At 46.9% G+C, this 288358-nt stretch overlaps 1 protein-coding gene, 1 long non-coding RNA gene and 1 other non-coding gene across 7 annotated transcripts; 2 read left to right on the forward strand and 1 right to left on the reverse strand.

The window, feature by feature from the left end:
* The first annotated feature begins 39062 nt into the window (after nt 1-39062).
* Nucleotides 39063-51915, forward strand: LOC116660228. The gene is made up of 3 exons (XR_004315634.1): nt 39063-39153; nt 49917-50042; nt 51676-51915. It is a non-coding gene; the product is annotated as an uncharacterized LOC116660228 (long non-coding RNA).
* On the forward strand, nt 50188-50294 carry LOC116660297. Its single transcript, XR_004315751.1, has one exon. It is a non-coding gene; the product is annotated as a U6 spliceosomal RNA (small nuclear RNA).
* Nucleotides 51916-81331: 29416 nt separating the features above from the next.
* On the reverse strand, nt 81332-240104 carry ATP10A (ATPase phospholipid transporting 10A (putative)). 5 transcript variants are annotated; one of them, XM_032469264.1, is made up of 21 exons: nt 239241-239840; nt 174623-174827; nt 136045-136130; nt 125754-125860; nt 125145-125276; nt 123956-124086; nt 121966-122218; nt 118656-118873; nt 116511-116705; nt 114690-115299; nt 109130-109233; nt 108925-109051; nt 102623-102807; nt 96457-96784; nt 93889-93965; nt 89443-89568; nt 85562-85762; nt 83527-83607; nt 83347-83451; nt 82760-82947; nt 81332-82627 (listed from the first exon to the last, which is right to left on the reverse strand). In XM_032469264.1, the coding sequence occupies exons 1-21, from the start codon at nt 239696-239698 to the stop codon at nt 82009-82011; spliced, it is 4536 nt and encodes a 1511-aa protein (XP_032325155.1). In that variant the 5' UTR covers nt 239699-239840; the 3' UTR covers nt 81332-82008. The 5 variants fall into 5 exon arrangements, with proteins under 5 accessions (XP_032325155.1, XP_032325154.1, XP_032325152.1 ...); XM_032469263.1 differs by having other exon boundaries at nt 114690-115302; XM_032469261.1 differs by lacking the exon at nt 174623-174827 and having other exon boundaries at nt 239241-240104.
* Nucleotides 240105-288358: the final 48254 nt, after the last annotated feature.

Below are 288358 nucleotides of genomic sequence, written 5' to 3' on the forward strand. Positions count from 1 at the left end.
CTACCAGAAGTCCATATTTTTCTACTTTGATGAGGCCTGGTGACCACTAGTAAGAACCTAGAGTTACAGTCATCACCAGTAGGATGAATGCTGGGATATGAATGATGGTCACTGCAGGAACCGGACAGCTGCCACTCCAGGAGCCCTTCTGTTGCTGTGCTGAGTGCACGTAGTTATCACATTTATTCCCCAGAGCAACTCATGGGGCAGGGTTTCCCATCCCAATTTTCAGAAAGAATACTGAAACCAAGAGAGGCTCACACAGCAGAACCAGGTGTGGATTTATGTACCCTGACCCCAAAGTTTTGACCTATTATGGGGAGCTCTGCTTCTTCCCAGGGGTTCTAGCCAGCAGTGTGGGGAGTAGATTTCCCTCTAGGGTGAGCGAGAGCTCCTGCTTTTTGGTACTATGTCAGTCAGGGGCGCCAAATCTGTTCGGCAGATGCAGCTGTATCTATAAATGTAGCCCTTGCCCTCATGAAACTTACAGACTTGTTAGTCTAATGGTAGAGATACAGCATTGATGTAAGATAATAACTATTTATTAATCTCTATTATTCCAGAAACAATATTGCTCTGCTATACCATAACTAGTCTCTTTCATTTTATATCCGAAATCAAATAAATATATTTCCCTAAGATAACAACTTAAACAGGTAGGTACTTTCCTTATCAAATTATCCATCATCCATCCATCCATCCATCCATCTAGAAAATATTTGTTGATTTTGACTTAGTGTCAGGTATGTTTGCTAAAGATTAAAGGCCATACAGAGATATAAAAATTAAACATCACTTCTTCCCCAAAGGTGCTCAAAGTCTGTCTGAGGGAGAACTTCTATATAGAGGATTATGATTGGTCCTCTGTATCCACGAATTCCTCATTCACAGACCCAACCAACCACAGGTCAAATATGTCTGAGAAAAAATTCCAGAAAGTTCCAAAAAGCAAAACTTGAGTATGCTGCATGCCAGCAACTATTTATACAGCATTTACATTGTGTTTACAACACTTTAGGTAGCATTTGCATTGCATTAGGTATTGTCAGTAATCCAGAGATGATTTAAAGTATATGGGAGGTCGAGATTTGCAGGTACTGACTATATATAAAACAGATAGACAAGTTTCTACTGTATAGCACAGGGAACCATATTCAATATCTTGTAGTAACCTCTAATGAAAAAGAATATGGAAATGAATATATGTCTGTATATGTATGACTGAAACTATGCTGTACACCAGAAATTGACACAATGTTGTAAACTGAATATATTTCAAATTAAAAATTAAAATAAGATAAAAAAATTAAGCATATAGGAGATGTGAGTAGGTTATAGGCAAATGTGTTATTCACTATAAGGGACTTGAGCATCCATGGATTTTGATTGGCTCCTGGAACCAGTCCCCTCTGGATACTGAGAAACGACTACATAACATAAGGGAGAATGAGCAAGTTCTGGGGAAGAGTTTGTAAGAGAGTAATCTCTCCCTGGGGAATCACGGAAGTCCTGACAAATGGACAGGGGAAATGGGCTAGTGGAGAGGACATTGCAGATGAACACAGGGAGCTTGGACTCAGGGGGCACTTGGGAATGTTAGTGGAGGGAAGAGCTGGAGCAAGGTTGAAGGGGCAGCCCATGGAGGGAGGGCTCAAGCACCAGGGTAGTGGCTCAGGCTGGATTCGGCAGGAGTGTGGTCCACGAGAGCTTTTACAGGAGGGGAAATCCATGACGGGTTTAGTGGGGAAAGCACGCTCTGTAGAGGCAGGCAGATCCTGGCTAGAATCTTGACTTTTTTTTTTAAGTGATGTCCACTGGTAAGTTACTCTCTGAGCCTCTGTTCCCACGTCTGCACCTTGAAGGAAATGATGCCTGCCTTTCGGTCTTGTTTGGAGGGCCCAGGTCGATCACATGTGCAGTGTCCATGATTGGGGAGGGTGGGGTTCCTGACTCGTGGGGACACTCTGTAGAGGGTGCATTCTGACAGGGTTAGGAGACTGGTGCTCTGGGACGCCTCCTCGTCAAGGTGGGTGGTGGAGGCTGGCAGCCTGGTTAAGATAACTACCTGAGGCCTCAAGGGCATGGCCATGGAAATGGAACACAAGCAGGGGCAGAGCTGGGAAACAAGGAAGAAGGGATGGAAACTGAAGTTTAATGGGAGGTGTAGCTGCAGGGTGAGGGAGCTACGGAGGCAGATGTGACCAAAAGGGATTCTGGGGCTGCTTTTCCAGCAGCACTCAGCCCGGGGAAGTCAGAGTTGGGCCACGAGCCTAGAACAGTCCTTCTGGGGAACTAGACTTTTTCTTTCAAGCCACAGCAAATTCCAGGAGTCCCCATTTTCACACAAGCTTCCAATGTCCGATGCCAGATTTATAGCTACAAGTGGCAAAGGATTTTTGGTTTTCCTTGGGGCTTAGACCACACCCGGGCTGCTTGGCTTCCTCCTGTGTGGTCAGGTTGGCCAAGAAAACCGTTCGTCATTCTGCTTCGAAGGGAAGGCCTGCTGCTTTGTGGTTCTTGACACTTACTTTACCCCGAAAGCGGAACTTCACCCTGGCCTGCAGGGGTGGTGGGGGCGGAGCTGGAAACACGTATTTCCCACATTTGGACAGAGTCTTCGGCTTCAAACACTTTTATTCCTGGTGGCACAGTTTACAGCCTTGCTCGAAAAACAGAATTAGGAAACAAAATTAACTCAATGATGATTGAACTGTGATGAGGTGAGTGTCTGTAAGCACTTCCCCTAGGGGAACCAAGCGGGCGTCTACCACGTGAAAACTGTATCCCAAGGGAAGATGATGAAAAGTTGAAACTAGACTAAAGAATCTGAGAAAAAGAAGAATTATTTTAATTAGTGGTGCAGTCATTGTCTTAATTAAATTGTGATGTTCCAGAATAACACCTCTGTGGACATCAGGTATGAATTTCTATTCCGGGTGTTCCACCAGTGTCCCAGCGCAGAAAGGGCCATGAAATTCAGGCTTAGTAAACCTGAATCCACTTTGCGGCACTTCCAGACCCCGCGTAAGCGCTTCTGTGTTTTCACCAGCAGATGTCACTGTTTACACATAAAACGGAAACAGGGGTGCGTTCCAGGAAGGAAGTTAGGCTTAACGCCGGTAAGGACCTCTGAGAGGAGGAAGGCCAGACACCACCACAGGGCTAAGGGGTTGGGTTAGAAGATCCTGGTCTGTCTGAGAAAACTTGACCTTACTCACACTGGGCTACCATGGTTATAACTGGCCACCTGCCTCCCAGGTGTGAATGCCCAAACGTGTTTTGCACTGAGTAACAGGTAATTTTCCTTCTGACTCTGAGTTCCTTTGAATATTCTCAAAGTTCTCTGAGGCTAACGAAATCGTGGCTTTTAAGGGGATCTTGGTTAAAATGTTGGTTGCTGTCTTGCCCCAAATTTGAGTGTATAGAGTATGAGTCCAGGACAGACAGACCGTTGGTCAAACATTGGTCCTGCTTGTGGGCTGCAGCAATGGCAGCCGCAGCTGACACTTCAGAGGACTTCAGTGGGTGACAGTTTGAGTCCCCCACCCTCCCACCCTCGGGTTGAGATGCTGTTTTTGCTGCTTGCTAGCTGACACTGTGTGCTTACATACTGATAGGTACCAACCCAATGGAGATCCCATGACAAAATGGTGCCTAGAGCCAGTGCTCCCTCAGAGGGGCAAGCACGTCGGCTGAACTTGACATCCAGTAGGGAGAGAGAAAAAACTGAGAAGCATCTATTGGTTATCGGGTCCTAAGCTCAAGTCGATTGCAGAATCAAATGAGATGACATTCGTGAAAGGACCTTGTGCCCTGCTACACACGCACTCTGTTGAGTAAGGCGTTATAATTTAGCAGCGCTAAGTGAGAGCTCCAGAAATACCTCAGGCACGCATTAGGGCCCTCTTAATAAATACATGCAGTCCATGGCAGCATCTGTGAGGAGGTGTATGTATTGGGGAAAATTGCACACTGTGAAGTCATGCAGGATTTATCTGCAAGGTCCTCCTTGCCTTTTGACCATGATGATGGTGGTAATGGTGACTGTGATCATTGGTTCCTAATTGCTTTGTCTATCAGATGACCCACCTGCCCCTCCGTGTGAAAATCTGCCCTGGTTTGGGTTGCATGGATGCACGACGTGCCAATCCTTCTGGTCCACGGAGCCTCATCCAGAAGGCTCATCCCACCTCTCAGATCGCTGAATCACAGATCCAGCTGCCTCTGGTCTGAGGGTTTCCTTAACATCCTTATCACACCCTAGACATAGGTTGCATGAAACTTGCCTTACAGAAGAGGTGGGGCATGCCAATTCCCATTGAGCCCAGAACTAGAGGACCTAGGGAGACACAATGTAGGAAAGTGTTAATACATTCCCCCTGGCTCTGGTCCTCGCTGCTGAGAGGTAGTCTTCGTTGATCACTGACATGTCAGACACTGTGCTAAATGCTTTACAATATTATTCTGAGATAGACATTAGTACCCCCACTGCCCCATTATACAGAGGAGAACACTGAGGCTAGGAGAGGTTAAATAACTTGCCTAACAGCACACACTAGTGACAGACCCAGGACTTAAAGGCAGACAATTTGTCTCTGAAGACTTATACCTAAGCCCTAACAGTGTACTTACAGCATAGGAACAGTCCCTATTCCCAGTATGCTTTAGCTCATTATTCAGGTTTGCTGATTTCTTCCAGGGCTGTAGAATCCTCTCCCCTACGTCCTGCCCCCACCTTCATGCAACAGCTTTTCTGAACAAAGGCATCCATCTTCATTGCTGAATGGGAAGGCCATGGTAGGTATTCAACAGACACATGCTGAATGAATGCAAGTCTGCATGTTTTCTGTGGGGGCACCAAAGAGTCTTTACCCAGTTGGAAGCTCACAAGTGAGGCATGGGTTCCTCTCAATGTGCAGATAAAACCCCTGAGCAGGACAGAAAACCACTTTGAGGGCTCATTGCTCTCCACTGAGTTGAAGTAGCCAGGTTTCATGTCTCTAGGAGCCAGTTCATTTTATGAAATTGTATGTATAAGTAAGGAATGTTTAGGAAGGAAGATGATGAGAAATGCCATTCTTCTCCCTGGTGTGGTGAATCATTTTTTCTTTTTATTATTGAACTATAGTTGACCTACAATATTATGTTAGTTCAGGTGTACTGCATAGTATTTGCATACATTATAAACTAATCAGCATCATAAATCTAGTAACCATCTTTCCCCATAAAAAGTTATTACAACACCATTGATCATATTCCTTATGCTGTGTATTACATCCCTGTGGCTTCTTTTATAACTTGATGTTTGTACTTTTACCTGTTTCACCCACCCTCTGAATCCCTTCCCCTCTGGCAAGCCCCCTTCTGTTCTCTGTATTTATGGGTCTGTTTTCATTTTGTTTCATTTGCTTGTTTGTTTTATTTTTTAGATTCCGTTCCAAGTGAGATCATACAATATTTGTCTTTCTCTGTCTGGCTTATTTCACTTAGCATAATATCCTCTAGATCCATCCATGTTGTCGCAAAAGATTTCATTTCCTTTTTCATGACTGAGTAGTACTTCCATTGTATGTATATACCATATCTTCTTTATCTCTTAAAGTATCTTCCTTTCTCTTTTTTGACCTCTCTGTTGTAGGTTTTTTGTTGGTGGTTACCTCGAGGTTTGTGTACAACAGCCTACGTATATATGTGATTATTTTAAGTTGATGGTCTCTTAAGTTTGAATGCATTCTGACAACCTTACATTTTTTACTCCCCACCTCTATTTAGTGCTTCTGATGTCATATTGTACATCTTTGTGTTTTCTGGATATAGATGATTTTACTCCCTTTGTCTTTTAGTCTTCCTACTACTTTTTTTTTTTTAACTGTATGTTTGCTTTATCAGTGAGACTTCTTTCACAGCTTTTATATTTCCAGTTGTAGGCTTCTTTTCTGCTTAAAGAAGTTCCTTTAACATTTTTTGTAAATTCAGTTTTGGGATGCTGAACTCTTTTAGCTTGTTTCTCTGTTAAACTCTTTATTTCTCCTTCAAATCTGAATGATAACCATACTGGGTAGAGTATTCTTGATTGTAGGGTTTTATTTTTTTCCTCCTTATCACTTTGAATATATCATGTCACTCTCTCCTTGCCTGCAAAGTTTCTGCTGAGAAGTCATGTGATAGTCTTAGGGGGGTTCCCTTGTCCATAACTCATTGCATTTCTCTTGCTGCTTTTGAGATTCTCTCTTTGTCTTTATTTTTTGTCATTTTAATGTTAATGTATCTTGATGTGGACCTCCTTGGTTTATCTTGTTTGGGAATCTCTGTGCTTCCTGGACTTAGGTGTTTATTTCTACAGGTTAGAAAAATTTTCAGCCATTGTTTCTCCAGATAAGTTCTCTGCCTCTTTCTCTTTCCTTTCTCCTTCTGAGAATATAATATAATGTGAGTGTTAGTATGCTTGATGTTGCTCCAGAAGTCTCTTAAAGTATCCTCATTAAAAAAATTTTTTTCTCTTTTCTGAAAAAAATTTTTTTCATGTTGAGTGATTTCCACTACTTTGTCTTCCAGTTTGTTGAACAGCTTTATGATCATTATCTTGAACCCTTAATGGGTATGTTGCTTATCTCCATTTTGTTTAATTTTTTTTTTAAGGTCTTAGTTTATTTATTTTATTTTTAAATTTTATTTTATTGAGTTATCATCAGTTTACAACGTTGTGTCAATTTCTAGCATAGAGCACAATTTTTCAGTTATGCATGAACATACACATATTCATTGTCACATTCTTTTTCACCTTGAGCTCCTCGTTTAATTCTTTTTCCGAGGTTTTGTTTCTTTGTCTCGCCCAATTCTCTGTGTTTATTTCTACATATCAGGTTAGCCGGTTATGTTTTCCAGTTTTGGAGAGGTGCCTTTAAGTAGGAGACATCCTATGGGGCTCAGGAGTATGCTCCTCTCTGGCCGCCAAATTGTATGCTGTAGGATGCTCCCTGTGTGGGCTGCAGGCCCCTTCTGTGGAGGCAGGGCTGGGAACCATAGGCACACCAGTAGGTGGGGCTTGCTACACACCTGCTTGGCAGTGAGACTGTGCCTCGTGTGATGGCTGCAGGCCTGCTGGAGGGTGCAATGGACTTCCCATGTAGTTGGCTGTGTGGCCCAGGGGACACAGGGCTTTTGGTGACCTGATGGTAAGCAAGGCTGTGTCTGCACATGGCTGTCTGCTTGACTTGGGTGGGGTGGGGGGGGGGCTCTGGTGCTGGCCCATTGGAGAATGGGTTTGGGCTCCCTGGCCTGTGTGGCCCAGGGGGGCTTGGGCCTCGTGCAGCCTGCTGATGGGCAGGTAAGCCCCTGGAGCTTGAGGGAGGTGCTTACCAGTGATGATTTTATTGTAGTAGGGTGAGCTCCCCAAAATACCTGCTGCCTCCCCAGAAAGCTCTCCAAGGTCAGCAAGTGGGTCTGGCCCAGGCTCCTTTCAAAGCATTGCCTCTGTCCTGGGACCTGGAGTATGTGAGAATTTGCACGTGATCTTTAAGAGCGGAGTCTCTGTTTCCTGTGGCTCTCTGACTCTCCCAAACACACGCCCCACTGGTTTTCAAAGCCTTATCTCCCCAGTGCAGGACCCCTGGGCTGAGGAGTCTGATGTGGGGCGCTGACCCCTTGCTTTTTGGGCAGAACCTCTACATTGTGATGTTCCTCCCATTTGTGGGTCACTGACCCAGGGGTGTGGGTCCTGACAATGCACGTCTCTATCCCTCCTACTCATCTTGATGTGGTACCTTCTTTATATCTTCAGTTGTGGAAAATTGTTCTGCTAGTCATCAGGGTGTTCTCCCTGATAGCTGCTCTGTACCTAGTGTAATTTGGGTGTGTCTTTGGGAGGAGGTGAGTTCAGGGTCTTCCTCCTGCATCTTTGAAAACAACCTGGGGTACATTCTTCAGAGCAGAGGTTCCCTCCAACCTCTTATCTTTGCTGCATTGAGATCATGGGAATTTTTAGCCAAAAGCTAGAAGCCAAGGTAGCCATAGCCTTCGGTTAGCACCCGACTGCCCATTCCAGGATTGCATCACAACAACCTGTAACCCCCAAAGGTCCCTCTACCAGTCAGCTGCCCATCACGCTTGCTCCCCCTTCAGATCTCTGGAAAAAGCAACTTCTTATCCAAAGGGGAAACTCTTGTTCTTGATACAGAAGTCCTTCATGAATCCTGTGAGAAGGGAGTCTTTATTTTTTTTTTTTTTAAAGATTCCGTTTCCTTGGCGTTCACACATATGACTTTTCCTATTTGAATTTTAACAACATCCTACTCACAGGCAGGTAGGGAAAAGCCCATAATCTGATCCTGTCTCAGAGGCACGGGGCTCAGCATGTGATCAGAGAGAAATGTAAGTGGATTAGTGACCATCGTTGTTTCCATGGTTACCAGACCCTACTGTTGGGAAAGGTTCACTGCTCCTCATCCTGTGGCACCTAACGCTTTGTTAGTACAATCATTCCTCCGTGTATGCAGAGGATTGGCTCCAGGAAACCCCACAGATATCAAAATCCATGAATGGTCAAGTCCCCTACAGTTGGCCCTCTTTATCTGTGGGCTCTGTATCTCGTAAACGGAGGGCTGATTGTATTTAATCAATCAGCTAACACCTACAGGATACACTGTATCAGCTTTCCGCATAATATACTCAAAATTCTCCAGTTATACTCCAGGGGTTTTTTTCGGAGCAGCTCTAAGGACTACAAAGACTTCCTAAAAGAATGCATTTGATGTGATCATTGTTCGCTAAGTATCTGGCATATTTCCTGTCTTGGAAGAAACACCCTCTTCCTCCTTCAGTAAAGAAGTAAGGTGTGCAGCCTCCTCTGCTCAGGGAGTGAGGAATAGCTTATTTGATCAGGATCGCCGTTTCCTTGCTCTTATCACAGGACGGCAATCTCCTGCCTGTGGTTTTTGTGACCACTGATGATGGCACAGTAAGGGGTATGATTGAGAATCTAGGCCTTCAAATTAGACAGACCTGGCTTGAAATCCTGGCTCAAATCCTGCATTTCCCACTGACTCACTCTCTGAACCTGACAAGCTCCTGGATAGATCTGTGCCTTAGTTTGCTCAGCTGTGGAATGGGAAGAGTAATTAATGCCTACCTCTCAGGGTGGAGTAAAGAGTGAGACATGTCATAACTGGGACATTGTGCTGTACACCAGAAACTGATGCATTGTGACTGACTATACTTCAATTAAAAACAAAAAAGAGTGAGATATGTCAAGCCCAGTGGGGGTGCACGGTCAGCAGTCACACATGCTAGCACTCATTTTGTGGTTTTTACATTGGGTGGGTATGGGGAGAGGTGCAGAGTGCAAATGACAGAATCCCAAAGGAAATCTTCAGTTGGTATAATTAATGAAAATGCAAGTTCAATATTTGACCAGAGATAAGAAATTTATGGGCATGAATACTGCAGCTCTGATCACATAACCTACGTATGTTGTAGGAGGCAGCATTTCTTTTACTTAAAGCCCTATGTGCTCAATTTGCATTCAGAGACAGGTTGTGAAATCATCCAGACCTACTGCAAACAAGAAATCGAGATGCCAGCAAGGCCAGTGTTTTTGTGAGAATGTTAGGCTATTAATCATAAAATAGCAAAACAGAGCACTTTTATTTATAGCAAGCTGTTGCTAAGCAGATAATAAAGACCCCTTTCAGAGCTCTCATTTTTTTCTCCACCTGGCTTGTACAATGGTTTTTCACGTGAAATAAAAACCCCATATGTGCATGGGGCCTGAGTATTTGTGGTTTTCAGACCACGACCCTTGGCATCAACCAGACCCTGCAGAACAGAGCACGAGCCATGGAGAAACCCTGTGAGGAGAGGCCAGGCTGCAGGCGACCCCCTTTAACAGTGGCTGGGTACGTGAAGTCCCTTCTTCAGGTTGGAAATGAGTGAGCGGTGGGGAAAGCCCAGGTGAGCACCTGCAGCTTCCTCTGCTGGATGACTGAGAGGTCCCAGGTCTCCTCCTGCTGGGCTGGGTGGGGCTCGTGGTCATCATTCAATCAGACTTGCCTTTCCTGGCCCCTCTAGAGTTGGATGCTGACTCCTCCCAAGAAACTGTGTGGGGAGCTGCCAGTTCATGAGAGCTCAGTTTTTTGCAGTCCCTGCTACAATGATCTCCAAGCTTTTTGAAGTCCAAGGTCGAAGCTTTTTGAAGTCCAAGTTCAGAGCTTTTGCAGTTTCTGGATAAAGCAGGCACTTAAAGATTTGCAGAATTCAGGAATGACTTTATGCATGTCTCTAAATCTGTCCTCTAGCAAATAGAAGATATGGTAGGCTGAAAAATTGGCCCCCAAAGATATCCACATCTTAATCCTTGAAATTTGTACATATTAGCTTTTTGGGGAAAGGGTCTTTGGAGATGTGATTAAGTTAAGGATCCTGAGATGGGAAGATGATTGCAGACTACGAGGAGGACCCCAAGTTCAGTTACATGTGTTTATATAAGAGGGAAGCATAGGACCATTTAACTACAAACAGAAGAGGAGAAAGTGACGTGGAAAGGGAGGCAGGCATTGGGGTAATGCAGTCACAGCCTAAATGTCCACCTAAAGATGACTGTAGAAAGAAAATGTGACACACACACACACACACACACACACACACACACACACACAAAGGAATATTACTCAGCCATTAAAAAGAATGAAGAATGCCATCTGCAGCAGCATGAATGGACCTACAGATTATTATATTGAGTGAAGTAAGTCAGACAGAGAAAGACAAATATCATGTGATATCACTTACATGTAGAATCTAAAAAAAAATAATAATACAAATTCTACTTATATATGAAAAACAGACTCATGGACATAGAAAACAAACTATGGTTACCAAAGGGAAAGGGTGAGGAAGGATATGTTAAGGGTTGGGATTAACAGACACACACTACTGTGTATAAAATAAACAACAAGGACATACTGTAGAGCACAGGAAATTACATTCAATTTCTTGTAATAAATTATAATTGAAAAGAATCTGAAAAGAAAAAATATATGTATTTTTTATGTTTATATATAACTGAATCACTTTGCTGTATACCTGAAACTAACATTGTAAATTGACTACAATTGACTTCAATAAAAAAAATTTAAATATATATATATATTTTATATAATATATATATTAATATATATATATATATATAAGTGTGCCCTCTACCCTATTTCCCTGGCGTCCGTCCTCTAGCTGCACTTGCATCTTCTTTAAATTAATATGAATAGGAGCATATTTACATCCAGTCATCTTGACGCAAAACTGATCATTCATTCACACCACACAGCTCCTTTGGTTCAGTTAAAACTTTATTTTGGGAGATCTTCCCATACATGTATGTAGATATTGCCTCATTCTTTTTAAAAAAATTGTGTAAAAATTTCATTGTATGGATATATTACAACTTGTTTAATTGGTCCAAAATGGTGAATTATTAAGGTAACTGAATATGCTTTTGTTTTGACAAGGACAGGATGACTTTAAACTGTACCTCTAAGAGAACAGAATTTTTTTCTTTCCCTAGATTATAGCCAACGATTGTGATCGCCTTCAAAGGCAGCATGGTTAATGGAGAGGTTGGGTCCTGCCCAGTAACTGTGGGATTGGGGAGCAGTCTGGGAGGTGCCTTCTCTTTTTGCTCCTGGACTCTCGTGCCAGGGACAAGCATCAAGGTTGTTTGTTCATTCATCCCTTTGTTCAACCAGCGAGTTTCAGAGCCACCGATGTTCCCAGAACTGTGCCAATATTCTGCAGGTGCCAAAGGTGAGCATTGCAAAGCAGCTTGCCTCCCAGGAGCTCGCGGCCGAGCAGTGCGCTGCTGATAACCCCTCGCCAGACGGAGTGGTGTCTGTGGGCAGGCGCTGCTCTAGTATACTCTGCTTCCACTGCTTCAGCCAGCGCTTCTGTTACTGTTATCCCCTGCTTCAGGTAAGAAACCTGGAGCAGAGAGTGAGAAAGCCCAAGTCACCTACTAGAGGTCTCAGTGCTAGGAAGTGGCCAAGCCAGCGTTTAACCTCAGTTGGAGGACACCTGAGCCACCCACACTCTCAACTCATAGAGACAAACACTTTGACATCTATTGGTGCATTACAACCGCCCCCAAACTCAGGAGCTAAAACCCACAGCAGTGGTGCTTTTGCTCCTGATCCTGCAATTTGGACAGTCCCTGGTGAGGACAGCTCACCTCTTCCCCTTGTAGTGAGCATCTGCTTGGGCTGGACCGTCCAAAATGGATTTTTAACTCATGTGTGTCTGGAGCCTCAGCTGGGTGTTTGGAACATGGGGCCTGGCTGGCCATTTCTCCATGTGGCCCCATCAACATAAATAATCAATAAACAATCAAGAAGAAGGAGAGGAAAGAGTTTTATTTGAGCCAAACTGAAGATGAGCCAGGAAGCCTGCATCCCAGATGACTCCGAGCTGAGGTGCTGCTCCAGAGAAGCATGGTTTCCAGCACAGTTTTAAATCTTGTCAGAGCAAAGAAACATGAACAAGTCAGGGATACATTCCTTTCAAAAACAAACAATGAACAAACAGCCCAGCACATACACGTACAATATGTGCAGGACGGCCTTGGCACATGGGACTGGTCTTGTCATCCAAGGAGGACCAGCACTGGTGTCCTGGGAAGAGAAGCATTTAATCTTTATTTTTTAACATGGACATCCTTTACTTCTGGTCAGTGTGCCCTTTTCTTTAATAATGAAAACAGATGTACGATGTATGCTTGATAGGCCACAAACAGGCTGTTCTAGTTAGCATCAAGTTCAAGTTAACTCATGTACAAGCCAGAATGGCTTCCCTATGTCTCCAGATGTGAAAATTGCTTTTATCAGTGCCTTCACATGACAAGTTGGCTTCCTCAGAGTACAGTGGTCTCAGGCTCGTTGGCCGCCTCCCATAGCAGCTGACTTCTCTCAGAGCAGAAAAGCAGAAGCTGCCATTCCCCGCCCCCCCCTTTTTTTTTTTTGCCATTCCCTCTTAATTCCGGGATTTGGAAATTTAAGAACATCATTTCCAGTGATTTCCTTGGTCAAAACGATTACAAGGCTGGGTAAGATTCAAAGGGGGATGAAGAGGGAAAAAAAAAAAAAAAAAAACCTCTGTCTCTCACCGAGCGAAATTCAAGGCCACACTGCAAAAGAGCATGTAAGATGGGAGCTATTATCATGGAAACCTCTGGAAACACAGTCCACCAGAGGCGATTAGCCATGTCCATAGACAGGAGAAGAGAGGAGTAAATGCTCAAAAAGGGTAGAGTTGGGGAAATTGACAGATGACTTCCAGCGTGCCGAGTCAGAGACAGAGACCCACGGAGGGCACATTTAAATTGGTTTGGTGGGTAGGCAGCATCAGACAGGTGCACGTGAGAAGAAAGAGGTCCCAGGAGCACAGTGTGAGCAAAGGCCAGAGGTGGGAGAGTGGTGTGTGCATGCATGTGCGTGTGTGCTCACAGGAACCCTGTGCCACCGTGTTTGAGCATGGGGCACGGGGAGGGGGGTTGTGGGAGATGGACCAAGGAAGGCAGGGGGCGGTGCCAAGCCAGCAGGGTACTGCTTTTTAAAGGAGCAAGGAGTATGGAGACAGGAGTAAGTCACCGAAAGGGTTACTTTGGCAAAGCAATGAACAGACTGAAGAGAAGAAAGCAATTAGGAGGCCACAGTTAGCAGCTTTGATGTCCAGGGAGAGATAATGGGCATAACTGGTCATCATCGAAAGTGCCAGAAGAAAGGCAGGCTTGAAGATTTGTTTTTAATTGCAGTATAGTTGATTTACAATATTATCTGGCTTCAAGTGTACAACACAGTGATTCAATATTTTTATAGATTATCCTCCATTTAAAGTTATTATAAAATATTTTCTATAGTCCTTGTACTGTGCAATATACCCTTGCAGCTTATTTTTTAAATGTTTTTCAAATTTTATTTTATTATCATTTATTTTTAAGGAGGGGAGGTAATTAAGTTTGTTTATTTATTTTTTGATGGGCGTACTGGGGATTGAACCCAGGACCTCCTGCATGCTAAGCACACACTCTACCACTAGGCTGTCCCCTCCCCTCTTGTAGCTTATTTATTTCATATACAGTAGTTTGTACCTAATAATCCCTCACTCCTACCTTGCCCCTCCCCTCTTCCTTCCTCCCAGTGGTAACCACTAGTTGTTCTGGATACCTGGAAGATAGTTTAAAGCGTGTGTGCATGTGTGTGTGTGTGTGTGTGTGTGTGTGTGTATTTCGATCAAAAGATCTAGTGAGAAGAGGGTTGAAGAGCTGTAGGGTCTATTTTTAAGCACAAGATCAAAGGTGGAGCAGAGATCCTGATGAGACCAGCTTTCTCTGGCATCAGAAGAAAAGGCCCAGATGAGCGGCCAGGAGTGGCAAACACAAGTGGAGGAGGCAGGACTCCCCCCTCTTCCTCCAAGGGCGCTGGGAAGGCTTCCTCTTCGAGGGCTGCCCTTGGCCTGGAGATGAGCTCTGACTGGGCTCCTCCCCTGCCCCGGCCAACCCAGCACCCTCCCGAGGCCCCTCCCAGCCCCGTGTCCGTGCTGCCCCTGTCGCGTGGGCACAGCTGCGGGGGCGGCGTCCCAGTAGTGATGGGAAGGTGATGCCAATGAGCAGATGGGGTGTGGCTGGGGTTGTGGAGAGCAGAGCCTGCCCTGGTGGTGGTTGTTGAGCAGGGCCTCCTTTTTTGTTCTGTGGTCATCACAGCCCTGACAGGGGCTGGGTCTGCTCCCCTGTTGCTGGAGTCTAGGCTTCTAGACCCGTTTCTGAGCTGTGGTGTGTGGTCAGCGGGGTTGGAACGCTTCAGCTGGGAAGAAGGGTAGGCAGGAGATGTGCACTGGGAGGTGCCCTCTGTGGTGTCGTCTGTCACTGGTCATGCGGCTTACAGAGTATTCTTTGAGGCTGCCTTTGTCCCCACCTTTGCTATAGGAATGTCAGCCATCTGCTCTGGTGTCCCCCAGGTTCTGGGTCCCCGGAACCCCCAGTGCAGATCTCCCAACATCAGATGCTAGGACCTACTGTAGTAAGTGTGTAGTCATGTACCTGGATCCGTGGTGTGCCACGGGGTCAGCAGAGACCCCAGCCCTGCCTCTGTGCATGCTGACCTGCTTTGAATGCCCGCACTCACCCCTGCCCTGCGCCAGATCGCCGTTCACTGCTTATTCATCCCAGAGGCACAGGTGCACAAAGGCACCAGCTGAGCAAACCCACCCTCTCTGCTTGGGGCTAGAAACACATCTCAGCCCCGTCTGTGAAGCTGCAGGGCCCCTGGGTGTGGATTCAGCTTTCATCCGGCTTCAGGTTTTTGAAGACACAGCCTCCTTCCTGCTTAAGTCCTTTTCTCCCAGACTCCAGAAGACATAAGCCATCCATGTGCTCACCTTGGTGCCAAGCACTTGGCAAAGGATGGAGAAGATGAAGCCTCTTACTGCCACCATGTGATAGAAACATCTCAGCATCCTCACAGGAAGGCTCTTCCTCTCTTCTCTCCCTTCAGCTGCAGTCATCCCTAGCCAACAGAAAGGATTCCTACTAGCAGAACTGGTTTCAGAATCACTTAGTAAATTCAGCTTCAGCACTATAGCACCTCAGCCTAGGTTGTGAGGGTATTTGCCATCCATTCTATTTTCTTCAGATGAAACAAAGACAAAAGCAGTTCTAGTTTAAACCATGTTACAGAAGCATGTTTATCTCTATCCATTATTTAAAATTTTACTCAATCAAGATTATAGCAGATATTGCTGGCCTTGTGCCAGTGGAATTCACATCTGGAAAGCCCCACCCAGCATCCCCTTCGCCCCTAACCCAGCTGCCTTTTCTGTTGTCCTCATTGCTCAGGACTGTGTCCTTCCTATCTCTTGTCGTGTTTCCATCATTTCTGACTTCGCACCATGTTGGCTGTGGTGCTCTCTCTCAGCAGGTATACAGAGGTTTCCTACGTCACACAACTTGCTGAGGTTTTCTCTGCAGTCACACAAAGTGCAATGTTTGAGTGGTGGTGATGGTGGAAATGGTAGCACTGGTGGTGGAGAGGTGGGTGGAAGTGGTGGCGTTTGAAGTGTTGGTGGTGGTAGAGGTGGGGGAGGTGGGGGAGGTGAAAGACAGAGGTAGAGGTAGAGGTGATGATGGTGGTGGAGGTGGAGATGGTACAGGTGGAGGTGGTGGTGGCGGTGTTGGTGGAAGTCAAGACGGTGGAGGTGGTGGTGGAGGTGGCGTTTGCTTTTTTTTTAACTGGTGAACTTTTTATTAAATCCACAAAAGTAAAAACCATACTGTGAGGGGCTAGGATGTGGACCACCAAGGAGTGGGAGCCAGGTCACCAGAGGGAGGAGGAGGAACAGGAGAGGGAGAGGGGGTGACGGGATAGGAGGGAGGTGACAGGGCCAGCGGAGATGGAGGTCAAAGTGATGGTGGTGTTGAAAGCGTGGCTTCTGCAGAATAAACACGAAGCAACCCTGAAGGGATCCTCTATGCTCCAGGGAATGGATTTCCACGGAACGCGGTCTCCTCTGAGTTTGATCTCACGGTAAAACAATTACGAACTGTAGTAGGAAATGAATTATAAGAAGGAGAGTCAGCAGACACATGAATGGGAGAATTTGCATCGCAATACCCAGATTTAAGTAAAAGAGACCTGGGAAGGAGAGACTTGAGATCATGGAAAGAGAGAATGTTTTTAAAAGAATACACTTTGTCCTGAACAGAACAAATGAAAACAAATCCACACCTAGATATATTGTAATGAAATTTCCAAAATTACAAAATAGAGACAAGCATGCAAGCCAGAGTGATACATGACAGATTGGTGAAAGGCAGCAGGTGGGCAGCTGGCTGGTGGCTTCTCAAGGACTGAGGCTCTTAGAAGATCAGCAACTGGGGTTTCAAGAAGAGAAACAGAATCCTACCTTACAGGTGCTGGGGGAAGCTGACTGCTGGGCACAAAAGGTATTTTCAGGCACAGACATTTTTCCAGTGTAAACACTCGCCAAGGTCTCCCCATTAATATAAAAAACAGCTATAGTTTGAACTTCAGCAAATAAAAAACAAATTAATCTGGAAGGGGAAGAGCGAACCACTGAACACAGTCATGAAGGAAGAACTCCACAAAACTCTGGAAAATCCAGAAATATATTAATTTTAAATAATAACATGAACAACTGATCAGGGTAGATTTTTTTTGACAAGTGGTAGAACTAAAATATTGGGAAATGGTAAATATAGAAGATGACAGGGATTGATAGGGAACAAAGTCTGAGAGTCTTTATTCCATGGGACCAGAATAGAGATCTCTATTAGCTTTCAGCTGTGGCAAACAATCATGTTAAGAAATTAGAAATAATCTCTCAAAGGATAGAAACAGGATACATAACTTCCAAACCAGCTGGAATAACATGGGAACAAAGAAAAGTCATTAATCAAATGGAAAGCAGGGAAAGAGGTGGGCAAGGGAGCCAAGAAGACGCTGGGAAGTAAACACAGAAGTGAGAGATGGCCATCACTCCAGGGGGGCAGTGGCAAGGCCAGGGGAAGGCCGTCTCCTGCGGCACCTGGGTTAGCCCCACTTCAGCATTACAGAGTGGTCCTGGAGCCTCACAGGGAGGGGCAGGGGACTGGGAGGAGAGGCCCGGGGGACACACCAATGAGCAGATTCATGGGTCCACTGTGATGGGGTTGATTCCTGCTTCCACTCAACAAAACTGCCTTTTCTTGTAGCTCTTAGTCCTAACCCGAAAATTGCTCTTTATTGTCTCTGGGCGTCTCTGCAGGGCCCTCAGGGTCCAGTCTGTTGCTGGGTCCACCATCAGCTCAGCCTGGTCTGACCTGAGAGAGCGTGGGATACGTTTTCCATTTTTCAGGGGAAACGAGCCACACATAGTATAAACTTACTGTCTATTCTCTGCTCATCTGTGCTCCAGGTGCTTCCTGGGGGTTGCACCACCCCTGGAGTTTCAGAAATAAATGTATGCTAAAGGTGGACAAAAAGCAAAGAGTGATAGGGTCTTTGGTGCCTGGGAGAGAAATGGATTCCTCTCTGCTCACATTTTCAAGTAGTTATAGAATTTAAAACCTGCTCTTTAAAACCCGTGAACTCTATAACCCGGATAAGGCCCAACCTATTCTTATTTTAGGTTGCTATTTGAAATCTGTTCCATTAAAGGATAAAGCTTTTGCTTCCTCGCTGGGTCCATTTCATTGTATCTGTTTGTTTCTTTCCTTTGCAAAGAGCCAAAGCAAAGGCAGGAATAAGCGCTCCTCTGCCTGACCCTCTTTTCTTGCATTGCAAAAGATCATTCTTACAAGCCTGGAGTGAGAAGAAAAGAAATCGGTCCTTCAGTGGAACTAGGCTGAGCTCCTGGGGAGAACCCCCTCCCCAGGCTGGATTTAAAGAGACCGTCTTGACAAACCTCTGTAGGATCTGACCGATCCACCGAAGTTACTAAGGGCACATAGTCTTGGGGGATTTGGTATTTATGCACTGGAGGGGGCTCTACATGCAGCCCCCTCCTTAAGCAAGTCCACATGAGCCCCGCTGGCCTTCCCCACGCACCTGCCTGACAGCAGGACTCAGCCATTGCCTCTTTCCCCACAGACAACCCACAAGCTTCTTCCCCATAAACCTTAAATGCCTTTCTTGCAAGCCCTTTTCCCTCCCTCCTTCCCTCCCTTCCTTCCTTTCCTTCTTTCTTTAAATTTTATTCTACTGCGGTAAGAACACTGAATATGGGATTTCCCTTTTAACACCTGTTCAGCTGTGCAACGCAGTGCCGCGGTCTCAGGTGTCACATGGCGCAGCCCGTCTCCAGAACCCATTCGTCCTCCTTGGCTGAAACTTTATGCCTCTTGGTTGGTGACTCCCCATTTTCCCCTAACCCCGGGTCCTGGCAGCCACCATCCCGCTCTCGGAAATCTATGAACTTGATTATTTCAGATCCCGCCTGTAAGCGGAACATGCAGCATTTTTCCATCCGTAACTGGCTTGTTTCACTGAGCATAATGTCCTCAGGGTTCATCCATGTGGTCACCCACTGCAGAACTTCCTTGTCTTTTAAGGCTGGGTAATATTCCACGTATGTATAGACCACATTTTCTTTATCCACTCGTCTTATCGATGGACGTTTAAGCCATCTCCACACCGTGGCTGTTGCAGATAGCTCTGTAATGAACACGAGAGTGCGGGGATCTCTTCAAGATCCTGTGGAAACCAGTGTGGAGGGTCCTCAGAAGACTAAAAGTAGAACTACCATGTGATCCAGCAATCCCACTTCTGGGTATTTACCCTCTTCTGTTTCTGTATTAAACACGTATTTTTCAATTCATTTTAAAATTTTTATTTTATTATTTATTTATTTATTTGTTTATATTGAGTTATAGTCAGTTTACAATGTTGTGTCTGTTTCTGGTGTATAGCACAATTTTTCAGTCATACATAAATATGCATATATTCATTTTCATTTTCTTTTTCACCGTGAGCTACTATAAGATCTTGAATATATTTCCCTAAACTATACAGTATAAACTTGTTCATCTATTCTGTATATATCTGTCAGTATCTATGAATCTTGAACTCCCAGTCTGTCCCTTCCCAACCCCCTCTCCCTGGCAACCACAAGTTTGTATTCTATGTCTGTGAGTCTGTTTTCTGTTCTATATTTAAATTCATTTGTCTTCTTCTAATTTTTTTTTAGATTCCACATATGAGTGATATCATATGGTATTTTTCTTTCTTTCTGGCTTACTTCACTTACAATGACATTCTCCAGGGACATCCATGTTGCTGCAAATGGCATTATGTTGTCAGATTTTACAGCTGAGTAGTATTCCATTGTATAAATATACCACAACTTCTTTATCCAGTCATCTGTCGATGAACATTTAGGTTGTTTCCATGTCTTGGCTATTGTAGATAGTGTGTATTAAGCACATTTTTAAAACCTCTTACCTTTTGTTAAAATTGAAGGATAATTGGTTTATAAGGTTGTGTTAATTTCTGGTGTACAGCATAGTGATTCAGTTGTGTGTGTGTGTGTGTGTGTATATATATATATATTCTTTTTCACTATAGGTTACTACAAAGTATGGAATATAGTTCCCTGGGCTGTACAGTAAGACCTTGTTGTTCATCTATTTTGTATATAGCAGTTAGTATCTGCTAATCCTTAACTCTCAGTTTATTCCTGGATCACCCCTTCCCCACCACTGGTAAACTTGAGTTTGTTTTTCTATGTCTGTGAGTCTGTTTCTGTAAAAATCTCTTCACTTTTTTTTCCCCATGAGAAATGCCATGTATTCTTTAAAAATTCTTGTTCAGTTTAGTATTATGACCATTTTCTGAGCTGCTGCTAAGTGTCTTGACAAAGCAGCCTCAGCTGGGAGCTGGCGAAGAATGCAGGATCCGGCCAGACCACTGCGACCAAATCTGCATTTTCATGAGATCATTTTGAACCTTGGGTCATTTCATGGACTCTCCCTCTAAGAAAGCAATCCCCTAGATGGAGGGGTTGGCTGCTGCCCATTAAGCTACGACGATTTTCCCTGAGTCTTTGTTTTTAAAAGGAACTAGGAATTCCTGCACTTTTTTCTTTTTGCTTTGTGGTCTTGCTTTCAGCTGTTAGAAAGGAGCTGGCGGTAGGCACTTTGCTGGCATATTGGCCAATTAGTTCCCCATCCTCCACATTATGCCCCTAATTTCCCTAAGGCAATCATGCCATTAGCTTCAACACAGTCAACAAAAAAGCATGCCAGGCCACTGGATAGAAAGGATGAGCTGGAAACACCTCTCCACAGGGTTGTCTTCATTTTCCCACAGAAGACGGTGTCAACATATTTACAAAGCTGGCTGTGCATTACAAAGTGCATCCACCGACTTGAGTCAGCAATATCCTTTTGTCCCTTTTGAAATCTACTGTGCAGTCTGAGCATGCTGTGTGCATTAGAGAGGAATTTTTTTCTTCTGGACTCGAGTGCTTAAAGAAAGTTGGCCAGCTTCATTGCTGGCAACAAAAGCATATCTTTCTCTATGTAGGTCTCAGATGATACAGTCCCCAATTCTCTCCGGATCACCAAAAATAGAACAGGACAAGCCAAGATAAGTAGATGTCTTACCCCCACATCCTAAACAAGGTATTTAAGCCCTGGAATTTAATAGCAAAGGGTGTGATGGCTGAAATATCACTCCTGTCAGAGTCTTTCTTCATAAAGCTGGACAGGGGGCAGGTACTGATTATTGCATTTGATTTATGCACAACTTAAATACTGGATTTTTAAAAAATTTAAATGTTTTCAATTAAATTATTTTGCAAGTGGGGAACTTATTATTGGAGAAATCTTATGATAAGATCTCTTTATAAAGCAATAAATCTTTTAGGTTTATTTGACTGTAAAATCAATATAATAGAATTACAGGAAGTGTCAAAAATGATCAAAGTTGATTACCTGCCATCTCCTAACTCGAATGTGACTCGTTTCCGTTATGCTTTTTTCTAGCTTTTGTGTATGACATATACATTCTACTTAGTTGAAACTACAGAATCCATGAGCATCAGATTTTTTCCCCTCACTCTACTTCATTGTATCTTAAATAATAGTCACTTTTTTATTACTGTACATTGAACTTGTTTCTAGTTTGTTGCTGTGGTAGTGTTCAAGCAGGCAGATAGCTAGATATGAACAGAGAAAGGGGGACACAGACCAAAAGGCAGGAATTGGGCAGAAAGGAGGGGCACAGGCCAAATGCAGGAAACCCTACATCATGTCAGCACCAGGGGTCCCTGGACAGAGAAAGAAAAGCAGGAATCTTTGGGCTGATAAGGGGTCATACCTTTTGGCCTGGAGACCCACAAAGGAGGGTCAGAAAAGGCAGGAACTTCCAGTGGCCAAATGTAACCTTTTGCTCATTATGACCTCATTTCAATACAATTAGCCTTGCAGATCAGAAGTACCCATCATGCACCGATGCCGTGACACTTCTGATTCAGACTAAATAAGGACAAAAACCCCTCCTCCCTTTGGGAAGGTGGAGTTGGGATGATAATCAGGGAATATGACCCCAAACCCATCCCTCCCCAATGAATATTCCGCCCATTCATTTTTACACCCATGTAACCAACTTGCAAAGAGACTCAGGGCAGCCACTCACCTGAGCCTGCCCGCTTTCCCCTTGAGAGCGTCCCATCCATCCTTTAGTAAATCCTCACTTTACTTTTTTTAACCTCTACATCTTCTCTGAATTCTTTCTGGGACGGGACAGGAACCTGGGACACCAGTTGCACCCACCGGCAACAGTAGTAGATGTGATGGATGTTTCGAGCCTCTCCCTCCACCCCTAATTACACACCTGTAATTAGTTCACAGCCGCAGCAATAAAGTCAGCGTGGTCATTATATGAGCACACTGAGATCGCTCAGTGGGACACCAGGATGATAACTTGGAAAAACTCGACTGCAAATGAAAAGACCTCCCCTAGCCTCTTTAAGTCTTCTGCAGAATAATTTTCTTAATAAATTCCCAGGAGCAGTATGCTCGGCCAGAAAATCCTTTTATTATTACCAATGTATCTGATGTTTTATGTGATTTTTAATTTTTTTTTTTAATATTTTGAATTTGTTTCAATGAGGCAACTGGCTGTGGCATAACATTTCCTAGCTCCTGTTCCCCTGGTTCATAAGAATGGCCTCTTTGTGAACCTTTCCGTTTGGTGTCTTCTACATGGATTCATGTGCATGAATCAGGTAATTTCTACGGAGCAGGGTTTTCAGAAACCAATGTGGTGAACGCAGCACACATACTATTAGAAGAGACACCTTTCTTTGGCAAATTGAGGTGTAAGTGCTGAGTCTCTGCCCTGTAAGATCCCAAAGCAGAAAATAAATACCCATATTCTTGGATCTGCCATTAGCAGTGTAAACTGAAAGAAAATGCACAACCTAAAAGCTGACGGACATTTGGCGGACATTTCTGAGGACTGAATCCCTTTGAGCCCTGGACGGCGACCTCCCAGATCTCTCTGAGGGACTGCTCCAAAGAGGTAGGGGCGGAGCCAGGATATGTAGGAGCTTTACAGCAAAGACCAGGTAGTCGGAATGTTAATGAGTACTGTTAAAGAAAGCCAGGCATCTCTAGTTAAAGAATTAAGCGCTTTTCTAGGTATAGGAAGGAGCAAACATCTGGGCTCACTGAATTCATTCCTTTGACAAGCACCTGGCTATCTAGGGCCAGTGTCCTGTCCTTTCTTATTCCAAGTCCCCTCAGAGGGCACCACTGTGAGTGGCTGCAGAGGCCGGGCTGCAGGCTTGTCTTCACTGTGGCGGATGGCAGCAGCTGCTGATGACTTGATGACTTGAGCACTCTGTGTTTACTGATATGTCTCGCAATATTTTTCGTTCACAGGAGTTAGTGTCTGTGGGGCATTTCAACCTTACTTCTGTCAACTGAAATAAAATGCATGACCTGAAAGTTGAGAGTTATGTTTTATTTGGTGGACTTTCTGAGGACTCAAACCCAGGAGGCGGCCTCTCAGATCGCTCTAAGAGACTGTTCTGCCCACATAAGTGAGGAGCCAGGATGTATAGGAGTTTTTGCAACAAAGACCAGGTTGTCAGAACATCAAAAGATTACTGTTAATTAAAGAAAACCAGGCATCTCAAGTTAAGGAATTGAGCACTTTTCTATACATGGGAAGGCGCAAAGATCTGGGTTCACTGGCGACATTCCTTTGGGATGCACCTAGCTGTTTAGGGCCAGTGTCCTGTCTGCACATCCTGAGTTCCCTTCGCTCACTGCTGGGGACGGCGATAGTGGCTGATGACTTGATGGCCACAGCATCCGTTGTTTACTGACATGGCCAGCAATAGGTTTCATTCACACGTCTTACAGAAGGTAGCCAATTACAAACAAAAAGACAACACTGTGGGTCTTCCTAGAAGGTAGGTACTTGCTGGAGGCTCTGAAGTGAGTCACCCACACTCTTCTGTCTGTCAGGCAGGTGAGTGACTCTCATCTAATTTGAATATTTGGGAAAACCAGCCATGCCTTCCTGGGACAGCCATATGCCTGAGCCTCAGGCCATGAGACTTCTGAGGGGATGGGTCTGACTATCTTGCCTCTTTTCCTCATTAAGTAGTGGTGTGTGTGTGTGTGTGCGTGTGTGTGTGTGTGTGTTATCATGCACTTGGAGAAAAGCACACACAAAATAAATGTAGAATTCAGCACATATCTTCTAAAGAACACCTATATCCAAAAACAGAATACTTGTGTTTCTGAAAGGACACTGTGTTCATTTTCTATTGCTGTTGTATCAAATGATCACAAGCTTAGTGACTTGAAACACTGCATATTTGTTATCTTACTGTTATAGAGGTCCGAGTTCCTAAAATCAAGGTGGCGGCAGAAGGGCCTTCCTTTCTGGAGGCTTCAGGGGAGAATCTGATTCCTTGCCTTTTCCAACTTCTAGAGGCCACCTGCATTCCTTGGTCCATGGCCCGTTCCTTATCTTTAAGGCTGTTGCTATGGCCCGTCGAGTCTTTCTCACAGGGCATCACTCTGATCTTGCTCTTGTCACCCTCTCTGATTCTGACTTTCCTGCCTCCCTTCCCTTTTAAGGACCCTCGTGATTGTATTCAGGCCTCTGGGATAATTCAGGACAATCTCCTAGGCTCAAGCTCCTTAACCTTAATCTCACCTGCAATGTCCCCTTTGCCATGTTTATAGAATTACAGGTTTTGGAACATTAGTGCTTGGACATCGTTAGGGAGCCGTGGCTCTGTCCACTGCATTAACACTATCCTAACTTTCTGCATTATGATTTGTACTGCCTGAAGTTACACTGTTTGTTCTTTTTGTGTCTGTCTTTTTTTTCCCCTTCAACCTGGTGTGAGATTCATTATGTAACTCTAGTTTATTGATTCCTTACTATAATATTCTAGTCTTACCATATGATATCACTTGTATGTGAAATCTTTAAAAAAAATGACACAAATGAACTTATTTACAAAACAGACTCACAGACATAGAAAACAAACTTATGGTTACCAGGGGAGAAAGGGAAGGGGCAGAGGGATAAATTGGGAGCTCAAGATTTGCAGATACTAACTACTATATACAAATAGATAAACAGCAAGGTCCTACTATATAGCTTAGGGAATTATATTCAATATCTTGTACCCATAATGAAAAAGAATATGAAAATGAATATATATATATGTATAACTGAATCACTACGCTGTACACTATTAACTAACACAACCTTGTAAACCAACTGTACTTCAATAAAAAAAATTCTATTCTGTGAATACACGAAAATTTGTGTATACACTGTAAGTGGATGGATATTTGGGTCCCCAGCTCTGTGCTTTTATAAGTGTTGAACATCCTTGAGCCTGTATCTTGATGTTTCTATGAGAGGCAACATTGGGTAAGAGAATGCACCACAACTGACAGTGAACATACATCCTGATTTGCCTGAAACAGCCTTGACTTATGCCTGCTGTCCTGGTGTCCTGTCTGGTTACAGCCTTCATTCACTCTCCAAAATATGGTCATCCTAGTCATAGTGAATGCTTATGTTCAATGTCAAGAAATTATTGATGCAAGATAGTTTCTAAACTGATGGTGATTTATGCTCCACATCCTCACCAACATTTATGATCGACCATCTTTTCCATGAATTTGCATTTCCCTGATTACTAATAAGGTTGAGAAACCTCTCATATATTTATTGTCCAATTGGAAGAATAAATCTTTTGGGAAATCCCTGTATGACTCACTTTCCCTTTTTTCAATGGACTCATCTATCTTGCTCTTATTGATTTGTTAGGAATGCTTTTGATATTCTGGGTATGAGTCTTTTGCTGTTTACATAAATTGCAAATATCTTCTCTCAGTCTCTGGCTTGCCTTTTCACTTTTAATTTGAATGTAGTTTGAAGTATCAATCTTTGCCTGTGTAATTAGCCCTTTTGGTGTTCCATTTAGAAAATCTTTCCCTGCCCCCAGGGTCATAAAAATATCTTCCTTTATTACTTTCCTGATGATTTATTGTTTTGCCTTTTTTATTTAGACCTATGATATACTGAAACTTGATTTTTGTGTAAGGGGGGTTCAGCTTTAATTTTATTCTTCAAAAAGACTCAGCATCATTTATCTAAAGTACTATCTTATTTTTCACTGCTCTACCAGGCTTTCAAAAATCAAGTGTTAAAAATATGCGTTGGTTTGTTTCTGCACTTTCTATTCTGCTTCATTAGTCCAGTTGTCTGTTTTTGTAACAGTATCACTCTGTCTTAACTACTGCAGTTTTATAATAAATTTTGAAATGTAGAAGAGGAAATCCTCCCCCATTGTTTTGTTTTAAGGGTGTTCTAACTATGCTTGGCTCTTTGCATCTCCATTTAGATTTCAAATTATATTATTAATGACCTTCAAAAGCTTTGCTGAAGTTGCATAAATCAGCTTAGGAAGATCTTACATTTTTAACAATATTGCATTTTTTTAATATGAGATTGTTTTTAAATAAAGAGAAAATGTCAATAATACCTAAAAATACTGCGATTCTACATTACTAAAAGAGACTCTGACTTGGTATTTGAAGTTGGGAAGTCTGGCTCAGGAGTTGCTCTCCTGAAGCATTTACCCTGCATTGCCTGTAAATTTTTTCTTAAACAAACTAAGATTTTTTTTTTTTTCTCAGTGAAAAGAGAATATGGAAGTAGGCAGCTGCTGGCAGTGGTCCAGAATTTCCAAGTCATAATTTATGTCTCTTTTGTTGTCTTAGTCTTTCTCTCATGGTCACAAGATGGCTGCCATGCTCCATGCATCTCAGATGCATGGCAGGCAGGACAAAGTAGGGGGAAGGGAGGCATCAGCAATGTCTCCTCTGTTACTAAGGATGCTTTTCCCCACCCACACCACCTCCAACAGGCAGACATGTCCCTCCATCAGAAAAGGTGCCCTTCTGTAGTAGTGGTAGATGAGGGAGACTGTAGGAGGGAGATGGTGCTGAGTGAACCTGTCCACAGAGTCAGTCTCAGCTTTCAAGACTTGGGCCCGGGCTACAGCAGGGAACCACCACAACACGCCACATTAGAATGGGCTGTAGTTAGAGATCACTGAAAAGTACCATTTTCTTTCATTCTTTTGGCAACTTTCTAGGGTCTCCTACTACAAGTGAAATATTTAAAGTTGCATCATTTTGTTTCTTGGTCTTTATTTAAATTAAACTTAATTTGGTCCATCAGAAATGTTACATTAGAAAAATTACTTCTGATATTCCAAAAGCAGAGAAATTTTTGTGTTTATCTCTGTGACTCCCCACAAAAAATAAAATCTACCCCTCCTAAACAGGAGATAATCAGTAAACATTTATTGTTTGAATTTATGTAAAAGTAGGGCAAGGAAATGGTACAGCTGATACTAAAATTGGGTAAAAATGGGCAATGGAAAGCATTAAATCGTCTCAATAAAGAGACAAAATGTGGATCAATTGCCTGAGCCTTGAAAACTTCCAAGATTAAAGTCTTTACAAAAGAATAAAATTTCTTTATGCTGGTCATTAGTGTAGCACCTCCCACCTTTTCTCCCCACCAGTCCCTTAACCAAGAATTTGGTCTTATGAGAAGCTGTGACCCAGTCAGCAGCAACTACTTCAAAGAACAAATTTTCTTCCCTCCACAGAGGAAGTATAAGGATGCAGGATTGCTGTGAGATTATTCACATGGGCTTTTCAACATACTTTTTACATCAATGTAGGGAGCACAAGAATAATGCAGATTGCATGTTGCACAAGGACAGCGAGCAGGAGTCTCTGCCTGGTGGTGACATGACGGCAGGGTGATAGCTCAAAGTCCTCTGAGCTTTTTCCATGAAGCAGGTAATTGATGGTGGTGGTTTTAAACCAAGCATGAGTTTATGATGAGGGGAGAGAGTTGATCAATTTTAAAGAGGAAATGAAGGGAGGGAGGAAGGGAGGAAGGAAGGAAAGAAAGAAGGAAGGAAGGAAATGAAGGGGAAAAAAGGGGAAAAAGCATGGCTTAGAACTGAAGACCCTTGACTTCCTTTTCCACTTCCATCACTAATTGTACAAGCTTTAGTTAGACCATTCCATCTCTCAATGCCTGAGTTGAAATGGAAGCAAGAGAGCATCTTTCTGAATTTATTCTAAGGGGACCGTGCTCTGAATTATTTGAAGGATAAGGCTGGATTGACTGACTGATTGACCACATATCCGTGCTTCTTTTGTCTCGTGCCCCTCTGGTTTAGCCAGATTCTCAGATCCGCTCCTTCTCTGCAGGCTGCTTTGCTGTATCAAAGGTGGCCTATTTTCAAGACCTGGGCTGTGTGCCAAGGTTTGGTGAATAACTCAAGAGGGAAGAGTCTCGTTCCTCCTCTCTGCTTCATCGGGGTCAGGCTGCAAATGGCATGTAAGGCAAAGAGGACACATTTATCCACTATATTGCTAGCCTGTGACGTAGAGCTAACAAGGGAACCTGGTCCACTCAGAAGCCAGCGGGACATTCCCATTACCCCAGTCATCACCGGCTTCTCCCTAAACCTCCTCTCCGAGTTTTTCTTTTCCCTTGGCCCCTCATCAGATTGCAGCTTCTCATCCTTCAAGCCATGTCTGTCCTGTTTGCACTCTCCTCTCCCCTTCTCCAGTTCAATGCCCCTCTCTTTCTCTGTCTCTGACCTTCTCTTCCTTCCCCTCTCTCCTTGTGGCCCTTCCCCTTGATTCTCTGCTCTCATTTTCTCTTTGATCTTTCTCTGGGTTTGTTCCTTAAGCTGCCAGTATCATTCATGGACCTTGAAGGAAATATGGACTCTCAGAATTATCAGGGAGCTCTGGAGACAGTCAGCCAGCCCCTGCCTGGTGCCTGGGGACAGGAACCAAAAGATCATGAAGCCCAGACCAGCGTCATGAAGAGAGGCCACTGGAAGGATCAGGATAGTAAGTCCAAGTTGTGATTGTGGCCATGCGTCTGTTTTATTAATTCCCTCACTCGGTATTGACTGAATCCCTCCTTCCAGACACTGCGCCACACACTGGAATAAAGAAATGAGGATGTTACTTCTTCCAGAAGGGCATTAAGTTTGTTCTTATGGCCCTTTTCCCCAGAATTGTCCAATTAATTTTCATGCTTTTTAAATAAAGAAGAGTAACAGGTGTGGGATGAAACACTGACACATACAGTCATTAAATGATTTCAGCAAATGCCCAGTGATTTGACCATTACCACAAGCAGTGAGGAAAGGCTGTAATCCAAAAAGCGTACAAGTATATTAGGATAGAGAAGGCCTGGCTCGGATCCCAGATGAATTAATATTCTTTCACAGGTGACCAGAGGTCACCTTCAGAAATGTACACAGAATTCTTTAAATGACATTTTCTATAATGTGGTAAGCCTTTCCATAAGTCATTAATATACTCATATGATATAACCTTTATCCATCTTTTGAAAGAACTTTTGAGAAAAGGTCTGAAGTGGGCCTGAACTTGACTGGTCCTGCCATCCTTCTGGAGAAGGGAACTTGTGAACAGTTTAACCACTTTGTTAAGCCACTTAAATGATAAATATTGTAACTGTGTCAAGCACCTTCTACCTTTCCCAAGGAGCACGTGACATACCCCACTGTCAAGTCAATGCAATTTCCTGGCAAAACCAACACAGTGGTTCTATGCAGTTATACATTTTGGTTTAGGATCCATGGAATTACTGATTTTGTTGCAAAATTGTATCCCAATAAATCCCCTTCAACAATAATTTCCAGGTTTGAGATAGTGCAAAGGATTAAAACTTCTTTTAAATGTACATGCTTTTTGACAACGCGAACATGTTAAAATTTTAGGAGCTCTTTTTTGGAGGATTTCATGTTATTTATTTATTTATTTGTTTGTTTGTTTATTGAAGTATTTATTTATTTATTTATTGAAGTATTTATTGGAGTTGACAATGTTGTGTCGGCTACTGGTGTACAGCATAATGTTTCAGCCATGCATGTACATACATATATTCCTTTTCATATTGTTTTTCATTGTAGGTTACTACAGGATACTGAATATAGTTCCCTCTGTTATACAGTATAAATTCGTTGTTTATCCGTTTTATATACAGTAGTTAGTCTCTGCAAATCTCAAACTCCCAACTGATCCCTTCCCACCCCTTCCCCTCCTGGTAACCATAAGTTGTTTTCTATGTCTGTGAGTCAGTTTTATAAGTACATTAATTTGTGTCTTTTTTTTTTAGATTCCGCATATGAGTGACATCATATGGTATTTTTCCTTCTCTTTCTGGAATACTTCACTTAGAATGACGATCTCCAGGTCTTGACGGTTTCTGTCTCCTGAGGGCTTGTCACAGTGCCTGCCCATCTCAAGCAGGTGACTAATAGATGAGGATGGCTGACTCTACCTGGTCCATCGATTCACCAGATTGGGTTATTTCCCAGCAGTATTGATTAAACTCCCACCTGTGCACCACACATCTGATTTTCCAGAACTCACGATGCCCGGGCCAGTGAGCTGCTCTCCTCCGTGCCAGGTGTGCTGTTCCGTGCTTTCAGAGGACATCTGCACATGCATGTGATGCTCCTCCAGGAGAAAGAGGTGCCGAGAGGACAAGGTCGGATAAAGAGAATAATGAACAGCACGGTAAAAAACGCTGTTACGTCAGTGAATAAGGTATTAACCCTGTGCTGTAAAATTAAGTGCTATCTTTGAAAGTCTCCTAAGTCTCCTGTGACAAGCACATGGAAAACAGATCAGGAATAAGGAATTGAAAAGGATGTTGAAACAAATGCCAATGGGACCCAGTAGATGCAGAAATGGAAAGTAAAGCGGAGGACTTCAGGAAGGTAAGTCAGCAGAAAGGAATTAAAAGTGAGGAAAAGGAACTATAATGTCCTTAAATTAAAATGCTTTAATGAAAGGCTAAGCCCTGACAGAGGTGTTTCGATTACCCTGTGACTCTGATTATAGACCAACATAATGACCATGCTCTCACTGACACAGTTGGCTCAGCTTCGATGTAATATCTGTGGAATTCAAAACACTTTGTCGAGCACACGGAAAAGGAAGGCGGACACACTCTTCTTGTACTTTACTTGAACCCCATTATAGGAGGAGTGGGGAAGAAAGGAAGAGGAGAACAAAAAAACAAAAAAGACATTTAGCTAGTTTTTTTTTTTCCCCATGTTGTCTCAATGTCTCATCTAATCCTCAGCCCAAACACACAAGCTAACTATTTTGTAGTTGGCATTATTGAGGTGTAATTGACTGATATTCAACGGCATAGGTTTAAATTGTACAACTTGATAAGGCTGATAAAATGATAATCTCAATCAAGATAATGAATATATCCATCCACAAAAACTTCATGTTTCTAGGTAATCCCCTTCTGGTCTCTTCTGGCAACCATTTCCTCCATCCCCAGGCCACCTCATTTCTTTTCATTACTGTAAAACTAATTTGTATTTTTTGGAATTTTACATAAATGACAACATATCTATTTTTGGGGGGAGGCGGTCTGGCTTTTATAATCAGCATAATCATTTTGAGATTTACCCACCTGGCTGTGTGCATCCGTAGCTCACTTATGGTTATTGCAGAGTGATATTTTGTTGTAGGGATGCACCACAATTTTGTCTGTTCACCTCTTGGTGGACGTTCGGGTTGTTTCCAACTCAGAGCTATTACAAATAAGCTCCTGTGAGTGTTTGTGGGAGCTTATGCTTTCATTGCTCTTGGGTAAATACCTAGAAGCTGGATTGCTGGGCCAGATGGCTGGCATGGTGAAGTTTTTAAGAATTAACCAAAATGTTTTCCAAAGCGGTTGCTTCATGTACCATTCTCATCAGCAATGTAAGGAAGGTCCCAGTTGCTTCACAGCCACCTCCACACTGGCTGTGATCAGGCCGCTCCGTTCTTGCTGCTCTGGCTGAGCATGTAGTACCAGCTCCTTGTGCTCTTTGTTTGCATTTCCCTGTGACTTGTGACGCCGGGGATCTTTTCATGTGCTTGCTGGGTGTTTGTGTGTCTCTGGTGGAGTGTTTGCTCAAATATTTTACTCATTTTTAACTGGGATGTTTGTCTTTTCTTATTCAGTTATGAGAGTTTACGTATTTTAAATTAAAGTTTTTTGTTAGATACAGGTTTTGCAAAGACTTGGATAAACTCCATTTTTAAACCCTATCATTGAAAAGCAAATTCTTTTAGAAATTTTGAATAAGAACAACTCATTGATTTTTTATAGTTTGGACTTTTGCATTATATCTAAAATCTTTCTCAAATCCACAGTCACTAAGATATTCTCTAAGTTTTTCTTCAAGAAGTGCTGTAGTTTGAGCTCTTACATTAGGTCTAACATCCATTTTTTAAATTTTTATATCTGATGTGTTAAGTGCCAAGGTTCATTGCTTTATTCTGATGCCCATTTGTTCCAGCACCACTTGTTGGAAAGACTCTCTTTTCCCTATTGAATTACCTTTTTGGTCAATCCATCTCAATCCATGGATGACTTTCACTTTTTGAATGATGGAATAGATGCACTGCGCTGTGTTTCTCCTGTGAAGGACAGCTTAAAACTTGGGAAAGATGACCTGGTGGTTAGTGACCTGGGCTTTCTTTTTGCCTCAATATCCCAGACTGAAAACTGGAGAGGCTGGCATCCCTGAAATACTGATTGTTACAGAACAACAGCAAGCAAAAGGATTAGAAAAGGGACATCCCTGCCAGATGAAAACCTTTTAGAAAATAAACACTGTACTGCAGCTGTACACTGCAGGACCAGAGGTGAGGCCCACCCCTACCCTCACCAGCAAAGACAGAATGGAGAGTCCAGACTTCCCATTCGTGTTCCAACTCTTCTTCCTCTACCAGGGTGTTGTCAGAGGTGGCCAAGTAGGGAGCCAGCTCAGCACCCACTACTCCAGTTGGCGAACGCAGCTGGATACCATGTAGGGAGCCTAGCCTCCACCTCCATTCACTCTGCCCCGCCCCATTGGTGTGGCATCAGGAACAGCCTAGATAAGAGCCAGAACTTTCACCACTATTTAAGTGGTGTTAAGGCCACATCCACACATGGTTTCAGTGGAGGCCATAAGAGGGGCATAACAAGATGTCCCGCTCCTTCCCAGCTAGGGATGTATTAGTGGAGTTCTGGTAGGCATCTGGTACTCCCACAAATTCCCCACATTAAGGAGAGCTATCTCCTCAGGTGTCAGTGGAGGCCAAGTAGTAAATCTGGATTTTTCTCACATCTGGCAGTAATGAGGTAGCAGCCACTCTTCCCCCGCTGGAGTGATGTCAAAGAAGCTAGTTAAAACAGAAAGTTCAAATAAGATCCACAGTTTTGTAACATAATAACCAAATTATCTAAGAACCAGGAACATTCCAAAAGCAGAATAAGGAGCAGACAGAAAAGAATGACAGAACAGAAGAAATTATCCAATATGAACAACATAGGCAAAATAGATTGAAAAAATGACAGAACAGAAGAAATCATCCAATATGAACAACATAGGCAAAATAGATTGAAAAAATAAAAAAATATACAGAGCCTCAGGGACATGTGAGACTATAGGGGAAAAAAGCTTAATATTCATGTCATTTGAACCCCAGAAGAAGAAGATAATGTGGATGGCAATGAAAAACTATTGGAAGAATTCATGGCTGAAAAATTTCTAACCAGCAAAACCCATAAACACAAAGGTTCATAAAACTAAGAGAAACTCAAATAAGCTAAACTCAAATAAATCCACACCAAATCACAGCATAGTCGAAAAATAGAAACTGACATACAAGGGGAAAATCTTGACAGATCAGAGAGAAATGGTGCATACATGCAGGGGAAAAACAATTCAAATGACAGCAGACTTCTTTCAAGTGAGAAGCTATGGAGGCCACAGAGAAGTGGCACAACATTTTCCCAATGATGAAAGAAAAAAAAAATTGCAACCCAGAATTCTATATCCAGTGAAAATATTCTGAAAAAAAGGGAAAATCATTCTCATATGAATGAAAGAAGCCACCTCCATAACATAAAAGCGCAAAGTGAGCATCAAGTGCTAATGTAGAAGCTACAGCAGGTTACCTAGAAGACCCGGCTAAGATAACTAATGAAGGTGGGGACACTAAACAGACTTTCAGTGTAGATGAAGCAGCCTTATATTGGAAGAAGATGCCATCTAGAACTTCCATAGCTAGAGAGGAGAAGTCAACGCCTGGCTTCAAATCTTCGAAGTACGGACTGACTCTCTTGTTAGGGACTAATGCAGCTAGTGATGTGAGGTTGAAACCAACTCTCACTTACCATTCTGAAAACCCTAGGGCCCTTAAGAATTGTGCCAAATCTACTCTGCTAACTCTGCCTGTGCTCTCTAAATGGAAGCGATATGCCAGGATAACAGCACATCTGTTTGCAACAAGGTTGACCAAATATTTTAAGCCCACCGTTGAGATGTACCACTCAGAAGAAAAGATTTCTTTCAAAATACTACTGCTCATTGACAATGTACCTAGTCACCCAAGAGCTCAGAGATGGAGATGTGCAAGATTAATGCTGTTTTCATGCCTGCTAACACAACATCCATTCTGTGGCCCACGGATCAAAAAGTAGTTTCATTCTTGTAATAACATATAATGGAAAAGAACCTGAAAATTAAAAAAAAGTATGTATGTATGTATGTATATGTGTAAATGAATTGTTTTGCTGTACACCTGAAGTCAATATTGTAAATCAACTACACTTCAATAAAAATTTTTTAAAATTTATAAAGTAATCTCAACTTTCAAGTCTTATTATTTGAGAAATATATTATTGCAAGGCTATATCTGCTATAGATAGTGATTCTTCCAATGGAGCTGGTCAAAGTCCATTGAAAGCCTTCTAGAAAGGATTCACCATTCTAGATGCCATTAAGAACATTTGTGATTTATAGGAAGGGGTCAAAATATCAACATTAACAGGAGTTTGGAAGAAGCTGATTCCAAACCTCATGGATGACTTTGAGTGGTTCAAGACTTCAGTGGAGGAAGTCACTGTAGATGTGGTAGAAACAGCTAGAGAACTAGAATTACAGGGGGAACCTGAAGATGTAACTGAATTCATACCCCTATGGTAAAACTTTAATGAATGAGGAGTTGCTTTGATGATGAACAAAGAACAGTGGTTTCTTGAAATAGAATTTACTCCTGATGAAGGCGCTGTGAAATTGATGAAATGATGACAAAAGATTTCAAATATTACCTAAACTTTGTTGATAAAGCAGAAGCACAGTTTGAGAAGATTGACTCCAATTTTGAAAGAAGTTGTATTGTGGGTAAAATGTCATCAAACAGCATGGCATGTTGCAAAGAAATCATTTGTGAAAGGAAAAGTCAATTGATGCAGCAAACTTCATTGCTCTTATTTTAAGAAATTGTCACATCCACTGAACCCTTTAGCCACCACTACTCTGATCAGTCAGCAGCCATCAATATCAAGGCAAAATCCTCTACCAGCAAAAAAGATTACAACTTGCTGAAGGCTCAGATGATGGTTAGCATTTTTTAGAAATAACATTATTTTTAAATTAAGATATGTACGTCCTTTTTTTTTTAGACACAATACTATTGTGAACTTAACAGACTACAGAATAACACAAACACAACTCTTATGTGCACTGGAAAACAAAAACATCCGGGTAACTGGCTTTGTTGTGATATTTTGAAAATAGGACTTTGCACCTGTGATTAAGTTAAAGACTTCAAAAGGAAGAGATAATACTAGATGATCGCAGGTAGATCCCAAGTCCTTAGAAATCATCTATAAGGTATCCTTATGGGGAAAAGAGGAGAAGATGCTCACACAGAGAAGAAGACACGGAAGAGAGAGGGCAATGTGACCGTGGAGGCAGAGACTCGAGTGATGCAGGCACAGGCTAAGGAATGCTGGCAGCCTTCAGAAACTAGAAGAGGCAAGAAATGGGATTCTTTCCTGGAGCCTCAGCATCCAGCCAACACCTTGACTTTGGCCCAGTGATACTGATTTAGGACTTCTGACCTAGGCAAAATCCTAGGAACTGTGAGAGAACAAATTTCTGTTGTTTTAAGCCACCAAGTTTGTGGTGATTTCTTATGGCAGCCACAGGAATCTGATACAGTAGACTTAGACCTTTTTTCAAATTTGAGACGTTATCAGACATTAATTACTTCTCTGAGTGCTTTTCAGCCCTGCTCTCGTTCTCTCCTCTTCTGGGACTTTAATAATTCCAATGTTAGCTCTGTTTATTACTATATCACAATTCCTTGAGTCTCCATTCCTTCTTTTTTCAGTCTGTTTTATTTTATTTTATTATTATATTTTTTCTGTATAGGCAGTTTTTATTCTAGCATATGCTCTGAAGAAGATGTCTGTTTCTGATAATCAAGGATATTTGTTACTTTCATGTTTTTTTTTTTTTCCTTTCTTTCAAAGGAGTTGGTACCTTTGGGTTGTGCTGTGTTGTGTGTGCCTCTTGACTTTATCCATAAAGTCCTTGCAATTTAATTCATTTTCAATTTCCGTAACATTTGTTATTTTTAAAATTTTGTATTCCATTCATCTCTCACTGTATCCATGAATCAACAGAAAATTAATTTAATTTCTAATCTTTTATACATGGGTTAGGGAACTTCACTCTATTTTCCCTTCGGATTTTTAAGAAATATTCTTATTTGTTTACTCTACATGTCAATGGAATTTTTACCTGCACAGCACAAACATGTGGTACTAGTATAGAACTCAAAATCAATTCATAAACTGATTAAAGTGTTGTTGATTTCCTGATACTGTTAAATGTTCCTACTTAAACTAGCAGTGTTATTATTTTTGACTTGTACAAACCTTATTTCACTGTTTTCAGAAATATTTACCCTTATTCCTTTTTACTGGATTTGTAAAATATGGCTTTCTCTAGAATTCTGTCGGTCCTTTTTTTACATCTCTTCTCAGTCTATTTCAGCCTTATTCAGCTTGGGTTAATTCTACCAATCTGTCCCCTAGTTCATTGCGTCTGTCTTCTATCATCTTCACTCTACTACCAAGTTTATTCAATTAGTTTGTCATTTCAGTTATTATATTATTCAGTTCTGTAATTTGCACCTGGTTCTTTAAAAATAACTATGATTTCTTTTCTGCAGTTTTCTATTTGTTTCAGTTTCTTCCAAGAAAATCAGCAATTGCTTATTAAAGCATCTTCATAACGCCTGCTTTGAAACTTGTCAGCGAATTCCAGCATTTGATCCATGTTGGTGTTGGTCTGCTGCTGGCCTTTTCTCATTGACGTCATGATTTTCTCAGTTCTGAGTTTGATGCACGATTTTCACTTGTATGCCAGCCTTTTGGGATAGGAGACTTGGAGTCCTATTTAATTATTTTTTCAGCAGGCATCTGCCCGTGGAGGTGCAGCACAAAGTCTCGCTGGGCGTGTGCATTCGTCTTTCCACTGAGCCCTGCCAATGCTGCACCACGAAAGCAGAGCATGCTGAGTCACCTGCCTCCTTGCAGAGGTAGGGGGGAGTGTTCAGCCTTCCCTCCGCCGTTGACCCCTTCTGCACGAAAATCTGGTGCTAACTCACACCATCATGTTGCCTCCAAGTTGGAGGGGGTAAGCTCAGCTCCTGGCCATGCCCTGCTGTCCCCAGGGAAGGGAAGCAGAGGGCTGACTCATACTGTTGGGGTAGAGACAGCTTATCCTGAAGAGGCTGTTGTGGGGGAAATTGGTGTCCCACCTGCATCCCTGGGCAAGGAAAGGACAGTGAGTTCACCCCTCAGCCCCAGGACAGGAAGATTGCCACCTGCTCCATAGTGCAGGGAGTGGGTGGAAAATCAACTGGAACCAGGGAAGGGAGCGGTTCTTTCCCTTGGCATTTGACTGAAGGAGGGTGGTTATTGCAACAGGTTTTCTATCCTTACCTCAGCCTCCCTGGCTGTCAGCCTAGAAGGCCAGACTGCTCAAGGCCCTCTGTATGTGTGCCTGCAGTGATCCGGGAGGAGGCTCTGTGGTCCCAGCAGGGTTCTGGGAATCAACACCACATGTGTGGTCCTAGGTCTCTACTCAGCTCCACTCCTTTCCCCCTCTGCCAGCGCTCCCAGGTGCAGTTGTTGGGTTACACCCAGGGATTTGTAGTTGTGAGGGGAAGACCCAGGCAGGATGGGGCTGCTCTGCTTTGGTGGGCCCGGAAGGAATCACAGGCTGTGACCGGGACACTAGCACAGGGCCTGCCCTCAGGTTAAAGCTCTGCTGTCACCAGCTCGAAAGTCTTAACCATTGTTGACTGAAGGGGGTGTCTGCACAGGGCTCCCGCAGATTACGAGGCTGGATGGACAGTCTGTGTTTTCATCCATCACAGCAGTCTGTCTTTAACTGGAAGCCTGCCCATGTCTTTCAAAGACTCATCTCTCTGTATAGCAATAACCCCTTCCTCAGTCTTTTACTCCTGAAACTTTTGGAGAATAGAAAATACAAAATGTTTTGCCATTTTATCTCCAAAGTCTGGCCAGAGCCTTCCACACAGTCCAGCCTCAATACGTAGCTGTATGTATAAATAAAGGCCCCTTGGCATCTTTATCTGCTAGCTCTTACCCAGCCTGGATTTCATAACTGTGCATGCGAACACACACACACACATGCGAACACACACACACACACACGAACACACGACACACACACACACACACACACACACACTTTCCTCTGACTTCTAGGTCCTTAGACCTACTAATATAGTATCTAAAAATAAAATTTGTCTTGTTGGAAATACAAAATAAAACCCTTTAATTCTCAATCTATGCCCCCAAAGAACTACTGGGTAGATAATGCAAAACGGTAGCAAATTCACAAAACGTTTCCAAGTGACTTAAGAGTACATGACACAATTTGGTTTCATTTGCCTAATTATATTTGACTTGGATTGCTAAAATAAAGTTTCCACAGCAGACCACACCCTAAAAGGTGGTGTGTGGAGCCCCAGCAGACCATACCCTAAAAGGTGGTGTGTTAGACTGGGGCAGAGCTGTGCCTGGATCTGAGTCCTGGGAGGACGCCCTGCAGAGACAGGACTGGGGGTTCGGGAGGCTGCTCCCACCACATCAAAGGTCTGAAAGCGGCTTCCAGGTGGGTCTAGGGGTCCCTGACCCTGCCAGGAGGAGTAAAGTTGGTAGAATGAAAACAATGGAGTCCCTTGGCTTGGGAGGGTAAGACCCCTAGTGCTGACTCTTCCTGGAAATGCCTGCTCCTGGTCCTCGCCGAACTGCAGGGCAGGGCAGCCGCGACCCGAGCTCCGGCTCCGGCTGGGGAGAGCCCTTCCTCGCCCCGGCACCCCTCCCTCTTGGTCTGATAAAAACCACTGTAAGAGGGAATGATGGCGCTATTGACCTGCTTAGGCACACTTGCGCGTTCACAGGGACCGGAGGGAGGCAGACAGAGCAGCAGAAGGAGCGTCCCCTGGACAGGGAGGGTCTGCGGTCCCCGGGGTGTCCGTGGGATGCCCGCGGAGACGCCCTCTGCGTCACCGGCACATCTGCACGGTCTGCAGCTCGGCTCCCGCTGGCGGGGGAGGCTAAAAATAGCAGCGCAGCGGGGAGGCGCCGGGGAGGACTCAGAGGCGCAGGGACGGGGGCGGGGCGGTGGAGGGGGCGGGGCTGCCTGGCCGGGGCGCCGGGACTCAGCCCCCGAGAAGAGAGAAGGGCCGCGGGGCAGTTACACCCCGGGCAGGCTGGAGCAAGGCCAGGATTGCCAGGGACCGTGCTCGCGACCCGCCCTTTGTTTCTGGGCTCTCTGTAGACAAACCAGCCTTGTCAGCGTCAAGGAAGGCAATCCGGAGCCCTCCATTCTGGATGTTACAAGCCTAATACGCTGCTTTTTTGAGATGATTCTGGGTTTATGGATCTTGAAATTCTTCTGAAAAGAATAATACCAGAAGACCAGAGTAGCCCCCATCTGACTTTTGAGAAGAGCTTAGGACCCTTTAAGTACACACAGGGCTCCCCCAAAGACAGTGGGATTTAAATGTTTACTGGATGCAGAGTGAGATGAGAGAACACAGCCCGAGCAGTGATGCCTCTGCTCCTTTAAGAAAGCGTGTGAGTGCGGAGGCGCACCTTTTATTTAGGATAGCTTGTCTGCCTTTTAGGGCATTCCGGGATGTGTTGGGATTTTGTGTTATTTTTGGAAGAGGGGCAGTCTGAGAGAACGCCCCCTGAATAGTGGAGACGGGGGGGGGGGGGGGTGCGCGCGCGTGTATGCATGACAATCAGAGCTGGAGCAGAGGATTCTAGGTTTACTTGCAGCTCCCAAATTCTGTGGCTCTGAGCCACATGTTCACATGAGTGATTTCAAACTGAAAGACCGAATATACAAAGGGGCAAGGACCAGATCAGATATAAAAATAGAGCTTGGCCCCACCGCTGGCAGCAACCTAACTAACCCAGCCCTCTGGTCTCCCATAAACATCCCAGAAGCAGCCTGCTGTCAGTTGGTCAGACTTGCAGGAAGCCAGACTGCCGTCTCTAGTCGCTGTGACAATCCAGAAGGCTAAACAATCATTTCTGTGACAATCAGCTAAAATTCACCAAGACTTGATGAACAACTGACAGCTGCCCCATTTTTTGCCCCCATTCCAATTCAGAGCTGTTGCCAGAGAATAAATTCTCGTTTCTTCGCAGAAAGAATTCAGAGACAAGACACGGAGGTCAAGAAACTAAAGTAAGGAGAGCTCAACCAGACTTAGCTGAGCAGCCGTGCAGAGTTTCTTTGGCAAGCTGGTTATACAAGGTGTGAAAATGAGTTAGCGGAATGTTCATTGGAGACCGTGGGGTTTGGCGTAGTATTTCCTTGTATCTATTACAGCTCCGCCTTCTTGAAAGGAGGAGTGGTTTCTGTCCTTACTTAGTTTTGATCGGAAGTGTCAAGGTGTCAGTGCAGTGTCAGGGTACTTCTAATTTGCAGGGCTAATTCTATTGGAATGAGGGCCTAATGAGCAAAAGGTTACATTTGGATGCTGGAGATTCTTGCCTTTTCCCACCTTTCTTTGCCTACCTCCAGCACACTGGTCACCCCAAAATGCATGGTCTCTTATCAGTCTGGAGGTTCCTGCTTTTCTGTCTGCCCAAGGACCCCCATTGTTCATAAGATGTATGGTTTCCTGCCATTTGGCTCCATGGCCCCCTTCTTCTGCCCACATCTAGCATCTGCCTGCTCTAACATTACCACCCAGAGAAAACCAAACATGCACCCCTACCAACCACATAGGAAACCCCACTTCCAGCGAGCCCACCTCCAGCCTCCCCGGGCTGGTAGACTGCAATCAGGGCACCCTTGAAGCCCTCTCTTTTTCCATTATCAAGCTTTCCTCCTCCTCTGCCTGCCTGCCTGCCTTTGAGTCTCTGTCAAGCTCAAATTGTGGTGACTTTCTGACTCCCTTGCTCTAGCAAGCTCTGAATAAACAGTCTTTGCTTTTCTCATTTGGTTTGTCTTCATTTATTTTCACAAAGCCTGAAGCTGGGACACAGCCATCATTTGGTGTTCTGACCCATCCTCCATGAAGTCGGTCCTGCCCACCTCCCTCCTGCTTGTCCGTGGCCAGAGTGTACTCATCTCAGCACCCATGTGCAACGGGAAAAGCTTTTCTCCCAGTAGGACCCTTGCACCTAGTTTCTGGTCTTACCTGGCATAACCTGTGGGTATGTGTGGTATGAAGCCACATATTTCTCTCACTGATTTGTCACGAGGGATATAATTCTGATGGGTATGTGAAAGGCAACAAAAAGTTACTTGCCTGCCAACATTTAGTTAGAAGCCCCTGCTGTCTGCCAAACACAGGATTGGGTACAAGATGAATGAACTCTCTGCCCCACCATCACGTTTAGGGTGTTCACAGCCTCTAAGGGCTTGTGGGCATGTTAACAAATTGTTAGATCTCAGCTTCCCAGGAGCATGGACAGAGGGCATGGGGGACCCTTGAGGAGTCATCGAAGGCTTCTCCAAGGGAGTGACACTTGTGTGAGATCTCAGAGGACGCTCAGAAAGGTGACTGAGAAAAGTCGTCTTGTGAGAAATGAAATTTGGCATTCATACGACAGTTTCTTTCTCAACTTGTCTTGCCTTTAATTAAGATTACAAATAAATACTCCAAGCTTGGTGGGCTCAGGGAGAGGGGGAAGATCTGTAATCTAGGGCAGCCCAGGACAGGACAGAGGACCTTTCTCTGCCAGAACAGACCCTCTTATGGAGACCCCTGATGAAAGGCAGGGGTGGGCCCAGGGATTCCAGGGTTTGGGGATCCTGCCCTGGATGGAGAAGCTTAATGGAGGCGGGAAAAGCAGCAATGGGCTTCTGGGGTTTCCCCAAGGTAAGGGGGAGCTTTAGGAGGTGAGGGAGCAGATTCAAGCCGCAGGGTGGGACCCAGCAGCTAAAGGAGGGAGACATGGAAACAGTGGTGACAGCAGGCCAGCACAGATCCAGCATCTCAGGCCCCCTGAGAGCCCCACACACGTGTCCCCACTGTGGTCAGGTGCAGCCTTTCTGGCCCTTTATTCTGGGGGGACATGCAAATGTGAAGCGCCTCCTTCACGATCGCATTCTCAGATTTTTAAAAAAAAATTTTGAGAGGAAAGTACTTAGGCTTATTTATTTATCTATTGTACTTATTTCTTTAATGGAGGTACTGGGGATGGAACCCAGGACCCTGTGCATGCTAAGCATGCGCTCTACCACTGAGCTATACCCTTCTCCCTTAATTCTCAAAAGGAACCTCCCAATTTCTCTAGGCAATTCAGCTCCTAGTCTGGGCAATCATCAAGGCCTTTGGAGAAGGGGAGAAATTTGGCATGAGCAGGCAAGGATCACCAAGAACCAACCCTGGAAGAGCTAGGCTTTAGGGTGGAGGGTCCTGAGCCCCTCGAAGGTGTCTGTGCCCCTTGCCCTCAGCTATTGGTCCTGCTGCCTCCAAAGCTGGGTAGACTGTCCTTGGGTTACACCAGAAGTTCTATACTTGGTCACCCATACTTGGTCAATTCATTCCATAAACATTTTGCTCATCTATCACTTATCCCCCAAAAAAATGATTTAAACAAACATTTATTGAGCACCTACTGTGTGCCCAATATTGTATACTAGAGCCCCAGGCATACCAATGAGACACACGCTCTGTCATCATTCAGATTAGTGATTTTCCATAGCAGCTGGGGAGGAGATAGGTGTGCACATCATATACAAGGCCTTTTTACTGCCTCTCCCTGCTGGGTGGGACTTTCTGTTACAGACTGTGGGGATAGGTCATGTTCCTCAAGCAGACTGGAGCAGAAAAAGAGTCGAGAACCCCTGATTTTGGTGCCAAAGACAAGAAAATAAAATATCTGTCAGAAACCATAAGAATAAGCAACATGTCTAGTGATATGTTACAAGGAGGTTGGGGCAGTGTGTCCCAAAGTCCTGGAGAATAAGGATCTTTCCAGGGACTGCTAGAACACGTGTGGGCTGGGGGATCCTGGCGAGGGCTGAGTGAATGGTGAGCATGAGTCACGGGGTAACACTCAAGGACAGCCTCACGAAGGAGCTGGAGTGAGCTGGTCCCAGAAGGATGCAGCCGGACTCAGGACCGGGGCCATGCTCAGGACTGGCCGACTTAGGCCCCTCAAATTGTTTCTGTGTCCTCCTGCCCCCTTCTAGCTCCAGGAGCCAATGATCGCAGCTGCCTGGCTGCCAGACTCGCCAGCTGCTCCCCCAAGCCCACCACCTTCTATTGCTACCAGCACTCCCCTGAATCACAAGGATGCTGGCTGTGTCCCCACTTCCCTGGCTGAGTCTAGCTCCTGCCAGCGGGCTGGATATCTCTCCTTCTCCTCAGTCCTGGTCATCAGTTAGGGCTTCCTGTTCCTCCCCGTCTTCTGCTTACGGGCTGGGCAGGTTGGTGAAGCACAGCCCCACTTTGAAGAAAGAATTCGAATGACAGAGGGACTTTAGAATAGAGCGTCTCCCCACCCCGCCATCTCTGGCACCCATTCCCTGAATCATTTCCAATTTTCTTCCAACGGGAAGTACGTGCTGCCAAGGGCAGTGGTGGGTTCTGCTTTGCACTCTCAAGAAGGGCACAGGAAACATGATTCTGCTGTCTTAGCAGGAGATGAACCGGCACTGGGAGGCTGCCCGGCCTGCAGAAAAGGCTTGAGGTGACTCCTGCATTTTCTGTGTCCAGATAAGGATGTGTCTCTACGGCACAGAATCAGAGGGTTCCATGGATTTGCTGCCCACACGTGTCACAGACACGAACGGGGATGACGCATGTGCATACAGCATGCCATACACTTAGCATGCCACACACATGCGACATGTAGATAGTGTGCTGAGATCCAGGCAGACTGCCCGAGGAGTCTGGCATGAGCAAGGAAACTTATTGGACCCTTGGTCTTTTTATTGCCACCTGACCTGAAGATAGCTGTTTATATATTTTTTTAATTTAAAAAAATCTCCAAAGTGGGAGGAGGCATGCTTAGCATGCACGAGGTCCTGGTTCATCCCCAGTACCTCCATTAATTAACAAACCTAATTACCTACCCCTCCCCACCCCCGCAAGCAAAAACCTCCAAAGCAATAGTCCCCAGGTGCCAGCTCCTGAGTGGTGCCCAGCACATGTGAGGTTTTCACTGGCCTCTGTCAAAACAGCAGAACAATGAGGTTTCAGAAAATGAAACATAACCAAGTTGAGATTATGTCTTTTTTTTTGATATCAAAATATTCTTTTTCTAATCAAATGATGGTGAAAATTAATGGTATTTTTTAAATTAAATTCTTATTGGTAAAATTAAAAGACACCACATTTGCCCCCTTTTAATGGGCTGCTTTGTGAAAGTGTGGAAGCTATGAATGTGGTGGGGAAAATTCTGTTTTGGATAAATTGTTTGGCTTTTATATAGTTTGTTTAGTTGTTGAGGCCAGGGAAGTCTTACTGGTGTTTTATCAGCATGGAAAACCGGCTTTGTCCTAGAAAGCCACCTACAGTCCTTTTGTTACTCTTGGTAAGAAATCATCTCATGTCGTGTGTGTGCATATGTTTGTATGTATGTAATTTTTTTCTGCATCAGCCTCCCACCTCCCCACCATCAGCTACACACAAGTATTAAACTAAACACAGTTTCAGTGGCTGGGAAGATAGGAACTTAATAACTGAGGCAAGTACGCTCTCCCAAAAAAGCAAAGGGACACGGGTAGGTAGGGAGGGGGTCCACACATTCCTGCTGCCGAGAAAGTCCTGGGGCGGCGCCTTTCCAGGGGAAGCTGCAGAATGTGGCCAGGAAACAGGCCAGGAATGCAGGCACCAGCATCAGCTACCACAGTGGGTTTTGCTTAGGTGAGTCTCAAGGTCTCGGGTCTCAGGTCAGGGTCTCAGGGTGCTCAGGGTGCTCAGGGTGCTCAGGGTGGGCCCACCCCACTGAACAGAAGGCTGCCCAAGGAAACCGAGGCTCTTAAACGAAGGGGAAGAGGACAAAGACGTCTGCTTCCAGTCCTGGGGAAGCACGCTGTGTCCTGCAAAGGTTGTTCAGATTTGGTACCCCAGGAGCTACAGGGAAGCCAGGGATGCAGGCTGGTAACCCGCTGCGTGCAGAGCTCAGAAGACAACAGGTCCAGAAAGGAATCTGAAGCCGTATTTGCCGACTTCCAGAAGCAAACATCTTGGGAAGGGAGGGGCATTTAGCACGAGTAGCAGCTAAGGGTGGAAGCCCCAAGCCTGGAGGCAGTAGCTTCCAGGATGACCTGCAGCTCCTCCTGGGGGCCCTCCGGTGTGGGGGCGGAGGGGTAAGATTCACCGTCAGCAGTACATGGAATGGTTGAGGGGAAACAGAGTATCTTTAGTTTGGAAAGCCATCACACCGAGGAAGAGAAGAGTCTCATTTGGTGAGCCTTGACAGGACATTAATTAAACACACACACACAGACAAAACACCACCATTTTAGTTGAGAGGGACCTTTCGTGCTTTGTGGATCTTGTTGCAGTGTTTTCCGTAGATTCCAGCCAAGTCGGGATACTAATCCTGAATTTTTGTAAGGACTTTCCCGTTGTAACTTACCTTAAGCCATCTGACTCCTTCTCAGATGCCGGCCTGCCCTGTCTGTGCAGCCCCGGGGGATCTCCTGGCCTCTCAGAGCCACCATTCCCAGCTACACAACCAGGCCAATTGTATCACCTGATGACTTTATTTTGATGATTAGATGAAACAATATGTCTGAGAATTTTTAAAATATATTTTTATTGAAGTACAGTTAGTTTACAATGTTGTGTCAATTTCTGGCATACAGCACAGCGCTTCAGTCACATAGGAACATACACACATTCGTTCTCATATTCTTTTTCACCACAAGATAATGAACATGGTTCCCTGTGCTATATAGTATATGTTTATCCTTTTTACATATATTAGTTAGTATCTGCAAATCTCGAACTCCCAATTTTTCCCTTTCCATCCCCTTCCTCCCCTGGTAACCGTAAGTTTGCTTTCTATGTCTGTGAGTCTGTTTCTGTTTTATAAATAAGTTCATTTGTCTTTTTCTTTTGTTTGTTTTTTAGATTACACATATAAGTGATATCACGTGGTATTTTTCTTTCTCTTTCTGGCTGACTTTGCTTGCAATGACATTCTCCAGTTTCAACCATGTTGCTGCAAATGGCATTATTTTATTATTTTTTATGGCTAGGTAGTATTCCATCGTGTGTGTGCATGTGCATGTGTGTGCACGCATGTGTGTGTGTGTACCACATCTTCTTTATCCAGTCATATGTTGATGGACATTTGGGTTGTTTCCATGTGCTGGCTATTGAAAATAGTGCTGCTGTGGACATTGGGGTACATGTGTCTTTTTGAATTTTATTTTTCTCTGGATATATGCCCAGAAGTGGGATTGCTGGATCATAGGGTAAGTCTATTTTTAGTTTTTCAAGGAATCTCCATACTGTTCTCCATGGTGGCTGCACCAAGTTACATTCCTACCAGCAGTATAAGAGGGTACCCTTTACTCCACACCCTCTCCAGCATTTGTCATTTGTGGACTTTTGAATGATGACCATTCTGGCTGGTGTGAGGTGATGTTTCATTGTGGTTTTGATTTACATTTCTCTAATAGTTAGTGATGTTGAGCATCTTTTCATGTGCTTGTTGGCCATCCTAGTAGCTTTTCTTTTAATGGCAGCATAGTACTCCTGTTTCTGGATGTCCCGTTAATTTGTGCCTCAGGAGCTGGGCTGCACCATTTAGCTAGGACTCTTTAAATCCAAATTCAAAGCCTGAGGCTCCTTGGGCCACACTGATGACTCAAAGTCAGGCTGCAAGTCTAGGCACAGGCCCATTTCTGTCCACTTCACTCTCACCTGAGAGTGTTGGCCTTTAGAGTTCTACCTTCACATCACTGTAGTCTATTTGCAGCCCTATTTCAGGAGGCCTGGAGATTTGATTTTGATTCCTTCTGACTAAAAATTAGTTTTCCTGCTGTTTCTTTGTTTATACAGGAAATCCCCAGGGCAAAATAGCTCTGAGCCTTTGTCTTACCTTTTCTGGTTCTGGTCTTCTTTCAAAGTGTGGTCTTTACTCTTTCGTTAGCTCTCGGGATGCGTTTAAGATGATATATTTTAGCATCATCCAGATAGTTTCGTTTTTCTCAGAGCAAGGGTCGGCCTGATTGCTCAGTCGGCCATTACTGGAACCATTTGTTACCTTCATAGTTTGGGAAAATTTAAAAAGAAACATTCATGATAATCTGCGCTATTAGTGTCAGTTTTGACTTACAACACTGAACCGAAAAAATCATGTTAACATTAACATTTTCCCACTTTGTGGATATAATGTTCTTTCCAATAGCATAAGCCTAAGTACCTTGGAAAGTAAAGCTTCTATGTGTGCCTTGGAAAATTTGAAAAGCAGTCATGGGTTAATGGACCGTGATTTGTAAAAAGATCTGCAGATCTTTTTAAAGACACCCATTCAGTATGCCCAAAGCTCATTATTCCAAGCTGAGAGAGAGGCTGCAGATGCAAGGTAGACTCCCAGCACCCAGCCATCATCTCCCAAGTAGAGATGTGAGGTGTGGAAGGCAGGACAGACAAATGAAAGAAGGAACAAGCCAGAGATCACTTGTTTCTAAGCCTGAGCTTGGAAAGGACCCAGTGCTGCATTGTGACCTGAGTGGTCACTGAGATAACAGTAAGGACAATTTACATTGGACTATGAATGTGATTATCATGTTCCCAATTATGCACCTCATGTTCTGCACTAAGGCCCTTTTCAGGAGATGCAGTAACTCTCCATTTAAAACATCACATGAATGACCTCAGCAGAGGGCCTTTTGTCCAGTTCGCCTGTGGCTGGGGCAGGAAAGGGGTGAGACACGTGAGCCCCGCAGTGCAGATGGTTGTTTCCCAGGAGCACTGAGAGTCATGCCATCAATGGTCGCTGACGAGAAGGAAGCACAATGAAAACAGAGCTGACTCGAGCCCCCTTCCGTCCCCACCATCGCCCTAGAACCCAGCAGCGGACACACGGCCTCGTCTTCTGGACCTGAATTTCCATGCCACGATGCTCAGCAAGGCTGAACGGGGGCACTGATGGCCGGCGGTCCCGCAGAGTGGGGACGGCTAGGCAGAAGCATGTCTAATTTTGTTGAAAAGAGATGCAGGGCCCCATCTGGCTCTGTTTGCTGATTCCATATGGCACAGAGGGTGGCGTGTGAACGGGCCTGTGGGCTGTGCAGGCATCTGTGTGAACAGCAGCTCCTCTGCACAGCTCCAGCTGTTGTCCATGTGCTGGGCAACAGAATGCAAATTAAAACAGCCAAGAAAGGCCAGGCTGATGTTTGTGACCTAATCTCGCCTCAAGAGGGAAACCCTCCCGGTGCTGCAGTAACTCCTGTCTGAGGTCTTTCTTCTCTGCCGCCCAGGGTCAGCTGGGTGATTCCTGCAGTAAATGGAGAATCACTCTCAGGATGATACGTGGGGCAACAGCTCCACGAAACACTTCCAGGCACTCGGTCTGGAGAACATCCCAACCTCAGGTTCTCAGGTTGGGTCCTCAGCCGGGGGAGCTGCGCGTCTCTGGATGGCTCTAGTTTCCAGGGTGAATAATTGGTCTCCTATTGGAAGAGACAAGCTGCTGGCCATCCAGTCCTGTCCTTGGGTTCCAGGACCTCCCCCAGATCATTTGGAGGACTGGCTGAGTGTGCCTTACCTTCCTGCCCCAGAGTTCAGTAACAGCTTTCAAAGTGAACCCCACTGATTCCAGACAAGGAGATACACACACACACACACACACACACATATACATGGATCTGGATGTGTATATATGTGTGTATATATGTATATGTGTATCTGGATGTGTATATATGTATGTGTATGCGTATATGTAATGCTATCCAGTTACTCATTAGCTACTGGTTTGCCTCCATTTCTTTTGTTTTCTTTGTTTTTTTTTTTTCCCTCCTTCAGATTTCAGTTTCTTCTTCTTCTTCAGAAACCATTTTATCGTTAACATCAAAGAGGAAACTCTCCTCAGACTTCTAGCCTGACTTTGGAAAGGAATAAAAACCAAAAAAAGAGTTGGAAAAAAAAGAGATAGAGGGAGAGAGACTGGCCCGGTTTCTGACATTCTGTGTTCTCTGTTGCCTTGATTAGAGAAAGATGGCCAGTACAACATTCTGCAACCTCAGAGCCTGGCGTAATTTCTTCTTCCTGAGTTAGTGTAACTGGGCCAGAGTCTAAAATTTACCTTCTTTCCTCCTGTTAATAACAGCTCTGGGATTTGGTGGCTTGCTGGATGTGTGCCTTTGATGATGTGTTTGGCGTCTATCATATTGGTTCTTGTAATTTGTTTTCACTCTGCCTGGACTGTTCCCTGCAGACTGCCTCGCTTTGACAGTGTTTACATGGGTCCTGATGAGAATTATGCATGGGTTCACCTGAAGTGATGGTCTTGGAAGCTGAGAGCAAGAGGCCGCATCCCAGGTTCTATTTACCTGAGGAAAAGGTGACCTTAACTGAAATTTGTAAATTGTCCTTGTGATTTCTTTATTATTATGTACAGAAATTTCACCAGACTTTTATTTGCCATTCTTAAAAGTTATGATGATCCTCAACAAACCGAAACAAAACACAGAATTACCGTATAATCCATGCTGGCTTCGGCAGCATGCACACTGAAACTGGGGCCACACAGGGAGGATTAGCACGGCCCCTGCTCAGAGATGACACGCAAATTCACGAAGCGTTCCATGTTTAGAAAAAAAATTACCATATAACCCACCAATTCTGCTTCTGGGCTCAAAAGAGTTAGCATCAGGGACTCAGATAGGCTATTTGTACATCTATGTTCAGAGCAGCACTATCCACAATAGTCAAATGGTGGAAATAGTTCAAAAGTTCATCAACAGAAAAATGGATAAACAAAATGTGGTCTCTATGTCCAGTGGAATAGTATTCAGCCTTAAAAAAGAAACGAAATTCTGACACATGCTACCACGTGGATGAATCCTGAGAACTTTACGCTAAGTGACATCAGCCAGTCACAAAAGGACAAATATTGTATAATTCCTCTCATATGAGGTGCCTGGAGGAATCAAAATCATTCTGCAATCACCAAAAGCAGAATGGTGGCTGCCATGGGCTGCAGAGAGGGGAGAATGGGGAATTGTAGTCTAACAGGTACAGGGTTTCAGCTGGGAAAGATGAAGGGTTGGAAGATGGATGGTGGATGGATGGGTGGATGGTGGGGACAGTTGCACAACCATGTGATTGTACTTAATGCTGCTAAACCATATACTTAAAAATGGTTAAAATGGCAAATTTTATGTTGTGTATATTTTACCACAATAAAAAGTTATGATTAATGTGGATTTATACATATTAAACCATACTCTGCCTATAGCGCTGGAATTTGAAGGGAAAGACATAGATGTGAGGGAGGTTTTAGGCTGCCTGCAGTCACTCTGGGTTATGCTGGTCTGTCGAATCACCCTTGTACATAAGCATGGGGCTTATCTGCATCGTCTTGGAAGAGCTGCTGTATCATTTTACCAGTGTTACAAGCCGGTTTAATGTGCCCCTGCTGAGACTCTCTTGTCCTGCTTGGCTTTTTATAGTTTGGAGGAAATTAATTTTCGTGTGCCTCTAGTATTTATTGCAACATCAGAAGAAAAGGGTGAGGTTTGTATTGACTTTGATTTTTCTTCTTCAAGTAACATTAAAAGGTACCAGTGTAGAAAGAAACTGAAAAGGAGAGGTCTTTCAAAAACTCTTCAATTTAGGTTTTATGAAATTTAGGTTTAAAGAAAACTCAAAGAACCAAAGTGCTAAACTGAAGCTCCAGGGTTATTTTGATCCAAGAACATTTTTGAAATCCATGTCAGCAAGGTGATTAACAATGTGGACATTTATGGATTGTTCAGTGAAATAATTTATCATACTTCTGACACCCAGACACAGATGGGGGAATGAGGAAGACCCTTCAGCATGGTCACAACATGATTTCACAGTAATCTTGGGGCCATCAAACCCAATTTGGTGTGGTTTGAAAAACTTGGGAATTATTTTAGCCAAGTTAGAGTATTCTTAATGAAAATGTTTACGGTGAATCTAACTGAAGCTTTTGTTTTGACTTCTAGTTCATGAGAGAGAGAGAGCACCTAGTCAAATGATGCCACCAATGACATCGCCATCAAATCCCGAATGTAGACGTTCATTTCATGAGGCAACTGCCCTGGTGTCTTCAAAACATCATGATCCAAAAGGGACTAAGAAGATGTAACAACCACATGCAACACGTGAATCTTGGTTGTATCCACATTTAAAAAACTGAGCTACAATGTGAAACAGAAACAGACTCACAGACATAGAATACAAACTCGTGGTTGCCAGGGAGGAGGTGGGTGGGAAGGGACAGACTGGGAGTTCGAGATTGGTAGATCCCGACAGGTATATACAGAATAGGTAAACAAGTTTATACTGTGTAGCACAGGGAAATAAATACAAGATCTTGTAGTAGCTCATAGGGAAAAAGAATGTGAAAGTGAATACATGTATATTCATGTATGGCTGAAAAATTGTGCTGTCCACCAGAAACTGACATAGCATTGTAAACCGACTATAACTCAATTAAAAAAATAAATTAAAAAAAACTGAGCTACAAAAAACATTTTGGAGATGAGTGGGAATAACATATAGTTGATATTAGGAAATTAAGGTCAAGTGTGATTATGCTATTGGAGTCATAGAGTCACTTTTAATGCAGCATGTGGAGTGTCATGGCCAGCTTTGTCCAGTTGCTGGACACCCTATGGGTGGAGCGATGGTGAGGGGCACACCTGCAGTGAGTCTCCCAGGGCCACGTGCCTAGACAGGGACTCTAAGTGGCAAACGGGGATGCATGTCAGTCCACTTTTGATCTCTTTTCCAGGTTTGCAATTATTATCCCAAAGCATAATAATCTTTCAGCTGCTCAGCATCCCTTCATCTGGAAATTTGGAAGATTTCTTCCCTCTTGAACTGTGTACAGTTTTTTCTAAGGTAAATGATATTTCAATAAATGGGTATTAGAATAAGTTCCTAAGAGTGTAATTCCAGAGCGGAGGGTATAAACATTATTAAAACTCTGAATACATATAGCAAAACTGCTTACCCAGAAGGCTATCAACATTAATAGTTTCTCTGCAGTCAGCCCAGTTCACCAAAGCCTTTCCAGCCCTGGAATTAAAACAGAGGGAACATTTTCCAGCCACCTCCACCCTCCCCATGTAGACCTTGCCTTCCAATTAAGCTGAGTGTATTCTGGGACCCCAGTGAGCTCTTTCCTCCTCTGCTGCTGGGTTCCTCCACACAGAGGCTGCCCCCCGTTCCTCTTCTGCTCATTCAAGTGCTGTAGGCACCTCCCAGGCACATGTCAGCCAGCGACAACCTCAGACGTACACAGCAGGCTGCCAAACAAACACATGTGTGTACAAACTACAACGTATAAAATAAATAAGCTACAAGGATGTGCTGTACCCCCCAGGGAAGATAGTCAATATTTATAATGACTATACAGAGTGTAATCTTTAAAAATTGTGAATCACTATGTTGTATACTTGAAATTAATCTTATATTGCAAATCAACTATATCACAATTTTTAAAAAAATGTGGAACAGGGTCAAGTTGGTAAGGAAAACATATGTGACTTTCACTTGGAAGGGAGTGACACGGAAAAAAAAATCCCTGATGACAAATCTGACATTCATTTGCATTACAGACAATGGCGAGTCCGGAGCATTCAGCAAAGCCTGAGGCACCATGCCGTTCCGTTTAAATGTCAGGGATGTCTTTGGAGACAGACCATCTACTCCCATGCCCACCTCTACACACTAAGTGAAGGCGGTCAACTCCTGCATCTCTGCCCCAGGCTTTCGCTACCTGGTTAAATGCCCCAGGCAGGGCCAGCCTCGCGGGTCCCCCCCATTCTCCTCACTGAGGAAGGACATTGCTGTCATTGTCATGAAATCCCTGTAGTTCTGTTCTTGGGCTCGTGTGTTTTGTAGGTGAAGTCGATGATTACTGGAGCAGTGTGCGTGAGCAGAGGAGAGCCACATGAGGTGTGTGTCCCCCACCATTGTTTCTGGCCTCCCCATTCCCGATGGCCCCCCAAGCCCCAAATTTAGGGAGCCAGGAAGCCGGGAGGAAGTGAGCACAAAGTGCGTGTGTCACGTCCATGACCGAGGAAAGGGGCGCAAACAGCCCAGGAGGCCATGCTTTCTGCTCACACTGGGAACTCGCTCCACAGGCAGAGAGGAGGTTCGGGAACAACTGAAGAACCTTGTCACATCCGTTCTTACCTCTGTTACTTCCCCGTATTAGCCAATCACTTATGCTGAAATTGAAGACATAGAGGAAAAGCAAAGAGCGGGCGGCCCACCTTTCCGCTCAAGGCCTTCCTCACTCATCAGCGCCAGAGACGCCCGGTGTCGGGGTGGACACCCATGGACAAGTGAACTGAAACCAGACGGGCTCATTTTGTGTGGCCACCTTTCTGGGAAGAGATACAGATGTCTTGTGAACTACAAGACACAGATTGTATAATGTTTTTGATTCTGCATGAGTTAAATGCTGGTATTTGCCTTTAAAACTAGCATTGCATAGTATAAAGATGACCATAATAATTTAAAAGTCTTCCTTGTCCCTTGTTTGGAATAACTTTGCGGTGTCTTCTCCATTGTGGATAGACACCTCCAGTGTGGCTGAGGTCCAGCTGTCCCCATGATTACTGGCTTGACGATAACCCACCACCGCCACCACCGCCACCACCGCCACCACCACCCCAGCCTGTGTTCCCTCCCTTTTGAATTCCCTACCTCTCTGCGGTCTTTTCTGTATCACTGCCCCAAAACACTACTTAACACTCAGGTGCTGGAATCAGGGCCTCTCCCGCAGACTCCGTCACAGACACACCTCTCTACACCGAGGGTCCCGGCAGGAATGTCCCCTCCGTGACTCTGCCCTGAGCAGATGAACCATTGACAAGCCGGTAGAGAGCTTTGATGTTTGATGTGTGTCTTACCAGCCCGCTTTGCAGCTCACCGCAGCTCAGACAGGCCGGGAGGCGGCAGCGCCTTTTGAAAGCTTGTTGACATTTTGAAGAAAAATGTTAAGTTGCTAGTTTTAGAAATATTGAAGTCAACAATCAAAATATTTTTTGGTGAATGTCAGGATATCCCAAAATAAATACCCTTTCATCATTTCATCCACTTTTGGAATTCATTTTGTAGACGCCTGGGGGGTTCTGTTAGCCTCATGGGGTCCCTGAACTTCCTAGCCAAGGTGAATCCAATGTGGATGGACCTGTTGAGCCATGATGTACATGGGCCGCAGGGGTCCCACTGTCCCTTGTCATACTCTTTTCTGAGTTCCAGGGCCTTCCCAGCCCAGTCCCAGGATGCAGAGCAGTGGGGGGGCCTTATCGAGTGAGGCGGGAGGAGTTGGTACTTTTGTCCTGAGCTCGGGGCATCCGTCCCACTGGTGCAGAATCACTGAATGGCTGAGGTACAGTCATTCCCAGGGCAAATGTCCTGGGTGCACCCATCATGTCTGGAACCAGAAGACCCACTGAGCGCCAAGACAGCACTGAAACTTCACCTTCTAATACTTACTGACGGGGCCTCGCGTGACCATCTGTACCGGGCATGGCGAGACGGAAGGGCTGCCCTTCCTCCCCTCTGAGGAGTGCAGGGGACACAGTTGAATCGGAGCAGATTTCACTCCAGCAGATTTTGACCCAGTCTCACTCTTGACCTGGGAAGCCCAGTCTAGTTCTAATAATTTCGACTCTTTTGAGCCTCGCTTAGAGAACAAACACTCCACACATCAAGGCTTTGACGTGGGCCTCACGTAAGAGTGCCAGTCTGGGAGTGCTCTGTGTGGTTTTCACAATCACGGAGCCAAATCACAATTTAAGTGTCATGTTTGGGAAGGAGGGATAGAAGCTCAGTGGGAGAGCACATGCTTAGCGTGCACGAGGTCCTGGGTTCAATCCCCAGCACCTCCAGTAAAAAAATAAATAAACCTAATTACCCCTCCCCAAAAGATTTCTTTAAAAAGAAATAAATGTCATGTTTGTGCATACAATGTTCTAATTCTGAGATGAAGATATATAAAGATTTAGGTACTCTGGCTTTAGTAATTTGTGACCAGTCCTAAGGTGAAGTGTCTTAAACTGTCCAAAACAGCACAGACCTTCAAAGCCTAGCTCCTGAATTGAGGCCAGACTCCACACCTCTCCTTGGGACCTGGAAACAAATCACACGGGCTCACACTCATACACACAATGCTCACATGCTCATTCACACACACAGACACACACGCGCACCCCATCCACCAGACCAGCCACTGTGCTTAGAACACCTGTAGCTGTTCCAGTCTTCTGCTCAGGACCCCCCGCCCCTTGTCCGTCACGCTCCCGCAGCCCTCCACACGCACCTCCTCCATCGTGGGTTGTCACTTTGGCCCCATTTCAGACTCCAGGCTCTTGGCTCCACCTCAGCTTTCGAAGCCTGCCTCTGGTTTATACATGCCCACCCTTCTACACACTTCTGAGAGTCCAGAACTCAGCCTTCCCGCATGTGTTTACCACTCTCCTTCTCCAAACCTGCCCTATCCTTTCATGTCAGGTGGAGGGAGACCCCCGATCCAGCTCTGACCCTCTGGCCTGCTTCTCTGCACTCCAGTCTCCAGACCAGGGCCCTTGGGAGGCAGGCAGCACCAGCTCCTCCCCTGCAGAAGTGAGAGGCTTTGGGCATCCTGGCCACAAGGTCCATCCCAAGTGGGAACGAGATGCAGTTTAAGCAGACATTCTGTTTGGGGCATTTCCCTGAACCTCTCTGGCCTTGATTTGAAAGGCCACCCCTGGAAGCGCAGACCAGTGCCCGCAAGCCCCCGGGGGACAGGTGGAGACAGGCTCCTCGTCTCTGCTAAGATGTGCTCCCCGCCTTCCCAGGAGCTCGCGCTGCCACACCAGGTCTCGTCTTCTTAGCGCACGCTCCTGCCTCTCCCTGTCCTGCCTGTGGGGGCTGGGAAACAGTCCAGCTGGAAAGGGGATTTACCTACGTGTCTGTGTGGGATTGAGGGCAGATAGGCAGCTGATCAGTAGGCATGAGACGTGGCTGATCCAGGAGCCCACAGCAAATCCTGCCAGGCCATGTAGCAGAAGATAAAGCATTCTTTCTGCTCGGGGTGGGAAGCCAGTGTCTGGACGAGGAGGGCTTGGGGAACTTGCTGATTTGGGCTGATGCGTGGATATGTCTAGGGCAAGTGTGTCTGAGCAAGAGCTCTAGGACACACCCCATCCCCAGGGTCCCCTGCTGTGTGCCAGGCTCCGTACTAGGACCCAGGAATATAAGGACCACGGTGATGAGGGCTGTAGCCTCATAAGCGTCTCAGTCTGAGACAGAGTCAAATATGCAAATACCTGCGAGCAAACACGCGTCTCAGGGACATGAAATGCTGTCCCTGCTGTGCCTGGAAATGGACTGTGGTGTCGAACTCACACTCTGCTCATCTGAGTTCTTTGTCCTGAAGCATGAGCATGCCCCTACTTCCTTTACTTTAGGGATTAAAAAACATATACATTCTTCACACCCATTAGGATGGCAACTATTTTAAAAAATCAGAAATGAAAAATGCAGGCGAGGATATAGAGAAATTGGACCCCTTCTGCACTACTTGTGGGAATGCAAAATGTTGCAGTCACTGTGGAAAACAGTAGGCAGTTCCTGAAAGAGTTAAAAATAGAATTACCAAGGGGAGGGTGTAGCTCAGTGGCAGAGCGCATGCTTAGCATGCATGAGGTCATGGGTTTGAGCCCCAGGACCTTCATTATATCAAAAAAAAAGTAAGCCTAATTACCACCACCACCCCGCCTCAAAGAAAATTAAAATAGAATTACCATGTGATCCAGCAATCCCACTTCTCGGTATATAGCCGAAAGAATTGAAGGCAGGAACTCAAACAGAAATCTGTACACCCATGTTTATACTATTTGTAATAGCCAAAAGGAGGAAGTAATCCAAGTGTCCATCCACACAAGAATGAAGACACAAAATGTGGTCTACACACACTATGAAATATTGTTCAGCCTTTTAAAAGTAATGAAATAATGACATTTGTTACAACAGGGATGAACCTTGAGGACATTAGGCTAAGTGAAATAAGCCTGTCACAACAGGACAAATTCTGTCTGATTCCACCCATATGAGGTCCCTAGAGGAGTCAGACTCACAGAGACAGAAAGTAGACGGTGGCTGCCAGGGACGGGGGAGGGAAGAAGAGAGAATGGAGTTAGTGTTTAATGGGGATAGAGTTTCAGTTTGAGAAGATGACAAATTTTCTGGAGATGCCTGGAGGTGATGGGTGCACAACAGTGTGAATGTATTTGAAACCACTGAAGTATATACTTAAAAATGGTTAAGATGATAAATTTTATGTTATATGTATTTTGCTACAATATTAAAATTAAAAATACATTATTAAAAAGCTATGATCCAGCAATGATCCAGCATTCCCACTCCTGGGCATATACCCAGAGGGAAATCTCATTCAAAAAGATACATGCACCCTAATGTTCATAGCAGCACTATTTACAATAGCCAAGACATGGGAGCAACCTAAATGTCCATCAACAGATGACTGGATAAAGAAGCTGTGGTATATTTATACAATGGAGTACTACTCAGCCATAAAAAAGAATAAAATAGTGCCATTTGTAGCAACATGGATGGACCTGGAGATCATTATTCTAAGTGAAGTAAACCAGAAAGAGAAAGAAAAATATCATATGACATTACTCATAGGTGGAATGTAAAAAAAAAAAGACATAAATGAGCTTATTAACAAAACAGAGACAGACTCACAGACATAGTAAACAAACATACGGTTACCAGAGGGTAAAGGGGGTGGGAAGGGATAAATTGGGAGTTTGAGATTTACAGATACTAACTACTATATATAAAGTAGATAAACAATAAGTTTATACTGTGTAGCACAGGGAACTATATTTAATACCTGTAGTCACCTATAATGAAAAATAATATGAAAAGGAATATATGTATGTGTATGTATGACTGAAACATTACACTGTACACCAGAAATTGACACAACACTGTAAACTGATTATGTCTTAAAAAAAAAAAAAAAACTATGGGATAAACAAAACATTTTTTAGGATTTCAGGAGAAAAGAGTGATTTTTCTGAGGTGGCAAATCTGCCAAGACCTTGCCCAGACTGCCCTGACCTGGGGCCCAGGCTGCAAGCAAGGCCAAGCCGTCTGTGCCTGGATGCAGACCCGGTATAGCAGACATGTCAGTCCCGCCAGTGTCTGCCTTCTCTTCACAGAGGCCCTTGGCCATGGCCAGTTCTCCCTCACAGGTACTGCCAGTCCCCGTGAGTTCTGCCCTGTGCTCAGGCGTGAAGAGGATGCTTCTGTATCTGGGGCCTGACTCTTCTTCTGGCTTTGGGCTGCCCCGGGGCACCCTGAAGATGCTGCTCAAATCCCAGAGGTCCCGCCCTCTCCGGCCCATGTGTCAGCAGCAGACCCTCTAGCCAGCTATTGGGCAGGTGAGTTCCCTGTCCTGCTCCACTAACCCAGCAGCCGCTGGTCTCTGGGAGCTAGCCCTGGCCAGAGTTGCCTCTTCTTCCATCCTAGGTAGTATTTTGAGGTTTAGGAAAGGAGAAAAGACATGAAAGTAAGTAAAGGACCCAGTTTTCAATCCAGTTGCTTCGATAGGTACTTTGGAATCTCTTGCAGGTGACAGAGGAGACCCTGTTATGGATACAAGGATGTGCTGCCCTGAGTCCCTTCAAGGGAGGGCTTGCTGCCCAGCCTCTGGGGAGCTGCTGACAGTCGGCCTCCAGCCTTCAGCCCCTTGGGCACTGGTCCAGCTGCAGAGCCATCCACCCACGGTTACATCCCTCCCTGGGGGGGCCTGCATCTCTGGGACAATCTAGGACAACTCTGCCTGTCACAGCTCCAGAGTGCCCCCGGCCGGCTGGGCCATCTCTCATCTCAACTCCTCCTCCACCTGATCCAGCTTCCTGTCCCTCCGTCCACAGGTGATGATCCCACAGGGGTTATCTCCCTAAGAAACACCCTGCACACCAAGCTGTGCCTCAGAGTCGGCTTCCTGGGAACCCAGTGGTGACACCTGTCTGTCCTAGGAATGCCTCATGGCACAAGATTGAGGAAGTTCAAATATGAATGCAACTGTTCATCTCTGTGCTGTGAATCTATATGCAAAAAGTATTCAATACACAAAATATATTTATACAGATGCTTAATGTAGAGACACAAATATTTAAAATACATGTTTATATAGACATATACACACATACTTAATTAAATTATTCATAGGATCTCTTATTTAATGCTTATGAGACCAATAACTGGTAAGTGAACAGCCAAAAATCACTTAAAGTAGAAAATCATTGTGTGTACACACACACACATATGCACACACATGCATGCACACACAAACACGTTATGTACATACATACACAAATGTGTATATATGTATGTGTATGTGTATATGTTACATTTTATTTTAACTTGAAGCCTAAACACATAGATGTACGTGCTGATCATCTGATTTGCTGATTTCCGATCCACATTTCCTGTCCAAACCACACACAGCCCTAAGACATTGTCTGTATTTACCAATTTCAACTTATTTAAAGTGACATGAGAAGCTAAGACATCTGCGCAAGATTCCTAGTGCAGACTTAGGGATTTTTTACTCCCCTTCCCATCTTTCAAGAATTTCCCCGTGCACGCATAGTGGAACATCATCTTTTATAATTTGCCATTATTGAGTCTTTCCAAAGCTTTGAACTTGATTTCTGGAGAAGCAACAGCTCTCTTTTTCTGCTCATATTTCACAGGATTGGGGAAAGCTTAATTAAAGGACACAGAAATATCAGGGCCTGTCGGGGCTGGACAGCAATGCCCGGGCTCCGGGGAAGCACAGTCCTAAAAGATCAGTCAAGGACCACGGGCCTCAAAGGCAGCCCATGGACTCCCTGAGGGTGGGTGGAGGCGTGAGAGCCCAGGGAGGGCCCGGTGGGGGTGGCTGCGAGGGCTGTGGCTGAGTGAGCGTAACTCACCCGGGGTTGGATGAGCATGTTTCAAGTAGATACACTTGCTTACTCCTTTCACGCAGCACATACTGCTTGGTTCCTGCTCTGCGCTGGGTCCTGAGAACACAGTCCCCCTAAATGCAAAGTCCTCCCCCAGGAGGGACTCACAGGCCCACGAAGGCCAACTTGCAATCGGCTCATTTCAAACAACATGACAGGTGCTGCAGGCTCACACAGGCGGGACACCAACTGCGCAGGGAGCAGCGAGCTCAGACATGAAGCACCTAGTCACTGGGTCGTACAGAATGAGTAGGAGTTTGCTAGGTAAGTAACAGGAGGAAGTTTCTCGGCAGAGGCACGTGGGCAAAGCTGCTGACATATGGGAGGGCCCAGCACGTCCAGGGGTGGGCAGCAGCCCTGCGGGACTGGGGTCCAGCGCACGCCGCAGAGCCCAGAGGGGAGACGGAGGGGCCTGGGCTGCGGGTGGGGAAGCCGGTGTGAACTGGAGCCCTCGTACATCTGCATATTTATCTTCTGGGAGCTGACTCTTCCGCCATCTTAGTGCTAATGGCTGTGTCATTCTGTTAATGGCTGTGCCCTGCCCCCTTCCCTCCTGTCTCAAACTTACTTTTCTACTTAAGAACCTTTAAAAAAAATTGTAATACTACTGTGGGAAATGGAAGCTAACACTTTCAAATAAAAATGTTGGCGTAATTATCTCACGTACCAGCAGAAGAAAGTACACCTCACTTTGGGAAATGGTGATGGTAAGCATCTGGCCCTTCTCTGGGATCCTTAACCCTTTATAAGGAGGTCTTTTGGATGAAAAAAAAAATTTGTGCACTTCCCCTATAGGTGACTTTTCTTCAGTATCTGCCAACCGAGAAAATACCCAGCAGCCAAGCTGTGACGAATCCAGAATGATGGGCGTTAGGCTCGTGACGTCAGCTGCAGGCTGCGGTGCCCCCTCTTCCATGGGGAGAGCGTCTGGCCCCAGCTAATGTGAAGTCCCCTGAAACTCTGGGGCTCCTGGGATCTGTCGCCCAGAGTTCCTCCCTCCCCTCATTTAGAAGAAAGTGCCTAGGCTCTCCTTCACTCTGTGGACTAGGCACATTTGCCTTAGCGGTTTTTGGTTCCCCAGTGTGTGAAGCGGGGCTAAGAGTCCCTGCTGACCTGTGACCACACGGATGATGTTTTGGGGGATGATAAAATTAAATGCTGCTATTGAAAAGAGAAAAGAAAACCTTATTAAGTGCAAAACGTAAAAGTATAAGCCTTTCTGTAAAATATCAGAAGAAAACTAGGACTCTGCGGAGAGAGAATATGGACCAGGGGAGGATGGAGGCCAGAAATGATGGGGAGGGTGGCCGACCCCAAGGGCCCTGCGTGACCTGCAGCCCGGGCTCAGACCAGACCGGACTTGGTGGCTCCGCCCACTCAGCTCACATTTGGTCACCAAGCAGGTGGCAGGAAGAGAGAGGAGGCCATGTGACAGGGGTGACCTCCAGGCCCCCGCAGCTTTGGCCTTGAGGTTTGGTCTGTGCACTGAAGAGAGGGGTGTGGAGGTAAGGGGCTTCCCCTCTGGCCTGTCTGTTACGGGGGAAATGGACCAGGCTGCACGCGGGGCCCCTTTTCCTTCTTTGCAAAAACCCACCAGGACTAGCCTGGCTGCCCTGCGGCTGGAGAGAGGGATGCGAGAAAGGTCAGGGACCCTGAGCTGCGAGCGACCCTGCCCTCCAGGTTGGGGGGCGAGGTGGGAGGCAGCTCTTCCCTCCCCTCCAAGTAGCTCCCAGAACAAAGGAAAGCCTTGTGACATCACCCTCCTGTGTGTCGACTGTTCCTGTCACATCTGCAGTCCTTCGGAAAGTGGAATCCGTCCCTGCTGTTCATAAAAGCCTCTGCTGGGATGATACCGAGAAATAAATGACTGTGGGTGGGCAGTTCTTGGCAGTATACAAACTGGGGCCAAAGGTGGCTTTGTAATAATAGGAAGAGACAATCAGGCAGGCGGGGATGGCCTTGTGAATAGATGATGAGGTCGCAGTGAGCTTATTTTAGCTTCTCTGGCCCATAGTAGTGACGATGGAGTAGTGCTCGGATATAAATATATCCTTCCTGAATTTTTTTTTCTTTTTAGTTCAAAATCTCAAGAATAGGTAAAACCTAAACTTCTGAGTTTCCATAAAGAGGTCAGAGCTCCTTTTAGAAAAATTCTAAACTGAGCCAAGAGTGAGATCCTGACTACAACGGCCGCTCTGTTGGGAAAATGCAGGAGCAGCGCATCTGCTGTCTTGATGTCATCGTCTGCGGGGGGCGCTCTGCCAGCCCTGCTCCCACGGAGAGCAGGGCAGGCGCTGGGCGGCGCAGAGGAAGGGGCCGGTGTTGGGGGAGGGGGTGGGGCGGGAGGCCTGGAGATGTATAGATTAACAACCAGGTAAGGAACAAATGGGGTCACAGCAGTGCTGTTGATCTGTTGGGTAGATTTTCCATTTGGGGTCAACCAAACAGGCAGCAGGAGAATTTTTTAAGCCACCACCAGCTTCCCTAAATCTACATTTTAGGTGTCAGTCTGAGAAGGATGGGAGATTTAGGGCAGGGCAGGGCTGCCCAGGGGAGGGACTTCAGGGGAGCCTGTGAAAGGGGCAAGAGTCTGATTGCTCACAGTTCTGGCTGCTCCCACATTCTCCTCCTGGCCCATCCATCTTTGTGACTCTACCGTTGGGCCTCCCGGGGGACATCAGGCTAGATTGACTCTAGGGCAGAGGGCTGCGTGGGTTTTGTTGGTTTCTGCAATAGGAATCCAACAGGGGTTATCTTTTACTTCCCTGCTGAGTGCACACAGCCCCCCTTGGAGAGCTGGGAGAGCCCAGTGGATGCTGTTTTCAGAATCTGTCCATCACTGGCTCTGACCCAGGAGTCGCCTGTTTCAAAGCTGAGTGCCAGGACTTCCCATGAAGCAGTCTCTCAGCCTCCACAACGAGCCCCCTGCCTGCTCTGTTCCGATGTTACGGGAGAATGTAAGTTCTTGCCTCTCACAGCGAAGAATTCAACAGCAAGACCAATAAAATAAAATAAAATAAAATAAAATAAAATAAAATAAAATAAAATAAAATAAAATAAAGATAAACAACAACTTTCTTCTGTATGGCACAGGGAACTATATTCAATATCTTGTAGTAACTTACAATGAAAAAGAATATTAAAAATGACTGTATGTAGGTACATGTATGACTGAAACATTATGCTGGGCACTAGAAATGGACACAATATTGTAAACTGACTATATTTCAACTGAAAAAAAAAGAGCGAGGCATAGTAAAGGGAAAGTGAATTTATTCAGGGGGATGCACACCCCGTAAACAGAGTGCAGTCCATCTCACTCAGAAGGCAGAGCAGCTTAGGAGATAAACACACCATAGCCAAAATGGGGGTCATCTCAAAAGGCAAGAGGGAGAAAGGCCAGGAGGCAACGGGGAGGGGGGGGGCAGGGTGTTAGTTTAAAGTAAAAGTAGATACACACGCCATAGAGAGTGTGGCCATCTCAGGAGGAAAGAGGAGCATGACCACGAGGCACAGGGTTGTTGGTTTTTATGGGCTTGGTAATTTCATATGCTAACCAGTAGGAGGATTATTCCAACTATTTTGGGAAGGGGTGCGGACTTCCAGGAATTGGATCCCCTCCCACTTTTTGGCCTTTTACGATCAGCCTGGGAACTGTCATTTAGCAGCTAATGTATTACAATGAGCGTGTAATGAGGCTCAAGGTCTACTGGGAGTTGACTCTTCCGCCATCTTGGTTCCAGCCAGTTTGTCCTCGATGGCTGTGTCATTCCTTCAGTGGCTGTGCCCTGCCCCCTTCCCTCCTGTCTCACTGGCTGTCTCCTCAGCACCCTCTCTGAGCAGGGCCTGAGGGAGCTTCTAGACTGCTGAAGGGCCTAGCTCTTCATTTTCTTTCTCTCTCTGTCAGCTTATGTTAGCTAAGGCACCTGAGCTGCCATGGCCCAGCCGCCATGTGAGCCGGGAGCCCTTAAGGACCCGAGCCGCTCCCTTAACCAGAACCCTCAGCTTCTGTGCACAGAGGGCCCCAGTTCTAAGGTCTGCTGTGGGGTTCACGCAAGGCCTCTGGGGCCCTGAGGCATCGTCTTTGCTTCTCCCAAGAGAGCAGGCTGGCCACTGGCGTCCTCGAGTTGTGCGTGGATTGGATGATGGGTGGTTTCTCAAGGTAGTGATCTGGGTGATTCATCATGAGTGTGTGAGTGTGGGCGTGTGGCTGTGCGTGGGTGTAAACCCCCAGGGTGTGGTTGGCACTGTGTGTACCAGACTGTGCTTTTACTTTTCTTCTTTAGAGACCCAGAACCCTGCATTCCCCTCCCACAGGTGGGTGTGGCTGAGTCCCCCGCACACAGCCTGACACCCTACAACAGGGCCACGGGGAGGGTGGGGACATATTCCAGGGCTTCTGAAAGCCTTTCTTCCTGCCCATCCTTCTTGGCCGCCAAGCCCTAACCCGATGCAAGCAGACCTTCTGGTCTTCTGTGTTGGACTGAGAGCAGCAGTGTGGCCTGGAGAGCTGGCGTCTGCAGCCACGTCCCCAACTGACTGCAGGGAAAGGCACTTGCTGTCTTTTTTCCTGTGACTATAGTCTTGTGTTCCTGGGAGGCCACCGAATCCAGGAGGCAGGCATGGTTGTGGGGTCCTTGAAGTGCTGTCCTGCCTTTTGAAAGTCCTGTGTGTCCTCCTTCAAGATAACTCATCCCCCAAGGGGGCTAAGGTTCAGGTTCACAGAGTCACGGATCTTTTCCTCTGCCCAGGAATGGCTCCCAGCAGGACCATGGGATCTGGGGACTGAGCAGCCGGCCCTCCAACAGGCTGAGTGTGCAGTTACTGTGGCCAGCAGCCAATGGTGTCCCCACTCTGGCTGCTCTGAGGTCCCCCTAGTGGTCCCCCTCTGAGGTCATCCTTCTAGTGGTTTTGTGAGAGCAGGCAGTTAGCTGGATATGAGCATAAAAAGGGGAACAAGGCCTAATGGTGGGAACTGGGGGGGGAGGAAAGGAGAAAGCACTGGCCAAACGCAGGAAATCACACACCATGTGAACAACGGGGGTCCTTGGACAGAAAGAGAAGAGCAGGAACATCTGGGCTGATAAGCGATCACACATTTTGGGGTGACAAGCAGCCTGGAGGCCGACAAAGAAATGTGGGAAAAGGCAGGAATCTTCAGCATCCAAATGTAGCCTTTTACTCATTATGCCCTTATTTCAATAAAATTAGCCTTGCAGATTAGAAGTACCCATCATGCACTGATGCTGTGACACTTCCGATCTAGGCTAAATAAGGACAAAAATCCCTTCTCCCTTTGGGAATGTGGAGCTGGGATGAAAATTAGGGAATATGACCCGAAACCTTTCCCTCCCAGGTGAATATCCCACCCATTCATTTTTACAGTCTGTGTAACCAGCTTGCCAAAGAAACGCTGGGCAGCTGCTCACCTGAGTCTGCCCGCTCTCCCCTTGAGAGCATCCTATCCCTTAATAAATCTTCACTTTATGTTCTTAACCTCTATGCCTCATCTCTGAATTCCTTCTGCGACAAGACAAGAGCCTAGTCACCAACAACAATTTCAAGAAAGCAGACTGAGACCCTCACAGCAGAATGGAGGCTAGGACAGGGTCAGATCAGTCAGAGCCACTTAAAGGAGGGCTGAGGCCCAGCCAGTGTGTGCTGCTTCCCCACCCTACTCCTGCAGCCAAGCTTCTCAACACTGTGGAACCTTCTTCTCCACCAGCGTTGCCTTTTAAACCAACAAAATCACAGCACAACACAAGCCATAGCCAGCCACTGTGGACACCACCTGGCCCCCTTATCTTCACCTAAGCCTTGCTATTGTGGGCCCACTGTTCAGGGCAGGGCACGGGGTGGTGGGCTTCTGGGCTCCAGCCTGTGAGCACATCTAGCACTGGGCACATTCTCATGGGTCCCCAGGTTAGCAGCAGCTCTCAGCCTGTGGCAGCTGTCTGCAAGCTGCCTGAGAAGTTACCCAAACTTGATGAGTTGGTGTATTAGGAACCATAATGAATGAACTCAAGGACTCAGAACTTCCTCAGAGGAGCACTTAAGCCCTGCAGCTCTGTGCTCTGCCATCAAGCTTTCCCGCGTGGTTTTGTTTGCTGAGAACTGAAGCGCTATGTGCAGTGTGGCTGTGTAACACATAGACAGGCTCCGGGCCTCTGCCGCCGAGGACGATGCCCACTGCCAACACGTGCTCTTCTGAGATCATGCTCAGCATGCCCAGGAACCAGATCTGAGCACACGGGAGTTCCAAGATGAAGCCAGCCCTTGAAGAACACCTCCCCTTTCTCTTGGACATGAGTCGACATTTCAGCAGGAAGATGCTCTCATAATGCACCTCTGAAATGCCCAAGCTCGGGTGGTAGGGCCCTGCAGGGACCATGGGCAATGTGGGGTCGACGCATAACGGTCTAGAGAAATGTCATAGGCGACAAACATTGCAGGGCCTCAGACTCTAAATGCAGAAAGTGAACATAAGCTTGTTTCAGAGGCTTAGGAACAGGGCTGCTCAGACTTCTCCAGTGGATTTCTGCAGTCCCGTGTGGTCAGTCTCCTGAGGAACATTTCAAGTAGCTTCATTTTAGATGTATTTTTCCAGATTTTTTGACCCACCAGTTTTCCAGCCATCCATCATATACTGCGTAGCTTTTGGGGGTTTTTTGTTTGTTTGTTTGTTTGTTTGTTTGTTTGTTTGTTTTGGCTCTTTCTCTGTTTCTTCTTTTCCATCCACCTTGGTTTTTTGTTTTTTTTTTTAAGCAAACCAGAAATCCAAAGTCTTGTGTCTAGACCTGATTTACCATTTGGAAAGCTGTGTGACTTCAGGCAGGCACTTAACCTCTCTGAACTTTAATCCTTCCTTTCAGTCAAAATTAAATATGAAATGGAGACCGGACTTGAGAATTCTCTGAGCCAACAAAATCATTTAAGCCATGTGAGTAAAGCAAAATCTAGCTTATTTCATGGACAAAAGCAAAACTTAACTTAGCTTATTTCTTGTAAAAGCCTCTGACAATTTTAAAAGCAAGTTAAGTCATCTTTGTGAAAATGGTATGAGATAATCATTTTTTGCCAATCTCCTGCCATCTGGAAACCCCCATTGTCATAACCAACCCTCATTTTCACTTGATAAGCAGTCCTGTAACGCCACGTCAGTTTGAATTTGGAAGCTCCTGGCGAGCTGTTTTTATGTGCACAATAAATTTTTATTAGATACTATCTATTGATTTCATGGTTTTAATTTTGCCATCTTTGGACTTTTGACATCTGTAAAATTAAGGCACTGGTCTGTATAATCCTAATGTTTCTTGTGTTAGGCCAATGATTTTTGTGGTAAATATGATGCCAAATGGCTTCTGTCCTGCTAGAAATATATGTATGTCATTGTGTCAGTGATTAAGTTCTTGTCTCGCAGCAGAAGGAATTCAGAGATGAGACACACAGGTTGAGAAAGTAAAGTGAGGATTTATTATTTATCAAAGGGAGAGCAGGCAGACTCAGGTGAGCAGCTACCCTGAGTGTCTTTGACAAGTTGGTTACACAGAGTGTAAAAATGAGTGGGAGGAATATTCATTGGGGAGGGAAGGGTTTGGGGTCATATACCCTGATTTTTTCCCCAGCTCCACTTTCCTGAAGGGAAGAGAGATTTTTGTCCTTATTTAGTCTGGATTGGAAGTGTCACGGCATCGGTGCATGATGGGTACTTCTAATCTGCAAGGCTAGTTTTATTGAAGTGAGGGCATAATGAGCAAAAGGCTACATTTGGATGCTGGAGATTCCTGCCTTTTCCCACTTTTCTTTGTCAGCCTCCAGGCCGCTTGTCAGCCCAGAGGTTCCTGCTTTTCTCTGTCTGCACAAGGACCCCTGTTGTTTACATGATGTATGATTTCCTGTATTTGGCCCTGTGCCCATCTCCTTTTTGTCCAGTTTCTGCCATTTGGCCTTGTCCTCCTCCCCCTTTTTTCCCCTCATATCTAGCTATCTGCCTGCTCTGACATCATGACTACAAACCTCACCTTCTGAGAGACAAGTGCCAACTGTGTTTAGCAGACATGGAGAGGTCGTGCAATATGGCACTCCTCCCCGCCATGAGAATCACCAGGACTTTAGCTGGGCTGAGGCGTCGATAATTTCACCCACACCCACCCCATTGCCTGGGGTGACAGCCTTATCTCATCCATATATAAAAATTAATTCAAGAAAGACCATAGACCTAAATACAGAACCCAAAGTTATAAAGCCCCGAGGAATAACCCAGAAGACTAGTCTGTAATTGTGGGGTAGGCAAATATATCTTGGACATGACACACACAAAAATAATAATACTAAATTTAAATTCATCAGAATCAGAAAAACGGTGCTTACCAAATGATACATTTGAGAAAATGAAAGACAAGACACAAATGGAGATAAAATATTTACAATACATACATTTGACAAAGAATTTATACCCAGAATATATAAAGAACTACTACAACTCAATAATGAGGAATTTAATTTCTTTTTTGAAAGTTGAGCAAAAGACTTGAGTAAACACTTTACAGAAAAGACTTGAACAAATGACAAATGAACATATAAATAGGCTGTCAATACCGTACGTTTCAGTAAAATGTCAGTGAAACCACCCTGAAATACCATTTCACACCCACTAGATCGTCTATAATTAAAAAGACTGGTAACTCCAAAATTTGGCAACAATCAGCCTGGAAACTTACACCCGGCTGGTAGGAGAGTGAAATAGGACAATCACTTAGGAAAACAGTTTGACAGTTTCAGAAAAGGTTAAATATACACCCACTCTGTGACTCAGCAGTGTCACTTCCAGGTATTGACCCAAGAGAAATAAAAATACACATTCACAATAAGAGTTGCACAGGAATATTTCTAGCAAGGTTATCCATAATAACTCCAAACTGGAAAAATCCTAAATGTTTGTCAATGAGAGAACTGATAAACACATGTTGACAGAGTCATGTGACAATGAAAATCAGCAACAAAAAGAGAATTAGTGATACCCATTAACACCATGTGTAGAACTCAGTCATAGAGCACATGCTTAGCATGCATGAGGTCCTGGATTCAATCCCCAGTACCTTGAAAGAAAGAAGGAAAGAAGGAAAAAGAAAGAAAGAAAAAGAAAGAAAAGGAAAGAAAGAAAGAAAGAAAGAAAGAAAGAAAGAAAGAAAGAAAGAAAGAAAGAAAGAAAGAAAGAAAGAAAGAAAGAAAGAAAGAAAGAAAGAAGAAAGAAAGAAAGGAAGGAAGAAAGGAGGGAGGGAGGGAGGGAAGGAAGGAAGGAAGGAAGGAAGGAAGGAAGGAAGGAAGGAAGGAAGGAAGAAAGAGAAAAGTTGTCAACTGAGAAATGCACAGCCTAAAAACTGAGAGCTACGTTCTATTTGGTGGACTTTCCGAGGACTCGAACCTGGGAGGCAGCCTCTCAGATGGCTCTAAGAGACTGTTCTGAAGAGGCAGCGGAGGAGCCAGGATATATAGGAGTTTTTGCCACAAAGTCTAGGTAGTTGGACCATCAAAAGGTTACTTTTAATTAAAGAAAACCAGACATCTCAAGTTAAGGAATTTAGGGCTTTTCTATGTACGGGAAGGTGCAAAGGTCTGGGCTTATTGAAATCATTCCTTTGAGATGCACCTGGCTGTCTAGGGCCAGTGTCCTGTCCTTACACATCCTGAGTCCCCTCAGGGGGCACCGTTGGGGGTGGCAGCAGAGGCTGGGATGCCTGCTTGTCTGCATCCTCAGTTCCCTCCACTCACTGTCAGGGGTGGGGGTAGCAGCTGAAGACTTGATGGCCACAGCATCCTCTGTTTACTGATATGGCTGGCAGTATTTTTCATCCACGAAGCTGCCCCACAGGCAAGGCTTACAGGTTTATCAGGACTGGACAGTGCTTTTTGCATGCTTTTCCCTCAAATTTCTGCTGTGCAGTATTTGTCCTCGTTGTTTTCTCCCCCTCCCACCTCCTTCCCTTCCTCTTCCGCAGTCCTCCTCCCCTTCCTCCCCCCTCCTCCCCTCCTCACTCTCCTCCCCTCCTTTCCTCCCTCCCCGCTCCTTTTCCTTCTTTAATTGTAGCTTCCAGAGGCATTGGTACACCAATTTTATAAAACAAACAAAAAGATAGTACCCTCCCTGTATTTGGTTCCAAAAGCTGAAGAATAAATAAGACTTTGTTCAGAACAGAGCAGTTAAGAGTAAAAAGGAAAAGGACTTCACCTTTTACTTTCCTACTCACTAAGCTTTTTTCCTACTCACTAAGCTCAATCGAGAGAACTGTCAGCTAGGCCCCTGCTCTGCCTTGGGCACTGTGCTGGCTTCTGGGAAACAAAAAGGAATACACAGATCCCACTCCCTCGGAGAGCTGTCAGGCCGGTGTGTCACAGCAGCCGCGAGCGCTTCCAGAAGGAACTTCGGGTGAGAAAATAATTAAATGGACATAAAGTTTTCTCTCCTCCCCCAGTAGATCCATTATGCAAACCCAGATTTTTATAATTTGAATTTTTTGAAAAATAGAAACGATCCACTTGGTGGCAAGTTTTAGACAGACTGCAGATTTCTGGAAGTAATTTAGGGAGGTTTCTGAAGTTGGTATGCAAAGCTGGATGGAACAGAAACTTCTGCACCAAGGCTTCAAGATGGCGCTTACAATGGAGACGTCTGTACTCGGAAGCTCCTTGTGTGCTGCTAGTGAAGGTGTTGCTGAAAAACCATCCTCGGGACCCTGATAGCCAAACTGAGACTTGGAGGCTGAATTCTGGGAGAATTATTAAAAAACTGCTTTACTGCTTTGCCAAGCAAACGGGAGTCACAGCAGACTAATGCCTCAGAGACTATGAATCCATCTTGGGGTTGGGATCCTGAGGTTTTATAGAAAAACTGGACTGAACAGGAAGGCAGCAACAATTAGGGTGTTTTTCCAGGATGCTGTATTTTTCTTAAGCTTGATGAATCCAACTGGTGTCATGGAGAAACTCCGGAGGATCTGTTCATTCTTCTGAGGCTATAAGCCCATGACCACCTTCCTGGAACACAGCTGAGTTAGAGGGTAATCTGTTCTGGGTAAAGAATGTATTGGTAGTGGAGCAGTGTCATGGGAAGGCTGGAGACTGTTTAGCACAAAAGCATGTGAGCAAGTGAAGCAAAGACGGGGGTTTGTCAGAGAAAAGAGAAAGACAAGTTGCAAGAATGTTTCAGTCAGAATGAACCAGCAAACAGCTTTAGCATCAGGGAAGCCGCTTTGTTAGCCTAGCTTCCTACTCTCTCAGTTACCTAGCACTTCCCACTCAGCGAAGACACCTTTGCTGTCATATTTCATAGGCAGACAACTCTCAGGCCACCCCAAAGTGAAGCGGGATGTAGGCAGGCCCGGCTGCTGAGCCAGCAGGAGAGCGGGTCGTGCGGGCTTCCTGAGCTCTGCCTCATGATCTCATGTTTTGAAAATATTTTAATTAACAATTGTATTCTCCAGGGTACTCTTGACTCTTTAAAAAAATTTGAAACTTTTTGTAGTTTAATTAAAAAATTTTTTTGTCGGTTTTATTTTAAACAATTAAAATAATTTTGTTGATTTTGTTAATTTTATTAATTTTTGTTTTTTGGGGGGCGTGTAATTAGGTTTATTTATTTATTTTAATGGAGGTACTGGAGATTGAACCTAGGACCTCGTGCATGCTAAGCACACACTCTACCACTGAGCTATACCCACCCCCTAACTTTTTTTTTAATGCCATAAAATATACATGGCATAAAATTGACCGTCTTGCCCATGTTCAGTGTGCAGCTTAGTGGCATACAGTGCATTGGCATGCAGCTGTCACCACGATCCTGCCACGAACATTTTCATCATCCTGAGCTGAAATGCTGCACACAAGAAAGTATAACTTACCCCTTCTCCCCTCCCCCAGCAACCGCCATTCTACTTCCTGTTGCAATGAACCTGACCACTCTAGGTACCTTGTATGAGTGAAATCATACAGTACTTGTCTCTTTGTGTCTGGCTTATTTCACCGAGCATAATGACCACAAAGTTAACCCATGTTATAAAGAATGTGTCAGAATTTCCTTCTATTTTAAGGCTGAACAATTGCATGTAAAGACTACGTTTTGTTTATCCATTCGTCTGTTGATAGACATGTGGGTTGCCTCCATCCTTTGACTATTGTGCATAATGCTGCTATGAATAAGAGTGCGTAAATAGCTGTTTCAGTTCCTGTTTTCCATCCTTTGGGGTATGTACCCAGAAGTAGGATTGCTGAATCATATATTAATTTCATGGGGTTTTTTTTTTTTTTTTTTTTTTGAGAAATCACCATTCTGTTTTCCACAGTGGCTATAGCATTTTCCATTCCAATACCAGCACACAAGAGTTCCAGTTTCTCCACATCTTTGCCAACACTTATTGTTATTTATTTATTTATTTTTTGATAAACTTCATACTAGGCTTCATACTAGGTATGACATGGTATCTCATTGTGGTTTTGATTTGCATTTCCCTAATGATTAGTGAAGTTGAGGATGCCTTGAATATTGATATTATGAGACTATTGTATTATTGATATTAAGAGATTTTAACATGAGTGATTATTAAAGCAATGAAAAGAACTTCCATAAGTTATGTTTTGAACTGTAGGTTGTGGGTAAGAGAAACCATGGTGTTTGGCCTGCACCCCAATGTTCATACCAGCACTATTTACAATAGCCAAGACATGGAAACAGCCTAAATGTCCATCCACAGATGACTGGATAAAGAAGATGTGGTATATTTATACACTGGAATACTATTCAGCCACAAAAACCGACAACATAACGTCATTTGCAGCAATGTGGATGTTCCTGGAGAATGTCATTCTAAGTGAAGTAAGCCAGAAAGAGAAAGAAAAATACCATATGATATTGCTCATATGTGGAATCTAAAAAAAACCAAAAATACAAAACAGAAACAGACTCATAGACATAGACTACAAACTTGTGGCTGCCAAGGGGGCAGAGGGTGGGAAGGGACAGACTGGGATTTCAAAATGTAGAATAGATAAACAAGATTATACTGTATAGCACAGGGAAATATATACAAGATCTTGTGGTAGCTCACAGCGAAAAAGATGTGACAATGAATATATGTATGTTCATGTATAACTGAAAAATTGCGCTCTACGCTGGAATTTGACACAACATTGTAAAATGATTATAAATCAATAAAAAAAAGTTAAAAAAAAAAGAAACCCTGGTGTTTGGAGGGCAGATGGAATCCCTGGGGCAGCATAAGTCATGGTTGGGTGTTTTGTGCAGAGGGATAATATGTTTAAAACTAACTGACTGAAGACTGTGAATGTAAGACCTAAAACCACACAATCCCTAGAAGAAAACATACATGGCACCTCAGTGACACCGATCTTAGCAGTGTCTTTGTGGTTCTGACTCCAAAGGCAAGGGAAACAAAAGCAAAAGTGAACAAGTGGGACTACATCAAACTAAAAAGGTTCTGCTCAGCAAAGGAAACTATGGGCAAACTTAAAAAGCCACCTACTGAATAGGAAAAAATACTTGCAAGTCATACATTTGATAAGGGGTTAATATCCAAAATATATAAAGAACTCAATAACTAAAAGAGAAACAAGCACAAAACAAAGCAAACAAAAAAACAGGTAGACTGAAAAGTGAGCAAAGGATCTGAATAGACATTTTTCCAAAGAGGGCATGCAGATGGCCAACGGGCACATGGAAACATGCTCAATGTCACTAATTATCAGGAAGATGTAAATCAAAACCACAGTGAGAGATGACCTCACACCTGTCAGAGTGGCTACCATCAAAAAGTCTCCAAATAACAAATGTTGGTAAGGCTGGAGAGAAAATGGAACCCTAGTACATTGTTGGTGGGAACGCAAATTGGTGCAGCCAATAAGGAAAACAGCATGGAAGTTTCACAACAAAAGAAGAACAGACCTACCATAGGTCTCAGCTGTTACTTTTCTGGGCACACACATACCTCGGAGGTGTTGTGGATTTGGTGCCAGTCCCCGGCAATGAAGCGAGTCACACAATTCCTTTTTGCGATAGTAGCATCGAAGATCACTGATCACAGATTGACATAGCAAATGCTATAATAATGAAACCGTTTGAAACATTGCAAGAATTACTAAAATGTGATAGAGACAAAATAAGTGAGCAAATGCTGTTGGAAAAACTGATAGACTTGCCAGATGCAGGGTTGCCACAAATCTTCAATGTATAAAAAACAAAATATCTTCAAAGTGCCATAAAATGAGATATGCCTATATTTATCTGCAGAACACACACACAAAAAAACCACTAATTCAAACAGATACATGCGTTCTTATGTTCACTGTAGCATTATTTACAATAGCCAAGTTATGGAAACATTGATGATTCATTGAAGGATAAATGAGTCAAAAAGAAGTGGTATATATATATACACATATATATACATTATATTATATATTATATATATACAAGGGAATATCGCTCAGCCATAAAAGTGAATGAAATCCTTCCATGTGCAACAACACAGATGGACCTTGAGGGTATTACACTAAATGAAATAGGTCAGATGAAGGAAGATAAATACCATATGATTTTGCTCATGAGTGGAATCTAAGAAGGAAAAAAAAACTCAATCAACAGCAACAAAGTCACAGATACAGAGAACAGATTAGTGGTCACCAGAGTGGAAGGGGGTTGGAGGTGAGCGAAACGGGTGCAACAGGCAGCTGTGTGGTGGCGGATGGGAACTAGACGTGTGGTGGTGCATACAGATGTTGAACTGCAATGCTCTACACCCGGAACTTCTACATGTGAGAAAAGAGCTGAGCTGCAGTCATCAGCCTTGATACAAAGGTGCAGAAGCTCTCGCTCAGGAATACCCCAAGCATCATACCCTTTGGGTGGGAAGGACAAAAGGAGGGTCCACAGGGACAGCGACTGCTTAGCAGAGCACAAGGGCCGTACCCAGGGCCCCGGTGGGAGTCTGCAGGTGTTTAGGGTGGGCTGTCTGCCCCCAGCAGTCAGCTGCAAGAAGGGCTCGGAAACCCCAGTTCCAAAATAGAAGGGGAGGCTGGGGGGACACGCTCAGGCATGGGCAGAACACGGCCCTGGCATTCTGACACCTCCCACGGCGCTGGGCAGTGTGGGGACGACCCCCCCACTCATTTGAACAGGAGCCCCTCTCTCCTTGGCGGAAAATTACCAACAAGGCTGGAGGAGTGGTAGGTTCCTGGGTGTCTGTCTTGCCAGGCTTCTACTCCTGGGGAACACCAATGGGTCACGGCTAAAAATCAGTAGGAAAAGAGAGATAAATTTCCATTGAAATTGCCCTCCTTCTGCACAAGATTCAAATAACTCTATCGTCTCCTCAGATCTCGCTCACACAGGACTTTGGGAACCGCACACACCAGGCTCACGGCGCAAGGACACGCGCCTTCCCAGCGCCGGCAGGTGCAGCTCCTCAAGGAGCGGGGGCTTCCGAGCGCTGGTGGGTCTCCAAGCACCCGCCACGCCCTTCCAGACCGTCGCCCAGAAAAGGATTGGCACGCCCTTCCTTGCCAGCCTTGGCTCATTTTTGAGGTCACCACATTTAAAAGTCTCAAGAATAGTAAGTACTTAAAACACTGAGATCGCTTTCCCTTGTATTTAAAGAAGGGAGTGGGCGGCAGTGCCTCTCCGCGTGTGTCCTTAATGGAAAATGCACCCTTTCCGGGGGAGCCTCAGCCCTTTCTTGGCAGCCTGATGCGTGGTCTGGGTGGGGCTGTCCTGAAGTCACCTGTGTGTGCAGGTGTGGAGGCAGCCCACTGTGGGTGTGGGTGTGGGTGTGGGTGTGACGGCCCACGTGGGCATCTTGAACGGTCACTTGACTGGTATTTGCTTCCCCAGCAGCTCTGTTTCCTTGGCCTGGGAATGTGATGCAAGACAGGCGGGCCATGAGCCCTGACAGTCCCTCTCCTTAGACTGACGGAAGGAACGCATATAACCCTCTGCAAGTCTCCGTCCTGGGACGCTCTCTGTTGAAGCTGTTGAGTTGCCGCATGTGGCCAAGAGCTTCAAGACCCCTGACCCATCAGGAGGGGCTGGAAGGGTAAAGGGGAGGACCACCAACCATGGCCAGAAGTTGTTCCTGACCCGGTGTCAGGACTCCAGGACATTTTCCAAACAGAGAAAAGCAGCTATTTACAGCCCAAAAACCCAGGAGTGAGCCCTTCCTCACATACCTGACCTCAGGTGCAAAGCAGAATTCAGGAAGAGAAAGAAGCTGGAGAAACCCCTCTAGCTGCTTCGGCTGCCCTTCCCGCGCCACGTGTGGACTTCCGTTTGCAAGAATGACTCATGAGCTCCAATTAGAGCCGTGCTAACCAGGAGCTCCTTTTATGTTTTATTAGGTGGGCACGTCTCTGGCCAGTTCTCCTTAAAATTCATGGCTTCATCCCCACAGTGTAATGGATCTGCTCCAACAGCCTACAACATTTTTGCTTTTCTCTGTACGTGAATTACAGGCTGGAGCCGGCATGGCCAGTGCATCTTGGGTCATTTTTTTTTTTTTTTTTTTGGTCATTTAGCTTTGAAAGGCAAGAATCAAAAATCTTGAAAACTTTAAAGAAACCTTCTTCTAAAATAATGGAATTACAGTCTAGGAAATATTCATTTCTGAGGCAAAAGATTGATTTGCCTGGGGTGTCGTGGAAGGCGGCTTCGCGGGGAGTGCAGAGGGCAGACTGCAGGACGGCTCTTGGCTTTCTGAGCCCAGATGTTTTCTCTGCCACCCCCTTAGCTAGGGTTGACCCCAAAAGGGTTGAGAACAGGTGAGAATGAGGAAGGGATTCAATTTAGTGAGCAATCTGGGTGCTGTATGCTGGTTTAAGGCAGAACTGAGAATGACAAATGGTTCTTAACCTCAATTTACCAAAATGTTGATTTTAAAGACTTGACATACATATGGAATAGCACTGCAAAGCGAAATTTAAAAAGAACAAGAAAGAAAGAAAGAAAAAGAAAGAAAGAAAGAAAGAAAGAAAGAAAGAAAGAAAGAAAGAAAGAAAGAAAGAAAGAAAAGCTGAAGAAGGTGAAAATCCTAATTATAAAAAAAAAAACCCAGAATCCCACAGAGTCACCTGAAGCCCACCCAGAGTGGAGGTGGTAACTACACTGTCCTGACTCAGTGTGCGTGGGGGATGGGAACACAGCTCAGGTAACCATAAGGCAGTGAGCTGCTTTCCTGGCAGAGTGAGTTTGGCGTGTGGCACCCTGTGCCCATCAGGACTGGGTTTGGTTAAGGAGGACTTCCTTATGCCAACTGGTGTCTGAACCAGGTCATAAGCTTTCCAGTGAAGGTCTCCAGTTATATTTCTATTAACAAGGACAGAAGGAAAGAAATGCCATTACAAGTGTCTTGGAAACACTTTGTCATTGTTCCAAAACACTTGCTTCGAGTTAGGCATAAACTAAGATCAAATCGTGCAGAACTGTTTTAATGCTTTTACAAATGCAAGAAAGAAACCAGCTTGCGATTATGTTAAAACTGCAGGGTTGAAATCAAAAAGGAACCCTAACGTGCAGATCCTTCCGGGAGAGATGCTAGGGGCTTGTGCAATGGTCCGTGTGACAGAGAGCTCACCCCTGGGCAGGGCAGAGGCAGCCCTCCTGGAGGTGGCGTTCATTCCGAGTAAGATCCAAGTCCAGAGGCAGGGCGGGAGGTGAGAAAGGACTGTCGTCTTCCTTGTGGCTTGCTTGGATGACCGAAGAGCATCGTTTCATTAAAGAAAAGAAAAATGGCTGGTGGGGACAAAGTTGATCTCATAATTTATGAATGGGCCCCAACCAGAGAAGGATTTCACTGCACTGGCAGAATGAACACAAAGAAAGGACTTGAGAATAAGTCCCAGCATGGAGATTATTCAGTAGAGATGCGAGAAATGCAGGATGAGGTGACGCGAGCGGCAGTGCTGGGGCTGGCACCCTGCGGGCGGGGCTTGGCAGGGGGCCTTGGAGCCCTCCCTCCTGGGAGGCAGGGACAAGGGTACGAGGGCAGGGCAGAGTCAGGTGGGTGGGAGGGCCTGTGTCTCTAGCCTGTAAGAGCTGGGGACTGAAGGACCTTCCCTGTCCCTACTCTGCTCGCTGTCCACAGCACTTCCCACCACCCGCCCCTCCCTGGCCTTGCCTGGCTTAATCCACATCTAGCTAAAGTCAAGGTGCTCTGTCTATGAGACTTGTGGCCACTGCAGACTTGATGTTGGGCCTGTATTTTCTACTCACTTCACAGTCACAGGAGCAGGAACAAGCTGCCTGTGATCTTTCTCCTACAACCGCTTTTTTTCCTCTGACCCATTCTATTCATTTCTGAGAGAGGGTCAGGTACATTTGTGATTTTTTTTCTGTTCCTCCTTTCTGTCAGTTTCTGTTGCATGTGTTTTGAAGCTCTGCTATTAGGTGCACAACATTTAGGACTGTTAAAGACCAGAAAGTGGACAGTGGCCCAGGTCCTGGGAATCCCAGCCCCTTCCCCAAGGTAGTTAGAATAACCCTCCCGCTTGTCAGCATATGAAGTTACTCGGCCCATAAAAATTAACCGCCTCATATCCTGGGGCCTCTCACCATCTGAGATGGCCTGCACTCTGTCTATGGAGTCTGTACCTCCCTGAATAAATCTACCTTCAGTCAACTACAGCTCGCTCTTGAATTCTTTCCTGTTCGAAGCCAAGGACCCTCGTTTGATGGGGCGTGTCCCAGGGACTCACCTGAGACCTGGGACACAGCCATCCTCTGAAGCCCCATTTTCCTGCAACAATTGCATTAGCCAGAAATTCCAGAAAATATTAAGTAACACTGGCTTAGAACAAGCAACTTTCCTTTAGCTCCGATTCTAACAGGAACGCCTTGAGTGTTTCAGTATTAACATTTACTCTCGGAGTCGTCAAACATTTACTGAATGTATTCTAAGAGCTAATTTCTGTGCTGGTGCCAGGGGTATATAAGGTGAAGAGAACACACAATCTGACCTCCAAGAACTTAAAATTGGTTTTGTATAATGTTGCATGTAGCCGTTTTGTCACCAAGGGCAGAGGCAGCCTTCTTACCTATTTTAGACGTGCCATTAGTACTGGGCGACAGGACATGCATGTCCCAGGGCTCTTTTGAGAATATCATGCAGTCCATCTCTGCAGTATGGTCTTCTTTTGAGGTCGAACTTAGGGGCTTGCAATGTATTCTGATAAGCACCTATGGACAGTCTTCATCCCAGAGGGCAGCTGACTGCATATGCCCTTTACCACGCTTATGCCTCTGAAATGGCCTCGGTACCCACCCTCACAAAGCCACTTCCTGCATCATTCCATCTCTAAGAGAAGTATCTAGGGAGGAAAGATGCCTTTGAAAGAAGGTGTATTGTGAGTGCAGGAAAATCGGGAAGCTGGGGCACCTTGAACTCTCAGGTACTCAGGTAAATAGGCATCTAGTTCCCATACTTTGTGCTAACAACCATTAATTTAATTTGGGAAACAGTAGAGTTGTGCCCCTTCCCAGGGAAAGGCTCTTTATACGCGTTGCTCCAAGAACGGAGGAGGGCGCCTGAGGTGTGGGGGAGGGGCGGGTGGGGTGGCATCCCCTTCTGTCCTGGGCACTGCTGGCTGCAGGAGCCTCCCACTCCCTCCTCTCTCTTGCTCCTCTAAAAGGACCCAGACGCTCCTCTGAGGATCCACTTATGCAGCCCAGGTGCTTGGAGGGGAGCTAACCTCTCTCCCAGCTCCAGCCTAGAGCCCATCAGGACATTCCCCGCTCTTTTCCAGTGACTGGTTCAAGGCTTTCTGGCAACCCATGTGGGGACCCTTCCTGGGACGTGGAGAGGGGCGCCCCATCTCCCCTCTGCATGTGATGTGAGCACATCTCCTGGGACCGTTCCAGCCACGCCATCACCAAGAACGGAGCCAGCCCTGGGATCACGCTGACCCCGGAAGGCCGGGCGCAGGGAGGGAGGGGGCAAGCCCAGGTCTGAGCAGCGTGTTCGGCTGCCCCGGAGTCCCTCTCTCTCTGGTGTGGCAGACACGAGGCCTGCCTTCCCTTTCCACCTGACCTCAGGAGTCACAGGCACGGGTGACCAGCCACTCCTCCTGTGTGCTGTGCTCAGAAACTGCTTCGACCTTGGCTCCTGCTCCGGGACGGGAGCCCTAAGCAGGAGCACATCCTCATGTCATGTCCCTAGGCGGAGCGAGCGGGCAACTCACAAGGATTGGCCAAGTCCAAGAGAGGGTTCTGAAGGGGAAATGCCATGTAACTGCCTTGGACTTCTTAAAATAATCTTTTCTTTCTCTTTTTCTCTGTTCAGAGAGACAGAAATAATGACTCCCAAGACAATGCTTAAAGATACACACCTGAGAAGACCAGGCTTTTGGCAGCAAGGGTCTGGTGGGTGCTGACGCCTGGTACAGGGAGCTGTGGTGTAGCCCACGTCACTGTCACAGTGTCATGGTGTGCATGCCACCCAGCTGCTTCCTTCCCGGCGTCTACAAGGACCTGCCATGAAAAGGTGCCCTGCAGCACTCAGACCATATCCTCCTAGGTCACGTATTAACATCACACAACAGTGCCAACCGGACACGCTCTCTTTGCAAAGTGAAGGTTGTTTATTGCTCGTTATGAGTTTGACAGGCAAGACCCGAGACAGGGACCATCATACCTCCAGGCGATCTTTACCAAATGCCTGCGTAGAAATGGATGTTGGAATGAACATGGCACGCATGTGTGTGTGTGTGTGCGTGTTTTCCCGGAGTTCTCAGTTTTTCCTTCCTGGAGAAGCAGAGCCCCCACCCTCCCGGTGGTGGGATGGAGAGAGAGAGGGTGGTGGATCTCTGCTGGGGCCCTGTGCTCGCGTGTCACCTCCTCTCACTCCCGTCCACACCCGTCCGGGGTTCACTGTGCTCACACACATTTACACACGTTGAAGAAAACCAATCTGCTGCATTTTCTTATAAAATGAGATGAAAAAATAAACTTCAACACATCTTTTCAAGTGTCACTCTTCTATAAATTTTTATATATGTTAAAGCTCTTCTTTTTCTTTTCAATATACTCTACTTAGAAATTTTAAAAAATAAACTTTCTTTCTGGGTACCTTTCATTTCCTGTGTTCGCCTTGGAAATATATAAAATACATCTTGCTAGAACTCTTTTTGTGCAAATAATAAAACATAAATAATATTAACATTTCTGTTATAAAAAAAGAGCATTTCGAGGTTTCCACCGCTGCCACCGTCAGCTACAGTCCCTGGAAGGTGCTTCTAGAAGCAGTCTGTGGTCTGTCCACTCAAGCCCCGCAGGTCCTGGTCTGGCTGCGGGCGGCTGGCCAGGAACTCACCGTCCCGCTTGTCCATCTGTAAACCACTTCGGGAGAACTGGAGGACACTTCCCAGCCCGCTGACCAGCGAGAGGGAGGAAATCCAGCTGAGGGAGCTGAAGCTGGGGAGGCTGAAGATGGATGAGAGCGGGGCTGCCCTGCTGGTGCTGGTGGGCTTCCTCCTGGAGTACCTGGGACAGCCTTCCAGGACCACCTGCCCCGGCGAGGAGGCCCCCGGGGTCTGGCCGCTCAGCCCTTCCAGCAGGGCGTCCTCCCGCAGAGGCATGCCCATGTCCACCACACTGGGCTCCCCGCTGGCCTCCGGGGAGCAGGCCGGCTGCTGCGCATGCCAGGATGCCTGCGAGCCGCAGTCCTGAGAGAAGGACCCCGAGGCTCTGAGGCTCCTCTGTTCTGATGGTTCAGTCCTCGGTTCTCCTGGAACATGTCCCTGAGCAAAGGTCCCTTTGGGAGCACTGAGTTTCTCAGGGGACCTCTTGGCTAACTGGCGTGCCAGCTGAAGTTGGGTGGGGAACAGACTCCCCTGCAGGGCTTTGCAGAATAACCTGGAAAAAACACACAGAAAGGAGTCAGCTATTGCTCTGCTGGTGCCTTTGTGCTTCTGAGACTTGAATGGAGCAAGGAAAATGCTTTCAGAGCTTGTGAGGGGCCTGACGGACACTGTCCCCAATACCCACCTGGGCAGCAGCGCGGCGACAGGTGCGATGAGACAAGTCAAGTAAAACACGGGGTCGCCCATCAGCGTCTGCATGGTCCAGTAGGGGTTGGATGGAGGGTAACAGGTCGCACAGGAAGCATTGTAAATCAAAGCCACGGTGAAAAATAAAAGGATGCTGAAGCCACAGGCGGTCCAGTTGAGCCAGGTCTGAGGAGTAAAAGAGAGAGACAGAGCTTTTATTTCAACAGAAGTGCACCAGTCCTCCACGGGCGGGCGGAGTAGAAACAGGACGGCTGGTGTGGTGGCGTGAAGCCCTGGGAACCTGCGGACTGGCCTGAATCCAGTTTGGGGAGATGGAAGGCAGAAGCAGGAGGGAAAGAGAGGTGGGGGGAGCCTGGTGGGGGTGGTGTGCAGGAGCCCAGGGCAAGTGTGGGCCAGGGACCGGGCTGCTCCCACACCAATGGGCTTATAGATCTTTTCTTGTTCTCATCTCATCAGGCTGGCTCCTGTCGGCTCAAAACCCGGCTAGACTACCGGGAATCCGCACTGAAGGAAGCATGGGGCTCGCAGACCAGCCCCATTCTGGATCACGCCCCCAGGCCTTACCCAGGTCTTGGTTTCGATGCCTAGGTGCAGGAGGAAGGTGAACAGTGCGATGGCAGTGATGGGGGTCCCCCAGGTAAACACATCCGTGTCGGAGTCGTAGTAGGCCTGGAAGACAGTGCGTCTGGGTCTGTGGGTCGTGGAGGCCCCTGCCGGGAAGGGTGGTGCCAGGGGCCCACTTACCAGGTAGGGGATGAAGAAGCACACCAAGCTCTGGAAGGCGGCGTCGGCCATGTTCAACCAGAACGTACGAGGCCGGTATTCCTGGGGCACAGAAACAGGCAGAGCAATGGCAGGGACGCCCCCATCTCCCTCAGCGGCTCTCCAGGCTGCTACCGGCCGCCGGGGCACAAGCCAAGCGCCCTGTGAAACGCGCTAACTCGGGGCTTTTGAAGAGCGAGGCCCCGGGGGGCTGGGGAGAGGAACACCACCGAGGGCCTGCAGAGGGCAGGCAACGGAGTCGCTCCCTGAGCATCTGGACCCGCAGGACCCGCTGCCGCAGCGCTAGGTCAACAGCAGAAAGATGACGACGCTTTCTAAATCCTGTGAGGGGCCGTTTCCCAGAGAGGGACTAGCGCCTGAAATTCCGCCCCCTCCCCCAGTCTGAGTCCTTCCACTCCTGCTTTGTCAGGGCTTGGCCTCCCCTCTGGCTGGTGGACCCCCTAGCATGTTTCTTAAAAGTAAGTTCTTTTAAAAGAAAGAAAAATACCATATGATATTGTTTACACATGGAATATTAAAAAAATAAAAAGATACAAATGAACTTACAAAACAGAGACAGACTCACAAACTTATGGTGAGCAGCGGGGGAAAGAGGGTAGGAAGGGATAAATTGGGAGTTCGAGATTTACAGATAGTAACTACGGTATGTGAAATAGATAAACAACAAGGTCCTACTGTACAGCACAGGGAACTATATTCATATCTGCAGTAGTCCATAATGAAAAATATGAAAAGGAATATGAATGACTGAAACATTATGCTGTACACCAGAAATTGACACAATATTGTAAATGACTATACTTCAATAAAAAAAGAATGCAAAAAAAAAAGATTAAAAAAAAGTGAGTTCTTTTAAAATTAGATCATGGCTGTTTCCTAATGTTCAAATCAAAAAGCTGCCTAGCAAGGGCAACAATGACCTTGAAATGGACGCATCACGTCCTCATCGTCTGGGTGCCCACGTCTGCACTCAACCCCACTGCGCTCTGAGCTGCTGGTCCCGGCACTGGGCCGTGGGACACGCAGAGCAGGACGGGAGGAGCATCCACTGAGCCCCTCGGAAAGCGCCGGCTGGGCCTTTCCCGCCGGCCATCCTGACTCCCCAGGACACGCCCCCTGCGGCTGCCCAGCAGGTGAGGCCTGGCTGAGGGCAGGGGTCCCCCCAGGTGACAGGTGGCAGGTGGCAAGCAGAGGCCCTCCTCATCTGCCTGACCTTCAGCAGCCCCCAGCCCAGGCCGCCTGCCTGGGTGGGAACCCGTCGTCACCAGAGGTGACGGGAAATCAACTCTTCAGTACACCAGCTCTGAATTAGAGACTGTCGTGCGGAACGTGGGGCCCTGTTTCCTTTGCACACACATAATAACTCCAATCAGCCCAAGAGAAGCACTCAGACGGCTTCCTTTAATGGCTGGCTAGGAACAGCTGGCAATTAGCCCGTCAATCTACGCGGCGTGTTGATGTAAACATGCATTTACATCATCTGTTTGTATTCATTTGTTCTTTCCAGGGTTTCCCCGTGGGTTGGTCTCCTCGTTAATGCCCATTCAAAGCAAAGCACATTTCTTTTGGGGGTGTTCTAGGAAAATCTGTCCTCCCCATGTGACATTGACTTAGAGTCCAAATGGGCTTTCCTTGGGTTCCTGGAGACTCCTGGTGTGAAGACAGTTTTCACCTCACTCTGCTTTTTAATTTTTTTAATCTTTATCTAGGTAAGTTGATCTACAAAAACTGCACATTTTTAATGTACACATTTCGATGGGTTTGGGCACGTGCATGCGCCCGATACCATCACTACACCACCGGCCTCACTCTACTTAGGGCGCTGCAGTCAGGTAGACGGAGTTCACTGTTTACCTCCCACGGGTCAGATACTAGGATTTTAACAGTTTGTCCCAAGGTGTTCATTCAAAGGGAGGCGTGGGGACCCGCACTTTGCAGGAGGTTGGCGTGGAGGGTGAGGGGACCAGGAGACAGGAGGCGGGGCGGGGGTCCTCACCTCCCTGTTCTGGCCACTCGTGTAGAGCTGTGGCTTGGTCAGCAGCACGTCGGCCGGCACGTCCTTGTCCAGCACCCCAGTCACGAGCTGGGGGAGCGAGGAGAAGAGCAGGTTAAAGAAGATCAGGTACCACTGGTCGATCATGGCGGACGCGGAGAAGCCACAGTAAAACTGGAACCAGAACAGGAGGCCCACGAACATCTGTAGTCAGGAAGAGTGGGAACCGGCAATGCTCAGACGCCCTGCAGACTCTCGCCCAGGGGAGGCAAGGGGTCTGCGGGGTCTGACTGTAAAGGCTGAATTTATAGGTAGGTATTTCCTACCAAGACAGCCCTTACCTTGGAGCCCTCTGACTCCCCGCTTCCTCCTCCTCCCTGCTCCCACCTGGATCCCTTAAGCAGGAAGAACTGACAACGTTAGCTGGGAGTTCCCACGGATGGCCCTTGGAGGAACCAGGTCTTGTGTCCAAAGGGCCACAGATCGTAACAGAAAACAAAATACAAGTCTGGCAGGGTCTAGGGTGGCTCATATCCCAAAAAGGCCGGCTGGGTAAGTCACCCAAAACCAGGCTTCTTTCCGAGTGCCCCTCTCTGTGACACCAAACCAAACCTACCCAGGTTACACCCTGGATCTTGCCCCTCTTTTTGATGGGGAACAGTGTGCAATTACTGACTCGCATGGAGGCAAGGACTCACATAAGCATGGTGGTAAAGGCGGTGAAGACACCAACCCCGCCGCCTTGACTGAGCCCTGGTACCCGCCCAGCACTCTGCGCAGGGAGCTACAGGCATTATCACTGGTCCCTACAGCTATCCCAAACAGGAAAGGTTCAGGGAGGTGGAAGGGCTTCCTCCCATGCTTAGTAGGAGGAGCTGGGGAGACCTCTTCCCACTGTTAGTTGATCAATGGACGTCCATGGCCTGAATGCTTTTTCCTTTTTTCTAATGGACGTATTGGGGATTGAACCCATGATCTCATGCATGCTAAGCATGTGCTCTACCACTGAGCTACACCCTCCCCCATGACTGTATTTCTATGATGGGCATGGGGGGCAACTACAAAGCATTCCGACATTTATTAGCAGTGCAACCTGGCTCAGACCATTTAGCCCCTCTTGCCTCAGTGTTCCTGTCCACGAAATGGGCACACACGTGGTACTTAGGTGTGGGGCTGTCATGAGGACTGATGACTGATGCACCTTCAAGAACCCACAGGAGTCCCCTGCACACTGTAGATGCTCATCCTTGGTTTGTGGTTGTTTCTGTTGGCAGGAGGGCTATTTTCTTTGTTTGAGGCCCAAGCAGGGCCAGCGTGCTTATGACCTCATTTAGAGGAAAGGAAACTGAGGGCCACGATGTCAGATGACTGGACTACGGTCACCGCATGAGTAATAAACCCAGTGTGTGCAATCACCCGATGATCTTGGCCCGGAGGAGCCACGGAGGGAGAACGTTCTCTGCTGGGTGCAGCTGACAGTGGCCTGGGTGTGGCTCATGGAGCTGCCACCATCCACACTTCCAACCTGGACACAGTCACTTAACCTCCCTGAGCTCTGGTTTCTTGACCTGAACGTGGCTTGTTCCCAAGATCAGAAAAAAATGACAATCTACATGGACATCACCTCCAAAAGAGACACAGATCTTCTAGGACCTGTTTCAATCTGTGACTTACTGCGACTTCCCCTTCCCACCCTGAAAAGCGACAAACTTGGGTTTTTCATTGACTTTCTTCCCTTTCTCACTCCCACGCCTGGTTTTCTCTTGCCCACCTCCATGGGCGCAGCCTAATGAGTCATCAGTGAGCAAGTGAAGTCAGACAAAGAGGAAAACCACTTGGATAATTGAGATTTTTTTCCCCCTGTAGTACCAAAAAAACTTTCTCCCCAAACCACTGTTGCTATGGAAACTTTTCTTCTCTGCTCCTTACTGGAAAGGAAGGCCAACTCACTCCTAAAGCTAACGAATTTCTCACTTTGGGAGGCAGAGTGATTATCCTGGAACTTCTCAAGTAGATTAAGTGCTTGTTAACAGAGGCTGTGCAACTTATATAGAACAAAAAGCAGGCACCCTCTTCACCTGAATGTCCCTGTCCCCTCCCTGGGGACAAATTCACAGTGGCAGGCAGGAGGCTGTGCCCACTCCAGGTGGCCATTCTGGGCCCCATTTGCAACTGAAATGTTTAATGCCTTCCCCTCAGTCTGAGACATTTTCATTAGGAATTACGGAGAGCTGGTTTCAGATAAAGAAGACAAAGTCCATAAAAAGGCAAATAACTTGCTCCAGATGGCACTGCTAATGAACGTCAGAGGCAGGGCTGGGAGGCTGCTCTGCCCGTGCCACTCACCTTGACTCAAAGCACCCACCCTCCGGGAGCTGGTACCCTCTAGGTCTGCAGCCGTGTGCCCGGGGCCTCAGTGCTGGGCAGGCAGAGCCAGGCAGTCAGGAGAAAGGGGACTGGACTGACAAGGATAGGGGGAGTGATGCACAGCCATGCATGGGTCCAGTCCCAGGCGGAACCAAACCTGTTAATTCCCAGGACTCAACCTACAAAATTAGACGTGCCCTGATTGTCCAGAGTATCTGTGTTAATTTGCTAGAAGATATTTCAAACAATGAGTGAGAGTGAGGGGGCGGGAGCGGACGGGAAAAGAAAGGGAGGTCTCAGCCTTCAGAACAAACAATTAAGAATATGAAACAGAGCTGCGCTGATGGTGGTTCAGAGCGAACACGGAGATTCTAGAATGGAATTTGAAAAAAAACAAATAAATAAGGCTTTTACTGTTTTTTGTTTCAGGAGGGTACAGGACGATCTTGACTTTGGAGCTGTGCGTCCAACGGGCTAGATTTACGGGACTACTCTGGAAGGTCAGTTAGCCCAAGAGTGAGTTTATTTCTTGTCTCCTTGTCTGCATATTCAATTGCAAGCTCTGAGAGGCAAGAGTGACAAGGAGCAATCCGGCAACTTCTCAGCAGAATGTCTATACCTCACTCACAGGCAGGCCAGGGTTCTGTGATGGCCAAGTTGTCCATCCCGGAAGGCTACGAAAAAAGACGGCTGTCTGCCAAGGACACAGTAACGAAGGGGCGAAGAATTAAATGTTAGTGGCAACAGGAAATGGACCCAGGGCCTGGATCAGAGTCCCTGGAGAGGCAGAACCGACCTCAGCTGGCCAGGCCTGGGTATGCCCTAACTGAAGGTCAACTCCGGACTGATCTGGCAGAGGGGGCGTCTGCCCCGCCCAGCCCAGGAGAGGCGGGGGCAGGCCTGCTAGCAGCCCCTTCCTGCTGGCCCAGGGTGAGTGTATCTCAACAGACCACTCGGTGTCAGGATCACAGCCTAAGTCCTCTCATTCTGACCCAGAACTGCCAATCACGCCCCTGCTTACCACGATTCCCTGCCTGCTCTAGACAGACCACCGATGAGAGCCCATCCCTGACACACAGTGACAGAGCGGTCACGTGCTTGGGAGCTGGAATCAGATGGATGGGGACTGAACGCGGTGAAACATGCATGCAAAAACCAACGGCGACTGCAAAATTCCTGAAAACTTATCAACAGAGTATGAGCATCTCTGGCTGATGACCTCGTGCAGACCCCTGGACCACATGGTCGCTCTACTTCCTATTGTAAAGCCCTAAGTGGATGTTCCCCTTGGGTCTGCCTGTTTCCAAGACCTTCTCCCTCAGAGGTGCAGATGAGTTAAGACTTCTGAGCCTGCAGGGTGCAAGGCCAGGCCAGGCCTGGGGGAAATCCACCAAGGCCAAGGAAGGTGGAGCCAATGGGAGGCTGTGGGATGGCCCACCGGCCAAGGTCAGGTGATGGTCCTGTGAACCTCAGGCCTTTCATATCAAAAATTCTTGATCGTGGCATCAAATACTTACTGTGTTTTTGTAGAAGAAATACAGCACCATGTTGGCAAGTCGGGAATAGCACCAGTGTCCGTGAACGATCAGGAGTCTCTCCAGGTACCGGAATCTGGGCACTGCAAAGTCGCTGGCCATCACTGCCTTGAAAAGGAGAGAGTTCCTGTTATGGTGCCAACCTCACTCCGCCTAAGGTCTGTCCTCTCCCCTCCACCAAGCCAAGGCGCCAGGTGGACGGAGAAGTTCAGTCTGAACACACGTGCCTGGCCAAGGCTGGCTGTACCATGGTCTCCCTTACAAAAGTCCAATCTCAACCACACTCAGGTTCCAGGATGTCACTCTCCAGGGCTCACTGAAGGTTTCAAATATATGTAACTGATGGATTTTTAAAGTTTTTACGTTTTCTTTTCCTTGTTATTTTTTTTTAAACAAGCTAACAAAAATACAGAGATGTGTGAAGTTTCCCTGCTTTTCCCATCCTCCGATGCTTTATTTGTTCATCTAAATCATGTTACAGAATCTCGACCCAAAGGTGAACCAAAGCCACCCTTTATGTAGGCCTCAGATAGACGGACAGCTGTCCTGGGAGTCGGTCCTGGGTCGTTCTTCCCACGAGCTACAGGTGATGAGCAAGGCCAGGCCCGTGGCTCCTCTGGCCTCCAGGTAGCCTGTCCCAGGATGGCACGGCAGGGCCCTGGACATGGACAGGAAGGAGGCGGGTGGCAGGCTTCCTCTACCAACAGGAAAGACACCAGGGGCGGACACATCCCCGTACTTCACCGAGCATCCTGCTCGACACACTTAAACTAATTGGGCCAGACAAACGCTATCAACGTGACACTTTTGTGCCCAAAATAACTCAAAACACATCACATAATGAGTTTCTTTATTTGGGGGAAAAGAAAAATCGGAGAAAATGTCACTGAATAGAATACATGTCTACTCATCTTTGGAGCTTAGTCCGCCCCAAAACGTAAGTCTGCTTTTAAAACTGACCTGACTTGCTTATACTTAAATAACACCTGGAAAAAAGATCAGCCTTGAGGTTGTCCTGCCCGTGAAGCAGCGTAACATCAGGATGCAGGACAGGAACGTCCGAAGCCTCCGGATAGCTTTATTTTATTAAAAGAAAAAATTTTAATATAATATATATATTTATATTTTATTGAAGTAGAGTCAGTTTACAATGTCGTGTTACTTTTATTATTATCATTATAGGTTGCTAAGATATCGAATGTAGCTCCTTGTGCTGTGCAGAAGAAACTTGTTGTTTCTCTGTTTTATATATAGCAGTGTAGTATCTGCAGAGCTTTACAGGCCCAAGTTGCCAGGCTTAGCCGAGAAGCAGGCTTAGCAGAGCCTGGCCAGAGTTCAGTGACGGAGAGGAAAGTCTTCACTTAGGACGGCTGTGCTCCATTTAAAATTATTTTATTCCCATTTCACAGCCTTAGTCCTAAGAGATGTCCATGACCCTTAAATGCTCTCTGCAGCTTTGAATTTATTTTTTATTTAAATGTTTCAAAAAAAATTTGGGGTGGGAGGAGATCATTAGGTTTTATTTATTTATTTTATTTCAATGGAGGTACTGGGGAAATGCAAGGTGTCTGCTTTCTGAACCCAAACATAAGAATCTGAAAGCCAATAGTGTCTTTATGCCTTTTCGCATCCACATACAGGCATCTCAAGGGTTTTGTGCATCCTTCATCCTTTCATTCATTCCATTATTCCTTTTCTCAAAAGTCACATATTAAGACCCTCCAGTTGCCAGGCACAGACTGGGAGGCACAGACACCGTCATACAGGGTCCCTGTTCTCAGTGGAGTCAGTCTAAAAACTCTAAGGGATGTGGTTAGTATGAAGTTAAGAAGAGCCCAAGACGCAGGCGTCCACATCGCACTGGAGAAGCAGCCTGGACCCCTGAGAGCTGCAGACAGACCCCTCCTTCCAGGCCCCGCCTGCCTCTCCAGCCTTTGGCCACGGCGTCCCACCTCCACACTTGGGCTCCTCTGCCAAAGCGGCCTCCCCAGTGTTCCCAGCCAGGTCAGAGCCTCCGGTCACACCCTCAATGGAGACACCCGTGTTTCTCTTTCACAGCACTCACTGCCATTATGACCACTGGTGTAAGCTTAAAATACTATCTGCCTTCCCGTTTTGGCTTTTCTGAGCCTTCCACGAGAGCCAGGATAGTAGATGTGGTCACTGCTGCCCTGGTTCCCGGTCAGCGCTTGGTCCTGTGGGGCACTCAGGGAACGTGGTGGACCAGATGACTCCACGAAGCCAGGTCCTCTCAGACACACAGAATCTCCCTGGTCCCATCTCCCCGCCTGGGACACCTTTCCCAACTTGGCTGAGCTGGGCAGTTCCCAGCGACCTCACCCTTCCTCAGTGACTCAGCTGGGATTCCTCAGGCCCCTACTGCCACAGCATCCCACCCAGTGCGTCTCCCAGAGGCCTCAGCACATCTCTTTGCTTATCAGACTAAGATGCAGGCAGGGCTGTCATCCCCCAGGTAACCTGCGCACTTACAACAGTAAGAAAAGATACCAAGCTTTATCACCAACTTACATAATAATGCACCCTCAATGAGGAAGTGTAGCTTTAAATAAATACAGAAGCATCCAGTAAGACCCCTACCCAGAAGTCACGGCCACCCAAAGCCGCGCCTCAATACAAGCCCTAAGCTCAGCCGTCCCCTCCAACTCCTGCCTCAAGGACAAGCAGCAGGGGCGGCTCACCCCACTCCCCCTCACATGCTTAGGCTTAGAGTCTGGACACAAAGTGCCTTCACTTGGTGGATTTCTCTGCATGTGTGCTTGGCGGGCACTGCCCTGGGTAGCTTTTCACTCGAGCACAAAGGAAGCGATGCTGATGACATCAGAATGAATTAACTAGTTTTGCCCATTCATTCAACAGATGCTTTTTGAGCTCCCCCATGAGCTCGGCGCTGTGAGGAGGCAGGGAGACTCCAGCCTGCACTCCATTTTTAATTTTGTGGAGGAACAAAAAACGTACAAGTAACATCACACAAGTCAGAGGAGGGCAAGTGGAGGGTATGAAGGTGCTGAGGGTGAGGACAGGCCCGAGATGGAACGGCTGTGCTCCTGGCTCAGGGCTTCCCAGCTTCTTGCCATTTCAGGGCCAAGGTGAAAACTCCTGAGCCAGCCAGGCCTGGCGCACAGGAGGGCTCAGTAGGTAACAACCGACCGGATGCATCAATGAACAGATCAACCAGTGACTAAACAGTGATCAACATCCTGATTTCTACAAGAAGATGACTGGATAGATTGTTCCCTGAAGTCTCCACCAGGTTAAAAAAAATACTGGGATTCAATGTTAATAAAACGTGGGAAACTGCTGTGACACTATGGCCAAAAGAAGTCCATTTTGGTGGGGGAGGGTCCAGCTCAGAGGTAGAGCACGTGCTTAGCATGCACGAGGTCCTGGCTTCAATCCCCAGAACCTCCGTTAAAAATTAAATAAATGAACTTAATTACCACTACCCTCCAAAAAAAACAACAAAAGAAGTCCATTTTTCACTGACTCATTTGTTCACTGTCTGGATCGCATGTCAAGAACTAACACGATGACAGATGAAAAAGGCAGAGATGCGTTGTCACATGAGCCAAGACAGCCACACTCCACTTGTAACCGAGCAGGACCTTGTGGCGCCTTCCCGGGACAGACCCCTCCCCGTGCCCTCTGCTGCAGCTCCTCTCTGAAGTACCCGGATAACAGTGTCATCTCATGCACACGTCCTGTGTTCTTCAGATACTAAAAACTACCACCAAAGGGAAGAAATTACTTGATGGAGAGGATGTGGCCCCCAGACCTCCTGGTGCCCGAGGGTTGATGGTGTTGACGCCTGTTACCTGTACACCAACCAGTCAGAGGATTGTGCACAACTGCTCACGTACCCTGTGATCCACCCCCACCTTACCTGGCTTTTAAATAGGCTTTGCTGAAACCCTTCAGGAAGCTCGGGGTTTTCTTGGGCACAAGCCACCTGTCCTCCTTGCTCGGCCCTAAAATAAACCTTTCTCTGCTCCAAACTCTGACGTTGTGGTTAGTTTGGCCTCACGATGCGTTGGAACACAAACTTGCCTTCGGTAACACATTTTTATAGTGACACCAGGTTGCACCAGCACTATGGCAAAGTTCGCTTTTCAAACGGTATCCCCAGTGCTCAGGAGCAGCGAAAAATGCCTTCCAGGGATGAGCTGCTGACAGCCAGAGGCAGGCGATGACTTACCCTGCCTCGCTCTGCCCCACCTTTTCACAGAAATACTTAGAGACACGAGCAGGCATATTCCTGGCATGTGGCTTCCCCGGCCACCTGGCCTCCTGCCGCTGGCTTAGCAGAAGGCGAGCGACAGTTGGACTGAAGCCCAGCCCTTTCGCTCCGCGGGACAGAGCCCAGGGGAAGGCCAGCACAGCTCACACGGGACAGCCCCGCTCGGTCGTTACCTGCATGCCCTCCTGGCCCGAGATTCCCACACCCACGTCCGCCACCTGGATCATGCTGACGTCATTGGCTCCGTCTCCTAGAAACAGCACAGGCAGGAAGAATCGTTTGAATGGAGGTTCGCAGAATCAAATCGGCTTAACGCATCCTCCCAGGGTCCCCATGAGCAGAGTCCTGGGCGGGGTCTGGGGGCAGGGAGCAGAGGCGGTGCAGAGTCTTCCCCAAGGGAGCCGAGTGACGCAGTCAGAACAAGCATGGTGGGGGGCTCAGAGCCACCAGCCCCACCAGGATGCATCTCAGAAGGCAGTTAGCAGGTACCTTTCCAGCTAGCACACGCCCTACGCTGCCCTTCGCGTGGTGTCCAGCACCGCGAGAGACGTGACCTCCACCTTGATCGTCGTTTCCTGAACTGCTCCGGTGTTTGTCACGTCAAGGCTACTCCCACTCATACTCACGTGAGTGGTTTTCTAAACTGAATGAGGGAGGTTAACCTCTGCCCAGCAGACTGGAGAGCCCGTTCCACACATGCATGTCCAGCCAGCTTGTTGGCCCCTGGGCTCACCGCTGGGCTCTCTGAGGGTGTCATAAAGGAGGCTGCCTATTTATTCAGTCAAACTGCTACAGAAAACGCTTAGGAACGCAGGGTATAGGCCAGAGCTTTCGCCACCTTCGGGGAAAGGCAAGCAGAAACGTAGTCATTGTCGCTCAGTGATTGTGGCCATTCTTGGAACAGGGTCACAGAAGGTCCCAAATCACGGAGTCCCTCCCACGTTTCACATATGCCAAAGGTGCGGATATAAAGAGTTGGAGTGACCCACGCCGTGGCCACAGGATGTGTCCCCTGCGGTATCTCTGTCCTTTATTGCACTGGACCCAACACGGGTGATTAGTCAGTATTTGTCCAATTGAAATTCTGCAAAGCAATAACCTTTGCAGCTCTTCCCAGAACGTCCCATTCAAAATGAGATACAGAGGCAACGATGTTCTCTGTATCATTAACCACTGGACGCCCAGGACCCGGTCACATCAGTGCTTTAACTCATGGTCAAAGAAATGAGCTCATGTTCTTGTAAGTCATTACTTTTCCTCTTTCCCTTCGGAGAGTCTATTTTGTTTTTTAATTTTCTTTTTAACCAGCCAAGGCTTTACCTCCATTTTCCTAAAGGAATGCCACACACTCATGATTCAGTGGCCGACCAGGCAGTGAAAATGTGGCTTGTCACTCCCGTCTGACACCAGCCCTGTCAGGGGGCACTGTCCGCATGTTCTCACTGAGGGCAGGAGCAGGGAGGAGCAGCTAGCAGTAAAGCTGCAGACCCCCTGGCTTCGGCCTTGAACACCTGCTCAGGGAGACCTGAGGCCACTCCAGGCACACGAGGGCGAAAGTGGTCCTGAGACAGTGTCCCCGAGGAGGGGCCACCCCAGAAGAGCTGCCTGTCTCCCCTTATCCTGAGCTGAGCTGAGCACACGCTCACTCTCCTGAGCGGTTGCCACGGCCCTCAGGATAGGCAGGGCCATCTCCATGACGACCACACTAGGGCCATCCCAGTGCAGACCCAGCCAATATGCTGGGCTCAACTGTCTTGCCGCGGCATCCTGTGTGACGGGGTGGCAATCCCCACGCCAGCAAGGAGGGCTGTCACAGATTGACCGTATTTTGTAGAAAATACAGTAATAATTGTTACTGATTGGCGAGGATGCTTTAGCTCAGAGCCAGCCCTCACTCAGGTGTGCATTCTATATGCAGGGAGAGCAAACTGTTTGCTATCCAGGGATCATGGGAGTCACCCCTTTTCCTAGGCTATCTGCACCTCACCAGCAGGTGATGCTACCAAGCCCCTCAACCTCACTGGACAGTGGACGTGAACGGAGGTGGGTAGGGGTGCTGCCTTGAGGGGAGACAGGTGAGACTGGAGAGATGCCTGGAAGGCTCTCCGGGCCAACAGTCTGCAAGGAAAAACCATCATTAGATGCATAGTCCTTAAAGAAATGATGCAAAATTTAGCAACTATTCATACCTTAGGATGGATTTTTTTAAAATTAGATGCTTGTTTCAAAAGAATCAAAGTTCAGCAGACAGGAAGCAACAGGAGCTCAAGTCTCTGGGCCCCGGGGCATCAGCAGCCTCGGACTCCAGGTGGCTCAGGGCGGTCAGAAGCACCTGCAGCGGGCCTCCGTTCTAAGCTGGCCTGGGAGAGTGCTTAGCGTGCAGGGCTCTGCTGTGGCCGTGCCTGCCTGGGACCGGCTGCTCTCTAGTCTCCCGTCTCCCGTCTCTCGGGAAACAGTAAACCGCCATTGCACTACTGACTTCCCAATACGTAGCTATCTCTGTTGCTAGTATCTTTTGTGGCTTTCACATCGAAGCTTTACATTTGGAACAGACTGCCTGTTTCACTGCACTGGCTGTGATTTTTATAAATAGAAAATAGAGCAAAAGAGCGTTCGTTTTCCCATCCTGTGGCACAGCACAGAAGGGGCAGGAAATTCAGGATGCTCCGAGAGGAAGCAGCTGCACGAGGTGGGGGCTGCTCATTCACACAGGGCCCCGCCCGGACGGCCTAGATACTTGCCTATGGCCAGAGTCATGGCCTTGAGCTTGCTTCTGACCAGCTTGACCACCATGCTCTTCTGCAGGGGGGTCGAGCGGCAGCAGAGGACAGACCGGCACTGCTTAGCGAGGAAGAGGAATTTGTCCTCCAGGTTTTTCTCCAAGGCGTAGGCCAGACTTCTGCCGTCGATCACGAGGCTCAGGCTGGGGCCGGCGGTGGTGACCGTGGAGGGCGGGTAGACAGGGGAGAAGCCCACACTCAGGCTGCCAGCAGTCTTCTCAGGGGCACTGTGGGGGCTCCTGGACTGCACGTAGTGGAGGCACTGGTCCAGCAGGGCCGCGCACACCTCCTGAAATGGACAGGAGAGGACGATGTGGTTCACTCGGCTGCGTCCCTGACCAGGTCACCCGCCTATGACACGTCTGAGAATCTCCAGGGACCCAGGCTGCAGGCTCTGCCCAGGAGGCCTCCCTCCTGAAACTGGGAAGTGCGTGAAAGAGATGACTTCCAACACAAAAGAGTTTGAGCTGGTTTAGGGTTACTGTAAGGTTCCGCTATATTCCATTATACTGTGTAGAGGGTAGGCAAGATCACCTTCTGGCTGGTTCGACGGCAGGAGCTTCCCGGGCCATGCCCCATGGGCTTCTGAGACCCTTACTCAGCCCTTCCTATTTGCTGGTGAGGTACCAACAAAAGCCTCAATTAGTCCCTGAGGAAGTGTCATCAAAGAGGGAGGAAATAGCTCAAGTGGCAGAGCACATGCTTAGCACGCACAGGGTCCTGTGTTCAGTCCCCAGTCCCTCCTCTAAAAATAAATAAATAAACCTAATTAACCCCCCCAAAATAAATTAAATTAAATCAATTATAAGGATTTGAGGATCCTTAATGACGGGGATAATTAAAAAAAAAAAAAGAAGTGTCATCAGTGTCTACCTACATTCTCCAGGTGACCAGGAAAATGGAGTTTAAAAAAAAAAGCATAATGACTGAGGCTTTTAATTGGCAGTGCCCGTCCAAAACTGTATCTGGTTCTAGAAAGAAAAAGGAAACAAACTTACTGGGGACCCTGCAGGGTCTGGGACAGAGGCACAGGAGGGACATATATTTCCAGGAACAAACACACTCCAGGGAACACAAGTGGTTCCTGGTCTTCCACAGACGGACAGCGAGTGACCAGCTTCCTGTGATGCACCATGGAAATCCAGTCGTGCCCAACAAGCACTTACTTTGTTTCTTCTTTCTTTTTTTTAATGGAGGTACTGGGGATTGAACCTAGGACCTCACGCATGCTAAGCATGCATCCTACCACTGAGCTCTACCATCCACCCACCAACGAGTGTTTACTGAAGACCTTTCATGTTTAGAAAAGTGAGTGAGATTACAGCAAAGAAGATGAAAAGATGCAGTTATTGGCCTTGGGCGACAGACAGGCAGCTGGACACACACGCACGCTCACTCGTGACCGCAGCAAGTCATGGACCAGGATGTGCAAAGTGTCGCTGGGCAGAGAGGGAGCGATTTGCTTCCGGGGGGGCTGGGAGTGGCAGTGACAGGGAAGGCCTTGAAGAGAACATGGGGCCTCATCACAGGAAGACCTTGAATCTCCGGGTCATTGCAAGAGGTCTTGGAGCAAGCACACCCTGCCGCCCCCTGGGGAATGCAGCTGCGGCACCTGGACAGGGTCACACAGCAGCTCTTTGAGGACTCAGAGTAAGCAGCAGCTGTCACCCTAGGGAGGAAGACCAGCACTGAAAGCACCCTAAATGGTGAGCTTTCCACCTTCACCTCGTCTGGACCCACGCGTCACGGGAGCTGGGAGTGGGTGCCGAGGTGGGACAGAGAGAGGTCCAGCTTCAGGAGAAGCCCTCTGCTTCTGTCTCGAGGAGAAGAGACGAGAACTTCCAACGCTCGGAGAAGATGGAGGAAACCCCGTTTGTATTTATTTGCCTCTCTCGCCTCTCGAACCCAGTCTCAGGCAATTTGCTCTGGAGGCGGGCAGCAGAATCAGTGGTAGGAGGGCCATCTGCCGCCCAGGACACTGAGGGAGGTGGTCCTTCCCTCCTGTCCTACCAGTACTTGGCCCTGGATGTCGGTGTTGGTGCAGAATACAAAGCAGATCAAACCCCAGCTTTCTGGCCAGAGGGAGCTCCAGAGAATCAGAAAGTACTGGAAAAACTGTGAGGAGAGAGAGCTTGGCAAAAATGTAAGACAGATTCTAACAGTTTGGCAAAGGCTAAACCAAACTGATGTTGAAACCAACCCCCCGAGGCTGCTCAGAGCACACAGCCCAAACCCAGGAGGACTACCTTAAACAAAAGTCCATATTCTCCACAGAATTTAAACTGACCAGAGTGCCATTCAAAAGGCCCATAACACAGCAGCAAACTTAGCAGCGTGTAAAAAGGAAAGGCTCAGTGCATGTGGAAACGACACGAACAGAAGCCAGTGCCAAGACGACACACGTCCTGGGATTGCCTGACAAGAACTCTGACGCAGCCATTATAACAGTGTCCCAAGAAGGAAGAGAACATTCTAGAAATGAATAGAAAAGAAGTCGCGGCAAAAACTAGAAGATCTAATAAAGAAGAATCAAATAAAAATTCTAGAACCCCCCAAAACACATTAACCAAAACAAAAAGTTCACAGAATTCCATGTATGTGTCCATCATTGGATCACATAAATAATTTATGTGACTTCTCTGTGCTCAAGGAGCGGGAAATGTAACTCCACACTCTGTGTAAGTGTGAGCTGTGCTTCCAAAGAGGACCGCGTGAGAGGGGTGGAGAGAGTTAGTTTACGGCAGAGGGACCTGACAAAGTATCTACAGAGACAAGTCGTGCTGACAGCATGTGCCCTTGACATGAGGTGATGAAATGATGAAAATGGAACTTTATGTCCATGGTCTTCCTCCCCAAACTCATAACTTTAATCACGAAAAAGACATCAGACAAATCCCCATATGAGGACATTCTACAAAATATCTGACCAGTACTCCTCAAAACCATCAAGATCATCAAAAACAAAGGAAGTATGAGAAACTGTTACAGTCAGTAAGAGCCTAAGGGGACATGATGAATGGAATGCGGTCCTGGATGAGATTCTGGAAAACAAAAAGAACATTAGGTGAAAATTAAGATGGTCTGAATATAGGACGGATTTTAGTTAAGTAATTATATATTAATATCAATTTTTTAATTGTAAATATAATAATTAGCAAAGTTAGGTGTAATGAAACACTGAGTGCTATCTTCACAATTTTTCTGTAAATCTAAAACCACTCTATATTAAAAAGTTTATTTTTGAAAAACTACTAAATGGGTTCAGTAGGAAAATGGTGGTAACAGAAGAAAAAGTCAGTGACATCAAAGACAGATCAATAGAAATTATCCAGCTTGAACAAGAGAGAGAAAAAAAAAAGAGAGATAAAGAACAGCCCAGGGGCTCTTGAGAAAACACCAAAAGACCCAGCATTCACGCCATCACATTCTGGAAGTGGAGGAGAAAGTGCAGTGCAGAAAAAGTGTTTTAATGGAATAAAGGCTACAAACTTACCAAATCTGGTGAAAGACACAACCCCACAGACTCAAGAAGCTTAGCAAATCCCAGAGTATAAATCAAAAGAAATCTGTGCCCAAACACGTCACAATCAAACTGCTTAAAACTAAAGACAAAGAAAAACACTGGAAAGCAGGCAGATAAAGACGATTCATTAGTTATAGGCTAATAATGATTGTTGATTTTTCACCGGGTACCATGATGAAATAAAGACATTATCTGAACTTACTCTAAAAAAAAATTGATAAAGGAAGTTCTTCCTACAAAAGGGAAATTGTACCTCAAGGAAACTGGAAGCAACAACAGTGTAAGAAGAACAGCAGAAATTGTAAGTATTTATGTAAATAGAATGGACTATTCTTTTCCTCTTGAGTTCTTAAATATATGCTTTTTGAGTGAAAGTAAAAAAAATATAATATGATCTGATGAGGGTTTCAGTGTACGTAGCTGTACTATATACACCTACAGCATTAGGGGTAAGAGTACGGGGCACATGGACTGATAAGATCTCTTCACTCCACTTGAAGGGGAAAAATACTGATTCTAAGTAAACTGTGACAACTTAAGTATGCATACTGTAATCCTAGAATACACACTAAAAGAGCCAAGCAAGGTGATGCTGTCAAAACACAACAGACCAATTAAAATGGAATACAAAAAATGTTCAAATAACCCAAAAGAAGAGAGGAAAGGGAATGTAGGAACCAAAACCAGAGAATAGTAAGAAAACAAAAAATAAAATGGGAGAGTTAAGCCCAAAGATACTGACAATCACAATAAATGTAAAGGATCTAAGCGTATCAATTAAAAGGGACTGTCTGAATGTATGAAACATGACATAGGTACCAAAAACCAAACAAACAAACCAACCCATTTCAAATGTAATGCTACAGGTAGATTAAAAACAAAGGATAAAACAAGATGTGCCATGCAAACAGAAATCAACATAGCTGGCATGGCTATTTTGGCCCAGAATAATATTTCAGACTTTTCAGGTCATTCAGCCTCTTGTGGCAACTACTCAACACTGCCATCATAGCATGAAAACAGCCACAGATTGTATATAAAAACATGGTGAGGACTGTGTTCAGGTAAAACTCTGTCTATAGAAATAGGTGGTAGGTTGGAATTGACCCACAGGTGACAGTTTGCTGACCCTATTACAGAAGAATTGAACCATACCATCTCTCAGCTGGATCTAATTGATCCACATGGCAGGATACACACTCTTTTTAGATTCATGTGAACATTCACCAAGAGAGACCACACTCTGGGTCATTTAAAAAAATGAACAAATGTGAAAGAATTAAAATCATAAAAAGCATATTCAAGGAGTGGGAAGGGACAAGTGAGGAGTTCAAGAATTACAAATACTGACTATGGTATATATAAAATAGATAAAAAAATATTTATTTTGTACAGCACAGGGAACTATATTCAATATCTTGTAGTAACCTACAATGAAAAAAGAATATAAAAACGAATATTTTATATGCATATGTATGACTGAAACATGCTGTACACCAGAAACTGACACAATGTAACTAACTATACTTCAATTAAAAAAATAATAAAATGATTTAAACTAGTGGAAAAAAAAGCATATTCTATGACAATAATGGATAGATATCAACTGAAGAGGTTAAAATAGAAGTCAGTAACAGAAAGACAATGTGGAAACTCCACAAACACTTGGAAATTAAAGAAAACACTACCAATTTTAAGACTTATTTTTAAAAAACACAGGAAAACATAGTACTGATAAAGGTATAGATACATAGATCAATGGAATAGAATAGAAAGTCTAGAAATAGACCCACACAAATAGGACCAACTGGTTTTCAACAAAGGTGTAAAGACAATTTAATGGAAAAAAGACAGGCTGTCCACAGACGGTGTCTGATTAATTAGCTCCATGCAGAAGAAAGAAGTTTGACACAAACCTCACACCTTACACAAAATTCCACACGAAATGGATTGTGTCTACTGCTGACACACTAAACTACCTTTAAAAAGAAAATGTAGGAGAAACCCTCGTGGGAAGACACATCTTAAGCGTGACCACTAAAGCATGATTCACGAGAGAGACAGTCGGATTTCATTACTCGCTGGAGATGCTCCAAATGCGAGTCACTGGAGGAATCAGAGCCCAGGCCAGAGCCCATGGGAAGCAGATCTTCCCTCCGCACTTGGGGATTTCAGTTGACAGATGGGAGGCATGAAAACCCCAGTGCCTCTGGGCACCCCCGGGGACACCCATGCCATCCTGAGGATGCCAAAGCCTAATGGACTGCTGCCCTGGCTCCACGTGACCTCAGGAAAAACACTCTCTGATACTGTTGGCTGGGGAGCGGGGTCAGGAGAAAGCGGGTTGAACTTTGCATTATAAAGCCCAGATGCACGTTCCTTTGAAATTAGGAAATCCCAGCACATGCCACATCTTCCAAGACAATGACAAGCACGTTCTAAGCACCAGAACCACAATCCGGGTCCAAACCGAGAGGCAGAGGGCAAAGGCCCCTCTCACAGCAGCTGCCAGAAGTGCAAGGCATTCCTTCCTGCTCTGCCCGGGGGATGCTGGTCAGGTGTGAGGCTGCCCAGGCAGAGCCGGGCTCCCTGACATCCGCCCACCTGGGATTCCGCGTTCAGGGTAATGACTTCCTCGTTGTGGTCCAGCAGCTTGCAGGCATACGCGATGTTGATGGCTGTTTCCTGTTTGTCACCGGTGAGAACCCAAATCTGCAGACCCGCCTGACGCAATTTAGCAATGGTTTCCGGGACTCCGTCCTGCAGGCGGTCTTCAATCCCAGTGGCACCTGGTCAAAGGTACGACAGTGTGGGTGAGCCCCCTGCTCCTGGGCTCCAGCCCTGACACAGCAAAGGTGCTGACCCCTCCTGCAGACGGGGCCCTGCTTGTGGTCCGTATCACCTGGAAGCACTCAGGTGATTCCACACTCAGGACAGGGCTCTCCCAACTCCACATGGCAGGGTAACTGGGAGGGGAGATGCTGAATGCAATTCTCCAGCCTTACAGCAGAGCATCTCCAATGCTTCCTACACACAGCTGACTTCCCACTTCACAGACAGCCTGGAAACCAGGCGTGTGCAGAGACGGGGGCAATGACCATGTTCCCAGGGATGAAAAAGTTTAAAAAAATCACCCATCCCATAGAAAGCTTCTGGTGAATGACATCCACAGTGTGTGTTCTCAACAGTCCTTACAGGGAGCTGACGAAACAGACCACAGAGGCCCATTCTTTCTCTTTTTTTTAAGTTAAAAAATTTTTTTAAATGGAGGTACTGGGGATTGAACCCAGGACCTCGTGCAGGCTAAGCACACGCTCTCCCGCTGAGCTATACCCTCCCCCCCATCATTTCTTGAAAGCAACACTGTCTGGAATATGCTTTTTCCACAAACATAGTGATTAAGAGGCAGATTTCCCCCATGCAGGAATCAGGAAAAATATACCACTTGGTGCAGAAAAGCATTCTCTAAAGCCAGCCTCCATTTCTCCTCTGCTTCCAACTTGGGGAGATGGCCTCTGCCTTCCTTCTAGAAGTGCAGCATTGCCTACAGGCCCCCCTCGCCCCAGCCCTGCCTTTCTTTTATGCCATGCTGTTCCCTGTGCGGGGATGTCGCTGTGGACTGAACGTCTGTGTTCCCTCCCTCTTCCAACAAAAACCCATAGGTTGACGCCCTAATCCCTAAGGTGACGGCATTGGGGGGTGGCCTCTGGGAGGTGATTAGGTCATGAGGGTGGAGCCCTCATGAGGGAGATTAGTGCCCTTGTAATAATAAAAGACACAAGAGAGACAGTGTCTCTCTCTCCGTGGTGCAAGGATACAGAAGGAAGGCAGCCGTTTGCAGAACAGGAAGGGAGTCCTTATCAAGAATCAAACTGGCCAGCACCCTGACCTGAGACTTCCAGCCTCCAGGACTACGAGAAATAAAGGCCTGGCTTTTAAGCTACCCAGCCCGTGCTGTTTTGTTAGAGAGGCCCGAAATGACTAAGACAGACACCATTTTCCCTTTCTCTGACTCGAAAAGAAGAGATGGCAGGTGCAGGGAGGGTGAAGTCAAGGTGTAACACACACACAAAAAGTGCACATTTCTTAGATTCACCCTTTAATGCACTTTCACACATCACACACCTGTGTACCCAGCCCTCAGCTCAGGAAACAGGATCACCAACTCCCCAGGAGCCCCCCTCGGGGGTCAGTGGCTGATTTTTCTCTTCCAGCTCATGCAGCCTGTGCAGCGTGTTGGACCTGGACCTCCCACTTGGTAAGTGCACCAGAAGGCTAAGTGGGAACTTGGGAGGAGTCCAGAAAGGATGAGGGGATACTGCACCCAAGCTGCCCTCTGCTCTAAACCACGGAGGCCCCGGTGGGAGGACCAGGCAGGGTGTGGGGCTCAAGGTCTGCTGAGGAATGAAGCACGTTATGTTCCATGCTCACCGTGGGCGTGTCCCTCGGGTCCTGGTCCCCCTCCCCACCCCTAGCTCTGTGGCTCTAGCATTGGAAGAGAGCATGTATCTCTGACCCCTCATCTTTACCGCCCAACAGTGCCAACATCTTTCTGCACATCCTGAGTGTCACATCTGCTGAAGTGTGTTCCCTGATGTGGCGGGGAGAGCAGAGGGAGGGAGGGTCTTGCCCACCTCTGTGTGTTCACAGTGTCTTGTTCACACTTAATAATAATGACTATGGAAAAATCATAATGGTGGCTAATCCTGGTGGATTACCATCTACCAGGAAAAGTTTGCACAGCATCCCCAAGACGTGAGAACTACAATTTCCTCACCACTCAGGGGTGGAAAGCAAGGTGAGGGAGGTGAGTTTAGCAAAGGACGGGCCCATGTGTGGAGGGTGAGAAGGCTAGCTGACCCACAGCCTGGCCACTTCTCTCCCCCCTCCATTGTCCAAGGCTGCCACCATCCTGCCTGGAACACAGACTAGTCTCCTAGCCAGTGACCCTGCCTCTGTCCTTGCCTGCCCCAGAGCCGATCCTCAGAGAAGCCAGAGCACTCCTCTAAACCACCAGGTGAGTTGGAAATCTGGGGACAAATCTAAGCTCTACTGAATTCTCCTATCGTTGTAAACTCTGCTGTTAGATTTTGGTCAATAGGAAAGCAGTCTGGGAGGCATTGTCTTGAGATCCACCCTGCTTTTAACTGCAAACACTGGTCTCAGCTGTCCCACAGTGCCCTGCATGTGAAGATGCTCAATCAATATCTGAATTGACGGGGAAAAAAATGCATTCCCCACGAAGTATGCCTCTGCTCCAAACCTCTGAGCGGCATTACCTGCACTAGGACAACGCTCCCACTATGAGACAGTGCTTTGTGTACAAATCAACCAATTACCCACTCTTCACTAGATAGTGATCTCCTGCAAAAAGGTCTTCTTTCCCCCCATCTTTGTATCCTGGCTGTTTAGCCAGGACCCTCGGTAAATGTCCCCAAGGAAAGAAAGCAGGGATGGTCGCGCACGTAAATTCTGGTCCAGAGGGAGTCTGCCTCTGTTTAGGGAAAATTGAGTACCTTAAAAATACAGCTTCTTACTAACTACTATATATAAAATAGATAAACAATGAGTTTCTTTTGTATAGCACAGGGAACTATATTCAATATCTTGTAGTAACCCTATAATGAAAAAGAAAATACAAACTAATATATGTAGGTATATGTACGACTGGAACATGATGTTGTACACCAGAAACTGACACAACATTGCAAACTGACTATATTACATCATAGACTGACTATGTTACTATATATATATATTTATATATAGCTTCTTTATTTTAGGAGCTAATTGGCCAAAGTAATGGCCTCCCCACTGGGACACTTGACAGACCTTCATCTATACAATGTACAGGTTTGAATCAAACACAGAACACGACCAAAGTCAGAAACAGAGTTATGAAATACGGCATGAACTATGGCTGCGAAAGAAGAGGTAATCTGAAGAACAGTCCTTTTAAGATGACCTGTGTCTTTCTGAGCTCTCCAAAGTAGCTTGTTTGTAATATTATTTATGTGGCTTTGAGTAAATGCCACCTTCTTTACAACCTGATCCCTGGGAGAACCTGGCATTTCGAGATTTATAACCAGGGTAGTGAGTAGGGTTCAAGTTGGTGCCACCAAGCCCCACTGGGCTCAGATGTCAGGCAGCTTTTAATGAGGTGGGGATCCCACCAACTGAGGAGCTGCAGATGACATTTGTAGAAAAGAGCAAGATAGCCTGGAGAAAGTGAGCAGAATGTAGGTTCTTGGCCAGAACACGGTGGAAAAGAAAATTTCAAGAGCACAGTGTGAATGATGATCATTCCCCTCACGGTTCTCTGATGTTCTTTAATGTAAGAACCTAAGTAAAAAGATTCCAGTGGGGCTTTGGGATATTAAATTTGGCTTGGGCACATTAAATATCTAAAAGCTCACTCCACATTTCTCAAATGTGACTCTGAGGAGTTGGAGCACTGTGCCCGTGGAAGACTCAGTGGTGAGCAGTGAGGCGGTGGCTCTCCCATTCTCCAGCTTGGCCTCCTCATCTCCAAGCCATAAACATTCCAAACTGTAGGGGATGGTTAAGTGTCTCCCAGCCGGCTTGCAGGAGGAAGGCTGACTTGCTGCTTTTGCCATTTCTGTGGTGCAAGCACACACACCTTGGGTGATTTCAAGCCACCAAAACAGCACTGGAGCAGGTGAGGGTAGAGCTCAGTGGTAGAGTGTGTGCTTAGCATGCCTGAGGTCCTGGGTTCAATCCCCAGTACTGCCATTAAAAATAGTAAACAAATAAATGAATAAATAAACCTAATTACCTCTCCCCCTAATTAAAAAAAAAAAAGCATCAGAAGGCTATGCAAAATTCCTGAGAATGCATGCAAAACAGCAAAGTGACCGCAAAATTCCTGAAAACTTAGCAGCAGGCTCCGGCCAAAGGGCATGAGCAGACTCCAGCGTGCTGCCCATGTCCTGGTGGGCAGTCCTGGGGCTCCTTCCCCGACCCAGCTCAGAGCCACCCTAATACACCTCTGGAGAGAAGCATCTGCCTGGGGATGACAAACATGCTTGAATCAGAATTCTGAACCATTTTACTGCCAGGACACTGACCTGACCCCAACAGAAAGGGCTGGAGGAGGGAAAAGTAGAAAACCCTATTTTTAGAGGTTTGCACAATTGTCCAAGTAAAAATGCCAGAACCTGAGCCAGGAAGCAATTCCTGGGGAAAAGATCTAGGAAGATGAGTTGATTTCAAGTTCAGGATGATCCTAGGGTGAACTAGGGCTGTTTAAAATTCAGGATATGTTAACAGACATACAGCATGTGGGCCAAGGGAGGTGACAGGTGCCCAACCACCAGAGAGTTGTACAGGAGAGGCTAGCCAGGCCATTCAGGTGTGGAGCCTTCATCACTGCGCAGCTGCTAGGTGTGGACCTGGAGTCTGCACCTTGCTCAGCCCTTCGCTGCATCCCCTCTGCTCACCCTCACAGGACTATTACTTCCCCTTAGCGGATAAGGAAACTGGTATGCACGTGCCCAGGCTCACATGACCAGTAAGCAGCAGAGCCAGGACTGGACCACTGAGCCAGGGCAGGGAGGCAGATTTCACTCTACTCAGTAAGTTAGAGCTGTGGCGGGGGTGAGGGGAGAGGAGCTGCTCCTAGGGGAGGGCACCTGCAGTGGAGGTCAGAGAGGCCGGGCAGGTGCATCCTGCCCTCCAGACAGGACAACCAGCAGGACCTCCTCCCATTCCACAGGCCTATCAACTATCTTTTGGAGAAGCTCCTTCCAGATGTGAACAGCATTCAGTAAATCAAAACCTGGCAGCCTCGACGAGGCACAGCCCGTTTCCAAGTGTTTCATTTAATTCACCCCCAGGGATACCACTCAGGATGCCTCTGGGGCTCTGGGTCCTCGGACTGTTTTGAATTGTACATGGCCTCCTATAGGACAACGTGGACAAAAGAGAATATCATACAAAGTGTGTATATGTGATGCTCTTAAGTATATGAGTACTCTACTCCATTGCAGACGCATATGTAGATATATCGATATCCCAACTCGTTTGCCCAGGGAGGAGGCCAAACGAATTACAGCCTTTCTTGTTGAAAGGTGAACCCTCATTTATCTGTGCCCCGGGAAGATCATCTGACCACCAGCACCATGGGATGGCGAGGGTGTACACACGCACAGCACTGTCCCAACGAGCTCCTGTTGAGTGTACAGACAGCGCAAATACAAAGACTCCTCTAATTTAATACATACGTCAATAAATATTACGTACTTTAAATACTTAATCAAATGAATACTGAAGTAATAAAATACTTTTATAGACACTAATATGAATTCAGTAGCAAATATGAGCACATTGTAGTAAAAATTAGCCTTCTTTTTTGGGGGGGGTGTTAATTCAAATTGAATTTTTGAAACATTCACAAGATGTGAGTGGAGTCCAATGGTTTCTGTGTTTCCTGGATGGGGGAGATCTTGTCAAGCATCCATTGTTGAGAAGCCTTACTCCTCATCACTATTTTTGGTGGGAAAGTAGGGTTTCAGGGGAGGCAAGTCGGGTGTGGTTGCAGTGTCTGGCCGGAGTGGCATATGAAATGTCACAGAGGGACACAGTGAGAATATTCAATCAAGGCCAGCAGCCCCCACACCGGGGTGGGTCCCCGCTGCGTCAGGCCAGAGGGGTCTTAAACAGGCCCGCGTGTGCGCAGATGTCACAGAGGGACACAGTGAGAATATTCAATCAAGGCCAGCAGCCCCCACACCGGGGTGGGTCCCCGCTGCGTCAGGCCAGAGGGGTCTTAAACAGGCCCGCGTGCGCGCAGAGCTGCCACTGGCTAAAGGCACCGGCACCTCCCGGTCCAGGATGCTGCAAACTCCGCGCGGCTCCACATGACATCCTCTCGAGAGCGTAATTACCCAACAGATGCAGATTCGTCTCCAGGCGCAGGGCAGACTGAAAGAGGAGCTCCTCGCGGTTGTCCAGGGCAGATTCCGCTTCCAAGTGGCTTTGCAGCCAACAGGCATACTCCTCTTTGCTCAGAACCTGGGAGAGACCCGTTGATGAGCGCCCGCAGGCCGAGCCCCGCCGGCCCTGTCCTCCCGCGGAGCCACGCCCACTCACCCTCTTGGCGATGCACAAGGTGCGCAGGCCCTCCACCGCGTACAGGTTGAGGTAATTCTGAGTCTTGCTTCGGATTTTCTTTTGATGCCTTCCCCTGGCGTCATCTAAGTTGGAGGAGAAGCAGAAACGACAGAGGAGTGAGGACAGCAGAGCCCGGTGGAGGACCCTGGGTGGACCTCCCCGGCCACTTTGCCCATCGACATCACGCTGCGTCCGCGGATCATGCAGAGGGAGAGCTCGGCACCAGCAGAGGTTCTAGCCGGGAACCCTTCCCACCCGTGGAAAGAAAACAGCCACGTGTTAAGGCCTCTAATGGAATCATGCTCACAGAGACGGAACATAGCATGGTGGCTGCCAGGGGCTGGAGGGAGGGGAGAAAGTCGTACAGAGCTTCAGTTTTACAAGATTAAAAAGTTCTGGAGTTCTGCTGCACAGCAATGCAAATAAACTCGCCACTACTGAGCTGTACACCTAAAAATGGTTAAGATAGTACATGTATGTTGTTTTCTTAAAAATCACAATTAAAAAAAAAAAAAAAAAGCTAAGAAATCAGCTGTCAGCTAGTAAGAGTTTCCCAAACATCCACCCTTTTCTGTTTTCTGCAGACCCAGATGTGGAGCAGGCTGGCGTGTTTCCAGTCTGCAGAAGTGCTGACTCTGAGCCTCACCCAACTGCGGAATCCACGGCAAAATGACACACACCTTCTTAACTCCACCATGTTCTGGGGGCAATAATTATGAGCGAGAAGGCAGAAGGCAATTCAGTTTCCGCACGCTAACAGTGTGAGTGAGTGCATGAGTGTGTTTTGGGGCCAGTGAGGAGGACGTGGCCATCCCCGTTCTGCCTCCTGCTAGCTGGCCGCATTTGGAATGCTGGCCAGAATTTGGCTACAATTCATCAAGCAGCAATGCCACAAGAGTATCCTTTCGCGATGACTGATTCCAACCACCTGCAGTGAGGGGCACCCTGAGCACATCTGCTCCACTCGGTTTATCCTACGTCTGTTTCATTCCCTGTCAATAGTACACACGTTCAATAAAAACTTAAAAGTCAGATGTTACTTTAAAAAGAAACTTGTTGTCTTTTTGACTGCTTCTAATATCCCTTGTTGAAATGAGAATGTCATATAAACAAAAGCTCACTAAGAGTGATCTGCCGTCCCTTTGTCCAGGAGGTGGACATATAAACGGAGGCACATAAACTTCCTGTTTATGAAAAATCATATTTAATAATAACAATAAGGGCACAAATGAACTACTTACTATTTATAACTAAGATGACTGATTTCTTGAATATGTGTAAGCACATCTGACTGTCCTTTATGACTGGATTGCCGCATTCTATTGATTTTTATTTTGTGGTTGGCTTTATTCCTTTGATAATTATGTAAGTTTAAAAAGCTAAAGCTCTAATCTGCTCTCAGAAACAATGATCAGTACACATATGTAAATTTTAAAAAAACTGCAGTATATTGTATATATGTATTTACATGCAATATAATGTGTGTGTGTGCAGTCAAACTGTAATAATTCTACCTAATAAAACTGAAAAAGGAAAAAAAAAAAGAAAAATCATATTTAATAGAAAGTCCAATTTCTATCCCCCGTACACCAGTAATGTTGCCAGACAGAAGATGCCTAAATGGCACACTGGACATACCTTTCACTAAAAATACTATTTCTCGTTTACCTGAAATTAAATTTTAACTAGATATTCAATATATTTAATTTGCTAATTCTAGCCATCCTACCTTCCAGTGATGAGGCCCCTGGTCTGGGGAAGGCAATCTATGATCCAAGTCAGCTCCTTGACAAACAGGACCTGGGAGAGGCTCTCTTAACCTCGGAGGGGAGTGCTCTCTCCATGGAGATGACAGCGCCCCCTAAAGACCAAAGATTGGTCCCCTGGGGGCAAAAAAGTCTTTCTATGCATAAAGCACAGATCTACAGAAAGTCCATAAACAGACATACAGCACATCTGTGGCATTAAAATGTCATGGGTGGACAATTAGGAAAAAAATCCAAGACGACTCCCTAAGGGGGCAGTGAAAATAGAGGGTTGGGCACCCCTGCCCGAGACTTCAAGGGATTTAAGTTTCCTGAAAAGATGACACTGAAAGTCATCTTGATTTTGACTACCGTTTATTCCTGGTGTTGTGATAACATTATTCCAGATTCTGACTGTTCTTTGAGCAAAGACATCTGAGGGACCTGGATGTGATATTAATAAAGTGCTTCAGGTGTCTGGGGGGTGGGGGGAGGGTAAGGCTGCACTCCGGGGAGGGAGCAGGGTGCATGGCCTTTAACCACCTTGGTCAAAACAAAACTAATGAATGAAAAAGAATATGAAATGTACATATGTGTATGATTGAAACATGACGCTGTACACCAGAAATCGACACATTATAACTGGCTATGCTTCAATTAAAACAAACAAACAAAAAACTAATGAGTGAGAGAAGGCAGGCCAGGCCACTCAGGACCTAGGGGGCCCTGGATGAAGGTTTGGTCACACACCGTGGTGTTTCTGTTTGGGACGGAGTCTACCCAGCCCTGCAGGGAGAGAAACCGTGACCACCACCTGGTGGCCCTCCCTCCTCCTCTATTCTTTGCCCTTGGAGGAGGGTGGAGCCGTCTGCAGCTCTGTGCCTTAAAAACCACACAAAGTGGCAACTGGACTGAACCTCTGGTGAGTGAATCTTAAGGAAAAGAAACCACAGAGAGGGGAAAGGGACCACACTTAAGCTTTATGCCTGTAACACACCAGGCACAGGTGCTAGGAGTTTGGACAGGGGTTTGCTGTCAGGTCAGCATCCTGACTTCCTCTGTACAGATGGGAGACTGAGGCACGGGGAGAGTGAGTGACTTGCCCAGGGTCACTCCAGCCCATAAGACTTGGAATTTGAATAGAGGTCTGTAGGTCCTGGATGGGGTAGAGTCCCTGCTTTCTACCCGATCCCACCTAACTTATTGCCAGGCCATGTCCTTCGAACACGACGCATTCCCCATCCACCTCCCCGTGTCTTTTTTGATCAAAGTGTTGCAAGCTCTTTGAAGAAAGATGCAGGACACTCCGATGCTCTCCTCCCTGTATCCCCTGCACACAGGCAGAGCAACCTGGCCACAGTGCTGCACGTCACAGGCAGCCATCTGCAAATCTGCTCTGCTCCATACCCCACCCACTCCCTCACTCCCAATATGAAAACTGAATGAGTTATGCACAATGCCAGGGTGTCACTGGTGGATAACTTCAAGATGACCCCAGAGCCATCCCTTCCCTTGGGAAACCGCTGGGGGCTCTGAATGCCCTGAATCTTAAACTGCCTGACGTCTACGTGTAGATCTTCCCTCTCCAAGCCTCCCTGAAGCGCACATTGCTTGGAAATTCCCAGAGGAAGGTGGAGACTTACACAAACTTCTTGTTTTTGATTTGTACCCTCCAACATCATGGTTTGAGCAATGTGAGAGTTAAGATGACGTCGTGCTTTTACTTTTTCCATGGTGCAACAGATGGAAGGCTTTGCTCTTTCTTACCTGCAGTTAATTCCTCCCGGGGACCCATAAGGAGGAGGTGGGCAGCAGCAGGTGAGGTGGGTGCCAGAGCAAAGCTTACACTGGGGCTGCAGGACAGAAGGGATGGGGGTCTAGAAGGCCCGCCAGCTTGCACTTGGGCTCCCTTCACCCCCTGACCTTGAAGCTGACTCTGAGAGATAGAAGTTTTGTTTGTGCTTTGTCTAGACATTTGAAGCTTTTTATTCATTTTTCAAAAAGTGCACTGCCAGCCAAGTATGAGCGTGGCCACTGCTGCAGGCTTCTCGGCGGCTCTGATGCCCCTCACACAGGTCAGCAGGCTCCCTGCTCTCTCTCTCGGCTGGGGGTCAGCCTCTCTGGCCATCCCACCCTACCCTTGCTGGTTAGTGCTGGTTTGGCTATTCACCCTATCCATAACCCACTGCAGGTGTTAAAGTCCAAAACACAGAGGTCTGTTAAACTGTCTTTACAAGAAGGCTGTAGAATTCTTTTAAAAAAATAATCAAAAGGCTCCTTTATTGTAAATGTAGATAATACCATAATTCATCAAAATAATTTATAATAGTTAACTGCTTCTTAAATATAATCTTATAAATGATGCCTTTTGAAGTTAAAAGTAATGTGGATTCAGTTCATTTAAAATTATTTAGAACAGGGTAATAGAAATTAAAAAAAAATTAACTGCCACCTATAAAGTCTTCTAAGAAAGGAAATCATGACAAGTTCTTGATGAGATAAACACCACTCCATTATTAAAGGAGATCAAGAAGAAGCATAAAGTTAAAAAGCACAAAGGTAATGTTTTTGCAGTAGAAGGAAATCTACTCAGGAAGGACCATATCTACAGTTTTTCTTTCATGTGGATACAAAGGCTAATTTCAGAATGAAGGTGGCTCTCTGAACAAAATCAGCCTGAAACTTGGACTCCATGTCTTCCCTGGGGCAGAATCACCACCTGATGGGAAGGCAAAACCCGTCCCCCCACCCCCCCCCAGTAGGTCATCCCCAAGAAAGGCCCTCCATTGAAACCAGACGCCATTTGCAATTCACTCAGATGCCTTTAGGAGGGAATAGCTCTGTGCCAGGAAAAAGGATTTCCTGTCTGCAGAGTTCCTGCGGTAGTCAGGAGTCCTGCTCTGAGGCACTGTGATTATGGGGAGAGGACGAGAGGACCGTGGGAAGTTAAGCAGTATTCCCTAGCTCCACTCCTGAGCTCCAGAGGGGCATATCCAGTGTACAGGGCTTCACACAGGTGGTACCCAGAGCTGTTTCCAGGATACAGCAAGGAGGGAGGCAGCGGAATTATGTGATCCCTCTCCATCTGCCAGCAGCATCCTCACCTCCACCCTGCTTCTTTCCCCTAGAGGTCAGACGTCCCCTCCTTTGTCCTTTGGGTACAGAGGGAGGTGTAACCAGCTTTCCTAGTGGGCACCCAGGTTCTCCCCCTCCCAAGTCCAGTAGCATTTGTTCCTGGAAAAGAGGGGCAAGTCCTCCTGCTAAACAAAGTTCCACCCTCTATACCAGTGGTTTCTGAACTCCACTTTTCAACCCCAAAGTTGCATGGAACTCTAGCACAAAAGAGACCAAGATGGAGCTTCTCGGCCCCACAGCGGCCAGAGGCCTGCAGTCCCCACTACCCTGGCCCCCACTGAGGCCTGAGGCAGCTCCACAAATGGGCTAAAAACCATGGCCTGGGTGTCACAGGTGCTCCAGGTCCAGACAGTCACAGGGCAGAAGGGAACCTCCTGGGACTTCTGGCCCGAAGTTCTTAACCTTCACTGTCCAGATTTAAAACCTGATGCTGGGCCTCACCCCCAGGAATGCCCAACCCCATTCTCTGGAGGCTGGTTCAGACACTGAAGCCCTCCATCCCCCACCCGCACCGCGCATTCCAATCCAAACCCTTCAAGGGAGAATTTCTGGCCACCCAGAGAGGCAAAGCTCCGATGGGGGGAGGGGGTGATTTCTGGGGACGCCCCCAGCCCCTGCGCTGAGTGGGTGGGGAGCTGCGAGCAGAGGGAGCAGGGTACCTGCGGAGCAGGGCAGCAGGAGGTCCATGACCACCGAGTCGGCCCCCTTGGTATAGACGTTAATCTCATCGGTGAGCGGGTGCCTGATCACCACCGACATCCTCTTGCGGATGGAGTCGAAGCCCAGCGTGTGCAGGAGCTCGAAGGTGAGGCGGCCCAGGTGGGGCAGCTCCACTGACACCTGGTCGTGCAGCCGGTCCACGAGCTTGCAGTTGTAGGCGCGGGCGGCGTAGACAAGCGCCGCCTCGTCGGGGCTCTCAGCCTCGTAGCGCAGCTCGCCCTCGGGCCCGGGCTGGGACTGGGGCTCGGGCTCCGGCTCCGGCTGCGGCTCCCGCGCCGCCGCGCACTGGGCCGCCCAGCCGCGCGCTCCGCTGCTGTAGCCGTTGCTGGCGAGGGCCGGGGCCGGCGGGCCCAGCCGCTCCTCCAGCCCGAGCAGCGCGCTGTCGTTGGGCAGGGTGGACAGGAAGCTGGACCCCGCCTTGTGGGCGGGCTTGGTGGCGGCCACGCTCCCGATGCTGCTGCAGCTCGAGGTCAGGCGGCTGGGCGTGAACCGCCGCAGGAAGTCCTCTATCGTCTTCACCGGGGACTTCAGCTCAAACCGCACCCTCACCTGCTGGAGAGGCGGGCAGAAAGGCAGGTGAGGGGCTCACCCCGACCCCCACAGGGCCCTCCTCCACTTCCCGGGTGGGGCCGGGAACACAGATTTCCCACTCAAAACTGCAACCAGGCCAGGGTCTCGTCCCTCCGCCTCGTCCACTTCCCCTAACCAAAGGCTATGCAGTAGTTACTCCTTCTTTCAGGATTTGCTTGTAGGGTAGCCGCAGCCCAGGCCCTGGGACTGACTCCGCAGGCCAGTGTGGCAGGAGCACGAGCAGGAGGGGCACACGCTGCTGCCAGATATGCCACTGCGGCGAAGAGGGCAGAGACCCCTTGTTTAGCCTCCATCACCCACCAATGGCTCCACTGGCAGAACCTGCTGGAAGGGCTGGCCCGGGAGGAGGGGAAAGGATCTGGGAGAGTAGGGGGCCCGGGGACATGGCATGCATCCAGCCCTAGAAGACCTTCATTTGTATCCACTTAAAGTTGCCTGGGTGCATCGCGCTCAGCCATGCTGAGGTGCACCCACCACCTGACACCACCTGGCCCACCTGGACGACCTTCTGAGGAGCTCCTGGGTTCACAGAGGCTCCTTTCACACAGAAAACCTTACTCTCTTCGGAGAGAATCTTCATGATAACCCAAACAAAACCCAGCTCGAGGACTGCCATGTTCCCACCACCTTCAGTCACTTCCCACTGATTCTCAACCACTCCTTGAATGACAATGTTATGAACGCCAAATACAGTTACTGTGTGCCCAGCCCTACTTGGAACCCTGGCCCTAAAGCCCCACCACCGCGCCCACGTCCCAGACACAGGAAGGGACTGGCTGGTGTCAAAGTCAGGATTCAGGTCCCAGCAGCTCCTCCAGGAGTCTCAGCCCCAGCCTGTTCTGTCCTCGCTGTACCCTGCAGCACTGGGAGGCAGGTCGGGTGGCCACCCTCCTGGCTGCTCTGTGTCCCTCTCATCCCGGGCTCCACAGCTGTCTCCGGCCATCCATCCTCCTCCCCTGGCCACAATCCTAACACCTGCCCACTAGTCTGGGAACGTCCCTGCAGAACTAGTGAGCTGGTCTGCTCTATCTGAAGTTCCCAGCTGCAACCCCTTAGACCAGAGAGCAGTGCTGAGCGACTCTGGCTCCTGTGGGAAACTGATGATAGGGGGGCCACCCTGAAGGTCAGGGGCTCTGCGGGCTCGCAGGGACGGGGACTCCAGAACTTGCCTTTTGTCGTGGCTGATCGGGGGACGTGACCACCACTGTGTTGCAGATGGTGAGGGCGATGAAGAAGTCGAAGATGTCAGACAGCTCCGGCGAGAGGTGGGCCAGCGGGTGTTCCTGGTGTCTCGCGAAGGCCAGGCACCTGCCGCACTCACTCACCTTCTCCAGCAGCTTTGGGTCGGGCGTGATGTCTTTCTCCTGGGGAGGACACAGAGGCCGAGGGGTCAGTCTGACCCAGTGACCTGCCAAGCATCTTTTTTTTTTAAATAGACTTTTTTTTTCCCCTTCAATTATTATTATTTTTTGGGGGGGGAGGGAAGGGATTTATTTTATTTATTTATTTTTTAATGGAGGTACTAGGGATGGAACCCAGAACCTTGTGCATGCTCGGCACCCACTCTGCCACTGAGCTATACACCCTCCCCACCCCGCCTGCCAGGTGTCTTGGTGCTTGACTATTTAGTATGCCTTGATTTTACTAGAAGCTGTGAACCTCACCTCACCTCACATATACACATATGTCTTTTTGTAATAATACATCATGTATGATTTTAATTATATAAGAATATACAGTTGACACCTGAAATGAAATGCATATATTATATACAATAAGGTACACACGTCCTTTTTATAAAATAATACTCCTAAGAATATACATTATTATAAAGTAACATATCTTACTCAGATTTGGAAAAATAAGAGAGTAATAGGGAAAAACCTAACAAATTTGTATCACACCACCTCACGGTAATATGCACTTTTTGAAAAGCATGCATCTACCTTTCCTTCCAGTCTTTTTTCTACATATTTACATTTTATAGAATCAAAATATTTTATACATAAACTGGAAGTTTCTATTTTCCCCAGAAACATTATATTGCCTCAACTTTACCAGGCCTTTAAAAGCTATTTGAAAACACAGTTTTTTTTAACTTAGTTAATTTTTATTGTTGTTGAATTAATAATATTTTTATTGATGTATAGTTGATTTACCATGTTGTGTTGGTTTCAGGTGTACGGCAAAGTGATTCAGTTATACATACACATGTATATTCTTTTTTGGATTCTTTTCCATTAAAGGTCATTCTGAAATTGACTGTAGCTCCCTGTGCTATCCAGTAGGTCCTTGTGGTTTATCTATTTTACATAGATTGTGTATATGTTAGTCCCAAACTCCTAATTTATCCCTACCCTCCACCCTTTTCCCCTTATGATAACCACAGTTTGTTTTCTAAGTCTGTGAGTCTGAAAACACAATTTTTTAAGTTTCAAAACAGACATACCATCATTTACTTGACCATTTTCTTTATCACTGGATGCACGTTTGCACTGCTTACTGACATAACTAACACACTGATAAGCTTCTGTATAGAGAAATCCTTGATTGAATCACTGACTTTCTAGGTCAGAGAGTTGGAACACTTCGAATACTCTTGACCCATACTGACTGCTAAATCACGTCAGGAAAACTTGTTCCAACACAGCCTCCCTCCTGCCCTGCGTGAGAGCTCCCTACCCACGTGCCCTGTGTAAACCCACCAATCAGCGACCACCATTCTAGGTGACCTCTATTCAAACGGAAGTTTCTACAGGGGTTTCAAAGGATGTAAAGGAACGAGGCCACCAAACGTGAGCAAAATGGTTTCTCCCTCTCTGGTCTTCAAAAATTTTAGAAGTGAAAGTGTCTTTTAGAAGTTATCATGCACTTCTGGAAACTTCCCTGTCAGATGAGAATGCCCTGTAAATATTTGGGCAGCTGACAAGGCAAGGGAGAAAGATGTTTATTAAATTTGGGCTCATCTAACTAAAACTTCTATTTTTTAATTTGAGTTTGCTTTTTCACAGCTGTTATCTTGCTCTGACACTTGTTTTCGTTTCATATGATGGGACAGTCTTCCTCTCCATCACCCGTCTGGGTGGATCACTGGCAGTCCCCAGCCTGAGAAGCTTGGTAAGGGGACCGTGTCAGTGTTTGGAAAAGATACAGCAGTGTGAATCGGGGGAAGGCCCTGGCCAGAGGAACGTCCCCTAACTGAACAGAGGTGACCCCCACCAGCAAGAGCTCACTTGTACCGTGAAGCACAGACACTTCCGGTGAGCCAGAGTTGGAGGGCAGGTGACAGCAGGAAGGAGTGGGGCGGGACTCACCATGGGGCTGCTGAAGGCCGTGTGCTTGGACAGCATGCTGGCCAGCTTGGCCTCAGCGCGGCTGCCTGTGCGCCGGTGCGACCTGGTGCTCTGGCTCCTGTGCACGATGCGGACGCTCTGGTGGCTCCCGGAGCTGCCGCGCTGGGGCAACGAGCCCCCTCTGGGCACCACCTCCTCCTCTTCTGAGTCTGCCTCCTGGTACCTGGCCAGACGCCGGGCTGCAGGGAGAGGGACAGAGTGACACACCATGGGGAGGCTGGGCATGAAACTGACTCCACGCAACAGTTTCAAGCAGGGAGCCCCTGCCACCGTCGCTCCCTAGTGGCAAGGCCACGTTTGACAGGGGTTTCCACTGAGAGGTGGGGGCTGTTGTCATTTACGTGTGCCTTCAGTCAACCCCATTTCACAGGTGAGAAGACTGAGTCTCAGCTCATTAAGGTCACAGGAAGCAGAGGCAGGGCGTGGAGACAGCACTCAGACCCCATGGGATACCAAGGCTCCGTTTCTGTCTGATGGCACAGAGGCCATCCCACCCCACAAACAAGTCACATGTGGGTGGAGACAGGTTCACATACAGCCCCTCTGTTCAGGGGGAGCCCAGGTGTAAACGGGGTGGGTGGGCTGGTGTGACCCCTGAGGCTCATCCTGGGGTCACAGGGCCACCTCCCCACTGGAGCCATCAGGACAGATCACGTGTTGAGCATCTGCCCTGTGGTCACGCAGACGTAACAGTTCTTAGGCCGTGTGGATGGCGCTTTCCCACAGGGGGCTCCTTGCTCAGGGTCAGGGGTGGGGAGGGTACTGTCCGCACTCACCCCACAAGGATGAAGCACCCTGCATCAGGGAGGCTCCCAGCCCCCCTGGGGTCGCACAGCGTGGAGGAGCCAGAGTTCAGGTCCCCCCAGCAGAGCTCCCAGGAGGAGCCTGACCTGATGCCTGAGCCCTTAGGGGCCGCTGGGAAGCCATGGTCCCTGTGGCCACCAGGGCCCTCGGGGGTTCACAGAAGTACACCTGCAGCGCTGCTCTCGTTGAGGGAGGCTCTCAGCACATTTTCCTGGCTTCGCCCAGTTAGTTCAGCTTGTTCCATCCGTGGATGAGCGAGAGGAGGTTAGTCAAGAGGACGTCTCACTCAGTAAGTGACTTGTGAGAGCTTCAAAACAGGTCCAGTGCTGGGCGGCAGCGCAAGACATCCTAACGCGAAGCGGTCTGCGAGAGCGGCTGCGAGGGTCTCTGGCCTGGGCATGCGTGGCACAATCTGCCCCATGGGCCAGGCCTTGCACTCAGCATCTTCCAAATAAAGACCTTTCTTTAGAGATAAGGCAAGGGAAGTCACCTGCCCGTGGTCACAAGGCTGGGTAACTGCTGACGCCAGGATCCCAACTCAGGGAACTCCTAGTTCCAGGAGCAAAACAGACTCCTGCGTGTCCCCCCGCTCCCGGCAGCGCAGTGGCGAGTGGATGGAGAAGAGAAAAGCCTGGACCAGTCCGTCCAGCTTGTAGGCTTGGGCATCACAAGCGTGGTGTCAGCCTTCCGACGGCTCGCCTGCCCTGCCCACCCTCCCATAGCAGTGATCAGATGTTAGCCTAAAAGTGGCCATGCCTCAGGCCCCTGCTGGTGTGTCTGTGCTCTGTGCCCGTGCAGCAGTTTCTGGCCAGCAGTGGCCTCAGCGATGCCCTCGGTGTCCTTGGGGAAGACGGAGACAAGGAGCAGGTGATGCGGGCCCTGGTCCTGTACCATCACCAGGACACAAGGTAGAGAGGGACACGCCCACGGTCTGTGTGGCCAGTGCAGTACACATGAGCTGGGCTCAGCGCTCAAGCAAATCCACCTGAATTCATTTCACCAACCAGCTCTGAGAGGTCGGATCACGGGAGCAGCTGGGGAAGGTGCTCTTGGCCCCGGGGCACATCAGTCACTGGTCCAGCTCTTCCTTAAAAGTGCTGCAGACACACCTGGTTGGTTCAGTCTTCCCCAGAAACGCTGTCCTGTGTCTTCCAGGGAGATGGACCCCTTTGCTTTACGGTACGCATCTGACAACTGTCAAAATCTTCCTGGAGTCTTATTTGGGATTCTGCCCACGGAGCTTCAGTTCCAGCGTTCAAAGGCTGACCTCAGACCTGGGTCCTCCGACTGACTCCTTTACAACTAGGCTGAGCTCTGCTTTCAGGCCAGCGAACTCGTCTGCACAAGGCTGAGGAGTCAAGGGAAGTGAACCGAGAGAGGGAGGCAGGTGGGTGGGGGGGCCACTGTTACTGACCGCTTCTTTTGGGTGGCAAATCAAACGCGAAACAAAGCAGATCCATTTCTGTACCTTCTGCTAAGATGATAAATTTTATGTGAAGGACACTAGTGGATATCATGATAATTCTTGGTTTTATATATATATATATAATATATTATATTATATATATATATATATGGGGAAAGTAATTAGGTTTATTTGTTTATTTTTTTAATGGAGGCACTGGGGATTGAACTCAGGACCTCATGCATGCTAAGCACACACTCTACTACTGAGCTATACCTGCCCCTGCTTTGGTTTTATAAAACTCACAAAAATCTCATGCTTCCAACAGATCTTTCCCACCAAATGCCCCTGAAAAGCAGTCTTCTGTTGACGCCCACGTGCTGTCCCCCAGTTCTGGATTTGCCTCTGTTTCCACGCAAGGCTTCTCTGATGCTCTCAGATGCTGGTACAGGAAAGGAGGGGAGTCCTGCTGGTACAGAGCAGGTGACCCTACTCAGAGGTACGACGGCCCTGTGGTGCGGGAACCCCCTCCTGGCTCGGGCTGGCGGGTGGCTCTGGTCACACCTCGAAGCAGACGGCTCCCCTGCGTGTTCAGAGGGAATGGAGGCGGCCAAGGATGAGGAAAGGACTGCCTGAACTCCGAAGTGAGGTGACACGTCCCTCCAGCTCCCCAGACGTCACATTTCAGAGGAAAGAACGCAGCATGAACTGCCCCACGCCCTTCTGAGAATTTGCAGCTGATAACAAGGAGACTGATGGGTGACCAAGGAAACATCTCTTTGCCTCTTGGTGTGACAGAGACCCAGTGCCTTGAATGTGAGCTCCTCCAGGCTGCCTTCCTTGGTTAAGCTTGTCTGGCAGGAAACACGGAGGAGCCTTTGCTGTGGATGCTGCCAAGCCTCAGGTTCCCGAGCAGCTCCGACAGCCTTTCTGTTTTGTTCTCCCTCAAAAACCAGCAATCCCTGGAGCATGTGTGCGTACACGCACACACACAGGTGTGCAACTCTAACAGAGCAGCTCCCTGGCCAAGCCCAGATTGGAAGCCCCCAGCCCCAGACTCACCATTTGCATCATGGGAATACTCCACACCGGACACAGTGCATCTTCGGAAAACCATCTTATTCTCGGTTAAAGTGCCAGTTTTGTCGGAGAAGATGTACTGTATCTGCCCTAGGTCCTCCGTGATGTTCAGAGCCCGACACTGCAGCTGCGAGTCTGTCTCCTCATCATACAGCTCGATGTCCTGGTTGATGAAGTGCACTTGGCACACTTTGACAATTTCAATGGAAACATATAAGGAAATTGGGATCAAAACCTACAAGACACGAGGCACACGGAATGAGTGACGGTGAGGAGCCGGAAGCTGTGGAGTTAGTCCAATCTATTTAAACAACAAATAACTACAACCACAAGCAAGTGGGGGCTACACTGTACCTTTAAGAGCTTAACCAGGTTGGTTTACAGTCAGTACTGGAAAATACTAGGATACTGGCTGCGAGTTTAAACTAGGACAAGCCCACGGTCCCACTGCAGAGCGGAAATCCACTGCGGTGTCTGGAAGTGCGGTAACCATGGCTTGGACAGAAGCAAGCGTGTCGGCTTACTAAGTCGTGCCTGACAGAAGCTAGGAAAGGAAAGAGAGAAGAGAAAAAAACAAAGCAAAACACATAGCACAGTCAGAGTCCTCATAAGCAAAGTCACCTCGCACCCAAGCTGTCCAGGGGGCTCCCGGTGACAGGAGCGGCCCGTCCTGCAGACACAACCCCACAGTTCAGAAGAGACAGTCTTTTCAGAGGCTGGTTCTGTGAACAGAACAATTTTGTGTGATCTTGATAGAGAGCAGAGGGAAGAAGGCTTGGAGAACAGTCACAGGTATGCACTGGCAATTTAAGAGTAATCTTCATGGAATCAGTCCTCCATTTGTTTTCTTTTTTGTGTGGAGTAAAGGTATTGAACTGCTATCAATGGGCTCAGAAGGTCATATCCAGACTGACTGGTTCTCTGAGTAACTTCAGTATATGTTAATGCAACACCTGCCACAGTACCAACTCAAGGCCAGAACAAAACATGCTTTCATAAAAGGAGACTAATTTGGAAAGTTAAGACTGCTTTCCCTTGGATGAAGTACACATGATAAAAGACAGCAGGCAAAGGGCTAAGCCTCATCCTCTGTTCACTCTGCTCCTGAAGGTGGCAGGGATGCTCAAAGCCCCCCGCTATTCCAACAGATCCCCAGGGCACAGATCCTCAGTTAGTGATGGGGAATTGTTCAGGAGGCATGTGAACATAGTAACAGTAATGTAATAGTAATAATCATGATCATAATCATAACCAATGCTGCAAAATGCAATGTGATTTCCTGAATTGAATTCTGGAACAGAAAAAGCACATTAGTGGAAAGACTAATAGAATCTGAATGATGTTTGGGGTTTAGTTCACGGTACCAGAGTTCGTTCCCAGCTTTGACAAGTTACCGTGGTAACGTAATATGCTCGCACGCAGACACACTGGGTGAAGGACACGTGGGAACTCTCTATACTATTTTTTGCAACTTGTCTGTAAATCGTAAAATTGTTCCAAAATAAAATTTAGAAAAATTGAAATTTTCTTTTTCAAGAAGTAACTGAATGGTGGCAGGGGGAGGGTACAGCTCAGTGGTAGAGCGTGTGCTTAGCATGCACAAGGTCCTGGGTTCAATCCCCAGTACCTCCAGTTAAATAAATAAATAAATAAACAAACAAACAAACCTATTTTACCCCCACCCACCCAAAAAAAAAGTGTAGGGGGAAAAAAAAGAAGTAATTGAATGGAAAAATAAAACAGAAAACAAGGATCAAAAAACCAACCTCTCAAAGCCTAAGAGTCTTAAGAATAGCAAAGGAGAATTTTCAGTTGAAAAGCACCCCAAGAAAAGACCCTTTAGATACATCGGGGGGAAAACAGAAGGCAATACATTAGGCCGGTGAATCTGTGCTCCTCCCAGATGCAGAATTTGTAGGAAGTTCTCAGCGGGAATGTAAAGCAATTGTCATATGGTACTTAGTGTCGTTACCTGCAGAACTATTATCATTGTCAAAAACGAATACACCGCCGCTGTGACTGGGGATAAAGAGGTGCCGTCAGACTCGGGGACATCAAATAATGACTTCTTCTCCTGATAGCGCTGCACCCACAGTCCATGTCCTGTAGCAATGTTCAAAGAGAAGTGTCATTCGCCCGACATAAAAACAGGAACACTGCTAGTACAAATCAAAGCAAACTTTTAAGACTATTCCTTGACACAGGTGCATCAGGGTTTACGAGCCTGCTTGGGACCTAAGAAAGCAAAGGCTTGCAGTATCGCTGGCATCCACGATCGGCGTGCTGGGACTTGGACTCTGCCTCACCCCAGCCCTCTCCTGTCACTGGCTCTGAACAGCATCCCTGGTCAGAGTGCAGGAACTGGATGTGTCAATGAGAAACCTCCAGAAAGGAGTTTCTCACCGTGTGCCTCCCCAGGCACCGGTCTCAGCAGGCTCTGGATACTGCCCATTCCCATCTCTTCTTGGAGATTCAAAAGTCACATCTCACAGGCTCCAAGAGCCAACAGCAACACACGTTACCTCATCAATTGAGCCCCACACCTATCTGACCACAGAGCCCTTGTCAGGTCCTGTGCACCTGTCTTTTACCACCGAGCTCTGAGGCCACAGCACACCTGTCACACCCATCATACCCGTCTGTGGGACAGCAGCTGAGCAAGGACATGGTGAAGGTCATTTAACAGGGGGCTGAATGCTCTAAGACCTGCCAGGGGCTCTTGAGGCAGCTCGCGGCTTTGGAGACCAGCGACGGCTGGCGAGCACCGGAGTCCGCACACAGCCTAACTGCTCATCTCTTCTCGGGACCAGATAATGTCTTTCCTCCTTTCACAGAGTTCCCATTAGCAGCCTTTGTGCCTCTGCTACTATGATTCCTGTCCATCACCAGGTCATAAACACTTCTTCCACTGGAATCATTACTACTGGTGCAATGAAACCGTTCTCCCACCCAAGAGGTTGCCAATTCAAAACCTACGCCTTTGCGCTCCCCGACCATCTGGGCGGCTCGCCGTGGCCACGCTGATCAACATCCTGAGTCCACGTCGGGGGACAAAGGTGTGTGAAGTAGAGCGCTGAGTGGGCCAGGGTCAGAGGCAGCCAGCAGGCGCACCTGGCGGCCATCCAGCAGGGTCCACTCAGTGACCCTCAGAGGAGACTTACCGACCGCCGAAAACAGAGACATACAAACGAGGAGGAGGACACACCAGAGCACGTCGCAGTTCATCTGCCTCTCGAGCTGGCTGCGCTTGTAGCGGGGCCCGCTGTTGTTCAGCAGAGCCTTGGTTTCGTGCCCTGCGATGGGGGGGTGGGGGACACGCGGGAACACGGTGAGACAACACCCGGCAGGTGAGGGGTGGGCTACTCCAAGTCCATGGCTGGAGAACCGTGCTGCCATCCAACGATTCTTTTTTTCTTTTTAGTAGAGGTACTGGGGATCGAACCCAGGACCTCGTGCATGCCAAGCACGCTCTTTACCACTGAGCTCTACCAAGCCCCCACCCAGTGATTCTCACAGGACAAGCTCAGTCAAGAGAGCAGGCGACACAGTTAGCCTTAAATAGGTAACCACCACGGAGACGGGCACGGGGCGGAACAGGCCAACAGGCTGAGAGCTGGGGGCCCAGCTGTCACTGGAAGTGTTGCTCCTTTCTATTCCCCTGGTTCCCCACCGTGGGTTTGGGCCACTCTGATAATCAGGAAGTACACAAACCCCCCGGGAGCCGTGTCCCGGGGCATAGCCACAGGCGGCGGGCGACACGCAGCGCCCACCTGCGTAGATGACGATGCCCACGACGGCTTCGGTGTTGCGGACGGTGCAGCCGCGGAGCAGCAGGTTCTCCTTGTAGAGCCCAGCCTTCTTCCCGCTGTCGTGCACGCTGTCGGGGAACAGGCGGCACGCGTCACCTGGGTGCCGGCACGGGCCTCCCCGCCAGGCAGCGCCGCCCCGGGAGGGATGGGCGGCCTGGATGCGGCGCTGGCGGGGGGGGGGGGGGGGGAGCTGGATCCCGGGGAGCGACGGTCTTGGTGGATCTCTGCACCGTAACGGGGCTTCTAGAAGCACCTTCAGAGCCTGACGCCTGTTCCGTTACTTGGCCCGTGGGCTTTGTGAATAAGAAATAGATGACTTCTTCTCTGTCCCCCATTTTTTTTTTGGTGGGGGGAGGTAATTAGGTTTTTTAAATTTATTTAATGGAAGTACTGGGGATCCCATCTCTGACACAGGGCTCCTGACACCTTTGTAGTAAGGGTGTGAGGAGAAACTTTCATTCTAACATGGAGTCTCTGACTCTGGTTCCTGGCGCAAAGCTCCCAAATGCCTGTAATTTCCTAAGTGATCAGAGCCCTAGGGACACCTTTTGTTCTGCTATTCGGTCAGGGAGCCCGGCTGTTCCTGACACAGGACCAAGCCTGTGTCTTGTGAGATCTGAAACCACCTCCGGTAGACGGTGTCAGGACTGAATTGCGCTGTGGGGCACCCACCTGCTGTCATGGAATAGCCTGGCTTGGGAAAGACTCACATGTCAGAACTGGTATCAGGACCACTGTAAGATTTTCACCACGGGACTGACCCCTGCTGGGCAGGGCAGCGCTGGGAGCTGGGGGCCTGGGTTGGGAAGGCGGCCAGGGGAGGCCCTGCTATGTGGTCTCCACCCATGTCCTGCTCATCACAGGGAAACTGCTCCTCACCAGTCCCTCATGTTGTCACCAAAGTACAAGTATTTCTCTACAAAAGGGGAGAATATTGGTTTCCCCAGTATCTTCTGCATCCTATTTTTCTTATAAATAAAAAGTCATAAAATTATTAGAAATATGAATATATTAAATGTGAAATGCGGTGAATTCCATGAGACACTCTTATGCATCCAGGTTTCACTACTACTTGGATTCAGGAATATCCCAAGTGGAAGCCACTGGTTTTCAAACTTGTCCTCGTGACCCACCGATGGCTGCACCCTCACCCCTGTTGGCCAGGACCGTCCACACTGGGACCACACTGGGCAGATGAGGTCCCTGGAGCCTGACGAGTGGGTCAACAGGGGAGGCCCTGGAGGCCTCCAGAACAGGGGCCAGTCTAACCTACACCAGGCAGGGTCCCTTACCTCCAAGAACAGGGTCTTCTAAGACCCCTCCACTTTCTCGCACCCTAGGTGGAGAGCCCTGCCCAACCCTCCTACACACCCACACCCCAGACTCCTCCTCTGCGGGCTTGAAGCTCACCACAGACCCCTCCCACCCGCTCCTAGCATGGTGCCCACTGACCACGGGTGCAGAGCTGGTTTGGGGAGGTACAGGGTCAGAGGAAGCTCACAAGGCTTCCAGGAAAACAGCACTTCCTGCCACATCCGGACCCCAGTACCCACATGAGGGACAGGGCTGCCTCTCGACCAGGGAAATCAATATATTTCATGGTGAAGAAAAGAAGCTAAGCTAAAGATAAGGCCAAAAGGCATGTGGGGGGTGGGGGGGCACATTTCCCACAAGCCTGTAAGTTACCAACATAGCACCAGTTCTGCAGAACTCACGCAAGGGAATGTGCAGGCGGAGAGGAACCAACACTGGGCGATGCCCCGCTTCTGGCAATTTCAGAACAGAGTAAAGGTTTGCTTTTGAAAGAGAACTCAGCCATAAAAAAAAAAAAAAGAAAAGAATACAATAACGCCACTTGCAGCAACATGGAGAGCGTCATTCTAAGTGAAGTGAGCCAAAAAGAGAAAGAAAAATACCATATGATATCACTCATATACAGAATCTAAAAAAAATAAAAAGGAGAGAAAAAAGAGGACACTAATGAACTCATCTACAAAATAGACAGATTTGGAGACATAGTAAATAACCTTATGGTTACCGGGAGAAACAGGGAGGGAAAGGATAAATTTGTAGTTGGAGATTTGTAAATAAGTACTACATATAAAATTAGATGAACGAGTATCTCCTGTGCAGCACAGGGGACTATATTCAATGTCTTGTAGTGACATCTAATGAAAAAGAATATGAAAACGAATATATGTCTGTATATGTAGGACTGAAACATTATGCTGTACAACAGAAACTACACCACATTGTAAACTGACTATACTTCAATGAAAATTTTTTTTTAATTAAAAAGAAAAAGAGATTCAAGACTGGAAACCTCAGTGCTAGCTAGAGCATCAAGAGGCTGGCGTATGTCAGACATCACCCACAAACTCCAGCTTCCACATCTGCAGTGAGCGGATGCCCCCTGCCACGGTTCTCTGCCAACAGCCAGCCGTGGAAGCCATTCCTCAGGACGGCAGGAAAGGACGAACCGTCTCCCTCCAAGTCCCAGTCATGCTTATTCAGAACAAAAGATGACCTCAAGAGAAATAGGAAACATGCGTGGCATTCGGCTTCCGACGTGACCTACATCTTTTTTTAGCAACTGCTGTGCTTTCTGATCAGACCAAGCCAGACCAGAATGGACCACAGCAGGTGCATCGGCCTGTTCAAGGCCCCGGTGCAGACATGCCATGAGGGGGGCTGTGTCCCGAGTGAATGGCCCTATGTCAGAAGGGGAGGGAGGCGGGAGACTGGCATCACCCAGCAGGGACTTGGCAACTCAAGTGCTACCGCGGTCTCCTGAGGGCGAAAGTCCCCACCAAGGGTGAACAGGCCCAAGGCCAAGGAGGCACGAGGCTCAACTCCAGGAAGACACTCCTGAGAATGTGAGCCCATCACACTGCCCTCAACACCTCCCTCTTTCTTACGGGTTGACATGGGTCCTTCCTGAATTCACATGTTGGCGTCCTAACCTCAGTATCTCAGAATATGAGTGCATTTGGAGTTAGATCTCTAAAGAGGTAGTTGAGTTAAAATGAGGTCACATGGATGGGCCCTAACCCCCTAGGACTGATTTCTCTACAAGATGAGGAGATATGGTGGGGAGGGTGTAGCTCAGTGGTAGAGCACATGCTTAGCATGCACAAGGTCCTGGGTTCAAGCCTCTGAACCTCCATTAAAAAATTTTTTTTTAAAAAGAAGAGATCTGGACACAGAGACAGACAAGGGCAGAGATTATGAGGATGTGAGGACACAGGGCAAGACCACGGCCGTCTGCGAGCCAAGGAGAAGGGCCTCGGGAGGCACCACTCCTGATGACACTGACCTCAGACGTCCGGCCTCCGGAACCACGAGACCACACACTTCTGTGGTTTAAGCTGCCGGGTCTGTCACCCAAACAAACGGATACATCCTTTAACATCTCATCTGCACCACTTAGCAGAGTTCCTCTTGCTCAAGGCCCCAGGCCTCTTGACTCATCCAGCCAATCTCTTCCAAATTAAAAACTGTTCAGAAGTGCACAGTGCACTGGGAAATGCCACAGGCGCGCTCCCTGGGAAGTGGCAGGGCTCAGCTAGTAAATGTCCTGCCTGGCTGTTCTTTCTCAGGAGGGGCTCTGTCTCTTGACAGCCCTGGCTCTTGGTAACAGGACTTGCATGGCAGCGCTGGTCCATCTGAGTCCCAGCACGGGGAGGTGCTCACAGGGGCCTGCAACCCTGGGGGTCGCCACCCACTGGACCAGACACAGAGGTGCAAAGGTGCACCTGCCGCTGCCCGCTCTCCCCCAAGGCCAGGGAGGTGGTGCCAGAGTGCTGGGGCCTTGGACAGCAGCCTGCAGCCAGTTCCTCCCCAGGTCTTGTGGCCTCCAGCACCCAGGCCTGGTCCCCTCCTCTGTTCTGTCTCAGGCCAAAGCTCTACCGTCGACTGGTCACCTGGACCAGCACCCACGGTGCCATTCTTCACCCCCTCATTTTTATGTCCACTCAGACATCAGTCCTCAATTTTACCCTGCTTCGCTGGCTATTTCCTTCTTCTTCTTTTTTTTTTTTTTTTAAATGGAAGTACAGGGGATTGAACCCAGGACCTCGTGCATGCTAAGCAGGCACTCTACTACTGAGCTATACCCTGCCCCACCTGACTATTTCTTTATTCCACCTCCTTCTTGTGCTGTCTGTGCATCGCTCAGAAATTTCTCTGCTGGAGCCTGCGACCCACTCCTCATAGCCTGGATGCCTGCCAGCCCTGGCCCCTCCTGTCTTTTTCTCACACAGGCACCTGAGCGATGTTTCCGGGTGCAGATTTGAGCACTGTGTCATCCTGGGAGCATGCTGCAGGGGCTCTCACTTCCTCTTGGTGCACACAGTCCACTCTGCACCCCAAGGGGGCCCTTCCTTCCCGGGCCTTCTGCCCCGGCCACCCCTACACAGCACGTCCTGCTACCCACGCTGACCATCAGTCCAGCATGGCCTGCGCTGGCCTGTCTGTCTCGGGGAGCTTGACCAGCTACCCTGGGCACACGTTTTGCAGCCCTCAGGGAGATTCTTTGCTGGTGACATGCTCCCCAGGCCCCCTGGCCAGGAGATTTTGCAGTATTCTTTTGTGCTTCCCCGTCTCCACTTGTGAAGAGGGGCATCTCTCATCTTGTTCCATTCTGCATCCTAGGCCTGCCTCAGGCCCTGGCAAATGCTGAGGCTGCCTGGCCCTCAGCTTCAAGGGGGGACCAGCCTATGGGGATGTTAGACACCAAAGGAGTGGACAGAGGCCAGAGAGGATGGGAGCATACCCCTGGCTCCTCCTGGAGAGAGAGTGCTGGGCTGGTGTGTCCCCTGATCAGGGTGATGAGCCCCCCAGGAGGCCCCCTTGACATTAGTCCCCAGTGGCCACTCCTCCCCCAGGACCACTGGGCCTCCTGGTGACAATGGGTCAGCTACTAGTGACGGCCTGAAGCCCTGTCCCCTCTCAGCAGAAATGGACCCTTGGCTAACAAAACCCACCTCCACACCCTTACTGGAATTTGAGCCCCTGATCTGTTTCCTGTGGGGACCTGACTGACAGGTGGGGAGGGAGAAGGAGGGAGAAATCCTTCCACTGCAAGTCCCAGGCATAATTTTCTTTAAAATCATAGTTGTTCGGGTTTCTGTTTATCCACGCAGGTGCAGAAGTGACCTGGCTGTGTTTTGTGCTGATATCAGATTGTGTGGAGATGTAAGGATCAGTTACAGGTGCTGAGGTGAAGTGAAATATCTCCCTCAGAGTCTAGCTGACATGGTTACAGTTCATCTCAGTGCCTGGTCCTTGGGGGTGAGGACGTTCGGGACATAAACCTACACACAGCTCCATCCAGACACTGGCTGGGGGCTGGGGGCCCTGAACGGGGTGACAACGGTCTTGGAGATGTCATCGGCCAGGGCAGTCGGGAGGGGCTGCCCTGGGCTCTGGGTGGCCGCCCGCGTCGTGGGGCTTGGCATGGTCAGGCAGGCTCTGCGGCCGGCGGGGAGGGAGCCCAGACCCACTTTGCAGAAGACCTGGGATGAGAACAGGACCGGCTTCACAACTGGAGATGGAATTTTGCATCAGATGGCGAGTCCCAACCAATCTCTGTGCTTTATTTATTCTTTAGGAGTAAGTGATAATGTTTGATTGACTTGTGGCCCCAAAGGCCACCCATCGCTCTGCCATCTGAAGGCAGAGCGAGCTGAGCAGGGCACCTAGAGGCCCCACTCACAGGCGTCCCGGGGAGCCGGGGGCCCAGAGCAGCTGAAGGGCGGGGAGGGCTGCTATTTCCAGTCCCTCTCTCTGAGGATCTCAGCAGTGCTTCACGACAGGGACTGTATTAAGGAACAGTGAGCATTCAAGCACACCTGACTAATGACGTCCCTAACACTTCTGTCTGCACAGCTTGAGCTGTATTTCATATACCATGAAACTCACCCATTTAAAGTGTGCAGTTCAGGGTTTTTTGTGCATTGACAGAGCGGTACAGGTGTCCCCACTGGCAAATTTCAGAATGTTTCATCGCCCAGAAAGAAACCCCGTGTCTACTGGCAGTCACTCCCCACTCCCATCCCATCCCACACCCCTACCCTGAGTCCACTTTTTGTCTCTTCAGATATTCCTGTGTGGACATTTCACACCCATGGGGCCCACACCATGGCTGACACCGCCCCCCTGCACGGACTGTTCAGATTCATGCTGTGTCTCACACTCCATCCAATGTCCGCCACTGTCCTCTCCAGAATTAGGAGGGAGCCGGGCTCAGAAACTCTGGAATAACTAACTTTCCTAAGGCCACCTGCCAGGAAGGAAAAAAGCTGGAATTCAGGCCTGGGACTTCTTGGTACGATCCCCAGCAAGCTTAGCTCTTCAACAGCAAGTAGCTGAAGTTTCAAGTTCAAATGGGCTGGTCCAAATGAGTGAGACCCGCTGGCCTGCCCAGTGGCGGCCGTCCCGGGCTCTCAGGCTGAGTGAGGCTCTAGGGTGGCAGCTGAGTCTAGGCTGAAGAAAGGCGGCCCGGAGAGACAGTGAAAGCCAGCCAGCCAGGGAACTGGCCCCCTGGGTCTAAACCTCAGAAGTGCAACCCAGACGAGCCCACCCCAAGCATCAGGACCAGCAGAAGGCAGGGGCCTCCTCCCCCGCTTCTGCCGGGAGGCAGGACTCAGGACCCAGGGTGACCGGCCCCTCCCCTCTGCACTCTTCCTGGAGACTTTAGCCAGACTCCCTGCAGCAGGGCTGGTGGTCCCCCCCAGAGTCACGGAGGGAGGAGTGTTCAACACACTGCTCCCAACTCACATCCACCTCCAGAGCCCCTGGCTGAACAGGCCTGGTGGGGAGAGGGGCCCCTCTGCACCCTGATGGTCCTGTAGCAAATCCCAAATATCCCACCCAGTAGAGACAGTCAAGTCACGATGACACCGGGGTCTAGGCGGGCAGGGGCCTGACCTGGCTGGCACCCGGGCTCCCCGACTCCAGCAGGGCAGGCGGCTTGTTGGGAAAAGTAAGAGCCAGCACAAGGCTGGACCAGAGCGGGAGGAGGGTTCACCCGGGGAGAGCTGCCTTCCGACCTTCCTCGGGCAACAGGCCAGCGAGAGGGACACATACTGGGAACGCTCGCTGCTGGCATGGTCTGCGGAGCCGAGTCAGCCTGGCTGGCCATCCACATGAGACATCTTTCCAAGAAGGAGGCAGCTGGGGTGTGGAGCCAGCTGAGGGCCGGCGCGGAGGTGGTGCAGGGGCTGGGGGTGGATGAGGGGCGGCGGGATGCTCTCCTCCTGCGTCACCGAATCCCCCCGCCCGGACTGGAGGTCCCCACGGAGACCCCCTCCAGCCTGGCCTCGTGTTATCTTCTCTCTTCCTAACAAGCATCTCGCCTCTTTTTGAGGCGTTCATCTCTGGCCCTGTCGCTCCTCTTCAAGCCACAGTTCTAGAAAGAGTGGTTGAAAGTATAATTCCTCTTCTATCTCCTGTGTCCTGGACTCTACCCACCCCTCTTCCCCAGGCTCCCTGGGGAGTCCAACGTCCTGCAGACCAGCCCACCTTCCTGAATGCCCCTCTGCACCTCCTCCACCAAGTGCTGCTCCTGGAACTGGGTCCCCATCACACCCAAGGACTCCTGCTCCCGAGCGCCGGGATCACTGTGCCCTCATTCCTTTTCTCTCTTCCCCAGCCCTCTGCCCTGTGTTGGTCTGGTGCCTCCCCTGGCATCAAACACGACCTCTCAACCTGTATCTTTAGCTCCTGCTTCTCCAAATTCCTGACACTTGTTTTTTTCTGTCAGCTGGGTCCCTCCCTCCATCTGATGCACCTGCCAGCTGCTCACTCAGGAAACCCCAAACCCGTTGTTCCTCCACCTATAGCTTCTCTGGATACAAACGTTGTGGACCAGCCATCCTCCCAGCCTCCTCCTCTCGCACTGGCTCTCCCTCCCCAGGGAACATTCGTGTTCCCTCCTGTACCTCCTCCTGAACTTCCCTCCGTCCCGGCTAGGTATATTATAGTAAAAACATTACTACACAGTCATATAGTAATAGGAATGTTAACAGCAGCAATGACCATCACAGTGGCCAATACTTATGAAGCGCCCACCCTTTGGAAAGCTTTCCGTGTATTAAGTGGACAAAGCTTTGCACCAGTGACACGAGGTGGTGCCTGGATTCTCCCCATCACGCAGATGAGTGAAGGTAAGGAGTGTGCGGAGCCGCCGCGCTGGAGAGCGTGGGCCCCCGCGTCTGCCAGCCTCAGCGCGAAGCCGGACCTGTTTAACGCCCTTGTTTAACAGAGGCAGCTCCCCAAGGGCAGGACTGAGAGCGGCTGACTGAGGCTGGCGTCCCCTCCAGGGCTAATCCAACCAGAGGGCAGGGCCTCAGAGGACCCCAGAGATGAGGAGGCGCAGGCTGGAGCAGTGTCTGGAGAAGGCGGTCTAGCTTTCCCTTTGGTAGAGCTGGCACCAAAAAATCACATTCCCCAGGAAGAATGTCCCCGGGACACTCTCCCTAGAGGCCGCCCAGCCCCGTTCATGGCAGCTGTTTCAGGGTCCGTGGAAACCCAGCACCTGTTCTGTTTTGCCCGCCTGGCCCTGGAGGTCCGAGGTAGCACCAAGGATGTGAAGCCCGGAGAAGGTGACCTGGGGGCCACAGCAGACCAGGTTTGGAGGGATGGTTGAGCATTCTCTCCCAAATTTACAGATTACATTTTAGCATTTTTTTGAGTTTTATCTTCTTTTAATGTGTTCCTTTAAGGGGTGATCTAACACTTGCAAGTTCCGGTGGATCCTCGGGCAAGAATCGGCAATTTTAGTGGGTGACGGGCTATCTCTTGCCCCAGATGGTTAATGCTTTTCATTCATGGATGCTCCCACCCTCCCAGCACAAGGGGAAGCCTACCGGGAGCTGGGCACACGCAACAATGTTGAACGTGTCAGCAAAGCCGAAGCCCTGAACTCACACCAAAGCTCTCAGCCATAGGAGCCCCCTCCCCGGGAGCAGAGCGCCAGTCTCTCCCTGAGTGTTCGCCGGCGGCCACGCTGTGCCCAGGCCGCTAAGCAGGAGCCGGGTCTGCGGGCCCCTGGGGGCAGGACAGCGGGGGAGGCCCCAGTTCCCCATGTGGGTCACACCCGCAGTCCCCAGGCTCTGCTCACACAGCTGGCTCCCTCTCTAGGGGGACACCCGAGTAGCATGACACGATTACAGAAATTTCCAAATGTACCCAAGAGCTGAGGGACTGGCAACTTACTTCCCAGAGACCCACAGCCCAGCTTCAGCAAGTCCCAACCTTCGGCCAGGCCCGTGTCATTGATGCCCCTGCAGTGTCCCTCTTTTCTGGAGAAGGGGCTGGGCTATTTGGCACGCCCTAGATTAGCCTTCTGGTTCTGTCTGCTGCCTCTCTTCCCCTAACAAGAGCAAAATGAACATGCGAGCAGGCATTTCTTCCATTCGGTTCACTGAGTTAGCCCCAGAGCCCAGAGAGGGGCCCAACACACAGTAGGTGCTCAGCAAACACTTGTTCAAGTGGCTGAGTGCATGAAATCGAAGTTTTAAAAAAATTTTGTTGGGGTTTTTTTGGGGGAAGGAGGAGATAATTAGGTTTATCTATTTATCTCTTTATTTATCTTAATGGAGTTACTGGGGATTGAACCTGGGACCTTGTGCATGCTAGTCATGCACTCTGCCACTGAGCTGTACCTTCCCTGAGTGCATGAATGAATGAACTTCCAGGAAGGCTCCGTGTAGTCAATCGTGCCTCCCGTGTTCCCCACCTTCTGGGGCTGCTAGACGGAGGGGAGGCAGCGGCTTCTCCCCACGGGCAGACCTGACAGGCTCTGAGCAAGCAGTCCCATAAGCCCCGGTGCAGGACATTGCTCCACCACAGCTGCGCCAAGGGGCAAAGAGCATACACACACTAGACCGCACCCGACACAGCGGACCAGGCGAACAACACGGGTCTGACCTGCGCGGTTCCACCTACTCGCAGGGGTTTCCAGTTAACACATCTCTGCGCCGTCTGAGGTTGGCTGAGTGCACGCGTGCTGAGTGGACGCGTGCTGAGTGGCAGATCCGGAGGGCAGACTGCAGGGACCTGAGCACCGTGGGTTTTGGGATCCCCAGCAGGTCCTGGAACCAACCCCCAGCGGACACCGAGGGAAGACTGAATTTTTGACTGGGGCAGGGGGCTGGTGCCCCTCGCCCCTGAGTCGTTCAAGGGTCGGCTGTTTATTTACAGCCAGTTTGTCCTACAGGAGGGCACGCTCAGGAGGTCTGATACTCACATGCAGCCACGGAACCTCGTCAGGTCGTTGTTCGGCTTCTCACACTCGATCACGCTGGTGAACGTCAGAGGGTTGAACTCGGAGACCTGAAATTACAGCACGGACTGCGTCAGAGAGACCTGGGTGCAGCCGTCCGTCCTGGCTTCCGTCTCACACCCACGGTGGGGACACAGCGTGAAGGACTCTGCCTCGTAACCTGTGCAGAGTCCAGCACACACACAGACATGTCTACACAGACACACAGATGTGCACACACACAGACACACAAATATACACATGCACACACAGACACACAAGCCAATACACACCCAAATCACACATACATATACACACAAAAACACACATGCAGACAGACGTATACACGTGCACATACACACATGCATACACATATACACGTGTGCACACATGTACACAACACAATACACACCCAATTCACACACACGTCTACACACACATATGCACACACATAGACACCTACACATATACACACATACATACACGTATATGCAGATATATACACACATACGCAGATATGTACACACACACAGACACCTACACACATACACAAATATATACACACACATACACATACACACAACACAAAACACACCCAACTCACATATACATATATACAAAGATACACACATACATGCATACACACAGATATATGCAGATATACACACAAACACATAAATATGGATACATACACAGGCACACGCGCACGCACACTGCACTTGGCCCGTGTGTCCTCGTTCTCACAGCGAGTGACCGCACGTCACTGAAGGATGAGCAGTAGTTAGTAAGACGGGACCAGGGCACCAGGGAGTGCAAAGGGCTGCATCTCTAATGCCAAGTAAGAGCCTGTGAGGTACAAGTAAGTGGAGAGATGGGTGAGGACGGCCGACCAGCGCCTTCCAGCTTCTATACACACTGAGAGAAGCAGACTCCATGTGGCAAAGAGGAACTTACAACAAAAGCATCGTTTCCTCAATGTGTAAGATTCTTCACAGACACTTGGTGAAAAACATTAAAATAACCAACATCTAAGCGAACAACTTCTTTCTTATTCTGCCAGATGAAGAAACAACAGCCCACCACCAAGACAGGCTTTCTCCGAGAATTTCGCATTGACAGCTGACGGGCTGCCCCGCTCCCATGAACTGACGCGGAGTGGGGAGCAGCGAGGGGAGGCGGCGGAGGAACAGATCACTGAGTGCAGTTTCTGGAATTTTAAAAATCAGCTCGCTGTCATCGGGCTGGCCCTTCTCCTTCCTCCACCAAGAGTCACAACGTGGTAAGAAACTGAACTGTCTCTGCTCACACAAGTGTATCATCACCAAGAAAAGTGCAGATGGTTAAAAATCAGAGGAATGGGCGGGGGGAGGGTATACAGTTCAGTGGCAGAGTGCATGCTTAGCAGGCACGAGGTCCTGGGTTCAATCCCCAGCACCTCCATTAAAATAAATAATTACCTCCCTTCCAAAAAACAACAAAAACAAAACTAAACAGAAAAAAAAAGAAAAATCAGAGGAATGGTATAAACATCGCTGACACCATCCCAGGTAACTAGTACTCCAGCACAGCACCGCCCGCCCTGGCACCGAACACAGCCATGAAGGTTAAGTGCTCAAAAGTCACTCCCAACTGTCTTCCAGCATAGCATCTCCGTTAAAAGAACTCACTGCATAATAGTAGCTCAATTCAACAGCTGAAACTAAAATGCCACTTTAGAAGGCTCTTCTCTTTTTTTTTGAGATGATTAAGACTTTATTCAACTTAGTGAAGTGTAAAAATTGACTACATTTAAAAAAAATTTCATTGAGCAATAGTCGGTTTACAATGTTGTGCCAATTTCTGGTGCCCAGCACAATGCTTCAGTCACACATGAATACACATTTTTTCATTGTCATATTCTTTTTCACCGAGAGCTGCCGCAAGCTCTTGTATATATTTCCCTGTGCTATACAGTATAAACTTGGTTATCTATTTTATATATCCCTGTCAGTATCTAAAAGGCTCTTCTTGAAGTTTAATCAGCCATCAGCGCCCCCTCTCCCTGGACTGAAATGACCTCTGGCTCTGTTTAGAGTAAGGCTATGTTTCGAGGAGCCCTGTGTTTATCTAAAGCCCTGTGGATTATCTTGAAGCCGGCTGGTTGCCTTTTCCAGAGCAGACATCCGCAGATGCGGCGGCCAGCATGACCATGAAGGGAGTGAGTTCCACAGCACACCAGGGTTATTCTTGGCACTCAGGGAGAGCAGACTTAAAATACTCGGCCTCTGTTTATTATGCTTTCTCTCTAAGAAAAATGTCATGCGCGGCTCCCAAATGGTGGAACATTCTGTCTCCGGGGCTCGAGAGCTGCCTTTGTGATGGTCTACCAATAACCACACACCTGGGGGATGTGCGTGCCAGGGTCACGGATGCCCGGCCTCACCTGCTTTGCCTGGAACTGGGCAGGGCTTTTAGAACTGGAGGGATCTTGGGGACTGTTTGGGGTTGAACTGTGCCCTCTCACTCCTACCCCCAGAATTCACAGGTGGATTTCCTAACCCCTGGTATCTCAGAACGGGGACTGTATTTGGACACAGAGTCTTTAAAAAGATAATTAAGTCACAGTGGCATCCTTAGGGTGAATCCCAATACAGTCTGCCTGGTGTGCTTATAAGAAGAGGAAGTTTGGACGACCACGTGGATGCCTCGATCTCAGACTCTGTGGCCTCCAGCTCTGTGAGAAAACAAATTTGTCCTTTGTGACATGGCAGCCCTAACAACCTGAGACAGAGACCGTCTGCGAGTCCCCCATTTAAAAAGGGCTTCACATCCGAGCACACCTTTTGGATGAGAAGATTCTACTTACACTGACTGTTTCCAACTTAACTGGCGATCCCATAACACCCTCATTTAAGAAATATATTTACTGATCCCTCCATCCAGTCATCTACCTGTCTGCTTCATTCCAACCTGGCTTCAAGGTTTTGCCCAAGTCACATCAGCCAAACTTTGGCTGACCCGGCCTCAGTGTGTGGACGGAGGGTCCAGTCTACCCTTCCATCCCAAGCACGCTAACGCCATTTTTTAAAATGCAGATACAGAGTTGGGGAGGATGAAAAAGTTCTGAAGATGGATGGTGGTGCACATTGTACAAGAAGGTACCTAATGTCACAGAACTGTACGTTTAAAAATGGTTAAAATGGCCATGATTAAAAAGTCAACACAGGGAAAAGGGAACCTCCCTACACTGTTGGTGGGAATATAGTTTGGTGCAGCCACTGTGAAAAACAGTACGGAAGTGTCTCAGAAAACTAAAAATAGGAACTACCATATGACCCAGCAATTCCACTCCTGGGTAGATATCTGAAAAAAACAAACACATCATCTTAAAAAGACACTAGGCACCCCAGTGTTCACAACAGCACTATTTACAGTAGCCAAAACATGGAAACGACAAGTCTGGAGATGATCATATTAGTGAATCAAGTCTAACAGAGAAAGACAAATATCACGCAGTATCACTTATATGTAGAATCTAAAAATAAAATGACACAAATGAACTATTTACAAAACGGAAACAGACTCACAGACATAGAAAACAAACTTATGGTTACCAGGGGGGATCTGGGTGGGAAAGGATAAATTGGGAGTTTGCAATTTGCAGATATTAACTGCTACATATAAAATAGATAAGCAATAAGTTTATACTGTAAAGCACAGGATGCTATATTCAGTATCTTGTAGTCACCTGTAGTGAAAAAGAATATGAAAAGGAATGTATGTAGGTACACGTATGACTGAAGCACTGTGCTATACACCAGAGATTGACACAACATTGTAAACTGACTACACTTCAATAAAAAACAAAAACACTATATAACAAAATTAAAAAATAAAAGTGGTTAAAAGGGTAAATTATAGTGTTACGTATATTTTACCACCAAAAAGTTTTTAAAAAGCAAATACAAACATTGAGACCTGATGGTGAAGAAACAGCTTACTTGATTATATTCCACTTGATTAGAACGTAGCTCAGAAATCCAGGAATTTCAGCACAAATACAGAGAAGTGGAGAGTTGTGTAGCTCAGTGGTAGAGCGTGTGCTCAGCATGCACGAGGTCCTGGGTCCAATTCCCAGTACCTCCGTTAAAAAAAAAAACAAACTACATTAGATTTAAGCCATCCGAGGGCCCCTCTGTAACTGCACCACCGACGTCATCGTCATCAGTTACCACTGAAATGCTCTGCTCTCTCACTAGATGCCAAGAATTTGCTCAGTGCTGTTCACCACAACTCACAGCACCACCATGAGGTCGGTGGTTTAATTTAATTTGGGGTGGTTAAAGACCATGCCCAAGGTCATGCCCAAGGTCAGCAGACTTCAGAGGGACTGAGGGAAGGTCCTTGACCTCAGACATCCAGCTCAGCCACGGACCTCATCGAGCCTATCTCGCATCAGCAAGAAAAGATGACGCCGTGTATAATAAGCCAGAAAGTGTACAGCTGATGCTACAGAAATTTCCAAATACGCTCACACACGTCTGAAAGTTTCAATGACTTCAAAAGCATGTGTCAAGTAAGTGTGCCCTGGTCTGTGTGCCGACACGCCCTTCCCATCTTCAGCAGTGCCCGTGGGTGCAGGGCTAGCGCAGAACTGGAGCGAAAAGTCGGGAGCCCTGGGATTCACCCCGAGTTCTTGGTGAGTGAAGAGCGGGCGCTTGGACCTGGCTCTCCGAGGTGTCTGGAGCCCTGTGGATGCACAGGTCCAGGAACGCAGAGGTGGTGCTCACCCACCCCGCACTGGGACAGCCGTGGCATCGGAAGGCGCTGCAGACACAGATGACCTGCGCGTCACAGGCTGTCACAGGCTCGGACTCCAGCCAAGCTGCCTGCTGTCTGCAGCCTGGTCACAGCACATCCAGTGTCCTGGGCCAAGTGCAGTCAATGACGTCACTCACTGCAGAGCCCGCACGTCCAAACTTAGCGGCAATAAAATGCAAACGGTCTCTGCTACTAGACTCCAAACATTTCTCAAGCTTCTTTGGACACAGTGACTTGACCTTATTAGGTGGAAAGGAAGAGGCAGGAAGGTGACAAAAGGGTGAGCCCCAGGCCCTGCCCTTGAACTTGCATTTCTCTGGAAACTGCAGCAGCTGAGAACTTTACGAGCTGTTACCCGAGGGTGGTCCCTCCCCTCTTCCCTCCACGGATGCCCGCACCCACCTCCTCCTGATGCCCGGCACCTCCTCGGGGAGAACAGGGATCTGTGCAGGTGCTGTGACCCCTGCTCAGCCACACGGGGAGGCCCGGTGTCTAATTCACCAGTGGCCGGACTGGCCGCTGAATGTATGCTTGATTCATCGGGAAGATTCTGTTACCAACCTTGTATTTCACATTAGCGTTAAATGAATTACTAATCAGTATCCCGTAAAAGCAAAAGAGGACTTCCTCCATCCTAAAACGGAAGCAGTGATGTCTGAAGAATGATATTCATAGTCCAGTAAAGCACACATTTTTGGAAATTGAAGTACAGTTGGTTACGATGGCTTTTTTGGGGGGTGGAAGAAGAGGAGGTTAATTAGTCTTTGTTTATTTTTTAATGGAGGCACCAGGGATTGAACCCAGGACCTCGTGGGTGCTAAGCACATGCTCTACCACTGAGCTATACCCTCCCCCCAGGACACATGTATTTAATAAACTAGTTTATATTGCTTTGCCAATGGGCTAAGCACATGCTACCAGCAGGGACCCCACCACCTAGCTGCCCACGTGGAGGTTTCGGAGAGAGGCCGTGTGTCTTGATCTCTGGGTGACATGGGTCCAGGGGAGGGTGGTGAGACGACATGCAGAGCCCGGTACCACCACCATCACCTCCTGCACTGGTGGCGGGACATGGACAGGCAGGTGCTCCTGTTCTCTGCCTCTGGGACCCTGTCCTGAAAATGCTCTCTGTGTCGCCTGCCAGGATGCTCCTCTCCCAAGGGACTCAGGGTTCCCCTCCACCTCCAGTCTCAACATCACTATCCCACAGTGGCCTTAGAAGACTGATCGCCTACAGCAGCTGCCACTCTACAGGATGAAACCCGCACCTCCAAGCAGCAGCCAGGCTCTGCCTGCCCCACCCCACCCCCGCTGACCCCTTCAGCTGCCACCACCCCCAGCACCTGTTCCTGCCCTGGAGAAGCCAACACTTTTCCGCATGGCTTCCTTTGCGCTCCCACCTGACTCCCCCTGGCTCACTGTGCCCTCCATTTAGGATGTGACAGCCCCCTGCCCTCGGTTGGGCAGGCAGGTGTGGCTGCGTCAAGCCTGCACGGCCCCAGCACACACCGCTCCTTCACCTCAGGGTCCCTGAGGACAGGAGCTCTGCTTTCTTGAGACCAGCGCAAGGCCTGGTGCACAAGGCCCGGGGCTGACGGGTGCTTATCCTGCAAGGATCTCACGCACCACAAGCTTCCAAACAGACCCAGTGCTCTGTGCGGAGCACTCCTGGAGGCCTCGACCCCTTGCTTACCGGGCGCCCGTCACCTGGCACTAAGGCACACGGGGCTGCCAGGGGGGCTCCAGAAAACACGGCCCCTCTTCTACAAGCCTGAGTGCGTGTCACTCGGTGGCAACATGAAACAGTTTCTTCACAGCCTCTAATCTAGCTGCTTACTTATTGACAAAGGGCGAACAGTAACTGTATTAATTTAGGCAAAGCAATGAACCCAAATTACTGGAATAACTAACCCCAATTCTCACTTTCCATTTTCAATCCAATTTTTATTAACTACATGCCTGTCAGTGTCAGGGGCATTCAAAAGAGGGCGATGTGGAGTGAGCGAATGCAAGAAGAATTTACTTGTTTGCTGCTAAGACTGCACTGTCAAATCAGTATTTTCAGTTGATTAACCTGAAATGGGGAAGAAATTGTCTCATCTACCATGATGTCCCCTGGCGCGTAGAAGGTGCTCAATCAGTTTTTAGTAAATAAATAAAAACCCAAATGATGCCTGCCAACTGAAATAAAATCACACAACGTGAGAGTTGTGGGTCACGTTTTATTGGGGGCAAGATGAGGACTACAGCCCGGGGAGACAGCATCCCAGAAAGCACTGAGGAGCTGCTCCACAGAGGCAGGGGACACTCAGGATTACATGTGATTTCAGCGAAGGGGGTACGTGCAGTCAAGCACACACGTAGGCAGAGGCTGCTGCGAGTCACGAGGAGGAGCAGATGTCACCGTTAATTATTTTAGCGCTTTTCTAGATATGAGGAAATGCAAGAATCTGAGCTAATAAAATCTTCCCCTGAAAATATCTACCCATCTGAAGGCCTGTTCTGCCAGTTTTTCCCAGAGCACAGAGCGCCTCGTTCCTGATCTCCGCCCTGGACTCCTTTCAGGGAGTGTTGCCGGTCAGCGGCTGCAGTGGTTTGGATTTAACCCAAGCAGAGGTAGATGGCAAGTGCCAACGTGATCCTGTTCTTGGAGAGGCAGATGGCAATGCCAATTTTTAGCTGCCAAACAGAACGTATGGGGCACTAGTGTCAGGAGATATGAAAGGCACAAAGAGCCTTAAACCAAAGAATCTTCTCCCTGATCAGTTTCACAGAGTGGAGTAGCCCTGGGAGTTTATGCCCTGACACAAACAAAAACAGCATAGAGACAATCATGAAAACGAATGCATGTATGTATATGCATGACTGGGGCACTATGCTGTACGCCAGAAAATGACACACTGTAACTGACCATAGTTCAATTTTAAAAAGTCCTTAAAAAAAAAAAAAAGAATAGAGACAATCACAAAACACATTTACGGAACTGATCCACGATTGCGCTGGTGTGTCATTTAACGTGCCCTAGACACAGAAGTGCCCCAGTGGGCTGGACAGCAGCCCGTGAGGGAGCGCTAGGCCGTGGGCAGCACAGCACAGGACGGTTCTGCAGAGGGCCACACCCATTGCCTGTGATGCCCTCAGCATCTCCAGGGAAACCGCGCTGACAGGGGCCAGGACAGGGGCATCAGGGCCACTGCCAGCCTCCCAGGAGGCTTCCAAGCTCAGAGCCTTTGACAGCTGACGGGCAGAGAGCCGATCAACGGTGTCAGGGCTGCCACCTCCCTTTTCTGACTGCAAATCTTCCTGCCACAAGGACGAGCTCTGGAGATCAGGTGCCCAGCGCTTGGTTTGAAGGCAGAAAGCCAGCCTTTCCTTTGTTGAATCAGACTTGAAAATGCAGGACCGGCCCTCCCGCCCTCCCCTGCCTTCTCACCCTTTGTTCCCCTGCCTCCTTGCTGGTTCACAGTTGGAAAAGCCTCAAAGCGTTCGTTTAGATGGTGGCAAAACACAAAGGCTCAGGGTGCTGGGTCTGAGCCTGAGTTCTCCAAATCAAAAGCCTTTCTTTCCCTCTCGGCTACAGATGCTCCCTGCTGCCTCCGAGGGCTGTGATTGCCAGCAGAGCTGCACTTTTCCTCATAGCAAACGTGTGCAAAGGATCTCAGGGCTGGCCCTGCATTCAGACAGCTACGCATAAACTCCGACTGAGCTGTTTTTGTAGAAAACCAACTTCAAAACCTAAATGTGGGCTGTTCTTTAAAATACCCCTCTAAAAAGAACCTGTACTTAATCCAACACGGTGCCAGCACATAAAACACGTCTAGATCGGTGCTAAGCTTATCGGTGCTGTCAGGTGACAGGTGAGCGTGTCTGCTTCCCTCCTGTCCCTCTTTCGTCACCACAGGTGGGAGTGACGTGCGGGCACAGCCGGGGCAGCAGGGTGTGAACCTGTCACCTTTCGGAGATCACTGAGCAGACAGCCGAGCTGGGGAAAAACACTCTCCTCTCACAAGGCGGCATGCACCGCAGCTTTGGGTACATGGATAACCAAGTGGACCCTGAGGGCAGCCCCCAGTGGTAACCGCTTAGGAGAGTCACACGGCTGGTGTCAGAAGAAAACCAGGATGGAGGATATAAAAAGAAGAAATGAAAGTTGCAGATGGACCTAAGATGGTTCATCAGCTGTCCCTGAGATGGGGACATTATCCCTGATTATCCTGCACTACTGCGGCAGTTTCTCTTGCACTAACGTGGGAAGTGACCAAAATGGTGGCAGGAATGCGAAATTTGAAAGCACAACTAAACTAGTTTAATCACTGGGATTCAAGAAAAAAAAATGTCTAGCATGAAAAATAGGCAATTTAGACGAATGTCTGGCTAGGGGCAAACAGAAACACTGGACAACACATTAAAAACACCTGCCCAGGGAGGAGGTCGGTGGATAGTTCAGGTGGCTGGAGCGCGTGCTTAGCATGCGTGCTTAGCATGCATGAGGTCCTGGGTTCAATCCCCAGTGTCTCCATTTAAATAAACAAATAAGTAAGCAAGCCTGATTACCTCCCCTGAAGAACAACAGAAACACCTATAGCCTGAGGTATCAGAGATGTAACAAGAAGGTGAAGAGGAATCAAGACAAGAGCTAGAAAAGATAGAAATTCAGAGAGCTGAGACTGGCCTTTGGGGCCTCTTTTCCCTTCGTGGAGGCTCCGGTCTCTGAAAGAGGCCGTGGAGAAATAAACAGAGCTCATGAGACCAGTGTCGGAGTGCAGAACCTGAGCCAGGTCACCAAACGTGCTGCCAAGGTTGGAAATGGGGTCTCACTGAGCTAAATCAAGGTGTCCAGAGGGCTGTGTTCCTTCTGGAAGCTCCAGAAGAAAATCCACTGCTTGGCCTCTTCCAGCTTCTCAAGATCACTCATGTTCCTTGACCCACGGCTTCCTTCCATTTCCAAGGTCAGCACCTGGGGATGGGGTCTCTCTCTCCCTGCATCTGACATTCACTCTCCTGCCTCCACTTTCACTTTATCTAAGGTTCCCTGGGATGACAAGGAGCCTGCCTCAGTAGATCAGGACAATTAGGGACAGTGTCCCCACCTCAGGGACAGCTGATTAACCACCTTAATTCTATCTGCAACTTTAATTTCCCCTTGTCACGCCACACAAGACATGGCATCTCTTGGGGGGCTGTTACACTGCTACCACCAACAGAGGGGCCTGGCAAACAGCCGTGCTTTTTCACGGGGCCATGAACAACTGAACCCCCGAGACAGTGTGACCTAGAAGGAAGAGTGAACCTCTGTGCACACTGGTCCCAGCTTAGAGCCAACTGGGTGGCCCAGGAAATATCAACCCACAGCATTGGAATGAAAGTAATTCCAGATTGCTGCAACTCCCAGATAATGAACAAAACAAACAGAAGTCCTCAATGAAAAAATATAATCCTAGTCCTCATATGATTTATAAAAGCCAAATTTCCACGTACAATGTCGGACCCATACTCCAAGGCAACCAAGTAAAAGACGGTGTGATGAAAAATACTGCAAACCATGTCAGTAAACAAAGAATGCTCAAGCCATTAAGTCATCAGCCACTGCCGCCACCCCGCAGGGAAGACAGGCCTGCAGCCCGGCCTCTGCAGCCACTCACAGTGGTGCCCTCTGAGGGGACTCAGAATAAGAAAGGACAGGACACTGGCCCTAGATAGCCAGGTGCTTGTCAAAGGAATGAATTCAGTGAGCCCAAATGCTTGCTCCCTTCCGTACACAGAAGAGCGCTAAATTCTTTAAATAGAGATGCCTGGTTTTCTTTAGTTAACAAGTAATCTTTTAATGTTCCGACTACCTGGTCTTTGTTGTAAAGCTCCTATACATCCTAGCCCCTCCTCTACCTCTTCGGAGCAGAGCCATCTGAGAGGCTGTCATCCCAGGCTCGAAGGGGTTCGAGTCCTCAGAAATGTCCGCCAAATAAAACGTAACTCTCAGCTTTTAGGCTGTGCATTTATTTCAGTCGACAACAGTATAAGGCATCTCACGCAACGAGAACCAACAAAAACAAGAGTAGGAACCGGCCCACAGGGACTTTAGAGGACCACGCTTGCGCGATCCTGAGGCTTAAGACAGGACTGACCAGATGGACGTTTTAGAAGAACTAGAAACTATAAAACATGACCTAACAGATGTAAACAAATGAAAACCAACTAGACCTGGAAAAAAATCAAATAACCTCTAATGAAAAAGAATATGAAAATAATTGGGGCACTGTGCTGTACACCAGAAATTGACACATTGTAACTGACTATACGTCAATTAAAAAAATAAAAATTTTTTTTAATTTAAAATAAATCAAGTACAAGCTTTATGAATGGTTCAGTGGAAGATCTGGTAAATCTGAAGAGAAAATTAGTAAAGAGGAAGAAAAGTTAGGAAAAATGTTTAGAATAAAACATGGGGGAAAAACAAAACAAGTTTCTTCTGTATAGAACAGAGAACTAAGTTCATATCTCATAATAACCTTTAATGAAAATGAATATGAAAATGAATATATGTACGTATATGCATGACTGGGACACTGTTCTGTGCACCAAAAATTGACACTGCAACTGGCTGTACTTCAATAAAAAAAATTTTTTTTTTAAATGGGGAGACTTGAGGATAAAAGCTAACAGAAGGGAGGGTAAGAGACATAGAGAGAAGGAGTGGCCCACATACTTGTAATCTGAGCTCCAGAAGGAAAGGAGAGAAAGACTTATGCAGGACCAGTGTTTGAAAAAAGTAACAGCTAAGAATTTAGCAAATCTGATAAAAAGTAGCAAACCATAGATCCAGAACCCTTAAGTAGGGAAAGGGAGACTGTACCCAGGCACGTGACACTGAAGCGCTGAAGACCAAAGCAGATAAATCTTAAAAGGAAATTGAGAGGATGTGTCACTAGCAGACCGGAACCAAAGAAAAGCTAAACAGCATTCTTCAAAGAAAAGGAAAAACCGGCCCCGATAAAAGGGTAAGACGCAGGAAAGAAAGAAGAGCAAGAGAAATCATAATTGTGAGGGCGAATGTAAAGACATGGTGACTGTGTGAAACAGTAATACTGATGCCTCAGGGGATCGACAAACAGCCATAATTACAACACGTGGCTACAAGGGCAGGTAAGAGGGAATAAAAAGATGTTAAAAGAAAAAAGAAAGATCCCTGTATTACCCAAGAAGAGGGTAAGAATCGATTCCTATTTATTAAATACTGGTAAGTCAAAGATACATGCTCTAAGAAAAGAAAAAGGCAAATGAACATAAATACAAAACAGAAACAGACTCACAGACATAGAATACAAACTTGCTGTTGCTGGGGGGGAGGGGGGTGGGAAGGGACAGACTGGGAGTTCGAAATTTGTAGATACTGACACGCATATGTAGAATAGATAAACAAGATTATACTGTATAGCACAGGGAAAGAAACACAAGATCTTGTGGTAGCTCACGGTGAAAAAGACTGTGACAATGAATATATGTATGTTCATGTATAACTGAAAAATTGTGCTCCACACTGGAAATTGACAGAATATTGTAAAATTACTATAACTCAATAAAATAAAATAAAATAAAAAGATACATGCTCTATTCGCTAATATAACCCCTAAAATAAGAGTAAAGGAATGTATAACTTCCAATCCAACTGAAGAAAATAAAACTTTCAAGTAATCTAAAAGAAGGTGAAAAAGGAGGAAAAAACAGAAAATGGACCAGGGAGAACAAATAAAAGATGGAATATTCACACCCAAGTACAGCATTAGAAGTAAATCACGTACAGTCTTTTAGTGAAAATACAGACTGTCAGAGTGGACTTTAAAAATACTCAACAGCATGGTGTTTTGTAAGAAATGACACAGATACCAGAAAACAACGTGAAGGGTGAAAAATACACCCGACAAAGAACAACAGAAGGCAAGCTAGTGTCTCTGTATGAATCCTGGACAAAGTGATTGTGAATCAAAAAGCATATCTATATATAAAAAGGGTTAATGTGAAATGACAAAAAGTTCAATTCATAGGAAAACAAAAAGAATTCTAAATTTACATACTCCTAGTAACATTACTTCAAATCATAGATAACAAATTAACAGAAACAAGAGACACAAAAACAAATCCACAGTCTTCACTGGGGCTTCTTAACACTCCCTTCTCAGTATTTGATAGAACAGTCGAAAAACCAGGAAGGTCTAGAAAATCTGAACAGCACTATTAACAACCATATATACATAACCACACACATATATATATGTATATATACACACACATACATATGCAAACATACATATATATAAAACACTGCATTCAACAACTGTAGAATATAGTTTTATCAAGTGCACACACAAAATTTACAAATGTTGATCACATACCAAGCCATAAAGCAAGTAACAAATCTAAAAAAAAAAAAAAAAAATGAATACAGGATTCAATTAAACCAGAATAAATAATTAAAAGAAAAAAAATTTTTTTTACAAAGACTTGCTTTGAAATTATGGAAAACAATTCTAAATAACCAGTTGGTCAAAGAAAAAAGTCACAAGAGAAATTAGAACATACATTTACTTAAGTGATACTAAATATATTATGTATCAAAACTTGTGGGGTATTGCTTGCTTTCAGGGAAGCTAAGAACCTATTTGCATACATTAAAAGTATTAAAAAGCTGAAATTAACAAGATAGGAGACCATCTTAAAAGTCAGAAAACAGTAAATGAAATCTAATGAAAGTTGAAGGAAGGCTGTATTAAACATCATAGCAGAGAAAAGTACAAATATCGTAACTAACCCAACCTCAGAAAGACTGAGCTTGAAAAGAATGTGTACAAATTATGAATAATAGGAATAAAAAAGAAGTCATCACTACAGATTCTATCAGCATCAAGAAGTTTAAAGGTGCTGTATGAATAATTGTATGCCAGTAAGTTTGAAAATTGAAATGAAAAGAACAGATGACCAGAATACAAAATACTAAAATTTGTAGTAGAGAAATACACATTCTAGTTATTTAAACATTAAATAAATTTAAAGATATTTAAATCTTCCACCAAGAAAATTTCAGATTCAGATGGTTTCACCAGTGAATTTAGCAAAATCTGAGGAAGAAATAGCACTCACAAAAACTCTTCTAGTGATGAGGACAAACACTTCCCAACTTATTTCTGAAGCCAGTATCAGCTTGACATCGAAATCTAACAAACCCATTATGTAAACAGAAAATCACAAGCCTATCTTATTTATGCAAATAGTCTTAATAAAACATTAGCAAACTAAAGCCCAACAGTGTATATCAAAAGATGACACGTTAGGAAAGCGGTTATAGTCCAAACACTCAAGGTTGGTACGTTATCAGAAAAATCCGTGTAATCAGCCACGTTGGCACAAAAGGAGAAAAATTATACAATCATCTCAATCGAAGCAGAAAATGTGTTTCATACAATTCAGCTTCCATTCATGATAATGCCTCTTAACAGAGTAAGAATGAAACGGATCATCCTTAGTCTGTGAAAGGCCTTCAGAGGTGTCATAATGAAAGAGTATGTGTAATAGTGAAATGTTCAAATTTTTCTCTTTAAGATTCATTATCAGAGAATGTCTGATATTACCACTTCTATTCAAGACTGTTGGAGGTCGTTGCCTTTGCAAATGGGGGAAAAAAAGAACTAAAGGTATAATAATTGGAAAGGTAGAAATAATGCTATCGTCTTTAGCAAATGAAATGGTTACATGTATAGAAAATCTAAAATAATCTTCAGAAAACTTGTTAGAATTAATATGTGGATTTAGCAAAGCTTCTGGGTACAAGGTCGTCCATTATATTTCTACAGATTGCATACACATACATATATTTATGCATAATGCATTTACTCTTGTAAATACACACACATACTGCATTTATATACACATTATAACAATCTAACAAAACCATTTTGCTAGGATTAAATCTAACAAGAAGGTACAAAGACTTTATGTTGAAAACTATGAAGTATCATTGAGAGAGATTAAAGAAGACAATTGAGTGGAGAAATATATATTTGTGAATCACAGAACTCAAAATTGCAACAATACCAGTTTTCATCTCTCCAAATTCATCTGCATAGTCAGTGTAATCACAGTCAAACTTCCAGCATCTTTGGCGACAGGTTCATTCTAAAAGAAGGGAGATGCAAACAGCCAAGAACAGTCACGACACCCTTGAAAAAGAGAGCAAAGTGGGAGGACGATTTCCACCACATGGCAAGACTTGTCAGTCAGCTCGAATAATTAACGCAGTGCAGAGCTGGCGTGAGGACAGACAAACGGACGGAAGCGCAGAGAGGCCTCCGAACAGAGCTGTGCGTGACGGCCACCCGAGCTACGATGCGGGGTGCAGCTCTGGGAAGAGGGTGTCTTTCCAGTACGTGATTTGGGGATAACTGAATGACCACATGGGAAAAGGAAGTCATCTACAAAACTCAGTTCCAGGCAGACTGTGCCCTAAATGGGAAAGGGAAAACAAGAAAGCTTCTATAAAGTTACAGGAAAACACTTTCACAACACCAGGATAAGGAAGGGTTTATTAAACAGGCACTTAGAGGGATTCGTCACAAAGGAGAAGACTCATAAATTGTCTTCTAGAAATAGTAATAACTCTCCTTAATCAAGACACCATAAGGGGGAGGATGCAGCTCAGTGGTAGAGTGAATGCCTAGCATGCACAAGGTCCTGGGTTCAATCCCCAGTACCTCTATTACATAAATAAATAAACCTAATTACCCACCCCCACCAAAAAGAAAAAAAAAGACACCATAAAAAAGGTGAAGCAGCAAACCACAGAATGGGAGGAAATCCCTGCCCAGGGCTTTTATAAGGGAATATGTAAAGAATTCTTAAGCAAATGGCTTGAATAGGAATGTTACAAAAGACAGTGTCTAGAAGAAAAAAAAAAAAGAAAAGGTATTCAGCCTCCTTGGTATGTACAGCACAGGGAACTACACTCAATGCCTTGTAATAATAGCCCATAATGAAAAAGAATATGAAAAGGAATATTTAAACATACATATGTGTGTATGTATGTAATGTGTAAATGAATCACTATGCTGTACACCAGAAATTAACACAACATTGTACATCAACTACACTTCAATTAAAAAAAAACCACTGGTAATTAGAAAAGTGCAAATTAAACCACAATGAGATACCTTCCACATCCCGTGAGACTGACTGCACAGAAAAGCACCGCGTGTCGGTGAGGAGCTGTACAAAGTGAGCTCACACACGGTACAAAGTGAGCCCGGGCCCTCGGATGACTGCTGGGCATCATCTGTCAAGTTCAGACGGTGTGGAAGCAGGATGACCCTCTCTTTACCACTCCCCGTGACCTCTACAGGGAATCTGTGCTTCCCATCCCTCCAATTGGTAGCTCCGCTGGATCAGAAGTCCTGGCTCCTGGGGAAGATGAGGTTGAGGGAGACGATTTTCCACCAGAAAACTTGCCCATTAACTTAAAGCTGCGGCCACCACCTGTCAGAGGCTCCTCACGTCAGAATACCAACTGTGAAAGAGGACCCTAATCATCCTGAGTGGAGAGGGGGCAGGGAGGGGCACCTCTGAAATGTAGAGACTTTGCTATGGCATCGCTGGTGCCTCCACAACTGGTGACCATGACCAGGTAGTGCAGCCACTGTGGCCACCAAGGGCACAGTGACCAGGATCTCGCTGGGGACAGAGGTCTGGGTCACCCCACCGAGCAGAAAACCCAGACCAACACATGAGCTAGTTGAGGTGAGGGGAATCCGGAACGGGTGGCAGAGGAGAGTGAGGATAAGCGTTAATTACGGCCTCAGGACCAACAGTTATCTTCTGGTTTTACTCTGTCAAAAGAAATCTTAACGGCCCCCACTTTGAAGAACTGGTGACAAGGCAGCAAGCACTGGGTGTGGAGAACGAGCAGGCTAGGAGGTGCGCAGAGAGGACATGCACGTCCCGGTCATTGCCCACCTTCCACAGCCAGCACCCGCACCCCTTTACCTGAGGGCTTTGGGGACTGACAGAGCCCCCGCCGTTGCCAGGCAGAAGGTGACCTCAAGCAGGGAACGGCACGTGTCCGTGTAGGAACATCCCAGGTCCCGTGCCCCTCGGCCAGGTGATCTGAGGTGGCTGTCCACACTGCCTCCCAGAGTTTAATCAACCGCTGCCACTCAGCTCCAGGTGCCCACAGGGGTGACCTGCTTGACAACGCGCCCTTTGTGGGCTGCCTTCCCTCCCCAGTCTCACTTCCCCGCTCCCCTATCTGTGTTTCCTGGAATCGTCTCCCCCAAAACTGCTAGCCCTCAAAGCTTTCCCTCAGTGCCTGTTTCAGGACCACACGATGGCAGAGGTTCAAGAAAGAAAATGATTTCATTACACAGAAGAATGAAGACCACAGGAAATGTAACTGCATGGATGGGTACATAAGATTTCTTATTATGTAAATCTCTTTAATATACATGTATAAACAAAAAATAGCAGCATATTGTGGTGTTTAACACATTTAGTAAAAGTAAAATGTATGTGACAATAGTACAAAGGCTGCAAGAAGGAAAATGGAAGTACACCATTGCAAAGTTCTTTTATCACATGTGAAGTGGAGTAATTTAACTTGGGACAAACTGGGATGAGTTAAAGATGTATTTTATAAACCCTGAAGTAGTTACTAAAATACCAAAATAGTTACAGCTAAAGAACAGATAAAAAAAAAACAGAGAAAAGAAGGTGAGAAAATAAACATTAAACCTAACCACATCTGTAATCATCTTAAATGCAGAAGCTTTAAGCATTCCATTTAAAAGATAGATGGTGGGGGCAGGGTGTAGCTCAGTGGTGGAGTGTGTGCTTAACATGAACAAGGTCCTGGGTTCAATCCCCAGTATCTCCATTAAAAAATGATAATAAAATACAAAAATAAATAAATAAACCTAATTACTGCCCCCACAAAAAAAAAAAGGAAAATTTAAATTTTTTAAAAGGTTAAAAAAAATAAAAAATAGACATTATCAGAAAGGATTAAAAAAAGGCTAGATCTAATTCTATGCTGCTTACAAAAATACACTTTAAAAATAAAGACATAACATAGGTTAGATATAAAAGGTTAGCATGTTAATACCAGTCAAAAGAAAGCTCCAATGGCCATACTACAACTGGAGAAAGCAAATATAAGAGCAAAGAATATTGCCAGGGATGTAGAAAGTTATTTCATAATGATAAAGGGGTCAAAAAGCCCCCCCAAAAGAAAGCTTCAAAATACATGAAACAAAGCTGATAGATCTGAAAAGAGAAATTGACAAATACACAACTATACTCAAGAGGTTTCAACAGCCCTTTCTGACAGTTCATAGAACAAGCAGCATAGAATTAGCAAGGACACGGAAGGCTCGACCACCACCATCAACCAGAATGAGCTGCTTGGCACTTACGGAACATTCCACCCAACCACAGCAGAACTCACACTGTTCTCAAAAGAGCACCTGGAGCGTTTACCAAGACAGACCACATTCCAGGAATAAGACCAGTATCAGTAAATATAACATAGTTCAACTCATACAAAATATGTTCTCTATCCACTATGGAATTAAATTAGAAATCAGTAACAAAGATCTGTGGAAAATGCCCAAATATTTGGAAGTAAAATAAACACCTTTCTAAATGATGTGTAGGTCAAAAAGAAATAATAAAGGAAATCAGAAAGTGTTTTGAACTGAATGAAAATGAGAGCATAAATATGTGGAATTCCACTAAAGCAGAACATTGGGGGAAATTTATAGCACACAATTCATGTGTTAGACTTGAAGAATGGTCTCAACTCAGAGTTAACCTTACAAAACAAAGTAAGCGAAAGAAAGTGATAATGATCAAACTGGAAATTAGTGACAAAGAAAAAAAAAATTGAGAAAATCATTGAAACCCAAAGCTTGCTCTCTGAGAACATCAATGAAACTGATAAGCCTCAAGCCAGACTGACAAAGAAAGAAAAAAAAAAAAAAAAAGAGAGAGAGAGAGAGGAAGGTACAAATTACCAGTATTAGGATGGAGCAAATAGGAACCAAGGCACTTAATATTAGTCATTAGTCATTAGGATGATGGAAATCACAACCACAATGGGATACCACTCCACACCTACTAGGAGGGCTATTTTTTTTTTAAAGGAAAATAACAAGTGCTGGCAAAGACCTAGAGAAATGAGAACCCCTATACATTGCTGGTGAAAATGTAAACTGTGCAGTCACTGTGGAAAAGGGTTTGACAGTTCCTAAAAATGCTAAACACAGAATTACCATATGACCCAGCAATGCCACTTCCAAGTATAAAGCTAAAAGAACTGAACACACAGATTCAGGAGATACTGGTACACCAGTGTTCACTGCAACATCATTCGCAATAGGCTAAAGGCGGAAACGACCCAAGTGTTCATCAGCAAATGAACAGATAAACAAACTGTGCTATATACATACAATGGAATATTACTCAGCTGTAAAAAAGGAATAAAGTTCTGACACATGAGACAACATGGATGAAATGTGACACCTAATGGTAAGTGAAATAAGTGATAACAAAAGGACAAATATATAGTTATTCTATTCTACAAATATATATATTCTATTTATACAAAATATATACAATAGGCAAATTCATAGAAACAGAGGGCAGATAAAAGGTTGCCAGGGATTGGGGGAATAGGGAGATATAGCTTAATGGTGACAGGGCTCCATTTGAGGTGATGAAAAGGTTTGGAACTAAACAGTGGTGACAGTTGTACAACACTGTGAAAGAAACTAACGCCATTAAATTGTACATTTAAAAACTGCAAAGCTAATTTTGTGTTACACATATTTTAGCACAATTAAACTAAAATACTGGCTGACTGCTCACCACACCAAATGCTGAGGATGTGTAAGACTTGGAACTCTCATACAAGCTGGTGGGAATGCAAAATGGTGCAGCCTCTTTGGAGGCTCAGAAGTTAAACACACACCTCCCATAAAAGCCAGCTCTTCCACTCCTGGGGATTTTATTTATCTAAGAAAAATGAAAGTCTCCTTCCTTACAGAGACCTATACCTGAAATTTCACAGCATCTGGTTTTGTAACAGCCAAAAACTATAAACAACCCAAATGTCTATCAACAGTTGAACATATCGAGATATGTAACTGAGAAACGTCTATATAAAGGAATACCACTGGCAATGAAAAGAAACAAATTATTAACCCGCAACAACTTGGATGAATCTCAAAATATCTGTACTGAGAGAAAAAAGCCAGACCAAAAAAGTACATACCATATGATTTCATTTGTAAATCTCTAGAAAACCCAAAGTAATGGATAATGATGGAAAGATGATCAGTGGTTGTCCAGGGCCTCGGAGGGATGGGAGAGAGGGATCACAAACTTCCAGAGGGGACGGATATGTTCACTACCGTGACTGTGGTGATGGCTTCCCTGGTGTACACCTAGGTCAAAACTTAGCAAACTGTCCACTTTAATTATGGGCAGTTTATTGTATGTCAGTTGTACCTCAATGAAGCAGCTTTTTTTTTTTAATTGAAGTATAGTTGGTTTATGGTGTTGTGTTAATTTCTGGTGTACAGCATAGTGATTCAGTTATACATATATATATATATATATATATATATATATATATATATTCTTTTTCACTATAGGCTACATAAGATATTGAATATAGTTCCCTGTGCTGTACAATAGGACCTTGTTGTTTATCTCTTTTATATATAGTAGTTTGTATCTGCAAAGGGCAGCTTAAGTTTGCAACTGATAATTAAATAGCCAAAATTTTTTTTTCTCCAGTGACACCACTTTTTATGTTTTGAATGAGTCAGAGAACAGGTTAAAAACAACCACTTAATCAACTGCCTCTCTTTTAGGAACTACACTGCCATCTGACTTTTCCGAGTCTGTTTTCACTTTAGGAAGAGAGAAACTTATTTCTGAAAGGGAACAACTGATCTCCACCTACACTGACTTCATTCTCCAGCACAATTAACCCGCCCAGAGCAAGAGCTCCAGTTTTACGAGCCTAAGTTGCTTGCATATGGAATTCTTGAAATAAATTATCTTCACTGGGACTCGGCGTCCTCTTAATTCTCCATCATTAACTGAACATAAGCTTATTTATTGTCTCTTGAATCTCAACACCTGGTGAGCACGACCCATCCCGGAGGACAGCAGATGGTCAGGCTCCCGCCTCCAACAACTCCCTCTCCCTGGGTCTCAGGACTCACTTCCTCCCGCTGACTGTGCTCCCTGCATGTCCATTACCAGCCTCAAGTCTCTCCCATCGTCTGAACCTTCTTATCACCTGAGGCTCCGCTCAGCTCCCACTCCCAACCCTTCTGATTCTTGAGAACACCCATCGGGACCCGCCCTGATCCATCACAAACCCACTTAGCAACCAAACAGCCCTGTCTTACCGAGTATAGGCCATGTGCCAGGAACCACACTTTACTTTGCCTCCAGTCCCTACAAAGCATTCTCTCACCTACTTGACACAGATAAAGAACTGGGACCGGGAGGGCATGCAGCTGGCCCCAGCAGAGTTAAGCAGGAAGCCTAGCCCTTTCAAGGCATCCTCCTCTTCCCTGGGCTCCTTCTTGCCCCCAGGGACAGCTGGGGTGGAGGAAGGGGGCTCCGGGTCACAGAGAACAGCTGTGCTGTGTGCCGCTCTCACACACGCCCCCTTTGCTCCTCTGCCCTGGGCCACGCTGTCGGCAGCTGCCCCCTCTGCTCTGCCAAGCAGGTCAACAGCAGTGGCCTCCGCTGCTTGCACTGACGCAGAACGATGCTCCTATTCCCACCCTTAACTGGCTAACGGCCCTTGTTCTCCTCCTCACCATGATGCTTGTCAGGATCTAAAACCCCAGCAACAGAATCCCCTTTGTTATCAAGGATCCGAGGTCAGACAGCAATCCGTCTCTGGCCCCTGGGGGCAGCAGGGCACCTGTGGCTCTGTCCTCCAGGGCTCAGGGGGGGAGACTCCCAGCTTGGCTGGGCATAGTCGTGTCTGGTGCGGTGTACCCAACCCCACCAGGTGCACTCATGTTACAGAAATGACAGGCCAGCCAAGAAACAAGCACCACTCGGAGGGCTGGAGTACTCTGATGTATTACGCCGGCGGGCTCAGAGGGGCTTCTGCTCCGAAGCTCTGAGCACCTCCAAGATGTGTGCATGGGGTTTTTATAGGGTTAATTACAAGCTTGGGGCTATTAGCCAATAAGGCTCGAACAGCAAAACAAAGGAATCAGCACACTGGAACTTACCTGTTAGGAACAGATCAGCTACTGACACTTGTTGAGCTTGGATTTACGAGTTAGCTTGTTAGCGCAGGAAACTGACACTAAACTTCAGATTTACGAGTTAGCCCAGCAGAACTTAGATCGGTAAACTGTTACTTATTACACTTGGATTTATGAGTTATCTTGTTAGCCCAGCCCGACTTCTCCTTCACATTCAAACACACTCCTAGGCAGCTAACCAGGTTCACCTAGATCAAAGCAGAGCAGTGCGGAAAAGAAGGAACGGGGTGGGGTGGGGGCTGGGGGGGTGCCCTCAGACAAATATCCCTCTTTTCCAAGGAGACGACCACAGGCTTCTGATCACTCCCCTCATTACAGACCTTTGAGTTCCAGAGCTGCCTCCCTCTGCCTGTACTGTTCATCCTCTCTTCAGAGAAAACCCCTAAGACACCAAGTGATTGTGGGTCATGGCTGATTTTATGTGCTGGTGTGACTGGGTCATGGGGCACCCGGATTAAACACTGCTTCTGGCTGTGCCTACAGGGTGTTTCCAGGTGAGATGGGCATTTGCACGCGTGGACTTGGTAAAGCGGATGGCCCTCCCTCCCCAACGTGGGTGAGCCTCATGCAATCCACCGAGGGCCTGAACGGAGCCAGAAGTGGAGGAAGGAGGAATTCCAGCCCTTTTTTTCTGCCTCCCAATTGAGCTAGGACGGCTCACCTCATCTTCTGCCTTCAGACTGGAGTTCACACCGTTGGCTCCCTTGGTTCTCAGACCTTCAGACTCAGGCTGAATCACAGCACTGGCTTCTCTGGGCTTCCCTGCCAGCTTGCAGATGGCAGGTCATGGGGCCCCTCAGTCTCTGTCATCGTGTGAGCCAGTTTCTACAATAAATCTCTCTCTATATATAGACCTCCACGTGTAGATATCTATATACCTCTATATCCATCTAGAGAAACATATATTTAGATACAGAACTATATATACATGCACATATATACAGAGAAAGAGATGGGCTCGTAGCCAGAGAGAGATTAGAGACAGAAATCTGTCTGTCTGTCTGTCTCATCTCTCCTGTTGGTTCTCTTTCTCTGGGGAGCCCTGAAACAATGTGCCACAACCTTTTAGGGTCTGTCACCCTTTCTGAGGACACCCAGAAACCTAAGTAAGGCCTCTTCCCAAAGCAGACTCCTGACGCTGACGGCAGCCGGCAGGAAGCAGGCCGAGGTTGGGAGGCATGGTTTCTGCGAGCGTCCCACCCTTGGGCAGCTCTGCCAAAGGCCTCCTGCTGCCCAGGAACGCTGGCTGAGGCGGTAAGTCATGGTTCCCAGGGAGGGCGCCTCCTCACGGGTGGACTGCAGGTCTGTGCATCCTTCCACGTGTGCGTGCGCGCACACACACTCGCAGGTGCGCACTCATGTCAGTCACGTGGCTGTGCCATGTGCCTCCTTACTTTTTTGGGGGGGAGGTAATTAGGTATGTTCGCTTATTTATTTAATGGAGGTACTGAACCCAGGACCTCGTGCATGCTACACACACACTCTACCGCCGAGCTAGACTCTCCCTCTGTGTCCTTACACCTTTAAACTTAAAAAACCAAGAATACTTGTTATACATCTTAATCTAAGCTGCAGTATTTCCAGAGGCCTCGGAGGGCAGGGTGTGGTATCTAAAATTTCGCCCACAGACAGAACCTGAAAGGAGGCCAGACCCCAGGAGTAGAGTCAGCTCCCCCACCCCGAGGCTGCCGGAGAGCAGGGCACTCCTGCAGGAGAAGCCGGGGCGCCAGGCCTGGGCACGCCGAGGACAGCATCCCCACAGAGGCGGGGAGGGCAGATGCGCTCAGGGTCAGCATGGGAAGGGGCCCCACCTGGACATGCAGTGGCTCTCAGCTGGGCAGGGGGGCTCCCTGAGGACACATGGGAACAGCAGAGGGAAGAGGCCGCCGGGTCTGTGCAGTCTGGGGCCAGCACCCACCGCACCTGGACTTTCCCGGGAGCACCGCTCAGAGCCAAGTGCCCGCAGGTCGCAGCCAGCACAGGCCCCCCAGCATGGACCAGCGGAGCGGGGCCAACAGAGCACCCCTGAAATTCCATCCAGGGAGAGTATCACCCAATTTTATTTTCTCCAGAGATGCTCAAAATCACATCTTTTGTAGCAGGTGATCTCTATTTGTGACTCTTCATGAAAAAGAAGTGTCTTAGGGAATCACTGAACTACCAGCTTCTGTCAGGAGGCCAAGAAGAACCCAGAAACGGATTATCATCCCACTTGTGTCCGGAAGAGAGGAAATAATTACAGAAAAATAAGTATGTCCAGGTGTCAGTCAGCACCGCGTGTCTTCTCAAAAATGAATCGCGTGATGATCTTGTCAAAATGCAGATCCTGCCGCTGTGGGGCCGGGCGGGCCCGGGACTCTGCATTTCTCACAGCCCCGGGTAAGGGCAATGCTGCTCCACCCACCAACCTCTGGACAAGGACCAAGGAACACGGGGGATTATGGGCAAATAAGTTTTCAGTCTAAGACCCATGACACAGTGTAGGTTTCCAGGAGCAAGGACGCTCCTGTCTGGGGATCCCGTAGCTGAGACAGAGACACAAGGGTCATCGCCAAAGATGACCTTGACGCTAGAAACCTGTTGAGCCCTGCCCTCGGTTTCGCGTGTGCCAGGAGCTCACGGCTCCAGCCCTGCTGGCTGCAGGGGATGACTCTGCGGGGCGCAGTGGACGCTTGTGAGGAGGAACATAAATTAAGGTTCGCTTCTCTGTTGTTTTCGCCATGCAAGCCTGGCCTTTTGGTTTGAGGTGGAGCATCTCCAGAGCACTCCGGAGACTCCATGGAGTCTGCTCGTGGAGTTGGCACCTGCGCTGTGGGGCGTCGTGCCTGCTGAGCTCAGCACCACGGCCCCCGCTCCTGGCTAATGGTCCCCGGCACGTCAAGCCAGCATCCTCCCGTCCTCTTTGGAACTCTTGCCAACAGCCGCAACAGTGACAAAAGGGTTCCCTCTAAAGACCAGGACTTTCCCTCTGAAGCTCGGACCCTTGCCCAGCGGTTGAGTCAAGGAGCAGACCCCTCAGGGTGCTGGTTCTGTCCCAACTTGCTCCACTGCTCTTGCACTGGGGGAGGCAGGTGTAAATGAAAAACACTGCCAGCCATATCAGTGAACAGAGGATGCTGTGGCCATCAAGTCATCAGCTGCCACCCCCACCCCTGACAGCGGAGGAACTCAGGATGCAGACAAGCAGGCAGCCCAGCCTCTGCTGCCACCCCCAACAGTGCCCCTTGAGGGGACTCAAGATGGAAAAAGAACAGGACACTGGCCCAAGACAGCTAGGTGTGTCTCAAAGGAATGATTTCAATGAGCCCAGACCTTTGCACCTTCCAATACTTAGAAAAGCACTAAATTCCTTAACTTGAGATGTCTGGTTTTCTTTAATTAAAAGTGATCTTCTGATGTTCCAACTACCTGGCCTTTGTTGCAAAAATTCCTACATATCCTGGCTTCTACCTTGCCGCTTTGGAGCAGTCTCTTAGAGCGACCTGAGAGGCCGCCTCCAGGCTCAAGTCCACAGAAAGTCTGCCAAATAAAACGTAACTCTCAACTTACAGGTTATGCACTTAATTTTCAGACACAGGTTAAAGGTGCTGACCCAGCGGCCCACACCTGCAGACTGGCACCCCACGCCACAGCCTCCTCCTCCCCAGAACCCTGCCCAGTTCCTGACTAGCAGCGAACCCTCCAGCTCTCTCCAGCTGCTCTGTTACCTCCCTGGACTCACTGAGCCCCAGGCTACGCCTCCCACTTCGGACAGAACTCTTGTGTTTATTTTTAGGCTCTCCTGCACAGCAAGGGGGCAAAGACAAGGGCAGAGGTGCCCCTGCTGAGCCTGCCAGGAGAGGAGACCCTCTGTCACTGTTCCTGTCTTGCAGATGTTGAAACTGAGGTCCAAAAGGTCACATGACCCTCCTGGGTCACAAGCCAGTGGGTGCAGAACCCAAAGCCTGCTCTCCACGGTGCTCTCCTGAGGCCCCCGTCTTCAAGTGCGGTGACCAAGCCCACGCGGGCCTCCTTCTTGGACCCTCAACTGTCCACCAGCATCTTAGCATCTTCCTCCCTGGGGCCCCTGCAGTGACCGTGGCCCATCCTAAAAACTGGGCTCTCCTCTGAGTCGGCAAGGAGAGGGAGGAGAGCCGGCCACCAGCAAGGCAGGGTTGGTTGGGAAGCTGGGAAGGCAGGAGGCCAGACGCCCCATTGGGGACCACAGAAGGTCAGCTTTATTCCCACTCCGTGTGGACTGAGCATGAAGTCAGCCCCACCCCAGCTCTGCCAGCCTCTACTCTAATTGGGTTTTTCTTAGAAAGTCTTGGAGGGAACCAGGCAGGCTGGGCTGACACTCACAGAGGAACCGCAGGCCCGGGCATGCCCCCCAACCCTAGAGGGTGAGAGCAGGGTTTGTGGGGGGCGGTGCCGGGGAGCCCGGAGGCTGGGCTGAGTCCCTCCTGCTGCTCTAGGCAGGCTGCAGTTTGAATCCGGCTCTGCTTTACTAAACGGCTCAGATCACTTAACCCCTGGTTCCTTGAGGACAGGAAGGATGTTTTCTGTTCTGATCACGGTGCCTGCGGGCAAAGTGCTTAGTAAATCTGAGAACAGCGGAGGAGCCTTTCAGAGCCTCCGTCTTGTGTTTCCTCATCGGCACAACCTGGAGAGCCCGCCACCCTGCGTGTGTGTGGGGTGGGGAGGCCACCCTCTCAGTTCCCCCTCTCAAGAAGGGCAGACAGCAAAGAGGGCAAGGGCTCAGCTCTCCCTCCGCATCGTGGCCAGACCGCTGACGGTGACGGCTGTCACGCTCATTTAAAAGCCCAAGCGCAGCGCTGTGGTGGGCACAGTGATGGAGGAGCCCCAGGGCCACCCTGCCCAGTGCACCTGTTTCCTGTCCCTGCTGTCTGAGAGCAGAAGCCTGCTCGGGACATGCCAGGGGCCAAGGGGGTCGGCTCGTCTGCCCGCCGCCGCCCCTGGGTCCCTTGTCACCCTGGCTGACCAACCAGGGCACCCCAGCCCCATCAGAAATGGAGCCTCCATCCAGCCCCAGATCACCGGAGCTCAGCGTCTGCTGGACTGCACAGCGCCCATGCTCAGCAGGGCCTCCTGGGACGGAGCCAGAGGCGAGGGCCGTGGCCCAGTGAGGCGCACAGCCCGAAGGCCCCAGAAACAACCAAGCCAGCACTTCAAACCAGTGGAATTCTCCCAGCAAATCACATCTTAAGTGGAACCCACAGATACACGTGTGCACGTATATATCCTTATCTACTTTATGTATATCCATGTGTGTATATATAGAGAGACAGACAGACGTGTGCAGACAAACACGCATTACGCATTCTACCCTGCCTGGCTTCTTGGCATCAGCAGTTTCTTTAGACCAGGCCGTTCTGCTACACAGCACATCACAGTCAGATTTTTGGACAGTAATCAGTTTCCTCTGTGCCCGTTCCGGCCTGGGGAGCTAGCCCTTAACTTGACTGCGGTCAAGTGCCCGCCGCCGCTGCAGACTTCGGAGCCAGAGCACAAGATGAGAGCAGTGACTGGACGTGCTTTGAGCAGTTGCCGCAACAGCGCCCAGGGCCGATTGCAGGGATGGGGGCGGGGAGGCGCTGCGGGGACCCACTGCAGGCCCCTCGGGGAGGGTCCACGAGGAGCCACGGGGGATGCTCTCCCGGGGAGCACGGACCAAGCGCCCCTGCAGGGTGGCCCGGGAGCTGGAGCAGCGAAGGAGCAGGAGGGGATGCTGCAGGGGTGGGCCGTGCATCCGGGTGAGCCACCTCCTCTCGCTGGGCCTTGGGCCACCTTATTTGTAAAACAGGAAGGCAGCTGTCCTCAATTCAGGGCAGTTGTCCTCAGCCCCACAGGGACCCTGGAACATCCCTGCCTGCCCACCCCACACCAAGGGAGGCAAAATGCTGGGGGCTGGCCCCAGGGGGCCCCATGCCTCTCCAGGGCAAGCTCAGATCAACCTTACTAGTAAGTACTGCTAAGTGGTTAAGGGCTGGTGTGGAGACCACCGCCCCGGGCAAGCTCTCAAAGTTCTGAACACTCCCCGGGAGGGAAGAGGAGATGCTCTCCCGAGACAGGACCTTTCAGAGTCACGTATTCAGGACAAATCTGATGCGCCAGCCTGGACGGGTGCACAGAAGGGCCATGGGTGTCCCCAGTTGAGGTGGCACTTGGTGGGGGGGCTGCCTCCCAGGCAGGGTCCCAGGCCTTGTGCTGCAGAACTACAGGACTGGGGCAGGTCCTCTGACGCCAAGAGGGAGGGTCGGGTCAGTGGTAACTCCAAGTGCTGGGCTGCAGTGGCCGGGAAATGACCCGACCATGAACAGGACGCAGTGGGAGGACTGGCCACGACCATGGGGGAGGGGAAGCAGGGAGGGGAGGGTCCGAGGGCCTCCTGAGTCCTGGGATGGGTGACACACGGAAGGGGTACCCAGGCCACCAGTTCCTGCCACAGCAGCGTGATGCCATTAACTGTGGACTTCTTTGTGAAAGGTGTAACCAGGGGAAAAGTAGCTTCTTCTATTCAGAATAAAAGCAAACGTTTCCTACTCCCTGCAATCACAGGAGTGGAATCAGAAGCACACAGTCCAAGCCGGACAGGAAGCCCAGCCCGGCCAGGTGTGGCAGTGTGACCGCAGGGGGCCCCCGCCTCTCACCCCGGTTGCCCCAAAGAGGGCCACGCTCTGCCCGCAGGTCCAGGCCTTGTTTTCCCAAAATGACCCAGAAGAGCTCTCTCTTTACTCCGGTGTAAAGAAAACAAGTCCTGAAATTCTTTTTATCTTATAAAATGAACAGGAAAAACACAAGACATCACATCCACTGGAAGTGACATCTTCCTTGAAGGAAGCTCCAAGATCCAAAGAAGATTTTAGCCAATAGCTGAAAGCGTTTCTCTCAATATTACAAAAGGAGAGTGTTTAAGAGAAAGGGTTTCTGTCCTCTCGTGGTGTTAATGATTAATACAGTTTTTATTTGCAGACATACTCTCAGTTGTTCGTTTCTTCCAGAATTTACCATGGCTGTGGATTCACCCAGCCCAGCCTTCCTCACCCTGAACATTTAACAGCAATGGTCACGTTGCTCCCTGGAGGAGTCTGGGAAGAGGGTCCCCAGGGCCGCCTGGTCCCCCTGGGCTGAGGGGCAACGCCACCGCTCCGTCTGTCCTGGTGTCAACCTCGCACAGTCTGTCCTCACAAGATTTCCTGCCTGATGCTCAGGGCTCCAGAACTTCTGATAAAGGCCGGATGACCAAACCGGCCATTTGAAGTTCCTTCCAAAACAAACCTAGATCTACAGGCCTTTGAAGCTGGCCTTCGTCACCACCCCAGCGAAAGGGCTCGCTTTCAGCCAACGGGCAGGATCTGCTGCAAAGTCACAAATGAGTGAGAACTACTTTTTTCCTTTTCTTTCTCTCAAAGACACAAGGATCTCAGGTGGATATTTCTGTTCAGGCAAGTCTGGTGTGTCTGTGTGTGTGTGATAAAGAACGACCTTTCAGCTTTGGCCCCATTCTTAACTTACAAGCCCCCTGCAGACGCATCTCAGCGGCAACTCTCTGGAACCAGAGGGGAAGCCCTGCAGTCACAGGCAGTGTCACCCTTTTCCAAGGAGGAGGGGAGGATGGCATCTTGACAGATCTATGACCACAAGTGGCTTCACTGGAAACCAACACACCACAGAAACGTGTCCCAGCCTGAGCTCAGCTGGGAAAACACTCCCATTGGGGACGATGAGTCACGTCCCGACACCTTTCACAGCGTGGATTATCCGTTACCACTGGTGAAAAAGACCAGAACGCATTTCAGTATGGTTTAGTACCCAATTTAGACGTTGGGGCCACGGTTTCATCCACACCTGAGCAGGTAACAGCGTGCCCAGCGGTATAGCTCTCGCTCCCCACAGAGAGAAATTCCCACATCAGGACTGGTCCCCGCGGACACCATGATGACAGCGCAGGTGTGGAGACAGAGCCCTGCTTTGGTCTCACCGGCAGAGAGGTGAGACTCCAAGAAGCACTCAGGCCGAAACAAGAAGCAAGCACTGCCGTCCACTGCAGGAACTCACACAAGCCAAAGGCTTTCCATAACTTCCCCAGTGATGCTTGGTGAAGTGGGGAACTAGATTCTCATACACGCAGAAACAAAACGAGGCTAACTCGAAAAATTCAAATGCTGTGGCCACTGGTCTTGTGTTGTAGAAACAGGGACCTTCCTCATGTTGGGGGCTCTGCTCTCAAAACAAAGGGAAGCGACCCAACCCCAGGCACAGACGCCCCATCAAAGAAGAAAGTGTCCCAGGGTTGACAGCACAGAGACCGGACTACCTGGGCACCATCACCTAACGCAGGCAGTGAACAGAAGCAGTTCAACAACCAGACTGCAAATTTTAGATGCCCCAGGAAGAGCTCAATCTGCTTCTAGAACATTAAAGAATATTTATCCTCTCCCCCAAAATAGGACAAAGTGGTAACTGGAGCACACTTAGCTCATTTCGTTTTATTCTTTGGGACATACACTTGCGCACACGCACGCACACACACACACCCCTACCTGCCTGTGCACACACTCACACGTGGGCACACACAGGCACGCCCTCACACACACACCCATACCCACTTGTGAGGAGGAACTTGCGGCCAACTGGACAGATCTCCCGTTACCAGCTCTTTCTACTGGTAAAGAAATTCCTCTTCCAGAAACACACACACACAGAGCCTCAAACCTTCTGCAAATCCTGATGCAATTCAACTATGTCTAGAGAAGTTGGAATTTGGTTAAATTCTTTTTTCATTACACTGCAAATACAAAGGAAAAAAAAAACACTGTATACCACCATAAATGGAACAAAAACCTCAGAGGGGAGGGTATAGCTCAATGGTAGAGCACGTGCTTAGCATGCATGAGGTTCTGAGTTCAATCCCCAGTCCCTCCATTTAAATAAATAAATAAATAAATACCTAATTACCCCTCCCTCCTCTAATTAAAAAGAAAAAACAAAACCAAAAACCTCTTATTGCTTTGGTCGTCTTTTTCCTAGAATAAAAAATGACCACTTCCAACCACACAAAAAACATGGAGTTAAATGCACACACACACACACACACACACACACACACAATGTTCAAGTTTACCCATATGGTAAATAGATCTTTTAGGATGAATTTTTCAGGTAAGCCTAATATTATCAATTGCATGGCATTTAGTTGTTTTCCTTAAGATTACAGTGCTTTACTCTCTGTAGGTGCTGCTTTGCTAGATCACAGGTTCAAGACAAAGAATCCATGACAAAGTCACCAGGATTAGAAAACAAAGCATCTTATTACACTACCAAATTTATATTCACCATGAAGTAAACACAGTTGATATTATAAGACACGGTTATGTCTCAGATAATTATATTACCCACCTAACTGAAATGCTTTGTATATTCACACTTGCTAGAATAAAAATTTTAGTCCAAATATAGTTACTGGATTCTCAAAGTAATTTTCTTTCCTATAGTCTTTCCTGTTAACCTATTTAATATCCTTTAACAAAAGTATGTGACTGTTAAATTTGAGAATGAAACAGTCCCACTCTTGGGTACATATCCAGAGAAAACTCCAACTTGAAAAGATATACATACCCCAGTTTTCACAGCAGCACTATTTACAACAGCCAAAACATGGAAACAACCTAAATGTCCATCAACAGATGACTGGATAAAGAAGATGTGGTATGTGTGTACACACACACACACACACACACACACACATATATACACACACAAATGGAATATTACTCAGCCATAAAAAGAATGAAATAATGTCATTTGCAGCAATGCGGATGGACTTGGGAGATTATCATGTTAAGTGGAGTAAGTCAGACAGAGAAAGACAAATATCATATGGTGTAGCTTATATGTGGAATTTAAAAAAATATTTTTTATTTACAAACCAGAAATAGACTCATGGACATAGAAAACAAACTGTGGCTAGCAGGAGGGAAGTAGGGAGGTTGGGGGCAGCAGGGGTGAGGGGTGGTGGTGGAAGGGATAGATTAGGAGTTTGGGATTAGTAGATACACACTACTATATATAAAACAGATAAACAACAAGGACCTCTGTATAGCACAGGGAACTATATTCAATTTCTTGTAATGAGCTGTAATGGAAAAGAATCTGAAAATACACGTGTGTGTGTGTGTGTGTATGTGTCTGAACTGCTTTGCTGTACACCTGAAACTAACATTGTAAATCAACTACAACAAAAAATAAGAATTAAAGAAAAAGAAAGAAAATGTTCCACAGTGTAACTTATATGTAAAAGACAACCATGAATCTTTCTGTCAAGGCTTGATATTAACTGATGCAATTAACACACCCAGCCAGCTGTCTTTGTTTTCCACTTAGATGACAAATGGTTTCCTTCTTCAATCCCACAGCAGAGACTGTAGCTAATTTAAAGACTACTCAAAAAGCTTAAGGAAAAAGAAACTTTGGTCCAAGAACTATCTATCTTGCAAACCACCTTTTCCCCACCTAGATTTCCTGTGGTGGAGATCATTTGGGGAGCGTGAGTAGGTAGAAACCAAAAAAATATTAATTTTGTCTCCTACATGTATGGAATTTTAAAGTCATTCTTCTAAGCATCTTGAATTCTGTCAGGGAACTGGGGCAGGGTGGGGACTGACTCCCTCATAAAGGAAACCCTCTGTCACTGCCTGAGCAGCATTTAGAAGAATGTGCAAAGTGGAGGAAAAGCCATGTCACTGTCTTAGGATCCGTGCCAGTCTGGACAGCAGGTACATCTTGTAAAATAGTGCTGCTCAGACTTTTTCCAGCCTAGGAAATTTCCATCCTAATGTCATCAGGACAGGCACCAGGCCCACAGGCACACACATGTGCACACACCCACACACGCCTGGGAGGAGCTAGCTTTGGCAGGATTGTGGTTTCAGCTCTTCCTGCAAGTCTTACAATCCCCACTCCAAACTGCGGGAAACAGATGGCCCCGTGGGTGGAGCTGGGGTTGGATCCATCCAACAGACAAACTGGAGGAACATTTTTTCCCTAGTAAATTAACCCACATAGAAGCTGCCTCCTGGGCGGCTCCGCCCTGACACTAACATGGCTTGCACGGCCTCAGGGCTGGGCTCCCTAACTGCCCTCCGGCCCCCCGGCCCATTAGAAACTCCAACACCACCCGACACGTCGGGTCCCTGTTTCTGCTTCATCCTCAGCACGTACCTCTAAGTCCATCTCTGCTTAATTTACTTACTTACATGCCACATAACACTATGAGGGGAAGGAAGTTTGCCTGTTTTGACCGGTGCCTAGAATGGCATTTGAAGCTTAGTAAGTACTCAGTAAATACTTGTTAAAATAATCACAAAATGAGTTTCAGGGGAAAAAAATGATCTTTATATAAAATTATCAACCTAGGATAAACAGCAGAGTCCCACAGTATAGCACAGGGAACTATATTCAATACCTTGAAATAGCCTATAATGAAAAAGAATATGAAAAGGAATATATATATAGATATAGATATAGATATATAGATATATTTGAATCACTATGCTGTACACCAGAAATTAACACAACATTGTAAACCGACTATACTTCAATAAAAAAATATAGAAATGAAAAAAAATTTATCAGCCTAGGGAACTCCAAATTCTGCAGAAATGACTGTGCGGATGTTACAGAGGAACCAGAAACGTCAACCTGTACAGAGGCTGAATGCATGTGGCTTCCTGGGCGCAGCTGCAGGTCTGTGTGTGGTGAGGCGACAGGATGCCCAGGGCACCAGAAAGGATCAGGCGGTGGGAACCTCCCCATCCTGCCACCTCAAAAGCTGCCAAACCCGGGGGACTCCAGATTCCCCTTCGATTCAAGGGGTGGGGGAAGGGGGCCTTGACAGAACTTCCTGACTTCCCTTTCTGCTGCTCTTCTATAAAAGGGTACAAGACCATATGACATCACTCATATGTGGAATCTAAAAAAAGACACAAGTGAACGTATTTACAAGACACAGAACGACTCACAGACTCTGTGAGTCATGAGAAAACAAACTCATGGTTACCAAAGGGGAAAGGCAGGTATAAATTAGGAGTTTGGGATTTGCAGATACAAACCACTATATATAAAACAGATAAACAAGTTTACATTGTACAGCACAAAGAACTATATCCAGTATCTTGTAGTAACCTATACTGAAAAAGAATATGAAAAGGATGTATGTACATGTACGACTGAAACATTATGCTGTGCACCAGAAACAGATACAATGTTGTAAACTGAGTATACTTCAATGTTTTAAAAACGGAAAAATAAATAAATAAAAGGGTACGATAATCATTACCTCATAATTTCTGTTTAAAACTATGACTGGCAATGGTTTGCACCCCTGTGAATGTGGGAAGCAGGACACGGCCTGGCCCCCAGGAAGCTGGAACGAATGTGACTCGTTACTGTGATGGCTTATGTTCAGTACTGGGGTTCCTCTTATTTCTTGGATAAAGCCAATCTGACTTCAGCTTTTCAGTCAAGTGTTTATTTTGAAGCCCCAATATCTAAGTTTCCTTCTAAGAGCAATATGGCTAGGGGACTGAAGATGTCTCAGGGCCTTGACCTTGAACGCAGGGTTCTGGGGAGGCCATGCATCCCCCACCACCCCCGACACTGTGCTTCCAGGCCCTCAATTCTGTACAGTCTGTCCAATACTCTTCATGAAACGCAATCCTATTTGCACCTCTGAGGCATCTTCTGACCTGGGTCACTGCCTGGAATACCTCCCGGGCACCCAAGCCCTCCCATCCGAGCCCTCAGAGTACAATTTAAGCCCTCTTTCTGAGCTCCTCCCTAGGCCTCTCAAAGGGCACTTTCCAAAGCCAGTCCCCTGCTGGGATTCTCTCGTGCCTCAGAACTGGGCGTTTGCTGGTGAGCCGGCCTGGGTCCTCCAGGTGTTGGTCCCACTGCCTTAGATTACCAGACCCCACAGCATGTGGACCACCTCCCTCCTTCTTAGCATCCTTCCACAAAGAAGCACTTCATGAACGACTTTGGAAACTCGAGAAGGTGGGCAGTCGGCCGTGGGTGCTGGAGGAAGGGGCTGGCCGCCAGGTGGGCGGTCAGTGAACTTGTCCTCCAGGACTGAACCTGCACGAGCTCTCTCCAACTCTCAGCTCAGGGGAACCAGGGCCCTGAGGCTCAGCCTCGGACCCCAGCCCAGGCTGCTGCTCCCTGCACCCGCTCCTGAATCCCCCACATGCACAAGCCTAGTCTCCGAGGGGCCACTGTCGAGAGCGCCACCACCCAGCCTTTGCCCAGTGGAGTGGCTGGAGCCACACACAGAAGGTGGCATCCCCAGTGCCCGGTTCCAGCCGCAACTGCCCAGCATCTTGAAAGTTCTGGGCCCAGCACCTCCCGGTGGCTGGCTCCCCTACCCCCGCGAGGGCTGCCTTCTGCTGGCACAGCCCCTTGGTAGCTTTTCTGCCCTCCCATGATGGACAGCCATGCCCTTGGCTGTGAGAATGAGACTCAGGCTCGGAGCCCTCTTCGCTGGCCGCTGTCTCAGCCCCAGGGCCACAGCTGTTCCCTCCATGAGTTCCTCTGTGCTCTGCAGAGTCACTTTACTTCTTCAGTGCGGTCCCCAACCAGGAGATCTGCACACCCAACTTGCCCTGAGTCACGTGTGGCTTCTGCCTCCTCACTGGACCCTGACAGATGCACTCAGTCCCCACCCGCACTGATGTCAGGGTCCTCTTATTTTTCACCTAAATTTCGCAAATCACCTCTAATTTAAGTTCTCCTGGGGTCACCACTCCCAACTGCCCATTCATCTACATGGCACCGTGTTACTGTGAATTCAACAGGAATCCATTCTTCACCCAAGACACCAGCTGGCCCTCCATCCACGAAAAACCCACCTCAACACAGAGGACTGAAATGTTCCTGGCGTGGTAATGTTGCAGTCAGAAAATAAAAGATTTTCCATCTTTATTTTCACATATTTCAGAACAGTAATGCATGAACAAGAATTCAGGGACCAGAAAAATGCCTTGGGATGTTAGCGAAAGACAGGGGGAAAAACAGAAAGTGAAAAAATTATACCAATAGTAGGGACTATTGAAGAATTTGGGTGCTGATAAAGAAGCTTTTTTTTTTTTAAATCAAAATTGTTGTGGTTCTTAATTTTGGCCATTTTGACTAAGTTACGGCTCAGATCCATTTACTTCCTCTGGCCCCTGAATGCAGGACATGTCTGTCTGCAGCCACCCTGGAATTTCAAACATCCATCTTACAAACAGCATGTTTCTATAAAGCACCACCGAGCTGTAAAGTGTTCCAGCTCTTGTTTGGGGAAAAAAGTGGGTGGAGGAGGCTTTTAGATATGACTGGGTTCAGCAGTTGAGAAAATTAGAAAGTAGGGAAAAAGGAAGTTGTTCCTGAGAGCTGACCAAGGAGATGTACCCACATGGCCTTGCCCCACCCGCCACCCAAACAGGTCCACTCTGCTCTCCGGTCCGCAGCTTGCCCAGATCCTCCAGCACGTCTGATGTTTCGCCCATCAGACCTTCGAATGCATCCGTTTATGTAAGAGGCACCGTCCGCACACACTGGCCGCTCCTCCAAGCTGGAGCCCAAGCCTGCGTGGTCACCGCTTGCCTCCTTCCAAAAGCACCCCTACTGATCTCAGGTCTGTCCCCACGCTGGGCTGTGCCCTGGAGAAGGCTGAGGAACTCAGGAACTCTGGGGGTCTGGGGGAGAAAGCCTGGGGGTAGAGGGACCTCAGGGAACATGCACACGGGTCCTGGGGGGCGAGGGGCAGCACAAGGCAGGTTTAGATGACCAAACCCTGGAGCACAACCAGTGCAGAAGCTGGAACTTGCCGGATACACTAGCGCTGGGCCTCGAGGGTCCCTAATAAGCACTGTCACCAACTCTCCTGATCTGGGAGGACAGCACCTCATTTTCTAAAAATAAGATTTTTAGTATTTAGGTATGTTTTGCTTGATTCCAAGAAAGACTGGAGGCAGCTCACAAAAACAGACTTGACACAAGAGGAGAATTAGGGGGCAGAGGGCATGGCTCGAGTGGTAGAGCGCATGCTTAGTATGGACGAGGTCATGGGTTCAATCCCCAGTACCTCCTCTAAAAAAATAAATAAATGTAATTAACTCCTCCCCCCAAAACAAAAAAGAATTAAAAAATAATATAATAATAAAGAGGAGAATTAAATGAGGAGATCATGATGGTAGATGGAAGGGAGGGCAGAACAAGCCAGATGCCAGTGAAAGTTCGGGCCACTCTAGAGAAGGTGGGTGAGCCTCAGGCTCAGAAAGTCCCGCCAGCCGAGGCCAGGCGGGAGCCCCAGAGTTGGGGAATGCCGCCAGGCCCTCTGCAAGTGTGCAGAGGTACCTTGGCTGTCACGGTGACCAAGAGTCAACTGCATGGACACTCATAGCAGGAGGCAACAATCCTACCTAAGGAACACCCTATCCTCAAATGCCAGTACTGCCCTGGGGACACCCCCAGGCTATAAAACCAGCCAGCTGCCCCAGGAGCCCCCCAGTCCTGATTCTAAGGCCTGGTTCTCCTCAGGAGCTCACGTGGAGGGCGTGATGGCAGAGCAGGAATCTCCAATGTGGGCCACTGACTGACACACACTGTGGGATGGAGGAAGAGGCTGCCCAGTGCTTCCCTCCTGAAACTCAGGAGCTCACTTCCCTGGGCCCCCCTTAAAGCTTCCTCCAGTTTGTGGTGATGGCCAGACCCCCCAGCATGACTGAGACAGGAGAACCGAGGTATGGGCTGGCCCTTCCAGATACGCTGTGATCCCTGAGGGTTCATGCTCCCCTCTGTGCCCCAGAGTTTGCTCCTCGGCATCCTCTGCACAGACTTGGAGGGTGACAGAGGTTGGAAACCCCTGGCAGGGTCTGGACTTTCCAGCCACAAGGCTATTGGTGAGGACAGGTGTTCGGACAGCTGCTTCCCTCCTGACTCCTCACAGTCTGTGCATTTCTGAGCAGTGGCTGGTGCTCCTCTAAACTCAGTCTGTGATGCTGAACTCAGAAACATCCTGGAGGAGAAAGACTCCTGAGCCACACCTGGGGGTCAGGTCCTTCACTTCTGTGTTGCCATTTAGCCAACTAGAGAGACAGCTGGGTACATGCGAACAGTCAGCTGGCCCTAAGTGTTCCTGGGAACCTTAAAGGGACTCTAAGTCGAAGGCATGTACAGTGGAAACCAGAGTCATAAAAGCCAGTCCCTGGTTCCTACAGCTGTAGAGGCCGGTTATGGGCTTGGGCAGGCTGGGGTCCTCTCAGACCCTCAGACCCACACTCACCCACTGGGAAAATCCACCTGGCATGATGGAAGGCACGCAGGCGCTCTAACGCCTGGAGGACCGGCCCGGGAAGCCCACGCAGACGCGCCAGGTCACTTACGAGCTCAGAGAAGCCTCGGACCACCTGGCGCCGTTTCAGGTTGGTCTCTCCATCCAGGTTGGCAGTCTCGATGTGGCACAGCCCGTCGGGGTCACTGGAGGAGAGCAGCAGAATGTCCGCGGGGATGATCTCATTGCAGCGAAGACGCACGAAGTCTCCCACGCGGACCTCCTTCCAGTGTCGGTGCACGTACTGCTTTTCCTCCCTGGTAAGGAGACGGCCTGTTAACAAGGCTGGGAGGGGCGAGCGAGGCCAGATCTGGGTGACGGGCGCGCAGAGCTCCTTGAGCAATCTGTGCCACTTTCTAGTAAGTTGAAAATTTCCATAATAAAAAGTGTTTTAAAAAGATTCCTGGGGGGTGGGGATAGCTCAGTGGTAGAGCGCATGCTTAGCATGCATGAGGTCCTGGGTTCAACAAACAAACAAACAAACAAACAAAAAAACAAATGGACGTTGTTTTTTTCAAAAAAGCTTCCTAAAGGCCAGAGTTACATACAGTGTAACTCCAATTATATGAAATATCTAGAACAGACAAATCACAAGGATAGAAGGTGGGTTAGTGGTTGCCTGGGCCTAGGGGGAGGGGCGATGGAGAGAAACTTCTTACTGTGTACAAGTTTCCATTTGGGGCGATTAAAATGTTCTGGAACTAAGTCCTGAAACCGCTCTAAAGAAATAAAGTCTATTGAAGAAAAAAATGTTCTGGAACTAGGTAGTGACGATGGTTGCACAGCACTGAACACACTCAGTACCACTGACTTGTCCACTTTAAAATGGTTAAGATTTCCACGCCTCGGTATATACCCTGAAGAATTAAAAGCAGAGACTTGAAGACATATTTGCACACCCATGTTCACCATAGTTCAAAGGTGGAAATGACCCCAATGCCCAATGACAGATGAATGGATAAGCAACAGTGTCTTATGGCCACACAGTGGAATATTACTCAGCCATGAAAAGGAAGGAAATTCTGACACATGTGACAACATGAACGAACTCTGAGGACATTATGCCAAGTGCATTAAGCCACTTACAATGGGCCAAATATTGTATGATTTCACTTTTGCAAGGTCCCTATAATACACAAATCCATGGGGACAGAGAGTAGGACCTCTGTCCATCTCACTGTCCCCATCTACAGAGTGGAGACCAGAGCAGATGCATCCTCTCCATGTCACCCAAGATAAAGTAGACATTCACTCAGAAGAGTGCCCACCAGTCAGCTTCCAACACTCAGCAGTCACTATTTATTAACAGGATAAAAACATCATGTGTAAATTTACTCTTTAGATTGTTTTTTCACTCTGGAAAAATGGGCTAATTGATCCTACAAAGGTTTTTTTTAAGAGTTCGTAGGAGGCAGTTTTGTCCACTTTTATAAGTAAGCAGAGGAACAAGACTTCATCGCAACATGACATGCTATATACGGAATCCGCATCAAACAATCCTCTGGGCTACACTGAGGAAGATAAAAAGCCTTAAAGCACCTTCCACTTCTGCCATCACCTTCCCACTGCATCCCGTCTCATAAAACGACCCCCTCACCTGTGCTCCCAGAGCGCGATTCAGCAGCGAGTCTGGGTCTCAAGGTGGGACCGAACCTCAAGCTTTAAGCGAGAAGGCCTAAGAGTGTCAGACCTCTATCTATTCCACGCTGTGGATTTAGGGGAACCCGTGGCAAACTTCCCGGGGCTCCCAGCCATCAGCTGCCCCAGATGCTGAAGACAGAAGTAGCCCCTTCCATTGTCAGCCTCTATTTTCTCATGCTCCTCTAATTCAAGATCCACCGTCGTGTGGTGGCTACAGAGCCAACAAAGATAAATTAGACACAGTTCTGTCCTCCAAAATGCATGCCAGGAAAGACCAAAGCACTAGTGAGTGCCCCAGGGGGGCTGCAGACTCCAGCCTCCAAGGTGAGCACAAAGGTACTTTTGCAACTCCCTGCAAGGCCAGGGTGCTTTTCAAGGGAAACGTTCTCCAGTTGTGACAAGTCCCACCGGCCCCCGCCCCAGGGCAGCTGCTCGCTCCCTGTCCCGGTCTGACCCTTTTCCAGGGGACAGATGGAGAACCTTGACAACTGACAGACGGAATACCGACTTAACCATGGTCCTATCTCCTTTTCTAAAGGTCAGACCTTGACTTTACATCATTGTGACTGTTAGCTCCATAACCACAGAGGAATTCAAAAGGGTTCATCCTTTCCAGACATTTCCAAAAGCTACATCGCTGTGCAGTCGCAGAGGTGGCACGCGCATGCTGGGAATGAGCTGAAGAGGCTGCGGTGTGACCCGAGCTGTCAGGAGACCGGTGTTCCCACGCTGGCCCTGTGGGACAGGCAGAGGCTGTCCACGGGGCCGGGGGAGGTGGGGGAGAGAGACTGTCTGGGTTCAGTTTATCTTAACGACATTCCATTTACAGAACTCATCACAAATAAGGTCAGTTTCCATCTGCCTTGAAATCTTAGGACATGAGTTTGCCCACCAGAGCAGAGAACGTTTTTCAAACAGTCACTCTGGTGGACAAACTTGAGCCTGGAAACACGGAGCGAAGGATGAGAAGACCTCAGGGTGGAGGACCCACCCCAGTCACAGAAAGCAAAGGAAGCAGATGCAGAGCAGCTCAGGATGCCTTCAAGGAAAAGGCCCTATAGCTCCCAGGAACTCTCAAAGTGGCAGGACCCTTAAAACCCAGAATCAGGAATTCATTGAGAAAGAACAGCATCCCAGAACCCCTTCCTCGCCTCAACAGACAGACCAAAGATTTCTCATCAAAGCCCCAGACTGTTCCAGCTGGAGCGCCCAGCACTGAGTCTAGACCCTGGATCTCCTGGCCACGTCCCTGCCCGCATTACTCTTATCCACTTTTATTGTATGTATGTTGTATACATTCTTTAATAATATATATTGTATAGTTTATGTATATCATATTCCATGTGTGCATATGTACGTGTATACTAGATACATTACATTTAACATATTACACATCAGTAGCCTTCCTTTCCATGCGGGAAGGTATGTTTATTTTTCCCCAGCAACTGTGTTTGGACATACGGTCTTCAAAGGGGTGATTAAGAAGAAATGAGATCACAGGGTGGGGTCCTGATCCAATGGGACTGGAGTCCTTCTAAGAAGAGGAAGACACACCAGGGATGTGTGTGCACAGAGAAACCACCGCGTGAGGACACGGTGGGAAGACGGCCATCAGAGGAGCCAAGGAGAAAGGCTTCAGGAGACACCAGTCCCGTCGGCGCCGTGATCTTGGACTTGCAGCCTCCAGACTGAGAGATAATAAACTTCTGTGATGCCAGCCGCCCAGTCTGGGGTGCTCTGTTCTGACGGCCAGAGCAGACTAGCAGCTAATAACTTCAATTCCCCTGACTCCTGCTGGAAGGGGTGGTCCCCAGGCCGCAGGGACGGAAAACGGGGGGTAGTGGAGGTGACAGACGAGCACTGCACAGGGAGACTCTTCCAGGGCCTGGGTCCGCCCCCACATCTGTGCACGGGAGAAGCACCGCAGAGAAGACAGACATAAACCCCACTGACACAGGACTGGACTTTAACAGTGGCCCCCTAAGAACGCTCCTTTACAGACTTTTAGAAGCAGCAGGTGAACGGCTTAGGACTGCCTCCTATTGCCCCAGGCCACAGTGGAGGCAGTTCAGGGTGGACAGGACAGATGACCCTCCCTCCCCACAGGACAAGTCTCCGGAGTGCGTGTCACCCCACAGGCTCCCTGCAAACTCTCCAGTCAGGCAGGTGCAGCCCCCCTCTAGGGGCCACTGGGTCCGAGGCACAAGGTGTAAAATCGCCCCATCAGTACCAGGTATTTGTTACAGCAGGTTTAGGAAGTGGCGCTGTTTCGTTTGCCCACGTGATCTTCCTCCTCAGGACAGGTGTCACCTGCTGTGGGGGCAGGATCCTGAGAAACAGCCCCCAGATCCCCAGCCCTGGTGTGCATGCCCCTGCCAGCCCCCCGAGTGAGGCAGGGGCTGAGCATACACAGGAGTGACTCCTGCAGGTGGCATGGACGATGAGTTGGTCAGCAGGTAGGGGCCTGACGGAGCCACAGGAGCCCAGTAAACGGGGCCTAAGCCAGAGACAGCAAGTCAGACACGGACAAGCAGAGAGCAGTGGAGGGGCCACGTGACCAGGGCCCGGGGCTGACAGTGGTCCTGGCCATCAGCCAGCAAGAGCCCGGGGTCTCACAGGCCCCCCCACCCCTGGAGCCAAACTCCAGCAAGAACCCGAATGAGTCCAGAAGAGAACTGAGCCTTGGCCAACACCGGGACCGCAGCCGGGGCCACCCCGGGCAGAGAGCCCCGGCCAGCCCGCGCTGGCACCCCCTGGTCCTGGCTCCCGGCAAGGGTGACAGCGCACATCTGGGTTGCTTCCAGCTGCTGAGTTTGGCGGAACAAGTCCCACAGCAATCGCAAATGGACACACGCTGCTCCCACCTTCTGCACAGAAGTGGGAGCCAGGCGCGGCCCCCCGCCCGGCGGCTCCATCACAGGCACATCCGACAGAAGACACCTCTTGAGGAAAGAAGGCGGAGCAAGGCTGGTTAAAATCCAGGCCCGAGTCTCTCTCGACACAGAGCGGAAGCTCATCAGGGGGCACGAACACCCCACTCACAGTGGGAAACCTGAAAGCGTGCAGTTCTGAAATACGGACCGCATCATAAACGACAGGCGTGGGGCACGCGCCCTTCACGGGAATGACATCCGCCCTGCCGATCAACCCAGCGCCCTGCTCAGGGGACCAAGGGGCCGGACCCCGAGGGTCCGTCCAAGAGTTCAAAGGTCATTGGTGGGAAACTGATTTTTCTGAGACGGGGGTGGGGGTGGAGGGAAAGGGTGGGGGAGGGGTGCCCAAGCTGAAAGGGGTCCTGATTCAAAACGGGGGTGAATTAGGAGGCCACAGGCAAAAGAGAGTCTTTTCCAAGGAAGCAAGGCCACTGAGGTTTCTGTGCTAACCACCTCACCTCTCGGCCGGCTGTCTGCTCAGCTGTTAAGCGGGTTTAAACAGATCATTTCGAAGATCTGCTCTTAGGCCAATGAGAGGTTTCTATGATTAGCTTTCCTCTTCTGGGAAAACCCGTTGACATTTATAATTAGTCCTGCTGAGCTCTGCAGTTCTTATCCGAGCTTTTTTGGTCCAAAACAGCACAAGGCAGGGGTGAAGACAGAAGGAAGTTTTAGTGGGACTAGTGACAAAGTTTATTTCAAGAGAAGTGCTAAACAAAGCTTTAAGATCCTTTTAACTCGTCGTTTTCAGTCACTTGTTAAGGCTGACAAACTACTGTACCAGCTATGTTTTTAAGGTTACTAGGTAAACAATTCCAATAAGAGGTAATGGCTGACTGAGGCAATTTACAGGAATTACTTTACGCAGCTGAAAGCTTGTTTTGTTTTGTTTTGGTGGGGAGGGTACAGCTCAGTGGTAGAGCACATGCTTAGCATACATGAGGTCCTGAGTTCAATCCCCCCGTACCTCCGTTAAAAAAGAAAAAAAGGCAAGCATGTTTTTTGCCTGAAGACCACTGTTACTCTTATGTAGCTCTTCATGAATGCAGGAGTCAAGGACTACTGCTCAGAAATGTTATTAATGATTTATTATTTGAAATGCATCCAAGTCTCCACTAGCCTCACTCCTGACCCCTCTCCAGCGCGGGACGTGTCTCTGCAATGGCCGAAGGTTTTCAACAACGTACTTACAAATCCCTCCAACGTGGCGAAGGTGCGATCTATTCCATAAAACCAAACAAACTTAAAGTGTTTTATGCTTTTTTTTAAAGGCACTTGCAGGAGTTGAGCGAACTGTACTTTCATCTTCAATGGGCTGTTTCCAAATAGATCTGCATTTAGGTTATTGGATTACAATGCTCCCTAATAGCAAAGGAACATCTTTTTTGCTTTTTAAGGTGACAACAGGTTCCAAATTTGACAAACCAGTTAACATCCCTGATGACCCACTGCCACGCCTTGTACAATGACAGTCACAATAATTGGACCATCACTGTCCTTATCTCCAACCTGGTCCGTGGCGTCACGAGAGAGAGTATCCCCTTGTAAGAGTCCTCCCTGCTCAAGGCAGGAGGAGGGGGAGGAAGGCGCACGCCCGTTACTGATTCCACCCACAGCAAGTGACTCCTGCCTTGTGATGTCACATGGCCGTTCGGGTTCAGCAGCAAAGTGTCCGGCTGCTCACACTTCTAAACGTGTTCATAAAACGCCCCTGCCACACACAAGGAGCCACCTTCCCAGGGCATCTTGCCATTGGAGACACTCACTTCTTCCATTTCTTGGTAATTTAGGAAATGAATGAGAAGTCTGAAATGCTTATATCTTGAATACACATTAGATTTTCTTACCCTTACGTTATCTTAATGTGGCCGTATTTTACCATATACTTTCCCATGTTCCAAGAATGCTGGCTTTAGCTCAATTGCACAGTTATTTTCACAACCACACCTGGAACCCCTCACGACAGACACACCCCCTCCTGAGGTGCTGACGTGGGGGCGGGGGGGGTGGAAGGAGGAGCATCTCACTCACCTCCCTTGATTTCTCTTGCCCTTAAACTTGTCTCTCCCCCAACAAGACCAACCAACAAAGGAGTGTGTCTTGGGTTCAAATGAGCAGGAAAGAGTGAAAAAGAGAAAGAAGAGATGGAGAGCATTTAAGGTTTGAGCAAATCTACCTGAAAACAAGGCATGAAAGATGAAAGTACAATTCCTTCACTTGTGTTCCACGTACGATTTGGCGCTAGGCGATCAGGGAGCACCTCCTGGAAGAGGCACCGAATTTAGCTCCAGAAGGAAGAAAAATAAATCTCAGCCTCACCCATCCCCACCCTCACCCCAAAGTGGAAATTAGGGAGAGGCTAGAAGGGCAGAGCCCAAACCAGAGCTGAGGGGTGGGCAGAGCAAACGAGATCGTGGACTCAGAGACAGAGGCAGGAAGGAAAGAAGAGGCGTGGTGGGCGTCTGATTGGACAACTAATGGACGGGGCACTGAGAAGGACGAGATGAGAACAGGCACACATGCGCCCAGGTCTCCAGCCCTGGTGGCTGGAATGTGGGAGCCACTGACCTCACCCCGGAGTGAATCTGCCGTGGGATGAACGGAGTCGAGTAGTGAGCAAGGCTGAGTGTAGGGTGCTGGTGGGGCATGTGGGGTGGCTTGTGGGAAATGCCCCAGCTATGAAGACCAAGGTACATGAAGACAGGCACTGGGGGCTCACACGTGGAGGAGACAGGACGCAGCCCGTGGGCGCTGTCACTGCGATGACCAGGGAGCGAGCTGGCTGGCTAGAAGAAACAGCGCTGACAGTGAGCACCGATGGGCCCACGAGGGAGAGAGATGTCAAGGTGGGGAGGAGGGCGGGGCAGAGGGTACGGGGTGAGAGCCCAGACCTGGGAACCCAGGGTCCACAGGACAAAGATGCGACCCCCTCCCACTAGCACAGGTGGCCTGGGCAGGAGTCCAGGGGCCGTATCTACACCCCCATGCCTCTCCCTTTCAGTGCCGAGTGAACACATCTGGAAAAACAGCCATGGAACGTGTGCACTCAAGTCACTGGGTTTGCGTTTCCTTTTGGCGGAGCTGCAACCTTTGGTGGTGCACACTGAACGTGGCACAGATGTTAAGATCGCAGTCCCCTTTCCAAACACTCCTGGGAATTCTTCCTCCCCCTCCGGACCGGTTCACCACGAGGGGTCCGGGAAGCCCTGGGGAGGCCTGGCTTTGAAAGCACACCTGATGAGGCGGCCCCAGCAGGGCAACTTGGCAAAATTCTCTGCCCAAAGCTCATTTTCTCCCTCGCCAATTATACAGCCCAGGGACCAGCGCGGCCTGAAAATAACATACTGCTATGCTTGAAAAAGGTGGAAAGGCAGACACTTCCAGACCCAGGCGGTGTTTGACCCCAACACCGAATAACACATTTCAGTCCATCCGCCAGAACACCTGCTTATTTGCAACCAACCAGCATGGCCATGTCCAAGGTTAGAAGTCATCAAATTGTGGTCTTGGCTACAAACTGGGAAGTGTGCCCTAAATGGGCTCCCCATGCTCACGGCAGCCACCTGGGCTGGAGCCCTCTGGGGCTGAAGGACAGCTGGCGGGCGGTGACTGCGGCCGGACAGAGGTTTACTCTCCTGGCTTCGGGATGAGGTGGTAGCACTGACAAGCGCCCTCCTTGGGCAGGGCACACCTGACACTGTTGGAGGCAAGGTTATGGGCTATAGCACCGACAGGGCCATCTTCAAGTACAGTATGTCTCCCTGTGGGCATCACTTCTGTGCAAAGCTGCCCAGCTTTCTTGAAAAACCCCTCCCTGGAAAATATTTACAAACAGTACTAAGCTGCTGGTTCTGGAAGGATCCGAGTTAATGGTGACGCCCGGCACCTGGCCAGCACTCTCGTGTTGAGTCAGAAGCCTCTGTCTCACCAAAGTAAGACACCCGCAGTTAAGCGGCACCTCGGAAGGGAAGGCCGGACTCCTGGAGGACGGAACTACGAGCCTCCAGTCCTGCTCCGCAGAGAAGGCCCGCACAACCTCGGTCTCTCCGCCAGACCTCGCACCCAGCTGAGGCCCCACCCCAGCCTCGGCTCTGGTCCCAAGGGACCTGTCCACCCTCCCAGTGGGCACCAGACCGCCCACAAGGACCCCTCAATTGAGTGGGGTCACCGTCTCTATCGGGACTTCCTTTTCCATTTTTCTGTGTGTGATTTTCTCCCCACTCTTACTTTGGAAGCCAGTGTCGGATTTTGACTAATAAAATGAGAAACACTACAAAGGAACAGCAAGTTACATCCTACTTTTGATTCCTGGTTGGTCGTTAGGGCAAGAGCTGCTATTTTGTTTTCTTAACTTAGAAAGACGGTGTAACTGTTCACAGCAGTTAAATGAACAGGGCACTGGATGGGTGGTGCCGAATGTGCCGTATGTATGTGTACTTACAGCAAATAAGATTACATGGTTAGCACATCCTACACTACCTCGCTGGCACGGAACACATTATCCCTGTGGAGAGAAAGCGCTTTCCAAACATCTAACTGCTTCTGGTCCACCTGTCAGTTTATCACACTTCCTGCTGGTAAAATATCCCCTGGATGAGAAAGGCTTGTTCCAACGAAAGTTGTGCTTCATTTACGACAGAAACAGAGTTGGCCAGAAGTATCGGGACGCGCCCTGTCTCACAGGCCAGACAGCTGAACACGGTTTCTTCTCCTCCCAGCGGGTCAAGGTCGAGGTCGGGTTAAACATAAAGCATCTAGAAGGGTCCACAAAATACATTTTTAAGAAAAAGAAAAGACCAGAGAATTAACCAAACATGCAAACTGACTCGATGGAGGCTTCCCAAGCTCACGAGTGAAGCACTCTGGCCCATGAAGGGGCGAGCAGCACAAGACTTTTTTAAGCCAAGGAAGGAACGAGGAAGCAGGATGCAGTGAGGTTCACGGCCAGAGATCCAAGAATCTCATGGAATCATCAGTGCGCCAAGGCCTGATGCCTTGGGGATAAGAAAAACCTCTGTGGATTCAGTTATTCAGATCGTGGACAAATGAAGGAGTGTGTCTGGAGTGAAGAGAGACACAGAGATACGGAGATGGGGACAAATTTCACAGCACTTTAAGAAGACCCATCGAGACTCTGAAATGACTCCAAATTTACTGTGCACTCATTACACAACAGGCAGAGAAATGCAAAGCCCAGAATGAGAAAGACAGTAGCTTGAAAGCAGTTTCCCAGCCTCAGCACTGCTGATGTTCTGAGCCCGATCATTCTTTCCGCAGAGGGCCGTCTGCACGGCGGGATCTGGGCGGCACCCGGCCTCCACCCAAGAGGTGCGGCAGCTCCTCTGCAAAATCGCCCCAGATCGAGAACCACTGCTTTCCAGCACCCGGGATGAACATTCTGGAAGGTGAATTATTAAGTAAACGCTTCCAGGACCAATTTATTTTAAAAATCCTATGGGTGAGAACTCAGCACTGAAACAGAAATGGCAAAACCTGCAGCAGGAACTCGACCTAAGTATGTTGCGTAATGTCCAGAACGTGGCTTCTTTCCACCCTAAACTGAAACAGCTGCTCCTTTGGTGAGACAGGATAATGGATTCAGAATCCAATGCTACAAAGTCAGAGGATGCTGACAGAACTTGCTCCTGATCGCAAGGGCCTCTGGCTCCTTTAGAAAGAAGACTGGAGGCTGACTTTCCCAGACCACACCAGACTATGCTGGGACCATGCAATTATCCACTACAATGCCACACTGCATACCCAGAAGACGTGAATTTTTCCCTGGAAATGTACTAGCTGGTGACAGCAAGATGATACCTAAAAAAACAAGACCACTTAGAAACCTCTTAGTGAGTTTTAACATAATAAAAAACAATTTTTTTGGACAAGTTATTTGTACTGCAGTCTTTTCTGAGTTTCATGGGACAGTCTCAAAATATCTCAGTAGACATGAATACGGGGGTCAGAGTCAACATCCCAGTAACAACACTGCCCATTTGTAAAGCGTGCAAAACACTCCGGGGGGCACTTTTTGGAGTTTTCAAGGTAATTTCTTCTATATTAATTCACTGGTTGGTAGGACATTCTCACAAAACAGGGCAGAACAAGCCACATTCTTTCAGGCGGTGCCCTAAAGCTGGGAGAGGTCTGGTGTTTTTAATAATTTTTCCCAAGAGGCTGCAACAATCCATATTTCTCCATTGGTATCTGAGTGCCCGCCCCCTCGTTTCTGCAAACAATAGCTGCTTCTTTCTTTCTTTTTGAAACCTCCCTGCCAGTCTGCTAGGCAGACCGGACACCCATTTAACCTGTTCTGGGAATTAACTGCCTACCTTCCCCTCTTTTTCCTGTTGTATTATTTGGTTTCTTCCTGACAACTTAATTTGTGAGAGCTTTTAGATTAAAAATATTAACCCCCTTTTCTTTTACCTTGAAAATAGTTTTGTCTAAAGAATTTTTTTTTAATGTTTGCTTGTGGTGTATTTTGCCATATAATAATTTTAAATTTTTTTAAATTTTTAATCAATTTAAAAATTTTACATCGTTAACTGTGTGAATTTTCCAGGCTTGGCTAAGAAAGTCCCCTGTGCCCTTGAACTGCCCCTGTTGCTTCTCTGTTTTTTGGAGGGGAGTGCCGAGTTCTTTTCTGTTTCACTATTTAAGTGTTCAAACGAACTGATACTCATTTTTATATGGTACAACCTAGGGGCACAGCGCTGTCTCCTCCAGATGCCAATTGTACAAAGATTATTAAGTAATCCTTTTCCCACCGAACTTAATTACCCACTCTACAATTCTCACATACAGTATCTTGTACTTGGGGTTTCTCTATTACGTTCGGGCAATCAAGTTGTCTTTCTCCTTGTCCACACCAGGACAGTGGGCTCCACTGCACTGGTGGGCTGAATCAGCTCCACTGCTGGTGCCCCCCCTCTCCCCAGTAGAGGCAGTCTGGGTGATGCTGGGTGGTGTCTGCTGCTGCCTCTGCAGGGCACCTGTGAGTCACATACAACTTCAAGCTGCAGCCCTGGTTCCACTAACTGGTACGAAAAGCCCCTCCTGGGTCATCTTTTTAAAAATGTCTTGGCTAAGGCTCACCAAGAAGAAACGGGAGAGGACACAAACAAAATAAGCAATGAAAAAAGAAATGAGCTATCAAACCATGGAAAGACACAGAAGGATATGAAATGCGTATCACTAAGTGAAAAAAGCCAATCTGAAAATGCTACAAACTATATGATCCCAAACACAACATTCGGGAACAGGCAAAACTGTGGAGACAGTAAAGAGATCCGTGGTTGTCAGGGGTTAAGGGGTCGGGAGGGCTGAATAGCAGCACAGAGTTTTTTTTATGTCAGTGAAATTACTCTGTATGATGCTATAATGATGGATGCACATCCTTTATGCATTTGTACACAGAACGTACACCAAGAGTGAACCCTAATGTCAACTACGGACATTGGGTGACAGAAACAAATCAATGTAGGTTCTTAGATTGAAACAAATGCACCAGTCTAATGCAAGATGTTGATGGTGGAGGTAACGTATGTACGTGGGCGAAGGGTATATGGGAAATCCACCTTCTGCTCAATTTTGCTATGAGCCTAAAACTGCCCTAAAAAATTAAGTCTGTTTAAAAAAATATATCTTGGCTATACTTGGAGCAACAGAAACTCTAAGGCCATTTTATTTGATTCCAAGAGAACCCTGCAGGCAGAGCTGCCTGACACATGGGCCATCTTCCTGGAGAACCAGCACGGAGACAGCACATACTCCCCCGCCCAGGGATGCAGGAAGCCTCCTGCTTGCTTATGTAACAGAAAAGAACAAACCAGACTCCACGTTAGATCTGTTTCTTTGGCTTTAACTCTGTACCCTGTTTTGTGAGCTCAGTCTTTCTAGCTCTGCACCTTTGGTAAAGGAATGTTGCCTTTAGCCTGAAATATGCAGGAGAGCCTATTCTCAAGGCTCTGACCTTTAAGGATATTAACACTTTTGTACTTATATAAAGATAACAAGTTGCAGAATGGAAAATAATGTTTGTTTTGTTGGAAGTTTACAGGGACACCATGATCTGACCCAAGTGGACAGATGCAAGAACAAAGAATTGCTACAGCAAGAAGTCTGCAACCAACCACCCCCACCCCCTTTTTAATATAAAAGGAGCCTGCATTCTGACTGAAGCAGGATGGTTCTCCAAGACATTATTACTCTGCCATCCTCTTGTTCTGCTGGCTTTCCAAATAAAGTCATTATTCCTTGCCCCAACACCTTGTCTCCCGATTTACTGGCCTGTTGTGTGGCGAGCAGAACAAGTTTGGACTCAGTAACACTTACATCCTTCAAAAACCAACTGCTGTTTTCTCATGAGGGTTTTTAACCCTTCTTGTTAAATTCATTCCCGGGTACTTTACAGCTTTTGCTCCTGTTTTCAGCACTGTTTCCCACTCCCCACCCCTAGGTGCTCACTGCGCCTGGAGTTACTGTAACGTCCACTCTACATAAAACCTTTCTAAAAACAACCATCGCTGTAACATTTCTCCGTATTTATTGCCAATGTCCCCCAGTGGTCTGTGAAAGACCTTCAACAGGCCCTGTCCTTCAGAAAATCTGGACCCTGGAATGGAAGGGATGTTAAAATATGGATCCAACTATGCTGTGGTTCTCTTGATGTAGTTCGCATGGTGATGTTAAGACACCTCTGGAAGTCACAGCTTGGGAATCTAATCCCAGTTTTCTCCAGCAAAGAAGTGGCGGGGGGAGTGGGTAGAGCTCAGTGGCAGAGCATATGCTTAGCAGGCATGAGGTCCTAGGTTCAATCCTCCGCTAAAAAGAAAAACAAAAACTAATAATCCAATAAAGCAGTAACAGCAGCAGTAACCTTGGGAAACTGATGTCACCCAATAATTTTTCTGAGAACGATCGACAATGTTGGGATTCAGAACTGACCAAACCCCGTCCTTGGGTAAAAACACGGTACGTCTGGCTATGGTGACCGCCACCATGTGCCTCGGGCACTGGACCCTAGGGGCCACGGCTGAGTCTCTGTCACCTGCTCGCCTTGTCAGGGCCCTGCGAGGTGGTGCCACTCCCACTTGAAGGACGAAGAGGCTGAGGGTCAGAGGGGGTTAAGTCAGTGCCCAAAGACGCACGGCTAGAAGTTCGGAGTGCTGCTCCAAAACCACGTGAAACTGAGTAAATCGTGCTTTCCAATTTTAGATTATTGAGGGGGGAGATACTGAAAAATGCCAATTGCTAAAATACAGATGTTGTCACCTGTCTTCATTTAGGGAAAATAAATATCTTTTTCTAGTTAGGGAAATCAAGCAGGTTACAACCAATTACAAAGTATCTTTTGTCCTTCTGCAAACAGGCTGAGGTAGGAAGCACATCCCCTGCCCCTTCCAAGGAACTGAATGGGGGCGAGGGGTCCGCCCACCTCAACACCAAATTGCTGCCACACAGCTGAGCCCACCCGGCGAGGTCTGGGTACCACAGACTGTCACGCAGGCCTCGCTGTGGGAAGGCCTGCTGACTGGTCACTTCTGGCCCAATTCTGAACACGTAACAGTGATGACGGTGGGCTGTCAACTCAGCCTCCTGAGATGAGAGAGAAAGACTTTCCTCAGTCCGCCTTAGTGATTTGGGACTGAAATAGGGACAAAAATTCTTTGAATATTTTTGGGTTTCTGCTTATGTCTCTCACAATCTAAATACCACTGAATTGTTTTTTGAAGTATAGTCAGTTACCATGTGTCAATTTCTAGTGTAGAGCATAATGTTTCAGTGATACACATTCATACATATATGTTTTCATATTTTTTCATTATAGCTTACTACAAGATATTGAAAATAGTTCCCTGTGCTATACAGAAGAAATTTGTTTTTTAACTATTTTATATAGAGTAGTTACTATTTACAAATCTCAAACTCCCAATTTATCCCTTCCTATCCCATTTTCTCCAGGTTAATCGTAAGATTGTTTATTGTACCTTCCAGTCTATTTCTGTTTTATAGATGAGTTCATTAGTGTCTTTTTTTTCATTTCCTTTCTTTTTTTTTTTAGATTCCACATATATGTGGTATCATATGGTATTTTTCTTTCTCTTTCTGGCTTACTTCACTTAGAAGGACGATCTCCAGGTCCATCCATGTTGCTGCAATGACATTATTTTATTCTTTTTTATGGCTGAGTAGTATTCCACTATATAAATACACCACATCTTCTTTATCCAGTCACCTGTGGATGTACATTTATGTTGCTTCCGTGTCTTTAAATGCCACTGAATGAGATTCCTGATTTTGGTTTCAGCCATATGTTACTATCCTTGTCACTATTCATAGTGGTACTTATTTTCCGCAGGAGTGCCAGACAGGTAACCAGCTCTAAAATTACTGCCTGGAAATACTTCTTTAGACATTTTATTTCTTAACTGTGAAGCCGCATGTCATGAGATCCGCTGGGAAAAATTCGACCTGTGCAGAATTTTTGGTTTGTTTTGGAGCCAGTGCAAACGTTCTGTGTCAAGCTACCTCTGTGACCCACACTGTCTTGACCCTGTGTGCACACACAGAGATGCCCGGCACCCGAGGTTCCCGCAGGGCACTGGCAAGGATGCCTCTGTCCCTGCACAGGTGGTGCTGGTACCATCAGGGAGCACCCCACCTCTGCACATCACCCCAGCTCTTTCTCCGGGGGGGGGGGTGCTCCCACAGCAGCGAGGCATCCTGGGCATGGCTCCAGTCACATGTGGCCTGGACAGGCGTCCTCTACCTGGAACCTGCCTGCCCCCCCTCCCCAGGATGGGCCAACTGGACCTCAGGACAATGCACCCCAGGTTGGAAAACAGTGGCAGCAGTGATTCCGACTTGACTCCGAGAGGTCTTTTACTGCTCAGTGGCTCTGGAAACGTCAGTAACTTGGAAATGTTATTTTTCAGAAAAGCACTCACAAAGCACACAGCTGTGTATATGAGGCCCCTCAGTGCCAGGAGGACCACCCGCCCACCGGGAGGAAGTGGCCCCTGCTCCCTCGGCCGGTCCTCCTGGACACCTACCCAGGGGAGGGGGGTCTGTGCTCCTCTGAATCAAGCCTCCCCGACTTCTCTATTTTGTACTGGGCTTTTCTTTTAAATCAGAGTCTCTCCCGATGGAAACAGGCACCCTCTCAAGGGTGAGAGGGTCGTCAGGCCCCCTTCAAGGGGGACAGTCACTGCGGTGAGCCGGCCTCCCAGCTACAGATCCTCCTTCCCTCCCGTGGGGGTCAGGCTGGGCCTCCGACTTAACTAGGGACACTGTCCTGGGAGTGGGGACACAGATCACAGGGCAGACCAGACCCACGGCCAGGCTTCCACGCCAAGGCCACCTCCTCCAGGGTGTCCACAGGATAAGGCTGAGCACAGAGATCATGCCACCCGGTAAGAAGCTTTCTGAGAACAAGTTAAATATACAAGACTTACGTGGCCAATTAGACACTTCGTCCTAAGCTATTTTTAAAAACACAGCCCTTGCGAAGTTCGTCAGGGCCACGAATCTGGAAGATGAATTTCGCTGTCCCACAGAAAAAGGCCCCCACTGCCTGCCATCTGCCTTCCCCGCTTAACTTGGAGTTGATGACCTACTGACACGCCCTTCTACGCCACCGACACCATACACTCCTCTGCCGATGACAGCCCTGCCCTGCCTGGGAGGACCCACCCCCAAAACAGAGAAATCAAAGTATCTTGGAGGCAAATAAGTGCTCCTGAGGGGCAAGTGCTCCGTGCTTTCAAGGGCCTGGATTCCAGGCAGGGGTGGCTCCCTCCCCAAGGCCACTGCTCCTGGGCTAGGGGTGTGCGCCCGCAGTCCCCCTGTGGCCAGGAGAGCTGGGCCAGGCGCCCCCCAGGGCCAGGAGACACCTCCAAGCAGGTCTCTGTTAAGCAAAGGGGCCGACCCACAGCCCACGTGGGTACGGGGCTCAAGGACATCCCACGGCAAGGCCTGGGGCCCAAGGAGGGCAGCACAGAACAGGGAGGAGATCCAGATTAGCAAGAGAAAAGAGGGGCAGGAGGACACCAAGCACAGTCTCCAGGTCTCGGGGACAAAGCCAGACTTGGTGGGAGGGTCCTGCCGCTCTGGTCGGCCGGCCCCTTCCCGTCCTCAAAAAAAACACAGCTGCTCCTGCCCCAGACACGCCCATAAAGGGCCTCTGTCCATGCCCCCAACAATGTGAACTAAGTCGAGCACAGCGTGCAAGTTCGTCCAGCCCACTCTGGAACGTTCGGGGGGCTTCCCGCTGGTCCTAATAAAGCTCACTTTATCTCAAACATCAATACACGGTAACCATTTTAACCATCTACTTCTCATCTTATTTAATTTTTTTATTTTTCAGTTTTATTTTATTCCTAGGATTTCGGCGACATCAGAGCCTGTGTGCTTTGACAGAGGTACAGTCCACACGTTTAATCCATGCCATGTTCAATCCACGCCACGTTTAATCTACACCCAGTGTTTGAGTGACTTTTAGGCTAAAGGCACATTCCTCACTCTGTCCCCTCCTAGAGCTTCGGCCACAAGGCAGAGGGTTGGAGGAGTCACCCTGGGTGAAGGAAGCTGTCTCCTCTTAGAGAAACAAACCTGAGCAAAAGAAAACCCTTTGCGGTGAGAGCATCCCCTCACCAGGGAGGGCGGTACAGTGAGTGCCCTGGGGACAATCTACTCATTTGGACAGAACTGTCCCATGTGGCAGGAAACAGCTTGCTTTTAAGGAAAACACACCTTTCAGCTCTATAAGGCACCCAGCCCCTGCCGCACGTACGGATGCTGTCCTTTCACACCACTGGGCGGGAGGAGCACCTCGGACTCCCGTGGGGAACCCCCCTTACTAATCTCTGAACCTGACACGCCAGACAGAGCACAGAGGCCACTGATCGCATCGCTCTGATAACACATCCCAGCTGGCGAGCAGCTACCACCTGCCCCGGGCCAAAGGCTGACAACCTCCCCGGGTCCCAAAAGGGAAGGCCTAACGGACATTTTTATACCAACACAGGGAACACATGCTCCACATGACAGGGGCACGTGGCCTCCTAAAGCCATCTTTGTTCACTAAGGAGACTCTGAAAATAATTTCCCTGTTTGGAGTCAATAAAATGTTGCTTTTGGGCCAAGGCGGGCCAAGGCTTTATTGGAAACCCTCCATCTGAAGGTTTGTCTTCTGAGAACAGAACAGAAGGTGGGCAAAGGCACCACGGAAACGCGGTACGAGTCCACCTCCGCAGCACAGACCACGTCGTCTCAACACTGAAACACAGCGCGGGGCTCCCTCTTTGAAAGCCGAGACCACTGGGGGGAAATGTCGGGGCAGCTTCTCTCAGGCCCAGACCCGCCTCGCTACAGCTGGGGCCACGAGGACACACTGAGTCAGAGCCCCAGGACCATGTGCCTGGTTCCTCTGGTGGCCGTAATAGGTTACCGCCAGCGTGGTGGCTTAAAATGAAAGCCATACAGAGTGATTACCCTAACAGCCCTGGAGGTCAGAATCCCAGCACTGGTCTCACTGAACTGAAATCCAGGCATCAGCAGGGGCGCTTCCCTCTGGAAGCTCTGGGATGAACGTCTCCCTGCCTCTTCCGGTCTCCAGGGCCACCCTCGTTCCTTGGCATGCGGCCCTTCCACCTTCAATGCCAACGTGGCGGTCAGGCCTGCCTCACCGAGCTCCATCTCTCTGTTTTTTTCCTTCCACCACAGGAGCCTGAGACTGTAATGGGCTCACCTGGAAAGCCCAGGCTAATCTCCTTATCTTAGGATCACCTGATGAGCCAAGGAAACTGCACTTTGCCACGTGACTGAAAATACTCAAGGTTTCTGAGGACTGGGACGTGGACATCTTGGGAGGAACCATTATTCTGCCTAAAACAAACCATAAACAGAAGGTAGGTAAAACTGCATTTTATATGTGAGGAGGGTGTGGCCAGTATGCAGGGGGAGGTGCTGTTCTGGGGTTTGTACCTCGCAGTCAGCTCCCACCTGGTACCCTCACGGCCAGGGGCCCTTTGTGAGGTGGGATCACTCCTGAAATGAGACAAGGAACAAGGACAAGGTCAGGTTGCAGAACACATCCTCTTCTGACCCCTGTACGCAGCAGCCCCGAGGTCTGAACAGAGACAAATCATTAGTGGGAAAGTAGCCAGGTGGTGACTCCACAGCTGGTGCTGCGCCATGCTGTCCCCTCGGACCCCTGGACCTCACATGACCAGCTGGGCACCTTCTTCCTTTCATTCATTCATTCATTCATTCCAGTGTCTGTTGGTTCTGCTGGGTACGGACTCTGTGCTAAGGGACAAGTACAACATGAAAAAATGCTCCATATCACTAATTATCAGAGAAATGCAAATCAGAACTACAGTGAGGTGTCACCTCACACTAGTCAGAATGGCCATCGTTCAAAAGTCCACAAATGATCAATGCTGGAGAGGGTGTGGAGGAAAGGGAACCCTCCTTCACTGCTGGTGGAAAGGTAAATTTGTGCAGCCATTATGGAAAACAGTGTGGAGCTTCCTCAAAAAACTAAAAACAGACCTAACATATGATCCAGCAACCCTACTGCTGGGCATATATCCAGAGGGAACTCTAATTCGAAAAGATACACACACCCCAGTGTTCAGAGCAGCACTATTTACGATAGATAGCCAAAACATGGAGGCAACCTAAGTGTTCATCGATAGAGGACTGGATAAAGAAGTTGTGGTACATTTACACAATGGAATACTACTCAGCCATAAAAAGAATAAAATAGTGCCATTTGCAGCAACATGGATGGATCTGGAGATCGTCATTCTAAGTGAAGTAAGTGAGACAGAGAAAGACAAATACCATATGATATCACTCATATGTGGAATCTGAAAAACAGACAAAAAGGAGAGGGTATATAGCTCAAGTGGTAGAGCACACGCTTAGCATGCACAAGGTCTTGGGTTCAATCCCCAATACTGCCTCTAAAAAATAAATAAGTAAGTAAACCTAATAACTCTCTCCAAAAAAAGAAAACAGAAAAAAAGAAAAAAGAAGACACTAATGAACTCATCTACAAAACAGAAACAGACTTGCAGACATAGTAAATCATCTTGTGGTTACCAGGGGGGAAGAGGTTGGAAGGGATAAATTTGGCAGCTTGAGATTTGCAAATATTAACTACTATATATAAAAATAGGTAAAAGACAAATTTCTTCTGTGTAGCACAGGGAACATGTTTGGTATTTGCAATAACCTTTAATAAAAAAGAATATGAAAACAAACATATGTACGTATATGCATGACTGGGGCGTTATACTGTGCACCAGAAACTGACACACTGTAACTGACTGTACTTTGATAAAGAAAAAAATAAAAATAAAGAGAATGACGGAACCAAAACCAGCAACCTGAGCTGCTCTTAAGTCAGTGGGAACCAGGGCTTGGCCACAATGTGGCTGCCATTCTGTCCTCTGGAGGGCTAAGTCCAGCATCCATGCTCACATGTCCTGGTCACAGCACCTGTTCCATGAGGACAAGATCCTCGGGGCTCTGGAGTGTGCTGCCGTCCTGCTCGTGATTCTAGACAGCCCACAGAGGACAGCCGTGCCCGCTACCCTGCACAGTGAACTCAGAGAGCCGAGGATGAAACCCCTCAGTCCTGACCATGGTGGGCAATTCATAAACCTCCATGGGCCCAGCTTCTGTGAGTGTAGACGGGGGCAGCAGATCTCCCGGCATGGGCTCACATGCGCCTCCAGTACCCCCCACAGGCTGCTGGTGTGGCTTCACACTGCCCTGCCCCAAGACATGTGTGAATGAGGTGTGTGTATGCATGTGAGTGTGTGTATGTGATGGGGGTGTGTGTGTGTGTGAGTATGTGTGTGTCAGGGCATGCACACGTGTACACACGGATATTCACATAAAGGACAACTGGCAGGCGTGGAAGTCGAGCAGAAAGAGTGTGAGATCTACAGAGACAGACGGGCTCAACTCACCTCTGTCATCCACTGAGCGTGCGTGCTTGGATACGCCACCTAACTACCATGACCATGAGTATGTCATCTGCTCTGTGAAATTTAGCCAAGGACACAGATGCGTCACCTCTCAGAACTGCCCTTGGGAATCAAATCAGAATTCTTCCCAGCACATGCTTTTTTCCCCACTCCTTTTAAAATGTTTTGTTTGTTTCTTTATTTTTTAAATTGTGTCGGGGGAGGATGTTAGGTTTATTTATTTATTTTCTTTAATGGACGGAGTGGGGATTGAACCCAGAACCCCGTGCATGCTGAGCACAGACTCTACCACTCCCCACCCAACACACACTTTTGAGTATTAAATATATATATATTCAAATGAATGTTTGTTGAACAGTTGAATGAATATATGTGATGTTTCTTTTAGAAGCATAAAATAAAATATGACAGAACTAGCGGGAATTTGAACTGTCGGCTTTTCAGATTTGCTTAAAGCATAATACATCCTGGGTAGGTGGATGCTCTTGGTGTGAAAAATAGAAAGGTGGGAACGGAGGAGAGGTAAAAGCTCTCTTTTGAAATCTTCTAAGGCACATGCAGTGGGCGTGGCGAGCGAAGGCTGATGCAGGAGGGGTTCTGAGAGGACCAGCCCCCACAGCCACACGCAGGCCCAGCAGAGCTGCCGGGTGCCCGCTCCCTGATGCTCCCCAGCCAGCTCTGAATGACTAGTCGAGTCCCTCTGACCCGCTGTGCAGAAGGAATCTGCCGGGCCCAGCACACACTGGCCTCGGGGCCCGTACCACCCGGACCTGGCCCCCCCCGCAGCCCCTCGGGTTCCTCCAGCTCCCCAAGGGTCCGGATCTGGGAAAAGGGATGCTGCCTCGTTAATAAAAAACAAAAAGTCCTGTATCATAATCACTGTTTCCACAGTAGCATTTACGAAAAACTGGACCCACCCACTATATCACACTTGACACGTATTCTTTGTGCTGCCTCTGAGGTAGGACAGCAGCGAGCTGGCTACTTACAGATTTCGATGAGGAAACTCAGGCACGAACATGCAAGAAAGTCCAGATAAAAGTCGAAGTGGGTCGTGCTCCAATCCAGCACCACTGGGACCACAGACTGGAAGGACAGTCACGTTTCCCCCCAAAAGGGGCAGAACACAAGGAAACGCTAAATCCATAGGATAAAAAATGAAGGCTGGCCATTTTCCTTCCCCCAAATCACCTAACTCTAGGAAGTGCCAAACATTTCATCATCTGCTTCAAGAAAATAAGTTTCTACCTTTACTGAAAATAAAAGAAATAAAGAACATCTTAAGTTCCCGTAATTCCCAGACTGGAGGAAGAGCTATTTTAGAATCAAAGATGGAAGGCACACCTGCTCACTATTTTGAAGAATCTTCCCAAGACATTTATCTGAATTATTAGAAAAGACCTTAACTGCTTTGAGAAGAAGCAACTGAAAGCTACTAAACGTAATTATTTTCTGATACAGAAGATTAAAGTGTCCCCAGGGCTGTGCCTGAATGAGCGATTTTCATTCATTCCATGCACTACGTGAAACAGCCTCCCTAACACACTTTCTGCCCGCCTCCACCATAACTGTCCTCTCACCCCAAACTGTAACCCATCCTTTCCCCAGGATAACCGACAGGCAGGCACTTGTTTTCTCCAGTGCATCTAAACCGTGCAGTCCTGACCACAGCTCACCGCTCGACACGCCCGTGTCTCCATCAGACAGACGGCCTCCACCCAGGCTGAGAGGGCAGCTTTTTGGGAGCCATCAAAAGATGCTCACAAGAGAAGTTCTCAGGACTTTCAAAGGATGGAGACCAGGAAAACACCCTTCACTCATTTCTTCACCCAGTGCAATCTTCGCATATTTCAAGCATCCTTCCAAATGCCATCTTCCCTCCTCCACCGAACACCTCTAAAGCCTCAAGGTGACCAGACGCCGGGGCTCTGAGCACCTGCATCAGGCGGGGTAGGTAGGCAGCCTGCACGTGGGGCTCCTCACCCTCCACCGTAGCCACCTGCCCAGGCTTTGGGCTGGACTTCAGGCTGCCCACCTCCTCACCCAGCCCAGGGCCCGGCATCCCAGAGGTGAAGCCGGCTTTACTGGCTGGCTGGATGAATGCTTTGAAATTCTTGTGGTGGTCCAACATTCCTTGCGGGACGATGGTTTTAAATGAAGTCCTAATTACCCATATGTTTTCAAGAGAGAAACGCTTTTATTGGTGCCAGTTGGGACTCTAAAATGACGTCCTTATGGATTTTGTAACTATCTTTATAGTGGAGGTGAAGGTGAAAAGTTCGACTGAATGATTTCTTCGAGGGAGAATACAGTAGACCATACCAGTAAGAAAAAAAAAAGGCAATAAGCAATCACCAGTTAAATAATAATTAAAGTTAAATATGTCCTATTTACTTTCAAACGCACCAAATAAACCAGCAGGCTGACAGAAGACAGCCCCTGATTTAACTGCATGCTCCAGCACTCCCTCAAGAACTAGATCCTTCATTTCACAGCAGGAAAACAACCCCACCACGAGCTACCCCTGCACAACAAGGCAAAGGATGGCAGGCTTCCCCGACTACCCAAAAGCAGGGTGTTCCTATGAAACCTTTCCTGACCCAAAATGGCATTAAGCAAAGCAGCAGTTACCTCAGGACGCACCTGGCTAAGGGATGCACAAAATCAATTGAGATGAAGCACAGATGTTCACACAGTTTAAAGCCATAGCGACTCGATGCAGAGATGCTGCGTGTGGCTCCCGGGGAAGGAGCCTGGTGCTACCAACTCTCGCTGCCTCTGCTACAGCTTGCTGCAAAACAAACGCTAAATGCTCTTTTTGCTTTGCACATTTTTTCATAAAAGCAAAAATTCTTTTCGGATTTCTTTCGGTTAGCAAAAACAGGTACTAACACAGAAGTAAAAGCAAAAAAAAAAAAAGGAAAAGGAAGAACCAAGTGGCGTAAAGCAGGGGAAATCTGTACTTCAGCACAATTGATCAATGCCACTCATCAAAACACCCTCCAGTTTGTCTCCTGTTTTCCAAGTGGGAAAGTATCTGTGTAAGTAACGAGTGGTTCCCAACTCCTGTATTTTTATGGCAGGATGTTCCCCCGGCGGGTGACCAGCCTGAATCAATGGTATCTTTATGCCAGATGCTATCTATTCTTTGGGGGAACTCAGAAGAAGTTTCCTGGATGAGGTGGGGTTTGGTTTTAGTATTAAGGGCTGGGAGAATTCATAAGCCTTGACACTGGCACAGGCTTTCCCGGGTTTGGGGAAGATCAACGTGGCTGGGAGGACGGGATGTGCTTGACTGACTGGCTGGGAGACGGGGCTGTGCAGAGAGGCCAGAGCTGGGCCCCACGTTCTCTACAGAATGAGGCCTACATTGCAGAGAGGGGCCCTGCTTGTATCCTCTGAAACCTGAGCCCTGTGCATTGGGGTGGAAGCTCTCTGCACTCTAAGTGAGAGCGCCCAGGGTGGCTCCCATTGGGATAGTGGGAGGCGGAGAGGTGGGACCACCCTCCACAATAGCCCAGCTGAGTACGGGATGGGAGGGGTCCCAGAATTTGTCCCAGTGGAGAAGTGCCCAGGAGATGGGACACAGGAGGATGCCTGTAATTCCTGTAACTCCCATACAGATCCAGGGGAGCTGGGGTGGAGCAGCGAGCCTTGAACCGAGGGCACTCACTCCCCAGACATCCAGGGACAATTACTGCATGGCAGAGTGACGGAAGGACACTCATCTCCCTTCGACTTTCTCAAAAGAACAGCATTTCTTTGAAACCCAAAGAAGAAAAAAAAAAAAATCTGATGAGCAACAAACAACTTCCTGTCTGTGGTCACCTGATGGTACAGCTGTCACAGGAGCAGTGGGGTTGCCAGGAGACGGGGTGCAGGGATGAAGGCGCGGGTGGATTACTAATGGACGGTCAGAGCCTGATGCGCCTGCAGTGAACTCAGGGCTGCTGGCAGGCAGTTCAGCCGCAGATCGGTCCTCTTGCCTGCATACATCATGGTTCCCTTAAGTCTGAAGATGCTTTGGGAAATGCACGCCTATATATTTGTTTGCTGTCAAAGTGTAACAATGTCCACAGAACTCCGGGCATACAGACTGTTTGGCAAAAGTTAAAAATGCATGATGAAAGACAGCAAAGAAAAAGAGCCAAACTGAATTCAGATTCTACGTCCACGGGGCTTGACCTCCTACCTGCCTACCACAGGCACAAGACCAACAAGCACCCTTTGTACCACAGCCTGAAGAGCGAGCAAACAGTGCTGGCCAGGACTTAACGAAGCGAGCGCGGTCCGCCCAGGTCTGAGGGAAAAGCCTTCCACAGAAAGGACCACTCCTGGCACCCGGGGGCGACCACCAGGCGGGCAGCAATTCACCCTCACAGCCAGGGGGCAAGGTGCGCCAAGACACACCACAGATTGCGTCCAGAAGCAGAGTGCAGCATGGCCTTGCAGAAGTAGACACGTCATCGGGGCCCCGACCTGGGGTCCAGAGAAGTCCTAGCTGTGACAGTGTGTGTGTTTAAGGAAGCGGAGGGCTGTCGTCAGGCAGAGGGACCACTTCACTGCACTCATTAACAGCCCACTAAGACTCCTGACCCACCAGACAGTGGGGCCCAGTGAGAGCAGGTCCCGGAGGGGTCAGTGTGGGTGGGACACAGGAGGCGGGAAAGGCCAGCATCGGGGATACCACTGGGGCCCAGGAGGCGGCTGCCAGATGTTCCAGGCAGATGTGGACCACGGAGGCTCGTGCAGGCTCTTCGCAGATACAGAGCTGGGCGATTAAGAGGAAAGTCAGAGGCAGCTTTGCTGACTGGCCAGTTCTAGGCTACAGAGAGAGTGCAGCATCCCACAAAGACATCCAGAGATGGGAGAAGAAAGGAAAGGAAGAAACTAAGAGAGGAACCAGAGACGAAGACGGGGAGGGAACAGAGCCCTCCGGTAATGCCCTCTTGAGGGTCCCCTCCAGCTAAACAAACAGAGACGGTGCCCACGGCCATCTCCACTGCTTTTGTGGTAAGACTGGTGTGTAACTGGGAAAGTCACCTGAAAATGTACAGGAAAGAAAATGAGAAAGCCCTTGTGAGACTGTGGGGAGGAAAAGATGCAAGAGGGCCCAGAGACATCACAAGCATCAGGAATCAGGGACAGTATGCATGGGGCACGGGATGCATGGGAACCGAGGTCACACCTAATCCTGCTGGACCACAGCTCACCCTGCCAGGCACTATGCATCTGCCTGGGCCTGGCTGCACCCCATGGCTCTCTACTCTGCAAGGCCAGGGAAACTGAGGCAGAGGGCTGGAAGATGCCAGCAGGCAGGGTGCCGCAGCGCTCGGCAGTGCCCGGCAACAGCAGGAAACTGCAGGGATAACAATGCTCGCTCAGAGCCTGGTACTCAGAGCCTGGTCTGCGTTTCTCCCCACCCCGGCTCCTCCTAAGTGGACCAAAGCACAAGTGATTAGGAGACAGAGCAAAGACTGACAGGAGCAAAACTGACAGCTGCAGTGCCCACCTGGTATTCTTAGAAACTGATGCCTGGGGGCTCAACCCAAATGAGTTGGGAGTTTTTTTTTTTTTTTTTTTTTATTTTATTTATTTTATTTTATTTTATTTTATTTTATTTTATTTTATTTTATTTTATTTATTTTATTTTATTTTATTACAGTTTCCTTAGTTTCTGACTATTCTCTGATAAAGAGCATGGTATCAATCACACTTAACAAGTCAGGAAACAGGAACCTCACTCACGGATCCTTATCGTGTTCAAGAACACTTCTGTAGTTTGGATATCGTGCCCTGTTCCAAGCACAAAGCTCTGTTTGTTTCTGCTTTGTAGTGTAGAGTGTTATGTTCTACCGTTGCTACACAATCACTTTGAGGGAACATGACTATAAAAATAAATAAGTTTCTTTTTTCATTCAAAGAGAGGGAAACTAACCAGGGCGCCCTAAGCACACCCACAAACCACTTCCAACAACACTTGCAGCGGCCCCGGGGCCGGCAAGAATGCTTTGCCAGTGATATCAAAGCCTTCTCATTTATCTACGATCAACCCGACTTAAACACAAAGAGGAAAAAACACTTGTTCTGTTCCACTTTAAATTTCAAACAGGCTATTTTTTGGGTACAAGGCTGTCTTTATTTTTCTTTGAACACAGGGGAATACGCTACTCTGAAACCTTGCACTACTCCTCCCTCTTGGTTATGGAAAAGCAGAAAAACACATTATTAATCTCTGAGTTGGAGCTTGAGAAAGTATAATTCCATTTTCAAAAATGATCGCCAGCTTCCAACTTCTGATCAAATGGAATAAAGGTACAGGATTTACCCTCCTCTCTGAAATAAGTAAGAAGTTGGGGGAAAAATCACATTTAAAAAAAGTAGTTTTTAGACACTGGACAGCAGGAAGCAAGGACCATGACCACTGTGAGTGGGAAGCAGACAAAGTGAGCCCCACGCCATCCCCGATTTACTGTCTGGAGGGTCTCGGGCTGCAGACAAGACAGAGATCCAAGCAGAGCCCTCGGTCCCCAGAGAGGAGGGTCCAGGGAGATCAAGGTTGCTGCAGTTTGCAGGGCAGAGTGTCAGAAAGGGAGAGCTGCCCAGAGAGGTCAGCTGCTCTGGAGGTCAACGGAGATTCCCCTGACTTTTCCACCAAGTCTTGATCAGCACATGCATGTGAGGAAATGACCCAACATCAGGGAAAGAACCACCTGGAAAAAAGCAAAGAAAAGCTCTCGGAAGCTCCCAGTGGTCCAGGAATAGTCCTTGCCATCACCAGCTAGGGTAGAAAGTTCAAAATGGACTGAAGTGTCCAACAGCTTACAAAGTAAAATTCACAACATTTGACCTGGTGATTAAAAAAAATAATTTTAAAAAACCACAGGTATGCAAAGAACAAGAAAAATAAAACCAATAATGAAGATAAAAATCAAGCAATAAAAACAGATGCAGGAATGACACAGATGATAGAGTGAGCAGGGCATCAACACAGTGGTGGCACCTGGAATCTCTGTGTTCAAGAAACTAGAGGAAAGATTAAATTGTTAAGTAGACACAAGAAATAGATTAAAAAATAAAGACCCAAATCAAACTTCTAGAGTTCAGCTCAACAAAGCCTGAGATGAAAAACCCACTGGATGAGATTAATGGTAGATTAGACACAATAAAAGAAGAAAAAAATAATGAACTTGAAGACACAGAAATAGAAACTGTCTGGGGGAGGGTGGAGCTCAGTGGCAGAGTGCGGGCTTAGCATGCACGAGGTCCTGGGTTCAATCCCCAGTGCCTCCGTCAAAATCAATCAATCAATCAAAGGAATTATCCAGTATGAAAAATAGATTTGAAAAAAAGAGAAGAGGGAATGAAAAGAGTGTCAGTGAGCTGTGGGACAACTTCTAGTAGCCTAATATATCTGTAATTAGCATCTGAGACGTGGGGGCAGAAAAAAATGGATGACGAAATAATGAACAAAAATTTTCCAAATTTGGTGAAAGCTATACAGCCTCAGATTCAACACACTCAATAAATCCCCAGCATACGAAACAAGAAAATGATGCCCAGGCAAACCATATTCAAACTGCTTAAAAAATCAATGACAGAATCACAAAGACAGAGAAAAAAGATGCATTCTATTCAGAGAAGCCAGGATAAGAATGATAAACATCTCACTGGAAACACTGAAGCGAAAAAGACAGTGGAGCAACACCTTCAAAGTATGGGACAAAAAAAACTGTCCATCTATAATTCTACACCTAATGAAAATATATTTTGAAAACCAAAAAGAAATATATAGACTTTTTCAAACTTCAAAAAATGTCAAGAATTCATCTAGGGCAGACCTGTTCTCTGGTAAAGGACATAGAAACCCTTCGGGCAGAAGGGACACCGTGCCAGGGGGAACTCTGCATGCTGCATGTGCAGAAGTGATGACAGGACCAGAACTGACACCCATCACCTGGTGTCACCAGTGACTCCTACAGATCAGCCTCTGGGTCTGCAGTCCAAATTCTCATTTGCCCCTTTCCTCAGCACCTCCCAGGCCAATGTTGGGGCCTCATTTCCCTGCTCCGGAAAACACGTTTCTTTGTGATCCCTGAGGTTTCCACAGTCTTCACGCTGGGCTGTTGTAGTGGGAGTCAGTTATTGTGAAAGATGAATGGATAAGCTTTCTTAAATTTAACTGATGCCACTTTGGATTTCCCATGGAACTATTTCTGGTTTGGGAACCTATTTCGTGTATAAAAACAGGAAAATCTTTTATAGGTCCAAATCTGAGGACAAACAGAAGATAAAAAGGCAGAGCTAGCCATGTATAACCTGGTATTGAGAAGTTTGTCAGAGTCGGGGAACAAACTTTAAAAATTAATGGGAGATGCTGACTACTATATCTAAAATAGATAAACAGCAAGTTTCTTCTGTATAGCACAATGAACCATATTCAATGTCCTGTAGCAACCTATAATGAAAAAGAATATGAAAACAGATATCTATATATATGTGTATAACTAAAACATTATGCTGTACATGAGAAATTGATACAATATTGTAAACTGACTACACTTCAATAAAAAATAGAAAAAATTAATAGGAAAATGCACAAACACCTGCACTGTTTATAAAATAGGTTTACCTCCTAACCACAAACCAGCCACCGGGCTTGTGAAGAATATGTATGCAAGAAAGTTCCCTCAAGAAACTAGAACGTCCTTTTAAGAAAAAAAGATATTACAATTCCCACTGTTTGTTACAATCAGTTTTATTAAACTGAACTCTCTCCACTCCCTCAGCCCTCTACGAAGCTGACATCAAACCACTGGGCCCTCAGAAGTTAAACTGCATAAAACACAGGCAGCTGCGCACCACTGAAACAAAAACAAAAGTTGAAACGGACAGCTTCTCATTTACCCCAGCTGTTGTGGAGGTTACTGATCAGTGGAGATGATCAGTGCTCAGAAACAATTAACACAGCCTCAAATTCCAAACCAGGAGAAATCTGTGTCTCCCAGCATTCTAGGGGGGAGACACCCGGGAGGTGACAGGAGAGCCAGGACGATGCAGCCACAGACTGGCCACTTGGGCATCGAGGCCTGTCTTCTCGTTTCACAGCAGCACTGCTTTCTCATCACGTAAAGGAGGGACTGTGGCTCTCCAACCGTTTTGAACACTTTGAACACAGAAACTACAGAATCGATGGAGGGCCTGCTCCACAGGTGTGTCAAGGTCCCAAACCTGGGTCCACAGTAACTCTGCCCTCAGAGTTCAAAAAAAGAGACTTATAAAAAGACATTTATACTCCTAGTGGAAAACATAGGCAGAACACTCTTGGACATAAATCACAGCAATATTTTTTTTTCAAACCAGCTTCTGGAATAATGGAAATAAAAGCAAAAATAAACAAACGGGGCCTAACTAAACTTCAAAGCTTTTGCACAGCTAAGGATACCATCAACAAAACGAAAAGACAACCTACAGAATGGGAGAAAATATTTGCAAATAGTGCGACCGACAAGGGACTAATTTAGAAAATATACAAACAGCTCATACAGCTTAATATCAAAAAAAAAAAAGTAACCCAAACAAAAATTGGGCAGAACACCTAAATACTAAATAGACATCTCTCCAGAGAAGACATCCAGATGGCCAAAAAGAACATGAAAAGATGCTCAAGATCATTAATTGTTAAGAGAAATGAAAATCAAAACTACAATGACATTATCGCCTCACATCAGTCAGAATGGCCATCATTATAAAGTCTACAAATAATAAATGCTGGAGAGGTTGTGGAGAAAAGGGAACCCTCCTACACTGTTGGTAAGAATGTATATTGGGACAGACAGTATGACGGTTCCTTAAAAAACTAAAAATGAACCTACCATATGATCCAGCAATCCCCCTCCTGGGTATATATCTGGAGGAAAATACAATTTGAAAAGACACATGCACCCCAATGTTCACAGCAGCACTATTTACAATAGCCAAGACATGGAAGCAACCTAAATGTCCATGGATAGCTGACTGGATAAAGCAGATGTAGTAAACACACACACACACACACACACACACACACACACACACACACACACACACAAATGGAATACTACTCAGCCATAAAAAAGAATAAAATAATACCATTTGCAGCAACATGGATGGACCTGGAGATCATCATTCTAAGTAAGCCAGAAAGAGAAAGAAAAATACCGTATGACATCACTTACATGTGGACTCTAAAAACAAGACACAAATGAACTTATTTATAAAACAGAAACAGACTCACAGACATAGAGAACAGATTTACGGTTACCAGGGGTAAAGGGGGTGGGAAGGGATAAACTGGGAGTTCGAGATTTGCAGATACTAACTACTATATATAAAATAGATAAACAAGTTTCTATATTCAGTATCTTATAGTAAAAAGAATATGAAAACTAATACATCTATGTATATGTATGACTGAAATATGCTCTACACCAGAAATGAACACAACATTGTAAACTGACTATACTTCAATTAAAAAATAATGCAAAAAAAAAAAAAAAGACGTTTATAAAAATCTCCCTGTCTGCTCTGCTGTGAAACTCAGCTAGCACCGAAGTGCATGGGAACAAGGGCCATCTCAAGGGCGATGCTGGCTTCTGCAGCATCCCAGGGTGTCTGGGTACCTGTATCTGCACAGCAGAGCACCGCTGGGAGGACATACCCTCCTCCTGGCTGCTGGATCCCCTCAGCCCCTCCCACTAGCTCCTCTCACTTCCCAGGAGCAGCCAGGCAGAAAGAATACAGAAAACGAAATGCATCAGCTTTGTTATCTACTAGCCGCTGTTTTTCACACTGCAGAATCTTACAGGGCAAAGAACCTCAGAGCTCTTCCATTCAACACACCAGGCCACCTCTCCTGGCTAATTACAGGACACCAACTGAAACCAAGCTCAGGAATGAATTCTGCAAACACACTTTATTACTCTTACTGTCATGACTAGATTTTCTGTGAAATGTGGCTTTTCCCAAGAAAATGATATGACACTGGAAATGCTGAAACCAAAGGCTGGTTTTATTTATCAGCCATTTCAGAGTAAATGGTGCCTTTACCAAGCAATAAGCTTCCCTGCTTAGGATGATACATTTTACTTTAAAAAGCACATGCTACCTTGTCCTTGAAATTGGAGGGTCATTTTTAGTTCCAACTCTTGCAAATAACAAGGAGATTTTACTTTTCCTATTCTAGGCTGATAATCTGAGGGTTACTCTGACAATTGTGTCTTATGGAAAGAGTTTTAAGAAAAAGAGGAAAACTATTTAAATCTTTTTTTAACCAGAAATTTCCATCACAGGGAATCCACAATGCCCATAATGAATAATTTACAAGAAAACCTGAAATAGTTCTAAAAGTGAGATATACCGGTTCCTTTATTGTCAGTAACATTTAAAATTTAGAATTTAAAATGTATGAAGTTGGGAAACAGAATTTGCAGAGCAATAAAACTTAATGATAAATAAAATGACTGATCTTACATTGCTTTTCTGATTTTGCTTTTAAAACAAAAGTGGAAAAATATATATAAAGAAAAAAGAACTCAAAGTTTTTCCTTTCTGACTGTGCCCAAAGAATAAAACTGGTTTTATGTAAGCAAAAATTCAGATTTCTGTTAGACAGGCATACTAAAACATCTATGAAATACAGAATTCTGTGCCAGTTTTTTTGAAGTATACATTTGTTTCGTATTTTCAAAAATATTGCCATGCTCTTCATCTATTTGATCGATAATCAATCATCAACCATGCAACCTTAGGGATCATTTTAAATTGCTAATTTATTTTTATGCAAACAATATATAAAAGTAAAATTATTTGTTCATTATGCAATATACTTAAAGCTAATTGAAACCAAAAAAAGTTTTTAATGTGGAAAAATATAGGACAATATATGAGAAATTTTTTAAAAGAATAAATTAATATTAAACAAATTTTTTGTAAACTGACTATACTTCAATAAAAAATGGAAAAAATATTAAACAAATATTTTAAACAAAAGACATCAAAGGAATAGGTCATACTATAGAGATAAATATGTATAGGTGAATGTAAGTAAGCTAGAATTATCATGATATGATAATAATCAGAAACTTGACTAAAATAGCCAGATACAACCAGACAACGTACTTCTAAGGGGGCAATCACCAGCTGAAAAATCTGGGGGACGGAGCTTGTCCAAGGAAGGCAGTCCATTCACAATAGCACAAAAATTACAAATGTAAAGAAATAAATTTAAAAGTTAATGTGCAGAATCTATGTGAAGGAAATGACAGTGCTCTCTGAATAACTTCAAAGGAAAACTTACCTAACAGGAAGACCCACCACCATGACCCAAAGTGGACACCCTCTACATCGCACTGATGGTGATTCTGCTTCTACTGGACCAAAACTCCAGAGAGGTTTTTTTTTCTGTTGTTTTTTTTTTTTTTGTGAGACAGTGGCTTGAAAACATTTCTAACATTTACATGGAAAAATAAATGAATTAAGTGAAAATACTTAAGAAAACAACTTACGTGGAGTAATTTTTCACCACCACAGGTTAAAATGTTCATAAATGTGAGGAGGGAGAGGACAGCTCAATGGTAGAGCACCTGCTTAGCAGGCATGATGTCCCAGGTTTCATCCCCATGACCTCCATTAAAAATAAACAAACCTCATTACCTCCCCCCTGAACAGTTTTTAAATGTTTATGTATTTTTTTTAATGTGCAATGTAGTATGCAGGGTAAAGTCAATTGAGTAAGAAAACAAACAAACAAAAACACTTGAATACAATAAAAGTAGGATTTTAAATTTATTATATGAAAAGGAAAAAAATTTTCTTCTACCCTTACAAAATAGCACTGTAAAACATTTAAGAGAAACTGAAACATAAAATCACAAGGAAAACAAAAATGAATATAAGGTACTATTTGCATGATGATATTCCAGGGTTTGGAAGAACTCATAAATTAAAACGTATAAAAAAAACCCTACAGGTTGAGAGATATGACTATATAAAAGTTTTCAACTTTTATGAGTCAAAAAGCACTAAACAAAAATTGAAAGATTGAAATATATATATATACACACACATATATATTCCTTTTCATGTTCTTTTTCATTATAAGCCATCACCAGGTATTGAGCTCCCTGCGCTATACAGTAGGTCCTTGTTGTTTATCTATTTTATATATAGTAGTATGTATATGTTAATCCCAAACTCCTAATTTATCCTTCCCCCCAACTTTCCCCTTTGGTAACCATAAGGTTGTTTTTGTATTCATGAGACTGTTTATGTTTTGTAAATAAGTTTACTTGTACCATTTTTAAAAATTTTACATATAAGTGATATCTTACGATATTTGTCTCTGACTTCCTTCACTTAGTATGACGATCTCTGAAGTCCACCCATGTTGCTGCAAACAGCATTATTTTATTCTTTTAATGGATGAGTATTATTCCATGTTTTATATATACACACATACACACACTCCACATCTTCTTATTCATTCATCTGTTGATAGACATTTAGGTTGCTTTCATATCCTAGCTATTATAAATAGTACTTCTATGAACATGTGCTTCTATGAACTTGTATCTTTTCAAATTAGAGTTTTTGTCTTTTCCATGTATATGCCCACGAAAAGAACTGCTAGATCATATGGTAAGTCTATTTTTAGTTTTCTGAGGGATCTCCATACTGTCCTCCGTAACGGCTACACCAGTGTACATTGCCACCAGCAGTGTAGGAGGGTCCCCTTTTCTCCACACCTTCTCCAGCATTTATTTGTGGGCTTTTTAATGATGACCATTCTGACTGGTGTGAGGTGACACCTCATTGTAGTTTTGACTTGCATTTCTCTAATAATTAGCAACGCCGTGTATCTTTTCATGTACCTGTTGGCCATCTGGATGTCTTCTTTGGAGAAATGTCTATTTAGGTGTTCTGTCCACTTTCTGATTGGGTTGTTTGTTTTGTTGATGTTGAGCTGTATGAATATTTTGGAAATTAACCTCTTGTCGGTCACATCATTTGCAAATATCTTCTCCCCTTCTGGAGGCTGTCTTTTTGTTTTGTTCACGGTTTCCTTTGCTGTGCAAAAGCTTGTAAGTTTGCTTAGGTTTGCTTTGGGAGACTGATCTAAGAAAACACTGCTACAATGTATATCAGGGAATATTCTGCCTGCGTTCTCTTCTAGGAGTTTCATGGTGTCATGTCTTAATATTTAAGTCCTTAAGCCATTTTGAGTTTTTTTAATAAAATAAATTAAGTGTGAAGGTGTGTACTAACTTAACTGATTTACATGAAGAGACTGTCTTTTCTCCATTGTGTATTCTTGCCTACTTTGTCAAAGATTCATTGACCATAGATGTGTGGGTTTATTTCTGGGCTCTCTATTCTGTTCCATTGATCCATGTCCATTTTTGTGCCAACATCATGCTGTTTTGATTACTGCAGCTCTGAAGTATTACTGTCTGAGGTCTGGGAGGATTATTCCTCCAGCTTCGTTCTTTTTCCTCAGGATTCTTTGGCAATTCTGAGTCTTTAATGGATTTATTTGTTCTCGTTCTGTGAAAAATGTGAAAAATGTGATAGGGATCACATTAAATCCATAGACTGCTTTGGGTAATATGGCAACTGTAACAATATTAATTCCTCCAATCCAAGAGTATGACATGTCATTCCATTTCTTTGAATCGTCTTCACTTTCCTTTCTCAGTAGTTTATAGCTCCCAGCATGTATATCTTTCACCTCCTTGGTCAGGTTTATTCCAAGGTATTTGTTTTAATGTAATTTTAGAAAGGGATTTTTTAAAATTTTCTCTTTCTGATATTTCATTGTTAATGTAAGGAAATGAAACAGATTTCTGTATGTTAATCTTGTATCCTCCTACCTCACTGAATTTATTTATCAGTTCTAATAATTTTTGTGTGGAGTCTTCAGGGTTTTCTATATAAATATCATGTCATCTGCATATAATGACAGTTTTACCTCTTCCTTTCCGGTTTGGATCCCTTTTATTTCTTTTTCTCGTGTGAGTGCTGTGGCTAGTACTTCCAATACCATGTTGAATAGAAGTGGTGAGAGTGGGCATTCTTGTCTCGTTCCAGAATTTAGCAGGAAGGCTCTCAGGTTTTCATCACTGAGTATGACGTTGGCTGTGGGTTTGTCATAAATAGCTCTTACTACGTTGAGATGTATTCCCTTTATACTCATTCTAGTGAGAGTTTTTTTTATCATCAAAACACATACGTATGTGGACATTAAACAATATACTCTTGAATAACTAATAGATCCAAGACGAAGTCATAAGAGAAACTAGAAAATACTTTGAGATAAATGCAAACGAATACACAACACACCAAAACTTACAGACTGTGGCTAAAAGAGAGTCTAAAACAGAAAGAAATTTAACATCCTATATTAAATATCATTTGTACCATGTTTTTCCTCAATACTACTCCCATGTAATTAAAAGTATTTTTAAATATACTTTAACAAATTCACAATATTCCAGGAAATGAACGTACCATGATATCTAACTATCATACCAATTCAGCAGAATTTAAGTTGTGTTCTACTTGTGCTGTTGTAAAAGCTGACCACGTTTGGACACTTTAACTTGTGACTACATTAAATATTATTTTCTCAGGATAGATTTATAGAAATGGAATACCCACTCAGAAGGCAGGTGTTCCCATGGCTGCTAGTACCCGGCAGCCTCATGTTCACTGTGTACGAAGCTGTGTCCCGCGTCATGCACACGCTGGAAAGGTGTGGGGGAGAAGTGGTGGCAGATGTCCTGACTCTGCTGTGCTTGCGAGAAACAACACTGGCTGGGGAAGGGAGGCCCGCTGCACTCCCTCCTTTCCACCTTTCTTTCAACAACACAAGTATGTCAAGAGTCCGCTTTTATAAAGGAATTATTACAAAGCTTGGTCACACCTGTCTGAGGCGAGGCTAAGGGGGTCAGTTCAGGCAACTTCATGGCAGATAGTATGTCGCCAAGGAGGAGGACAAGCCCTGACAGCACGTGAGGAGCGATGCTGTAGGGACTGTGCATCCGCCTAACCTGAAGTTACACAGAGGGGGAAGTGTCAGCTCCATTTTAAAGGTGATCGAACACGGGGCACTCGGTAAAAACAAGTCTTAAACAAGTGAGGCAGTGATTATTGAGCACTTTGATGTTATTTGTTATTTATTTTTTGTTTAATTTTTAGGGGGGAGGTAATTAGATTTATTTATTTTTTCATTTATTTTAATGGAGGCATCTAGGATTTAACCCAGGACCTTGTGCGTGCTAAGCACGCACTCTACCACTGAGCTATACCTTCCCCACTATGTTATTTGTTCTTCAAAATGTACATTAGTGTGTATACCTTGAGCATGTTTAGGAAGCGAATGTGCTTCCCTCCAGGGGCCAGGTGTGCAACCAACCTCCTGCCTCTATGGAGTTCACACTCTGATTGCGGCGGTGGGGGGGGGGGGGGCGTTCCAAAACAACCAATGGCTCAGACAGGCAGCAGGTGAACCACAGGGAGTGCTGTCAGGATCAACGGAGCAGGGTGTGGGGAAGGGCTCCCTGAGGACGTGACACTGGAACCTGGATGTGTGTGATGTGGGATCAGCTAGGGAGCACGGGGAAGGTTCCAGAAAGGGCAGCCACCTTGGGTCCTGAAGGAGACACAGCCCAGAGACAACCTGGGGTATGCAGTGGAATTGGGGAGGGGGCAGTGCCAAGGACATGAGGGAGGGAGGCAGCAGCCAGCCAGGTACAGGACCAGGGAGGCCCAGAAAAGGGCTCTTCCAGGTGGGTGGGGAGGCAAGGAGGATTCTGAGTAGAAGCCTCCGTGATCTGCTTTAAGGGTGTTTTTTTGTTTTGTTTTTTTTTTAATATTTTTGTTGTTTTTTGTTGTTTTTGTTTTTGGGTTTGGGGGGATAATTAGATTTTTATTTATTTATCTATTTATTTATTTTTTTAATGAAGGTACTGGGGATTGAACCCAGGACCCTGTGCATGCTAAGTGGGCGCTCTACCACTGAGATATACCCTCCCCCTGCTTTAGGTTTTAAGGCATCGCTCTGACTGCTGGGTAGAGGGTACCCGATGTGTGCTGGGGGCAGAGGCAGGAACTGGAAAAAGTAAAGGCTGGGGGGCCAGCTGGGGGACCAGTGGGGATGGAGGGGTGAAGAGGGAGGGACGCTGCAAGGCCCCTTGGGGAAACCATCTGGAGCTGGGATCCATCTATGATGGGATTGGGGCGTGAGAACGGCCGCCCCACTGCCCAGACACAAGCACACCTGGGGCTTAACCGCAGGAGATATGGTGCCAGCGGGTGGTGCCTGGCCCCAAGCCCCATCCTCCCTGTCCCCTCCCTCAGCAGAAGCCCCAAGGTGCTGCACCTCTGCTCCACGACAGGGCCTCGTTCTGTGGGACTACCCCAGCCCCCGTCACTGTGGGTTTGGGGGTCCTTGATCCAGAACTTTAAGTCTATGATTTACCCACACCCAGGAAGGCATGACGTTAGGAGAGTCTTTTTGTTTTAATTATGAGATCCTTTCTAAAAATCAACTTTAGAAAGCTTGTCACCTAGTGTGACCTTCAATGTCTAACAACTCATGGAAATCAGCACCTCAAATCCAAGGAATTCACTTCCTCAGAGGCACAAAAGCTACCGGTCAAACTAAGGTGGTCTGAGAGGAGGCGTCCACCCTCCCCCGGCTTCACAGCTTCGCCCCGTGCAGACTCCCGCGGTCGGGCCGCCCACCCACATCACCCGGAGCCAAAACTGGATTTGGGGCTCATGACGAAGCCACCATGAACTTCGGCCAGACTCCCCCCCTGCCCACCAGCTCCCCCCACCCCCGTCCTGCCCCCACAGACGGGCTGCGCCCTGGACCCGACCCAGCGCCCTGCACCGCGTCTGGCCGTCTGGAACTGCCGCCCACTGCCGCCCCCGCCCCAGGAAGCCCGGCTCATTCCAAAGCTGTGTGTGGCTGGGGCCCCCCCAGACCCGCCTAGACAAGGCACTCGTGCCGCAGCTGCACGCCGTCGGGCGGTGCGTGTTAACTGCAGCGGTTCTGCGTGTTTTCTGCTCCTGCCAAAAAAGGCCAGGTTTATTCACCGACAGCGCATCTCCTTGATAACACTCTCCTGGGGAGTGCTGTGGGCCGGCAAGTGCTCACAGGCGAAGGAACCACACTGGGGAGAGTTCTCTGAAAACACGCTGCGTAGAGACGTGAAAGCAAAGCTGACCCAGCCAACAGCCTGGAAATGCTTGGCAATCAGAGCGTCTTCCAGGATTATTTCCAAATACCATATGGATTAATGTGCTGCATTTTCTGAGTTTTTTTTTTTCTAAGTATAATTGATTTCCAATGTTGTGTTAGTTCCTCGTGTACAGCCTGGTGATTCAGTTACACACACGCAGATACATATTCTTTTTTCACAAGTTCTAACTGAGTTCTTGGGACAAGCCAGGCGTTGTGCCGGGCGTGGGCGGGCTGGGGACCACGAGCAAGGCTGCCCCTCACTTTCAGAAGCTCCCGTGGGCACCACCTCACTGCCCAACCAGGTAAAGACCCGGACGATGCCAGGGATTTCCAAAGAGCCACACCACCTTCGTCTCTGAACAACTCATTACTCACCACCAAAAGGAGAATCCTTTACAAACGTAAACAAACCAGCCCCCCGGGCCGAGACCCACAAGTGTCAGTTAAGTGACGGCAGCAATTACACTGTGATGAACAGTGTCCTCAAAGTCACATCCACCCAGAGCCTCCGAGCGTGACCTTATTTGGAAATAGGGTCTTTGTCAGTTACCACGAGGCCACGATGGATTAAGGTGAGCCCTCATCCACTGACTGCCGTCCTTATAAGTAAAGAAAGCAAACGCAGAGACACACAGAGAGAAGACGGCCACGGAGAGAAGACGGCCACGGTGAGACGCAGACAAGGCTGCAACCACACAGCTGCATGCCAAATAACACGCCGGATGGCCAGCTGCCACCAGCAGCCACAAGACGCATGGACAGATTCTTCCCTCCAGACTTCAGAGGGAGCACAGCTCTGCTGAAAGCTCGACTGCATGCTTCTGGCCACCAGATTTGTGAGAGAACACACTGCCGTGGTTCAACACCACCCGCTTTGCGTCCACTCAGGAAACCTTCACAGCCATGTCAGAGGTGGGCTCCGCCCCCTGCGCGGACCCAGGCCCCGCTCTGGTGGCAGGGCATAGGCACCACAGGGACAGCAGACACTCAGGGTCCCGCCCGGGAATTCCAAACTGTCGTCTTTACATCCCAGGTCGCTGACGGGCAGATTCCACTTTTTGTTTTCTGATCATAGGAATTATTTCAAATGGGTTCTGGGTTTGTTTTTTTTTCTCCTGTGAACGTGTCCTCTGCGTCAGAGTCACTCTACCTACTTTCAGCCACTACATGTAAAGCAGAAAAATAAAACAAACTGCAGGGGGAACACATGGCAGGCAGACCTAGTTAACGGGGAGCCGGGCAGGAGGGAAGACGGGCCGGGGAGGGCTGAACTGGGTGACCGCACTGTTGGAGGGCAGAGCCTGGCCGGGGCCCTGCTCTCGGGCAGCGAGAGGTCAAGAGGGGGGAGAGGCGATGGCACCAGCGCTCTGGGGCTGGTGCTCCAGTGTCAGCAAGTGGCAGCAGCGAACACAGGTGACCGCACCCACCCGAGTCTGACCAGCTCGTGGGGGCAGGGCGTTAGAATGTGAACCTCTAACGGGTTCCAAGGTGACGCGATGTGATGTGATGCTGTTGGTCTAGGGACCGCACTTTGAAAACCACTACTCTAGGGAGCGCTAGCCATTCCTTGAGCAGAAGTTGCCCCCGGGTGCCTGTGAAACTCCACAGCCAAGTGTAGCCCAGTCAGATCGGGGTCTGCTCAGGTCTCCAGCTGCTTTCCAGAGGAGAGATGCGGTTCCGGCTGCCGCCAGCCTTCCATAACAGACCTCGTTCTACTCTGTCTGCAGACGAATACACCAACGGGAAGCAAGCGTGTTTTCCAATGAGAATCCTGCCAAGAGACCCACCCGGCAACAGCTGCTAACCAAGGCAGGAAAGGGGGTGGGGAGTGGAGAAGGGAACTATTCACCTAGGGAAGCAAACACACTCTAATTAAGCCCCGCTTCAGCTGATTCGGATGGGATGCGGTGCCCCCAGGAGGGCCCACTCCCCCTGCCCTAAGGAGAGTGGAGACAGATCACCTGAATCGACGAATGGACAGGACTGTGAGATTCATTGTTTTATTAAAGACTCAGACAGACTGAGATTTTTAACCTCAAGTAATGATGAGATTATAACCTCATCTCGTTAAATACAAAAAGGCCTTCAACTTTCAGAGAAATGGTGGCTAGAGAGAGGAATTATTCTGTCACAGGGTTACCCTGAAGTAGAAATTTATTGAGTGTAAGAAAATATGTAAAATGTACTAAGATGTTCCTGGAGGGGGGTGGAGTGGGTAACTAGTTTAAAAAACAAAAAAAGCTGAGGCTACCAAACGCCAGATGGCCAGGGCATTTAGTTCTGTTGGGCGCACATCAGAGAAGCACGGGGGTGTCCTCTGCACTGCGTCCGTCAGGGTCTCTGGGAAATGCATGAGCTGCAGCAGCCAGGGGCTGGTCCCAGGGGAAGGCCCTTTCAGGAAGCGTGTACACTACCGAGGTCCAGTTTTCCTGAGGTTTGGCAGGTTCCCATTCGACCTGATTCCGGCATAACAGAAACTGGGATCCTTTGATTTTTCAGTGTGAAACCAACACAAAGCAAAGTGCTTGTTACTCGGCCACAGGGATCTCAGAGGCCTGACACACACATTCCAAACCTGCCTGCACAGAACACACTCCCCAGGACCCCACGCCAGCTGGGCTCCTGTGCAGCCCTCAGCTTCCTTCAGGTCACTGGGACGTGACCAACTCACAGCCCAAGCAGAGTCACGCCGGGGCTGGGCAACACCTTCCTTCCCAAGCCGCATGTTCAGTGTGAAAACCCACACCTGGACCATATGCATCACACAGCATCCAATTGCAGCCCCAGGGCTCTGTGCTCCAGGACGTCCTTCAATCTCTGTTCTAGCGCAAATAATATTTTATTAATCCAACAACGGGGGTTACGACTCAAACACAGATCAAGCTGCGATTTTCCGCAGCTTTAAACTCCGCTGCGATGGAGTCCCTTGAGGCTTCTTAAGGGAAGTGTCCCATTGAGACCTGAGGTTCTTGAGTAAGGATGTTGCTCGCAGCACTTCCTTAAAACGATGGTCCCCTGAGCCAGCGAGGAAAGGGTGGGCATTACCCCAAGATGCTGTTCTAGAAGTCACCTTTCTTTACAGTTAGCAATCAAGATGTTTGCAGTAGCATTTCCTATTGAGAGCTCCCTCACTGTTCCGTAGGACTGCAAGACGCCAGCCTGTGTTCGGTATGTCTTGTCTCACGGGAGTCAGTCTCCAGTTGAGAGTGTGTTTATTTTAGTGCAGTATTTCTCTGCAGCACTCATCTCTTGTAAATACATTAAAAATACATATTTACCCAGGTGTCAACTGTGACTTAACAACATGCATTTATCCAAGACCCATTCTTTCTAGAAGACACTGGCTGCCCCTCAGCATCTAATCCTGATTTCACAAGAAAAGGGCTGTGACACTCCCAGGAGTAAGACAGGTTGATAAGTAACTCCAGGCTATGTGCATGATGCACCCCTTCCAACGTAATTATCTGAATTACTCGTAACAGTAAGATAAAAGGACATTAAGATAAACTACTGGCGGATACTTCCAAGCATTCATTTAAGCTAATAATCCCGAGTGTTTTAAATATTCCTTGTAACCAGAGAACCAAGTCTCCTGAAAGTCAGGAGTAATCATAGCGAGTCTTCTATTTGCCCTGAATTAGTTACTCGTAAGTCTTACATGTTTATGCCCACACCCGTGAGAGGTGCTGTTCCCAAGCTCTGCATCTCTGCCTGGGACGAGTAACGTCTGACACTGCCGTTCCCCAGGGAGCGAGGTGGGCGCATCTTCGCCCCTCCTCTGGTTTGCAGTGGCGCAACATCCTCAGGGACCGGGGATCCCTTCCGAGGCCGTGGTCCTGGCAGCCTCATGCACCCACTGTCTGGGTCCTACACACCCTGAATTTCTGTGTCTCCTTCTCATACCTAACAATTATAGTGCTTCCAAGGGATTTTTAGGGTGATAAAATTATTCTGTATGATACTGAAGTGGTGGCTACATGCCATTATGCATTTGTCAAAGCCCACAGAATGTACAACAGCAAGAGTGAGCCCTAATGTAAACTGTGGACTTTGGTTGATTAATAATGTGTCCGTGTAGGTTCATCGATTGTACCAAACATGCCACACTGATGAGGGAGGTTGAGGGTAGAGGAGTATGTACGTGTGGGTGGGGAGGGCTGTGTGGGAACTCTGTATTTTCTGCTCAATTCTGCTGTAAACCTGAAATTTCTCTAAAAAAAAAAGTCTATTAAAAATTTTTTTAAAAAATGATTATAGCGCTTCATAACAAAATGATCATTTTTATTTTAAAATAATTATAGAAGGGGTGGGGGATAAAGGTCAGTGGTAAAGCACGTGCTTGGGGTGCCTGAGGTCCTGGGTTCAATCCCTAGTTCCTCCGCTAAGGGAAAATAAATAAATAACATTTATTTAAAAAATACATACATAAAATTTTTAAAATGAAATAATTACAGAGTCACAGGAAGGTGCAAAGAAATATATGAGGAGGGCCTGTCCCACCCTTGGTGCATCCCCATCTGACATCCTACACAACGAGGGCACAACGCTGAAACAAGTAAACTGGCGGTGTCAGTCACCAACCGAGCTGACGCGGAGTTCACCAGCTTTCAGCGCCCTCCCATGTGCATGCACCCTTCCAAGCACTTCCCCACGTGTCACCTCTTGTGAAGACCACATGAAGATGCAAGGCCCCTTCCTGCTACCACCTCTCGGCAGCCATATCCACCCTCCCCGTCCCCAACCCCCAGCAGCCACTCATTTGATCCCTGTCTCCATAATTATGTTATGTCACAAATGCTACAGAAATGGAATCGTGCCGCAGGTTTCCTTCTGAATCAGCTGTTCACACTCAGCAAAGTGTCCTCGAGGCCCATCCGAGTGGTTCCGTAGCAACAGCTCATTCCGTTTTATTGCTGGGTTGTCCGTGGTGTGGACAAACGCTTCACCCGCTGAACACTGGGGTGGTTTCTAGCATTGGGCTATTAGGAATAAAGCTGCCATGCACATCCGTGTGCAGGTTTCTGGGTGAAAAGAAGTTCTCAGTTCTCTGGGGTAAGTGTCCAAGAGTAGAGCTGGGATCATACAGGAGTTCTAGTCATGGTTTTAAAAAGACTATTTCCCAGAGTGGGTATATTTCACAGCCCCGCCGGCAATATAGGAGAGCTTCAGCTTCTCTGCATCCTTGGCAACGTTGGCTGCTATCACCATTTTTATCCTTGCCATTCTGGTGGATGTGCAGTGATGTCGCCTTGAGGTTTTAATTTGCATGTCCCTCTTATCTGAGGATGCTGAACATTTTTTATGCGCTTGCTGCCATCTGTGTGTCTTCTCCAGTGAAATGTCTTCTCATGTCTTGCTCATTTTCAAATTGGGTATTTTTTTAATGTGCAATCTTTAGAGTCCTCTTTTTATTCTGAATACAAGTGCTTTGTTAGATATGTGATCAGCGAATACTCTCTCTCAGTCTGTAACTTGAATCTCCTTTGTCTTAACGGGGTCTTTCCCACAGAAAATGTTTTTAATTTTGAAGAGGTCCAGTTTATCAACATTTCCTTTTATGGATAGTGTTTTTGGTATCAAGTCTAAGAACTTTTTGCCTAGTCCTCAATCCTGAAAAATTTTTTTTTATGTTTTCTTCTAGAAGTTTTAGATTTACATTTAAATCTATGATCCTTTTGGAGTTAATTTTTGTATGAGGTGTAAGGCTTAGAGTGTTTTCCTTCTTTCTTTTTCTCCTTTCTTCTTTCTTTCTTTCTTTTCTTTTTCTTTCTTTCTCTTTCTTTTCCTTCCTTCCCTTCTGTTCTTCCTTTCTTTCCTTTCTTTTCTTTCTTTCTCCCTTTCTCTCTTTCTTTCTTTCTCTCCCTATGGGTATTAAATTGCTCCTACACAGCTTCTTAAAAGGCTATACTTCCTTCATCGAATTGCTTTTGGTTCTTTGTCAGAAACTAACTGGATGTATTTGTGTGGGTTTACTTCTGAGTTCTCTGTTCTGTTTCTTTGATCTGTGTGACTATCCCTTTGCCAACCCCACATCGTCCTGAACTCTGCAGCTCTAGAGGAAGCAGTAATCCTGGGAACAGTGATTCTTCCCATTTTATTCTTTTTCAAAACCGTTTTGGCTATTCCAAAACCTGTGCTTTTCCATACAAATATTAGAACAAGCCTGCGCATGGCCACAAAGACTTTGCTGAGGTTTTTGACAGGAACTGTGTTAAACCTGGGGATAACTGACACCCCTAACTATGTAGATCCCTCCCACCCATTAACATGGTACGTCTCTACTTTTACACAAATCTCCTTTCATTTCTTCCATCGGCACGTTGTCATTTTCATCACACAGATCTTGTATGAGCTTTGTTAAATTCACACCTAAGTATTTCATTTTCTTTGGAGCAACGATAAACGGTGTTGGGTTTACGATTTGTTTCCACTTGTCCACGGGCAGTACACAGAAATGCAGTTGACTTGTCTGTGATGATGCTGTGTGCTCTAATCTTAAATATATAAATAAATAAACCTAACTACCTCCTCCCATTAAAAAAATGTTTTTAATTAAAAAAAAAAAGAAATGCATCATTTTCATAGTGTGATGAATAGAAATTACCTAATCTAGACATATGATCACGGTCAACAGCCTCTTAGGCCTCAGTCATAAATGCTATCCCTGGTTTTATATGGTCTCTTTTACCGCTAAAAGTCTGACTTTTTGAGCAAGCAGTTTCATTTAAATATTAAAATTACCTTCCTTCATCACTAGAATTTTAAAACCTAGTGTTCTAAACAGCTGTAGGGGGTGCCAACAGTTTAATGTCGGAAAGGGGGTACAAAATAAAACTGGGCAAACTTGTCTACCATGGTCATTCCACATGCCTCCATTCCCCCCGCCCTCCCACCCCCGCCAGAGAGGAGATGTGAACCCAAAAAGAAGTAGGTCCGTCCTCCACTCCCATCAGCCCGCAGTGTGGCTGGGACATTCCAAAGTCTTTCCTCACCACTCAAACCTGCACCAGTGTGTGCAGAGGATCCTAGGGGCACACTTCCACAAATGTCAAATTTCGAAACAGAAAACAAGAGACAGAAGGAAACTCCCTCTTCCGAGCAAGCAGAGTGAGATGTGATTAAGTGGCAGGGAGGGGAAAACCTTCTTGAGGAACCTGCCTGAACTTCACCTCTATACAGGTCGATTGGTAGATTTTCCCCACCCAGTGCCCAGATCTGGTGCAGAAAAGAGACACTTCTCTCTGCGCAGGGGTTTGTCGTCTGCATCCTTTGTTGTAGAGCACACACGTGTGCACTGCACATACACACACGTGTGCGCACATCAGCTTTTTTAGGAACCTATGAATAGAGACAGTTTCCTTCCACATCCATCCCCAAGCCCTGACTTCACAGAATCCCATCTCGGATTTCGCCGTGGCACCCAGAACGGAACAAGCCCTTTGGCAATGTTCAAGGAGAACTCATCCCCGACATGAAGATAAATGCCTGGTCCCCACGTGAAACTCCCAACGCCTGTACTCACCGGGTCCACCACACCACGCCCACCGCTCCCGCCACAGCGCCCACCAACTCCAGAAGCTATTTCTGGACGCTTTTTCTGGTTGAAAACCACAAACTCTAAATTCACGAACACTCAACAGGCACTATCAGAAAGGACTGGAGCCTCCTTTTCACTTGCTTCCTCCCTCCCGTGGTCTTAAAGCAGTTTTCAAATATTTGTCTAAAACAACAATTATCCTCTGCCAAATTGCGACAAAGCCCACCTCACTAGAAGTGTCTGCTCATGGCAACTCAAGTGGAGATGGCACCTTACTTTACTATGGCTCCAAATAATACGAAGGAGCCAAAATCTGGGAAACAAATGACCCAAGGCCACAGAGCACAACAGTATTAAAAACGCCTTTGTCACACACTTTGATAGCATGTTTATTATTTCTTGAGGGTTCTATGTCACAACGCTACAATTTGCGTGCTTTCAAAAATGGAGAGAATTTGCCACCCAGTAGAAATGACCACGCGATAGCAAATCTTGAGTTTCTCTCCGCCTCCCACCTCTGGCCAGCTGGACCCTCTACAAAAGGGAGGCTGAATAAACTCCTACCTCAAATTAAATTATGACGCAAATAAAAAGAACTTTACACACCTTCCTGAACTGGGGATTCTGATGAAGGTAATGAGGCTTAAGAAATATTTGTCTAAGCACCTATGTTCCCAGTGCATTTTATTTTGAGGGGGAGGTAATTAGGTTTATTTATTTATTTACTTAGTAGAGTTTTGGGGGTGGAACCCAGGACCTTGTGCATGCTAGGCAAGCACTCTACCACTGAGCTATACCCTCTCCCTTAAAACATTCATTTTTATGATGTCCAGTTTTTCAAGAAATCTGTTAATTTCTCAGGTAATCAAAACGGAATTAAGTGAGATTGTTTTCCTTTAGAAACAATTTCGGTGTTCCTGAAAGCTTTCACAACGTGCACAGAGCAAGCACTCACTGGTGAGTGAGAGGGGTGATCTCAAGCCCTCTGTCTTCAGTGACAGATTTTAGGTCCACAGAGCTCTCTCCTTCTCTCCTGTTCCTCCAGTCACCAATCAGCACACGCCTCTGATCTGACCACAAGGGGCACAGTCTGAACAAGGGAGTGGTCAAAGAATCGAACTGACCCAGGAAAACCCCGAAATGCAGGGAGATGGTGGCACCTCGTGCGACGAGGTGGAACTCACCAAGTAAGACCTCGCCTGGTGATTCTCAGGAGCTGTGAGCCACCCCTGGGCTCTGACTGCAGGGAATCAAAGCGTGAACAAGGACGCGCACCGTGAGCATCAGTAAAGAAGACGGGGAGAAACGGTCGCCAAGGGCAGCGAAGACCGAGTCAGGCCTGCAGAATCCCGAAGTCAGTGGGCCCGTTCTCCCACGTGCGGGCATCAGAGGCCATCCTGGCGACAGTGATGCCGGGTGCCCCCACCAGTGTGCGCTGCAGATAGCCCACGGCTGTGCCGGTGGCCAGCGAGCAGGGCCGCCTCTGGACTCGAAAGGAGTCTCAAGCTCGAATATAAAGGGTGGGATGACACTCAGGCAATGGGACCACAAGGGAGCACCTGACTCAGGCTAAGCTGGAGGCAGCGCCCCCTGGAGGCAGGTGTGTTTGTGCTGGGGCAGGTGCGGTTACCCGGACACTGGCTGGGTTCCTGGAGGACTCTCCCGGAAGGCAAGTCCCTGGGCCTGGACCAGTCCCCGTGGCGAGCGCTGATCAGGAGGGTGGGGAAGAGGACGGGGTATGGGGAAGGGAGTGTGGGGGTGGGGAGGGACATGCAGACGTCACTGCAGCCTCAGCACCCTCTGCCACCACTGCAGCCGGGGTTGGCTAGGGCTCCCAACAGCCAAGGAAACACTCATCCCAGCAGAACGCCAGATGTGAGTAACACCTGGCTTCACCAGGAGGTTCCAAGAGTCAAAGGATAAGTTGTAACATTTATAAACTGAAAAAGACAGCTCTGGTAGCAGTGAGGAGGCGCGGCCACAGGGGAGGTGCTGACAGAGGCAGGAGTAGATAAGTTTGGAGGTGAAGTCAGAGGCACAAGGAAGCTGAAGAGGGCCTAGGGCGAGGGGGCTGCCCCAGCTGTCTGGTACCTGGCCCTGGGGGTCTGGGGGCAGGGGCATTGGGGGCCTTGCGTGTGACAGCCTGATAAAAGGGGGTGTAGGGTGTGGGCTCTGGATTGGTTGGTTTGCATATGAAAGGCACACTCAGGCCAGTCCTTTGCTCTCTCCAGGAACTGGCTGGTCCTGGGAGGAGCCATCCCTCCACAGGCAGCAAGTCCCCAGAGGTCAACGCACAGGACAGAGACAATAAAGATGAGGGAAACAACCCAAATGTCCATCGACAGATGACTGGATAGAGAAGTGGTATGTTTATACAATGGAATACTACTCAGCCATAAAAAAGAATAGAATAGTGCCATTTGCAGCAACATGATGGGCCTGGAGATCAACAATCTAAGTGAAGTAAGCCAGGCAGAGAAAGATACCATATACTATCATTTATATGTGGAATCTAAAAAAAAGGACACAAATGAACTTATTTACAAAACAGGAACAGACTCACAGACATAGAAAACAAGCTTACAGAGGAAAAAAAGAATACAAATTTACAGTTAGAGGGCAGGGGGGAAGCATTGGGGAGGGCTAAATTGGGAGTTTGGGATTTACAGATACACACTACTATACATAAAACAGATAAACAAGGTCCTACTGTACAGCACAGGGAACTATATTCAGTATCTTGTAATAGCCTATAATGAAAAGGAATATATATATATGTATAACTGAATCACTATGCTGCACACCAGAAATCAACATAATACTGTAAACTGATTATACTTCAAAAAAAATTTAAAAAAAAAAAAAGACAAGAACAACACAAGCCTGAAAAAGAAAGAACTAATTTGGGATGTCACTACATGCACTGGCTGGGACCAGAGCCAAGAATGACAGACACAGTGCTCCCTCCACCCGTCCACACCCCCTCCAGCAGCCCCTGCACACTGTGAGAAAATTCCCGTTACGTCACAAAGGAATCAGTGGGAGTGAAAAGAAGAAAGTACGAGCAGAAGTGGGGAGGTTAGCATGCTCAGCGCTGAGTGTCTACAGAACCCAGGAAGCCATCCCTGCCATTGGGGCAGCCAGAGCCCTGGGACTCAGCCCTGCCCTGACCCACAGCTCCCCAGGGAAGAGCCCTGGCCACAGCACACTGCCCTGGGTCGACGTGTGAAAGACAGGGACACGGCAACCAGATCTCAATGATTCTCTGTAATGAATCAAACTTTCCACCCCACTTAAGAGCAACGATTTTCTTTCCAAAAAAACAAAAAATAAAACAAAACTGTTAAGCGGAAAATATTACAATGCCAGTCACTATGTGCCAGGAACAGTCCACACATCTGATCTAACTGAAGTCTGTCACCGCAAAGTAAATACAGAAAATAAAAGAACGAGGATGACAGTTGCAACACAGAATGTCACAGCCTAGGCTTCTACCCGTTAGTCATGAGAGGACCCAACTACTAAAATATCGGGCAGTCAGTAAAAGAATTCTTTTAGAAAATAAATTAATGCCATGTGTGTCCTGAGGCTGCTGACTGAACAGGGAGCATCTATGGCCCTCACTTGCCCATAGGAGACATTCTGGAACAAATATTGGATGCATTTAAAAATGGCTTGTTTGTTCAGAGAGACACAAGCTGAGAGCATCCCAAGAGGGCCGTTCCCTCCCTCCCGATAACTCACTCCTCCCTGCGCTGTCTTTTCGCCCTAGATGGTTCTGGGGTTTCTGAGCCAACAGACTTCCCGAGCCGCTGAGGATGACCAGGAGACAGAGAGTGAATGGACGGGTGTGGGAGCTGAGATGAAACTGATTTCCATCTTGGCGGAGGGCAGGGGAGGAGACTCTGCCCAGAGCGCTGGAGAGAAAAGCGCTGGGACCCGGAGGTGGCCGCACCCTGTGAGTCAGCCCGACGCTCACTGCTCCGCCCACCACCTGACGGGTGGACTAAGCGGGGAGACCTGGGGCTGGGCACCGCCCGCCGGAAGGAGGCTGGCGAACCCGGAGCGGAGCCCGGGCGGCTCAGGTGGGATCCACGTGCGTGGTCCACGCCCCCCGCCCCATCCACAGCTGGCACACGGCGCAGATGCCACCCAGACTCCCAGTGTCACATCTGAGAAAGGAGAGAACTTGCAACCAAAACCGAACTCTCCTGATCTTGATTTTCTTTAGCGGGACAGAAGAGTGGTGAAAAGTGTCTGGTGACAGCTTGGGCTTCCTTCCACTTCATTAACCCTTCAGGTACTGGATTCCTCTAGGGGCAGAAGTTTTCCCTCGGGGCGAGGGGAGGGTGGAGCTCAGTGGTAGAGCAAATGCTTAGCATGCACCAAGTCCTGGGTTTAACCCCCAGTACCTCCATTTAAATAAATGAACAAACAAAACACCCAAATAAATAAATAAATAAATACCTAATTACCCCTCCTAAGAAACAATAAGGAAAGAAGTTTTCCCTTCAGAAAAGCACTGCTGAGCCAAAGAAGACAATCAGCAAGGCAGGCTAGGGAGTGGGGCTCTGGGGGCTCACAGAGCTTTGGAAGGGGCAGACTTTTAAGACCCAGCCCACCCTCCTGTCTGTTCACATCCTGGGGCCTTTCTAGGAAAGTCAGTTCCTGAAAGAGGCAAACCCTGATGCGGAAGAAAATTTAAGACAGATCGGGAGCTTGTTTGACTTCCCTACTCTTCTAAACTCTGGGGGCTCTGGAGAAGCAGCCTTGCGGGGAGCCCTGCAAGCTAGGCGCTGGAGGATGCCCACCCTGGCTGCTCAAGGCTGGTTCTCCTTTTGAAAATCAAAGACTTCCTGTGGGTTGTTGTTGCTTCTTCAAAGGTTGATTAAGCAAAAATGAGAAACTCAAAGACATCCTCAAATAGGTCAATGAATTTAAGTCATTTGATGTTTTAAAAACCAAAAAAAGAGTTTCACCAAAGCCAATGGATTTATAAAACACATCCTGCCACACTGCTTGCTAATTATTAATCTAAACAATGCCTTAATGTCACCACTTCCCTGTAGTGCTTCTCCAAGGAAGTGCATTTCTAAGAAGATACCTGAGCCACCAGGGGCATCCGGAGATTACCAGGGACCCATGAAGTTAGCAACAGAGTCCACAAGCAATTTTCAATATTTCAAGATGCTTTCAAAAGCTGTCTGGTTACTCACGATAAAACTACACAGGCTAGAGGAAGGTACAAGAGGAAGGCGTAGCTCAGTAGTAGAGCACATGCTAAGCACACACGAGGTCCTGGGTTCAATAACAAATAAACCCAATTACCTACCCTCCAAAAAAAAAACCAAAACAAAACGAAATAATACTACACAGGCTAAATGACAAAGTTCTTTGTTTTGGCCAGAAATAGATCCACTTCACTATAGTAACAACATTCGGAACATTCTGACCCAAAGATCTTAGCAACAATGATAATCAGTAGCGGGAGTAATAACTGTATTAAGAAGCTGCAGTCAACCTTTTCAAATATTTACCTGCCTGCCGGGGCTTGGCTCAGCCCCTCAGTGCAATGTCTCACTTAACTCCTCACAGCACGCCCAGACGGCAGTCCTCACTCCCGTTTAAAGGAGGAGACTGGGCCACAGAGGGAGGCATCTGCCCAGCGTCTTCCTGCTAGCACGCATTCAGTCTCATTACAGGCAGTTTAATTGCTGCTGATTGACTTGAAATGGGCAAAGGAATTCATTATTACCTAATGAAAATAGTTTGGTAGGCAAAGCATTTCAAGATACAGTATCCAGGATGGAGAAATAACCAGAGGGTATGTCGGAGGCAATGCCAACAAACCGTTCCCTGAGAAGATGCAAAATAAGGAAATAGAGAGAGCCAAGCAACGTGTGCTCTAAAAAAGCAAAGATCAAAATAGCTGCTCCATTTTTCCTGTGAATTCCTTTAATGCACCATATATAGCAAGGTCAGTCTTGTACAAACAAGTCCATTGAGCTCCCTTAGGAAGGGAATTCAACCAAAGGCTGGACCGGCCCATTGTGACGGGCAGAGCTCTGGCCTGTCTCAATCTCCCCAAGTCAAGGAATCCAGATACATGGACAAGCTTTGTCTTTAGAATGTCTTCCAAAAGTGTTTCTCAATGAAGGCCTGACCGGTCTTGGCAACTGGGCCGTTCTTTATGGAATGGGACCATCCAGAACAAGGCAAGGCATCACATGCCACTGAGCACCAAATCCGAGGAAGACCAGCAGTCACTGTGATAACTGAGTATTTGCAAACACGCCCAGAGGAAGTCCCCTGCAGAGGAGACACCTGACTCCTTCCAGGAAAGATGGAACCTACAGAGTCAACGATCACCACAATGAATGAGCATCACTTGAGGGTCCAGGGAGACATAGCATGGCAAAACAGCATGGACGGACTTGGCTTCTGAGGCCACTGAAAGCTACTGAAGAATTGTGTTAAAAAATAACAAAGCCACTGATCAAATTCAAAAATGGGCAAAAAAATCTGAATAGACACTTTCCCAAAGAAGATACATACATGGCCAACAGGTAAATGAAAAGATGCTCAACATCACTAATCAGCATGTAAATGCAAATCAAAGCCACTAGGAGAGATCACCTCAACCAATCAGAATGGCTAGTATCCAAAAAAAAAAAAAGAGAGAGAGAGAGAGAGATAACAAATGTTGGCAAGGATGTGAAGAGAAAGGACCCTCTGTGCACTGCTGGTGGGAATGTAAATTGGTGTAGCCACTATGGAGAACAGTATAGAGATTCCTCAAAAAATTAACACTACCATATTATCCAGAAATTCCACTTTTGGGACTATATCCAAAGGAAATGAAAACACCATGTCAAACAGATATCTGCGCCACCACATTCACAGCAGCATCATTTTACAATAGCCAAGATATGGAAACAACCTAAGTGCCCATCAACCAATGACTGGATAAAGAAGATGTGGTGTATATACACAATGGAATGTTACTCACCCATAAAAAGTAATGAAATATTGCCATTTGCTACAACATGAATGGACCTTGAGGGTATTATGCTAAGTGAAATGTCAGACAGAGAGAGACAAACATATCTGATCTCACAGGTAGAATCTGAAAAAAAAAAAAAAATCTCACAGTAAAAGAGATCAGATGGGTCTTATATCAGAGGTGGAGGTGGGGGGAGTGGATGAAGGTGGTCAAAAGGGAAAAGCTTCCATTTTTGAGATAAGTAACTACTAGGGATATAATGTTAAGTACTGAGGATATAGTGTTAACATGATGACTACAGTTAACACTGCTGTATGGTGTATTTGAAAGCAGCTAAGAGAGTAAATTCTTAGAGTTCTCAATGCAAGAAAAAAAATTTTTCTTTTGCTTTTGTTTTGTATCTGTACGAGATGATGAATACTAAGTTAATTTATTGTGGTAATCATTTCACAATATACGTAAATCCTTATTATGCTATTCACCTTAAACGTGTACAGCGCTGTATTTTGATTATATATATATATCTCAGTAAAACTGGAAAAAAATAACAAACCCTCTTTGGTTGGAGAAGTGAGGGTAGAAAATATTTAAGCTGAGCTTGCAATACGGACCAAAAGAAATGACTGGCAGTTTTGTCAAAAGGACTCAAGAGCCAACATGACCAAAGAACATCAATGATCATAACTACAACTAACTTAAAATCATTGAATTATATTTAAATAATTAAATAAATGATACATAAACCTATAAAAGCCATAATAATATTTTTTAAAACTAAGCATCCTCAAGAGAAGTGATTGATTCCAGAATCAAGGCAAGGAAAATAGAAGGTGAGCCTGTAAGGAGCATCCTTACAGAGCCAGAAAGTAAGGAAGAGCTCAGGAAAGGCGGGGGACATATCCGAAGGACACAGAGCCAGCCTGAGAGAGCTCCTATCTCCAAAGCTGCAACAATGTGGGCAACAAGATAAGCTACAATAGTGTTTGACTATAAAGCCTATGGAACCCATTACATCAATATCCATTCATTTGCATTGATATAAATAATTGAGAAAATAAATCAATGGGGAAGAAAAAGATGGCTCTTGCAAGAATTCTCATTCATAAATACGGAAAGAGTGAAGGATAAAGAAATTCACCATGAGAATACCAACGCAATAATGACTGCAGACAAGACCTGTCAATGGATCAGTGTCGGAGGGCAAAGGTTCAAGGAGATATAAGATACCTACGAAGTCTCAGGTACCAATTCCAAGATTTTTTTTACCAAAGGGAAAATAATACACTTACAATAGTGAAACCTAGCAGACACCATCCTAACCACATGATCAAAGCTAGCATCATCAATAATAAGATACATTGGCATCAAATACCCTCTGATAGCATGCAGAGAAGGGTGTCACCTCAGTGGTATTCCTGCCCAAAAAACCCAAATATTAATCCACTCATGAGAAACAACAGACCAACCCAAACTGAGGGAAAATTTTACAAAGTGACTGATCAGGATGTGAGACTGCCAGAATGGTGAAGTGAGGGCCTCTGTAAGTTTGATCCAACATAAAAACAACACTGGCATAAATTTCCAAATCAACTTTTTCAGAGTGCTGGATGTTAACAAATCTTGCCATAATCTGAGGTGGGTGGATTGGGAAAAAAAATCTGCTGAACCTTGGTGAGAACCACAGGACTGGCGGTGTTTCCACTTGACTTACTCCCATCTCCCTCTCACTAGCTCCACAGTACCTGTGAAAACCAGCTGACTGGTTACCACCAAAAGAAGCAGACTGAGTTCCGAGTTCCTCAAAGAGCCCCAATCCCAGGACAGTGTTGTTATGGGAGCTGATCTGGACCTTGCTTTGTGGGAAAAGCCCAGTACCCAGAGCATGCATTGAAAACAATCAGCAGCAACTGTTTAATATCACAGCTGCTGGAGGCTGCTGCACCAGTTAAGGCAAACAAGACGAATATATTTTTTGGTAACTGTTTTCTTCTCCTACCTGGATTTAAAAGAGCATTCTGCAAAACAACTATTATAAATCTGTGTTAATAGACTGATAACGTATAAAGATGTAATCTGTATGATCATAGCAGAAAGGAGGGGGAGAAAATGAAACAATATTGAGGCAAAGTTTTTATATACTATGGAAATTGTTAGTATTAATCTGAACTAGATTATTTCTGATTAAGATGCTAGTTTTAATCCCCAGAGCACCACTGAAAAGATAACTAACAACAAATACAGTAAAAGAAATAACAAGGAATTAAAACTGTACACTAAAAAATATTTATTTAAAGAAGACAATAATGGAAGACTATAAACAGAAACACATAAGACATATAGAAAACAATTAGCAAATTGCAGGCATAAATCCTATCTTATCAGTAATTACATTTAATGCTAATAAAAAATACTACAATTAAAAGGCACCCAGTGCTGTTTCTCCCTAAGGAGCTGTGGGTAACAGAGCTGTGAACGCTTTCCGGTTTGTCTCTGTTGAGCTGAGCCTGGCCTTACCATAGCTTACCCCACAGTAATATGGTTAGAACACATTTAAACATGATTTAAGTTATATATGAATTTTCCAACGTCCTTCTTGCAGAATAAAAATTTTAAAATATGTGATTCAACTCTATACTTTCCACAAGACACACACGTTAGATGCAAAGACACAAACAGGTTAAAAGTAAAAGGATGGAAAAAAATACCATGCAAACAGTAACCAAAGGAGAGCTGACGAGGCTGCGTTATTCCTAGACAAAACAGACTTTAAGACAAAAATTGGTAGAGATAAAGAAATGTATTTTACAATGACAGAAGGGTCAATCCATGAGGAAGACATGACAGCTATATAACAGGGCCCCATAACACAGGAAGCAAAAACTAGCAGAGGTGAAGAGAGAAATAAACAACTCAACAATCGTGGGAGACTCCACTGTTCCACTTACAATAAAGACTAGAAAAATAGGCAGAAGAACAAGGAAACAGAAAATGTAAGCAACATTTTAAATCAACTAGACCTAACAAATATCTATAGAACTTCATAGAACAACAGAATATACATGTTTCTCAAGCACACAAGGAACATTCTCTAAGATAGATGATGAAACAAGCCTCAACAAATTTAAAGGACTGATATCATACAAACTATTTCAATAGAGTGAAATTAGAAATCAGTAACAGGAAAAATTTTTGGAAAATTCACAAATATGTGGAATTAAACATGACATTCCTAAGTAACCAATGGGTCAAAGAAGACATCCACCACGGAAACTAGAAAATACTTTAAGACAAAAAAGGGAAGGAAGGAAGGATGGAAGGATGGAAGGAAGGAAATAATACATCCCATACAGGGAAGTTTAATAGCTGCAAACACATTAACAAAGAAAATGGATCTCAAAAAAATGAACAAAGCCTCCACCTTGAATAACTGTAAAAATAAGAACAAACTAACTCAAGTCAAACAGAAGAAAGGAAATAATAAAGAGCAAAAACAATGAAATAGAGAACAGAAAAACAATAGAGAAAAATCAATACAAAAAATTAGGTTCTTTGACAAGATCAACAAAATTAGAAAATCTTTAGCTAGAAGGACCAATAAGAGAGAAAGCTCAAAGTATTACAATCAGTAATAACAGAGGATCCATCAGCACCAACTGTACAGAAACGGAAAGGACTATGAGGGAATGTTACAAACAAGTGTACACCGACAAACAAGGTAAGTCAGATGAAACGGACAGTTTCCTAGAAAGGTACAAAATTACCACAGCTGACTCAGGAATAAACAGAAAATCTGAATGGACCTACAGGCAAAGAGATTGAACCAGTCATTTTTAAACTCCCCACAAGGAAAAGCCCAAGCCCAGACTCACATTGTCTTCAATGTTGAGTTCTTTCATACCTCTAGTGAAGAATTAATACTTAGTCTACACAAACTCTTCCAAGAAAGATAATAGTGGGAGAACTCCCCATCTCATTCTATGAGGTCACACAGTATTTTCCTTATAGCAAAACCAGACAAACACACACAGACACACACACACAGACATATACACACAGACATATACATCAATATCCCATACGAATACAGATGCAAAAATCTGCAACAAATTCTAGTAAACTGAAGCAAGCAAATTATAAAAAGGATTATAAGGATACCATATATATGGTATATAAAGGATACCACAGCCAGTCTTGGGATTTATCCCAAGAAGGCAAGATTGGTTTAACATAGGAAAAATCAATGTATCACTATTTTATTATATTTTATTTTATCATTATATTTTTCCCACTTATCTTTTATCATGTGATTTATCATATCATTTATTATCATGTTAATTTAATAAAGGACAAAAGCCACATGATCATGTCAACAGATGAAGAAAAAGTATTTAACAAAATCCAACACTGTCTGGATTTGAAAAAAAGAAAAAAAGAAACCTCAACAAAATCAACAAAGTAGGAACAGAAAGGAACTTTCTCTGACTGTGGCGTCTATAAAACAGCCACAGCTAGCACCATACTTAGTGGCGAAAGACAATGTTTTCACCCTCAGATCAGGAGCAAGACATGCTGATATACAGAAAATCTTAAGGAATCTGTCCACAAAGCAACTGTGAGCTCTAATAAATGAGTTAGCAAGGGGCAGGATACAAGACCCCCAAGCAAAGGACTGACCGATACTCATTAATGCATGGAAAAACTACTTAGATCTGAATAAAAATGTAGTTTCATTTAATTGCTTTGTGCTAATGTTAATGTCTTCATTTTGACCACTGTAATACAGCAAAGTAAAATGTTAAAATTAGAGGAAGGTTGGTGAGGGACATACTGTTTTTGCGACCTTTCTATAAGGTCTAAAATGATTTCAAAACAAAAAGTTTAAAAATTTTAGAAAGCCAAATTAGTTCCCATTGGAAAATGCGAGTGACCCAAATTAAGTGGTTCTCTCTCTTTCCTACATGATGAGTTGTACCGCTGGGAAACCAGGTAGTGGATGAGGGGTAAGGTCTTCGTATGAAAATATTCAAAATAATTAATGAAAGAATTAGACAGGCACCATTTCCCAACCTCTAACCAATTAATCGATGTTGACGATGATTTTCAATGGCTACTAACATCACAAAAAGAGAGACTAAGGAACTTTCCGTTCCTCACAATTGAAGTACATCACTTATGCGTGCGGTTTTGACCAAAAAAAAAAAAAAAAAAAAAAATTCAAGCTGTGGGAAACCCTCTAGGACAAAAACTCAGTTTCTTCAAATGTACTTTGCAAGGGTAAAAATAAACAAATAGCAAGGGGAAAACAGAGAGAGAAAGGGAATTGCACAGGAGGAAGTCAAAACAATAAAGGAGATCCAAAAGACAGATCAGCCAATTGCAATGAGAACTTACTTGGATCTGATTCAAACATACAAATTGAAAAAATATATATATGAGCGGGGAAGGGGTAGCTCAGTGGTCAAGTGAGTGCTGAGCATGCACGAGGTCCTGGGTTCAATCTCCAGTACCGCCATTTAAAAATAATAATAATTTAAAAATAAATAAATAATCTTAATTACTTCCTCTCCAAAACAAACAAAAAAAAAACTATACAGGCTAAATAACAAAGTTCTCTGTTTTGGCCAAACAAAAAAAAACAAACCAAAAAAAAAAAAAGAAACAAGTATGACAATTATGAGGCAAGTGGAAACTTGAACATAGATTGGGTATTTAATAATATTAAGAAATTAATATTAATTTTAAAATGTTAAATAGGTAAAATAATGGTATTGTAGTCTAGTTTTAAAAAGAATCACTGCTTTTCTAAAGATAAATACTGAAACATTACGGAAGAAATGTCATCTCTGGGATGCGCTTCGAAATAAAAGAGGGGGAAGGACAAGTGGGACAGATAAACAAGGTTGCCACGAGGTGCTAACTGTTCACCTGCCTGATGGACACACAGAAGCCCCTATGGATGTGCTGCTTTATAGTACAACTGGAAATCAGTAGCAAAGAAATTTGGAAAACTCACAAATGCGTGGAAATCACAGCTTTCCTAAATGACCAATGGGTCAAAGAAGAAATCACCAGGGAAATTAGAAAATATTTTGAGATAAAGAAAATGTTAAAGTTTTTTTGTTTTGTTTTGTTTTGTTTTTAAATAAAGCATCCTGCACTTGGGGGTGGAGCTGGCAAGTACAAGAAACTGCTAACATAAGAAACTGCTAACATAAGAGTCCCCAAGCAGGATGACTCTTGGCTCAAGCCATGGCACTGCCATCTCCTACCACGGGACCTAAGGCAGTGATAAAGCTCAGTTTCCTCATCTGTGAAATGGGAATATGAAACAGGACTGTCGGGAGGTTACAACAGGGAATTTTGCACTAAAATACTGCGCTCATATTAACAAGTATAAAAAGGACCTCCCCATGAACAAGACTACCTTCTGAGGGCAACCAAGTTTTGAGGGAAAGAAAAGTTCTTTTTCTATAACTCAATCCCATATGTGACACATGAAAGGTTTCAAAAGAAAAATTACTTCCAGAAACCGTGTCACCGGCCATGTTCAAATATTATGCTGCAAGTGTTCCCCCACCGAGCACCCCCAAGGGATGTCCCTGGTTAAAGAAGACTTGCATTACCCTGGCAAGTCCCTGTCCCCTGGGTCCTGGGCTGGTGTCTCTGCTTCTGCAAATCTTTTACTACAAATAAGACAGATGCTGCGCTTCCCAGGAGCAAAGTTTCTGCTGCTGGCCAGGAAGAGACGTGGCTCTCAGGAAAGGAAGATCAAGGCGTGATGAACAGACAAAAAACAAAAGGAGAACATTGTTGGGTCTCATTTCAGGCTCTTCTGAAAAAACAAATCACAAAGCCCAAGGTAAGCAAGTCGGACAGATACCCTAATAAACTGGGGAAATGAAGTGAGAATCAAAGGAAAGAGACAAAAATGAGAGTAATTCCAAGATAAGCATTGGAGCACACCTCATCTGTTTTCCCAAAAGATGATGGAAAGACACCAGAATGCCACGCTCAAATCCCAGAATAGAGCCGAAAAGACCCAAAAGATTCAGGGACAAGTCACCTCTGGTTAATTCATGCAGAAACTCTGTTTCCATCATCCTAGAGACAGACATCTGACAGGCGTCCGCGTCTGAGTCATCACAAAGTGTATGGAAGCAAAAGGGAACACGGTATCCAATAACCCAGGCAGGGCTTGGGCAGAGGGTGGGGGGTTCACAGGACAAGGGTGCCAGCCCCTCCCAGGGTCATGGGATCAGAGCCAGAAGGAGTGTGCGGACCTGGGGCTATTATCGCACTTTACAGGTTGGAAAACGGAGTGCAGGTGAGGCAGAGGGCTTGTGCAGAGTTCCTGCCAGGCCCACCCAGCCTGGGACCCCCGACCTCAGGACCCATCTCCTAAAGCTTACTCTGTTTCTGGGGACAGGAGCAAGGTTTGCCGGTTTGAAGGGGTTACCCACTCGCCCCATGATTGAAAAGGTGGACAAGAGAGGTCTGACCCTGGCTTCCGCCCTTCACCTCTCTCAGGCAAATCCTCTTCCAGGAGTGTTTCTCTTTCAATTTCCCCCAACTCTTCCTCTGATAACCAGTCTCTGCTTTCCTGCCACCAGAAGCACCACTCTCCGGGCTGGCTCCGCCCTCCTGTCCCCTCTCCTCTGCCAGCCCAGCCAGCCTTGGGCCCTGCTGTCATTAGCTGCCCCCTCACCCCTGGGCCCTGGGGGCACCAGCCTTGTCTCAGCTGGACACTCAGTGCTTGATGCTTGTGAAAGAAAGTGAAGTCCAAGGCCCCCAGCAACAGAAACTTGAGGCCGCATCACCTGCACTCACACGGGAGTGGATCTGGAGGGGGAAGGGGGAAACTCAAACACCCTCTTTCTTCCCACCTGTGCCCAGAGGGAGATGGCTTTCCAGCCAGGCATCGCCAGTCCCAAGGAGGTCTATGTGACCAAAAAGGGCTTGCATGCCTGCCCCACCCAACTAGCCCCTTGCCAGGCGATGCCCAGACTGACCCTTCCCGGGGCGGGGCCACAGGCAGGACCTGAACCCCCAGGATCACCCACTACACTCTCGTCCTAATGGCTTGGCTCGGGAGGATTTTCCTAAACACAGTCTGAAATCCACGAGATGGTCCGTGGGCTCAGGCCGCAGAAACAGGAGTCGGCAGCACTGTGGCTTCAGCCCAGAGCCATCCCGCTCCGATGCCGTGTTGGCAGTTTTCCCATACTGGCCATCTCCACCACCAAGAGCAGGACGCTCCTGCATTTCAGCACCGCAGTTCCAATTCCTGTGTGCCCACGAGGCTGCGATGCGGACTCCGCAGCGCCGGGCTGGGGGAATGGGTACCTGGGAACCCGCCTTTCCAGCGAGCTGGACGCGGGATGCTCACAGGGCGACCCAGGGACTGCGTCAGTGGGACACACCGCATCACCAGTGGTATAAAGATCCGATGCACTGCGCGCTGCAGTCAGCACACACACGGCGATGTCCCAGAGAAGCCGCCGTCCAGCCGGCATCAGCAGGTTTAGCTCCCTCGCTGAAGTGTGCTCTCACTCTGCATTTACAGGCTTTGCACGTCAACCAAAGCAGTGATACAATGCAGAGCAGACCCTGATGTGCACAGCCATGCTGCCCTGTCCCTGCAGTAACCGAAGGCCCTGAAGGAACTCCGGCCACGCTCCCTGGTCCTCCGACCCCTGCCCTTCTCTGGGAGTTTCCTGCCCTGTCTCACTGGGCTAGGAGCCTCACCCAGGGCCCCCCGCACCCCACCAAGGGCCATGGACACCCCGACGGTGCAGTCAGTCCCCACGGTAAGCTCTAGGTGAGACCCAGACCTTCTCCAGAGCCTGGCTGGGCTGTGTGAGGAACAGCTCAGGGCACTGGTTTGAGCTGATGGGCAGGAGCAGCCAGCAGCTACTGCAGCCTGAAGGCAGCGGGCGCACCAGCCACTCTCCGTTCAGAGGATGCGGAGGACTCAGAAATCCACCGTCCTCACAGCCCAGGCCTGAAAACACCAGTCGCAGACCTTCTGGGCCTGGAGGAGTCGGACCTGGCTTCTGTATGGGGATGACTCTCCTCCAGACAGACCTCCTCTCCACACACAGCTGCCACCCATCACTCCCACGGCGCCTCCCCAGACGGAAGGCCCATTCTCTCCCCGGGAAAGCATTCAAGGAATGAGACTTGGGAGCTGGGAGGTGCTGGGGAACTTCTCCTGTAAGCACCGTTCTCCCCGAGACCTCGCCCCCAAGACGGCACCGAGCTTGTGAGAACCCCGGCTGGGTCAGGGCAGAAGGGGAGAGAACAGGGGTGGGCGCGTCCAGGGGCAGTGAAGGCTTCAGAATCCCGTGAAGCCTTTCGAGGTCACGGGGTCCAGGGACCGCTCTGGGGTTCTACTCTGAGTTTTCTGGTGGGCTTGTTGGGGGTGATGGTTGTTACAAGGGTCAAGTGACTTCATGGGCTGAAAGAACTATGTCAGCTGAAGATAACCTATGTTTCCTGAGCTCTAGGTATTTCTAAAAAGCAGGCGACGGGGGTTACCGGCTCAGTGATAACAGGAAGTGGTGTGTGTGCAAAGACTTCAGCCTGGAGCCCCACTGGGTCATGCTGTGCAGAAGAACAGACTGGACTGGGGACACTGAGGCCGTCTGTGTATGGGGGGCTGCCTCCCTGCTTGGCTTCGGGACTCTAGTGACCAGGAGCCAGGAAATCCCACAGCCTTTTCCATCGATGTCATACTTGCTGACTGGACGATGGGCACCCCTTGAAAGCAAGCTGAGCAATGTTACTCCAATGTGGGCCCTTATATAAGTGCCACCTCTGTGCTCATTAAATACTCAGATTCCTGGGCACAGTCCCAGATGAGCTTGTCAGCTGTGTTAAGGATGGAGCCTGAGAAGAGCTAAATTCTGTATTCTTAAATTCAAATTCTAAAGTTGTTATTTTTAATAAGCTCCTCAAGTGATTCTCATAAAAATTTAAGAAGCGTAAGGACCAGAATATTATAAAAGCTGTGGAGTCGGGAAGAACTGGGTCACATTCCAATACTATGACCCAGAAGCTGTGTAGCTTTGGGCAAGTTGCTTAACCTCTCTGAACCTCTGTTTACTCATGTCAAGTTAAGTATAAAGCAGAACCAGTGTTGCTGGCAGGGTCAGAAATCCTTAAAGGCATTCATGGTCTTCATCCAAACTATTCTAAGAGGCAGGAAAAACCATGACCCTCATCTTTTAGGGGAACCGTCTTCCACTGAGAGTACAAGGGAGGCCACTCACATGTGATGGAGGCTGAATGAGGCTAATGTCCTTCAACGCGGAGGCGGGTATTGGCCCCTACATCAGGACTCACGCAAACTAAACAGGAGGGCTAAGCTTTGGATGAAGGTCAAGACCATCTGCCTTCCTGAGGCGTGCAGCCTTGAGGCAGACTCTGCTACTAGACACAGCTCCAAGACAGGTCTGCAGCCAAGTGGCCCTCTTGGAGTGAGGAGTGTAAAAAGAGAAGAGGCAGCAGCATCCTGGACTGGCCCCGCCTGAGGGTCCAAAACTTGAGAAGTGCAGGGAGAGAAGGCGCAGGAGGAGCCCAGAGGAAGTACATTCCCAGGTACTACCCATGGGCAGGACCTCCAAGCCTCAGTCTTTCCATCTGGAAACCGTGCTCAATTTTTAAACTACTAAACAGTTAACTACGGGATGGCACCCAACTGGGTGCCCCGCTCACCGCACACATCAGTGGAGAGACCCCGCGGTTACTACCCCTGCCCTTTTATCCGGTCTGTGCCTGGCAAGTCAGAACTTGGTGGCAGTTTCACTCTGTTGTCCTAACCTAAGACCGCGCTTTCCATTCGCGTGTATGTTGTTAAAGTTATTAAACAACCTGGTCTGCGGGGTCTGGCCGAAGATTGAGGCTGGGATTTCAGGTCAGGGCGCCCAGGAACAGATTTCCCTCTTTTTGACTTATAAGGCAGGAGCGACTGGGGACGAGGACGCCCAGCGGCCGCTGGACTCCAGCCCTGGGATCACCCTGGCTCTGACGCGGCGTCTGAGTGACAAGCGGGGACAGGGAACCCCGGCGCACCCAGAGTCTGGGGTTTCACAGGCCCCTGGCCCCTCGAGGCGAGGCCCTCCGCGGAGTTGAGCGGCTCTCCGGGTCTCCCCGCCCCGCGCCACTCGCGCCGCGCCCAACGCCAAGTTCCCCGGAGCGCCCGGCCCCGCGCGGGCCCTGCCCCGCCCGGCCGCCCGCCCGCCCCGCCCGCCCTGCTCACCTGCTGAAGACGAGGCACCCCAGGTGGTTGATCTCGTGGTCGGAGCGGTGGCGGCTGTAGTCCTCCCATAGGTCCTTGAAGGCCGTGACGGCCAGGATGAAGAGCACGGGCGCCAGCGCCAGGCCGGGCTGGAAGGCGTTCACCGCCGGCACGAAGTTGAGCAGCGCGATGAAGACGAAGTACACGTTGGCCAGGCGGTGGAACTGCTCGAACAGGTTTTTGGGCAGGAAGGACAGCAGAGTGTACTTGGTGGTCTTGAGCCGGTTGTCGGCCAGGTGCTGGGTGCCCGCGCACCGCCGCCGCGCGCCCTTGGCCACGCTGGTCCCGGGGTCCTCGGCGCCCGGGGGCGGCAGCAGGTTGGAGCGCACGGTGCGCGTCCTGCCCTCCCGGCGCCGCCGCCGCCGCCGCCGCGCCTCCGGGGACCCGGGCTCCTCGGCTGCCGCCGGCTCCTGCTCCATGGCCGCGTGTCGCCGCGCCCGCCTCCTCCGCCGCTTGCGCCCGCCCGCGCCAGCCTCCTAGGTGATCATCGCGGGCGGCCCGGGCGCGGCGGCGCGGGCTCCCCGCCTGCGGGACGCACGGAGACGCGGTCAGTGGCCGCCCCGCCCAGCCCGGCCCAGCCCAGCCCAGGCCTGCCCAGCCCGCCCGCCCGCCCGCCCGCCGTCGGGGCCCGGCGCGGCACAGAGCCCCCTTGTCCTCGAGCCCGTCCGGGCCTTTCCGCCGCCGCGGCTCCCGGTCCCGCCCCGCCCCGCCCCGCCCCGCCCCGCGCTGGGCCGCGCCCCGGCTGGCCGGGACACCGCGGAGAGCGGGAAACAAAAAGTCAAGCTGAAAACTTTCGTTTCCCAGAAGCATCAGTTGGGTCCCAGCACACTGCCAACGCGCCCTGCCACCGGAGGAAAGAGGAAGCCGCAGGGTGTGGGAGAAAGGGCACCGCAGACCCCCGGCGGCGGGCGGGCTCTTCCTGGGCTGGGCCTGTCCCGGAAAGGGTCTGGGGGACCCGGGTTAGGAGCCTCCCCTAGAAATCGACTAGAATCAAAATCCACAGGACCCATGGCATTCCAGTGCTCTGATTTTTAAATATTGTTTGGGTAGGAGATTTACTTCTGGGACCCCGAGAGGATTCTTCCCTACCCTGCCCAGCCTCCATCTACTTTAAGATTAACTTCTTGGGTGACCTAGACTTTTAACTTTCGAGTTCATCGCTGCCTTTCCTTACTTCCCAAAATAGGATTTTTTCCCCCTTTAATTGGAGGGAGGAATATTTCGCTGAGCAAAGGCAGGCTTTGGTCTGCTCTATTTCAGTCTCTTTTCCTCCTTGGTAAACCCTGAGAGCCAAAACATACCCAGTGTGCTCTTGTTCTAAAGTGGCCTCTGTGACCCAGACAGTGACAGGGCATTGAAGATGGTGGCTGGAAGGGGGAGAGGGTCCCAGGAGGGTGTTGCAGGAGTGGAGAAGCCTCTGTTGGGACAAAGGGCTCCCCCTCAGGATTCACGGGGAATCAAGGAGAGGAGTGTGTGATGGAAAGGTGGGCAGTGGCTGGCCCTGGCAGAGGGATGGGGAGGTCCCACTTCTGGGATAAGACTTGTCCCCCAGATGTGCTACAGCGGGGACAGTTTGGCCCCCCCGACTCTAGAAGTACAGAGGTGAGGAGCAGGGATTTCTTGCCCAGGAGACCACGGAGTTGGAACACTTTCGTCCGGATTTGGGGAGCTGTTGGCCTTCTCCCCCTGCAGGCCAGCCCCTCTTTCTCTTCCTGCATTGAGACCTTCTGTCATGTCCCCAGGACGGCCTCAGCAGCCTCTGCTGGCTCTGAGTTCCTCCCTCAGGTGCCTGCTGACCAGTCCACTTCCCTGGCTTTGCTCAAATCACTGACCTCTTCCCTATGACCCTCTCTCAGGATGGTCTTCACCTCCCGTACCTTGGCTTGTACCCCACCACGCAGCCATGCCGGGGGCTCACATCTCTAAGGGAGCCTTCCCCCAGACCACAGTAGTTACTAGAATCCAGCTTAAGGAGGGGTGAGTGACAGGTCTTAAGAAAATGATCCATGTTGTATAAGAAGCCCCTTCCCCCACCATTCCTAGGGGTACCGTGCTGATGTGTGGAGGCCCAGATCGGAGAAAACAGTTTTGACTAAAGTGCCAGCATTTTCAGGGAAAGAAATCAGGTCGCATAGTGGGACCAGTGGCATCCCAAACTGAGCACCAACAGCACAGGAACGACCACAGCTTCCTTGGTCTCCAGTCACTCTTCATCCACATTTCCTCCATCACCCAGCCCGGCGAGGCCCTGGGCCTGCTGGTTCCCTCCCTTTCCCCTCCCTACTCAATCCCGAGGGCTTTCCCAGAGCCTCAGGGTGGCTCTCCTGCCTCCCAGTTCCCTGGCTAGTGCCTGTCGCCAGGTGGCCAAGATGGTGACCTCCTTTACTACATGACTTCATTTCCTTACCCGGGAGCTTACAGGAGCCCCTGCTGCTTACACAAAGTCAAAGGCTGACTTCTTGGGCAGAGGTCCCTTGAGGCCCTCAGGGAAACTGGCACCAGTTTGCGGATTTAACTCTGCCTCTCCTTCCTCCCTACCGGCACGGCACCCGGGAGAGATTTCCTTACCCTTCTCAGAACAGGCCCCACCTACATTCCACTCTAAGGTTCCAAGATTCTGTGAGTCACACTGCTCCTTAAGCCTGGAATCTTTCCCTACCTGCTTGTCACCAATCCAGACTCAGCATTTCTGCCAAGTCCTAGCCCATCTGGCCCCTGGGAAGGTTTCCACACTGTGTGACCCATTGGACCCATGGAATGACTTCGCTCTGACATGTACGCAGTGGTATGTAAACCTCTCAGACTGCTCTGCAGGAATTCGGGGCTCGGATGTCTTCTGTCAGCAAAACTCTCAGACTCTGGCCAGCCTGGGCCAGGAGGAGGCTCGGGTGGACTCTCGAGCTGGCCATCTGGATCACCGGGCTCTAAGGAGGCCCTGCTGCTGGTCCATGGGCAAGTCCTATTAATTGCCCTCACTTGGCAAACTCGTATTCATCGCCTGTGGTTGGCCTGGCACGGTTCTAGCCCCTGGGGCCCAGGGGAAATGGTCTCGTGGATCTAACATTCTAGGAGAACAGGCAGTGTGATACTGTGATCTAGGATAAGAAATACACACTTGGTCTTGGTCTGCATTTCTGGCACGGAGCTCCTAAATCTCTTGGAAGTTCCTAAGAGATGAGAACTCTAAGGGTGTCTTGATGTTCCTAACAAACCCCTTTCAACCACACCTGGGTTTATGTTCATGAAGTGGCTTTTAGGAAGCCCCTGAGGATGGCCGCTAGTTGCCAGGGAACCATCCCTGTGATTAGAAGGTTAGAACTTTCAGCCCTAACCCCTGACCTCTGGGGAGGGGAGGGAGCCTGGAGGCTGAATCAGTCACCAATAACCAAAGATTTTACTCCTGGCTGTATAGTGAAGCCTCCATAAAAACCCAAAGGACTGGGAGAGACTCCTAGGGGATGAACCCACTTCCAGGGGGCATGGAGATTCTGGGAGAGCTGGGAGCTGGGAGAAGGCATGGCGGCTGCGTGCTTTCCCCACCCTTCGCCCTGAGCATGTCTTCCATCTGGCTGTTCCTGACATATATATATATATGTTTAAATAATAAACTGGTAGCTTAGTAAATTAAATGTCTTCCTGAGTTCTGTGAGCCACCTTAGCAAGTCAGTTGAACTCTAGGAGGAGGTCTTGGGGCTCCGACCTGTAGCCAGACTCTGTAGCCACTTGTCAGAAGCACAGCTGGCAAACCTGAACTTGGGATTGGTGCCTGAAATGGGAAGCGTCTTGGGAGACTGAGCCCTTATCCTGTGGGGCCTGACACCATCTCTAAGTATAGTGTCAGAAGTGCGTTGAATTGTAGGACACCCAGCTAGTGTCATAGATTTGCTGGATGGGGGGAAAATCCCTTATGCAGACACGCACGCACACGCACACGCACACCACACACATTGGAATCGGTGTCCCATAACACAGGCAGCGGCCAAAACGAGACACTCTGGGAATACCACCAAGGCCCCGCCCTCAGGAACCCCGTGTTCTCCTGGGGGAGCGCGGACCAGGAGGGCACAGGAAATGCAGGGGCACAGGGCTCCGCCGGCAGGGGAGTGCTTGGCTTCCTGCAGCTGGGCCATCAGAGCGGGCGTCCCCCAGGCAGCCCGGAGCAGAAGCCTAAGGACACAAGTGCACAGGTGGTGGTGCCACCTGGTGCCGGCCAAGGACCTGCGACCCCCACACTTCCAGCCCTTCCTGCCTGCTCCGCTTCAGAAGGTAAAGCACTTTCTCTCCTGACGTGTGTTTGCCTTAGCAGAACCAGGGCCCCGGCAGGCACCACTTCGCATCGCATAAATGTCTAGGGGCAGAAACACCAAGTGCAGGAGAGGTTGGGGTTCCAGGCCCAGCCAGATGGGTCTGGGGACCTGGACTGGGCTCCTGGAGGGCCTAGAGGACCGCGGTGAGCATTTTAGCTTTTAGCTGAGTGAGAAGTGGAGCCTTGAGGAGTTTGGGTGGAAGAATCACGTGACTGGACTCAAGTCTTCAAGGATCATCGGCTGCCATGTGGGCGAAACAGCAGATCGGCCGTAAGAGGCCATTGCAGTGACCCTGGAGAGAGGACAGTGGCTCAGGCCCTGGTGGCTCTGATGGAGGCTAGAATGTGGCTACTCAAGAGGGATCTGCTGGTGGCCTGGGTGTCAGGTAGGAAAGGGCTCTAAGGGGCCCTGCTGCTGCTCCTTGGGCAAGTCCTTTTAATTGTTCTCACTTGGCAAATGCGTATTCATCACCTGGGGTTGGCCTGGCATGGTTCTAGGCACTGGGGCCACAGGGGGAAATGGTCTCACGGATCTAACGAGGGGGTTGGGGATGCACAGCTGGAAACTTGGGATGCTGAGGCCAGAAGGCAGTGGGAGAGGAGGGGCAGGCCTGCAGGTGGTCACCAGGCCCGGGAGCAGAGATGCAGGAGACAGAGGTGCACTTGTCCCAGCTCAGCAGGGAGGCTGGAGATGGCAGACTGGGGTCACAGAGCAGGTCTGGATGGAAGGTGGCATAACTGGGAGTGGGAGGGGGGCAGAGGGACCTGCGTGCAGGGCTTCACAACTGCCTTTGGGAGGGACTGGCCTCTCTGGATTTGCTCCAAGGGCAATGGGAAGCCACAGACTGCCCCAAGCAGAGGCAAGAGATGCATGGATCTGATGGAAGATGGCTTTGGAGCCCAGTGGGCACAAGCAAGGCAGTGAGTTAATGAGGAGCTGGCTTAGACCCAGGCAATGGACAGAGTAGGAAAGATGGAAGCATGTCTTCCACGTAGAGTCAGTTGGTTGGCCAACAGGTTGGATGCTTGGATGAGAAAAGGAGGTGAATCAAGAATAACACAGGAGAGTTTAGTTAATGAGGTGGAGACGAAGGGGAGCAGACTATGCCGCCCTGAAATACACCACTTTGGCACATTCATTATTTTGAATTAAAGTTCGTTGAGAAACAGCCAGTGCAAGAAGGACACTCTGGCCCTCCTTTGTCCCTCTGAAGTCAGGAAGTAAATCTCCCATGTGAAGCCCCCTCCCTGTACCAGGAGGGTAGAGGCATCCTCATCACTAGAAACAGGGAGCCTAGGACCAAGAAGGCTGTATATACAAACCTCGTTACTCCTCCACCATTTATTCCCAGAGCCCAAAGCCCTCTGTCTCATCAGTTCTTCCCAAATGTATCTTCTTCTAAAAGGTCTAAGAGCTGCCTGCTTTGGTCACTTCCTTGAGTCTCATTTTTTTTATAGGACTCCTGTACAGACAACATTAAGTTTGTTTTCCCCCTATTAACTAGTCTAATGTCAATGTGATGATTAGAGCAACTACAGAACCTAGAAGGGAGAAGGAAAGGTTTTTCCTCCCCTACAGGGAAGGACAGGTTTGGAGAAGAAAATGCAAAGCTGGCATAAGCCATGCTGAGTTTGAGGTGCCTGTTGGACATCAAACAGATGCCAAGTAGGCAGTGGGATGAAGTCTCGACATTACAGGAGACGCCAGCACCAGAGATACAGAGAGACCTGTGACTTAGAGCTATGTGATGAGAAGATGGTACTGTTAGAGCAGGCAGATAGCTAGATATGAGCAGAGAAAGGGGGACACAGGCCAAACGGCCGGAATTGGGCAGAAAGGAGGGGCACAGACCAAATACAGGAAACCACACATCACGTAAGCACCAGAGGTCCCTGGGCAGAGAGAAAAGCAGGAACCTTTGGGCTGATAAGTGGTCACACCTTTTGGGGTGATGAGTGGCCTAGAAACTGACAAAGAAAGGTGAGAAAAGGCAGGAATTTCCAGTGTCCGACTGTAACTTTTGCTCATTATGCCCTCATTTCAATAAAATTAGCCTTGCAGATTAGAAGTACCCATCATGCACCAATGCCGTGACACTTCCAATCCAGACTAAATAAGGATAAAAGTACCTCCTCCCTTTGAGAAGGTGGAGCTGGGATGATAATCAGGGAATATGACCCCAAACCCTTCCCTCCCCAATGAACATTCTGCCCATTCATTTTTACACCCATGTAACCAACTTGCCAAAGAAACTCAGGGCAGCCGCTCACCTGAGCCTGCCCGCTCTCCCCTTGAGAGTGTATGATCCATCCTTTAATAAATCCTCACTTTACTTTTTTAATCACTACATCCTGTCTCTAAGTTCTTTCTGGGATGGAACAAAAACCTGGAACAGTGGTTACATCCACCGGTAACAGTACCTACAGACAGAGTCTAGAGAGAATACACAGAGGAGACCCTGGTGCCATGTTTCCACTGCAAAAGGTAGGGAACTGGACAAGGCAGTCCTGAAAACTGCATCCAGCTTTCATGTAGAGAGACTCAGCCCCTTTGCTGGTGCGATGCTTTCTTATGGAATAAGTGAGAATCACATTCTCAACATTTTAAACTGACATCATTTGTTTAATATTTATTCTTGTGATTGCCCCTAATTAAAAAAAAAATTTTGGCAAGGGGGTGGTTATGTATGTAAGTATGTATGTATGTATGTATGTTTTTTTCATGGAGGTGCTGGGGATTGAACCAAGGACCTCATGCATGCTAAGCGGTAGCTCCACCACTGAGTTATACCCACCCCCGATTACCCCAAATTTTTTTTTTGTTGAAGCTACAATGGCCCCTAATTTTTTTTTAAAGGCAGAAGAGATTCTGGAACTTGTAATGTATAAAATTAGGCACAGACACTGGCCATTAATTAATAAAGCTTAACACGCGTTTTAAAGTCATCAAAGCACAGAGCTGTGGAATATTAGGTTAGGCTACTTGGCTGAGGATCTGTGATAATGTCCCAAATCCCAGAAACGCCGCATTCCCGAGACTCAAGAAAAGGTTTCTATGCTTGCCTGAGCACAATTGTGCGCCTTTTCTCCAAACTGAATTCCTTTTGCAAAGACATTTTTTTTTTTTTAAGGATAAATGTATAGGTGTGCTTGGAAACTGGGGAAAGTGTCTTTGGAAGCTAGAAAGGGATACTGGAGACATAAAACAGGTAAATGTGGGCTGATGAGGAAGTGTAATAAATCCAAGAGAGTGCATTACACAGTTCAGTAGGCAAGGAAACTTTAAAAAAAAAAAAAAAAAACTGTATCCCAAACACATCTCTGGGAAAACCCCAAAATCTGAGAGAGCAGTTCTGGGGCATCTGGGAAGCAATGAGGCCCATCACTCCTAGAAAATGTAAGGAGTCAACAAAAGGATCTTGGTTTTAGAATAAGATGAAATACCTAACAGAAAGTAATTAAAAATCAGCTCGGGATATATGCAAATAATCATAACAAAATCCTATATTAGCAGCAGTAAGGTTTGACCTTTGTGGAGCAGGTAACAGCTGCCTGGCATGTGCCATATCTCCATCCTCCTGCTCTGAGGCAGACTTTTTATCCCAGTGTTACAGACGGGGATCATGTGAACACATGGCTGGTCCACTTAATATTTGACCGAAGGGGATAAAAGAAGATCTGAGTAAAAGATGAAACAGGCCATGTCCCTGGGTGGGCCTCTCAAATTAACCTGTAGATTTTGTGCATTTCCCAAACTAATTCCAGCTTGATTTATGTTTTTCGTTTCACCTTGACAAGTTGAAAATAAGTAATTAGAAAATGAATGAGGGTAAATATGAAAAAAAAAAAAAAAACTGGAGATAAATGAGTAACTGTTTACACTGACAAAAATAAAGAAGGCAAACAATACTTAAGAACTCTGAGGCTGTGTACTAGGAGGAACTCTAAAATACCGCCAGTGGAAGTGTGAATTGGGGCAACCACTTTAGTTCGCGATTTGGTGTTTCATCTGAAAGTTGAACATCCAAAGTCCTGCATCTCAACACCTCCTTCTCTAAGAATAAGCCCAGAGGAACTTTGCCCATGAACACTTCATTTGTAAATGGTGTTTGTTCACAGTCAGAATGACTTGTTCCACAACTGACCATGTACAGTAATATAGTCACAAGGTGAAAAACACGTACGACTTTGAAAATGAATGAAATGCAGCTTCGCGCAACAAAGTGGAGAAATCTTGGAGACCTAATATTTGGTGAAAAAGTAAGTCCCAGAACAATAGAACAATACTGTTTTTACCGGCCACAAATACTAGTAATAATGAGTGAAATATTGTTCAGCACACTTTTATATGGGACAAAGCAACTTATTAGAAAACTAAACAAGTGCTTACCATGCAATTCAGCAATTGCCCTCTTGGGCATTTATGCCAAATAAATTTAAACTTACATTCACACAAATCTGTACACAAAATTTCATAGCAGCATCCTTATTCCGAATAGCTAGAAACTGGAAACAAACCAAGTGTCTGTAACAAGTGAGTGGATAAACAAACTATGGTACATTTCACATCATGCAATTAACTGCTCGGCAATAAAAAGAAATGAGCTATTGATGCACACAACAGTTTGGATGGATCTCAAGGGAATTATGCTTAGTGGAGGAAAAAAAAAGCCAATCTCAAAAGATTACATACTGTATGATTCCATTCCGTTTTTGAGATGATAAAATTCTAGAGGTGGAAAGCCAGTGTGGTTGCCAGTGGTTTGGGAGGAGGGGGGAAGGGAAGTGGCTGTGACTGTAAAAGTGCATCACTAAGGGTCCTTGTGACGGAGCTGTTCTGCATCTTGACTGTAGCAGTGATGATAAGAATCAACACATGCATCAAAACTGCACAGAGCTGAATGCACACATACACACACACGAATGCATGTAAAACATGAGTGCGTGGTGAAATTTGAATAGAGTTAATGAATTGCATTAATGCTAATTTTCCGGTTGTGATTTTGTGTTATACAAGGTGTTAACATCAAAGAAAATTCAATGGAGAGTATAGTGGATCTCCCTGTATTATTTCCTACAATTGCATACAAATCTACAGTTATCTCAAAAGTTTTTTTGAAAATGCAGACATTAAAAAAAAGGGGTGGGGGGTGAAAAGCTAAACAGCAAAGGGAGGCAGGGGGCTGTGATGAGGACTCGGGACACACTAGTAGCTGCAAGTTATTGGCAATATACTGTTTCCTGTGCTACATCCAGGGGCCACAGCGAACCCCACCTCCTGGTGTTCATGCCTTGAATAGAGATGGCTGTGTAAGCGAGGGGATCCTGAGAACAAGAGAGTGTGTGATTCTAGGCTTGGTCATGAGACATTGGCCTTTCTGCCTCCCTTCTCTTGGCTCACTCATTCCGGGAAAAGTCAGCTGATGTGCTGGAGGGCACTCAGGCAGCCAGATGGGAGAGCCACGTGGCAAGGAGCTGAGGTCTTCTGCCAAATGCCAGGAAAGTGTATCCTCCAGCCTCAATCAAGCATTCAGGTGATTGTAGCATTGGCCAACATCTCAATGCATGTTGGGGGTCCTGAAAGCCCCTACTGTGTGCTGCACACAGTTATAACCATCAAGATTACAAGGACACCTAGTTCGTGCTTCTTAAAGTGTGTTCTGGACCAGATGGTTCACTGCTAATTAAATAAAACCTTCTCAATGGAGGAAGCAGTGTGTTGACATCACATTCCATTCCTAATATTGTTGCAGACAAGCAAGAAACAGTGGTGGATATGCCACCTGATGAACGCTAGAATAGGGCTTTGTCTCTGTCCTCTGAAGCCCACATGGAGTGAGGAGACAAACACGTATTGTGACCGTGTTTCATTGCCATCCAGCCACATTCAAATGCCACAGCTGAAGTTTTTCTTCCACACCCACTGCTGCCCCTGTAGGTATCAAATCCTCACCTCTGTGTGGGAAGGGCGCAGACTTGCCCTGTACCCCTGGACAGTGTTTTGCTCTTTGCCTTGGTGTGTATAGGCTTGCTGCCTACAGATACGAGCAGGAATCTGCCAGCAGAGAGTTTTTCCCCACGTCCAGCTACCAGGTTGAGCCTGCTCAGAGCTGTCCTGGTGGGTATTCTTTCCTGTTTCCAGGGGCACAGGCAATGTCTATGTCCTTCCAAAACAGAGGTGAGGTTTTTGACACCTGTGGGGGCAACAGCAGGTGTGGAAGAAAAAACTTCAGCCATGGTATTTAAACATTTAATGAAAATTTTACTGGATGAGCTTAACAGTAGATTGAAGATGACAGAAGTGTACTCAGTACATATTGAGATAAGTAAGTATAAATTATCCCAATCTGAGTAACAGAAAAATACATTTTAAAAGTAAGCACACAGCCATTAATGTTTAGGACAATATTCAGTGGTCTAATATACATATAACTGGAGTTTCAGAAAGAGAAGAGAATAGGGCAGAAAAATCTATTTTGAGAAAATGGCCAGATATTCCCCAAATTTGATAAAAACATAAGCTTCCATAAACTTACAAGATGCTCAGAAAACTGCAGGCAGGATAACTAAAAGAAAAATGTAACTAGGGAGTCAGAGTTAAACTGCTGAAAATCAAGAGAAAACCTTGAAAATCTTGAAAGCAGCCAGAGAAAAACAGACACATCACAAAAAGAGGAATGATATGAAAGATAGATACTTCTCATCGGAAAAATGGACATCGGTGGATAAAGCAGTATCTTTAAAGCATTGAAAGGAAAAAAATATCAATTCAGAATTCTATATCCAGAATGAAGATGAAGTAAAGACAGTTTAAGATAAACAGAAGCTGAGAGAATTCAGCACTGGCTGAACCAAATCAGAAGAGAAGCTCAAAGGATTTTTTTTTTTTTTTACCCTGAACGGAAATGAACCAGATGGAAATCCAGACCAGCAGAAAGCACAAATGAACTTATTTACAAAACAGAAACAGACTCACAGACATAGAAAACAAACTTATGGTTACTGGGAGAGGTGGGAAGGGGATGGGAAAGGATAAATTAGGAATTCAAGATTTGCCAATACTAACCACTATTTATAAAATTAACAGCAAGTCTGTAATGTATAGTGCTAGGAACTGTATTCAGTATCTCGTAGTAACCTATAATGAGGGCAAGTATGAAAAGGAATATATGCATGTATATGTATGACTGAGACATTATGCTGCACACCAGAAATTGACACAACATTGTAAGTTGCTTTGTCCCATATACAAAAAAGAATACTGGATATAGTAAATGTAAAAGTGTTTTTTCTTAATCTTCAAAATTTTTTAATCTTTTTTTTTTAACTTTATTACATTTGTGGGGGAGGTAATTAGGTTTATTTATTTATTTATGTTTAATGGAGGTACTGGGGATTGAACCCAGCACCTCATGCATGCTAAGCATACAGTCTACCACTGAGCTTTGCCTTCCCCCAGTAAGTGTAAAATGTTAAAAACTCTATATTACTCTTCATTTCTTAGTATCTTTAAAAGGCAAATAATTATTTAAGCAAACATTATACAAACTTATTTTGAGGTTTATAACTTCAGCAAATATAATATATATGAGAACAATAGCACAACAAACAGAAGTTAAATGGAATTACATCAGTGCCACAACCCCCAGGGGTAAAGAGGAAACATTGCAAATAAGACTATGCCAATATAGTCGACAGATTAGATTAAGGGAGTAATTTCCTTGAAAACCAGTTTACCAAAAGCAATATAAGAAATCTGAATATCTCTATACCAATTAAATGTATTAAGTTCATAATCAAAACCCTTCCCATAAAGGAAACTCCAGGCCCACGTGGTACAACCACACACACACTCGAAGGCTAACACCAAGAGGAATGACGGCATGAAATGCTGGTGAGGATGTGGAGCAGCTGGAACTCTCCACCATTGCTGGTGGGAGTGTAAACCTGGGGCAACCACTCTGGAAGAGGACTCAGTATTTTTTCATTTCTTTAAACATCCATGATCAGCAACTCTAGTCCTAGGTATTGACTCTAGAGAAACGAGAATATATGCCCACAAAAAGATGTGTTCATTGCAGCTTTATTCAAAATAGCTAAAAGCTGAAAAACACCTCAAAGTATTTCCACACAGTGGAATGCGGTCCAGCCTCTGCCCGCTGGCCTTCGTCTCTCGGGTCCTTTGCACTTCACCTTCTGTGCATCTTTGTTCTGCTTTATCGGTGTGCTTGGCACCTGCCTCTCCAGCCTTATGGCTCCTGGTCACAGGGAGCGCACGGCCTGCTGCTGACCTCGCCGGGTGCCTTGCCAGGGGGCAAACTCTGGCAGTGATGCAAGCACTCACTTGAGTGCTGTTGCGTGCGCAGTACATTAGGTTCTTCTTAAAACCTTGTAAATTTGTGAACATTGCCATTGGGTCCTGTGGTCCTGTGAGTCTTCTCAGCAATTAAACTCTGCTTAAACTCTCACCGTCAGTGCCCTAAGTTAAAGCAACCTTCCCAAGGACATCTCAATACACTGACACTCAGGTCAGGCTTTTTTTGGAAAGAAAAAAAAATGCTATTTACTAGTGTACAGAATAGTGAGTTGGTTCTACAGCATCCTCCTGTGATGGCCAACCTGGATATTTTTGTTTTGTGTCCTAATGAATCCATGGATGTCAACATATGTGATGTCTTTCAACCACTGCAATAGCATTTTTGGTGCTCTGTTGGTCCTATTATTGGTCAGCGAGGGTCCTTCAGGCTGGTTGCTGGGTCTTTTTGCTACAACTCCAGTTGTGTCTGACAGCTTCCCTCATCTCCTGGCTAACACAATGTTCCAGACTCATCTTCTACATACCCTGCCTTAGCCCTGGAATAAACCATTTCTCCAAAGAGCCCCGATGGTAGAGTGTGGGAAATGGTACTTAGAAACCGCAGTTCGTATGACGGGGTGTTCGTTGCTGCTGCAGCGGTCACTGCATTTCCTTCCTTAATATGCAGCTATGAAACTGTCTTTCCTATTTTCATTGGGAATGAAAAAATAAGAAAAATGGCTCTTGACATACTGATCAAAGACACTGAGCAACACATATAAATTAAAAAAGCAACTCTTACAAACATCAGAAAGTTTGTTAGTTTTTATTCTAAGTAAATTTTGAATGCGCAAAAGAGGCATTTAAAATTAAGGCATGCAGGAGGGAGGGGGGTGGGAAGGGATAAACTGGGAGTTCGAGATTTGCAGATACTGACTGGTATATATAAAATAGATAAACAAATTTATACTGCACAGCACAGGGAACTATATTCAGTTTCTTGTAGTAGCTCTTGGTGAAAAAGAATATGAAAATGAATATATGTATATCCATGTATGACATTGTGCTGTACACCAGAAATTGACACAATATTATACCTCAATAAATTAAATTAAATTAAATTAAATTAAGGCATGGACCAGAAAGACTAATAAATACACAACATGTAGTGTACATCTTTGTATTTTAAGAGTTGAAAAAGAGAAACTTCAAGAAGGGAGGAGGGTGTAGCTCAAGTGGTAGAGCACATGCTTAGCATGCACAGGGTCCTAGGTTCAATCCCCAGTGCCTCCTCTGAAAAATAAAGTAAACCTAATTACCTCCCCGCCTAAAAAAATAAACAAACAAGTAAATAAATTTAAAAAAAAGAGAACCATCAAGAACATGAAACAAGTACTAACTCAGAGAGGAAGGGCTGGCAATCCCTTTCTCCAATGGCCTATCTGCGCTCTGTAGACAAATCCTGCAGGTTCCACCCTCAGAACAGACCCTGGCCCATCCCTTCTCACTGGCGTCACCTCTGCTCCTACAGTCCTCACCCAAGCTGCCCTCTTTGCCCCAAGGCGCTGCCCTAGCCTCCTGCCTCCACCTGGCCCCAGAAACCAGCACTCTGATCTATTTCCTGCACAATCGCCAGAGTGATCTTTTTGTTTATTTTTTGGTTTTCTAATTTGGGGGGGGAGGTAATTAGGTTTATTTATTTGCTTACTTACTTATTTATTTTTCCCCTACTTATCCTCCGTGCATCTCCTTTACTTTTTTTTAATCTATTTTTTTGACCTATAGTTGATTTACAATAATGTTGCATTAGTTTCTGGTACACAGCAAAGTGATTCAGTTACACCATATATATATTCTTCTCCAGATTCTTTTCATTTTTTTTAATTGAAGTACAGTCGGTTACAACGTGTCGAATTCTGCTGTACAGCACAGTGTTTCAGTCATGCATAGACATACATATATTTGGTTTCATATTCTTTTTCGTTATAGATTATTACAAGATAATGAATATAGTTCCTTGTGCTATACAGAAGCAACTTGTTTTTTTATGTGCTTTATATATAGTAGTTAGTGTTTGCACATCTCGAACTCCCAATTTATCCCTTCCCACCCTCTTTCCCCTGGGTAACCATAAGTTTGTTTTCTATGTGAGTCCGTTTCTGTTTTGTGAATAAGTTCATTAGTGTCTTTTTTTTTTTTTTAGACTCCACATATGTGATACCACATGGAATTTTTTTCTCTTTCTAGCTTACTTCACTTAGAATGAAGATCTCCAGATCCACCCATTCATCCAATATTTGCTTATTTATTTAATCATGTCTTGGGGATGGAACCCAGGACCTCGTGCATGATAATGAGTATGCGCTCTGCCACTGAGCTATACCCTCCACCCTCAGAGTGGTCTTTGTGTATCGGATGAGGTTGCTCCTTTATTCCAAACCCTCTGTTGATTTCACAAAGTCCTTTCCACGGTGAAGGAAGCCCAGCGAGCCTGTCTTTGGTCGTTCCCACGGCCCCACGCGGTTCCGCTCCCCCTTGCTGTCACCTGTATCAGCAGTGCTGACCTCCTGGCTGTGCACACGCTGTCCACACGCTGAGCCTGCTCTCCATCAGCTCCCGGGGTGTGCCGTCCCCCTTGCCTGGACGACCTTCGCCAGATCTCCACCTGCCTGCTCCCGCAGGAAATTCACCTTTCCCTACGCTGTCTCCTGAGTCACTTCCCTGGACTGGCCTCAGAGCCCTCTTTGCCACCTGACATTATGGTCTCCATGCAGATTCTGTTTCTTTGTTTGCCCTTCCAACACCGCCCCCAACTTATCTGAATATCAAGTCCCTGAAAACAGGAAGATAGAATCTCGGTTTGCTTGTTGACTCCTGTAGCTCCGGTACCCAGAACGATGTCTGGCACACAGCACGCTGTCAATAAATACTTGAAGAATGAATAACTGAGGTAGTTGGAAAAGGACTTAAGAAACATAAGAGGCTGATAAACACACATGTCTGTCTGCAGACACACACGCCTACACACATCATCGTTATCTTTATCGTCATGTTATTTATGAATTTGAGACAAAGGGCAACAGAGGACTGAGAGACAGACAGCAGAGCAAACACAGATGCAACAAAAGACTGAATGAAAGAGAGAACGGCTTGGGTAGGAAGAAGCCAATGAGAAAGAGACTGAAAGGGGTTCCCTCTGCCCCATGCCCTTGGCCATGCCCTTGGCCATGCCCTGTGCACCTCTCCTGGCTCCTCCCTGTCTGGACTCTGGCATCCTTGTCAAGTCTAGGGTGGAAGGTGCAAGAAAAATGACTGTTGTCATGAGCTTCCTTAAGGTCTCCCTCAGCTGGTTTTCTGTGCCATAAAAGTCTGTTTTGAGAATACAAATGCTAAGTCATTGCTACTCAAGACAGGACTTTCCAGGTTGCTGCTGAAATGGGACAAGGAGCATAAGAAAAGACATGTTGGTTAATATCCATGTACTACCTCACCATGCACATGTTAGCACATAAATTGTTTGCTCTTCTCCGTCCATCAGGAAAGGCAGAGCACATGGTGTGGCAGGCATCAGGTGGGGCAGGGCAGAGAAACATGGGGCAATGGGACAAGACCAGTGAGAAGGGAAGTTCAAAGCATCTAGCCAAGTTCACCCATGCCCCTTCTCCCAGGCCCTTGTTCCATTCCCCTCCCACTCAAAGTCTTGCCCAATTGCCGTCTTCCGTGTGCCAATGAAAAATACTGCAAGCCATATCAGTAAACAAAGAATGCTGAAGCCATCAAGTCATCAGCCACTGCCGCCACCCCCAACAGTGAGCGCAGTGTGCAGACAAGCCCGCAGGCCAGACTGCAGCCAGCCACAACGGTGCACTCTCAGGGGACTCGGAATGAGAACAGACAGGACTGGCCTTAGAGAGCTACGTCTTTGTCAAAGGAATGGTTTCAATGAGCCCAAACATTTTCTCCTTCCCCTACATAGAAAAGCGCTAAATTCTTTAACTTGAGATGTCTGGTTTTCTTTAACAGTGATATTTAATGTTCTGACTACCTGGTCTTTGCTGCAAAACTCCTACGTATCCTGGCTCCTCCCCTACCTCTTCCGAGCAGTCCCTCAGAGCGATCTGGGAGGTTGCCATCCTGGGCTCATGTTCTCAGAAATGTCTGCTGAATAAAACTTACAACTGTGCATTTATCTCAGTCAACAGGCATGTCCCAGGGACTCAGCTGAAAGCTAGGACATAGCCATCCTCTCACCCCACATTTTTTCCTGTATCAGGATGATGAAGGCGGGGCCAATGGTGTGAGGGGAGCCCAGGCACTACTCTGAAGACTGTCTCTGGGGTTGCTGAGAAATCTGATGTGATGGCTCCCCCCATGTGGAGGGAGAGGAGGAGGGCTGGCATCGAAGTGGAACCCGGCACAGGACTCTTGCTGATAGATATGCAGCTAAATTTCAAAAGCGTATGATCATAAGCCTATTGTAAACACTCCAACAATGCAGAAAACTACAGAATAAAAACTGCAAGCTTCCATCACCCTTTCTCTGCAGACACGTCTCCCGATCTCTGAGGGATGAATTAACAAAGAGGAGGTCAGGGCACCGATCACGAAATGAGACTCTCAGAGTGAAGAGAAAAGTCAGAACTTCATTGGACTTACACTTATTTTGTAGTTTTGAAACTTACTATTATATCAGTGGGAAGAGACATCTTAAGGGTTTGGTGTTTGGTGCTGACAAAAGGACTTAATAGGGTCTGGCTCTCGCTATAAGGATAGAGTTCTTTCTCTCTCTCTCTTTCTTTTTTTAATATATTTTTATTGAAGTATAGTCAGTTTACAATGTTGTGTCAGTTTCTGGTGTACAGCACAATGCTTCAGTCATATAGGAACATACATATATTCATTTTCACATTCTTTTAACCATAAGTTCCTACAAGATACTGTATATAGTCCCCTGTGCTATGCAAGTTCTTTCTGATGTAAATGGCGGCCATGTGATTTATCTTGTGTTTGCACATCACATGACCCTGGGACTGTGATATGGGAGCTCTTCTCTGCAGAACCTGCAGATCCGTCTCACCTCCTGCGGGAGCTCTGTTTTGTTCTCTGGTGGCATCTTCCCCAGTCTTGACTGTTTACATATTCACGAGCGTGTGTAAGTCATCTGTAACAGTTTCCTACTGTAAGCGGTGTCACCATACAGCACACATACACCTTTATTCACAAGCTGAAGAATTCACATATGTTAGATTCCTAGTGATCCAGGAAAAATGAATGTGGGGTGAGAGGAGGGCCATGTCCCAGGTATGGGCTGAGTCCTGGGATGTGCCCTGCCCAGTGAGGGTCCCCGGCTTCACACAGGAAATGATTCAAGAGCGAGCCACAGTTGAGTAGAGGTAGTTTATTTAGAGAGCTACATACTCCATGCAGTGTAGGCTGTCTCAGAAGGCGAGAGAAGGGCCACGAGGTGTGGGGGTTGGGTGCTCAGGTTAAATTAAAAGTAGACACACCTCCATAGACAGAGCGCAGGACATCTCATTCAAAAGGGAGGAGTGGCCATGAGACAAGGTGATGCCAGTTTTTATAGACTCGGTAGTTTCACATGCCAACAAGTGGGAGGACCATTCCAACTACCCTGGAGAAGGGGCTGGGTTTCCCAGGAATTGGGCCCCCACTCACTCTTTGACCTTTTATGGTCAGCCTCAAAGCTGTCATGGCACCTGTGGGAGTGTCATTCACCATGCTAATATATGACAATGAGCTTATAATGAAGTTCAAGGTCTACTAGAAGTCAAATCTCCTGCCATCTTGAGCCTCAGGGTCTACTGGGGTTGAAACTTCCACCATTTTGGTGTTAATTACCACGTCATTCCTTGAATGGCTGTGCCCTGCCCCCTTCCCTCCTGTCTCACTAGGACTGGCTCCTCCATCAAAACAAACAAAAATGTGCATTTGAATTTACAGACACAGACTTTCCAAAATGTCGTCCCACTGGGTGGAGTGAGCTGATTTTTCCATATTCAAACCAACAGGATACTACCCATCAGTCCACTTTCACTTGTCTGATGGGGGAAATTGATACTCCAGGGTTCCTAAAAAAATTTGAATCCTGAAGGATTTCGATTTTGAGGCTGTGTTTTATAGAGCCTTCCTAGTGGCGATGTGGAAAGATCAAAGGGCGGGCATGGAGGGGAGAATGCACGTCAGAGAAGGTGAAGATGGGAAAGAATTATCCAGGTGAGAGGAAAGGAGGGTGGGATTTAGCGAGTAGCCATGGGCTTGGCAAAATGGGGCAGGAGCAAGAAAGCTGCTGTGGGAAGGATGAGAAAGGTGTTTGTCAGACATCCCAAAGCCACCCCCTTGCCCGTGCCCTGCTCTCTCCGCACCCAGGATGACACTTCAATATATGAAGGTAGATTCATCCTGAGAGACTGCAGAGGTAGAAGCCTCTGGAGGAAGACCCCAGGCTTGGTATCCTCTGCAGCATCCAATCTCCAAGGAGTCTGGATAGAGCAGGAGCCTGGACCACGTAACCAGCAAATATTTACCACTCCAAGGTCCTGGGCGCTGAGCGTGAAGACCTCTGATCTTGGGGGGAAGAAGGCAGATCTTTATTACATCTTGAGAATCTTTCTTATACTTTCAGTGCAGAGAGGTGTGTGCCTTTCATATGGTGCTAAGATTAAACAAAACAACAACTTTTTTTAATGAGTTAGATGGGAAATTTCTATAGGATGATAATGTCGTTACCTTCAATGTACTTCTCCTGAGTTGGGGAAGGAAATAAAGGATTAAGAAGCATAAGAGAAATATGTTTAGGCTAGAATGGAAATGTTTATCCATACTGGTTACAAGTCGGGTAGACAGAGCTCTGAGCCAAGCCAGACTTGACAGGAATTAAAAGTCTTGGGATGGCTGGCATTTCATGCAACATACTTCCTGTTTGATTAGCAGCAGTTCACAACGTCTCTAGCACTTCTTCTTTACAAACACCATCCCCCTCAGTTTAATGTCTGTATTTACAAGAGTGCTTTCCAGTGTTGCAGGAGTGGGATGTGTATTTGGCTCTGAACAGTCATCTAACGGTCCTGCTGAACCTTGTGATGCCCTGGCCCCATGAGCAGGGCTGCCGAGGGACCCAGATGGAGAGACTGGGCCTGTGAAGTCCTGGAAAGGCAAGGGGTGAGGTCAAGCTACGGCCACATTTCCTGCAGTCGCGTGCAGGCAGCCAGAGATGATGCCAACTGAAGACCAGGCAGCCCATGGAGGCCTGAAGGGCAGCCAGACCCATAAATTTGAAAAGTGGAAAAGAATTGTGATGGTAACAGAACATTTCTCTGTAATGTTGGCGTATGTCTTCTACCGCAAAGCCCTTCAGATTTTAGAGACATTCAACACTCCCCAAACAGAAGGCTGTTGCACCAGGCACAGCCCATCCTCAGGTCTGTGCTGTGATGGACGAGGCCCGTGGGGTGAGTAATAGGAAAACTGTCTACTGACTTCCCCCAGGGCTCGTCTTGGGGGAAGGGTGGCGATCGTAATTAAGATTTTATGATAAAAAATATTTTTAAGTAAATACAAAAGTCAGGAGAATAATGCACTACCCCTAAGGGACCCACCACCCAGGGCCCCTGTTCTTTTTTTTTTTTTTTTACCATTTCAGGATTTACATAGTGCACTCAATCAGTTCCTGCTGCTTTGACATGCGTGTGATCTGTCTGGCCCTTCACTGCAATGAATCCCCTTTTGCCTACATCTTTTCACATTTTTTGCAAGTGCACCTTTAAGCTAGATTCTGAGAAGTGTAACTGTTGGGTTAAAGAGTAAATGTGTAAGTTGTTTGGCCCCATATTGCCAAATTTTCCTGTGTTGCGTTACATCCCCAGTATCTGAGAGTGTCTACTTCCTTATCGTCTCTTCAGCACAGTGTGTTGTCAATCTTTTGTATTTTTTTGTATTTTTTAAAAAACTAAAAAAAAAATTTTTGAGGGGTAGGTTAAGTTTATTTATTTGTTTATTTTTAGAGGAGGTAATAGGGACTGTACCCAGGATTCAATCATTTTTACATCTCTTGTAGAGGAATAAAAGTGATTCTATAAGTGAAATAAATATGATTATAATAAAATAAAATAAAAATGATTATATAAGTGAAAACTTAACTTGAATATCAACACTTATTTCAATCTAAATAATATTTACATTATCATTTTAACTTGACTACTTAGAGTTCAAACTTTATTAATAGCATGAATCTCAAAATATGTAATTTGCAAGTCTTTCCCAAATTCTTGTTTTTAATTGAGCTATAATTGACATACAACATTATGTTAGCTTCAGATATACAACATAATGATTCCATATTTGTGTATGTTATAAAATGATCACCACAATAAGTCTAATGTACATCCAGCACCACATATAATTACTTTTTTTTATTGTGATGAGAACTTTCAAGGGTTACTCTCCTGGCAGCTTTCCAATATGCAACATGCATAGCCATCATGCTGTGTATTATATCCCAGGGTGTGTTTATTTTATAGCTAGGAGTCTGTGACCCGCCCCTACTCCACCCCGAACCCCAGCCCCATTCCCCTGAATTTCCCCTATTGTGAGTGAGGTTGGTCACCTTTTCATGCGTTTAAGGGCTATTTGCACTTTTTCCCCCTGTGAACTCTCTGTATATCTTGCTTCATTGTTCACAAGGTTGTTAATACTCTCTTTTATTGCTTCTAAATTTTGAATTTGGAGTAGTAATTAGGGAGATTTTCTTACTCTAGTTAATAAGAGGTTCATTCTTTTCTTTTTCTAGAACTTAGATCATTTCAAAACCCTACACTTAAATTCGTGTTACAATTCTACTTGTCTAGTAACTATCCAGTTGTCCCAACAACCTTTGTTTGAGAATTCTACCTTTGACTTACTGACCTAGGAAGTCATCTTCATAATGTTCTCTGTCTCCATATGCCCTTGGCTCTACTTCTGGACTTTATATCTGTTTCATTGGCCTGCTGTCCTTCCGTTGGCCAGCACCACTCTGCTTTAATGAAGGAAGCTTTATCGTATATTTTATCTGGTGGGGATGGTTTGCTGCCCTGTTATTTCTTCCAGAGTTTTTTCTGACTATTCTTACTTAAAAGAATTTATTTTGTTTTGTTGGGTAATTAGGTTTATTTATTTATTTATTATTGCTATTTTTTTACTTAGCAGACATACTGGGGATCAAACCCATGACCTGGTGTGTGCCAGGCATGCACTCTGCCACTGACTGCTCCTTCCCTCTCCCCTGACTGCTCTTACTTGTTTCATCTTTTCATATGAACATTGTGACCAACTTGTGCATTCAGCTCTTCTTTTATGGCTGGATCACTTCTGAAGGCAAGGTGTCTGCCATCCCACAGGTGCTGAGAGCAAGCACCTGGATGTGAGTGTGCAGTTACACCAGCTTCCTTTGACAGTGATTAATAGCCCAGGCCCAAAGCTAAGGAGAGGTCTCTGAGCTCAGTAAGCTTACAACACAGTGAAGAATGAACACGAATTATCAAGACACAAGAAGAACCCCTAAGTTCCTAAAGTGTAGAGACCATTGGATAGAAACTTACCTTAAGGCCTAATAAAGTGCTTGATTAAACTAAATGGATGGCTGTAGGAAAAGCTGGACTAGAACCCCAGGTTCCCAGGGGAACAGAAAAAGATATTTGGTTGAAATTGGAAGCCTTTGACAAGATGGTGGCATCTGTGTTTGGCTTTGAAGAATGACTAGATTCCAGTAGCTGTGTGGGAGGAATTATAGCATTAAAAAAATGCTAAAAAAAAGGAAAATGAAGAAAAGTTGCATCTAAATTCAAGCACTAGGAATTCAAATCAAAATGATCACAGGGGGCTATTATCTTATATTCCTCCTGGTCATTCCTAGTATATGGGAAACAATTGACTTTTGCATGTTAACTATCTATCCTGCAAGCTTGCTATAATCACGTATTACTCCAGGAGCATTTTTGTGAATTCTGTCAGAATGTCCACATAGACAATAATGTCACCTGCAAACAAAGACAGTCTTATTTCTTCTCCCTAATTCGTATGCCTTCTATTTTCTTTTCTTGTTTTATTGCATTAGCTAGGACTTCCAGTGTTGTTGAAAAACATGGTGAGAGGAAACCACTTTGCCTTGTTCTTCATCTCAGGGGGAAATCTTCTAGTTTATTGCCACTAAGTATGAGATCAGCTGTAGGTTTTTGTAGATGTTCTTCATCCAGCTGCAGAAGTTTTCCTCTATTCTTATTTTACAGAGAGTTTTTATCATAAATAGGTGTTGGATTTTTGTCAAATGCTTTCTCTCCATCTATAAACATGATCATGTGATTTTTCTTCTTTCATTTGTTGATGTGTTGAATTACACTAATTGATTTTCAAATGTTGAACCAGCCTTGAATACTTGGGATAAATCCTACTTGGTCATGGTATATAATTATTTTTATATATTGTTGGATTTGAAAGAGCATTATTGTTATTGTTAGCATATGTAACAAACCTTGTACCAATGGATCAAGAGAAAAACGTAAGAGATAGGAGAGCCGTGATCTCTCAGAAACTGAGTCCAGTGAGTGGTAGTGGAAAGTAGAAAATAATATGACAGATTGAGGAAGCTCCACTCTAAATCAACAGTCAAAAGTGTGTATATAGGAGTGACAGAAAGAAATACTGAGAAGATAGGAAAAGAGTTTTGGAGTCTTCAGTATCTGCACTCAAGTTACACAAAACTCTCCTGCAGGGGCAGCCTCCCCCGGTCTCACTCACAACCTCAGGGCTGATAGGGCAGGAGAGCTCAGGGGTTGACAGAAGCTGGCTGAGGTGGCCGTGACCAGCAAAGCCAGAGCCAACCCCAAGGGGCCTCCTGCACGCCACAGGGGACTGGGCTATGCTGACACCCCTGGGTCCTGTGGTCTGAGGAGGACGCCCTGGTGTTCCTGGTGGACCCCTGCTTCATTCATAGTGCAGACTCACTCAGGGCAGGAGTAAGGGAAAGTCATAGGATTTGAAAAAGAGAAACAGAAAACTCAACTTTCCCTAAAATTTCATTAAAATATGAAATGCAATAACAGCAAATATGAATTGGAAACAGCCCCTTATTACTCTAATTTTTTCATTATACCATGTTTTTTGTGCCAGAAGGAAATAATCTTGATTCTCAGAACCACCGTACTTACTGAGAGTTTTCTTTGCCCTGCCTCCTTCCCTCCACCTCTTCTTTCTCTGATGAAATCTCGTTTCCCAGAGTAGACAATTCTTTAAATTGACATCCACTTTGTTACGATGCATTTTATCTTTCAGCTCCATGGCAGGATCAAAGAAAGAATGGTGTATTTTGAAACAAAACCCTTCTCTTTTGAAGAGCTACGTACCAACAATTCAAATCAAGGTCATTTGTTTCCTTTGAAATTTATCAAGATGAACTCTGACTCACCTGCTCAGATATTCCAAACCAGCTTCCTTTTCCAACCACTGACCTGCATGTTAGATCAGAAAGGAAAACCCTTTTTCAACTCATCTTAGTCACTCGATTTATCACCAGTTGATGTCTTCTCATCTTTTCAAAGTAAAGTAAGATCCGTTCTCTGTATGGCCTCAATTTTGTATTCAGCGTCTAAAGGTTACTTCTAAAACGTTGGAATTATTACCCAACTCTGCTTCTTGATGAAGTGCTATTCTTAATCTTTCTCTGTTTGTACATGAGTGTTAGTAGCACCATAGTTTTTTGTTTTTCCCTCACAGAAAATGAAGGTGCTTATCACCAAGAACAGGTCTTTAACAAAAATTACTTGATTCTGAGTAGAAGCGAGGTGTCCTTTAGGGCACCCCATCCTTCTCAGGCACCTAGACAAGAACCCACACCATGGATGTGAGTGAGGGGTGAGTCACACAGCATACGGTAGCCACTCTATCCAAACAATCAGCCAATTGGATAGAAGACTGAATAGACACGCTTCTCTCTTTTTAAAATTTTTATTATTTTAATTGAAGTATTATCAGTTTACAGTGTTGTGTCAATTTCTGGTGTACAGCATAGTGTTTCAGTCATACATGTACATACATATATTCCTTTTCATATTCTTTTTCATTATAAGTCACTACAAGATATTGAATATATTTCCTTGTGCTGTACAGAAGAAACTTATTGTTTATCTATTTTATATATAGTAGTTAGTGTCTGACAGTCTGGAACTCCCAATTTATCCCTCCCCACTCCTTTTCCCTGCTGGTAAAATAAACTTGTTTTCTGTGTCTCAATCTGTTTCTGTTTTGTAAATAAGTTCATTTATGTCATTTTTTAAAGATTCCACATATAAGTGATAGCATATAATACTAGTCTTTATCTGACTTCCTTCACTTAGTATGATAATCTCTAGGTCCATCCATGTTGCTGCAAATGGCATTATTTCAGCCTTTTTATGGCTGAGTAGTATTCCATTGTATAAATATACCACAGCTTCTTTATCCAGTCATCTGTTGTTGGACATTTAGGTTGTTTCCACGTCTTGTCTATTGTAAATAGTGCTGCTATGAACATTGGGGGTGCAGGTATCTTTTCAAGTGAGAGTTCCCTCCGGATATATGCCCAGGAGTGGGATTGCTGGATTATAAGGTAAACCTGTTTTTAGTCTTGAGGAATCTCCATATTGTTTTCCATAATGGCTGCACCAAACTATATTTCTACCAACTATGTAGGAGGGTTCCCTTTTCTCCACACCCTCTCTAGCATGTATCAATTGTGGCTTTTTACTGATGGCCATTCTGACTGGTGTGAGGTGATACCTCACTGTAGTTTTGATTTGCATTTTTCTGATAACTTGCGTTTTTTTTTTTTTTTTTAACTGAGTAGAGTCCTACACACTTGGTTAGTTCCCCTCAGAATGTTAGGTGAGCAACTGCAAATTATTTGAGGGAGTGAGAAGCAAGTACTCTGCCTCCTGAAAGGATGAACAGCCGGATGCCTGCTGTCCAAGGAGAGGTCAGAATGGGCTGGGGTAGATGTCAGGGGGACCCAAGTGGCATCAAGCCAGAGTCCCTCCGTGAGGAACTTGATGGTCCTCCACCCTCCACTGACTCATGAAGACATCACATATGTGGGACAACTAGGATTTAGTCCACCAAAGCCAAGTGGTAATCAGTAGGCATTGTTCCAAGTGGCTGGTAGGGCTGGTGGTTTTTTTATTCCACAACAGGAAGCAAATACATGAGACACCCAACATATCAAGTGAGCTTGACCATCGGTCCCTTCAGCTTGGGAGGAACCAGGCACTATGTGGATTCACCGCGTGGCCACAGATGCCGAAGGGTCATTTCTAAGGGCAGCCCCTCAGTGAGGAATGCCTTGGGCTGTGATGTAGGCCAGTGGTCCCCCAGCCCAACACTGCTGCCCTGCAGGCTTCAGAAACAGCTCACCTCTTAGGGACTCTCTCCCTGTCTGTAAAACATAGGGAAACACAGCACCCCGGCCATAAGACTTTGGGGAGTTGAGTGAGACAGTTCGTAGCTCCGGTCTCTGTGCTGGTGCCTAGAAGGTGCTGGGTAAACTCTCCCGCATATTTTTCTATCTCAAATTGTTACCGAAGGCAAGTTTGTGCGCCTGACACACCATGAGGCCAAACTGAAATGGAGTTTGGAGCAGAGGAAGGTTTACTGCGGGGCCATGCAAGGAGGACCAGATGGCTCATACCCAAGAAAATCCCGAACTCCTGGAAGGGCTTCAGCAAAACATATTTAAAGGCCAAGTGAGGGAGAGGCGCCGCAGGGTGCGTGGTCAGCTTGTGCACAGTCGTCTGATTGGTTGACATTGAGGGAACAGGACGTCTACACTATCAACCCCCAGTGGCCAGAAGATCGGGGGACAACGTGCTCTCAGTCATCGAGTAGTTAATTTCTTCCCTTTGCTGGTGGTTTTTTAGCATCTGAAAAACTCAGGACATATACATGAGGTACTATGATCTGGATACTTGGGAGAGGAGCTATAGCAGAGGATATGGGTGACCAGTCTGTCCCAGGAAGGCCCCACAGGGTCCAGCTTGTTTATAAAAAGGCCCCTGGAGCAGCCTGGGTGGGGTCTCCAAGCACACTCACCGCCAGTCTCCCAGGGGCGTGGCTGTGAGCAAGGGTGGACCTGCAGGTCTCTGACACCAGGCCCAGTGTCACAGCTGTTGCAGGGCCAGTACCGGGACCAGCGTTCACTGCAAAGAGCAGAATAACATTGGATTCTGATTTAAAAAAAAAAAAAAAAAAAAAACCCAGGTGCTGGGAGGAGGGTAGGGGAATCATGTGGCCCGTTTGAGAACATTTGTACAGTGTAGAGAGAGCGACTGTAAATCACGGGGCGGGCAAGTCTGCTGAGGGTGGGACCAGAGGGGAGACTGGATCGGAGGTGAGGAGCCTGTGGTTGTCACTTGGCGGCAGGAACTGGGGCACACCCATGACTGGGGCCCCACTGTCACCACCTCCAGACAGGATGCGTGGCTGCCCTGGGCTGACCCTGGTGACCGCAGCTATGAAACTTAGGAAAACAAACAAAGCAGAACGAACTCCCACTCCAAAACCTCAGGGAGGGAAAAAAGGGGCCAGGCCAGCGGGGTCACCGATGGGAGCGTGGTGGGCACGCTTGCTGCACTCGAATCCAGAGTGTCAAAGTTAAACAAACCAGACTCCAGTTAAAGGGGTGAGGGCAGCTTTTCTTCAGGGATGCACCATTGTAATAAGGAAGGGGTCCAGCGTGAGCTGAACTCTACTTTTACTTGCTCAGAGGTGAATGAGCATCTCAAAGGGAGACTAAGGGAATTGGGGAGGAGGTGGGGGTTCAGGAGAGTCAGGAAAGTGAGAAGTTAGCAGAAAGTGGTAAAGGAGAGGTGTCCGTCTGAGAGTTTGTTAACGAGCACTCACCAAAGTCAGGCTCCCACAGAGACGGGAGCCCTGTCTCCAAGAGTGGGATGAATAAACAGTGAATTCCTTTGGCTGAGTTTTCTCAGGCCAGTGCTTTCATGGGGGAGGGGAGGGTCCAGGGGCAACCCAGGGAGCAGCTTGAGCTATTAGAAACTTGTTAATTTTTTTTTTGAAGTCTTTATAGAACAAGGAGATTGAGGCTTGGTCCAGAGGAGGGCTCAGAGGGGCCTGGCTAGAGTTTGGATTGGACGGGACACTTGTCCAGAGCCAGGTCCTGCCCTGTATCCCACGGCCCCTGCTCTGACCCACCCCAGCGGGCCCTGCGGCCTCATCAGCACAGATGCCAGCCTGGGGGAGCCAGGGTGTCTCATTGCATGTTCCCCAAGAGTTCCAGCAGCCCAAGAGATATCCATGATGAGACATTTGTCTTTTTACTGTCAGGACAGCCTCCAGCCTCTCCTCAAGCTCTGGCTGGCCGCCTTCCTCACCACACAGACTACCTCCCCCTGCTGCCCTCTGGCCGCCTTCCCCAGCCTCCCGTGCTCTGGGCTGCGGGCCCCACTCTCCTGAGGGCCTGGCATGCTGGCCTGCGCATGGGGGTACCAAGTGACTTGGCCCGAGTGCATCCTGTTCATCCATTAACTCCTACTGTGACATTAGAGATGTTCCTGGCAGAAGAAAAGCAGTTAACCTCTAGGCTTAAAAACTTACAGACCGTACCTTTCTAAGAAAAAGAGGTATTATATACCTTGTAGATACCTGCCATATAGCCATGTATATCATGTGTGTGTATAGACGCGTGTAGTTTTTTTAAACAACAATAGTATTTACATAAATACTAAGAGTACACATGTTCATCTATTAATTTTTAAAATTTTTAATTTTAATTTTTTATTGTATTATAGTTGATTTACAATGTTGTGTCAGAGTCTGGTGTACAGCAATGTGATTCAGTTGTATATATATAATATATTTTTATTTATATATATATAATATTCTCTTCCATTATGGTTTATTACAAGATATTGAATCTAGTTCCCTGTGCTGTGCAGCAGGTCTTGGTTGTTTATCTGTTTCATATACAGTAGTGTGTATCTGCTAACCCCGAACTCCTAATTTATCCCTTTGCCCCCTTTCCCCTTTGGTCACCATAAATTTGTTTTCTACGTCTGAGTCGGTTTCTCTTTTTGTAAATAAGTTCATTTGTATCATATTTTAAATTCCACATATAAGTGATATCATATGATATTTGTCTTTAAGAGCACACTATGTTTAAAATCAGACATTGTGCTGAGAACACTTTTGGTAAAATATGGTGTATCACCTGGTTTTAGCTGTGAAGAGAGCTCGTTGTGGGACAGAACAGAGACGGGGTGTGTGTGTCGTGGAGGCTGGGACCCCTGAGCTCTGTACTTCTTGCAGGCTGTGTGGGATCTGGGGTCTGAGGACAGTGGGCTAGCCCTCCCCAGCAGTGTTTAGTGCTGCCCTTGCCCCTGGCCATCCCCCCAGGCCGGCTCACCCCGCACTCAGCCACTGAGCTTCGAGGCTGGGATACGTGTCCCCAGTGCCCAGCTCAGGAGGGCCCTCGGCAGTGAGACTGGCCATGGTATAGGGTCCACTACAGCAGTTTGCTGAATATACAGGTAAGTAGTAATACTTGGGGGGAAAAAGGGGGAGTGGAGTTTGGGGCAACGTACTTCTGTCTTCACCTGACATCTGTGCAGGCAGCCACTGGCAGCCTGGGCTCTGCAGACCCCAGCAAGAAGCAGACCTCAAGGGCAATGGCAGTTTCAAGGGGACCCTGATGGAAGGGCAGCTCCTCCAGTCTCTTCCCAAGGTGGGAGGGGCATTGCCCAAGGGAAGGGGAGAGGGGGAAGACTCCTGGGCAGCCAGCAGCAGCCAAGAGGGTGTTCAGAGCCCTGGAGAGTGCTGAGGAACCGGAGGACTAATGGTGTGCAACAAATCCTTTTGCAAATCAGAGAGTTCTAGATTTTTGCTTTCTAGGAACTGAAAGAGGAGCTAGTCAATTTATAAACTGACAGATCAAATCATTCACAATAATTGATGATGATTAATCACAAGGTAATTTTCTGCTCATAATGTGTGAAGAGTGAAATCCTTACAACAAAACTACTTCCAGTCACGTGTATTTATTAATGTGAAGAAGTTTTCCTCCATGCTTACATATATTAAACAAGAACAGGAGTACAGTGGATACCAAACCTTATCTCAAGCTACCAGTAGGTAATATTCATCCCTGGTTACATGAAATAAACTGAAAAAAGACTCAGGGCCATTTGTCTCATTATAAGATGTGTTTTTGATAAATGTATATTTTCAGTGATTATTAACAATTATTTATCGAATGTTATAGTTATTTGCCTTAAAGAATTGAATGCCAATAATAATTACAATGACAGGGGTAGAGTGCATGCTTAGCATGCATGAAGTCCTGGGTTCAATCCTCAGTACAGCCATTAAAAACAAACAAAAAAGATGGTAAATGACAACTTAAAAATATGAGAGGCTGTACATGGTAATTCTTTCAGAGTGAGTCCAAAAACTTGCAGACCCTTGGTGGAAAGAACCAGGATGAGCAGGGCACGTTCCTGAGATCGTGAAAAGTTGTCTCTACAAAAAGTGATTACAGAGCAGTAGGGGAGCCCTTTGTTAAAATCCACTGCCAGGAACGATTAAAAACCCTAGACCATGTACCTGAACAAGGAAGTAATTGTGATTTGACCAGAGAGCCAATTAAATATCTTATGTCAGGCAACATCCCAATTAAAATCAAACAGTAGTGGGTTTCAAATTTTTTCTCACAAATTTCAGTACACTGAAAAACTACACACATTTTTAGCCATTGTAAAAATGGCTTTCAACATGTTTTAGCCTAAGTTTAAATATTTGAAAAGAATATAATTTCTGGTACATTACAAATATTAACACTTAAATATGTATGTGTGTATACATATGTATGTTATGTCATTCTTTGAAATTTATACAATGAAGCCTCAATCCTCTAGTAAAATGAAATACACCATCATCCTTAAAAAAATATAGAACAAAACTTTGACAGCTGGGAATTATTTTTTTTTTCTTCTGTTTATTTCCTTTTTACTTCCTCATTCAATTTTATCCTAACATAACTTATTTTTTACTTGAATGCCTTTTATTGATTGTTCTATCATATGTGTCTGTTACAAAACATGTGTATAAATGGATCAAACCACAAATGCACTAAAGCTGTTATTAAATAATTGTGACAGTTGTACTCGAAATGCATCACAATGAAATAAATGAAAATGTGTTTCCAATTTGTCAGTGCACCCATGGAATATTGCTTAACACTAGACTGTGGTAAGGTTCAATGCTGAACTGTTTCTATTCCTGTTTTAGCTTTTTACAGCTGTGGCACTGAAAAGTCTTGATGTAAATGGGCTGATTTTTATTACAGCAATGATATTCAACTTTTTGGAGTTACATGTTCCAAATCCCATAATGATCCACCATTACAAATTGTTCTCATGAATCTATCTGCTGACTGCTTGATTCAATTTTGTTAAATGTAAAAATTGGAAACCACATAATTGTCGTGGAATTTGTTACCAAGTCAGTAACGCCATTTAGGCTCTCAGTTTCCAGGAGAGAAAGAGGCTTTACCAGGATGAAAAACATGAGAAGATAATTTTCCAAAAAGTAAAAATCATGATTCTCATACATTTACAAAATGAGCATATGTTAAAGGTTTTGTTTAAATGCATTAGAAGTGAGGGAACTAGTATGATGTTATAACCAGTTCAAAGGAGACTCCCAGAACACATGTGTTATTGATCAGGAATTTCGACAGGAATGTGCAAATGAGGCTAACTGGCCTCTTCCACTGCGGGGAGGAGCCAGCTTCCCCACGGAAGGTCAGTTAACAGGGCTACAGGCAGGAAGGGGCTTTCACTGAGATCACTGGCTACACCGTACAGAGATGTAAAACAGCTCAGAGGCAACAAAAGACAGGAACTGGACAAGCTGGACTGGTGTGCCCTGGAGTCTAGACAGTGCCCAGCTCTCCACGGAAGCAGACATCTTCTTCTTGTTTCTTTTTCACTTTTAGGTTCTTCCTAAAAGATTGGGAAAATTGAAACACTGATTTCAAAAACACCTTTGCTAATACAATATTTTTTGATAAATGACGTCTATCTCCTACTTTAAGTATATTTTCCTTAAAACTTCAAAACTGTAGATTTGGATTCCTCAGTGTGAGGGAAACATTGGCCACATGGACCTAATGGTCAACCCACGTGTCACATCACAGTCATTTTATGTTAGAAAAAAAGTGGGCTTCATTTTTCTATGCAAATAAATGAGTGAACATGCCTTTTGAGGAATATTACCAAAAAAAAATTCAGAAATAAATCGCAGAACCTCTCTTTGAAGATAGACTACTAGTAGCTGTCAAGATGAAGACAACACTGATTAAAGAGAATTCAATGATCCATTCTGTTCAGGTGTAAAAACAAGATAACAATGCTGTCTAGCCTCACATAACTTTTTTTTTTTTTTAGTTTTAGTTTTCTTGTTTTTGGCGGGGAGGGAGGTAATTAGGTTTATTTATTTTTAGAGGAGGTAGTGGGGTTGAACCCAGGAGGTCGTGCATGCGAAGCAGGCACTCTACCACTTGAGCTGTACTCTCCCCCGCGTCACACATGTGATAACGAGTTATATGTAGCCAGACTCACATATACAGGTGAGGAGCATGAGAAGAATCATGGTGTATCTTTAATGAATGGATGGGCAAGCACACATTGAACTCCAGTATTTGGTTTCAGGAATAATTAAACAAGACTTATTTTTAAAAATTAAACAAGATTTTTTTAAAAAAACACTAGAAAACAAAACCATTCTTTTTTTAGAGAACATGACCAAACTTTTCCCTGGACTCACACCTTGGGTATAAGTTTTGTTTTTTGTCAATATATGTCAGGACATTTTGAACGTCCTTTTTTTAAATTGAAGCGTAGCCAGTTATGATGTGTCAATTTCTGGTATACAGCACAATGTTTCAGCCATGCATAGATATACATATATTTGTTTTCATATTCTTTTTCATAAAAGGATATTACAAGATATTGAATAGAGTTCCCCATGCTATACAGAAGAAAGTTGTTTTTTAATCTATTTTTACATATAGTCGTTAATATTTGCAAATCCCAAACTCCCAAATTTATACCTTCCCACCCAGGACATATTGAACCTTTTATTTGATCAAATAATCCTGGGAATTTATGATTAGAATAAATATTTCATGATCTTGTTTGCCCACATAGGTTTGCTTTCCTTATTGAATGATGATACACCAAATCTGAAAGAAAGCTCATAATTTATTTATTGGCAGGTCTGGTATGTCTTTAAAAATGTGATTGTCTTGAAAAAAACATTCTAATTAGGACGAAAAGAATCAGCATCACTAACGTGCACTGCTCCTGCCTGTTTGGAGAGGCATGTATTTCTTGCTAGGGGTCTCTACTAATGCACTCAGAGGAAAGAATGGAAGGTATTTTTAGAAGCTGACAATTTCTCTGCTTTGCCTTCACAGATCCCTCACTCAGAAGCCGCGCACCCTTCAGCATAATGGAGGATGTGGTTTGAAAACGATGAGGTGACTCTCACCACTGCACTAAGTTACATTGAATTCGGAACATCCCAACAAAGACCACGGCCTCAGCTTATGGAGCAGCATCTCCAGTAACAGCCCAGGGCGTGAGAGCAGGAAAGAAGAGCCGCACGCCGGCTTCTGGTGCTTTATCAGCCACTGAAGTGTGCTATTTCAGAAGGGTCTCTTGGTTCGGCTGTCTTTTGCACTCTTGACGGGGCCCGGGTGAGGCACCCGCCCTGCCTCTGCTACGCGGGGGAGGCATTCTGGAAGGAGGCACTGGGGGAACGGGGCTCAGGCACGGAGACTTGAGGAAGAAATTTCAGGCTGTGGAGAACATACAGAACTGTTGTAACTGTCTGTACTTCTGTCCTCCTAGGAAAGGCATCGCCTCTGAGAAGAAGGAGCAAAGGGTCAGTCCAGGTTAGGCAGGTGCTTCTAACCTGCATGTGGCCACAATCCCCCAACCATACATACCGGCATCCCTGGGGCGCTGGTTGGAAATGCACATTCTTGGGACCCACCCTGGACCTACAGAATCCAGCTCTGTGAGGAACCAGGTCCTTTGCTGGCTTGGCTGCTTGAGCAGATTTAGGTGGAGAATTTGAGGGAGGAGGGAGACAGGTAAGTTTCAACCAAAAAATTTCAACAGAAATCAAGGAGAACGCTGAATATTCTTAACATGGAGGAATGGGAAATGAACAAAATATACCAAGGGTAAAATACGGTCTCCCAATAACAGAAATAAATGTCTACCTCTTAAATAAAGAAATGCAAATGAGAAAGATAAACGCTTTTCCTCTTGTCAAAGACTGAAGGGAAAAAGTGAGCTGATAGTGTGAGTGAAAAAAATCCTGCCAGCCATGCCAGCAAACAAAGTACGCTGTGGTCATCAGCCACCAGCCACTACGTCCCCCCCTGACGGGGAGCAGAGGGAACTCAGGGTGCAGACAAGCAGGCAGCCCGGCCTCTGCTGCCACCCCCAGCGGTGCCCCCTGAGGGGACTCAGGATGTGGGAAAAGCAGGACACTGGCCCTAGACAGCCAGGTGCATCTCAAAGGAATGATTTCAATAAGCCCAGACCTTTGCACCTTCCCGTACATAGAAAAGCCCTAAACTCCTTAACTTGAGATGTCTGGTTTTCTTTAATTAATAATAATCTTTTCATCTTCCAGCTACCTCATCTTTGTTGCAAAAACTCATGTATCCTGGCTTCTGCCTTGTCACATTGGAACCACCTCTTAGAGTGATCTGAGAGGCTGTGTCCTGGGCTCAGGTCCTAAGGAAATCCACCAAATAAAACATAACTCTCAACTTTTAGGCTGTGCATTTGACTGTAGCCAATATGAGCAAGGTTCATCGGAAAGATGAGCCAGTAGCTTTGTGCTTTGCTCATGTGTCAGTGCATCATTAAAGGAGTGTATTTCTGGAGAGCCATGTGGAAAAATGAAGCAAGAATCGTACAAATGCCTACCTTTCAAAGTCATATTTCATGGCTAGGTATCTTGTCTACGAAAACAACCTACCTGTAAGTTTTCTCTACAAGGACGTTAACTGTAGGATCATCTATTTATGATAAAAAATGTCCTCCCCATAACGATTAATTAAATCCGAAGAGGAAATGTATTAGCAAATTCTTCAGATGGCTCTTATGCATCCACTTCCACCTGCATTTGAGGACGGTGGCAGAAATGCCAGCACATGCTGTGTATGATGAGTGGGATCTGAAACCTTGTCTATGACACCCACCTCATTAGGAGAAGAGCAGCTCACGTCCCTGGATGTCCTCTCTCTCTCTCTCTCATGTACTTTCCCCCTTTACATGCTGATTGAACATGTCCTACATCAACTGACCAGCATTTTGAGCCATTTCATTGGGACTCTGCTTGCTTGCCAAACGCCTGATTTTGGCAGCTTCATCATTGCAGTGTTTGAGCAATTATTTGAAGAGCTTCTCTTACATTTTCCCCTTATTATTTTATGAAAGATAGAAGATAAAATGGAATAATGAAAGTTCTGTAGCAGGAGAGGTTCTCCAAAATATAATGAAATCAGCGTGAGGTTGGAAATCTGAAGGGTGCCATTAGCTACAGTCATCCATCCTTGGGTCTACTTTTCATGCTTAACTGATTAAGAAAGATTCAAAATTAAAGACGACATTCATAATGCTGGAATTAAACTTTGAAGATCATGTCTGGAGGCCAGATTTGACTAGGAATTTGTAATATTCTTGGTATTATGTGTGCAAGTAGGAATCTGCCTATGTGCATAGAAACAATCTTGGATGGTAACACTGAAGAATGTTAAGATACTAAAGATGGATATTTCCGGTTGGTGAGATTACTCTCATCTGTATTTTCTACATATCCTGAAGAGAATATGAATACTTTTTAATCTGATAAAATTATAGATGTCATTCTTAAGGGGAAAAGAAGGAAACTCACCCTAGTAACTTGCTGCTCTCCAGGTGGGGGTGATCCCGAGGGTGCGGGGAGATTGGATGGAATCAGAACCCCAGAATTGTCTAGATTGACAGCCCCCTTCATGCTTGCATCCCTAGGACCATTTATCCGTTCACCCTGATTCGATTTGCTATGAGAGCCCTTCAGTTATATGAAGGCAGCTGTCCCACCCCCGCCTTTATTTTCCAGGTGCTGTGACGACCAATAGACTCGCTCACATCATTGAAAGGCATGTTCTCTTCTCAGAAGCATGTGTCTAATTCTCTCTGTCACTCCTCCTAGGATGTAGTGTTGGGTGTTCTCATGATCTCAGACGCACTCTTGTCTCTCTGCCCTTTACTAGGTGATGACCCTGGTGGGCACAGAAGGGCTCTGCCCACGCCCAGCACAAAGGGTAGGTGACATGCTGCCCAGGCCCTGTGGTGGGATTGCATGGACCTGTGCGGGTTGTGACATGGAGCTGGTTTGCTGAGGGACAAGTGCAGCCTGAATGAGTCACCTGCAGGCAGACAAATGCCTCACTTGGTCTCTCTGCCTCCACAGCTCCTGTCCCTCCCTTCCTGTAGCACGATCAGCCTTCTCTCTCTTAGACCGGGTTCTCCAATTTATTCCCCTGGAGGGTCTCCCAGCCTGTGCTGTGTCCTGGGACCTTTGGGAACATTCCTCCTGCTTCACAGCAGTAGTCCCAACCCACCTCCTGCCTCATTTTCCTGCCAACCCTTTCCTGACTCCAGGCCACCATGGGCAGCGGTTATCCACTGGGCGGTTGGTGGCTTACCTCTGAGGACATTTGCTGGTCATGGAGGCCGTTCTGGTGTCATGACTTGGGAAGGACATCTAGTGAGGAGGACCAGGGATGCAGCTAAACCTCTTCCGGTGCCCAGGACAGTCCCTAGTGACTAAAAAAAAAATGCACAACCTAAAAGCTGAGAGATGTGTTTCGTTCAGCAGACTTTTTGAGGACTCGAACCTGGCAGGTGGCCTCTCAGATCGCTCTGAGGGACCGCTCCAAAGAGGCAGGGGAGGAGCCAGGATATATAGTAGTTTGCCACAAAGACCAGGTAGTGGGAACATCGAAAGGTTACTGTTAATTAAAGAAAACCAGACATCTCAAGTTAAGGAATTTAGCACTTTTCTATGTGTGGGAACATGCAAAGATTTGGGCTCATTGAAATCATTCCTTTTGAGATGCACCTAGCTATCTAGGGCCAGATTCTTATTCTTTCCCATCTTGAGTCCCTCAGGGGGCACCACTGGGGGTGGCAGCAGAGGCTGGGCTGCCTGCTTGTCTGCATCCTGAGTTCCCTCCGCTCCCTCTCAGGGGTGGCAGCAGTGGCTGATGACTTGATGGCTGCAGCATCCTTTGTTTACTGATTTGGCTGGCAGTATTTTTTGTTCACACCCCCGCCACAAGGATTTGTCCAGCCCAGTGTTGATCCTGTCAAGGCTGAGAAACCCTCCCATGGGGGCATCAGGAGTGGAAAATGAAAAAGTGCAAAGGCAGTCTTGGGGTCAACAGTAAAGGCTGGCTATTGTGGGATGGCCTGAATGATGGTGACCCTTCTCAGAGCACTATCCCATGGCCCTATCAAGCTGCTGGGGGACACCTGGTCTCCCAGTTAACATGGCCACAGAGAGGCCCCCCAGATCCCGCCAAGGCACAGGCCTCCCTGCAGCACAGCCCCTGTTTATAGTGTGAGCTCTCATGTGGGGATGGGGCGGCAGGAAGACGCTGGCTGCCTGATGGGGGATCCGCACCCCCAGTACTCAAATCTAAAACTACATAAGAAGAAAAAAGGTTAGAATGTATTTATGATTAATCTCACTAATTAAAAAATTCTTACCAGAGGGGAGGGTAGAGAGGTAGAGTGGCAGGGTCAGTGGTAGAGCATGTGCTTAACATGCACAAGGTCGTGGGTTCCATCCCCAGTGCCTTCATAATAAGTAAATAGGCCTAATCACCATCTCCCCCACCCCCCGGCCAAAAAAAATCCCACAAACCAAAAAAAAGAAATCTTACCATTAAGCGAATCTGAATTAGGCAATTAAGTGTCACCCTGTTCTATAAAGGAAATACATTTTCTTTTTTGTCTCTGTGTATAAGGTTGGCCGTGACCCACAGGGGTAGGAAGAATGGCAGACTTTCTCAGGGAATCCAGGTGTGGAGGGCAGAGCACTCAGGGGCCCCACACCCCCCTTTGGCAGTGTCAACCCACGTTCCTGCAAACGCAAAACATTTGCATCACGAATGCAGCGTTCTCTTTGGAACCTGAGAAGTACTTACATAGCCAGGAAATTGGACGACTGGGGAGAAGGTTAAATACCGGCCAAATCTTCGAAGGACAAAAATAGCTTTCTTTGAAAGGTCTCAGAGCATTTCAGCGTTCTGGGAAACTTCAGTTCTTAAAATAATAGTCCAGTGGCCCCTTTGGTCTTCGGAGCGCATGCCTGCCGCGGGCACTGGGAAGATGGAGAGCGAGTGCCTGATGTCTGCAAACCCCGCTGAAGGATGCGGTTGGCTTTTTCTGCACATGGGCTGCCGAAACAGAAACGTGCTTGGCTCTGCTGCAGGGGAACGTGTTGAAAGTCATTCACAGAATCCTCCTGTTTCCCAGTCTGAAAGGGGGATTGTCCTGGTGTAGGGTGGGTTGTCACCTACGTGATGCACTGGCTGCCTTGTTCCCAAATGTTAGAGGAGCTCAGAGCTGGGAAAGTCACCACGGCCCCAAGGCGAGCTCCCTGCCACCCCAGGTCTGCTGCTTGGGCTGCGGGCCCAGGACTGTCCCCGGGAGGGGACCAGTGCCTCCTCCCATTGTCTCACCCCTCAGCCACTGGCCAGCCTCTCAGGAATAACTAAACCTGTTACCAAGCCCAGGCTCATACTGCCCCCCCTCACAACAGACCGATAAACGGTAGGACAAGGGGCTGGGGCAAGGAAGAGCGACTTTACCGAGAGGATGGTGGACTAGTGTCTCAAAGAAACATCCCGCGTAGGTTTGGAGCTAGTTTCTCTTACAAGACAAAGAGGCGAGGAGGTAAAGTCAAAAAAGGCAACAAGTTGTTGCAAATATGCCCTAGTTGCGGCCAGAGTCCGAGGGGAGGTGTTCCTTCCTGCAGCCATTCGCAGGTGGGCCTGGTCAGGATGTTCCCTGTGAGCTAAACAAAGGTGTTTTAGCGCAACGCTCAGGCTCGGGAGGCAGGGTGCTCGGAGATGGGCCATCATGTGTGATTTAAGCTTATAAGCCGCATCCCAGTCAGTGATGACCAGCAACGGAGCACACAGGTCAGAGTGAAGGAGGAGGCCCAGTGTGGAGTCAGACTTGTTCTTCCCGACTACACCCCAACTTGGTTTAGGGGTTCGGACCATGCTTCTCTGTCTGAGCAGTTTCTGAGGTGTTCTTCAAAGCTAAGGATGCTAACATTCGCCCTAAGAATGATGCCTGTGTCATAGCAATGTACCCCCTGCAGGAAGCGGCGGGGGTGCAGGGCCTCCCCCGCCCCCACGCACTCCAGGTAACCGCTCCTGCGCTCCTGTTCCCCGGGCCTGTAATCCCATTCATTCCGGGTCACATCCCTACTTTATAAAGAACTGTGACAGCAACCTGAATCCCGAGGAGAGACCAAGAGACACTCAGAGGGTTGGAGAACTCAGGTTTATCATGCCTGGCGGGCCCAGAGGAATTAATACTCCAAGCTCTGGACCCTGTCTGTAGGTTTACACAGGCTTTTATAGGGTTTTAGGTTTCAATTAAGTTTGTGCCACATGCAAATGAGGTGTTCGAAATGGACCGATCAGTAGTGAGCTTTTGGGAAGCAATGGAATTTTAGGGGTAAGTTTCTTTTTCCTAGAAGGAAGCCGTTCTACAGAAGAGCAAAAGCGGGAAGGGAATGGCCCTGCCTGGGAGGTCTTGCTGGTCCCTTTGTGGGTTTTGACGCTTAACAAGCATCAGGGGAATGAGGCACAGCGCTCACAGTGAGGTAGAGGATGGGGCCTTGACTCTTTCCTTTAGATGCTGTAATGAGCGTTATCACCTGAGGACAAGGGGCTGTGCTCTGGGCCCTGGTGACCTGGTGAAGCCTCCTTCGCCACCCCATCTCAGGCCCAGATCCCAAGGCTGTCCTCCCCCAGGCCTTCCCTCCATCAGCTAACCCACCCCTCTCCAGCCTGGCACCACCACCTGCCCTGCTGCTCTCCGGAATAACCTTCAGCTTTCTCTCTTGAACCTGATCCTCTGTCTGGATGCTGGTTGCTCCAGCAGGCTCGCCAGACACATATGCACAGTCACTTAAGCTCAGGTCCTGTCTCCGCCCACCTTCCAGGCCCTGGGGGAGCTTGCAGTCCGTTCTGAGCTCTGCTAATGGTCTCTGATAGGCAGTACTCGTCTCCAAGGCAAAGAGGTGTTTGTGATCTTTAATGCTGAGTGCCGGGCACTATGTAGGAGGTTGAGGGGAAAACAGATTTTTCTTTGCTGCTCAGGAAGGCAAAACGTGCAAGGGTAGGGAGTGTGCCGAGGGCAACGGTGCCATCTAGTGGTGCGTGCACAGCCTGCACTCCCCCACTCACAGGACACAAAGATTTGTCCACAAAGTCAGATTTAGATGCAGTCACGCTTGATTTCTTTCTGGGATAAACAATCAGATACAAATGGATTAACCCCAAAACACGGCTTTGTTTTTCATTTGGATTCCTTTCTTGGACTTTAAATACAGATATAAATTTTATCACATATCTAGCCCTATTTTACACATTTTCCCCTGCAAGTGTCTTATACTTACTAAGAGAAGAAAGCAGCTAATATTTCTAAAATGAAATCACTCTTCACTCTTAGAAAACTAACCTCCTAGATAGTAGCCATCACCAAACCCATTTTTCTGTTTTTATTGGAACATTTCATTTAAAAAAAAATCTCTTCTTTCCATTCGTATTTGACAGAAAGATGGTCTGAGAAATAAAGAAGTTCTGTGCCTAAATCTAATAGTCAATCAAAAAACACTCGAGGTGTTTCAGAAGAGTAAGGCTGAGGCATGAGCTGATTGGCTGGCAGGAGGTGGATGGGATCTTGGGAATTCAGGAGGCACGCTAGCTGTGGAAAAGAGAGGAACGGCCTGAGGGTGAGGATGCCCCCAGGTAGCCCAGGTATTACTCCAGGAGGGGAAGGGGAGACCAGCAGCAAGCGAGACAGAGAATGTAGTAGGGAAGAACAAATCTGACTCCATGTTAGATCTGTCCTTTGGCTCTAACCCTGTGCTCTGTTTCCTGGGCTCAGTCATGCTGGTTCTGTGCCTCTTGTAAAAGAATGTTGCCCAGAGCCTGAAGTATACAGGAGCGCCCATTCTCTAGGCTCTGACCCTTAAGTGTGTAACACTCTCCCATTCATATAGAGACATAAAGTTGCAGAACAGAGAATCACATTTGTCTTGTTGGAGGTTTTACAGGGGCACCATGACCTGACCCACGTGGACAGCTGCAAGAACAAAGGATTCTAACACCAAGAAGTTTGCAGCAACCAACCACACCCCCTCCCTTTTTAGTATAAAAGGAACCTGAATTCTGACATAGGGAAGATGGTTCTCCAAGACATTAGTCCTCCATCTTCTCCATCTGCTGGCTTTCTGAATAAAGTCATTAGTCCTTGCCCCAACATTTCATCTCCCAATTTATTGGCCTATAGTGTGGTGAACAGAACCAATTTGGACTCAATAACAAGAATAGAACCTGGACTTTTAAAGCAGGGGACCATTGCTTTGAATTTCATTCAGAAGGCAAAGTATGAACCCAGCTGATAAAGAGCTGTATTCACCTCTGCAGCTTTCAGACATTTTAATTCATAAAGAGAGTTCTAACATGCACGAAGAAAATGAGTTAAATTCCATACTTGGTAGGTTAGACACAAATATGTTCTAATTAAGTGTATTTCTAATAACATTACACCCTCAGCCAAAAAACCTTCTCATCTGAAGCCAACATTTACACTCGGGGGGGGGGGGTGTTAGAAAACAAAAATGGCTCTGGGAATTCTGGAAGAATCCAGGAAAGTAGCTGGAAGCTTTGACATCCCAATGACACAGCCATTTGTCACAGACTCCCAGGGAACACCCACTGGCACCCTAAATGTATAACTCATGTGCGCCTTGATTCCATTTCCCTGAAAACCTCTGACTTTCCCAGGAACAATTTCTCTTCATAAAAATAAATTGAACTTGACATCCTCCAAGTAAGAACAACACAATGTTCTGTGCCAGTGTGAGAAGCAGTTCCGGGGATGTCCGTGGTCTAATAGAGCTTTGGACACGGAAGAGCCATCATTCGGACATTTACAAATGAAGTGCAGGGCCATCCAAGGCTGAGCCGTTACCACTCACGCACGAAGAGAAAAGCCTCGCTTCATTTTCCCCAGTTTTGTTTCAATTTGATGTATTATGGCATCACGGTACCAAGATTTAGCCCAGGGAACTTAGTGCAAAATGTATTTTAGTGACAAATGTGAAGAGTTGTATAGGGATTGAGTATAATAAGTCAAAGCAGGTTGGCGATTAATCCGGCTTAGCAGTTCAGCAATGTAATCGTCTGGTGTTTGTCTCTTAAAGAGTTTTAATTCCCCAAGGAGTCTCAATGTCTCATCTTTCAATTTTTTTACAAAAAAAATTGGGGAGGTTTTATTAGGTTTATTTACTTATTTAATTTCTTTTTTAATGGGGGCTCTGGGGATTGAACCCAGGACCTCGCACATGCTAAGCACACACTCTACCACTGAGCTCTACCTTCCCGTCTTCATCTTTCATTTTTATCTGAGGCGATAAAATCCTATTTGCTTGAAATGGCTTAGATCCAGGAAGGTCGGACAGATCAGTCCGGGTGCCTCCACTGGCCACGCCTGCCCCGCTGAGCACACCCACACCGGCTGCCATCGCCCTTCCCCGTCCTGGGCGGAGGTTCCTTGGCTGTCTCTCAAGTGCTCTTAGCCATGCTTTCACACTTAATAAAGGTCTGTCTTCCAACTACATGTATTATTTCCTAAGCGTCTACAAATCTTCGGTAGACTAATAAAATATAAAATAGTTCAAAAGTATCCTTGAGTTATGGTGAAGTTTTTTTCTTTTTATGTGCAATCTTTCAAATGAAAGCTACTAAAAGTACGCTTTTGATATGTGCTCTAATTTCTGAAACGTTTGACTTGGAAGTGCCCTGGCACCTGCTTTGAAACACAAGTGCTATCTGTAACAGGACCCTTAAATCATTTTTACGGTTTCTTCCTGAGCATCATAGTCGTGGGCCACTTTTGCTCGTGATTTTATAACAAGTGAATTATTATGCTCACAGCACTCAGGTCCTGGTCATGAAGAGCCTACAACCCAGCAGTCCTCATGGCAGGCCTGCGAGGCTTGAATGAGGACTGAGCCCCTAGTCAGCATGAGAGGCTGTATCTTGAAGCATCTTTAGAATCCACGTGTGTGGGCTGCGTCACGTATACTCGTGGGTCACCCAGGCTTTCCCTCTGCTGTTGGCATCCCTGAGTTCCTTGAAGAGGGCTATCTGAGGGCTCTTAGCTGATCACAAGGGGGCCTGGGGGTGAGCCTGCACCTTAACACCTGCAGTATCGTCTTCAATTGGCACAGAATTCAGAGCAAGGCAAAGTTCCAACACCTCCTACCTTGATGTGCAGAGAACCACCTGTTTGGTTTGTTGGAGTTTTAAGACTTAACAATGCCTGGATGACAGGCGTGGTTACAGCATCAAGCATGAGATGTTCTGACAGGAAGGACTTTTCAGAATGGGAGGTTCTCCCTGCTGTGTGACTTGGGTGGTTATGATGGTTAGGTTTGTTTTTTTTTTTTAAATGATGGTTAGTTTTATGTGTCTACTTGACTGGGCTGAGGGGTGCCCATAGAGCTAATAAAACATGGTTTCTGGGTGTGTCTGTGAGAAGTCAGCACCTGAGTTGGCAGGCTGAGGAAAGGAGATGGTCCTCACCAGTGCAGATGGGCATCGCCCAACCTGCCGGGGGCCCAGACAGAACAGAAAGGCGGAGGGACGAAGGAGGGAGTTGCTTTCTCCATTTGAGCTGGGATCCCCTCCTGCCTTCAGACATCAGACTCCCGGTTCTTAGGTCCTCAGACTCCGCTTGGAGCCTCACACTCCCTTCCTGAGTCTCTGATGCACAGACAGCAGATCACGGGACTTCTCAGCCTCCACAGTGGTTTTGAGACAGGAGGGAAGGGGGCAGGGCACAACAATTAAAAGAAAGACCCAGCAGTTAGCACCAAGATGGTGGGAGATCCATCTCCCAGTGGACCTGGAGCTTCAATAGACGCTCATTGAAATATACTAGCTGCTAAATGGCCCTCGCACAGGCACCATGAAGGTGCCAAGGCTGATCCTAAAAGGTTGAAAAGTGGGCGATGGCCCACTGGGAATCCCCATCCCTTCCCCCAAGTAGTTGGAATAATCCTCGCACTTGTTAGCATATGAAGTTGCCAAGCTCATATAAACTACCAACCCCGCACATCGTGGCTGCTCTGGCCTTCTGACACAGCCCACACTCGGTCTGTGGAGTGTGTATCTCTCTGAATAAATCCAGTTTTACTCAACTATGACTCGCTCTTGAATTCTTTCCTGTGTGAAAGCAAGGAACCTCACTTGGCAGGGTGCGTCCCAGGGACTCAACCAAGACCTGGGACACGGCCATCCTCTCGCCCCACATTTTTCTCTATTAGTTTCAGCCAACCCTCCATAATGCTTCTCTTCCCATTGTTAAAAATGGTGGAAGAAGACAATCTAGGGGCTCTCCTCCATGCTGCCTAGACGCCCTGCTTCTCTGGGCTGCGGAGAGACTCCGTGCAGGGAGGTTTAGCGGCTCTGCACCTGGCTTTGCAGGGGGAGTGTTCTGGCGCATCCCCCACCTCCCAAACCCGCACCCTGTGAAGCGGAGAAACATCTCTGAGGAGAGGAGAACCCCCTGGAGGTTCCTGGGTCCTAGGCCATATACATACTCTAAGGATGGGCCTCTGAATTACTCTTTCCTGAACAAATTGTTTATTTTTTAAAATTCTGGTCAAATGAGTGAGGGAAAGGTATAGCTCAGTGGTGGAATGCATGCCTACCATGCACAAGGTCCTGGATTCAATCCCCGGTGCCTCCATTAAAATAAGTACACAAGCAAATGCTTAAATACATAAATAAACCTAATTACCCTCAAAAAATTAAAAAAAATTTAAACTAAAAAAATTTATTTTTAATTCTGGTAAAATACCCATAGTATAAAATTTATCATTAAGTATCAGTTCAGTGATATCAAATACATACACGTTGTTTCTCAACTGTCACCACCATCCATCCACAGAACTCATCTTCCCAAACTGAAACTCCATACCCATTAAACACCCCCCTCCCCACCCCCCCTCCCCCAAGCACCCGGCAACCACCATCCGCTTTCTGCCTCTATGACGTCAGCTGCTCCAGGTGCCTCACAGAGATGGGGTCATACAGGATTTGTCCTGTGACTGGCTTATTTCCCTTAGTATAACGTTCTCCACGCTCTCTGCGTTGTAGCCTGTGTCAGGACTCCCTTTAAGGCTGAATAGTATCTCATTGCACGGAGAGACCGCATTGGGTTTATCCATGCATCTGCTGATGGGCATTTGAGTTGTTTCCATCTTTCGGTTACTGTGAGTAATGCTGCTGAGAACACTGCTGTACAAATACTTCCCTCTGTCCCTGCTTTCCATCCTTTTGGGTATATATCCAGAAGTGGAATTACTTGGTCATGTGGTAATTCTTTTAATTTTTTTAAGGATAGCCATCCCTGAATATTTCTGCTTTCAAATCAGATTTGGTGGATGAACGTGCTTCCGTCCTTCGTCCGTTCCTCATGTTTTCAACTGGACTCACTGAGTATGTTCTACCCACAAGGAACCAGGCTTTGGAAAGCTAGTTAATGAGAGATGGTGAGCGAGGCTTGCTGCATTAACCCTCAAGATCTGTCCTTTTCAGGAAGGCATTTTGTTAAGGGCATCACATTGGAAGTACTTAATTATGCTATGAAAGTAAATACTGCCAATTAAACAGCACAGAGGTTTGACTCCAAGTTTTTTAGATTTATATCTTCTTCCTAATTTGAGAAAAAGTGTTTATTTATTTTAATTTTTCATTTCATTTCATTTTATATCTTTCTTTTTGTTGTTTTTTTGGTCAGCCCCAAATTGACAGAGCTAAGAGGTGGCCAACTCATGGGATGTGCACCGCCTTGAACTGCCTGCGTGGTGGTTGGTCAGTGTGAACTTCAAGTTACTGAAGAGAAACCATAACCCACAGTGCCCCTTGAAGGTGGGGGAAGCTCTTTGAAAGCCCTTAATAGCACAGACCACTGTTAGGTGATCTTCATAGACATCTCTTGGAGGAGGGGGTAAGATATTTCCTCCCACAAATTTTAAATTTAAAGACTTTTTTTTTTTTTTTAACAAAAAGAGCATTTCAAACATTCACAAAAGTAGAATAGCATTGTTACCGAGTCCAAACTCGTTCTGCTCGCAGCACGACAGGCCCACAGATCAGGAGACGAGGTGTTGGGGCAAGGAATATCGACTTTATTCAGAAAGCTGGCAGACCGAGAGAATGGCAGGCTAATGTCTTGGTAGAACTATCTTACTCAAGTGAGAATTCAGGCTCCTTTTATACTAAAAAGCGGAGGGGGTGTGGTTGCTTATTGCAAACTTCTCCATGTAGGAATTCTTTGTTCCTGCAGCTGTCCACATGGGTCTGGTCATGGTACCCCTGTAAAACCTCCAACAAAACAAATGTTATTTTCTATTCTGCAACTTGTCATCTTTATATAAGTGCAAAAGTGTTAATATCCTTAAAGGTAACAGCCCTGAGAATAGGCTCCCCTGTCTATTTCAGGCTAAAGGCAACACTGTTTTACAAAAGGTACAGAGCCAGCAAGACTGAGCCTAGAAAACAAGGCACAGGGTTAAAGCCAAAGGAACAGATCAAATGTGGAGTCAGATTTGTTCTTTTCTGTTACAGTATTGGCATCCTGTTGTTTCACCAAGAAATAATTGCAGTGTGCATCTCTCATTGACAAGAACATGCTTTTTTGTTTGTTGTTTTTCCCCATGTAGCTGCCTTGCTCAATGAAATTAACAACAGTTCCCGAATATTTTCTTATGTGCATCCTATAATAAAAAATGCTTATGCCTTAGGAATGCCTTTCACCATTGGATCATTCTAGTGCAAATCTAAACACGACCCAGATGTGACACTGGGTTGTTGTGTCTCTAAAGTCACTGTCAGGAAGGGGGAAATCCCCCGACACCCCCCCCCACCCCCGAGTTCTTTTGGCTGGACTAATACACAAAACAGATTAACAGGAGAAAAAGAAATATATTTTAATTCATATTCATGGAGGTCCCATAGAAATGGACCCAAGTAGCCAAAGCAGGCAGCTTCTATACTTTATAGACAAAGAAATAGTAAACTTCTGAGGAATTGACAGAACAAAGAAACTTAGGGGCTTTTTGGAGTGCCCAGTTAGTGAGGAATATAAACAGATTAAAGAAGCAACAAGATTTGCTCGTTATATAGGCTTCTTGGCTGGAAATCACTCTCTCTGGTGATAAAGTTGTCTTTCTACCTCCAGATGCACCTTTCACATGAGAGATTTATTTTCTGCTTTCAGGGAGACAGAGAGGAGGGTCTCAGTGTCCCTCTTGTGTTGGTCATTTCTTTAGTAACTTTACTTCAAAATAATCAATACGCCATTGAGGCATATTTGGGGGGCAGCCTAACCTGGGCTCCAACATGACTCTCTCTCTCTTTTTTTTTTTTAATATATTTTAATTTTAGAACAGTTTTAGATTAACAGAAAAATTGGTAATAAGAGTGCAGAGACTTCCTTTATGCTCCTGTTCATGGTCCCCCTTTTATTAACATCTTACATCAATGTGGCACACCTGTTATAATTAGTGAGCCAATAGTGATATACGTACTCCTCAGGGTTCTCCAGAGAAATAGGACCAATGAGATGTCTATCTTTATTTGTTTTTTTAATTGAAGTATAATTGCTCTACAATATTATATAAGTTACAGGTGTACACTATAGTGATTCATACTTTTTAAAAGTTGTACTCCATTTATAGTTATAAAATATTGGCTACATTCTCTGTGTTGTACCATATATCCTTGTAGCTTATTTTATACATAATAGTTTGTATCTCTTTACCCCCTACCCATCTAATACCCATCCCCCCGCCCCCTCTCCGCTGGTAACCATTAGGTTGTTCTCTATATCTGTGAGTCTGCTTCTTTTTTGTTATACTCACTAGTTTGTTGTATTTTTTACATTTACGTGTTGTATTTCACATATAAGTTATATCATACAATATTTGTCTTTCTCTGCCTGACTTATTTCACTCAGCATAATACCCTCCAAGTCCATCAATGTTATTGTAAGTGGCAACATTTCATTCTTTCATTCTTTTTTATGACTGAGTAGTATTCCATTGTGTGTGTGTGTGTGTGTGTGTGTGTGTGTGTGTGTGTGTGTGTGTACTACATCTTCTTTATCTATTCATCTGTTAATGGTCATTTAAGTTGCTACCATATCTTGGCAATTGTAAATGATGCCACTAGGAACATGGTGGGGCATGTATGTTTTCAAATTAGTGTTTTTCTTTCTTTCAGATATATATCCAGGAGTGGAGTTGCTGGGTCATTTGGTAGTTCTATTTTTAGGTTTTTGGGGAACCTCCATACTATTTTCCACAGTGGCTGCGCCAATTTACTTTCCCACCAACAGTGTAGGAGGGTTCCCTTTCATCCACATCCTTGTCAGTGTTTGTTAATTGTGGTCTTTTTGATGATGGCCATTCTGACAGGTGTGAGTTGATACCTCGTTGTGGTTGTGATTTGCATTTCCTTGTTGATTAGCGATGTTGAGCGTCTTTTTATTTCTTGTCTGTTTGGTAGAGAAGTGCTTTCTCCAAGCCCTGGATGGAAACTCTTTCTCAAATTTTCCAGGATAGATAATTAGCATCAAAATTAAAAGACCCTCCTTGTTTCCTTTTTGCAGTATGACATGGAAATAACAGTCAAGAGTGGAATCACAGCTTCAGAAAGAGCTGAAAAAAATTGCTTTCCTTAAACAGAAGTTCACGAACTCCTCCTTCTTCAAAGAGTAGCGAGAAGTATCGTTGTTTGTATTTGTGTCAGGGATAATTGGAGAAGTTCCAGCTGCCATAACAAAGCACCACAGATTGGGTGCCTCAAGCAACAGAAATGCACAACCTAATAGTCCCGGAGGCTGGACATCCATGTTGGCAATGTCGACTTGGGGGGCCTCTTTCCTTGGTTTGTAGATGGCTGTCTCCTCCCTGTGTCTTCACACGGTCTTCCCTCTGTGCCTGTCTGTGTCCTTTATCTCCTCTTCTAAGGACACCAGTCAGATTGGA

Source organism: Camelus ferus, chromosome 27 (genome assembly GCF_009834535.1).
Source record: "Camelus ferus isolate YT-003-E chromosome 27, BCGSAC_Cfer_1.0, whole genome shotgun sequence".
NCBI lineage: Eukaryota > Metazoa > Chordata > Mammalia > Artiodactyla > Camelidae > Camelus > Camelus ferus.

Coding starts and splice junctions, on each gene's coding strand:
- ATP10A (XM_032469260.1), bottom strand. CDS start 240,089: ATGCTTCTGGGAAACGAAAGTTTTCAGCTTGACTTTTTGTTTCCCGCT. Junction 125,861..136,044: donor ACGAGGTTCCGTGGCTGCAT/GTGAGTATCAGA, acceptor GTTCCCCGACAG/CGTGCACGACAGCGGGAAGA. Junction 118,874..121,965: donor GTATTCCCATGATGCAAATG/GTGAGTCTGGGG, acceptor CTCTCCCTGCAG/CCCGGCGTCTGGCCAGGTAC.